Here is a 283516-nt window from a genome sequence, read left to right as displayed (position 1 = left end):
TGGGGCCTATGTACATGGATGAAAAAAAGATGAAAGCAAGCCTGCCATCCTTTCTGCACTGTCGCATGATGTCAGTCCTACAGCACTATCACAGGAGGGGCTCTGGCTCTGTGGGAGGCTGTTTAATGGATAATTTTGAGTTTGTGGTTACTATTTTGCCTTAGCTTAAATATTGTGAAGTAAATAATTAGGTCATGTTATTATACCAGTTGAATATCCTCCAGTAAATATAATAGTATAATTGTGATCAAATTGCATGAAGTTTGTCCATTCTACTTATTGTCAACATATGAAAAGCAAAGGATTCATCTTAATTTCTGTTTTGAGAAATAGGGACTTGTCCATCTCATAGAGAGAGGTGATTTCTCTTTTTTTTAACCCGCACATTTTTGTTCTTACAGTGTGTCAAAGTTTAGTCACCTTCCCAAAACAATAATGCTGAATGCTCTAAGGGAGAGAAAGTGCTGACAGGTTCTTGTCAATGTTTTTTCTCAACCAGTGCATATGTAAATCAAGTTTTACAGATATTTCTTTGGTAGGAAACGTAAGTTTTCCTATCTTAATCAGTATGTTTTAGCATATATATGTATACATATACATATATATCTGTAGTAGTTATCTCCTCTTATAATAACTCCTACTCTGGATGTTCCTAAGCCATCCACTGAACCAGCAAATGACTATTGCGTTCCCATTTTAGTCCCACTTTGTTTTTCTGAGAATCACCAGTGTGTCTTCTAAACATATGTCTCAGCGATGGGAAAGTTTGCTTTTAAAAATATTTGCGGGGCCGGCCTGGTGGCATAGCGGTTAAGTTCACATGTCCTGCTTTGGCAGCCCAGGGTTCACTGGTTCGGATCCTGGGTGCGCACATGGCACTGCTTGGCAAGCCGTGCTGTGCCAGGCATCCCACATACAAAGTAGAGGAAGATGGGCATGGATGTTAGCTCAGGGCCAGTCTTCCTCAGCGAAAAGAGGAGGATTGGCAGCAGATGTTAGCTCAGGGCTGATCCTCCTCAAAAAAATAAATAAATAAATAAAATTAATAAAATAAAATAAATAAAAATATTTGCATGAAGATGTTTATTGCAGCATTGTTTATAATTTCCCCGGGATCCAGCATAGTGCCTGGCATGTAATTATTGAGTGATTGACATAAACAAATGAACAAGCCTTAAAGAGCAAACCAATAGTGAGGTAACTCCCTGTGATGGGATACTGTGTAGCGAACAAAAAAAGAATACGCTCATTTCATAGGCTCTGACTTGGAAAACTGTCCTTGTTAAGTGAAGCATCTAAGCAGAGGGAAAATACACACACACACACACACACACACACACACACACACACCGTTTTTGTGAAACAAACACCACTCCTGCCCACCCCCTGAAAATTCAATAATGAAGCTATATATTACCTCTTGGGAATGGACTATAGAAAAGCGGAGTGTAAGGGGAAATACGTGTTTCTGGACAATTTTTCAATGAGCCTGCATTGCCTTTGAACTAAAAACAAAGACATAAGCAGTAGGAGAACTTAGAAGGCAGTAATACAATAAGTTCATGACACAGGGAGCTTACTGTCTAATTGGAGAGACGATAACACCTAGAACCACTAGAGATTAAGGCCACGCCCCCTCTGGAACTGGGTTTCAGCTCTTCCTGTGCAGCCTCGTCCACACAGCAAGCACCTACCGTTGATTGAGTGCTTATTGTGCGGAATGGACTCTTCAAATTGCTTCACCTGTGTTAGCTCACAATCCTGTCAGCAACCTTCTGAGCTAGGTACTCATGATGCCCTCCTCTACATGTGGCGTAACCAAAGGTAAGGGATTGTTGTTTCCCCAGGATCACACTCAGATAAGTGGCATCGTCAGGGCGTGAAACCAGGACCTTCTGGCCCCAAAGCTGTTACTTTTGACCATTACTCCTTAAACTGAACCTATGCCGATATAACTTTTCTGAGGTAACAATACTCTTATTTTTTTAATTTTTAAAACATGTTTATGGGGGCTGGCCTGGTGGCGCAGCGGTTAAGTGCACACGTTCCACTTCTCGGTGGCCCGGGGTTCACCAGCTCGGATCCCAGGTGCGGACATGGCACCGCTTGACAAGCCATGCTATGGTAGGCGTCCCACATGTAAAGTAGAGGAAGATGGGAATGGATGTTAGCTTAGGGCCAGTCTTCCTCGGCAAAAAGAGGAGGATTGGTGGCAGATGTTAGCTCAGGGCTAATCTTCCTAAAAAAAAAAAAATTTAAATTTAGCACTATATCATGTGCTTCTTCCTCACAATTATCATATTAGTGGCTCCACGGTCTGCCAAAAAAAAAAAATGTACGTGCTTGTGCATGTATGTGTGTGTAATGAAGTTAATCTCTCTGAAATCTGGTAGTCTAATTCTTAATTTGGAAGTTTAGTTCTATAATTTTTTTTTTTGAGGAAGATTAGCCCTGAGCTAACTGCTGCCAATCCTCTTCTTTTTGCCGAGGAAGACTGGCCCTGAGCTAACATCCATGCCCATCTTCCTCTACTTTATATGTGGGACGCCTGCCACAGCATGGCTTGACAAGCGGTGCCATGTCCGCACCTGGGATCAGAACTGGCGAACCCCGGGTGGCCAAAGCGGAACGTGCACACTTAACCGCTGTGCCACCAGGCTGGCCCCTGTTCTATAATATTTTTACATTTTCCTATTAATGAAAACTCTTGCACTATCTTTTTATAGTTAGTACAACTACACTATGTATACAAATGTTCTATGTTAAATAAAAGTGTTTTAGGTATTTGGAAAAGTAAATGAAAGGTACCACGTGCCATATTTTACTAACATTATTGTCCATGTTATATCTGACCTGGAGGAAGATGGGGAGGGTGTGGGGAGAGCCATAAGCAGCTTTGCAGCAGTTCAGGTGCAGAATGGCAGTGGGCTGGGTTAGGAGAGTGATGGGAATGTAGGAAGTAGAACAGATTTGGAGTAAAATGGACAGACTTTGCAGTTCAATTAGCTGTGGGGATGGAGCCAAAGATGACTCCTACTTTGTTTGTTTGTTTACTTGAGCACTTGGGTGAGTGGTGGTGCCTTTTACCAAGCAAGACTGGGAATGCCAAGATAGGAACAGGTTTGTGGAGGAAAATGATGAGATTTAAACATGATGAGTTTGGGATGTTTGATGTGTAAATAAATGGAGATGTCAAGTGGGCAGCTGATGATATTAGTCTGGAACTCAGAAAAGAGGCATGAACTGGTGATATAAATTTGAGGAGAGTCAGATAAGGAAGCCATGAGAAAGAATGAGATGGCCTGGACAGAGAGTACAGAGTGTGAAGAGGAGAGGTCCAAGAGATAGCCCAACAATATTATAGGTTTGGTAAAGGAGAACACTATAGATGAGGCTGAAAATATATAACTAGAGAGAAAAAAACCAGGAGTCTGTAGTGTCAGTGAAAGCCAGGAAAAGGCTTTTTGAGAAAGGTGGAATGGCCATCTATATCAAATGTTCCTGAGAGAGCAAGTAAAATAAAGACAGAAAAGTCTATTGGATTTGGTGGCGGTGTCTGGGATGGTGTAAATGAGACAATGGCCTAGGGAATAAACGACACTCAGGAGAGAAGTGAATAGAGTGGGGAGCTGATGGACAAGGGAAAAGTAAAAGGACCAGTGGCCTAGAGATCCTGGAGACATCGCAGATCATGTGAACCAGGGTAATAGATGAAGGATTTGGAAGCCCAAGCGATCAAGTAGTGAGATTTATGAGCTATTTTTCCGATAAGTGTGGGGCAATGGCAGGGTCTGGAATGTGGCTGTGAGTGGATGAGAGAGGTGGAGGAAAGGAGGAGAAGAAAAGAGGTCATTTCAGAGTTCAGGGTGTTAGAGAGTAATTCTCATGGATGCTGAAGTCACCCAGAATGAGGACCAGACGAGAGGTAGAGAAGAAGACTAAACCAGGTGCCAAACAATTACTATCGAGTGGGATGAGGAAAGGAAGTGGTTGGGATAGAAGACATGAAGGCCTCAAAGGAGCAGGGCATTTCACAAAAGCCTGGCACAATCTCTGTCCAGAAGTATCTCTAGAAATCAGAGGGACACAGATTTACCTTTCAACTCCAAGGTGCACAGAGCATGCGAAGATAATCAGACATCCTTGACAGACTGCAGGGAAAGTGTGTCCCCAGAGTTCAGTTAAGGCCAAAAAATATAGAGACTATTCTGAGAAACGATTGAGCATATAAGAGTTTCTGATGGTGAAGTAGAGAGCGGGTACGTGAGAAGGGTTAGGGGGTGATGGGTAGAGTCAGGGAGACGAGGGGAAGGGAATCACAGTGTTGCGGAAGTAAGCCTATGGAGAAGGAGCAGGCATGTGACCGGGGGAGTGGGGTAGGTTTTCTCCCTAAACCCACCCCCTACCTTTCCCAGAGCTGACAGCCTGAGCCTTCCCGAGGCCCGGGTCTTGGAAGGTGGTCTTATGCATTGTAACTCAAGGCTGGAATGGAGACATACTTATTTAGCATGATAAAGTTCAGGAGATATGTCAAGAGGAGGTTAATCTTAGTGCAAATCGTCTTATTTTATATTAGCTGTTCCGTTCAGAGGCCAAACTGCTATGAGGATCTCTGCCCTCCCCTTTTCCTCCCTCAGGATCCAAAGAACGCTAATCTACCCCTAATCAGCTGCGCTAAGATATACTTGATATGAATGACAAATTATGACAAATATTTGGGGAATAATCAGGAAAAAATTAGTTAAAACGTACTAAGCATCTGTTCTAGGGGAAGAGAGTTCCAGAAGGGGTGGAGGTGGACAGCCATGCTCTGCTGAGCAAGAGAAGAAGCCATGGGGTCTGCTAGGATAATATACAGCTGTGGATGGAGCAGGATTGGAAAGGGAGTAAGTTGATCGGGCTGGAGAGTACCAAATATCCATCACTGGGGGGAATCTGGTTGGTTGAAATATAGTCTTGAACCAGAAGTAAGGGCTGGTCTAACCTCTGGGGTTCTGTGTATATGCTTGACTGTGTATATGCTAACAGCAGGATTGCTTTATTTTTACAGCATGACCCTCACCTCCAGCATAAAGGAGTAAGTGTTGGGGCCACATAAGAAATGAGAATGAGAAATGATGGATAAAGTTCTGAAAATCTACTGGAGGGGAGAGGGAACAGCTGCCTTGGAAAATTCAGCAGTAGCAAAAGGAGGCCTGCGTGATGACAATGATTTGATTCCAGATAGATTAGCCTGGAGCAGGATTGCCCAAATTTGCCAGTTTCACCAGCATCATCACGTGGGGCCCACCCACAGCTTAAAGAATCTTCTGGAGAGGGATTCAAGAGGCCATTTTATTTTATTTTATTTATTTATTTTTTGCCAGGGAAGATTTGCCCTGCGCTAACATCTGTGCCAATCTTCCTCTCTTTTGTATGTGGGTCGCCACTGCAGCATGGCTGACGAGTGGTGTAGGTCTGTGCCCAGGACCTGAACCTGTGAACCCAGGCCACTGAAGTGGAGTATGTGAACTTAATCACTATGCCATGGGGCTGGCCCTCATCCAGATACCTTTTTAAGTAAGTGCCTGAGACAATTCTTATGTTGAGAAAAATTTGGAAAATTTTAGCCTAAGGCAACAATTCTCTGCCTTTTTTCTATATAGTTGAGCAAATTATACCCTTCCTAAAGAAATAATAGCTATAATTTTCAATCAGGGATCATGTCATCTTGCAAGGGGCTATCAGAATGACAAGGGGTTGAGTAAGAGGGAGGAGAGAGGGGAGGATAGAGCAACTTACGTAGCTTTAAACAGCTTCGCCGGACTGAGGCTCCTCAATAGAGAGGGTCATCCATCCCACTCCCAGCCTCCTCCTCCTCTGTTTGATGGTCACTGTCTCTAGTGCAGAGGAAGAGAACTCACTACCTAGCTTAAGAGTTATATTCTGATGTTTGGTGTTCTGTAACTATAATTCTTGTGAGTCAGTCTCTAGAAGACCTGTCACTTTGCTATTCTAGAAAAGTTGAATTTTACGCCTACCAAAATAAGACCAGACTTCACAGACTGGTGTCCACATGAGGAAAGTGACTCCCTGTAGGACACATCCGGACAGCCTGCTAGGCTCCCAGGCCACTCTCACTTTCTTCGCTGGCTTCCTCTCCGGTTGCTTCCCCAGTTCTGTTCCAGTTAGGGCGTGCACACACGTCTTCCTCCATGCAGTTTGTTAGGGCACTGTGCATGATTCTGTCACCTTACTCCAACTTGACCTCCTAAAAGGGATGGGACTTGAATTGCAAATTAAAACAGACTTTTTTATTCTCTAATTTAAAATGTAAAGCATAATGATATTGCTGGAGGACATGCTAACTTTATGCAGAGCTGACTTTCCAGCTGTTAGCTCAAACTGAAATGTCTAACGAGAAAGGTACGAAGTCCACCTGTTGATCCAAGCCTTTCTGTAACGAAGGGAGGTAATGATTGCACAGCACTGTGCTTTCTATATGAAAGTGTCCAGTCAATGACCTCAAGTGTAGTAAATACTATCTCAAGCATCTCCACAACTTCCCAGTAGATAGATATACTCAGGCATAAAGAGACATAGAAGATGAGTAATAATAGATGAAATCTTTGACTTCTCAGTTTCGTCAAACCTTCTAATCTTACGCGTGTTTTCAGACAGTGGTCATTAAAGTATGTATCATATATGCAACCTATAAATGCAACATGAAATAACACTTTGCTTTTATGCTAATCTGGTCACTGAAAAGAATCCAGAGTACTTTCATATGTGATTAACTCATTTACTGTATCTTCATAACATCCTCAAATTAAAGTTCAGTGACTCCTTAGTCTGAATCCAGTATTTAATCTCAAATGCTTAAGATTCAGAAGAAAGTAATTGTCTATAAGAATTTTTTAAAATATTACCTATTTTCTTTTGTGCTTTTAAAATCCTTTATTTTTTATTTAATTTCTTTAATTTCACCCCCCCCCCAATCTGGCATTCTTCATTCTCTCCAGTCCCTGCCCAGTTTAGTTAGTTCTTGTAAATTATTCTTGTCCTTCTTTTAACCCTCTCTTCCTCTGGTCTGGTTTCATTCATTTTATTTACTTTTCTTCTGATTAAGTTTGAAGGAAAGAATTTATTTTATTTTTATGGTATTTATTCTAGTTTTCTCCACTTAGCAACCTGTTGCTACTCAATAAATACACTTGTTTAATTGTACTTTTCACTCATTTTGAGCCCATCTATCCCGTAAATGTCGAGTATCTCCTATGTGCTGAGTCTCACAAGGGAGACAAAGGGGTAGCGTATATCGCTAGTTTCAGTGTTCTCAGTACAGCTGGGAAAATAGAGTGAACACATGAGAATTACATTTATCATGATGTGATCCTATTTCACCTGGAAGTAACTTAATGTAATTATTTCACATCTGTTTTCAACCTAGCTCATGGATGACATGCCAATCTAGTTAGGACCTACTTTGTGTCTGCCAGTGCCATTCGCTGCTGGCTTCTGGTTTCCCGCTGCCTTCCATCCCTGGATAACACCCTTTGAAACACGCTGGGTAACTTCAGTTGTAGATAAGTAAATTAATAGAAAAAGTTAAGAGGAAAACAGAATAATAATAGTAATTATAGGGGCCGGCCCGGTGGTACAGCGGTAAAGTGCGCACGTTCCACTTCTTGGCGGCCCTGGGTTCGCTGGTTCGGATCCCTGGTGTGGACATGGCACCACTTGGCAAAAGAGGAAGATGGGTATGGATGTTAGCTCAGGGCCAGTCTTCCTCAGCAAAAAGAGGAAGATCGGCAGTAGTTAGCTCAGCGCTAATCTTCCTAAAAAAAAAAATAGTAATTATATTCACTGAAATGGTGAACCATAGACATATGGCTAGTCTCATATAGCCAGGGTCTTGGCAGGAAAAGATGGCATACCCAAAGAGTTTCACTAAAAAGAGTTTAATGAAGGGACTATTTACAAAGCGTGTAGTCAGAGAGGCCAGTACAAAGATACAACAAGAAATGTCCCAGGAACACCGGGACGTCATTATTCCCACTAGGCCTGAAGGGGAAGGGAGGGAAAGATGTTTCCAGTGCCAGATAAGTGCCCCTTGTGGAGAAGGGGCTGCCGGGCAGGAGCTGTGGCCCTAGGTGAATGTAGTGACTCAGAACTCCAGCAAGAGGGGAGAGAGTGAGAACAGTGATCCTGACCTCTCTCTCCTCCTGCCCCAGGCTTCCTGCTGGTGACCGACCCTAACCCCGTGATGGGCCGTCTGAAGCTGAAGGGTGAGCAGCTCAGATGTGTGGTCGGCAAAGGTTCCATGTCCAGGGGCACAGGACAGGGCTGAGAAGGGCTCTACAAGGGCAAGTGGAGAAGAGCCAGCACAGCTCCCTGGAGAGAGTTGGGAGTCCACGACGGGGTTTGTAATGAGGTAGTCCAAGGAGGGGGCTCCAGTCTCCTCAGCCCATTTGGGAACAGGCGTAAGAGGGCAAACTGAAGAGACCCATGACCTCAGAATTTGGCTTACCCAATCACTCTCCTGCACCGTCTCCCACTACACCAACTACTGTACACCTTAACTGTGGCCACGTCGTTAACAGTCCATTCCCTGCTCAGACGGTGGGAAAATGCTCATTAGTCAGGTCAAACCTTGCCTTTATAGTCAGGGCCAACTCGGAGAAAAAGAGAAGGCAACGTGCAGGGGGGTAAGCTGATACGCAGGTATACCCAGGACAATCCCAAGTTAAACCAAACACACAACAAAAATCACCCTAAGATTTGTAATGCAAAGACTCCCTAACCGCCTCTCCTCAGAAATATGCAAATAATCCATGCTCAGGGTCTTAATTAATTAGAATTAATTTGTGAAAACATTCAAGGGGTACAATAACACACAAAATGATTCTTGTGTGTCACGATTTACCAATCGCTCAGTCAATTAAGATTCTGGGGCCCTTTGCCTGTAGCAAGCGACTTTCTCAGGCCACTTAATCTGACCATGGATTCCCAGGCATCGCCTGTTGATGGCAGAGTTCTGCTAAACAACTGGGCTTTAATCAAGGAGACAGTGAAAGGAAAGCAGCCGGCTCTTCTCATCACCATCTACTTTCTGGCCTCCAATTCCACATTATCTTGACCAAACTGTGGTCATTTTAAATAAAGAATCTCCATGATCAATAAACTCTGCTATAGAACGGATGAGGACAGAGAAGCGGATGTTGCCTTTGTCAGGGAGGTCACTGGTGTCCTTTGCCAGAGCCATTCCAGTGGAGCGGAGCTTCCGCCTGGCAGGCTGGTGAGCCATAAGCAATGGCCAGCGAGCTGAAAAACAAGCCCCGTAAGTTCCTGACATGGTCAGAAGGGGCTAAAGTGACCTTGATTACTGTCCTCAGGATACTAAATAAATGTAAGAATTTTTTCTGGTTGCCATGACATGGAAAAGTTTGGAAAGCACAGCTGTAGAGTGATAGCAGTGGAAGTCAAATTGCAATTCAGGAGGACTAAGTGGAGAAATGAAGGTGGAGGCTGCACGTATAGAGAATTCTTCTTTTTTTTTTGTGAGGAAGATTGGCCCTGAGCTAACATCGGTGCCAATCTTCCTCTATTTTATGTGGGATGTCTCCACAGTGTGGCTTGACCAGCGGTGCTAGGTCTGCACCTGGAATCCAGGCCTGCGAACCTTAGGCCACTGAAGGAGAGCACACAAACTTATCCATTATGCCACCCGGCCGGCCCGAGAATTCTTTTAAGATATATGTCAGTGAAAGAAAGACAAGAGAGGGAGTAGAATGATTCTAAGCAGTTTCAATAGGCAGATGCTTGAGCACATTTGTAGAACATAGAAAAAGATCTGGGCACAGAGAGAAATGAAAGACCCAGAGGAGAGAAAAGGTATATAATGTTACGGTGGAAAAGAGGAGTGCTGAGGGAGCTCACTGCTCGGACTACTATTTTCTTTGTTAAAAAAGAGATTGAGGGGCTGGCCCCGTGGCTGAGTGGTTAAGTTTGCGCGCTCCGCTGCAGGCGGCCCAGTGTTTCGTTGGTTCGAATCCTGGGCACGGACATGGCACTGCTCGTCAGACCACGCTGAGGCAGCGTCCCACATGCCACAACTAGAGGGACCCACAGCGAAGAATATGCAACTATGTACTGGGGGGCTTTGGGGAGAAAAAGGAAAAAAAATAAAATCTTTAAAAAAAAAAAAAAAGAGATTGAGTTATCGAGGGAGACTGAGAGAGCCAGGATCTTAATATGGGGTTTTACAAGAGAGGGAAAGATTTGAAATGTTTGCTGTCAGAAATGAGAAAGGAAGATGTTGAAAGATAAGTAACGATTTGCCAGTGTTGGGTGCCCAGCTGAGAATGGAGCTCATGCATTTATAATGAAACTCATCAGCAGAGGTCTGTTCAGCACAGCGGTGCCAGCACACCTGGGCGCTTGGAGAGACCGTGGTCAGACGGTTTCATCCGGGACCAGGACCTAGAAGAGCAAGGGCAGAAGGATTAGCTGGCAGGAGAACTGAGGCAGCTGGTCATAAGTGGGGGACAGAATGTGAACTAGTTAGAATATGAGCTCTGCCTTATTTGTTTTGTTCATTGCTGTGTCTCCAGTACCTGGAGCAGTGGTTCTTAACCTTATCTGTGCATTAGAGTCGCCTGGAGAGCTTTAGACGTTCTTCACGCCTAAACTGTACCATGAACCAATTAAATCGGAATCTCTGGGTGGGTCCCAGCACAGTATTTTTTAAAGATCTCTGGATGATTCCACTGTACAGCCAAGGATGAGAACAACTGGTCGAGAACAGTGTCTAGCATAAAGTGGAAACCTAATTAATTTAGTTCAGTGAATGAGGAAATGGATTTCAGTTAGATTAGAGAGGCCCTAAAGCTAGGAAGGGCCGAGATAGGGAAAAGGGGTAAAGATTGAAGTCTCCACGAACTTGAAGTGTAGGTCTGAGGCCATTGTTTTCAGAAAGAGGGATTATCAGTTTATAATTTTGGAGTAGGCACATTTCCAAGTGATATGATTTAACCCAATTTTGGCCAAGAGGGCTTCTTGCATAAGTACATGGGGGTGAAGCTTGCTACAGTCCTGGCCGTTGAAGATCTGAAGTTAGGGTGTGGGAAGGTTTGTGCGGTTAAGTGTTAGTGTTGCACGAGGATGGCCCAGGGGAGTCGGGGAGGAAGATTTGCTGTTTGTGGCTCTCAGACTGGACATTGATCTCAACTGAACCGGCTCTGACTTGCACTTCCTCCTGCTATTTTCACGACCCTGATGTTTTTCAGCAAATTCCTCGGGTCCTCTGAGTCTGAGATCACCTCTGCTTCCCTGGGACTGGCTCTGCCTTACACCAGAACACACATACTCAATCTTATTGGGAATTAGTTCACTCATTTTCCTGTTTTCAAGAGAGTATCAGGTGCAGGTGTTGGAGGCTGGGAAGGCAGAGAGTAGTGCAAAGTGGAAAATGCTGTCTAAATTCACCTCCTCTACTGACAATTTTGCTTGAGGCTATTCTGATCAGGGGCTTCTGTTGAACAAAGATGAAACAGAAACAAAAACAAACCATAAAACTCCCTCCTCCCCAAATCCCATAGTGGTTTAGGAGAAAAACAGTGAGGCCAATAACCTTTAAAATGGCATTTCTTCTTTATTTGCGTAAGATATTGCTCACTTATCACAACCCACAACCTCTGTATCAGATGATGCCAAGTCAAATGCAACTCTTATGGGATTCTCTGATGGGAATTAGGGGTCAGGCTGGGTTGGGCGCCCGTGAAAGAGCTAATTTCACCCTCCACACTGCCCAACACCCAAGTCATTTCCAAGGAATTATTTTTAAATAGTTGGCTCGAGTATGGTGGGGTGGTGAAGAAGTTTGTAAATCATTATTCATGAAGAAGTGCTTGCACTTCTCCTCCCAGTGGGGTAAATATTAACTTTGTGGATGGAAAACCGCAGCCCTAGTCATCTCTGCAGCACCATGGTCATGTGACATATCTGGGGGCAGCTCCAGATGGCAGCATGTAAAACAAATGGTAGGAGCCTCCAGCAATATTTGATTAAGAACTGTCTCTTGGTGGGAGAGAAGCAGCACTCAAACTGGCAAAGGCTGGCGAACTCTCCTCCAGCACCTTCTGCTGGGGCAGGATGTTTTGGGAAGTTTCAGGAGGACAAATACTACTTCTCACTGCAGGAGGTGAGAGGAGGTGAGCCAAAGAAATGGTCCCAGAGGAATCTATGTGGGACAAAAGATGCCTTCATACCGAGGACATGACGAGCAGCAGGCTGAGGAAGGACACCAGGTCTCTCCATCCCCTTGTCACTACCTGTCCCAGGTCTCTGCCTTCCATCCCTCTCAGCAGCAGTGTCCCTGTGGTGTACTGCCTCCAGTCTTCGGCCCTCGTTCCACTCCGCATTCTGCAGCCATCGGGCTCTTTCTCAAACCATGCTGGCTTTATCACTCCCTACCTGAGCCCATCACATGGCTTCTCATTTCTTCCATTTCTCAGGAGGAAGTACAACCCTGAGGAGAGCTGAAAAGGCCTATTATGACTTGATTTCTGCCCACCACTCCATTTTTTAATTTTGCCACTCCCGGCTCCCATTCTTCACTATATTGTCAAAGAAAGAAATCAGGAAATTTCAGACTGACTAGTTTAATATTCCACTCCTGGGAGAGGCCGAAACTGCAATTAGGTTGGGTATTAAGTCCTGGTGGGGCTTAGCCTAAGTGACTCCATTTTGGGCATGTTGTTTCTTTTTAATAATTCTTCCCTTTTGATCAAACTCTCAGCCTAACAGAGATGTGACCAAAATTTAAGGTATTAGCATCACTCTTGGCTACCCCTCTGTAGTTTCTGCAGCTTTCATTGACCCTTTGGGTTTTCTGGTTTTTGGGTTTTTTTTGCCGAATCTCTGTGGTATTCACAGGTCGTGACTTCAGGCTCACAGTTTTTTAGTTGGTTGTTCTCTTTGTTCCTGTTTTGACGTTCCAGTCTTAGGCAGTCCATTTGCTTGATGGTTGGCGGCTGCAAACATGCATGTAAAGCCTTTGGGAGGGTACGGTGCACCAGGGACATCATTATGGAACTATAAGCAGGATAATTCCCACTGTTTGCAGTGTGCTTCAGAGCCACGGTCCCCAAGACCCAAACCAATCAAAGAAAGACCCATTGAAGGAGTTGCCCTTTTGAGCCAAACGGCTTGCTCAGTGATCTTGTGTAACTGAATTTCAGCTTCTCCAGGAGTGTTAATCCAGGTACAGCAGGTAGTGTTGGCCACAGCACGGATAACTCCTTGCTCAGCTAAAAGATAATCCTGTTATCAAGAAAAACTTTGACCAGAGAGTCTAACGATCTTTGCTGGGCAGCTAGTGTCTTAGCAGTGGAATCTGCAGTGTCTTCCAGAATTAAGGAGAGGTTTCTGATCATTTCCTCCTCTGTGTTTACTCCTAAGCCAGAGGTTAGTCATGTCTTTAGTGCATATGGGAAGAGAATCTCCTAGCCTGAAACAAAAAGTCATCCTAAGTGCCACAAAGATGGGTGCTGCTAGTGAGATTTTTTAGTGAGTGGGGGCAGATCTGATCTAGATAATTGTGGGAACGTGATGGTGCAATGTACTAAGATTCATGTAGGTAAGTGTGTCCAATTGGGTCTGTACAGTTATGATTGGCACAGGTGGTTCTGTCCATAAAAGTTGAACTCTAGGAGATTTCTAAGGGGGGTTGATTGTAGGTTGCAGTGACACTGGGAAGAGAGGAGAAATCAATCACAGGGACGACTAAGGGATCTTTTGCATGATGGATAGAATGGAATCTTTCTTGACAAATCCAGCATCTGAAAGGTTAGCCCCTTAGGAGTGTCCTGGGAAATATGGATAAGGGTGTTATCTTTCCAGACCAATGCCAGAGGAAAGGGGGGAACAAAAGAAGAGAGGGTTTTCTGTTTAGTTCAAGCATGAAGTCTTGATCCAGCATCTCGGGAGGAGGCAGTCTACCTCTGTGTCCGCTCCTTCCCGTCCTTATCACTTTGATGTACAGGTCTCGAGCCTCTGTACAGGACTAGATATCAGGTGGAGCCTTCTTTAGCCATGACATGTGTACCCGAGGCTCAAGTCCCTTAAGCTTGGCTGCTATCTGGGTAGTGAGGAGGACCTGCTGTAGTCCCTTCCAAGGAGATTCAAAGGCAGTCTCTGTTCTTAGTGACTTGTCGCAAGTCCTTTCCATGAATCTCCTTGAAGATGAAGTACTTTTGCAGGAATGCTCTTGTAAAAGCATCAGAGTAAAACAATATCCTTCTGTGAAAGGACTTAAAGATGCTCATTGTTAAAGATCTGATGAGAGTTTATTATAATGGAATTGACAGAGAAATTTGAGGGGCTGGCCCCGTGGTTGAGTGGTTAAGTTCGTGCTCATGGGGCCAGCCTGGTGGCTCAGTAGTTAAGTTTGCACGTTCTGCCTTGGCAGCCCGGGGGTCACCGGTGCGGATCCCGGGTGTGGACCTACACACTGCTTGTCAAGCCATGCTGTGGCAGGTGTCACACATATAAAGTAGAGGAAGATGGGCACAGATGTTAGCTCAGGGCTAGTCTTTTTCAGCAAAAAGAGGAAGGTTGGCGGCAGATGTTAGATCAGGGCTAATCTTCCCCCCCCCCCAAAAAAAAGTTCATGCTCTCCACTTCAGCAGCCTGGGGTTTGCTGATTCAGATCCTGAGTGTGGACTTGCACACCTCTCGTCAAACCATGCTGTGGCGGCATCCCACACAGAAGAACTGGACTGACCTACAACTAGGATATACAACTCTGTACTGGGGCTTTGGGGAGAAAAAAAAAGAGGAAGATTGGCAACAGATGTTAGCTCAGGGCCAATCTTCCTCACTGAAAAAAGAAAAAGCATACTTAAAAAAAGACAAAGAAATTTGGTTGTTTCTGTAACATACAACATTTTAAGATAATAGCTAGAATTATGACTGATAACATTATACCAGGACACATCAGATTTTTAACAATTTCTAGAACACTTATATTAATAACATTCACCCGTACAGTATAACTTAAGAAAGTTTATCATCACTTATTTGACAATGCTTCTAATGGAATTTTTTTTCCTTTTTTTTTTTTTTAGGAAGATTAGCCCTGCTCTAACATCTGCTGCCAATCCTCCTGGTTTTTCTGAGGAAGACTGGCCCTGAGCTAACATCCGTGCCCATCTTCCTCTACTTTATATGTGGGGCGCCTACCACAGCATGGCTTGACAAGTGGTGCTAGGTCCACACCCAGGATCCAAACCGGTGAACCCTGGGCCACCGAAGCAGAACGTGGGAACTTAACTGCTGTGCCACTGGGCCAGCCCCTCTTATGTAATTTAATACACCAAATAAGCCTAATTAGTATAAAATCTCCCTTTTATAATGAGAGAGAACAAATCTTTTGAGATGTTCCAGGGGTGTTCTGGAAAATCCCAAAGTTAGTTCGGGGCAGAAAAGACTTTATTTAGGGGCCAGCCCCATGGCCAAGTGGTTAAGTTTGCATGCTCTGCTTCGGCGGCCCAGGGTTTCGCCGGTTCAGATCTTGGGCACAGACATGGCACCGCTCATCAGGCCACGTTGGTGGCGTCCCACATGCCACAACTAGAAGGACCCATAACTAAAATATACAACTATGTACTGGGGGGGTTTGGGGAGAAAAGGCAATTAAAAAAAAAAAAAGATTGGCAACAGTTGTTAGCTCAGATGACAATCTTTAAAAAAAAAAAAAGGAAAAGACTTCATTTAGAATTTGATTGGGGAAGTTTGTCAAAAATATCAAAAGTTTTGAAACCCTTGGTCAAATAGGCTCATCAGTCCTGGGAAACAACACCTAGTTATCTAGTTATCTGTTTAACCAAAGTGACAACTAAAGACTTCACAGGCAAACATAGGTTACATAGTTGTAAAAAAGCTTCAGCTCTTTTCATAGAGAAGACTCAGTTTTCTTAAGTAATTAAAGACCTGATGATAAAGATAAGATGAAACCCAGTAAATTAATTTGGTAGGACACAAAATCTTTGCTTTCTAGGCAGACTACACAAGACATAAAGAAACCTTCATAATCTGTTACCAAAAGTCCAAGAAAACTTTGCCCTTTTAACTGAGAGAAAACCAATTCTAACTTTGCGCCAGTATCTTTTGATGTTACAACTCAGTCACTTAATTAAATTCATTACAATCTTAGATCTCCAAGAATGACCTTTGTTCCCTTAAGGCCAGAATTTTTACAATACTTATAAGCCTTTTGAGATAAACAGGGGAGGTTTTGGGATTGCAAAAAGAATTGATGGACTTTGAATTGTTTCTAGAGCCATAACTCTGGTCCTGTAAAGTTTAGATTTGTAAAACAAGGACAGCTGTTTTTAATTCCTCACAAAATTGGGTTGCCACCTAAATGATATCAAAGGACTGATACACCCATCCATCTATGTTGGGATGTTTTTCTTTTCCTCTGGTTACGTTTAGCTAGGGGAGAAAGCCTTACGAAAATTCCTATCTGACTTCGAATAATTTTAGTTTCCCCTGGCTGTTCAAGAGAATAACCAAGCAGTTTTCTGAAGAACCTCTGGGAGTCCTGTCAACTCTGGGAGGGGCCCATATTGGAGGCCCTTCCTTGAATCTGTATTGGACCTTTGAGGACAACCTTTTTTCCAGTGTCCCACTTGATTACAATTGAGACATTGATTTCTGGGCAAGTGTTTTGATAATGCATCCCTAGGAGGTATAATGTGGGAGGCCCAGGTGTTTCTCTGGCCTTGGAACTGTTGTTTATGGTCTTGCTCCAAAGTCCTTTCAAAATGCTCTGCTATGGTCACCAGTTCAAGTCAAACTGGTGGCCTCCCATCCTATTTTCTGCCTTTTATCAATCCACTAATCTCAGGAAATAATCCATTTACAAATAGGTCAACTAGAGCAGGTGAGTGACCTTATCTATTGTATTGAACCCAGATGCCATAGGAAGAGAGCTTGCAAATGGGCTTTAAAGTGTGCCTCAGGAGCCCATGCGGTGGTGTAGTGGTTAAGTTCCCACTCTCTGCTTTGGCAGTCTGGGGTTTGCAGGTTCGGATCCCAGGCATGGACCTACACACCACTCATCAGGCCATGCTGTGGCGGTGTCCTACATGGAAAGTAGAGGAAGATTGGCACAGATGTTAGCCCAGCAACAATCTTCCTCAAGCAACAAGAGGAAGGTTGGCAATATATGTTAGCTCAGGGCCAATCTTGCTCACCAAAAGAAAAAAAGTCTGCCACAGATTTATCTTTCGTTTGTATGTTTTAGTAACAGACCAATCAATGCAGGCAGGGAAGACTCCAGGAATGGCTTTTAAAGCTGTTGCTATAGCACACAATAGATTGTGAGCTTTTTCTGGTCCATGAGGGGACTATATTATAGATTGAGGATCTCAAATATCATCCTCAGGGTTTTGCCATTTTGCTGCCTGCATCCATTTTTGAGCTTCACCAGGTCCTACCAACATGCGATGAGCTGAAAAAGATCTGGTAGCCTGGGATCATAGGCCCCTATAATTGCTCTAAATTCTTCAAAAAACTTTTGGGGTTCCTCCATAGGTTTAGAAAATTCTTTAACTATGGCCCTTAGTTCGGCCTTTGACCAAGGAGTAAAAGACACCAGAGGAGAGTTACCTGCAACCTTGGGTGGTTTTATCTTAAAAGTTAACTGTTTAATAGGGTCTTTAGAGTGGAAAGTCAGTTTAGCTAGAGACTCAGGTACAAGAGGATAGAGGGGAGCAGTAGGAGTCATGTCAGTCTTACTGTCTTTCATCTTAGGTACCCCCTGTGTTTTTAATTTTTCATTAGCCTTTTGTAAGTAGTCTTTTAATAAAGCTATTTTGCAATCTTGAAGCCTTTTGGAAGCTTCTGCATACCAATTAAGGTAGGCATCCTCTTCTGCTTGTTCAACTCAAGATTCTTTGCTCTCAAGTGCACTTTTAAATGAGTATTCTTGTCTAATTGGAACTTTCCCTATAATGGCCATTGTAATTCTAGGTTGTCTTCAGTAAGATTGGTCATTCTTGTAGCTATCTACAGCTTCTGGAACTATAGTTCCTAAGTATACAATGAGCAGATATGCTGGAAGGTGGCACGCTCAACTCTTTAGATGTAAAGGATCCCATTTCTTAGAGCTAGGTCCTTGGGTTTCTTGGAGCCAAACTAATATCTAAGAGGGATGTGCTGTGGGTCCTGTTATGGGAGTCTTTGGGTTTCACAGTGAGTGCTCTAACAGCTCTTAAGTGCTCAACTCATGCCCACCAATTTTTGTGGCTTTTTGACTTCCAAGATTCCCAGCAGCAATAAGACCTTACCTACACAAAATGAGACAAATAAACATGTGAACCTTAACACACCAGCAGTAACAAAAGAAATTTTACTGTAGACTGGCCGATAGAAGGCTGCGCACCCTATCAGCAATTCCCGGTGTAGACTAAACCCTCAGACTCCGGTGAATGGGGACCGAGGACTGGAACTAGAGAAAGAGATTCCAAACAACGGGGGACTGGGGACCAAACCAAGGCCTAGGGACTCACGTTCCTGATGAACTGTCAGCTCAAACGGACCCAGTAAGCCTTGGACTGGAAGGCCAGTTAGACGGGGAGCTCAATACAAAGAGAGTGGAGCTCAGAACCAAGAGGAACTTACCCACAGCTCTTGGAAACAGCAAGAAACAGTGAACTCAAAGGGTTTGCAGGGTACCAAGCCCGCTTTTCGTTGTCCCCGAATGCCATCAGAAGTTCACTTTGAGTCTGGTTGCTGCCACAAAGTCTCTGAGTAAATTTAAAGATCTAATTGGCTTTATTCAGAGATTCATGAATGGGGCAGCATCCCATCCAGCAAACAGATAGGAGCTCCAAGGAGTGGTACAAAAGGGAAGTCTTTAAAGGCAGAAAGAGGGTGGGACAAAGAGGTTAAAAGAGTGATTATTTCAGGCAAGGTCACTTTCCCTTAGGGGAAGGCAGGGGTCTTACCAGGCACAGTACCTCCCTAGTGTTGATCAGGAAATTCCAGACTGGTTGGTTTAAAATCCACCCCTGGGAGAGGCTGAAACTGCAGTTAGGCCACTGTGTTAAGTCTTGGTGCAGTTTAGCATAAGTGACTCCATTTTAGGCCTGTTGTTTCTTTTTAACAATATTAAACTTCCAGTTTGTTTAAATAAGTGAAGCTCTGTGACTTCCTCTTCTGGGAACTTTCTTCCTCTTCTTTTTCTGGCTAACTCCTCCTTATTTATCAGGACTCAATTTAGATATCCTAGTGGGTACTTCTAAAGCACCCTAAATGTCTCCTGTTATAAGTTATTACATCCCTTAGGCTGTTTAATTATCTGCCTTTCTTGCTGGATAGTATTAGCTCATGCTGAGTATTTAATATTCACCACACCCTATTAAACATTTTCTTTAGACTATCTCATATGATTCCCACAAAAGTCCTGTGAGTGAGACACTTGATTACTAATAATTAAACTGAGGCTTATGTTAAGTCATTTGCTAACTTCTACAGCTAGAAAACGCCATAGGGCAAGATGGTGTCAGTCTTGCCTATCATTTGATCTTTAGCAGCAAATGTAGCCCTAACCCTTAGATGTAGCTAGTGCTTCCATTGCACTTAGAATATGCTGGGCATAGCTCAGTCTTGCATCAGCAGGATGGGGAAACTGAGAGAGAAAGGGGCAGCTGCCCACAGTCGCACAGCGGAGAAGTAGCTGGGCTTGGCTTGAACCCTAAACAGCTGGCTTCAGCATCCCAGCGCTCTGAACCACTGCACTGTTCTTCCTTTGCAGGAACAGAAATGCTTCCAATTGCAGAAATACTAAGGAAACAAATGAAATGGTCAATAAAGCAAAGCAAATAGAGACTACCGCTTAATAAGGCAATTTGTTAGTCCTTCAGACTGCCTCTCATGAAGTCTTTCCCCAGTACCCACGACAGGAGGATGGATGCATACTTCCCACCAAATGAAAACTTGTCTGAAAGAGAGAATCCCTTTTTAATCATAGAGCATCCCAGCTTCACTGAGTGGTAATCAGTGAAAAAAAAAATTTCAACTAAAATTTCCCTCTTGTTTTTGGCACTGAAATAGGTACTCAAATGACATTCTCTAGAGAAATTGGGGACAGAAATCTAATGGGATTATGGTGAAAAATTGAGGTCAACCAGCTCTACTGGAAGAAGACTGCTGTGGTCTGGGGAAAAAAAGAAGAATGGAAAAATCCTTGGAGTTCCAAACAAGGCGAAAACGTTTAGTTTGGCCTCATCAAGTACAAATAGAACTTGGGTGGCAGAGAGAAAAAAGCAGAAGAATGCTTTCATAGTTGTGTTTTTCTTCCTTCCCTAAATGGAAAATTTTATGGCTGTTTCTTCTGATTTCTGTATTGTTTTGCTGGTTTCTACCACAATGAATTGTTTTAAAAGATCATCTCAGCATTTTTATAAAATAGAAGAAATTTGAATCATTAATGGAGAAAAATTTTACTTTTTGGAGGATGGAAGGGGGATGATGACTTGGGGGTATGAAGGCAAGAGGACCTCTAGGTGAGCGGGGACTTTCCCCTAATCATCAGAAGATATGTCCCTGCAGCTGTTGGGGGCTCCAGGGCAGGAGACCCCAGTAATTGTCACAAATTTGATGCCAGAACCTTATTTGACTTGGCTGCTGTCTTCTGTTAGAGACAAGAGACAATGGTTATCGATCAGGAATGATGGCTTGGAGATGGGGAGGAATTCACAGATCAGGGATAGGATTTGTTAACGGATGTAGGGAGACGGAGGTGACGCAAAAGGAGAAAGCAACACGACTCAGACGTGTCTGGCCTTAGCTTATGAGTGGAGCCCATTATCAACATAGGAAAGATTGTAAGAAAGAATAGATTTAGGGGAGAAAATGTTAAAATTCAATTTTGTACATGTTAAGTTTGAAATTTCTGCACAAGGGGCCTACCTGGTCTCTGTTGTTTCACTCACACGCCATTGTAGTATCTATTCACTGCGCAGCTGCAAGAGGATCCTTTAAATTGTAACTCAAAGTCATCCCAAGACTACACCTCTAACTGCGAGTAAAAGCCAAAGTTGCTCCCTCATCTACACGCCTCCTTGCTCATTCTGTTCCAGCTGCACTGGCCACCGTGCCATCCCTTGAACATGCCAGGCACACTCCCACCTCAGGACCTTTGTAGTGTCTCTTCCTTTTTCTGGGAATACTCTACCTACATGTATCTTAGACATCTTCCTGACCTCACCTCTTTCAACCTTTGTTGAAACCTGTGCCCACATTTCAGCATCTCAGCGAGGTCTACATTGACCATCCTATTTAAAGTCATAACTGTTCTTCCATTGCCAGAACTCTACTTTTTCTTTTTTTTGGTAGCACTTCTATTTCCTCACCTTCTGTTATACTATGACTCAACCCTTTTATAGGGTCAATTATTAATCTTTGTCTCCTCTCACTGGAATATAAACATCATGAAGGAGAGAGATTTGATCTAATATATCCCAAGAACCTAGAATATTCCATGGCACATAGTAAGTACCCAATAAATAATGGTTGAATGAGTAAAAATAATTATTTAATGTTTAAGAGATGTGAAACAGATGGTTGAATGGATGAATCTGGACCTCAGAGGAGAGGTGAGTTCTGGAAATATTAATCTGGGAGTGGATAGTAGTTAAAGCAATGAGAATGGATGAAATTACCCAAGGAAAAAACATGACTGGCAAAGACAGTTTCCAATTTTAAGACCTGGGAAACACCAATATTTTGACATCAGGTAGAGATGGAGAAACCAATAAACAAGGCAGATGATTAGAATCAGTAATGTAGGAGAAAACCAGGATATGGCTGGACAGGAGTGTTGCGTGAAGGACAGAGGGGTCAACAGTGTCATCTCCTGCTGTGTAGCTGGGAAAGATAAGGCTAGAAAAGTCTCCATTACATGGGCAACAATGGAGATGTTTGCCAACCTTGAGAAGAACAGTTTCTGGGGAGATGAAAACTGAGGTGGAGTTTGCCAAAATGGCTTCAGGATATACTAGGGGACTGCACCTTAATGCATCTCTGCCAAATAAGGACAAAAAAATAACAAGAGATAATAACTCGTCAGGTCAAAACTACAAGGAAAGGAGACAGCAGCAGATAAGCAATGTCAATACATTTTTGGAAGATGGAAAGCATATGGAGAAGCAGAGCTGACCACCTAGCCGAGCGGGAGGTTATGCACCTGTGTGCCTGGGGCCAGCGGCAGGGTTGAGGAATTTTGATGAGGAACAAGCAGTTTGCCATGTAGAACCCTTTAGACATTCTGCACTTGGATTCACCAAGTCTGCAGAAGGTGGAGGTGAGGTGCCTGGATGAAAACAGGGGTGGCAGTTGAAAGTTTTTATAGAATGACTGAGCTCACTGACCCCCTTCCTTACATGACCCAGCCAGAGGACTACAGCTCCATGCACCGCTAGCCAGTGCAAGGAATTTTGTTCTCTGGAGAAATTGGATTAGAGAGAGACTCTTGACTTTGGGACACCAGGTCCAACACAAAGATGGGACAAGGCATGGAATCATAAATATGGGGATTAAGTGAAAATTTTCACCCTGAATTGTAGCTTTCCGACTCCCATCCCCTGCTGTGTTCTCAGAACTCTGTCAAGAGATTGGATAGCATATTGGAGGATTCTTCTCTGGAGAACCTGAATTACCTGTGAGAAAAGACTGTCGGATACCGATATTCTTGGAATCATGCAGTGGAAAGGTCCTGTCTTAGTCTGCTCGGGCTGCTGTAACAGAAACCACAGGCTGGGTGGCTTACACAACAGACGTCTATTTCTCACAGCTCTGAGGCTGGAAGTCCAAGACCGAGGTGTCTGGCGAGAGCACTCCTCCTGACTTGCAGACAGTTGCCTTCTTGCTGTGGCCTCATATGGTGGAGAGAGATTTTTCTCTCTCCCTCGTCTTATAAGGCCACCAATTCTGTTGGATTAGGGTCCCATCCTTACCACCTCATTTAATTACCTCCTAAGAGCCCTGCCTCCAAATGCAGTCACACTGGGCGTAGAGCTTCAACATGTGAATAAGAGGGCACAGTTCAGTCCACGAAGTGAGCAAGAAATAAACAGCAATGCTGTGCCTTTTCACACATTTTGGGCTCTGTTTATAATGGCAGATATCCGGCCCTGATTAATACAAGGGTATCCAACAGAGGAGAATAGTGACAAGAGAGCCATGCATGTGGCCTTTCCAGAGGGCAAGCAACCTCTCCAGCTTGGGACAGAAGATCCAGGGCTTTTGGAGGGAGGCCACGGGGTGAAAATGGAACTGATGTGTTTGAATGTTCGGGAAAAATTGTTGGTAAAGGTTGAACAGATCTGTTGGAACATTTAGAGAAAAACAAATGGTAGACACAAGGGAAGCCAAACAAAGGCACTTTCAACTCCAGGAAAAACAAAATGTTGTATGAAAAGGAAATATTCATAACATGCAACTTGGGTTGATCAGTGAATTTTTGGTGATCACAGTAATGTAAATGACTGCCGACTTAGCCAAAAATTATAATAAGGCTATGCTGAGAGAAAGAAGAAAGAAAGGGGGGGCCGGCCCGGTGGCACAATGGTTAAGTTCGCACGTTCTGCTTTGGCAGCCCTGGTTCTGATCGCCGGTTCTGATCCCAGATGCTGACATGGCACTGCTTGGCAAGCCATGCTGCAGCAGGCGTCCCACATATAAAGTAGAGGAAGATGGGCACGGATGTTAGCTCAGGGCCAGTCTTCCTCAGCAAAAAGAGGAGGATTGGCAGCAGATGTTAGCTCAGGGCTAATCTTCCTCAAAAGAAAAAAAAGAAGAAGAAGACGGAAAGGGAAATCGTGGGTGTGTGTGTGATGACATACTATAACTTCTGCAATAGGGGTGAAATAGAAAATGCTGAAAGTTGATCAAGAAATAGCACTATAATCCTATAATTTTAAAATATGTAAATACTAGTAGCAACGGCATAAAAATCGAACGTGGTTTCCACTGGGAGAGGGGTGGGGTGGGGTGTCCAGGTTGCTAGACGGGGCGGGGGAGTGTTATTTTTCACTAAAACCTTTTAGTAGTAGTTGAATATTTAAACATTACATGCATATATGGGATAAAAATCAGTTACCTGTAACTGTTTAAAATATATTGTACAGGAGGTGAAAAGGGGAGAAGGGACGTGTGGGCAGCTCTCTCAGGAAGCTTTGCTTGCAGATGGATGGGACAGCAGCCCAAACGTTCAAGGATGGATTTAAATATTTTTAAAAATAAAAGTCATAATACTTAGTTAACAAATCAAATAGTGCAGGGTTTATAAAGAAAAGCACAGTTTGCTGCCCTACCTGGTCCACCTCGTGCTTTCCATTCATTTATAAACATGTAGACATGTGGCTTCTCCAGCGCAGCAGCATGAAGGCAGTTTCCTGCCTGGGAGAGGAGAGGAAGGCACAGGCAAGTTTTCTGCAGGGGGAGAGAAACATCTCACTGTCCTGGCAGGGAGCCACGGGCACACTGCTCTGCCCGGGTCTTACTGCCACGCTGCCCCTTCAAAGGGAGGCATGCCCAGAGAGGAAGCTAGGAAGTGTACAGTTAGGGCATTTCTGTGGCCCTGTTCTGCAGAATCCTATGATCACTCAGAATCACAGTGTCCTCACCAGGAAAATGCCTGTGCAAAGAGGAAAGAAAAAACTGGCTCCCTTTGCAGCATAGCGTAAAGCCGTGAGGCCTGAATTCCACTGGGGAAGTGAAGAGAGTGATTTCCTGTCTCCACCCACCTAGAGAAGAGAAGCTGAGAAGAGGCTCACAAAGTTTTGTCGGCATCTTGTCCAGACCCCGTGTGACCACAGTTAGAAAGAGGCACAGACTAGTTCTGGTGGCCACACTCTACTAGCAGTACTGTAGGTAGGGATAACTTTGGTTGCACTCAAGTATCTATAACCACAACAATATAGTGTAAACATACAGTGTTGACTTTCTGAACAGTAATGAAACAACCACAGTGGTACAGAAGAACAACCAAAACCATGAAATGTCAAAACGAACATAAAACGCCCCTAAAGGAAATGACTTAGCTGGCCTGCAAATCTTTATCTAATGACATTTAAAAATTATATTTTAAATTATTTGGCATTCTATGCTTCTCCTTTTTCCAGCATATTTAAGAGAATGACAGATCTGCTGAGTTTAATGCAATAGCTTCCACTATAAAAATTACTGAACTGGAATGCTATGGGAGCAGCTAGTGCACAGATATATGCTACTGCCCTGGAGTAAATTCATTTTGGAGGGAGGTTTTGGTAACTAACTTGGGAAGGATCAGCCAACCATTCCTAGAGGGATATTTCATAAGTGTTCTCCATCAGGGACCTAACTCCCTGATGTTTTCCATGGTACTGTCACAGTGAAATGCTGATAGGGGAGTGAAGGCACCACATCTTTTAGCTGTGGCATGTGGCTACAGCAGCCTAGAAGAGAGAAACTCAGATGCCTTCAAGGACTGGACAGGCAGGTAAAATAGGAGTGATGCTGAGACCCAGGAGTGCATGGACTGAATTAAACCCACACGCGTGTACACCTGCGCATACGCCGGCCGTACTGTGCCGGCCACACAAGAGTCTGCGGGTCACATCCTTCCTAGGGACTACCAATTTGTGATCTCTGCTTAGGAACAATGCCCCTCTACAAACTCTAGGACCATAACTGACCTCTCGTCTCTAGGATTTCTGACCCCATCCTAGAGCAGAACTAATTTAGGCCTAAAGTAGTTAATCCAAAATGATTGCCTGAAGTCCCCTCTAATCTTCAAGGCCTGCTCAAAGCCCAGCTCCTTCATGAAATCATCCCTTCCTCCCTCTGAGACTGAGCCTTGTCTTCTGCTCACCTTGCTTTGTACCACTGTCACAGCAACCCACTGGCTTGTATTGCAATGCTTGATGTGTCAGCTTCAGCCCCTAGATTGCAAGGCCCAGCCTTAGATATGAAAATCTATATAACTCTTTGTAAAACCTAAATGAAGGACTTTCTGAGCATTTTGAGTGGCATACAGAAATCATAAAAAATCCTAGAACTGTATCCAAACAAAAGAGCACCTCCCACCCAAAGTATTCTCTCAATGTTTCCCAAACTGGCGTTCCTCAGAACATTAGTCCCAAGAGCTGCTCCCTGGAAAGCGCTCTGTGGTCAAATGCTGCATGCCATATCCTGATAGTCACAAGGCACAGAGGCATTGCAAAGTTCTGAGACAATCAGAAGAGATTAAAGAAAAGTTCCCTTTTTTTCACCCAGGGTTCTCTTCATATGTTTGGCCATGGGATCCCTTTAATAAGACCATTTAATGGCTTGTTCCTTGGAATGTAGCCTTTACAGAGAAAGCAAGGACAAACTCTGGCCCCAGGCTGCCTACAACCCAATCCTCAGCATGCATTGTCCTTGGGTAAGTTATTCGACCTCTTCATGCCTGAGCTTTCTCATCTGTAAAATGGGCATACTAGTAGGATATGCCCTTACAGGGCTCTTATGAGGGTTGAATGTGTTGATACAGGTGGACTACGTGCCTGAGCCTAGATTTGGAGTTTAGGTCAGAAAATCAGCTCTCTCTCCCTACTTCAAACTCAGAAAAAATCGAGAAATAATACATTGACCGACATATTGGCTTTGCTACCAATAACAGCTGTTTAGAGGAGGAGGCTTGCTCATGGTTTGTGATACGAGCCACCCCCTCCCTGCCTAGCCCACTGCACCCCCTTCTGATTCAAGCCTCTCAGTGACAGGCCAGGTGGACATGCAGGCTTTCTTTGCGCGGCAGGCTGTTCATAGTGAGGCGCACACAGAAAGTGTTTGTCTTGTGAACTAGTTTGCTAGGGCTGCCCTAACAAAGCTCCACAAACTAGGCGGCTTAGAACAACAGAAATTTACTGCTTTGCAGTTCGGGAGGCCAGGAGTCTGAGATCAAGGCCTGGGGAGGGCATGCTCCCTCCGGAACCTGCAGAGGAGGGATCTCTCCTTGCTTCTTCCAGGTTCTGGCAGCCCCAGATGTTCCTTGGCTTGTGGCAGCGTAATTCCATCTCTGCCGTCACGGTCACATGGCTTTCGCCCTGCCTCTTCACATGGCCTTCCCTCTGTGCGTGACTGTCTCTGTGCCTGTATTTCCCCTTTATATAAAGACATCAGCCACATTGGATCAGGGACCACACTAATGACCTAATTTTAACTTGATTACTTCTGTAAAGACCCTATTTCCAAATAAGGTCACATTCTGAGGTACTGGGGGTTAGGACTTCAACATAGTTTTTTAGGGGGACACAATCAATCCATACCATGCTGAGGCCCTCTGGACCAGAGGAAAAGGGACTGAAGATAAGTTCTGATCCTTCTTCCTCAGATCACCAGTCAGAGCCATCATTCCTCCTTGCTTGGGGAGGAGAGAGGAGTGGGGTCAAGAGAATCCGGAAGTGCTCCAGTTGCTTCTCTCCTCCTAGGGCTGGAGTTTAGAAATGCACCTCCCCCCCACCGCCCCTTTGCAAAATGAGGATGTAGGGAAATGTCTCCACCCCCATCTCCAAAATGTAGCGCAAGGATGGCTCTGGGGTTGAGGAGAGCTTCGGAAATGCTTGCGGTCCTGCCCTACAATCTGTCAGCTGGGGTCCCCATCTCTCCTGGGGCTCAAGCGTATACCTGTGTGTCCTGAAAATACTGGTTACTAGCCGCTGGGAGACTTGAATAATCCTTGGTGTTGCTCTTGGAGTCACTTCCAATTGGCTATGCCCTTGGGACCCAGGTTCTTTCAAGCCTGATTTTTTTGGCAATATCCTCATTAGTCTTGGAAACAGCTTTTAGCAGTTAATCACAGCAACAATATGTATTTAGATTTTTAATAAAGATTTAAGGAGGGGAATGAATATTCAATAATGAGGGGAAGAAATGGAGTTACATGTGGGGCAAAGACAGTGTTTCAGATGCAGTGGATAGAACAAGCCAGGCATCTCGGTTTGGGGAGCGGAGCTGACAAGAGTTAAGTGTTTGCCGAGTGGGTCCTCATCAGGCGGGGCTCGATAGGGGGCTGTGGGCAGGGCGGTCTGTTTCCAGGGCTCGCGCCCCTCAGCACTGAGCTACCCGGCCGCCTTTGCGTGAGACAGAGGAGGCTGCGCTTCTCTCTCCGCGCTGAGGGCAGTTTGTGTGAGTTCCTCCATAGCACTTACTGCGTCTGCAGTTCCTCCTCTCCTGATTGTGAGCCCCTCCAGGACAGGAACTGGTCCACACTCACCTTTATCACCTAATTTGCTGCCTGTTACCTTGTAGATAAGGTTTTAGTTAAATGAATGAATAGTTTTTTAATAAAGAACCCTTTGAAGAGTTTTCTGATCCACAGTTATTACAGTCTTGAAAGCAACATGATTTATGAATTGTGATTGTTTCACACCCAAAAACAAAACTGTCCAGCCTAATGATCTGTATTCTGAGAAGCGATGCTGTGTTGACCATTGTTTTCCATCACCTAGAACGTTCTCCATGGTTGAAGTTGAGAAAGGCTGATTTCTTCCTGGGTCTCTTCACGGAAGTGTCCGGCAATGGTGCTCCAGGCGGGTGCCCGAGCATCTTCAGGGAGCCTGCTGAGGACTCACTCACATAGGCTCTTCCTGGACTCCGTGGGAAGAGGTGATCCTAGCAGTTGTCAGCGAGATCCACAGACTGATCTGGTGCCCCGTTCAAACACGAGTCCATTTACGTAGTGGATTTTAGAACACGAGGAGTTGACTGCCCTGTGTGTTACATTCCACTTCCCATGGAGCACCTGATTTCTGGAGCCCTGAAGCACAGCCTTGGTCTAATAAACCCGCAGAAGGAAATGCCTGTGTTAGCAGAACCTCCAGTCAAAATCTGACGGTAGCTGGCCTGTGACTTGCTTTGGGAGATGGAAGGAGAGGAAGCCCTGGATAACTAGCTGCTTATTAAAGCAAACACCCTGGTTCCATGCTGCTCTCGACATTTTTTTCATAGAGAATAAATGAAAGAGCAAGGGAAACGGATGTGTGCATGGGAAAATAGTTACTGGAGGCCTGCTGGGTGGGAGTGATGGCAGAGTCTGTCTCATCTGTTTTTTAAACTCAAAGAAGAGAGAGAAAAATGCCTATTGCTTCTTGGTCTGGTGGTCTCTGGGAGGCCTAGATATTTAAATTTTTGTTCAGTAGCTTCTGTTTCTTAATTCATTCTTCATTTATTTATTAGTTTATTCATTTACCAATTTATTCAACAAGAATTTATTCCGTCCCTACCATGTGCCAGGCACTCAGTAGGACACTGCGAACATAGAGATGAATGAGACGTATTGCCCGTCCTCCAGAGTTTAGGGAGGAATTAAAACACAGAAGTGAGTAGACTGGAGAACATAGAGATGAATGAGGCGTATTGCCCGTCCTCCAGAGTTTAGGGAGGAATTAAAACACAGAAGTGAGCAGACTGGAGATACCTTGAAGGCAGGGATGGCAACTTATGCATTGTGGTAACACCAATACTTGGCATGGTGACTTGAACATGTTTATTGAATGACTTAATGAAGGTATTGGTCAAACGTTAATGAAGCAATTGTCACATTGTAATGTTGAACTACCAAATACAGGTAACATAGTTAAAGTCTTCAATAAATACCAAAAAGGGACTTTTACATGGTAGTAATTTAATCAGATTTGCTGGTTGGAAAAACATCCCAGCATAATCTGTACAGTATATATTCTTTATCTGGAAACCTCAGCTGCGCTGCAGGGCTGAGCTCTGACCGTGCTTTCAGTGATTGCTCCCGAGTTAAAAGTCCAGTGTAGAGTTCTTCCTCAGCTCTAACTAAGAGTTCATTCAGCTTGGCTCAACTGGAGCGAAACAACTGACATGAAAAGCCCTTCAATCGTTCTAGCGACTGCTGTGAAGAGAATGCACGAGGCGGCTGACAGTGGCCGTGAGGACATTTATAACAGTGCGCGTGTTTATATTCTTATCGATTTCTGATAGCACTTTAAAATAGAAGCTATAAATTATGTATGGCCAAGACCTATTAGGAACTGCAAGGAAACTACATTTAAAACAAATGGACCAAGAACTGTAAAGTCAGCTGGCCTAGAGCAAGAATTTCTAACAATGATTTATTTGTAACTGCTACTAGTCATGCTCACAGCCTTGGGGGATGCTAAGGGGTGTCTCCGCTGTGGCTACAGCCCTGGGTCAGACGCTAGCTGTGGAGAGGTCACACGTGACCCAGGCCTGCCTAGAACTAGGGTTATTAGGAGTGGCTGCAGGACTACGCTCGTCTCCACACATGACTGCCCACAGAGGGCCACCGAGCTCCTCTCAGGAGACTGTGTCCTTTATGACCGAGCAGCATTCTCTTCACGTCATGATATGGATAGAAATTTCAGAAAAGTGTGAGATAGGGCTGCATGTGTTCACTATCAGGCCAGTGACACTGCTGGTTTGAACATGCTTCAGCCATGGCTTGTCCCACAGCTGCATGAGGAGGTAGCGAGGCAACAGCTATCCTGCCTCAAGGTAGCGGCATGCGCATTAAGCTCTCCCAGTTAGAGAACCCCGTAGATAAAGGATTGGACTTGGCGTTTGTATGATGTGGTCTTCCTGTTCAGGCTTAACAACATGTGATAATTTGATTTGAGGCGTTGCAAAAGATAACATTCCTTAACTCCACCTAACAACATTTGAAGACAGAAAAATCAGTTATTGGGAGTGCTTTAATGCCCTCTAACTGTGCAAGTGGAGGAAGATGTCCAGAGGAAAGTGGAGAAAGTATACAATCTGTGGAGAACAGAGGGAAGCGTACACATAGCTTCTCACTGTCATGCACGGGGACTTTGTGGGAACTTGCACCTAGCCCTCTCCTGCTAGAACCAGGCAGAGAATGAGCTGTTGTTCTTCTGAAGGATGGTTCAGTGCCAGGGCTAGATAGCAACCTCTGGGCATGAGCTGGCTCTATGACAATTAAAATCCAGCTTCTGGTCCTTTTCAAAAACTTCATCATAGCGCAAGGGACCTTGAATCTGGAAAATGGTTGGCCAGTCTTCTGAGACCTGTCCTCCTGGCATGCAACGTGGAAGTGAAGTTCACTCTTTCCACTAGTATTTACTTATTGAGTGTTTGCTGCATGCTAGTTGCCAGGACCACAGTGGTAAGTAAGAGAGCCAAACTCCTTTGGAGTTTGCTATTAGCCTAGTGAGGGAAAAAAATCTTTAAAACCAAGTCACAAAAATAAATATACATTTTCAAATAGTGATATGTATTATAAAAGAGAAGTGTAGGATACTTTAAAGGAGAGCCTAAGTTAGATTTGGGGGTTTGGGGAAGGCCATATTTTGAGTTAATGACATTAGACTGAGAGTTGAAGGCTGGAGTTGGAGTTAGCAAAGAGAGAGGGTATGTATGGGTGTGCGTGCGCGTGTGTGTGTATACATGTGCCTGTGTGTGTGAGGGGTGGGAGATGAGTGCTGAGGAGATGGGAAGTATGCTGGGATGAAGGAACATCCAAGGTCTTGAGGGAGAAGCTTGGCCTTTTGGGGAATGAAAGGAAGCCAGCGTGGTTGTCATGTGGTGCCTGAGGTGGAGATGGGTATGGGTTGAAGCAGGAGATAGGCACGGGTTATACCATTCAGGGCTTTGGAGGCCACGTAGAGCATTTGAGATTTTATCCTAAGGATAGAGTGTGTTTGTCAGTGGCCTGCAGTGGGCAGATCGATCAGGGTGTGCCCCAGCTGCTGACCTGGACGACAGCGCTTCTCAGCAGTGGTTCTTTAAGGTGAGCAGGGATTGGAGCATGACCTTGGGTGCAATGCCAGAGAAACAGGGTCACGTTTCATAACACGTTTTGTAGGTTATCAATGCTGGTGGTAGTGCTTTATCAAGGTTGTGAGAAAGGTATGCAATTGTGCAGGAAAATATTTCACGTTGATTGGCTCTCCCCCAAACCTCAAATGCCACGAGCACATGTGCAAACATCCAGGAAGGCAGAGCCAGTGAGCAGAGATCGTCCCTGTGGAAAGGTGAATCATTCACTCAACATCCCACCCTAACAGAGTCTCTTCTTGCAAGCTGCTCTCTCCCACCCCTCAGCTTAAGAAATAGGAGGGGAGTTTAAATAACTCATTCAATGGGCCCTTCTCTTAAGCTTAAAAAATACTTTTTCCTATATGTTTCTTAGGAGAGAGTAACCAAAAAATACCAAGCTGTGAAATCTTTAACGTCCCAAAGAATGCCTGGGGTACTGCCCACATCTGCAAAGCCTGGGCTGCGACTAAAGTTCAATAATCCCACAGAGCGTGTACCCTATAAGATGTTTTTATAACTATGTAATTCAACATGTTTTGCATTTCACCTGGGAAGTGATTTCTTTTTCTTTTACATTTGGTGTGTGGGAAGCATATGTACAATTATGTGTCAAAACCTACAACTCGATGAAGCAGGGAAAACCTCATGGATTAGTAGGGGAAAGGGCTATCATTTCAAGCTATGTTTTTATGAGTTCAACTGTCAAATATTCAAAAAAGCAAGTTGTTGCCCAACGGCATTATTTATAGACTACCAGATGGATTATACGATCTACTGTTTACAGATGCATTAGGTCAGAAGAATAATGAATTCTTGGCTTTAAGTAAATATTACAGATGACAACCATGGTTGCTACAGAATGAATCTGAACGGGTTGGAGAGGCAATGGACTAATTGTTTCAGAAGACTGAGAATGAGAACAAAAATGTGCCAGGAATGCGCAGTGTATATGAGCTCCACACACCGCTCAACAGAAGACCAGCACCTTCCAGTTCTCAGGCAGTAAATCTGAATTAATACTCACCCTTTTATATGCCTTACTTCATAGAAAAATAGCTTTCCATTCCTCTGTCCTTGCATAATCTTAAGAAAAATGGAAAAACAATAATAATCTACTTGACAGCTAGAAGTATGGCCACAAAGAAAAATAATTCTAAAGCCTTGGCAGATGGGGCTGGATCCACAGAACTGAAGAGGATGAAGTTTGAACAAATATTTCTCACACGATTCTGAAGTTGGCCTTCTAGAGAGCACAGCCAGGCCATTCTTACCCCGGAGCTAGTCTTGAACTACGGAGAATGGTATAGCCAGCGGGACTAGGCAGTCTAACCATACAATGTGATAGAAACAAAACCACTATAGGCTCGGTGTTACATAAACATTTCTCATTACTATTACTGATTCTTGATTGCCTGTTGAGTCCTATTTTAAAAATCCAGATAATTCTATATTAAAGTACAAGCAAAATGAGCATTTCCCAGCTGTGAAAACGGCATGAGATGAGAGGGTAAAATTTTTATTACAATTCAGAGCCCAAATGATTCAAATGATTTGTACCATATTTTAATTGTTTAAAAATTAGTTTTTCTTTGCAGTTACTTAGTTTTCTAGAAACTTAAGGAGCCAGTTAGGTAACATGCTAATATTTTAAGGAATGATCCCTAAAAGGGTTGTTCCAAGGATTTATTAATCGAGAAGCGCCAATAAAGAAGGAAAGAGTCTGACCATGCTAGTCACAATTTTCTTTAGCCTTGCACAGAGGGCTCTTCTGATTTGACAGTTCGTGTTGCTGCTTTGCTTGGTGTTGTAGTCAAAGTACATCAGAGTATTTTTTAAAATGGAAAATGCTATTGAATTTCTCTACTTTATTAAGAGTCTCACTTGGTATGAAGATTCTTTATAATCTCTCAACAACAAGTTGTGAAGTCCTTAAAAATAAAAACAAGTAAATGCTGAGAACATCAAGGTACATAACTTCTTCAATAAACTGAGAGTTTCTGATATAGCTATAATCAAGAAAAGAAACTTCATGGGGCCGGCTCCGTGGCCAGTGGTTAAGTTCGTGCGCTCCGCTGTGGCGGCCCAGGGTTCAGATCCTGGGCGCGGACATGGCACTGCTCGTCAGGCCACGTGGAGGCAGCGTCCCACAGCTAGAAGGACGTGCAACTAAGATATACAACTGTGTACAGGGGGGGGTTTGGGGAGATAAAAGCAGGAAAAAAAAAAAAAGATTAGCAAGAGTTGTTAGTCCAGGTGCCAATCTTTAAACAAAAAAGAAAACAAAAAGGAAAGAAACTTCTAAAATAGTAACTAAGAATTAACGTTAACGTTGCATATCCTATGTGTTAATGATTTGTATGTGTTAATAAGTTAGAAGTCAGGCGAAATCCAGAATGCAGCTAGTTATTTGGAAAGGGGGAGGCTCTCACAGACGGTCTCGGGGCAGAGCCGCTGTGGGGCTGCAGCGATCGAGACACTGATTTTCCGTGTACAACTGAGAGGCCCCATCTTCCCCGCTTGCTCCCACCAGCGGCCTTTATCTGAACACTCTTCATGGGAGACAGTAAAAACTGGAGGAAAGGATGTTCATTTGAAATTGTTTCTCTGGATTCTTTGTCAGAGGGACAAACTCACTGTCTAAAATATTGTAAATTCTTGCATTGAAGCAATAAAGCTTCTTGATATGAACCCTGATTATTTTCAGGTACTTAATACATTTTATGTGCTGAAACAGTAGGCATCATTAAAATGCTTTTTTGTGTTATGTTTATATCCTGATGCATCAAAACATAAACTCTAGGTGCTAACTGTGGGAATTAATTTTACCAGACTTAAAAGGATTTAAGGTTTTTTTTTGAGGAAGATTAGCCCTGAGCTAACATCTGCTGCCAATTCTCCTTTTTTTTTTTTGCTGAGGAAGACTGGCCCTGAGCTAACATCCGTGCCCATCTTCCTCCACTTTATATGTGGGATGCCTACCGCAGCATGGCTTGCCAAGTGGTGCCATGTCTGCACCGGGATCTGCACTGGCGAACCCCGGGCCACCGTAGGGGAACATGCGAACTTAACCACTGTGCCACTGGGCCAGCCCCTAAGATTTTTTAAACTTTAGATAAAGCATAACAGTGTTATTTCTAGTCTACTGATTAATTTCAATACCTGAGATTATGTTTCCTGCAAAGATCTACGCTTGGACTTTGGAGAGCAGATTTTCCACATCCCATGCTCTACATCATCCACTTCTCTGGAGGTCATTCCATAGATTGCTAGAATCCATCAGAAGGAGGAAAGTTAGTCCATTGTTCTGTTATTTCAGGAGTTCTGGTAATTGAGGAGATAAGAATAGAAAACTCAGTAACAAGTTTCTTTCGTTATACGATTTCAACAGATTTCACCTACACTTCTTTTTTCCCTTTGTTCTCAATATTATTTCCACACAACTTTTGCAGGTTGCACTGAGCAATAAAATAATAAAAGTCTAAAGGTATGGGCCACATGTCTGGGCAGTTGCTGTCTAAAGCAGTTAGTAAGAATAGCCGGGACTTGGCAAAGCCTCTCAAAGGGGCTTTGCTTCAGCTGTGCTGTAGGGAGCAAACTGGTGGTCAGTGGTTCATAAAACACTCTTGGGTTTACACCCTCTCGGATGGCTTGGTCTACCTTCAGTCTGTAATTTAATTCTGGGACTCCAAAGCAGGTTGAGTTGTCATTCTGGATAAAATGAGCTGTGTAAATAACAGGTAAGGTGGAGACTGCCAGCTGTCCACCCAATTCTGTCCCACCCTTCTTCTGAATTATAGCAATGTAGGCGAGTCCATGGCTTATAAGCTAGGAGTGCCATTTCCAAACCCCCTTACAGCTAAATATGGCCACGTATGTAAGGTCTCCCTAATAGAATATAAATGGAAGTGATATGTGCCATTTTCAGGTTCAGACCGTGAAACGCTGCATGCACCCCCCTATGCTCTTCCCCATTTCTGGGTGCTAAACATGGACCATACTAGGATCGAGTCTCAACCATGCAGGTAAGAAAAACACCCTATTTGGATCCCAGGTGCAGACCTACACACCGCTCATCAAGCCTTGCTTTGGAGGTGTCCCACATACTTTTCAGTATCATAGAAGAAGATTGGCACAGATGTTAGCTCAGGGACAATCTTCCTCAAGCAAAAAAAGAAAAAAAGAAAAACACCCTAGACAATGGAGAGGAAACAAGAATCATTCATTCACACAACTAATATTTACTGAGAGTCACCGCATGCAGGCAGCACTCTAAATGCTGGGGATACATCAGTGAACAAACGAGACCCACATCCCTACCTGCCTTGAGCTCAGATGGACAGTAAAAGAGGATAAACAAGTATAATGTATAGTTTGTTAGAAATAAAGGCTAAGTAGAAAAATAAGGCCCAGAAGGGAGATGTGAAATGTTGTCTAGGTATTAGGCCATTATAGGAAACTAAATGAGACCAAATAGTGGTATAGACAAGGCAATGGAAGGAGAAGCTCTTGCATTCTGGATTATGTTGAAGGTAGAGCCGAGAGGATTTGCTGAGCAACTAGTTATGGCCTGTGAGAGAGGAAAAACAAAAGAATCAACGATGATACCAAGATTTTGGCTTAAGGAACTTGAAAAATGGGGTTGCTTTTAATTTAGATTGGGGAGACTGTAGGAGGGTTTGGAGGGATATATCTGTAACTCAGTTTTGTACATGCAAGTTTGTGATGTCCGCTAGATTCCAACGGAGGTGTTAAGTGATCAGTAAAACTATGGGTCTGCAGCTCAGAAGAGGGACCCAGACTAAGAGTATTCATGTGGAAGTCATCAATATAGATTTTAGTTACTACCACAAGACTGGATGAGATTGCCTAGGGAGTGGGAGATAGAGACAAAAGAATCGATCCAAGGACTGAACCCTGTACCCTAGCCTTTAGAAGTAGGGCTGATGAGGGAGCACTGGCCCCCCTAAAACTGAGAAGGAGTGGCAAAAAAGATAGGAGGTACACCAGGTAAGGGCGAGGTTCTGAGAGCAGGTGAGGTTAGTTAGAGAGATGGAGAGAACTTGGATCCCCGACTGACAACGTGGAGCGGGGCAGCCCGCTTATTCACCCTGTGGGATGGTTAAACGAGAGAAAAATAGGCTTTGTTATTTGCAGTCCACTGAAGTGTTGAATCTCTTTCATACAAAATTTTAAACATTTACCCTAATACCAGGTAATTAGCAAATAGTGTCATCAGATAAATCTTCAACAAGAAAATGAATATTTATAAAAAATGCTCAAATATTAACTTTGAAATGTGACGTGTGTGTGTGAGTGTGCACATGTATGTATGTGTATGGAGAGATTTGAACATTTTAATGACAAAAAAAACCCCATAATTTGGAGTTGACTCTACTACCACTTTTCTGGTCTTAGACTTAGAGAAGGACTTGTTTCTGGGTAAATAGAATCTACTTGTACGTACCTAACAATCACTTCGAGTTTGATTTCTTAAGAACCATCCACAGGGGAAATTGTGATCTTGGACCTTAGTTATCCTGTGGTTCTGTTGTATTAATTCTCTTCACATTTAAGGGCCAACAGGTCTACCTCCTCAACCAAGTTTCGCCTGAAGAAAACGAACATAGAAAAATAAACTCATTCTGATCCCACGAATTTGTTGTGTAGTAGCCTCCAAATTTTGTTTCTGTGCCTTGATGTTTTACAGTGGGCACATATTCAGAACCCAATGGGTAAATATTACATGAGGAAACTACTCTTGGATTCTTAGACAAAGTCTGTCTGCTGTTATTAATTTCCTCTCACATCCTATTACCATCTCTTAACCCAGAGAAGAGGAGGGATGCTGCCACTGTTTAATAGCAGTGCTGATTTTGCACCCCCTTCATCTTCTCTTTTGCCAAATAATTTCTAGCACGGTCCCAGTGTTTTGCAGGATCTAAATGCTATAAAGTACTCCCTTTAAAAGATGACAGAGAACTCAACAACAAGAAGCACAAAACAGTAAAGCAAAGCTGACTTTGTCAAATGCATACTAGGCAAAGCTTAAATAAGAGCCACACCTTTAGATCTGGCCAAAATGGAAAGATCCTAACTCAGAGAAACAAAGCAGAGAATGAAAAATACTCTGAGTAGTAGATGCCAAATTTCCTAACCTTCTAGCCAAGAACTGCAGATTTCTAAGTTTAAATGGCATCACGTATCATGAGTCAGGAGACCTGGCTTCCAGTGTCAGCTTAAACACACACCAGCTGTGGACCTCGGGCTTCGGGGAAACACCAAGATCAAGGAAGTTAGCAAAACTGACGGCCAGGGAGAGAGCCCATTCAGTGTGCTAGCAAGTAGTATCAATTCAGGCTGCGAAGATCCAAGGGGCCAGAAGCATTTCTCCAAGCTCAGCTTATGCAACCAGAAATGTGCAAGTCAGAAGAGACCAAGGGCAGTCAGTTGAGTGCTGTCAAGAGAAGGGGACATTCAAGTGGAATTTTCCAGAAGAGGTGTTTGACAGTGACCCTGATGGGCCAGATGTGGGAGAATCCTTGGTGGGTGCACAGCTTAGCTGGTCCTCCTCTAAGCTGTTCCTGCTAATTGTGTGATCTCTCCATGATACCATCTGAGGGAGCAGTGGAGCGATTCCAGAATGCAAGTCACAGAGCTGTGCTTTAGAGTAAGACAGAGACTGCAGCGAGGTCAGACGTGCACCGGAATGAAACTCCATGAGGGGCAGCCACCGCTTCTGTGTCCCTAGCACCTACGGTAGTCCCTCATTGATGGACATGTAAGTGGCTTTTTTTCTTTTAAAGATGGGCACCTGTTGCCAATCTTTTTTTTTTTTTCCTTCTTCTTCTCCCCCAAACCCCTCAGTATATAGTTGTATACTCTAGTTGCAGGTCCTTCTAGTTGTGCTATGTGGGACACCACTTTGATGGGGGGTCGGTGAGCCGAGGAGTTGAAAGAAAGATTTCTTAGACTCTCAAGATCTGGCAGTAGTGCTCTTTTATTTAGAGAATAGTGTGCAATAGCATGGGGACAGGACCCATGGGCAGTCAGAGCTTCTGCTGCCCCCGCTTCTGCTGCCCCCGCTGGCATGGGGACAGAGCCCATGGGCAGGCAGAGCAGCTGCTGCTGCCCCCGCTGGCATGGGGACAGGACCCATGGGCAGGCAGAGCTGGTGCGTGGGGACAGGACCCACGGGCAGTCAGAGCTCCTGCTGCTGTGCCGAGTTGAGGGTTAGGGCTAAATTTAAGGCATAGGTATTTGATTCATCTCTTTACAAGACAAAGGAAAGAATATGAAAAAAAAAGTTAAAATGGTATCAGTGCAGGTGGGATCTGGTCATTGGGTGATCCCATGACTTTTAGACAAGAATCAAATCGGATTAAGTGAAGGTCAGAAGCCACCACCCTAAATCAGTTACATGAGATTGCCAGACAGCAACCAACTTAAGTTCTTGCCTTCCCCATTAAGAGTTTCTAGGGATAAGGTCATCTCTCCTCTTCTTCCTGGTACAGAGAGGGAGGCACCTTTTACAGATAGAGATTTACCTTACAAATGTAAATGTGTCCCAACAAGGGCAAGTTCCATTCCCCAGAGCCTCCTTCCCTGTCCCAGTTTATCGAAAGCAATCAGCCCAAAACAATCCTGATGCCAAAGAGACATATCCTGGGGTGGCCAATTTCGGGTCCCTACAAGGTCACCCCCACTTCCTTCACAAACGCAAATGTCTCTCAGAAGGGCAAGCAAAATTCCAGTCCTCAGAGCCTGCTTCTCATCTGTAGTTTTAAAAGTAACCAGCCTAAAATCCTCATCATCCTCAGCATGGCCTGATGAGTGGTGCTAGGTCTGTGCCCAGGATCTGAACCGCCGAAACCTGGGTTGCTGAAGTGGAGTGCATGAACTTAACCACTTGGCCAAGGGGCCGGCCCTAAGTGGTTTCTAATTTTTCTCAATTACAAACAGTGTGCTACTAATATCCTTGTACCTACTTTTAGTGTACTTGTTTGAGTAGGTCTGAAGAAGAAATTTCTAGGAATGAAACTACTGATTAAAGAGTATATTTTAGGGGGCTGGCCAAGTGGCACAGCGGTTAAGTTGGCACGTTCCACTTCAGCGGCCTGGGTTTGTCAGTTGGGATCCCGGGTGCGGACATGGTACTGCTTGGCAGCCATGCTGTGGTAGGCGTCCCACATATAAAGTGGAGGAAGAAGGGCACGGATGTTAGCTCAGGGCCAGTCTTCCTCAGCAAAAAGAGGAGGATTGGCAGTAGTTAGCTCAGGACTAATCTTCGTCAAAAAAAGAAAAAAAAGTATATTTTACATTCTTATGGCTATTTCCAAAAATGCCCTTCAAAGAAGTCACAACAATCTATACTTTCTGAAATTGGTGTTTCAGACATGTTGACTCAAGAAGAAAGTCACTAGGGAGACAGTTATAAGCTGTGTGTGTGCACACGCGCGTGGGTGTGTGTGTATGAGAGATTAAAGCATACTTCATTAGATTCCTGTTGAACTTTAAAGATTCCGTCTTGCCTGTTATCCATTCTCCAGACACCTGGCTTGATGACAACTTCTATCTCTACATGCTGAGACCTGAGACATTGTTTCCCAGTGACTCATTATGTTACTTTGGAGTGTTTAAGAAATCCTTGGTTTGTCTGGTCATTTGGTTTTGCTTCTTCCCTTTTGCCAGTTTTTTTGATAAGGGATAGACAGGGCAGAGGGATGATAACCCTGGGGGAGATGGGAGGGAGGTGTGATTCTGTGAGTCTGCGTCTACTTCCACCGGAGCACAGGATGGGGGACGGAATTGCCAGGAATCCCTAAGGGGCAGGTTTGGATGCACAAAGAGGGAAGGAGGGAGGGGGTGCAGAACTGGGTACTTAAGGTCACAGGTGCTGGTGTAAAAGGCACAGCAAAAAGATGGGAATACATGGAAAATTCTCCTACAGTTATCTTTCAGAGTTAAGCCTTTTTATTCTTTCAGCTTTTCTAGATTTCAGAATTTTCCTACAGTTAGCATACATTATTGGAATGTATTTGATTTCCAAATTAGGAAAAAAAGGAGAAAACTAAAGAACTTTGGCTTTACTTCTGCCAGTTGCTAATTCTGTGATCTTGGACAAATTTAAAAATCTTGCTTAGCTTCAGTCCTCTCACCCTTAAAATATGAATAAGTAAGTTAATTGTGAGGATTAAATGAGATAATATATAAAATACTTAAGATGCATTAAGGACCTGGCATGTAATAGGGCCCAAAGAACTGTCTCATCCTCAGAATCATCATAGTTACCAGTGGTGGGGATAGTAGTAAGCAACTTATATATAGGAGTGGTGGAGGATTCCAAAGACGATGGATGATAAGAACTCCTCTTTCAGATAACTCATGATTGAAAAAGCATTGCAGTTCTCAGGAAATCAAGTACAAAGAGAGTCAAAATAAGTGCTACAGGTTTCTCAGAAAGAATGCCTTTTTACAGGTGGCCTTGGAATAGAGATTCGTTTTAAATCTGAAGAAAACTTGATGTATTTTTAATCAATATCACAGGTGATATGTGCTCTCCAGATTTGCCTCACAAAACCTCATTGTTAGCTCTAACTTTGCAATCAGACCTATATATGTTGCTGCTGGTCATAACACTAGCCCTAATACTTATTATTTCTGTATTCAAATAAACTCCAAGATACTGTTTATGCTTGTTTAAAGTCAAGCTCTCAGTTTTTATGAAAGTTCCCCTTTATGGATCAAATTAAGGTTTTAATTCATTTACTAATAATCTATAGATAATTTCACTTAACTTTGGAGTATGTTTTTATTTTCACAGTTGAATATGGACTGTTACGTTTCCTTAGAATTCACGTATCAAGAGAAGTAAAGCCATATTAAATTTCTGGCTGATGAAACTAGCAAGTTTTCCTTAGTTTTAATTGTTCAAAATCATCCCATCACTTCAGCTTTTCTGCTGGCCGTAAGCGTCCTCCTCTCTCTATCACAAAGCACCAGCCTGAACTGGTTTCTTTGCATTTTCTTGCATTTCAGCCTGGTGATTTCCAGCTCTGTGTTGTGAGAGGTCTCTTGGCTTATTAGTAGTTAAGTGATGGACCTTTTTACTCTTAGAATTTTTCATTAAAAACAGATTGTGTATAAATCCGAAAAGGAGGTTTTTGGCTATCTACTTTGAACTCATGATTCTAGTGTTGACCTGAATCCTAGAGCCATAATCTTCACTTCTTATTAGTAAATATTTTAATTGTTATTGTCATTTGTCTTCTTATTTTTCAGATTATGGTTCATTTTCAAATCAAGGTTGGTGTTTTTAAAGAGTTTACTTCATCAGAAATATATGATGGTGCACATTCCTTTTACAGGAAAAAATGATGGAAGATTATCAAAAACTGCTACATTTTAGGAATTTGAACTGCAGATATGTTATGAAGTCTTTGATTTCAAATATTTTTGCATCCTCAGAGCCTAACACAGTGCCTGGCACCATGCAGGCCTAAGTGAGGGATTATTGGTTCTAAAGCAACCAGCGCCTTGGGTTAAAACTCTGCCCAAGTCTTGACTTGGTAAGCTGTGGATCTGTGTTGTCAGCCCTCCTACACATTAAAACCATCTTGATGATTTAAAAAACGCCATTGCTCAGGCAGGACAACTGTCAGAATCTCAGGGGGGCAGGGCCCAGGCATTTCATTATTTAAAAGCTTTCCCGTGATTCTAATGTCTACTGGGGCTGAGCACCACTTATGCAGGTCACATTTTCTGGAAATTTATTTTAATGTTTACCTGAGCACATTGTTTCATTTGCAGTCATTACATTAACATCAAAGAACCCAGGCTTCCTATGAGATTTAATGTAGACATTTGCCCAATCTTGTATAAGCCGAGAAAAAAATAGTTTCTCCACTTTCCCTCCTTTCCACTTTTACTTAGTATACTTAAAACTCACTGTGAGGAAGGCAGAGATCTTGAAGGTAACAGAGCTTTGCTCCCTTAGCATTTGTTCCACCCTCTGGGTTTATGAAGACCACATCCTTTGGTCAGCAGGATGGAAATTGGCCCTAGAAATGGAAACTGGCAGTACCTGAACACAGTGAGTGAGGGGCCTCTCTTACTGACACTGTTTGTAACCCAGCTAATAGTGGGACTTGAAAAATTCAATGAGAGAGTTGAGTTAAAATTTAAAAGCTATTTAAAGTTCAAGGAGTTTTTGCCTTCAAAGGCAAAGCAAAGTTAAATGAAGAGGTTTAAAATCATAGTTCTGAATGTGATGTTTTTAAAAGTTTTATTTTTGTAGCTAGTTTAGGGTATAGTTTTGCCTAAGGTTATAAACACTGCCTTCTAATCTCTTTTCCTCCATAATCTTAGCCTGTTTTTATGACTCAAGGGTAAGAAGTACCAGAATTAAAGGGCCTCTGGTGTCCTTTTGCAGTAAAACACTGTTTTCTTTCCCCAGTAAATGAAACAGCCACAAAAATTGTGATCCCGCTTGTAAGATAAGTAAGTGGATAATTAGAGTGGTTTTAAAAAGAACTACCCCACACAAGAACATAAACATGAAAATGTTTATTTAGCGAATAAAAATACTCTATCAGTGAGCAGAGCACAAAATTTTGAGAAAATATTTGTAGGAATTAGTATTGCTGGAAAATCATAAAACTAGATCACTTCAAATTATAAACATGTGCCTTTGTACTAAGTTTATCAGATACAAAGTGAAGAGAAAAATGGACTATTCTATTAAGGGAAAATCTAGCCAGCCAGTCTAGATCATTTAGACTACCCAAACTCATTCTAACTGGATTAGCCAAATTAGCAGGATAATTTCCAGTTTTGAACTTAGTTTTACATTTTACTACATCATTGTCCTTCTCTCTTATTACCACGTATGATTATAATTTCACTATCCAGTAAATAGTCGATTCCAAAAATTTATTTTTACATCTTAATTAGAATAACAATCTTACTATTTCTTGTTAAGATTATAAACTTTTAGGTTAACAAATTAACTACCTAACTGACTGGTCAACACCTACCCATGGAAACACTTTGAGGTAAACAAGCTGAAACCTAAATGTGAACTTAGCCTGTGTACATGAGTTTATGCTTCATTCTGTTTTTCCTTCATACTTTTCAGTCTGTGTGTGAACTAAATGAACTAAATGCTTTCAAAATTTTGGAAAATTAACCAGAAAGCATTTCTGTAATGTATTCAACTGTCGTGACTCTACATATATATCAAAAGTATTAAATATGTAGATTTAGAAAAAGCAATCAAGTTACCTGTGAAATTAGTAGGAAAGTTCTACTCCCAAACATGAGATCATAGCTTATTATTATCGGTTTTCTACTCCTGACTACAAATCTTCAGTTTTATTCCTTTCTTTCCTTTCCTCCTCAGCTCCCCTGCTCCCTCCCACCTTCACTTCGCTGTCCTCTCCTCCCTTTCTTCTTCCATAAAACATGTAGCGAGTCCATGCAATGCACCGAGTACTGTGCTGGCCGTGGGGCCGGGAGCAAGACACCTAATCCTCCTTGAATGGCAATTTTATATCCTAAGTTGGAAGACTTAGATGGAACACTGGGAAACAAAATGAGGAATTACAATGGTGTCAAACGATATTAACAATAATAACTAGCAGTTTTCTACGTGTTGGCGCTGCTCTAACCATTTTAATGATGTTTTCTGATTTATCCTCACAACAACTCTATGAGCTGGCAGTACTGCTTCCAGTCTTCCACAGAAGGTGGGAGCCAGGCTGTGTCCAGGGGTGCAGACCAGCAGGTGGTGGGACGTGCCACTCAAACGCAGGGCGTCCGACTCCAGAACCTGTGGTCTTAACCACTAACTGTACTCACTCTAGAGAAATTCTTCAATTGAAGAGGAGAGTGTAAACTAAACAGCTTGGTAGGTTTATTTTGACCATACAAATAAAAAACATATATTATTTTTTGTGCCTTTTATATAAATATAATTTTGACCTAGCTTAGTCATGAACCTTTCATCTTGATTATGTGGTTACTATGAGTTGTTTTTACTAAGGTTTAGTTCATATTTATATTTTTATATGGGATCCAGTTCTGCTTGAAAACGTGTTCCAAATTTTGACTGCAGAACTGGAAGGTGTTTAGCTGCAAACTATATTGATCAAATAAACCTTCCAATTGAATGGCTTTTCAAACAGATTTGGCAAAGGATAACTACAGTGAAGATAAATTTCATGTTTAAGCATTCGTAGAGTGTTCCCTTAGGAGAAGATGGTTAATTTTGCACAAGTAGCATTTCCCATGGCAATTTTGAGATAAATAAGGGACTCTTTCAGTTTGGGAACTGATGTGCTATCTTCAGCTCCAGCCTTATCCAGAAGCTCATATTTCAGATTCTAAAGATAGATGCTTCAGTTATAGCATATGTGCGTGTGCATGCGTGCATGTGTGTGTGTATGTTATAGCACATGTGCGTGTGCATGCGTGCATATGTGTGTGTTATAGCACACGTGCGTGTGCATGCGTGCATATGTGTGTGTGTTATAGCGCATGTGCGTGTGCATGCGTGCATGTGTGTGTGTATGTTATAGCACATGTGCGTGTGCATGCGTGCATATGTGTGTGTTATAGCACATGTGCGTGTGCATGTGTGCATGTGTGTGTTATAGCGCATGTGCGTGTGCATGCGTGCATGTGTGTGTGTATTATAGCACATGTGCGTGTGCATATGTGTGTGTATGTTATAGCACATGTGCGTGTGCATGCGTGCATATGTGTGTGTATGTTATAGCACATGTGCGTGTGCATGCGTGCATGTGTGTGTGTATTATAGCACATGTGCGTGTGCATATGTGTGTGTATGTTATAGCACATGTGCGTGTGCATGCGTGCATATGTGTGTGTATGTTATAGCACATGTGCGTGTGCATGCGTGCATATGTGTGTGTGTTATAGCACATGTGCGTGTGCATGCGTGCATGTGTGTGTGTATGTTATAGCACATGTGCGTGTGCATGCGTGCATATGTGTGTGTGTTATAGCACATGTGCGTGTGCATGCGTGCATGTGTGTGTGTATGTTATAGCACATGTGCGTGTGCATGCGTGCATGTGTGTGTGTGTTATAGCGCATGTGCGTGTGCATGCGTGCATGTGTGTGTATTATAGCACATGTGCGTGTGCATATGTGTGTGTATGTTATAGCACATGTGCGTGTGCATGCGTGCATATGTGTGTGTGTGTGTTATAGCACATGTGCGTGTGCATGCGTGCATATGTGTGTGTGTTATAGCACATGTGCGTGTGCATGCGTGCATGTGTGTGTGTGTTATAGCACATGTGCGTGTGCATGTGTGCATGTGTGTGTTATAGCGCATGTGCGTGTGCATGCGTGCATGTGTGTGTGTATTATAGCACATGTGCGTGTGCATATGTGTGTGTATGTTATAGCACATGTGCGTGTGCATGCGTGCATATGTGTGTGTGTGTTATAGCACATGTGCGTGTGCATGCGTGCATATGTGTGTGTGTTATAGCACATGTGCGTGTGCATGTGTGTGTGTATGTTATAGCACATGTGCGTGTGCATGCGTGCATATGTGTGTGTGTTATAGCACATGTGCGTGTGCATATGTGTGTGTATGTTATAGCACATGTGCGTGTGCATGCGTGCATGTGTGTGTTATAGCACATGTGCGTGTGCATATGTGTGTGTATGTTATAGCACATGTGCGTGTGCATGCGTGCATATGTGTGTGTATGTTATAGCACATGTGCGTGTGCATGCGTGCATGTGTGTGTATGTTATAGCGCATGTGCGTGTGCATGCGTGCATGTGTGTGTTATAGCACATGTGCGTGTGCATATGTGTGTGTATGTTATAGCACATGTGCGTGTGCATGCGTGCATATGTGTGTGTATGTTATAGCACATGTGCGTGTGCATGCGTGCATATGTGTGTGTGTTATAGCACATGTGCGTGTGCATGCGTGCATGTGTGTGTGTATGTTATAGCACATGTGCGTGTGCATGCGTGCATATGTGTGTGTGTTATAGCACATGTGCGTGTGCATGCGTGCATGTGTGTGTGTATGTTATAGCACATGTGCGTGTGCATGCGTGCATATGTGTGTGTATGTTATAGCACATGTGCGTGTGCATGCGTGCATATGTGTGTATGTTATAGCACATGTGCGTGTGCATATGTGTGTGTATGTTATAGCACATGTGCGTGTGCATGCGTGCATATGTGTGTGTGTGTGTTATAGCACATGTGCGTGTGCATGCGTGCATGTGTGTGTATGTTATAGCGCATGTGCGTGTGCATGCGTGCATGTGTGTGTTATAGCACATGTGCGTGTGCATATGTGTGTGTATGTTATAGCACATGTGCGTGTGCATGCGTGCATATGTGTGTGTATGTTATAGCACATGTGCGTGTGCATGCGTGCATATGTGTGTGTGTTATAGCACATGTGCGTGTGCATGCGTGCATGTGTGTGTGTATGTTATAGCACATGTGCGTGTGCATGCGTGCATATGTGTGTGTGTTATAGCACATGTGCGTGTGCATGCGTGCATGTGTGTGTGTATGTTATAGCACATGTGCGTGTGCATGCGTGCATATGTGTGTATGTTATAGCGCATGTGCGTGTGCATGCGTGCATATGTGTGTATGTTATAGCACATGTGCGTGTGCATATGTGTGTGTATGTTATAGCACATGTGCGTGTGCATGCGTGCATATGTGTGTGTATGTTATAGCACATGTGCGTGTGCATGCGTGTATGTGTGTGTGTTATAGCACATGTGCGTGTGCATGCGTGCATATGTGTGTGTGTGTTATAGCACATGTGCGTGTGCATGCGTGCATGTGTGTGTGTATGTTATAGCACATGTGCGTGTGCATGCGTGCATATGTGTGTGTATGTTATAGCACATGTGCGTGTGCATGTGTGCATGTGTGTGTGTATGTTATAGATGTAGCAAGTGGTTTCTAATTTTTTTCACATATAAATGTGCCAAATAATCCTATAGGGGAACAAAAACAGTTCTTTGTATATTTTGGATAATAGCCCTTAGTCAGATGTGTCTTTTGCAAATATTTTCTCCCAGTCTATGGCTTGTCTTCTCATTATTTTCACATTGCCTTTCACAGAGCACAGGTTTTTAATTTTAGTGAAGTCCAGATTATCAATTATTTCTTTCACAGACTGTGCCTTTGGTGTTTTATCTAAAAAGTCAACTTCACACCCAAGGTCAGTTAGGTTTTTTCCTATGTTATCTCCTAGAAGTTACATAGTTTTGCATTTTACATTTATGTCTATGATCCATTTTTACTTAATTTTTGGAAAGGGTGTAAGGTCTGTGTCTAGATTCATTTTTTTGCATGTGGATGACCAGTTGTTCCAGTACCATTTATTGAAAATATTTTCTTTGCTCCATTGTCAAAGATCAGTTGACTTTATTTATGTGGTGCTGGTTCTGGACTCTCTATTTTAGTTCCATTGACTTCTCTGTCTATTCTTTCCCCAGTACCACACTGTCTTAATTACTAGAGCTTTATAGTAAGTCTTAAAGTTGGGTAGTGGCAGTCTTCCAACTTTGTTTTCTCCTTCAGAATTGAGTTGGCTATCCTAGGTCTTTTGCCTCTCCATATAAATTTTAGAATCAGTTTGCTCATATCCACAAAATAACTTTGTTAGATTTGTACGCATTTCATTTTTTGGGATGCAAATGTAAACGGTAGTGTATTTTGAATTTCAAATTCTACTTGTTCATTGCTGGAATAGGAAAGCAATTGGCTTTATTATTTCAGGAGGTTTTTTCGGTTGACTCCTTCAGATCTTTTCCTAGACAGGTGTGTTATCCCAGAAGTGGCCCCCATGGAGGTTCTGCTCTGGGAAGTTGTGCTTCTCTGCATTTGCCTGTCTCTCTCTCTCCAGTTCTTAGGGCAGCAGTTTGCCCTGTGACTTCACTTCTCTGAAGAATCTAAGAGAAGGTCTGATAAATTGTTGCCGTTACTTATTAAACTCAATTCTAGTGCCTCTGCCCTGTTAGAACGATTTTTAGTATAGACATTTGTGCTGGTGAGACATACATATATTCAAATCACATTGTAAGGCTACCTGTTATTTTGAACTGTCTGTCACTTTGCCCTCCTATTTCTGTGAACGCTGAATTCACTATAAAATAAGATGTGTAACCAATAAGATTACATACAATTGTTATTATTTTAAAGTGACTAGAAATGAATGAAGCTTCTCTGTGTTTTCTACCCCCAGGAATAAAAAAAATAGGCACAATTGTGATGTTACTTGGTTACCTACTAACAAGCAGATTTTGACTATTTTAGCAGCAGAGGAAAAATAGCTACTCAGAAGTTGCAATCTATCTTTTTAAAAAGCATAAGGTAGAAGTACAACATATGTTCATAAAACCTTTTTAAACTAAATTATATTTTTTAAATGTTTGAATAGATAGTAGAAAAATTCAAAAATCTCCAAAGAGCATCCACTGTAAACTATGTTTTCCTTGACCCTCTAGTCATATCTTTGCCCAGAAGGAACAACTGCCATCAATTTTCTTATATATCTTTCCAGAGATAGTTTATGAATATCATATTTTCAGAAGTGATGATGGCGATCACAAATGACAACATTTATGCCAGACACTGTTCTAAACATTTTACATAAACCAACTTATTTAATCCTCACCCTAGCTGTACAATACGTACTTAACCCTATGATAGTACCTTTTAGAAATAAAGAAATGGAGGAACAGAGGGATTAATTAACTTGTCCAAGGTCACATAGCTAGTTTGGAAGAGTGGGGATTCCATCCGTGTTAGTTTAACTCCAAAGCCCAGGTTTTTAATCAGTATATTATCTGCATGCTCCACACACTGCTTTGTACCTTTCATTTTTAACTTAATATTTTATCTTGAAATAATTTCTACCAATTCATATAGAACTAACCCATTCTTTTTGGTGGCAGAATACTATTTCATTATCTCAGTTCCCATCTGGGGACATTTGGCAATGTCTGAAGACATTTTTTGGTTGTCACAACTGGAGGGGAGGCTGGCTACTGGCATCTACTAGGTAGAGTTCAAGGACAACCCCTCACAACAAAGAATTATCCTGCTCAAAATGTTACTAGTGCTAAAGTTGAGAAACCCTGCATTATACTTTTATTTAACCCTTATTTTTCTCAACTAAAACTTTAAGCTAAAAATATTCACAACCAGAAATCTGACTGTGCATATTTGCACTCTAATTTCCATAGGATGAAAGAGTAGAAAAAAGAAACAAAATCTGAAATTGACAACTCTAGATGATTTTGAGGACTCACAGAAGCTTTTGCCTATTTGTGAAACCCATAAGGATTCTGAGCAGATCAAAACTGCAAAGGCCTGAAGCTGAAACCCGGTTTTGATTGATGTGGTTAAGCCCCTCTGTTACTTGGAATGAAAACACATCAAAATACAAAACTTGACTTTCATTTGCCAAATGAACATACTGGATGCTGGCAATCCAGAATGAGTTCAGCTTAGAGAAAACTGGGTTCTGCTCATTTCCCCTGAGGTAGAGAGGCTGGGCCAGCCTGGCTGAGTCTCCTGTTCCTTCTGGAGCAACTAAAACAAGCTGCCAGAGTGGACCATCTATGAAGATAAGTAATGAGTTTTATTTAGATAATTTATATTTTCTGTGTTTTTCAAAAATAATAAAAGTAATACATGCTTGTGGTAATTCAAATAACGCTGAAGGATATAAAGTAAAAAGCAAGTTTCTCTCACTGCCCGACTAATCCTATTTTCTAAAGATAATCACTATTGAGTTTGTTATGTGTTCATCTAGATTTATGTCTTAAGCATGTGCAAACATCTTTGTATATATTTACTATAAATACACATGTATAGTATTTTTCCCACAGCAGTGAGCTCTATTTATCTAAAATTTATTTTCCCGCCTCTGCTGCACCATTCATGGATATCCTCCAGGTCAACCTAGACAGATAGAACTCGTTCTTTTTAATGACATATACTGTATTATATATAGGTACACCAAAATTTATTCAGCTACTACCCTATGGTTGAAAATTTAGATCATCTCTAATTTTTACTATTATATAATTCAGCAAAGAGCATATATATGTTTACACACTTCTGTAACTACCTTTTTTTTTAACAGATTTTTATTTTTTTCCTTTTTTTCTTCCCAAAGCTCCCCAGTACATAGTTGTGTATTTTTAGTTGTGGGTCCTTCTATTTGTGGCATGTGGGACACCGCCTTATGAGCGGTGCCATGTCGGCGCCCAGGATCCGAACCGGCGAAACCCTGGGCCTCCGAAGCAGAGCGTATGAACTTAACCACTCGGCCAAGGGGCCGGTCCCCTGTAACTACCTCTTAAGGATAGGTTCCAAGAGATGGATTTGCTAGGTCACAGGATATGTGCATTTTAAATTTCACAAGTATTGTCAGTGCATAAGAGTGCCTATTTGCCCACAGCTTACTAAAAAAATTGGAAAGAATTGTAAATGGTTAGTGATAGAGACACAAATAATTGTTACTACAATAGATGAATTATTTTACAATATTAATAGATAGATTATTGTATACATACTGAAATGTTAAGTATGAAGAAGGTTTTACAACATGAAAATGTTTATAATGTAATACTAAGGGTAGAAAGTAGAATGCTTTATATATAAAATTATGTATGTATAGGCATGAGAAATGAAAGAGTTACCTGAAAAAGTTAAAACAGCTTCTTTGGGTGGTAGAAGTAGAGATAATATTTTTCCTTTTTTTGGTGTTCTGGTATTATTATATTGTTTGTGCAATAAATACAGTAAAAATGGTAACCTTTAAATAAAGGTGAGAGGATCATGCAAAAAGACCAGGCAGGGTTCCACTCTGCTGTACACAGGGTTGCTAAGAGTCAGAATCCACTCCACTCCACTAAGAAAAATATACTCATACAGCAATTAATACTGAAAATTAAATTTCCAATCACTCATGGGTTGGCTTATAATAGCTCCACTATTATATCCCTTTGAGCGGAGCTAGCCTTGACTGAAGCGTCTGCTCAACACATATTTGCTTGGTTTTTTTATTGTTTTTTGCAATTTGCTTAGAGCTTTTAGTATATAAAAAGTAGGTAAACTATAAGGAAATTTGTCCAAACTAGGTGTGCATACATCATGTAGGAATTATTTTTTATTTGATGTGAAAAAGGTAGGAATGGATTCCATTATTCTGTACTGGAAACTCATCATTCTGCTGGGTGTGCTTTCACACAGTCTCTGGTCAGTCTAGTAAATTATCAGCTCACTTTATACCCTGGATAGTCTGTCTCCTTTCTCCACATTTTAGATACGAGAGAGCTTACTGCCTAGGCAGGAGGCCCTGACCAGTTGCCTCTGCCTCACTCTCAGCAGCCCCTTCTGCCTTGTTGACCTTCCTCCAGACCTCCCAACATAAATATCTTTTTTCCAAGTCTTACTTCCAGATGATGGAGTGCAGCTTGGAAAAAATACGCAAAGCTCACAGGTTCTATAACCATTTGATGATTTCCAACCTTAGCTCACTTTTACTCCCTAGATAACTTCCTTACCAGTTTATCATAAAGACTATTGGAAACTTCTATCACTTCTGTCAAGCCCACAACTGTAGGGGTCCCCCCTCATCTCCGCTCCATTAGAGAAAACAACGGCAGCGGCAGCAGCTACCACCTAGCGAGCACCTATTGCCAAGCACTTTACAACAAAGCTATGGCAGATCTTTTCTTTCTTTTTCTTTGGCAAGCCTTAGAGAGAAGAAACAGACTCAAGGACACACAGCTCATACATACAGATACACTTGATTCACACCTTACTATTTTTTTCTTTGTTTTTTCCTGTATTCTCTTTTAAAATATATTTGATATGTACAAAAATATAAAATATATATATAATTGTTAAAGATAAATCATAAAATGAATGTCCACATCCCATCTCCTAATTTAGGAACTAGCACATAGTACCACAGCATCCACCTGTGTGCTCCGCGCTCTCACACTCTGGCCTCCTCCCTCCCAGAGGTAACCACTGTCTTCAATTTTGTATTTACCATTCCCTTCCTCTTTTTTAGTTTTTTATCTCAAAACAATTTAAAGCATGGAAAAGTTTAATGAATATTACAAAGAATTCCTGTAAGCCCTTTATCAGATTCAGTGACTTACCATTTTGCCACATTTGTTTTCTCCTCCTCTTTTGTTATGCAAGTTGTTACTGTTGTTATTTCTGGACCATTTGAGAAGAAATTGCAGATACATGCCCCTTTGCCTCTACATACTTGAGTGTATGTTTTCTAAACACAAGGACATCCAATTATCAAAATCAGAAAATTTAAGTGACACATTATTATATCTATTTCATAGTCCATTTTCAAATATCACCAATTGTCCTAATAAAATCTCCCTTCTAGCCATCCTATTCCACCCTTCCACAACACCTCCTCAACCTCCTGTAGGATCTAATCCAGGATCACATATTACATTAAGTCATCTCTTTAGTCTCCCTTAATCTGGAAGAGTTCCTCAGTCAATCTTTGTGTTTCCTGAACTTGACATTTTTGAGCAGTTCAAGCTAATTATTTTGTAGAATGTTCCTCCATGTGGGTTTTCTTTATGATTCTCTTCATGGGATGTTTCATTACAATTAGATTTAGGTTTGTAAGTTTTGGGCAGGAATACTCTATAAGTGAGGTGTGTCCTTTTCAGCGCAACACTCAGGAAGCATATAATGTCAGTTTTCTCCATTTTTGGTGTTGCCAACTTTGATTACTTGGTTAAGGTGATGTCTGCCAGGTTTATCCACTCCTAAAAGTATTATTTTCCCCTTTGTAATTAGTAAGTAATTTGTGGAGAGATACTTTGAGACTATGTAACTATCCTGTTCTTTATCAAATTTCAACCCAATAGTTTTGGCATCCATTGATGATTTTGTCTGAATCAATTATTACTACGACAGTTGCCAAATGGTGATTTTCTACCTCCATCATTCCTTCTACATGAGATTCTACTATAAGGGACGACTTTTCCTTCTTCCCTACTTATCTAGTTATTATCAGTAGAAATTCATCTATTTATTTAATCTCAGCATGAACACTCCTCACTGATCAGCATTGCCACCTCCATCATCTATCAAGTGTCCATATGTTTTTGGGTCTTTCTGGGCTGTCTTTTGCTCACTTGGTCATATGGCCTTCCCTGTGCCAAGACAACACTGTCCAAATTATTATGGCTTCATCATTACCTTCAATGTCTGGCTGGCCATGTTCCCTCTTTTTATTGAGTGCCTTGGATAGTCTTGCTTTTCCATATAAATATCAAAATCAGCTTTCACATTTCACCAAAACCTCTGTTGATATTTTGATTGGAATTATATTAGCTCCTAGGTCAATTTGGGGAGAATGTCCTTTTTTTGAGACTTCCTTTCCATGAACATAGCATATTTCTCCATTGACTTAGGTCTTCTGAGTGTCTTTTAATAATGTTTTACAGTTTTTCTGTACAGGCCTTATAAATCTTTGTTAGATTTAATTTTAGATGTTTTATTCTTGTTATTCAAATGAACTCTCTTACAGTTATGTTTTCTATGTGCTTGTTGTTATGGAAATGTTTATTGATAGATTTTATAGAAATGCAACTAAATTTTGCATATTGATCTTATGTAAATTCTTATTTCTGGTAAGTTGTCTTTTAGATTTTTTATATAGACTAACATACCATTTGTGAAATAATGAAGTCCTTTGTCTTCTTTTCCAATCTTCTGTCTTTGATTCATTGTTCTTGTCTTTCATTGTAAGATTAATAAAATGAGTGGGAGAGCCTGCACAGCCCTAGGCTGTCACTCCACTATCCACATCCATCCTGGTCCCCACTACAGTTTGGCACCATCTGGTGGTGATTGTCCACTCCAGCCTGCATATTGATGAGACTGACTCAGGGTCTGCAGTTGGCTGGACTTTAGGAAAGCATCAATGATTCCAGGAAATTCCTGGCTGGATGGCACCATTTTGTTGGCCCACTTTGGGAATATTGTGTTGGGAGATTACTGGGCGAGCAGGATTGAAACTCCCCTCTGGGTTTGATGCTATTTTCCCGCCTGGCTCCCCCCTCCACCCCATGCCCTTAACCTCAGAAGATAAGAACTTCATCCGCCCTCCTCCCTCCTCGCTCCATTGCACTCACCGGGTCAGGAGGTGGATGGGAGCAGACCATCCATTCTGTAATCTCAGAATGCATGATATCCTGCATGTATTTTCAATCGTATATTTTATTTAACCCAGTATACCCAAAGTATTATCATTTCAATGAGGTACTGTTTTAAGAACTTTATGTATGTTAATTCATTTAACCCTGATTTTACTTATTAGCTCCATTTTGTGGATTAGGAAACTACAGCATAAAGAAGCCAAAAAATTTGACCAAGCTCACACAACTAGGTAGATTTCTGAGCTGGGATCTGAACTAAAGCTGTTGCTATATTCTAATTCTCATTATAAGTGGGGGAAACCAAATCTTATTTCTCGCAAAAGAGAATTTTATGTTTGCTTCCTTTTTATGTTGGTGATTTTCAACTTCTTCATGCAGTAGTTGGCTTTTTGCATTTATTCTTTGGCTTATTGTTCATATCCTTTGTCCATTTTTGTCTTGGAGTCCTAAATGATCTTTTGTATTAAAAGCTCTTTGCCTTAACTATAATAAAATGTACTTTTATTTAATACATTTTACACTTTACTTGAGACGAAATCCCAGTTAACATTTTAATTTCCTAAGGAAAATTAGATTTATATAACAATTCTGGGGTCTGGCGTGGTGGCATAGTGGTTAAGTTCTCATTCTCTGCTTCAGTGGCCTAGGGTTCATGGGTTGGGATCCCAGGCGCGGTCTTACACACTGCTCATTAAGCCATGCTGTGGTGGCATCCCACATACAAAAAAGAAAATAGAGGAATACTGGTACAGATGTTAGCTCAGGGACAATTTCCCTCAAGCAAAAAGAGGAAGATTGGCAAGAGATGTTAGCTCAGGGACAATCTTCCTCACCAAAAAAATGTTTATATATACACACACAATAGTTCCCTTTTCAAAGAAAATGCACCTCTGCTCTTCCTCATCCTTACTATCAGGAAATTCTCAGCTATTATTTTCCAGTCCCTGAGCTCAAATTTTCATAAGGAAAACATAAGAAGAAAGAAATATCATGTAAAATATTTCTGGATCTCTGTGAAATTCAATAAAAACTTATTAGTTACGTCAAAGAACTAAATCTACTTAAAATGCCACAAACAGAATGTGACATAATAGACACAATTTCTATTTCTATTTTAAGGAAAACAAACAAAATTCAAAAAATTTCTAAAAGGTAAAGATTAGTGATCATGCAAGATATAAAAAGGAATACTTTCAAGAATGAGCCACTATAGACTTCCTTTCTGGAGAGAGCCAAAGCCTTATTTGACTTTTAAAGCAAAACAAAACAAAACAAAACAGAACAAAAGTTTAAGAAATTAAAGAATCATACACCCCCATCTTTGAGGAGCTCAGCATTCTCCAGGATCAGAAACCCTCTTAGGAAAACAGCACAATTTAGGAAGGCTGCCATCTAGTGTTCACCTTTAGAATCATCGCCATAAAATTAGTGTAATCTAAACAGCCTATTTCAAAATGTAGCTAAAATCTTGACGCTGAAATTGGAGCCAGAGATCAAGAGAGTTTCCCGAGGTAACTGAGCAGTTTTTAAAATTAAGGAAAGAAGGGAGGAGATTACTAACGATGTGTGTGTCCATCCATATGAAGACAGCATTTCGTGAGGACAGACAACAGAAAGAGAACACGGCAAATTAGGGAGAAGAAGGAGCGTGGGAGAAGGTTGAAGGTCAAGTTTTGGAAGTGGTAGGAACATCATATAACTGTTCATTGAAATGTACTGGATGGGAAATTAAAAAAGCAAAACATATTGGATGTTTACAACTTCTGAAGGATTTTTGTTTCAGATAATAAAAGCTACCATTTGTTAAGTATTCAGTGAATACCAGGTACTCTGAATGCTTTGCATGTAATACATATTTGACTTCTATAATTACTCTGTTACCCCCCATTTTAAAGGTGAGAAAATTGAGGTACAGAAAGTTTACAAAGCTGGTAAGTGGCAAAACTGTGACTTGTCTACACCAGAGGCTGGCTCCAATGTCCCTGCTCTTAATCCACGTGCTCTACTTCCTTCCATAGTAAGTAAAGAACTTAGGCTGGAGTCACCAGATAACATTCGATACAAAGGTTACTCAGTTATCCAAATAATTTTGACCAAATTTTATTATTTTTATTGTCTGGATCTGGTGTTTGCACTGATAAACTCATCTAACAATAGCTCAGTTTTCCTGTTACATTTGTGCTATATTCTTGATGAACTTTAGTACTTAAATTTGTCTTTCATATTTCATTTGTTTCATAAAAATATTACAGTACTCTGCTTTTATTCGTGGATGTGTTCCCTTCAAATTCAAATGTTGAAGTCCTACTCTCCAGTACCTCAAAATGGGACAATATTTGGAGACAGGGTCTTTAAAGAGGTAATTAAATTAATACGAAGTCATTAGGGTGAGCCCTAATCCAATATGACTCCTATCCTTAAGAAGAAGAGGAAATCTGGACACAGACAGTTACAGAGGGAAAACCATGTGAGGACACAGGGAAACACAGCTGTCTACAAGCCAAGGAGAGAGGCCTCAGAAGAAATTGTCCCTGCCAACACCTTGATCTCAGACTTCTAGCTTCTGGAACAGTGGAAAATAAACTTCTGTTAAGGCCCCAGTCTATGGTACTTTGTTATGGTAGCCCTCACAAACTAACAAAGCACTGTATTAATCAGGATCTTAGTTTACAGACAAAACAAAACACTCTTGCTAGCTTAAGCAAAAAAAAGACATTTCTTAAGGAATATTAGACAGCTCAGAGAATCTTTGGAGCACTAGAGAGCCAGTTTTGGAGGCTACGCAGTCAGAAACAATGCCCAGACCACACTGTGAGATTGTGCGAGCAAAGGTGCCAATGAAACCAGACACTAAGTGCACTGCGTCCACTCGCTGTGCACAGGGGACGCTGGGGCTTCTAGCTTCCGACCAGGAAAGATGACATCTCAGCTGCTACCTTTGCCAAAAAATGGATTTCCTGCAGCCTTGCCTTGCCATGTAGCTCATTGCTGGTCTGATGTCTCGCATGGGTGTGTGTGATTGGAGGAGCCTAGGTTCTGTGCTGCGGCCTAGCTGTGAGCAGATATGGGAGAGCAAGCATTCTGATTTCTCCCCCTGGAGGTGGATCAAAAGGCAGGAAATTGCCTAGACAGGGAAATGGTGCTCAAAGGGTGGTAGCAGACCAGAAAAGACACATAAAAGGAATCAACTTTAAAGCCTCAGTAGTATGACCTTTGACCAGCTGCTCAGATGGTACATTTCTCTGAGACCTAGTTGTCATTTCCATAGTCCTTATACTTTTCCTGAATTAAATTTTAATTTTCATTGGATAAAACCCTTCTTTGTCTAGAATTCAAATAACTATCAAGCACAAATAGCTGGACTCCTGACCCGACCTTGTTGGTATCTTTGTATGAAAGAAAAAAATTAGGCAGGTTAATACGAAGATGTCACTCACCAAGTATTCATCCCTCATGCTAGTGAAAGGACCCCCAACTTGCCTCAGTAAATTGTCCCTTCCCGTCTTTCACTATGGTTTGCATGGGGATAACATCTCCTACTCTGCTATTCCTGCCCAAATTCTAGAAGAATATGGCTCAGTCTGGCCAACGGAACATACGCATACCGTCCCTTGTCCTCAGCCCTTTTCCAGAACAGGTAGGCACATTGTCCAGGACAGACTTGCATCTCTCTGGCTCCTTTATTTGTGCTGGGGTTCCTGGGCTACAACGTAAGCCTGGACCAAACTGATACACCTTGAGAAGAACTTTCCGAGAGTAACGCTGCTACACAGGAAAGCAGAGCCAAGAGACAGATGGAAACAGAGTCCTAATATCACCTGAGCCCCTAAACAGCTGTGCTTAAAGCTCGGGCTGCATCTGGACTTCTCAGTTCTCCATGCCGGGAAAGTCACTTTCAGTTAAATGCACTTGAATGATTTCAGTCACTTGCAACCAAAACACTCTTGGAAAATTTTATTGGTTAATAAAATAGTTAATTACTAAGCGTAGTTTTTTCCCTAATAATTCTGCTTTAACAAACATTTAGACTACCTCTAACTTGATGTCCAATTGAAAAAACTTGGTTTTTTTATACAAGCGTGTAAATACCACACACACAAACACACACTCAGGAAAAATGGAATAAATATATCAAAGGTGGTATTCATTGTGGTTTCTTTCTCTTTAGGTAAAACGACCTTTTTAGGATTTGATGATAGAGAAAACATTTTTCTGTGTTTTTTCTTTATCCAGGTTTACTCTTGAATATAGCAGACTCATTTTGCTGTGTAGTGTTTGGAGGTCAGCGTAGGGAACTGCATTTATGTTGTTTCTTTTTAACATGTGTGGCTTCACTCTCCTCAGGTTTGACCTTTTAATTTCTTTCCTACATCTGACTATTCCAGGTTAAATGCTAGGGTGTAAACACATATTTAATGGAGGGGTATTACAATTGCATCTCTGTCTCCTGTAAGAACTTACGAGCTCTATCAAGTAACGTTAGTACCCTACTTAACTTGGCTTCATCTTTTAGCTTGCAGCGCCTAATTATAACTGTCTCTCGTCTTCTAACCATAAATCAGATCCTACTATACTAAAGAGCAAATGATGTATTGAAGGAAACAGATCACTATCACTAGTTCAAATCTAAATTTACTTTGGAGGTAATGCTTCATTAAAGGTACTGTACCTGAATACATCAAGAATCTAGCTCTTGAGTTGCGTTTCTGCATAAATTACAAACTTCTATGTAAATGAGAGCCCTGCAGAAACGATAGACAGAAGCACTGTCTTAGTCTGTTCTGACTGCTGTAACAAAATACCACAGACAGGGTGGCTGTAAACAACGGTTCTTTATTTCTCACAGTTCTGAAGGCTGTGAAGTCTAAGATCAAGATGCCAGCATGGCCAAGATCTGCTCAGAGCCCTCTTTTTGGTTCACAGCCGGTGCCTTCCCTCTGTGTCCTCACATGGTGGAAGGGGCTAGGGAGCTCTCCAGGGTTTCTTAAGTGCACGGGTCCCATTCATAAGCGCTCTCCTCTCATGACCTAATCATCTCCCAAAGTCCCCACCTCCTAACACCATCACCTCTGGGAGTTAGGATCCCACATACGACTTTTGGGGGGACATGGATATCCAGAACACAGCAAGCACGATGACACACTGAAGAGCAGATGCTTTGTCTTTGATGCTCCACAATGCCTTCCTTTCTTCTAGCTTTTCCTGTAACAACATTAACTTTGTGTTTTATTAGACATAATGTTATTAGTATGTCTTTTCATATTATCTTGAAATGTGTTCCTATAATTCCAAAATAAAAATTTACTGAAATATTTAAATTCTTATTCTACGACTCTTTCTTTAGTGATTTTAATTGACCAAAATATCTAAATGGAATAATTTCCATGTGAATATCTGGAAATCGTGTCCAATAAAGTTAAACAGGAATACAGCTTTTATGTAAGGAGCAAAGAACTGTGATGTAGGATCCTGTGCATCTTATGCTGCGGGATTGTTCAACCTAGAAAGGAGCAAATCCTAAAACGTGGAAGATTTTTGCTATTACAACATGGTAACACAACATCTGGGCTCCTGACTAGCTTGTGTGAAATGAACGAAAGGGTTTCTCAGAACCCTACCTCACAAAAACTCAGACCCCTGTGACCTACCTAGCATTCTGGACATCCAGGGAGAGAAGGATTAGAGATTAGGACAAGGCTAGGCAGAAGCGAACGGGTAAGAAGGAGGAGGGGGAAGAAAGAGACTGTGTTTAACTGCGTGTAACATGTTATCTTCTGTCGGGTAAGTAATTAGTATCCCCAAGCTTGTAAATAGCAGGATAATGTTCCCTCACTGAAATTAGGACCTTGTTTTTATGTTAGAAATTTATAATTTCCTAATTGCTATTGATATTTGTTGCAGCCTAAATAGGAAGATGTGCTTTTAAATTAGATTTGCCTATTATAAACAAATACATGTCTCAAGTTCAATCCAATTTTTTCTTAGTTCCTTATTGTAAGAAAGTATTTTAATTTTGTTTACTCCAAAAAATACGCACAATTGGCTTCTCTGTGATTAAATATTGTATAACTTCATTTGATTTTTAACTTTTTTGATAAAGTGGTTATTTTCAAAAGTGAATGAAGGCAAATGAGTGTAGTAGGCAGTGAAATTAAGCATTTATAAATAAATATCTAATGTATTTCCTCTAAAAATAGGTCATTTCTGAAACAGACACATATTTGCAAATATAGTCCAGGCACAATATATTAAGTTTCTGCAATTTTTTTTCCAAAATAGTTAATATATTTTTTATTTACCTATTTCTGCCTAACAAACTTGGTGGCTTAAAGTCACCACCATTTTATTATGCGTCACCATTCCATGGGTTTGGGTTTGGCCTTGACTTGTTTATTTCAGCCCCAGGACTGGAACGTCCAGGATGGCTTCCCCACTCACAGCTGCCACTGCAGCTAGGATGGAGTAATGATGGGTGGCTGAAATGGCTCTATTGCATCAGCTCCTTGGGGTTTGGTTCTCCCATTGGTTGGGTTCCTTGGTCCTTTGCATGGAGTACCAGATCCTCTCTTTCCTTATGTGGCCTCTCCATGGTGTTCTTCTGGCAAGACAGCCAGACTTCTGAAGTCATCAGGCTTAAGCCTGGAACTGACTCACAGTCACTCCTGCCACATTCTGTCAGCCTGGATTCAATGTGGGAGAGGACTACACAAGGGTGTGATTACCAGGAGCGGTGGTTCATCAGGGGAAAAGAGGTACCTTGTAGAGACTAGCTATTACAGTACGTGTCCTTGACAAGCTCATTTCCTGGATCCTCAATTGTAAAATCAAGTGTTTTTCAGGATGTCTCTTTTGTGTATTCTGAGGCTTACAAAATGCTTTTCAGAAAAAGTGTACCTGGTTCAATAAATTTGGGAGACAGTGCAAAAGATAGCCCTTCTCTTAGGCTTATAATGGCGTGCTAAAAACACTAAGGATGTTGCAGTACAAAAATGTTTACTTTTTTTAACCTGGCATTTCCCAAACATTTAAGTGTGTAGAACTGTCTGGCACTTAGTAATCCCTTATAAATATTTGTTGAATGAGATTTATCATAGGACCCTTTTTTGCAAAACACACATTAACATTAAAAGAATCCATGTTTCCAAAGGAAGGAACTTTGGGAAAAACAGGTTTATTATGTAAAAGAGGAGTACATGATTCTGAGTTTCTTCCTGACCTACAACACCCATGTAGGTGCTTCCTAATGAATTAGTTGTACTTTGGACTACACGACCCCATCTCCTGGTTGCAGGTGACTAGACTCCAGATGGGCACCTGACTCAAAGGCAGCTATCTACAGGCTGGTGGGCAACTTAAAAGATATGCTGGCACAAGAGCTTTGACCAACAGGGGTAGCCTAAATGGATTGTGATAGGCAGGCCAAATTGGATCCTATCACTTGGGTAGTTTGAGTGTGAGGAAATCAGTCAGTCAGTTAGAGGCGGGAGCAGCAGCAGCAGAAGCAGAGAATAAATGAGCTTCCATTCTATGGAGCCCTATGGTGCTATTTCTTCACTATGCTGTTGTGTGGCTGCTGAAAACACTTCTTCTTTCCCTTTTTCCTCCTATCTTTTGAATAAAACCCCATCTATGTCCAAGGGTGGCCCATCCATGTTTCTATTTTGCACTATCTGAAAGAGTCCAATTAATACACGATGTCAGGGAGAGGCTGGTGCTCTCTTACTCAGAATAAGAAAACACTCTGTCGAATTGTCTGGTCAGGGGGAAGTGCCACTATGACAAGTCCCTTCACAGGCAAGCAAACACAGGGGGGACCCCTCCTAGGGGGCCCAACCATAGGCAGGACAGGGGCAGCTGGCAAACCAACTGTTCAGGCAGTTTTTTCAACTGTTGTAGGAAACTCTTTGATCGACAGCTGCAGAAGAAACTGGCTATAGGTGAGAATTTTTCTTTATAAAGGATCTCAGAGATGTATGCTGAAAATTCTAGTTCTGGACGTGTTATTTCCCCCCAGTGACTACCAGAAAGGAATAACGAGGAAATTATAGAAGGAAGGTGACAGATGAAAGGAGATCTCACACGGACACCAGTGAAACCGGAACGGTTGTGCCAAATTTAGCTAATTACTAAAGCAGAGCTGTTCTAGGGAACACTGGAAAAAGGTTTGCGGGCCACTATGGTGGAGTCAAAATGCAATCACTCCCTAGGGTATTTATTAGGAGAGGGTGCTAAGGAGCAGGGAATGGCACTCAGAAAATTCAGTTTCAGTCCACGGAAAAGCCAGGTCTAGAATGTCAGTGACAAGAGGTAGAGTATTGACATCAGAACATCAACTCAATTAGTGGCACAGCTGCAATTCTCATGAGGGAGAAGAAATTAAGTTGAGAGGCAAGGAGTGAACAGTACTTGTCTGCTGTTGTCGTCTGGACAGGCTCATGGATGCTGAGCATTTGTAGATCCAGCACAAGAGAGAAACATGTTTGCTTTGGAGTGTCAGGATTCTTTTTTTTTTTTTTTTTTAATAGTTTTTATTTTTTAGAACAGTTTTCTATTTACAAAAAAATTAAGCAGATGGTACAGAGAGTTCCCATATACCCCATACTCAGTTTTCCCTATTGTTAACATTTTTCCTTAGTAGTGGACATTGTTACACTTAATGAACCAATACTGATACATTAACTAAAATCCACAGTTTATTCAGATTTCCTCAGTTTTTACCTAATTTATTTTTCTGTTCCAGGGCCCCATCCAGGTTGCCATATTACATTTAGTTGTCATGTCTCCCTAGGCTCTTCTTGGCTATGACAGTTTCTCAGACTTTCCTTGTTTTTGATGACCTTGACAGTTTTTTTTTTTTTTTTCAGCGTCCAAAATCTTCTTAATAACAAGGTAGAATCCGCGGTTAGTTTTTGTAGCCCCGGCTGGCCCGTCGGCCTCTGGCGCAATTGAACTTGCGGCCCTTGGAACGCACATAGGGTTTGGTGTGGCTGTGCGGGGTCCCTGGAGCCTTGCCGAAATGCCTGTACACCTCTTGGCCCTTTCGAGCACCAGAGAGCAGGACGGTGCCACAGCCCTTCGGGGAGTCCAGGGCCAGCTGGTCGAAGGTGAGGATCTTGCCCCCAGCCTTGAGGATGCGGCTCCAGGCACGACTGCTCACACGCAGGGCACACACCTTCAGTTTGGGCACCTCCTGGACCCGCAAGTCGTCGGTGATAGTCCCTACAACCACAGCTGTTTTGTTTTCCCGGCCAAGAAGCTTCATCTTCCGGATCATGCGGGAAAGGGACAGAGGTGGCCGGTTGGTGTGACTCATGAACAGCCTCTTCAGCACAACTAGGTTGAAGGTGGAGTTGGTTCGTCTGGCCAGAAACCTGTACAGCTTGACCAACAGTCTCAGGTAGATGTCCTGGCTCTTGGGCTCCTTGCGCCGAACCTTTTGGTCCTTGTTGTGGCGGATGTCGACTCCCATGATGGCACCTGCTCCTCAGCCAGGTCCGGAAAGAGAGCACGGATTCCAGGTGGGCGGGGAAAGCCTTGACCTTGACAGTTTTAAGGAGTACTGGTCAGGGATTTTGCAGCTTATTCCTCTACTGGAATTTGTCTGTTTTCCTCATGATTTGACTGGGGTTATGGGTTTTTGGAGAGGATCACAAAGGTAAAGTGTCATTTTCATCATGGCACATCAAAACTACATACTATCAACATGATTTATCACTGTTGATATGGATCTTGATCACCTGGATGAAGCAGTTTTGTCAAGTTTCTTCACCATGAGGTTAACTCTTTTTCTCCCCATTTCCAAATGCACTACTTGAAAGGTAGTGTGCACAGTCCATATTTAAGGAGTGGAGATTTATGCTCCCTCTCCTTGAGAGTCAAGTATCTGCATAAATTGTTTAGAATTCTTCTGCATGGGAGATTTTTCTCTTCTCCCCATTTATTTATTTATTCAATCATTCATTTATATCAATAAGGGCCCATAGATATTTATTTTACAGTTGTGATAATCCAATACTACTTTATTTTGTTGCTCAAATTGTTCCAGCTTTGGCCATTGACAGCTCTTTCATTCGGCTCCTGTGCTCCTTTGACCGACCTGCATGAATACGGTGTTTTGTTATTTTTGGGGGGTTTTTTTTGGTACTTCCTCGCTTTTTGGTACTCCAAGACATTCCAGGCTCATCTTGTATATTTCTTTGCTAGTCTTAGAATCAGCCATTTTTCCAAGAAGCTCTGGTTCCTTTTATTGGAAATGGTATTGGAAACCAAGATCTGAGCATTAGGTGTCCTCATTGCTACTGAGGTGTTGTTTCTTTTGAGCCCTTTCAGCTGACAGAGTAAAGAAATATACATGTGTATTTCACTTATGTGAGTAAAGAAATATACATGTGTATTTCACTTATGTATATACTCATATCTATAAATATTTCTATATGTAATCATTTATATCCATATTAAGCTAAACATGAGTTCTTACTAATGTCTCCAATTCTAATCCATTACCACAGGGATCATTCTAGCCTCCCCCCAACCCCCACCCCTTGCTTATCCCACTCCAGCAGTGAGAATCTTGGCTCCCACTTTGTGCCACCCATTCAGGTAATTGTTCAGTTCCATTATATATGTATAGCAGCATCAGAACTGTAACCTGTATCCTCATGGGGAATGACTTATCAACTAGACTACAATGCTTATGTGTAGTTCCTTTTGCCTTTAGTTTTACAGACTCCACTCATTTCCAAATTTAGTGAGGTCAGCACCCCACTCCCCTTTAGTGAACTATAAGGAAATGAAAAGGATGGAGAAGTACATTTACAGATTAAAATGGTTTTAAAGACATATCTTACTTTTTAAATTGTCAAGATTAAATTATATTGCCCAGGAATTTACATTTAAATGGTGAAACAAAAAAACAAAAGAAGTTATTACTCTAAAAGTAACCACATAAAAAAGCAACTTCTAGGGGCTGGCCCCATGGACTAGTGGTTGGGTTTGGCGCACTCCATCTTGGCGGCCTGGTTTGGTTCCCTGGCACGGACCTACATCACTCAGTGGTGGACATGCTGTGGCAGCGACCGACATACAAAACAGAAGAAGACTGGCACAGATGTTAGCTCAGGGCGAATCTTCCTCAGCAAAAAAAGAAGCAACTTCTATTTCTGGGCAAAGTGTCAGAGATTGGATATACTCTCCTGCCTGAAATAACTACAAAAAACCCCAACAAAATAATATATGAAACAACAGATCAGACATTGGATACCAGGTAGGGCAGGACAGTGATCCCTGTGACATGGGGTAATAAATGAGGCAAGCCCTATAATTGCTTTAGCTTAGTATCTGGACAAAGTTTCCAGGCTACAGGGCAGGGAGGGGGAACCCAGGCAGAGACCAGCATTCCCCCTGAGTTAAGAAATTGCAGCTGGGAGTCTGGGAGAGACCCCAGAGTACTTGAGAGGAGAGAGCTCCAGAGATGGCAGAAAGCCCAGCTGAGCAAAGACAAGTGAGGAAAATGACATAGGACAGAAAAAAACACCACCCAAAAGGAGCAAAGGAAAATATGCCTGGAACTCACCACCAGCAGACAATAGATCATGTTCTCAGTAGCCAATGTGGAAAACCTTGGCATTGGGCAAAGTACTCAAAATGGCGTTCTGAATGGTGAGATACAATTAGTCACAGACTAAAGGCTGCTCTAGTACGACCTAATGATGCTAAAAACAACCCTTGAAAGGATCAAACTGTTTCCAAGTAATTGAACTGTGGCCCAGAATAAAGCTCAAGAATATTTATAGGAATACAAAAATATTAAGCATTCAGTAAGGCAAAATTCACAATATCAGGAGCTTGATAAGGAGGAGAAAAAAGGAGACAGGACAGGAAGATATAACCCATTATGAGAAAAATGAGTCAATACAAAGAATACAGAAAACAGATTTAGTAGTTTGAGGACATTAAAAGTTATTTTTACCTTTTTCAAACAGGTAGGGGAAAGAAAGATTGCTCACATTAAATGGAGGCATGGAAGACATTTTTTTTTAAAAAAAGACCCACGTTGAACTTCTAGAGATGAAACATAAAATGTTTGTGATGGAAGATATAGAGAATTTTCAAAACTTAGTAATAAGAGAACAAACAACTCAATAAGAAAATGGACAAAAGATCTGTTCAGACCCTTAACCAAAGAAGATACGCAGAAAACAAATCAGCATATGAAAAGATGTTTAACATCATTAGTCACTAGGGGAGTGCAAATTCAAACATAATGAGATACCATTGCATACTACTACAATGACTAAAATTAAAAAGACCAACCATACCACGTGGTGGCAAGGAGATGGAGGAATGACAATTCTCATCCACTGCTGGCAGGAATGTAACATTGTACAACCACTTTGGAAAATGGTTTGGGCAGTTTTTCAAAAAATTAAACATCTGCCCTCCAAATGGCCCAGCCATTCCCTCCTGGGTATTTAGCTGGGGAAAGGAAAGCACACGTCCACACAGAGACTTGTACACGAATGTTTAGGGGAGCCTTATTTGTAAGAGCCCCAAAGTGAAATTATCCAAATAGCCTTCGACAGATGAATAAACAAATCATGGTGTATCCGTATGTCAAGAGTTCAGCTAAGCTGCTCCATAGTGTTGCTGCCTCGGCATCCATTTCGTTTGGCCAGGTGGCCTGCAGAGACCTTTAACTGACACAGCAAATGTAAGTTCCTGATGTGACTTCCCCAACAGCCCTTGTGATCAACAGTCTCCCCTGACTCCTGAGACTTTCCCCTTGTGTGTTGCTTACGTAAGACCCCCATGGAGCTTACCAAAACCCCACTCTTTTTGGTTTGAATTGACCAATCCAGCCTTAGCCTGGGAACCCCAGAGCACTCCACCTGTGGACCCTAATAAATCACATACCCGAGGTCTAGTCTTCTCTCTGGCTGCACCCTGCCTTGACCTCCCCATGTGGCCCCTCAAGGAATGCTGGATACATCCTCCAGGACCTGTGAGTAATAAAACTTCTCTATTTCAGTTTCTCTTCTGGTCTGTTGTTGAGCCGCAGTTCACCATCTGGCACCCTGTGCTCCACTTAACTAATGCTAATTTAACAAAATCATAACACCATACAATGGAATACTAATCATCAATAAAGTGGAATGAACTATTGACACATGCACAACATGGATGAATCTCATAATTATGCTGAAAGAATCAGGGAAAAGAATATATGCTGTGCTTGGTGCTGCTTCCCATTACTTACTACTCAGCTACTTTAACATATAGAAATAGTACAGTGTTTAAAGATAATTTGTGGTTTTGATTAAATTCTTATGTTCAGGTTTATATGATTTTCCCAAGGTCATATAATTAGTAGAAAACCTAGAATTCTAGCAAATTATTTTCACTTACTGTGAAGAAGATCTCCTTTGAATTATGGACAAGCCATAATTTAAAAATACAACAATTATGGGGCTGGCCCGGTGGTGCAGCGGTTAAGTGCACACATTTCGCTTCAGCGGTCCAGGGTTCGCAGGTTCGCATCCTGGGTGCGGACACGGCACCGTTTGACAAGCCATGCTGTGGTAGGCGTCCCACATATAAAGTAGAGGAAGATGGGCATGGATGTTAGCTCAGGGCCAGTCTTCCTCAGCAAAAGGAAGAGGATTGGCAGCGGTTAGCTCAGGGCTAATCTTCCTCAAAAAAAACCCCCAACAATTTTTAGTAAGTGGTATTGTGAAATTCACTATCTGGGGGCTTATTTCTAAGGAAAAAAATGACAATGGAAATGCTTCAGATGAAATTGCTAAGTGATGTTTTAAGGCTTCTCCCAGCCCCATTTCTCTTATCTTGCTCTCTACTCAGTCAAATCCCCCTGGTGGAGAAGATATGCCTTCATACTTCTCCACATACGCAAAGTGTGAAGCAATGGAACTGCCTTGACTGGAGGGGTAATTTCCTCTATCCTCTGACCCCTGGCAAGTCCCAGAGACTTGAAGTGAGTAGGAGGGAATTTTCCTGAACCTGCAGTGATTCCTTCCAGACGGAAATCAAATATCTCTGTCTGCTTCCAAGTCATCACCCCAGGTTCTCAGCTGGCGGGGGTTTAACAATAGGGAGTGTGGAGGTGAATGAGATTCTGGGGACCATTTACCTCTGGCTTGTGCGGCATCTTTTTAATTCTGTTCATCCTGACGACCTTCTGAGACTCATGCTCCAATATTACCAAGGTCAGTGACTTACAATGTTACCAAGCATACTTACTTAACCATTACCATCTTACTGAGAATATCTGTCTCCCCAAAGGGTTAAAATACACTTTGCTCTGGGTTTCCTAATTTTTATAGCTCCTCAGTTTAGCTTAAAATATTTAATTTGTTCTTCTCAGTTTGGATGACTTTGGGAATACGTGGTTAAGTTATGAGGGAAGAGTACCTCAGTGTCTAAGCTTAATTACTTAGTTATAGATATCTAGGAGTGCCCACTCGTTACTTAGAGCCATAGTTCTCAAAGCATGGTCCCCTCTCACTAAAGGCTCTGCCTCATACTTACCTGGGAAAATAAACGCCCTCAGTGGAAACTCCCTCCTCTTCCCACCACCTACTCAAATGGACTGGCACCTTGCTCATCTTCTCTTTTACTTTATTTTGCAGGAATTACCTGTGACCGTCAAAGGCCCATCTTCACTAGTACTTTGGATTCCAACCCTCAAGGACTTCCATCCATCTACTACTCTCCTGCTCTCTGTCGGATCATCCTTATCATCATCCAGTTTGCTCTAGCTTCTCCTTTCTTTTTAAAATATCCCATCCTGATTCTGGGTTGTCCTTCAGCTATGTCTCATTACTTTGCTCCTTTTTTAAGCCAAACATGTTAAGGGTTGTTCTCACATGCTCACTTCATTTGACTCTAATTCACTCTTTAAAAAAAAAAGGTTTTTTGCATGTGTGTGCCAAAATCATATACCCAGATAGCTTAGGGTCAAATAATTCTATAAGGAATTTTATGACAAAAAAGAAATCGTTGGTCATCTTCCCCTTCTCCCGCAATTTTCCTTCTCTTAAAAGTAGGCAACTACTCTTAAGTCTTTTAGCTAATCCTCTCTGTATGTATCTCCATATCTTGAAATAATGGGTGTATTGCTATTCTTGGTCTTTATATGTTAGGCAGTATCTATTGGTTTCTCTTTATGGAAAATGAGGATGTATCCCTCTTTCCTCTCCTATCACTATCACACTCACATACACACAGAATCACTCACACACACACACACTCCTTCTATCTCCTCAACCTCTCCACCTAATCATATTGCAGCTTTAATGTTTGCATTCATTGTTTATACTATTATGACTAAGTATGTGTGATTTAGAGCTGAGCCACGTAGTAAAACTATTATCATCCTTCTTTTTCAGCATGATATTTTCACTTTGGAGATAGCTTTTTTTTTTTTTTCTGTGGGTGAGTGTGGTTTTCTTTATGAAGTTCTTTATTATTTTTCTCTTCTTAAAAAGTAGTCCCTTAAGTAAAAAAGAAGAGTACAGAAACACACCCATGCTTTTTCTTTTCTTTTTAAAGAATACTTACTAAGTGGTTATAGCAAACAGTTCTGGTGCTCCATCCATATCCCCTCAGCCCTTATTATTGTGGAGCATGCCATTCTGACTTCTACCTGTGAGTATATCCCCATCTCTCTCTCTCTCTTTTTTGCTGAGGAAGATTTGCCCTGAGCTAACATCCATTGCCAATCTTCCTCTTTTTGTATGTGAGCTGCAGCCACAGCACAGCCATGGACAGACAAGTGGTGTAGGTCTGCACCCAGGAAGCAAACCTGGGGCACCACAATGGAGTGTGCTGAACCTAACCACTAAGCCAACAGGGCTGGCCCTAACACCTCCATCCCTTTGCATGAGGGCTTCTTTTGGGACCAGTGCCCTCTCTACCTATGCACATTGCAATCCAAAAGTACTAGGAATGAACACTTCCTGGGAGGAGCCCTTGAAGAATGATGGAAGGGAGCTGTGTAAACACCCCAGCTCTCTCCTCTCAGGTACTATACTCTGAAGCACGCGTTCAACACTGTTTCTCAGAGTTCCCCTGTGGGATTAAGCTCAAGATGCCCACAATGGCTGCTTGATAACATGCTCTTTATTGACTTCCTTCCTGTTCCTGCATTGTTTTCACACTCCACCAATGGTGCTTCCTGGGATCACCTCCCAAATAAATGACTTGTACCCGAATCCTTCTTTCCTTACCTGGTTCTTGAACAACCCAAATTAAGACAATCAGTACTGAGTATTTCTTATTATATCCCATTTTATGGTAGCTGGTATCTGGTGTCCCAGGTTTAAAGATGCTAAGATTGATCAGTGGACACAGGTGAGGTGAGCCTGATCCCTCCATTAGAAAAGTCCTTTTCCTACCTGTGTTAGTCAGGGTTTCCCAGAGAAACAGAACCAATAGAATAGATGGATAGAAAGAGATTTACTATAAGGAACTGGCTCACGTGATTATGGAGGCTGAGAAGTCTCAAGATCTGCAGTCAGCAAGCTGGAGACCCACGAGAGCTGAGAATGTAGTTCCATTCCAAGTCCAAAGGCTTGAGGACCAGGAGAGCTGATGGTCTAAGTTCCAGTCTGAAAGCCAGTAGGCTTGAGACCCAAAAGCCAAGGTTCCAGTTCAAATCTGAAAGCAAGAAAAGACCACTGTCTCAGCTCAAGGCAGTAAGGCAGGAGTTCCCTCTTACCTGCAAAAGAGTCCTCTTTTTCTTCTACTCAGGCCTTCAACTGATTGGATGAGGCCCATACACACTAGGGAGGGCAATATGCTTTACTCAGTCTGCTGATTCAAATGTTAATCTCACCCAGAAACATCCTTACAGACACTCCCAGAATAATGTTTAACCAAACATCTGGGCACCCCATGACCCAGTCGATAAACAAAATCAACCATCATGCTACTCTTCACCTAGTACTTTTAGCACTCACTAACGATTATTGACTATATTAATTACCTCATCAGGTGTTTAAAATTATTTTTAAATGCCAATATTCCTTCTGCATTTATTAGCTAAAATTCTATCAGTGTGAACTTTCCCTCATCAACTATTTGATGGCCCTGAAATAGTTTGTACAGAGAGGGTACAATAAATGTGTCCTTTTTGATGACTTAGTTTTCTAAGTAATCACTAATTTAACCCCAAACTCTTTGTCAGTTGTCTGAATCAATATAGTCAATATACTCAATCCTATCAGATGCTCTATTAACTTCATTTTCCTAAACAAGGCTCCCCAAGGGCCTTCCAACCACTTGGAGAGTCTTCTGGCTCATATACTCTAGACCTGGTATGCAGCAGTCATCCTGGGATCTCCCTTCACCATCAATCTGGGAATTTCCTTCTGCTGTGTCCTGTGTGGAAACCCCGCATGCCATGTCTTTCTCTTCCCATTTTGGTGGAGCATATCCTCCATCATTTCCTTCAGAAAGGGTATCTGATGATTCCACATTCTAGATTGGACATACTTTTCTCTCAGAGCTCTGAAGGTACTGTTCCATTTGTTTTCTAGCTCTCAGTGTTTTCCTTGATAACTTCAATCCATTTTTATTCCTACTTCTTTGTGAATTCTCTTTCTTCTACTTGGAAGCTTGTAGGATTTCCAAACAATTTCAGAACACTGGGGGACCGTGTGCTGAAATTTCATAGTGCTATGCTTTGTGTGTGCAACTTTTATCTGTTGAGCTAGACATTCATGGAAGGATTCAAGTCCTTCAGTTCTAGGAAATTTTGTTGAACCATTTCCCTGGTTATTTCCTCCTAAGAGTTTTCTCTTTGGAATTCCTAATATTTGGATGTTGGACTTCCTGGACTGTTCTTTCTTTTTTTAAACTCTCCTCTTTTTCTCATCTTTTCAGATTTTTGCTCTGCATTCTTGGAGGTATCTTCACCTTTTCTTCTACTCCTGGTATCATGTTTTTAATTTCCAAGAGCCCTATTTTGTTTCCTGAATATTTATGGCATCGTTACTTCATTGATAAATCTTTCAGTATGTAGCCTAAAATTACTCCTTTAAAAAATAGAATACTAATGCTATTATCACACCAAAACAAGTAAGTCTTTACTATCAAGAATGCAAGGACCCCTTAAACTTCCCCATTGCCACACACATTCTTAAAAAAGTATTCTTTTATTTGAATCGTTGTTCAAATAAGTTCCATATATTTTAACTGCTTGATACCTCTCTCAATTTTCTTTTAATCTTTAGTTCTGCCTCACTTATTTTTTTCCTGTAATGGAATTATGGAAGAATCAAGTCACTTATTTATTTTTTTTAGGAAGATTAGCCCTGAGCTAACTGCTGCCAATCCTCCTCCTTTTGCTGAGGAAGACTGGCCCTGAGCTAACACCTGTGCCCATCTTCCTCTCCTTTATATGTGGGACGCCTACCATAGCATGGTGTGCCAAACTGTGCCACGTCCGCACCCAGGATCCGAACCTACAAACCCCGGGGCCACCGAAGCAGAACGTGCGCACTTAACCGCTGTGCCATGGGGCGGCCCCCTCAAGTCACTCATGATGTAGAGTTTTCCACAGTTTGGATTTGGCTGATTTCATTTGTGGTAATTTTACATCTTCCTCTTTCCTCTGCATTAACTGCAAATGGATAATTAGACCTGAATGCTTGATTAGAATCAGATTAGATTTTTTTTTTTGCATTAATACTTCATCAAGAGGCAAAAAAGTTCTGACGTTATTTTCATGATAACAGCCACTGAGGATCATTGTTTTCATCCATTACGAAATCATCAGGAGGTGTAAAGTGGTCACATTACAATTTTACCATTCCTTCTTCATTTGCTAGCTGTACTTCCACAGAGGCCAACCTTCTGTCATCAACTCGTTCATCACCTGACATACAGCGGCGCAGGGGATGGAGGTGAAAGCTCAATGCTTCCCCTTTCTTTATCGGTTTTCAAAATAGAGTCGGCTCATTAGCATCCTCCAAGGGGACAACTGAGTTCTTTTTAATTGTCGCCATTATGAATACTTAGATTCAAACACATTTGATTTGTTTCAGTGTCTTTCAGTGATTGTCTCTGTGCCCTTGCTGACACGGGGAGGCTCCTTCCAGTTGGCTCTTGAGCCCTTCTGACGTAATCCCAGCAGTTTTTGACACTCTCCTTGTTTCTCCTTTGACAAGATGTTTCAGGCCCATTTGTGCGACCCACACCAGGACTCATGGATCTAAATAGTATCAATGGAAACTTATATTTGCCTTAAAAAACAGTCTTTCCATGAAAAAGCCTAGGCATAGGGGCTGCCTCGCGAGCAGTGAGCGTCCTAGAGCCCGACGGCTACTCCGAACGCCATTTCCCTCTCCGAGGGCCGGGCCTCGCGGAGACGCCGGCGGCAGCGGCGGCGGGGTGTGGCGTCCGGACCCGGGAACCCGAGCCCCTCCGTCATCGGCATAACTGGGCTCCACACACAGCCCCGGATGGGTGCCCAGGGAGAGCTGCGCCTCCGCGGGCGGCGGGGCGGGCGGACGGGGCTTCCGTCTCAGGCGTGTGGGCCCCGGCGTGACGGCCGCATGGCGGGGACCCGGGCACGGCTCGGCGGGACCGGGGCCGCTGAGGGGCGTCGAACGGTCTCCTTGGAGCAACCCGCGCCCCTCGAGACGTCCGTTATCGACAGCCAGGCGTCCGGCGCGGGCTGCTGAAGGAAATCGTGCGTTGAGCAGGATTTTGAAGCAAAGCGGAACGAGTGGAGAAGGAGCTGTTCAGTAGACCCATTAACGCCTCCCTTTGCGAGGCCGGCCAAGCTGGGACCGGCACAGACGCGGGGGCGACAGCAGCCCGGGCGGGGCTCACGCGGAAGAAGCCCCGCGTCAGCAGCTCCTCCGAACGCCACGCAGCCAGGCGCGAGCCCAGTCTCTGCGCATGCGCAGCGCAGGGCTGCAGGCGGGACGCTCCAAGACAGCCTTCCCAGGCCCCGCCCCTTCCTCAGAACCAGCGGGGCGGAGCGTCCGGCGCGTTCGCTTCGCCCCGCCGCACGTACCTCTGCCTCGGACCCACTTCGGAGGCGCGGCCGCCACGCGGCGCAGTCGGAGCCGCGAGCACGAGCGCGTGCGTACGTCAGCGCGCGCCAGTCCCGACGCGAAGGCCCCGCCCCCAGCCCGGCCGGCTCTGCCCTGCCCCGCCAGCGTCCTGGTGGCTCTGCCCGGCCGGTTCTGAGAGCCCGGCGCCGGCGCTGCAGCCATGGAGGTGCCCGGGAGCCTGTGTAAGAAAGTCAAGCTAAGCAACGACGCGGAGAGCTGGGTGAGTGGAGCGGAGGCGCCTCCGGGGGCTGGGTCTGAGCCCGCTCCGCGGCCGCCGCGTCTCCGCCGCCTCCCGTGCATCCTCCCGGAGCGGGGGCGGTACCCGAGGCCGCCGGCTGGCGCGGGGCGCGGGGCGCGCGGGGCGGCGCGGGGGTGGGGGCTCGGGAGGCGCGCTGCTGGCGGGCCGACTCGCTCTGGTGGGCAGCGCGCCCCTTCCCCAGCTCCGCGGCTCCGCGGAGACCTCGGGGAGCATCTCTGGATGGGCTGGCGGCGGCTGGAACCCGCACCCCGACCGGGCGCCGCCCGCATCCTCGGGAGGGCCTCGAGGTCTGCGGAGGAGCGGGGGCGGCGCCGGCCGCGAGCTCCTGGTTTTTCCAGGCTCTGCCAGTGCAGTTAGTCCATCTCCTTGTCTTGCCATCTCTGAGTTCCAGTGTGGAGGGAGAGTCCCCAACAATGTGGCCATTCATGAGCTGAGGCTGCCCTGAACTGAGGTTCTTTGTGGCTCGGTGTTGAGTTGGAATATCCGGCAAATAACATGGGGTTTTACAGACTCGATTCCTGGAGTCAGTAAGGTGTGGGAAGACTAATGGTTTATAACGTTTAGCAACGACTGCCAGTTGGCTCTGATGGTCGAGGGGTTTGTCCTCATCAGCTTGCTTCCTTCCCTAATTATTCTTGCGTAAGAAACAGACTCGAGCTAAGAGTGTAAGTGCAGAGCGGGGTGGGGTGGGGGCGTGGTGTCCAACTTAGGCGTCTGGAAAAGCACTGGTTTTAGGTTTAGATAGAAATTTTTATTTCACGGTACAACAAAATTAGGTTTCAATGCGTCATTACCCTTGTTGAGTCAAGGAAAGATGAAGCTCTTTCAGGCAGATGTTCATTTGCGGTCATTAATTTACATAGTTGTTGTTATCAAGGACTTTCACCTGATTCCTGTCTCCTCCTCGTTATTTGACTCTTCCTCAGATGATAAGGAGGGAAGGGAGATGAGAGGCGAAGTACAGCATTGAAGGATCACTGGACTGCTGTCCTGGCCTCGGTTCCGCCCTGCCGTTGACCAGCTGTGTGCTCTTTTTTAAACCTCCGTTGACTTAAGAAGCGTGTAGCGTGTACTTCACGGGGCCGTTTTGAGGGATAAAGAAGATAGTGGATTTGAAAGTGCACTGAAACCACTGCCGTGAAACGTTTGATATTGCTCCTGTAACCTTGAGTATTTCCTGGTTAGGGAAATGAGGTTGACCAAATTAGGGTATTTACAGATAATTTGTTCCACCATCCCTAGCTCATTTATTTACTATTCCATTTGCCAAATCAGTGCATATTCTCTGTAGAGAACTGTGCTCCACGTGGAAAAGATGAAGAATGAGGGCCTCCGTGCTTGCTTTCTGGTGCCCATGGCCTGGTGGGGATTGTCAGTGGCATTACCAGGGGATGAGTGTATCATTGCGGACCACAGACTGGTTGGTATGTATGGGTGTGAGATACAAGTTTTATCACAATTTGGAGGAGAGATTATTTTAGCTTGGGTGTTTTGGGGGGGTTTTCGGGGAAGAAATGTGCTCAGATTTCTGAGGAAGAGAGGAACTGTGATAAAAGCCTGGGAATAAGACTTAATATTGTTAATTTTTTTTTCAGGAACAATGAAGAGCCCTGTTTAACTACTCTGGAGAGTTTTTGTTGAAGAGTGGGATAACATTGAATAGATAAGATGGGGCTAGGTTACGTAGTTGTTAATGTTTGGCTGCTGTGTTAAGGCTTGATTCTGTGGGAGATTTTTCATGAGGCTAAAATTCTTAATTTTCTGGGCCCTGTCAGTCTTTCTGCACCCCAATAGGGAACGCCCACCGTATTTCCCTCTCACATATTTAACTAATAGGCACATGACAAAATTGGTATTCCAGGAGGACTAGTCTGCCGAAGAGCTTAGACTCTGTTAGAGCCCAGATGTGAAGCCCTGGAGAACAGAGGGTTACAGTGGGGTTTAAATGAGTTAATAGATTTGAAGCATGCCTGGAGCATGAGCACTAGTTAAGGTGTTCTTGTCGTTATTTATTCATCCAGGGTGAGGGGAGAAGGGCCAGACTAAGGTGGTGGTGGGAGTAGAGGAATAGATGCATTAAAAACACTCAAGGAAGAGTGAGGAGGATGTGACTCAGGGCATGAAAGAGGGAGGCGTGTTGAAAGGTGCTCGTGAGACTTCGGGCCTGGGAAATGGGAGAAAGGTTGTGACGAGCAAGGAGATTAGGAAGTAGGTTAGGGGTTGGGGTGAGGGGGATAGTAGTTACACACTGGAGAGAGTTTACCTTGTGCCAGGTACATCTGAAATGTTTTACCTAAATTAACTTACTGAATCTTTGCAACATTTCTTAGGTAGGTGTCACAAGAGACAGTGGTTTGAAGCAAAGACGCAGAGCTGACTGCCTGGGCTCGAATCTGGGCTCCACTATTTGCTAACCATGTAACCTTTGGCTAGGTACTCACTCAGTTTCTCTGTGCCACAGTTTGCTCATCTATAAAATGGGAATGGTGGCCTCACAGGGATATTGTCAAGATTAAGGGAGTTAAGCTATGAAAAATGCTTAGAACAGTGTCTGGCATCCAGTAAGTGTTGTGTGTTAGCTCTTATTGTTACATTATCTTCTTTATTAGAAGTAGTATCTCCGTTTTATAAAAGAAGAAAGTGAGGCACAGCGACGGCATAAAGCTTCTTAGTGGTGGATCCAGTTTAAAGCATGCTGTATTCGAAGGGACAGCCTTAGTAGAGATAGTCTATAGCTCAGTGCTATCCAACAGAAATATAAAGTCAGCCACATATGTAATTTAAAATTTAAAATTTTCTAGAGGCCACGTTAAAAAAAGTAAAAAGAAACAGGTTGAAATAAATTTCAATAGTATGTTTTGGTTTACCCAATATATTCAAAATACTATTTCAACATAAATATTTTTTCAATATACTATAGGTTCAGTACTGTCATAATCAATAGAAGATTATTAAAAAGATATGCTACCTTTTTTTTTTGGTACTAGGTCTTCCTAACCTGGAGCATATTTTGTACTTAAAACACATCTCAATTCAGACTAATCCCATTTCAAATACCCAGTAAGGACATGTGGACAGCACAGCTCTAGGAATTAAGTTAGGTTAAGCTTAGAACTAAAGATTTGATAGTAAAATTTGACTTAGAGAATATAAAGAGAGAAATGTGAGACCAAGTCCTAGGCTTTGGGAATTATCTCCTATTAAGGAGCAGATAAAAGAAGTGGGTTCCTGGGAGATATAGGCAAAGAGGTAGGAAAATGTGTTCAGAGCAGGGGAACGTTGTGAGTGTATTCAGTATTATGAAAGATGTCTCCATATGTCTACAAGGACAGTGAAGAAAAATCAGGAATGAACTTGCCCCTTTACTCTCCTGTTACCTCAGTCTCACAAAGTGTCGGATGTAACGAATATCATCCTCCATTTGATTGAACCTTTCTCCAGTGGAACCAGTTTCATCTGCCCTTAGAGAGTGTGTTAGTTGGGTTGAGGGAATGGAGAGCACTCAGTTCAGACCCACGTGTCAGTCACCCATTTTGTAGGCTCACGTTGGTCCAAATCCCTTGCTTGGACCTGCCGTCCTGGCAAGTTGGATCAGAATGGTCTGAAATCGGACGTGACATTCAGAAGTCTCTGTCTGGATGCCTTTCCATTCCCCTCCCTCCCACTGCTCCCCAAATTTCCACTGCTCTGGATCTCCAGCCCCAGCTTTCCTTCCATACCTTACATCATGATTTGACACAAACCTTTCCTTCTGCCTGGTGTACCAGTTATCCTTTATCACCAGCTGAAATCTTCAGAGCCTTGGGCTGCTTTCTCTTAATGATGTGGCTCACACTTGTACACACTCTTGTATATGGACTGAATTGCTTTAGCACCTCTGTATTGTGTTGCACTCTGCTATTATGGTGTATCGTGCAATCATATTTCATTATAGACGTCTTGTGTCCACACAGAGTTCCTCCTGATATGATAGGATGGGGATAAGAGGTACTGTACAGAGTAAGCTTGGATCTTAAAAGCCTTAGATAACTTATTCATGTCTTAGCACAGCTTAAGAAAGAGAAGACGCTCCATATGTGGTGGGATTCAGATGATAGTTTTGTCACTTACCACCTTTGTGATCTTGGGCATCTTACCTAACTCCTTGGGCCTCAATGTCCTCATTTGTAATAATGGGGATAATAAAACATACCTTATAGTGGAGTTAACAGTGCATACCTCATAGGGTTTTAGTGAGGTTTAAATAGGTCATATATTTAAAGCACGATGGTGCCTGTCATGTGAGCACTATCTCAGGTGTTCTTGTTGTTACGGTTCATTGATTTGTGAAATATTTAACAGCTGCTTTGCATGTGTCTTTGTTCCAGGTGCTGGGGATGCAGTGGTAGAGACAGAAAAGGGTCCTGTTCTCATGGATAGTATGTTCTACCTGGGAGAGAGTTAATTAGAAAGCAAACAAATAAATGAATGAGATAGTTTTCCCTTTCTCCAGTTCCACCTTTTCTGAACAGTTTGTCCCTTGTACTGTTAGATGCCTTTCACAGAAGGCCAGCAGCCCGTTCTGGATTTTGGGGAAGACTGAGGTGGTGCAAAAATGAAAGAGGAATGCAGAAATGGAACACACAGCATATCAGAAGCCAAACCAGAGGATAGTGCAGTCGTGCGTTGCTTCATGACGGGATATGTTGTGACATGCGTTGTTAGGTGATTTCGTGGTTGTGCGAACATCATAGAGTGGACTGAAGGGGAACAAAATTTGCCACACCAAAATGTGTCTCTCTAACATGAGGATTATTTTAGGCTGATTATTTTTAAGAAATAAAAGACTCAGAAGTTTTTCTTGTTACCACCCCCTTAATTGCCTAAAAGAATTCAGATTAAAAAAACGTGTCTCAGGAAGCAAGCTGTCACCTTAGCATAACATGAACTAAATGGTGGACAGGGAGGAACCCAGAAAAGCCTGTTGGGCTCCCTTCTCTGTTCTTCCGTTTCTGTGTGGCCAAACACACACTTGTTTTCCAATCGTTTGCTCCTTTTCACCTACCTGTGAATTGCCTTCCTTCCCTTTGAAGTCCCTGACTCTCCCCACCCCCATCTTCTTTTGTCTTTAGCAGAGGATGGTATTTAAGGTGGTGGCTTTGGCTCTTTTGGCAAGTTATTCAGTTTTCCTGGGTTTCTCCCATGTATACATGTTAGTAAACTCTTGTTTGTTTTATTCCTGTTAATCTGTCTCATGTCAATTTAATTCTTAGACCAGACAGAAGAACCTAAAAGGGTAGGGGAAAAGCTCCTCCTCCCCATAGTACTTACACAGACCTGGCTGGTACAGCCTACTACACACCTAGGCTGTGTGGGACTCATCTTCTGGGAGCACCGTCATATACGTGGTCTGTCGTTGACTGAAATGTTGTTATGTGGTGCACGACTGTATGTTCTTCAGAGCATTGGCCTGGCTGTGTCAGGGGCAGACAGTGATTTCCCTACTCCAGAAGCGAGGGAGATGGTGCTGGAAAAATTGCCTACATAGGGAAAGCTGGATTTCTATCAAGACTGTACTCTGGATGTTGACTAACAACAGGAACAAGAATGACGGCACCGTCTAGGTTGGCATTGTCCAGTCCTGTAGCTACTAGCCACATGTAGCAACTTAAATTTAAAGTAAAAAAGTCTGTTCCTTAGTTGCACTAGCCACATCTCAAGTTGACATTGGCACGTGTAGCTAGGGGCCACTGTATTGGAAAGCGCAATATAAAGCATTTTCATCATCTCAGAAAGTTCTTTTGGACAGGGCAGGTCTAGATAGTAACTTGGGGATGGCTACCAACATTTTTTTCCTACTTATCTGTATATTTATTTATTCACGTATTTATTTTTACTTTCTTTTCAGAGCAAGGAAATTTCAGGAGATAGTGGCTACTTTGGAATCACGTTTTGGGCAGTTCTGCAGCCCTGGCTTCTTACAGAGGACCCGGCAATGTTAGCCTTTCTTTAGCATAGTTGCTTCTCTAAGTTTGACGTGTGAAATAAGCTTCTCCAGCCTGGCTCTGTGTTGAATTTTGAGGAGTAGTTCTCTGCTCCGGTGGTTCTCAACCAGGTAAAATTTTGCCACCCCCAGGGGGTGTTTGGCAATATCTGAAGACGTTTTTGGTTGTTACACTTGCATGAGTTGGAGGTGGTGCTTCTGACCTCTGTTGGGTAGAGGCCATCAAGGCTGTTGAACATCCCCCCATGCACAGGACAGCTCCCACAGCAGATTATCTGGTCCAAAAAGTCCTTAATGCTAAAGTTGAGAAAACCTCTGCTTTGCTTTGAGTAAGAAAAAGGGGGGAAAATTACTTAAGTCTGAAATGCAGAAGTAGTAATTTGCAATAAAATCCAATTGATAATAGCATTTTCTCTTCCACCAGCCTGGAAGTTACCATCCCTTGCTCTGAGATGGGTCACTTACCTGTAGCCTACCTGTCAATAAGACAGTAAAACCCCAATCCTGACTGTTTTGAAAGCAAATTACTAAGTAATTAGTTCAAATGAAGAGAACAGCATTTCTTTTTGGTATTTACCTGCGTGGTAACTATTTTTGTGGAATATCCTTTCCTAAGGACATTGTCCTTTACCAAATAAGTTTTAACTGAGTATAAATAGTGAAAATATTAGATGTTACTGATAGAAGTCCTGTTTCTGGCTTTAGATGAATGCAGCCATTGTTCAGGCTCCTTTCCCTATTCTTCTCTCTAGTTTTTTTGATGCTTGCATCCCTTCCCTATGTCTTTATCTTTCATATGTTTAATTGTGCAACTCAGGGTTTTCAGTGTATTCACAGAGTTGTACAACCATCACCAATATCTAATTTTAGAACATTTTCATCACCTCCAAAGAAAACCCTGTACCCCTTAGCAGTCATTCCCTGTCCCCCCAGCCCTTCCCCGTAACCAGTAATCTACTTTCTGTCTCTGGATTTCTTTATTCTAGACTTTCTTATAAATGGAATCTTATGGTGTGTGGCCTTTTGTGTCTGACTTCTTTCACTTAGCGTGATGTTTTCAGAGTTCATCCATGTCGTAGCAAGGATCAGTTCTTCATTTATGTAGTTGAATGGTATTCCGTTGTGTGCATAGACCACATGTTGTTCATTCGTCAGTTGGTGGACACTGGAGTTGTTTCTCCTCTTTGGCTGTTGTGAATAATGCTGCCATGAACATTCATGTACGAGTTTTTGTGTGCATTCTCACATGGTTTTAGTAGTTTATTTCAACCTCTGAGGTAGACATTAGTGTATTTTTGGCTGTCCGGTCTCTGAACCCCCTTCATATGTGTGGAGAATGCCCTGCTCTCATCATGGTGGGAGGCAGGGGTCTGTCACAGTGTAGTATTTTCTTTTTCTGTCTGTGGTTGGTGTCCTTCTCTGAAATATTTTGTTCTGTTTTGTCTCTAGTATCTGGAGGGGATCCACAATGACCAAATACTGAATGAACAGGAGTCCTTGACTCATTTCTGACATCTAGGAATCTCTTAGGTCTGGAGTTCCCACCTGGAGGTCCTCCAGGATCCTCCCTTCTGAAAATACTGATATTTTAAAAAAATCGATTAAATAGATATTTAAATATTATTTAATGTTTAAAACAGAATAGTTGGAGAGAAAAAAATGCCTCTGCATGGGGAGTGATGACCAGGAATGTGCGATCCTCACTTTTGCTGTTTGTCTTTGACTTGTTAATGTTCAAAAGACTAATTTCACTTATCAGTGACTGAGCTAAAGGTTTTAGTTATCCGTCAGTCTGCGAGTTAAGTTTGTAGAATGCACAGGAAATGCACATCACAGACATCAGACACCATGTGACAATAGCCTGGTAAAAGGAATGAGAGTCATTTAGTCCCACATGTAGAAAGGGAGTGAATTCTCTGGAAATGAGTTGTCCTGCTTCTGCTAGACAAGATTTCTAATTTCAGTCATCATTTCATTTGCAAGTCATACTTTGAAATAAATGCCTTGTATCTAACTTCTAGTGAGCACTGACTAGGAACAAGAAAGGAGGTTAGCACTGTGGAAAATACAAAGAACTACCTCCTAGGGCTTGACCGACCCTCCTAAGGAGGTCAAAACGTGTATGCACAAAAGACGTCTAAACATATCAAACAGTCCGTAGATATCAGACGAGTGCGCCGGGCAGTGAGTGTTCCGGGAACTGCCTGACTGTGTGTACAAAAGCCAGGTGACTGTTGCTGCAAACCACCCAGACTGTTAGGAAAGAAGCCGTGAGCCCAATTTCTCTGCCCTATGGATAGAAACTAGGCCACTGAAGGCTCTGAGACAGGACCGTGGAGTCGGAAGGAGACAAGCTGCTCTAGACCCTTGGTGAGTCACCCGTGTTGTGTTTTTCCCACAGGGTGATAGGAAGGATTTGGGCAGAGTGGGTGGACGAGGAAGGGGATGGAGGAGACTGCCTGCCGAGCGGCCTCTGCCCTCCGCCCGGTTCACCACACACCCACCACCTTGTGGTGCCAGAAGCCTTACAAAGCGCTCTGTGGTTTACTCTGAAAAGCTGGGAGGGAGGGGGACGTGGCAAATCTTTTTTAATATGAAAAATATCAAACATACATAAGCCTCCTTATTCTCAGATTGCCGTGTTTGCTACGAGAATCTTTTAAAATGTAGGTGGCAAGACACCCCAGGAGAGCATTCTTCTCTAGTGATTACAACGGGCGGTCTCTGCGCATGCTGTCTTCTCTCTCATCCATATCCTCAGCAGCTTATAGCTTGTCAAATAATTTCTGTACGTTCTACTCAATTTAGTAAGAAAAGCAGACGACATGTTATAGGCCCAACATGAATTTAAATTCATTAGATACGTGCTTCTTCTTGCCTGAAAGCAGAGTGACTTGGAAAGAGTCCCCAGACAAAATGAGCGAGTCAGACAGGTTCTGCAAGTGTCGTTGGGGAGCTTGTGCAGGGCCCTGCCCGCTGCTCCCCCTCCCCTTCCAGATTCCGAGGGGCAGGGGTGCGTCTCCCCTGTCCATGAGGAGGGTTGTGGGGGGAGAGGTGGGAAAAGAGATCCCAAACTCCAGGACCTTCTCCGGCAGACCAGTTTTAGAAAGGAGGACATGAGAGAGTTGAGACCTGGATGGAAATACGTTCTACGAAGTCCAGGCTATGTACCTACAGGGGTGTCTGTTCCCCATTTTGAAGACTGCTGGGCCAAACCACAGCCCTGGATGGATCGTCTCCGACATTCCGTGCCTCTGCCTGTGCCACTGACGTGGCTGCTGAAAATACGCTGTCATGGTGACTGGTCTTGCTTTAAATTCATGATGATGGACTTCAGACGAGTCCTTCAGGCTGTCCCCCGTCATTTTAGGTTTTCCTAGTCACTCTTCCACTTTTCTTTGCACTTGCTGGTCCCTCTGTCTGAGGGGTGCTTTCCCCGAGAGGTCATCAAAGGTCTTAAATGTCCTCTTTTTGGTGAAGCCTTCCCTGACCATCCTGTCCAGATTTTCAGCATCACTCCTCTGATGTTTCTTCACATTTTTTGCTTTATTTACTTTTTTCCCCTCTTTGATACTTATTCCTATCTAACTTATATAATTTACTTATTTATCTTGGTGGTACCCGTACCCCCCTATCTCTCCTGTTAGTCCACTGGTTCTCAAACTTGAACTTTTATCAGAATCCCTTGGGAGGTTTTAAAATACAGATTGTTTGGGCCCCAGCCCAGAGTTTCTGACCCAGTAGGCCTGGGCCAGGACCTCAGCATTTGCATTGCTGACGGTTCCCAGGAGACACTGAGGGGGCTGGTCAGGGGCCACACTCTGAGAACCTCTGCTCAAGGAGTGAGAACTCGATGAACTCGTGAGGACAGTGGCTGTTGTTGGTGTCGTTGGCTTCTGTTTCATCAGCACCTGGAAGAAGGTCAGGTGTGTCCTGTGCATTCAGTAAATATTTTTGAATGACTGATGAATAAAACTGTCTTGAAAAATAAGATTCATAGCACTATCATACACAAACACCCTATCAAAACAATGCTGACACATTTTATAAAGACATAACTTGTTGAAAAGAACCTAAATTTTTTTTCTCCATAGGAAGAGAGAATAGAGGCTATGTGATTCATTTTTTTTTCTTTAGAAAATAGCTTTGAGATATAATTTGCATACCATTCAATTCACCTGCTTAAAATGTACAGTTCACTGGTTTTTAGTATATTCACAGAGTTGTGCAACCATACCACAATCAGTTTTAGAGTATTTTGATCACCCCGAGAAAGAACCCTGTGCCTGTTAGCAGTCACTCTCCATTCCCCCTCAACCTCCTAGGCTGAGGCCACCACTAATCTCCTTTCTGTCTCTATAGAGTTCCTGTTCTGGGAGGTTCACATAATGGAATTACACTTAGCATAATGTTTTTGAGGCTCATCCATGTCGTAGCATGTATCAATACTTCGTTCCTTTTTATTGCCAAACCATATTCCATTGTGTTGATATACCATAAAACTTTTAAAATATCTTATCTATCTGATTATCACTTGATGGACAATTGAGTTTCCACTTTTTGGCTTTTATGAGTAATGCTGCCATGAACGTATATGTACAAGTTTTGTGTGGACATGTTTTCATTTCTTATGAGAGTGTGTTTAGGAGTGGAATTGTTTGGTCATATGGTAACTTTATATGTAATATTTTGCAAAACTGCTGTTTTGCAAAGTGGCTATGGTATTGTACCTTCCCACTAGCAAGAATGTGTGAGGATTCCAGTTCTCCTTATCCTCACCAGCACTTGTCTTTTTTGGTCTTGGTTTTTTGTGCTGAGGAAGATTTGCCCTGAGCTGACATCCATGCCAGTCTTTCTCTGTTTTCAGTATGTGGGCCGCCAGCCCAGCGTGGCCCTCATGGAGCTTGTCTGTATTTTTGATTCCAGCCATCCTCGTGGGTGTATAGTGGTATCTACCTGTGTTTTTTTTTTTTAAAGATTGGCACCTGAACTAGCAACTGTTGCCAGTCTTCTTTTTTTTTTTTCCCCTGCTTTTTCTCCCCAAATCCCCCTGGTACGTATTTGCATATTTTAGTTGTGGGTCCTTTTATCTGTGCTGTGTGGGACGCTGCCTCAGCATGGCCTAATGAGTGGTGCCATGTCCATGCCCAGGATCCAAACCGGTGAAATCCTGGGCCACCCAAGTGGGGCGCGTGAACTTAACCAGTCGGCCACGGGACCGGCCCACTACCTGTGGTTTTGATTTGCATTTCTCTGTGGCAAATGAGGTGGAACATCTTTTCATGTGTTTACTCATTGTTGGTATTTATTCTTTGGAGAAATGCCTGTTCAGATCCTTTGAGGCCTTTGTAATTTTATGTCCTTTTGTTTAAGAAGAAGAAAATTTGGGAGAACAACAGTTATGTTCACTTGTTTTGTGGAATAACCACAAATAATAACCAATACATTCCACTTTTTCACCATGCCTTTCATGATCCCAGCAGACACCTCTTCCACACAGGCGTCTGCTCGTATGCCAGCTTCTCAGAGGCCCGTCTTGACCGTCTTGTATAAGGGGCACTCAGCCCCCACCTCCCCTTCCAGTCTTCTCCTGTTTTATTTTCTATAGGGTACTGTCACTCTCTGACATTATAACTGAGTTTTGTTGGCTTGTCTCCCCAGTGGCATGTAAGCTCAGCGAGGGTGTGGACCCTGCTCTGTTCGCTTGGTGTACTAGTAGGGCCTCCGTAAATATTGGCTGAGTGAGTGAATGGTTGCATGAATGAATGAGTGAGAAGACTTGGACTCTGGAGTCCACCCCTCACTAGTTATGGGAAGTTGGGCAAGTATTTAACTTTTCTCAGGTTCGACGTCTTCATCTATAAAACCACAGTAGTAAGAGTTGCCGTGTCCCTGAGTGGCTGTGAGTGTCAAATTAATTGATGTATGTAAAGGACTAAACACTGTGCCAGATGCTCTGAAGAAAGAAAGACTGTTAGTTTTCATCTTTTTCCTTGCTTTTGGCATATTCCTTAGGATGATAATTGTATGTTTGCAGGGAATGTGTGTTTACCTTTTAAAGGACTCAGGTGAACCTGAATTTATTCTTTCTTTCTTTCTTTTTTTCCAGGGCATGCAGAGAGCGACTAATGTCACCTATCAAGCTCACCATGTCAGCAGGAACAAGAGGGGTCAGGTGGTGGGGACCAGAGGTGGCTTTCGTGGCTGCACAGTTTGGCTCACAGGTACAGTCAAGAGATAAACCAGTTTTTCAAAAGCGGTGTTTATAGACAGCCTTGAACTAGGAGTAAGCGTGTTTAGATTTTGAGTTCTGTTCTTCTATCTGGAGCATCATAACATGTAACTGATAAAGTTGCTTAATAATAACATATTTCCTTTTGGTAATTCCTTTTTGTTTATAGAACTGCTGGTAAAATAGAGAGGAAAAACCAGAGTGCATCTTAAAACTATCTTCTATTTGTTAACTCCATTGCCTTCTGTAAACATGTGTGTGGAGATAAGACCTGGATTCTGCATTCAAGAAGCTAATAATGAAACCATATGAAGAGAGAGAATGAGTGATAAAGAGTTCACATCATCGGTTTCCATCATTCAGCTTTTGCTTTCGCCTCTGATTGGTTCTTCTGTTGGTTTTCCCATGGCCTCTGTTTGGGCTTAGCCGTTAACAGGCCAGTGAGAGGGTAAACTGGTCCAGGTTTTGAGGTAGCTTTAAAAATGGTGGATCCGTTCACTTCTGTGAATTGTATTTAAAATTTTGATACATCTCACCAAATTGCTCACTAAAATGTTATAGTGTCTGTTTTTACTCTCCCACTAACAGTGTGGGAGAGGGTCCATTTTCCAATGTCTTTGTCGTCACTGGACATGACCAGTCCTTAAAATTTTGCTGATTGGCAAAAAGCAACATTCCATTTTCTGTTTTTTTAAATTACATTTTTCAGTTTTAGATAGGTCTGTCTGGTTTTGTATGAAAGAAGACAACACACTCACATCCTTTCCATCTCTTCGTTCTTAAGTTTAGATTGTTGAATTGTTACTTTCCTATCATCCAGGTTTGTACCAGTTATATTCTGTTCTCGAATCTTAAATTTCCATGATTGTTTGTATTTGACTTCTATGAGTGAAATTGGTTCAGTACTTACCAGTTCCCCATCACTTCCTTGATTATGCCAGGTCCACTCAGGAGCTCTTTATTTGAGTCAAGTTTTCATTGTATTTCATTGTTAAGTAGTTTTTATAAGATGGTCTTCCCTTGGGTTCTGAATTCCTAGAGTTTTTATGTCTGAGAGTGTCTGCCTAACTTTTCCAACAACTTGGCTGGGTAAAATATATATTCGGTTCATACTTTCTTTCTCTTGGAGTTCTTTAAACATTACCACATTGTCTTCTGGTATTAAATGGTGTTGTGAAGAAGTGTGAGACTAAGCTCACGTTTTTTCCCTTCTCTTTAGGAGCTTTCCTTTTTTCATCTGGATTCTTGAAGAATTCTTTCTTTTCCTGTATTTTCCTAGAATTTTGTCATTCTCCACTCAGGCCGTTTATCCACCTGCATTTGGTTTTAGGGGGTAGTGAGAGGGAGGGATCCATTTTCTTTCTTAACCATGTGGGTGATCAGTTGTCCCAGGAGCGTATATTGATGAGGGTATCCTTTTTCTCTGATTGCAATGCCAGCTGTCATAGATCAGTTTTCACTTATCTATGGATTTGTTTCTGGGCTCTCTGATCTGTTCCACCTGTATGCTTGGCTCTTATTCCTGTTATTGCCACACTGTTTTAATTACCCATTTTTATAGGTCTTGAAGTCCAGTGGAGTATGTCCTCTTACCTATTCTTCATCAGGAGTGTCTTGACTTTTAAAAAAAATTTTTGGCTCTTTGTCTATTGTATAAGTTTTTAATTGGTTTAACTAATTCCCCCAAAACCCTGCTGGGATTTGATTTGGGATTGCATTATATCTAAAGGTCGTTTTTGGGGAAAATTGACCTTTAGAATCTTGGATACTCCTTTTCTTTTTTTCTTTTCTTTTAAAGATTGGCACCTGAGCTAACATCTGTTGCCAGTCTTTTTTTTTGCTTTCCTTCTTCTTCCGAAAGGCCCCCGAGGATATAGTTCTATGTTCTAGTTGTGGGTCCTTCTAGTTGTGCTATGTGGGACGCCACCTCAGCATGGCCTGATGAGCGGTGCCATGTCCGCACACAGGATCCAAACCAGCCAAGCTCTGGGCCACCAAAGTGGAGTGTGCGAACTTAACCACTTGGCCACTGGGTCAGCCCCTGGGTACTCCTTTTGTTGAACATGGTATATTCCATTTATTTTACCACTGATGATGCTTATAAATACTGTTTATCCTATTTTTTCGTGCTTGCTTTATGGTCTAGTATGTAATCAGTTTCCATAGATGTGTGTTTGAAAACAGCGTGCGTTCCTGTAATGTGTGCAATATTCTGTGTGTGTTCGTTACATCCAGCTTGTTAATTATTTTGTCAAGTCTTCTGTAGCTTTCACTATTTTTTTGATGATGTTATTGGAAATGGAAGTCAAGATTTCTTGCAGTTCAGTAACCTAACAGGGACCTCTCAAGGTGTTGAGTGGTTTGTGTGCCATTTTCCTGCAATACGGTTTGCCTTTTCTCAGGTTTTATTTCAGATAAACTTTCTTCTTTTGTGTTTTCACATTAGTTGGTGTATTAGTTTTCCAGGGCTGCTGAAGCAAATCACCATAACGTGAATGGCTTCAAACAACAGAAATTTATTCCCTCACAGTTCTGGAGGTAGGAGTCTGAAATCTAGGTGTTGGCAGTTGGTCATTCTCTGCCCTAAGGGAGAAGCTGTTCCTGCCTGTCCAGGTGTCCCTTGGCTTGCAGACACCTCACTTATCTCCTCTGAGTCACACCAGCTTCTTTTCTCTGTGTCTTCACATGGTCTTCTTATAAGGACAGCGATCATTGGATTTAGGGCCCACCCTAATCCTGTATGACCTCATCTTAACCAATTAATTCAGAAAGACTATGTCCAAATAAGGTTACATTCTGAAGTTCCATATGGACATGAGTTTTTGGGGGCACGCTATTCAAGCCAGTACAGTTGTTTTCTCTCCTTCGGGTATGCTGTTTATTCTTATCTTAGTTTTGGGTTGTCTGTCTTGCATTATCTATTAATTTTCTCCAACTGCTTTAATTTCTTTGCGTTTTTGTCTATGGTCACTGTAACCATCTCAATGAAACCTATGTCAGTAGTTTAATTTTCAGCAGTGTCTATTTTTACACTGTTTCAAGTTAAATATATACGTAAAAATATATATAAATACACATGTATGTATAAACTGACACTTTTATTGTAATTTAGGTTGTCTTTGTTGTATAAAAAGTTTAGGGTTTCAGGGTTTTTTCTTCCTGATACTTGGTAGTATCAGTATTTATGACTGGTAGTTAAAAATAATAACAAAAAACCCCAGAACAACTTGCTCCTCCCCACCGTCTATCTCTGTTCCAGTTATTGCTGCTGTGTAACAGATTATCCAGAACCTAGTGGTGTCACAGCCGTTTTAGTCTGCTTCTCGTTTTGTAGATGAGCGCTGCGGGAGGGCTCAGCTGCGTAGTTGCACATGTGTCTTGCCTGGTCACGGTCGTGCTGGCACGGGCTGCTGTCCTCTGACGGCTCAGGTGGGCTGGCGTCCACTGTGACCTCCTGAGATGATGCTGCCTGTCTGCTGGGAGCTTAGCCAGCTGAGCCTGTGGACTGAAGAAGATCACACACACACACACAAGCCTGTGCACAGGAAGATCACACCTTCCTGAGCTCTTTAGCTTGGTGATCACAGTGTGTGTAGTAGCTAGCTTCTCCCACATGGAGCGTCCAAAGAGGCTGCACAGCCTCTTCTGGCCCAGCCTTGGAAGTCACACATCATCACTTTCACTACACTTTTGGCTACAGGCGAGTCCCGAGGCCAGCTCAGATTCAAGGGCAGGGAGTTAGACTCTCCCTCTTGATGTGACAGTGGCAGTGTCGCGTTGTAGAAGAGCTTGCAGGATGGCCAATTCCATTGTGACCATCTTTTGAAAATACAGTCTGCTATACTCATAGTAATGTAACTTTAATATGTAAAGCAACTAACGCTGTATTGATCCTCTGAACGTATCCTCTTTTTTTTTGTTTTGGTGAGGCAGATTGGTCTTCAGCTAACATCTCTTACTAATCTTCCTCTTTCTGCTGCAGGAAGATTGTCCCTGAGCTAACAGCTGTGCCAGTCTTCCTCTGTTTTATATGTGGGACACCACCACAGCATGGCTTGATGAGCAGTGTGTAGGTCTGCGCCCGGGATTTGAACACTTGAACCCTGGGCTGCTGAAGTGGAGTGTGTGAACTTAACCACTACGCCACTGGGCTCGCCCCTCATCATCTTTTCTAATTTTTTTCAGTAAGCCTTCCAGATTATGATAACTTCTTTCAAGAGCATCAGTACATTAGACTTCAGTATTTTGTCTGTTGCCTTGTAACTGCCTTAGTTATGAATTCTGTAATTACACCAGGGTGGCAGGTGTTAGTGCATAAATGTGCTCCATCCTTCTCCTTTACTTCTGGTTGTTCAGTGAGTCAGCATGGGTAGACGAAGGTGAGCTGAATGAGGACATTCTCTCAAGGTTGATTATGTTATAAAGTAGACTCCCAGGTACTTCCATCCTGGTGGTCTGTGAGAGGTGACGATCCTAGGGTATAGACTTAACTCTCTAAGATTTCCCTTACTTATGTCCTTTCTTTTTCTCCCCTTCCCATAAGTAATTTGGACATATAGCTTTGTTTTAAAATTGGCGTGCAGCTTTAGAATAGTGGTAACAAGAGGACAAAGTGAATATGTACCTAACCGTGTCCGATGTGAAAGTTGATTAAGCCTGTGAAGCTCGTCATAGTTTTCTAGGAAACCCTTGGGCATAGACAAGAGTTACTAAGAACATAAATGCTTTTTAAAACTATAGGTGTTTTTCTAGATAAGTGGTAAATCGTACAGAGAATTATCGGATAAGAATGTTGCTGAGAGACTGCTATGAATAATGAGTACCGTCAAGCCTGTGCTTACAGTTGCTCATTACTCAGTGGTGTCTGGAGTCTGATGGTCTGTCTGGTTTCAGGCTTGTCTGGAGCGGGGAAGACCACGGTGAGCATGGCCCTGGAGGAGTACTTGGTTTGCCATGGGATCCCATGCTACACTTTGGATGGGGACAACATTCGTCAAGGTCTCAATAAGAATCTTGGCTTTAGTCCTGAAGACAGAGAAGAGAATGTTCGCCGCATCGCAGAAGTTGCCAAACTGTTTGCAGACGCTGGCTTGGTGTGCATCACAAGTTTTATATCGCCTTATACTCAGGTGTGTGGCTCTGTGCCATTCTTTGCTCTTCTGCTTACGTTGGTTGAGAAGATGGCATCAGGCAAAGCAAATAGTTTAAACATTGACAGGTGCTTTGAGGCTAAATCCAAATTAAAATAATTAACCTACAACATTTTTGTGCTGCAACTTTCTGTGTAAATTCATTTTTGATAAAACCTATAAAAATCTGCTGCAAAGTGAACCAAAGTTATTGGCCTCTGGCCAATGGCTAAATTATTTCAAGCTTGACTTTTCAATTCAATAAACCTGTAGTAAATACTTGACATTTATCAGACACTAGAGAAAGTCTTAAGTTTCTTAGCACGTGTCCTGCTGTGGCTGCTTTGCTCACAATTCTAGGGCCTCATCTCTCATCACACCCTTCCTCTTGTTTTAGAGACTGTAGCAGGACTGATTCACTTTTTTCTGTTTCTCTGAAAAGGTTGCGTTTCTCACTGTGAGATTTTTGGACACCCCCCACCCCCCTCCGCCCCAGAAGGCGCTCTCTCCTTCCTCCTGTGCCTCTCTTCTCAGCACCAGCACCACTCTGCCTGGTCGTGCTTTGAGCCTCAGGTCAGGTATCTGACCTAGGTGCTAGGTCTCTCTCCTCCTGAGACCTTCCCTTCCTCCTTCAGCCTTCATTGGGTACCTGTCCTGGGTGCCCTTCTTAGTGTCCCTTAACACGTAGTTTTATTATAGTCACCACTTCGTTGATTGGTGATGTGAAGAGCAGCAGCAGCAGCAGTAGTAATAATAATAATAACAATGATAATAGCAACTAACATTTATGGAACACTTACAATTACCGGTAATTGTTTTCAAGTGCTCTTATCTGAACTAACTCCTGTAGTTCTCTCGACAAGGAAGGTAGAGGTGAGGAAACGGAGGTGTCAGTTACCCGAGGGCACACACTCCCTGGCAGAGCAAGGATTTGCATGCAGATGGGCTGTCGCTGGAGTCCATGCTCCTGCCCACCCCAGTTTGCTGCCTCTAAACCCCACCGGCTTGTTGAGGGCTGGGACTGTGTCATACTTATCTTTGTAATCTTAGTGTCAAGCCCTGTTCCTGGAACCCGATAGATAGTTAGTGTTTGTTAGTCAATAGCGTGGCCCCTTAGGAAGTCCAGACATCACACAGCAGGCCAGGTAGTGTAGAGGGTAAAGGCTGGGGCTCTGGAGGCAGACACAGTGGGCTGAAATCTCGGCCCTGCCAGTTCCCGTCAGACCTCGGCCAGTTCAGCTCACCCTCCAAGCTCAGGGAGCGCCTGCCTCATCGGGGTGCTCGGAGGACTAGTTAAGTCCTGCTTTCCGAGCTCTCAGCACAGCGCCTGTGTAGTAAGTATTCAGTAAATGTCATGAATAATAGCACAGTTCCAGTACTGTATCATGAACAAGTTTGGATGGTTACTTAGACGTTTTTAAAAACAAAACAAAATTCAAGCTGTAAGAGTTATAGATAAGTCTCAGATTGAGTGTTAATCGTACAGGTTGACTTAATTGAACCGTAGCAGGAGTTCCAAAAGGTTCTGTGAGGACTTGCTACTTTGTCCCTGAAATGGTGGGATCAGTGTCAACACATCAGTTTAAAGTGTATTGATAATGAATTGTATAAGCAGCATGAGAGTTATATAGAGTTCCTGAGTCCTTGGATATGAACAGTTTTCATAGTTATAAAATAGTGGTATTCTTGCACCTTCTGGGAATTGTTGCTATTGTTGGAAAAGGAGCAAGTTGGTAAGACCTGATTTGGAGAGCTGTCAGCTGAGACCTGGGTGTCTGAAAGTGTCTGCTGATCTGCTCTTTGGCCCCTGGTTTCCACAGTGTGGAGCAGCAGGATGATTGTTAATCTCATCTCTGAGAAAAAGAGGCTTGCACTCCACTTGGGGCATGTCAGAATCCACGACAAGAGGTGGATTGAACCATATAATGCAGGATGTGTGTAGTTTTCTATGTCACCACTGAAGTTGGGCATCTTCGTTCTAAAGGTAAGCCTGATAGTTCCTACCCTTAAGGGTTTGGTAGCTAGTCTGGTGGGAATGTAGAGATGTGAAGAGTTAACGGTGTCTGGAGGCAGGTTATTAGGTAAATGTATAGAAAAGGTGCTGTGAGGAGTCACAGAGGAGGTGCTGCTTGAAGGGCAGGGAGGGTGAGTCAGAGCATCCCAGGCAGACTGAGGAAGAAAGCTGTTTCGTGCAGGGGGCAGTGCGGTATTCGCAAAAGCATGGAAGTCAGGCTGAGGGAGCTTGGTCTCCTGGGGAACCGTAGGTAGTCTGGTATGACTGCTCTGCAGGGTGAGTGTGAGGGCAGGTGAAGCCAGAGTGGTTTGCAGAGGTCTGATGATGAGCTCTGGACTGCTCAGGATTTTGCCCCTCAGGCAGTTAACAGTTTGAGATCGTACTTGGAAATGGCATCATTGGGTTTGCATCTTAGTGAGGTCATCCTCGAAGCCTGGAATGAGCATGGCTGGAGGTGGGAGACTAGTTAGGAGGCTTTTGGAGTGGATTCCAGCAGCAGCAATGGGGTTAGAAAAGATGGACCTGTTTCAGGGCTCTTGAGCCTGTAGCATCTACAGGACGCTGTGCCTGGTTGATTGCTGCTTTTGAGGGGAAATGAAGGATGGTGCTTTCCAAATAGAAGGTGGTGTCACTGAGTTAGAAAATACAGGGTGGGAAGGGAGGAGATGAGTATTTCATTTAGGTGGGTTAAGTTTGAAGTGCTGGTGGAGTGAAGATGACACCTGGATCGTTGGAAAATTAGTTCTGGAGCTCAGGAAAGTAGAATTGAGATTCAGATTTAGGAATCATTGACTTTATTAGTTGACAGCTAGAAGTTGAGTATACAGAATGAGAAGAGAGCCCCTCATGGAAACTTAGAAACACCTTGATTTAAGAGGACAGTTGGGGTGATCATAGTTGCTCTGCCAGACGCTAAGGGTCAGAGCTCACGACGTGATTTCAGTATATCAGAATGAGATCTGTGACAGAGGTGCATAGTGGGTTCGCTGAGAACCCAGAGGAAGCAAGGGCCCTTGGTCAGCTGGGGGTGCATGGAAGGCTTCCTGGAGGATGTCACCGTGGAGCGCGCTGTGAGGGAGCATGTGGCTTTAGCTGGAAGAGAGCAGTGGAGTGTTTCTGGCAGGGGAGATGGCAAAGGTGTATGGTCCAGCCTTGTGGCCCAGGCAGGTCTTAATTATTAATGGAGCACCAAGTGCATGACTGAGAATGGCGGGGCCAGGTAAAGACGGCCCGGTCCTCACACTAAGGAGCCTGGATTTTACCCTGGTGATGGTGGGAAGTTTAGTGACACGGTCAGATTTGCATCTTCTGTCATCCTGGGGACAGTGTAGAGCAGGCCGTGGAGCAGATCAAATCTAGAAGCCGGCCGACTGATTAAAAGAGTGTTGCAGTTGTCCAGACAAGAGAAATGAGGTTGAACTAGGGAGTAGGGGAGAAGCACAAAGTGGGTTGGTGTAATATTTAGAGGAAAGTCTGAAGGACTTTGTGACAGAATGCATGTGGCAGGCAAAAGGAAGGAACCTGAACATTCTCGGGACTCTGGGTGGATAGCGTTGTCATTCTTGGATTTGGGCAGCGTAGGTGGGAATGCAAGCTTGGGAGAAGGAGATTGGATGTGGTTTTGCCATGTTGAGGGTGAGGTACCTGTGGGATAACCAGGTGGGTATCTTTAGGGACGTTGGAAATGTGTCTTTTATCAGGAGGGCAGGCTCAGGCTTCACTGTAGGTGTCTGTGCTGTAGTTTACGCCGTGAAGGCGGTTGGGAAAGGTACCCAAGGACTGCGTCCTCTGAGCAGTGGGCTCCTGGGAATGTGAGCAGCTCTAGTGTTTAAGGGGTGGGAGAAGTAGGAGGAGCCCAGGGGAGCCTGCACAGGAATGATCAGGATAGCCTTAGAGGAGTACGTGGGGTTGGTCCGGTGAAATGCACCAGCAAGTCCTGGTAATGTAAAGATCGAAAAGTGCCCGTGATTAAGAATTTTTGTATGATTTGCAAGTTCATTTGTTTTTAATGGATGAGAGTGACTTATACTTGTTTGTTGCCAGGGGAGAGGCCAGTGGAGAGGGATGAGGCTGAAGATCTCAGATGGAGTAGGGCTGATGGCTAGAGCAAGGTCCGTGAGAGGGCAGGGGTTTGGAGTCTGAAGGAGGAGCGACAGGAGGGAGGGAGAGAAGGGTTGTTGGGGATGTAGCTCCATTTCTAATATGGCAGAGAGGAGATTGAGGGCATTCATGCCCGGGGGTTATCTTTTTGAAATGGAGGTATGGTCACCTGGTAGGAGTGGAAGTAGGAATAGTTGTTAGAGATGCCACAGGAAAGGTGGCGAGGGCTCGCCTGAGCTGTGTGGGGATAGAACGGTGGAAGTTGTGGGGCTAGCTTTGAGGGTGCTGGTGCTGCCTTGTACACAGAGTATGAATGTGGAGCTGCACTGGAGATCGGCAGGGTGAGTGGATCCTCAAGGGGGCACGTGGGACTTGCAAGGAAACAGTGTTCCAGAGGACAGGGTGGAGAGAGTTTAGACTGAGCAACGAGGGTGATTACCAGAGTTAGAGGTAGGGGCTGTGTAGAAAAGTAGTTTTGGGAGTGCTAGAGATGAGAAGTGGCTGCAGGAGTCTGCGTTTGGCGAGCGGTTAAATTAGCCTCAGGTTCTAAGGACCTTTTGTGAAGCTGCTTTCACACCCGCTCAGGCTGAGGTTGAATGTGGTGTAGAGAGCAGCCTGATGGCGCCTGCAGTCGAGCTGGGCTTTGGCTCAGGTTCCTCATAACTTTAGGTGAAAGTGTTTATGGGGCATCTGTTGTTTCCCCTCCTGTAACTCCCCAGTACCTTGGATTTTTAGGATAGTACGCCTTTTAAAATTGTTGCGAAGAGTGGATATGTTAACCTTTAATTTCTTGGATTTGCTTTTTTCAGTTTCTATTTTAAAAATATAAATTAAATTTTGTCTATTTTCCATCAGTTCAGACGAAAGGCACTTTTACGTGTCCTTGATATTAATATAGTACCTTTGATTCGTATAAGCACTTTTTATTATGTCTTTTTCCTAAGGATCGCAACAATGCAAGGCAAATTCATGAGGGTGCAAGTTTACCTTTTTTTGAAGTATTTGTTGATGCTCCACTGCATGTTTGTGAACAGAGGGATGTCAAAGGACTCTACAAAAAAGCACGGGCTGGAGAAATTAAAGGTAAGTGGTATTTTTTCCTAGTTGCTTTTTTTTTGGCTTGAGGAAGTTTAGCCCTGAGCTAAGAGCCGTCCCAGTCTTCCTCCACTTTGTGTGTGGATTACCACCACAGCATGGCTGACGAGCGGTGTAGGTCCATGCCCAGGATCCGAGCCTGGACCCCAGGCCACTGAAGCAGAGCGCACCGAACTTGACCACTGTGCCACCAGGCCCGCCCCCTAGTTTCCTTTTGCTTAGCTGTCTTATACGAACCGTACCCAAGACTGATCTTTTCTACGAGATTGTGAGAGTTTGGATGACTCGGAGCCCTTTGAGAAGAGAAAGTCTTGCCACAGCTGTGTCTCTCAGGCCCAGCAGCAGCACCTGCACTGTGGGCACCGAGTGAGGACTCTTGGTCAGGTCAGAATCCCACTCACAAGTTGGAGTTTGGAGGGTTGGGACTTAGGGGTGGGTGGAAACCTACTTGATATAATTAGGTGCCTAGTATTAGACTGGATATCAGTTGATAGCTGCTGCCACTTTTGGGGGGATGAGGGTGAGGAAGATTGGCCCTGAGCCAATATCTATTGCCAATCCTCCTCTTTTTCTTGAAGAAGATTGGCCCTGAGCTAACATCTGTGCCAGTCTTCCTCTGTGTTTTCTTATGTGGGATGCTGCCACAGCATGGCTTGATTAGCAGTGTGTAGGTCCCTACCTGGGATCCGAACCCATGAACCCCAGGCTCCAAAGCAGAGTGTACAAGCTCAACCACTATGCCACGGGGTCAGCCCCTGCTGCCACTTCTCTTCTTTTTGTTCCAGTGAAAATGTAGGAAATTCCGTAGCTAATGGGAAAAATGCCTGAATTATAAGCATCTTGAGAGCGAAGACTGTGTCTTGTTCTCTTTTGTATCGTGTTGCTTGGGATGGTCCCTTATTCATTCTGAGTACAATTGTTGGATTAGATTGATTTAACATATCATTGATTCCATCAAAATATATGCACCTGGCTTTTTAGGTTTTCTGATCTGCTCTCAGAGTTTCAACTGTGATGAACATTTGGACAGAGAGACATTTAGAACCTGTCTGCTGTGGCCTTTGATCCCAGTCCTATTGTTTATCTTCTAGACATCCTTTGATGTTAGTCCTGTAATTGTCATCAGAACCAGAGGACATGCCAGCGTTAAAGAAAAATCAAAGATAGATGACTCAGTCACTGTTGTTTAGGCGTCCGTGATTCATGCCGGTAACTTTTGTTTGCCTTCCCAGCAGGGAGAGTGATGGCCTAGGGCTGTCACGGGAGCTCCCAGGAGCATTCAGCTTCTGGCCCCGAAAGGAAAAGGTGGGACAGCAAGGAAAACCTTGTCGCTCTGGGCTCTTCTCTATTTGGACCTGGGAATGCTTTAGCAATTCCATGGGGCCAGTTCCACCTGCCGTGGTGAAATCTTGTTCCCAGGGCAGGTTGACCTCCAGTCATGCCGCCACAGAAACTCCGCTTCCCCTTTCAGCTGGCACTTGCTCAGAGAGAGCAGGCCGCCTGACCTGAGTAATATATGACAACTGGAGGGAACCAGTCTCACCCGTGACCTTCTGCATTACCCTCTCTGTTGATGGCCAGTTTTCCCTTCAGTGTGTGGTAATAGAGATTTGGATCTCTGATCGGGATCCTGAAGTCTAAATCTTTTACTTGTTCAGTTGTAGTCAGTTGTGTTGTTCCTGCAAGGATGGATTGGTGAGGGGGTGAGGTTTGTCTGCCCTGCTGGCGTAAGCTCCTTGTGAGCAGAGGCATCTTGAACCTTTTTGTGTCTTTAGAACCCAGCACAGTGTGAGGCTCAGAGCATGATACCCAGCACTCAGGCAGTAAGTGCTTGCTGATGGATGAGAAGGGGGAGTGGAAAGTGGATGTTGAACACACGTATCGATCCTTTTCTATTTGCAAGGTTCACGTTTGGTCCCAGGGACGCAAAGATGAATAAGACCGCAGGCAGAGCACCTTGAGTCACTAGAGTTTGCCTTCTCTATCTGGGGGTGTGTTTGTGTTAGTTTAGTTTCTGTCTTACTTGTTTACTTCCCCGAGTGTTTCTGAGTTCCTCTGGTTAAACATTGATAAGACGTTCCTTAGGACAATATATGTGTGTGTGCTCATGTTTATTTTGGGTTTGCCGTGGTGCTAGAGTTCCTAGTTGTAGAGTTGTTTGTTTTAAAAAAGTCATTTGCTCATTGTCAGAACGGTGCTTAAAGGGTTGCCTATCGATGCTCCCCTTCAGTGTTGGAGAGCCGGCTGGTAAGTATGCAAGGACGGACGAGGCTGCAGACGTTCAGCAGACGTCCAGCTCTCGTGGACCGGTGTGTGGCATTTACTAAACTGTAAATGTATCCCTGTGCCAGCCATCCTAATACCGAGATTGTTTTCGTGGGATTACTGTTCAAGTAGTTAATTACCTACTTAAATACAAAAGTGTTTTTTACAGCATACATTAATTATAGTCACTAATGGGATAAATTAGCGAGGCAGAGAATTCCTGGCCTTTTAAGCTGGTAAGCCAAGTCTTCTAACGCACTGCTTCTCAAGGTTTGCTGCACATTAGCATTACCTGGGGAAAGTTTTAAAACTCTGGTGCCGAGGCTGTACCCAGACCAGTGAGAAGACAGTCTCGTGGGGGCGTGGCCCTGCGATTCCAGTGTGTAACTACATTTGAGAATCACAGCTTAAGAACTAGGATTTTAACCAGAGTTAGTTTTTCCCCATCGATTTTATTGTGCCTTCACCACTAAATTATCTTGGGAATATTGGTAGTACAGAAATTTCTTTGTGGGTTCAGAATTTCCTGTGAGACTTAGAAATATCAAATATAAAAAAAATGAAATAAGTGGGCTGTAGACTTGTGCCTATTTTAGAACTCTTGATAACCGTGCCTCTTAATAGTAATGATTTTATTTATTTATTTGTTTGTTTTTGCTGAGGAAGACTAGCCCCGAACTAACATCTGTGCCCATCTTCCTCTACTTTATATGTGGGACGCCTCCACATATAAATCGCTCAGTGAGCGGTGTGTAGATCTGTGGCCGGGGTCTGAACCCGTGGACCCCAGGCTGCCAAAGTAGAGCGTGAGAACTCAACCACTACACCACTGGGCCGGCCCCTCTAGTAGTGATTTTAAATTGATGCTTACCATTCTAACCCAAGGATGGCCCAGTCATTCCGAGGCAGACGGGCCCTGGGAGACTTCTGTGTGGGGTGTCGTCAGCAGTGTGAGACAGGAGCAGTGTATCTTTAGCTCAGCCCGTCCTGGAGGGCGTCATGTGGTCTTCATTTTCTTGGCATTTACCCAGCAGCACATGTACAACAGGGAAAATCCAGATGGCGGTTAACACCCAGGCGGACTGTGTCTGACTGTGGAATGTATTTTGTGCTGTAGCAGGGTCACCTTCCCGGCTGTGTTTGCTTAGCTCTCGGCAGTAGTTTCTCTCGCCTGGACTCTTAATCTCATGGCGGCGGCAGCCTGCAGAGCTTCTACATGGCCGTAGGTAGTCCTGGTGGATGTGGGGTTGGATCAGCTTTCTGAGAGGTTGCCTCGAGAGGAGGAAGACCTCGTCAGGTCTGGTTTGTGCCCGGGCGTGGGCGCCGTGTGCTGTGTTCTTGGGAGGAATCGAGCCGCTCCGGGCCACGTGGCATTCACACCCGCCTCCTCACAGTCAATTTAGGCCTTTACTTAAAAGAAAACAGGACAGGCGACAGAAGTGTAGTTGATCCTCATTATTTGAAGATTCCATATTTGCACATTCGCCTACTCACTGAAATTTATTTGTAGAATTAAAAAGTGTTGTGCCAGAGGCTTGCGGGAAGCTGACTCAGTGTCCCCGTGGGAGCAGCAGTTCGGTGCTGACTGTCAGTGTTCGCGGCGACTGTACTGAACATAGCAGCTGCAGGTTGTGAGGGAATCACCTGTGTGTTTAAAGAAGGAACAGAGGTGTCAGTAGAAGTCTCCCCAGAAAGGAGCCTCAGTGCTGCAGCCCTGTGACTTGGAGGGGGCAGCGTGAATACTAACTTCACCATAGCAGGCTCGCGCCGAAGAAAGAAACCTGGTTCCCTCCACCCCCTTGTCTGGTGCCTTTTACAGGTTTCACTGGGATTGATTCCGAATATGAAAAACCGGAGGCCCCGGAGTTGGTGCTGAAAACAGACTCGTGTGACGTGAATGACTGTGTCCAGCAAGTTGTGGAGCTTCTTCAGGAACGGGTAAGAGAAGATCAAAGACAGCGTCATCAGAGAGTGATTGTGTCCATCTCATGACCTTCCCCTCCAAAAAGACCATGGGAGTAGTGCGGAGTGATGTGTTTTAAATCCTTCGTACTGCTGACTGTTTTCTGTGTGTGTCACTGTGTTCGGTGTTGTCAGGGCACCATATGTCACAACAAATGAAATATCTGTCAACGTAAAGCGCAGGGGCTTGAGAGCCACCTTATCTTTTGTTTTATCAGTAATTTTACCCCACAAATACCTGAGAAAACTCAGCCTGATTGTTCAGCTGTAAAACTTGGCATTATTCTCTTTGTTTGAGTTCAGGTGTATAGTGTAGTTAACTTTCCCTAGGTGTTTGGAGCGCGCCCCGATTTTCCCTGTGACAATGTGATGGTACAGCCTGAGGTTGAATTTTTGGGAGGGAAAGATTCTAGGACATAAGGACCTTTCTGATTCCCTCGGAGTTCAGTCAATTCTGAGTTTTTAGAAGCGTTTTTCTTCCCTTCTCTGCTCCTTCCTCCACGCGTCCCCATCCGTCTTCTCCCTTCCGGCGGAAGGTCGCACGATTCCCTTAGTTGGGGAGGATCAGCTTTGTGAGGTGTCAGTCGTTACTCTCTGCCCTCGTCGTGGTCGGCGCTGTCCGGGGACTCCTGATATGGTGGTGCACAGGCAGCGATGCCTCGTTGCTCCTCCTCCTGCCCTAACTGGGGCTTATGGCATTTGAAGCCCTCTTGATCTTTAAAATCCTATTACCATAAACCTCTTTCCTCTGGTATCTCTTACTGGCTATATTAGACATACAACTTTTTTTTTAAATTACCTATGTCTATTTTATAAATTTTTATTTAGCCTTTGAATTTTTCCATATTATGAAATATCTACCAGATAATTAACCTGGGACTCGCCTTCCTAATTTATTTCCCTTATCTAAACATTGTAGCTGAATAAATAGAAATAATACAAATTGGTGACTGGGCTGCTCCGATGCTTTTCTTTGTACAGAAGTGTTACCTGCAGGTAATGAGACCTTATCCCAGACAGTTTTTCACTTGATCTTCCTGCTCTCCAGGTCTCCTGTTAACCAGCTTCTGAGCTCTTGGACCAGTCCTGTTGCTCTGCTTCTGGCTTCCCTCCCTTCTCTCCCAGGCTGCACCAGCATTCATTCTTTCGTCATCCATCATCAGTCAGACATCTATTAAAAGCCCACTACTGTGGTTCGTCGCAGTCCTAGGCACTGGCAACACGAAGATTGACCAGCCACGTTTCTGTCCTTGAGAGATTTACATGGTAGGTGATGGAAACAGGAATAAGAATACAGTCATGCGTTACTTTACAACAGGGCCAGGTTCTGAGAAATGCATCGTTGGGCGATTTTGTCATGCAGACATCATAGAGTGTGCTTCCACAAACCTAGATGGTGCAGCCTGCTACACACCTAGGCTCTGTGGTACTCATTCACCAGGACCGCTGTTATGTATGTGGTCCATCGTTGACTGACATTTTGTCAATGTGGCGCATGACTGTATACAACTCCTAGAGAGTGTGTAGGAAGCCAGGGTTTCCGTGTGCACGTGGCACACCAGGAGGCACAGGAGTGAACTTGGAAAGGCTTTGGTATCGGATCTGTCTCATCAGTTCATTTTTGAAGATATTTTTGCTGGGCGTAGAGTTCTGGCTTGACAGATTTTTCTTTTAGGACTTTAAAGATGTTGCTCCTTGGTCCTCTTGTTTGCTTTGTTTCTAATTCTTTGTTCTTCTCCTTCTAGTGTTTCTTTTTTTCCTGCCTGAGTCCAGGATCCTCTCTGACCCTGATTTTGAGCAGGTTTAGTGTGGTTTTTCTAGGTCTTTCAGGATGTGTGAGTCTTTTTTCTTCCAGTTTAGCGTTCTCAGACCTTCCTGGTTGCTGGTTGGTTCTTTCATTAGTTTTTGGAAACTCTCAGCCATTATCTCTTCACCTGTTTGTTTTGCCCCGCTCTCTTCTGGGCCTCCAGGTGCACGAGTGTTAGACAGTGGGGTATCGTCCCACAGCTTTAGATGATCTGTTCTTTCCCATTTTTGTCTTGATTTTTCAGGCTTGATCATTTCTAATCACTTAGTTTCAAGTTTATTGATTCCTCAGCTGTATTTGCCCATAGAAAGAATTCTTAAACTTGGTGATAATCATCAAAAAAATTCTTTCATTATTTGGTTCTCTTTTTACATATATATAGTTTACATCTTTCTGTTGAAATTATCTGTTCATGCTTGTGGTCCACTTTTCAACTACATCATTTTACATAAGAATTCTATAGTTATTTTAAAGTCCTGACTGATGGTTGCAACCTCTGGGTCATTTCTGCATCTGGTTTTGTTGATTGCTGTATCTCTTCATGGTGGGTGGTTTTTCTTGCTCTTTTTGGTGTTAGAGTTTTGTACCAAATGCTGAAGGAACAGGAGAAATTGAGATGGGTGGTGTTTATGCCTGGGCGTTTACACTCTTTTCCAGTCACCCTGTCAGTGTGGTGAGCTGAGTTAATTTAGTTGGTAGCTCAGCTGGATTTGGATTTCCTTATTCTGTAGTGACTGTTCCTGCAGCCCCAGCCTCAAATTTCTGCAGTGATGGGCTGTCCTACCTTGTGCTGAGCGTGGCCTGGCCTGCCGCAGGGTTTTCTCAGTGTTTCTCCTCCTCCCTCAGCTTGCGAATCCCCTGCCTGCCCCATGCAATGGCTCCCTCCAGGCTCTTGGTCCTCCCTCAGCAGGAAACTGGATCCCTTATTCCTTAGTGCTAGGCTTGTGGTGGGGAGCAGTGGGGGTTCTTGGTTTTGCTGGTCCAGCTTCAGTCTGAGGCAGGACCTGTGCTCCTGGATCTTGGAGTGGGTCTTTCTCAATATCCTTTCTCCTCCCTGCGTGGTACCCAACCTTGAACCTGGGAGGTCTTGGCACGTGAGTTGTGTGCTTCTCACATGCATTGGCAGGTCCGTGGTATGTGTCAGTTCAGGATCCTGGACCAAGAATTCCTCTACCTCCCTGGCTTTGGCAGACCATATTTGCTCTGCCCCTCCCTCAGAAACAGTGGCCGCTGGGAGGGTTTCCTGCTCTTCCCCATCAGCTTAAGGCTTTTGTGTTCTGCCAACCAAGGACCCAGGGAGTGGGCAGACTTTTGTGCCTGTGCACCACTGAGGAGAGTTCTCTCTCGTCTCCAGACCTGCTCCTGATCTTTCTTCTGAGCACCTCTTCCACGCCTACTTGTGAATGAGTGCAGAGCCCCTGTGTCTGGGCTCCCAGTGAGACCAGTCCACACTCAGCCTGTAAGAGTTTTGAAGCCATTTTAGTTGTGTCTTCTTTGCTGCCTTTATTGCAATCCCCCTTCCTCCCATGACTGCCGAAGGCAAACAGTTCACAGGTCGTGTCCTTTCTTGTTGGGGCTTGTCGCTCTTTGGAAGCAGTTCATGTTACTGCTTTAGGACCTCAGCTCTGTGGTGGGCTCACGGACGTTTATGATTCTGTAGACTTTATGGATTCTATGGATTATTTATAGGCCTTTCCTCTTGTTAGGTGATGTTCTATCGTGGAGTCTCTGTTTTATTTTTAGCGAATTGTCTGTTCTTACTCTACTTTTATTCTGTTGTGGTTGTTTTATAGTTTTCTTACAAATTTGTGTGAAATCAATAGATACTAATTATATGCCCTTTTTGTTGAAACTATGTTTCTAGTATTTTTCCTTTTTGTTTTGATTGTGGTTTTGTTTGTGTTTTTTGTACATTAAACCTATCTTTTTTACTTGAGATTTGTTATATCAATGTTAGAATGTTATACATAGTTTTATTTTCTTAGAGTTAATATTTTTAAAGTACTTTTAAGTGTTTCAGAGCAGATCAAAGACAGCACTGTCTGGACTGGAAAGAAGGTTGACTGGTAAGGAAGTGGACTGCCCAGGCCTGTCCCGGTTAGTGTGAGATGTTCGGTGTGGTGTGAAGTGAGAACAGTGTGTGTAGGTTGTCTCATTCATCTTGGAAAGCTAAGGCACGTTTTGCCAGATAAGTTATGATTCACTGAGGTTCTGAAACCTCAATCTAAGTGGTAAATGAGTGACTTGGGTTATTATGCCTTATGTAGTGAAAACCATTTCTAAAATAAAGCTAAGTTTATTTTATCTCCTTTTCAGGCTCAGTTTGTTGGCCTTTGCGGGTTTTTTCTCACACCATCCAGTTCTCTGATTCTCTGGCACTGGCTGGGCGTCCAGTAAGTCACTTCTGTCCTGACACTAACTCCCAGAGTCAGCTCCATCCCTGCAGGTGTGGAGGGCTCAGTCCCACAAGACTGCGCCCACTTCAGATGCCACCTGCAGCTAGGGTGCCCAGGCCACCCACATTCCTGCCTGGCTGGCTACAGTCATGGCTTCCCCAGACCCCCCTCCCACCTCCAGTGCAATAATTCGACTCACAGAACTCGGGAAAGCACTTACTTACTGTGACCAGTTTATTGTAGTAGCCAAATGGAAGAGGCGTGTAGGGCCGGGTAGGGAGTAGGGAGTGACGTGGAGCTCCTGCACCCGCTGTGGGCACACCATCACAACTCAGAAGCTCTCTGGACCTGTCCTTTAGAGGTTTTCATGGAGGTTTCATCACGTGGGCACGATTGGTTAAATCTCAGGCCATTGGTGATGGAACTCAATTTCCAGCTCCTTCCCTAGCCTGGAGGTCCAGCACTGGTCCTCTAATCTGGCTTGGTCTTTCGGAGGAGCCCTCAGCCCAGAGTCATCCCATTTTCATTCCAGACACTCTTGTCACTCAGGAGGTTCCAAGGGCTTTTAGAGCTCTGTTCCAGGAACCAGGGACAAAGACCAAATGTGTTTCCCATCGTACCGCCACTTTTTATTAGAGCAAAGAAGGCAGTCTTGGGCCTCCCTAGAGGATGCAGGTGTTTGAGAAGTGCTGTCTCCAGGGCAGTCAGTGGGATTTTGCTGTTTGATGCTTGGGATTATCTTGGAAAGACGCTTCTGAAGTTATTCTACCAGGTATTGTTTCTTTAGTCTTTTTTCCTAAGATTTAGCATTGGTTTCACTCTCCAAGAGAAATTTGTTTCCAGTATGCTGTACAATGGGTATTTTAGGATGGTGGGTCTTTTTGGTTAGCATAACGTTACGCGTCCTCTGTCATCTCTGGATTATCTTATTTTTTGATCTGGCCTATGTGATGTAATTGGGATATGTAACATGGTCATTTATATAATACTTAATTTCTTAGTATTTTATCAGAGCATCTTTCCTTTTTTCCCCCAAGCCATTCATCTTTTTTAAAAGAATTTATTTTTTGTGGAAGATAGAAAAAAAGTCTTAATGTGCTTCAGTTGGCATAGTTTTATTCAAGAAAATACCAAACACTGATGAGTACTGAGGATTTTGGATTTAATCCTTTTCCTGACCCTCAAATGGTCACTAGGTGGCCTGCTGGTATTGCATTTTAACATGGTGTGTTCTGCCATCAGGAAGTGGTGTTCTTGCTGCTGGTTTTAATCTAAAGTGATATTTTAAATACTGTTTTTAAATCTACTAGGAACTCTAGATTTACTAGTGCTATAAATTATTTAAGGGTTTGTCTTTTTATGAGATGGTGGTTTAGTGCTCTAAATGGATTTTATACTGCACATAAAAACCAGACTTTCAGCCCCGTTTGAAAGTGTTGCCAGTGTGTCGCTCGGTGTTCTTGCACTGGATGCGTGTAGTTTAGATAATGGAAATTTAATAGTTACATAAAAATATGAATGGGCTCTCGTGTTCAAAGCTGTTTGGCAGATTTGGCTCAAGAAAAAAGTGCAGAAAATACTTAAAGAAAAAACTTGAAATGTGGACTCACTATGTTTATGAACATGTTCACAGTTCCTTTGGAAGATGAAAAAGAGAAGGCAAGAACTGCTCTTTTCAGGTGGGATTGTTGTCTCTTCTGTCTGCTAGTTTCTGGGTAAAAACAAACAGTCGTCTCTGAACAAAGACATGGATACAGCACATGTTAGATCTTAAATTGTGTTCAGTTGGTCGAGCAAAGAATTTTGAGTACCCGTATTACATTAAAAAATTAATATGTAAACATCCGTGATATTTAAATATTTCTAGACCATCCTCATTCGTGGTAGCTTGTGAGCTGTTCACTGGCCCAGCTCAGGAGGACTCCAGAGCACCCTCCGTCTTCTTTCCCGTAAGTGCTGGTGGCCGGGGAGGCCCTAGGATTGGAGCTGAGGGGTAGAGGTCTGTAAAACTTGCTCCGGGCCTGGCTTGTGATCTATTTCTGTTTTAAAGGAAATTTCCTGAAATAAAGAGTTTTGTGCGTGCCAGTTAGAAAGAACACATTGTTTTCTAAGAGCCGACTGTGTCTCTGGAAACCCTAATGAGTCCCAAATATAATGGAGAGCTCATGTGGCAGAGGCTTCACATTCTGTTGTCCAGATATCTTGTCCTACTTTGAGGTGGTTTTGCTCCTTTAGATGTTTAGAAGTGGTTTTGGAAACTGAAAAGATTTGTCAGTAGGATGTGCTAGAAACTGGCTGTCTGCATTTTTAAAATTGTTTTTGTCTTCCTGATAGAGAGTCCTCTCTCCGCGTAGAGTCTACATAGAACTCGCTTCCTCTGAGCAAGCGTTCCATGTTCCCCTAGATTCGGGCCCTTGTGTTTAATTCCAAAAATATTCACTTAATTATCTTTTTTGAAGAGAAAAACTGTAGCAACCTCTTGAACTTTTATTTTGGCAGTGGTGAAGCATCAGAAGAATTCTGTATCCAAGTTGTGAGGCTAAAACTCATTTTAAAATATTGGTTGATGTGAATTTTGAAAAGGGAAGAATTTTGTGAAATGCTTGTAATGAAAAAATTTGGACTCAAAATAAAAAATTCCCCCTTGAAAAGAAAGTGATTATAGCCTCTATGTTCCTGCATATAAAGCAGCACATTACTGAAAATGCATTCATCCTAAAGCTATGCTTTATTAGTGCACAAAACGTTTAAAAAAATGATTTGTTTGGGTTCATAGTTTAGATATTACTTTTTCGTGTTCAGATGAGTTCTCTTGGAGACACTTGGGTCTGCTCACAAATCATTTGTGCATTTGTTTTTAACTGAGGGTGTGGGTGAAGAAAACTGGAAACACGATGAGTAGAAGTATTTATTAGTTCTTAGCTCTCACCTTGAATGTCTTCCTTTGAAGGGAGTAGATTCGCCTACCCAAATGTCCCTCCAGCGTGGTGGCGCTCTGGACAGGGGCCATTCCAGAGTAGAGCAAGGAGCACGGACCAGCCATGTGCCCAGAGCATCCCAGGGCACATATTTGTGAACTGAATCTAGTGATGCTGGTTAGAAAACCAGCTAAAAATGCCCTTTTCCATCCAACAGAGATCTTAGTCTGTTGGACGCTCTCCTCTGACTCTCCAAGACTCTTGGCAGTTATCAGTGTTAAATGTGGGGAGGGAGAGAGTAATCACCTCCCACCACAACATAAAAAAGGTGTCGCATCCTTACAATAATATGGGCTTCAGAGATGGCAAAGGAAGCTTTGTATAGAGCTGTTCGTATCACTGGAGTTCTTCCCTTCCCTTCCCTTCCCTGGTGTCCCTGTGTCATTGGTTCCCAGAGGGTGGATTCTGGCTTTTCAAAGTTCTGGGGGGTCCAAAGTGGTGGAAAGGGAAGTTTTCAATGTATTCAGTTATGGGGTTTGAAAAAGTTGGTTGAAAATCATTCGCTTATCCTTAATGGAAATGTTTAGGCCTGGCTGAAATGTCAGGTACCTTTACTTTCTGTCTAGAAATTGATCAACACGGAAAGATCACGTGCTGCCCAGAAACCCTGGGAATTGTGAATGTTTAATAAAATCATGGACAATAAACTAAGAACAATTGGTGTGAAGAATGTTTCATAGCTTCGTTTTCATGGAAGAGACAGTAAGGGCCTTTTGGAGAGGAGAATAACACTGGGGTGTGAGTCGGAGTCCCACTTTCCAGCATTTACCAATCAACTGTACGACCTTGGAAAAAGTAGCCTCATTTCTCTGGCTTCAGTTTTCTCATCTGTGAAGTGGCAGATACTAAGAGTACCTGTCTCAGAATTGGACTGAGGAGTCTGTGAGTTAATATGTAGAGTGCTCAGCACAGCTGTGGGGTGTAGCAAGCACACGATAGTTATTATTTATTGAGTATGTACTGTGTGTTAAGTGCACTGGGAGGCGGTCTGGCAGGGATTTGGGGCAGTTATTAACCTCTCCTGAGCCTCACTCTCCTCGTCTGTGAGAGGAGCATACTTCTGCCCTCATAGGTGGATTGCCAGAAGGTTCAACGAGTTAATTCATGGACAGTGCTGGTGAGGCAGTAAGCATCCCGTTAGTGTCAGCCCCACCCTTCAGGTACTTACATGATTTAACTTCACAGCAGCCCTGTAACACATATGCATACACACACACACGTATAGTAAACAGCTGAGAAGGAGACCAGTTCAGAGATGTTAGGTAATCTGCTCAGGGTTGCACTGTTAGAATTTAAACTTACATCTTAGGTACAAACCTCAGAAATAACTAACCCATAGACCCCTGTTGCTTTCTTGTATCTCTTTTTGGTTTTGAAGATGTGTCCTAATGTTTTGTGAGTAATGTGAATATTTAATTTTAAGTCTGTTTTGTGAAACTTTATCATACTCTTCCTCATAAAAGTCCTAATGATGCCTGACTTTTTGTGTAACTTGAGTTAATTTCAGCATTTGTTCCTAGTGTGGAGGATTTCAGTTCTTTATTTTGCAGCCAGAAAAGTGGGTATGTCTCAAGACGTCTTTGAGAGCTCGACATATCCAAGAGGCTAAGTGAACATGAGGGATGTGTGTGTGGTTCGCCTATGCACGTCATCTTCTTGTAGGGAACGTCGATTCTGAATTCTTGTTTTCTAGCTGATGAAGTAATAGGCTTTGTACAGACTGATGAAACTACCAGTGCCCTGTACTGTGCTTGTGGGCGCGGGACAGTTGGAAAGGGGTATACAAAATGACCATTACAACCTTTTAGAGGGTGGTTTGTTTTTCTCAGCTCCAAATTCTCTTTACTGCTATTGTATAATCTAAAATAAATGTATTTTAAAAATTTCCTGGAATTAGAAGCACCAAACGGACTACCTTAAGCTGTTTCTCTTCCTAGATTTTCAGAAGTCTTTTTTCCTTTTTTCCCCCAGTTTTGTTGAGATATAATTGACATACAAAGAAAAGAAGAGTCTTGCATATGCGATTTCCTCTTCAGGTGCAAGTGAAATCAAGTATTAGTTTAAATCGCGTACGTTTACTTATCACTTGTTTGACCACCTTGGCCAAACTGAAGACGTGCCGTCTTTCGCTTGGGCTCCTTGGCAGTCGTCTGCCTCACTGCTGCAAGGTTGTAACGTGCCGCATGGACAAAGGGAAATGGAGGCAGCGGTGGCGGCCGTCCCTCGTCCCGCACCGTCCCCTACACCCTGGTGCCACAGGCGCCGGATGCAGGAGGCCCGGAAGCACTGTGTGGGCCTGTGCTGCGCAGGTTTGCTTCACACACACTGCCCCGCCTTCCTCCTGTGAACGGTGGACGCTCGGGGCACAGGGGGCCTCCAGAAGTGCCCTTCCTGTGTGCCCTGCAGGAGCGGGCTCGCTGAGGTCGGTGTTGGAGTAGGCAATGGTTCCTTCTTGGCTGTCTTTAAATTTCTTCTTCCTTCCTGTGTACTCTTCTTACTTGTTCTTGGGTTTGTTGTGAGAAAGATCAGAGGCCTTGAATTTACTGGTAGGAGGAGGCCAGCCTTGGCACATGGTGTCGCCAGTGCTGAACCGTGTCTCTCTCGTTCCCTCTCTGAGGAGCACTGTAGCATAATTCTTTCTAGATTCTCAGAACCCACGGGAGCAGCTTGAGAGCTGGCGCCCAGGCCTTGCTGAGGTCCTCTCGCCTTGATACACGTCTGACTCTGCTTTGTTCTTCTCCTGAAGATACTAATGTAGGTCAAGGTATAAGTTAAAGTTTCTTACCAGACTTATTCCTCAGGAAAAATAAAGGGGAATGTCCTTAAAAATCTGGTTCTTCCATTGATATTTATTTTGGATTACTTTTTTTGTTATTTTCATTTTTTAATGGGCTTTATTTTTAAGAGCAGTTTTAGATTCACAGCAAAGCCGAGTGGAAAGTACAGAGTGAGTTCCCGTGTAGTCTGCTCGCCTCCCACCATGCACAGCCTCTGCTACTGTCGGCATCCCCACCAGAATGGTACATTTGTTGCAGTTGATGAACCTACATTGACGTATCATCACCCAAAATTCACACTTTCCTTCAGGGTTGTACATTCTCTGGGTTTGGACACTTACCTGCCATCGTAGTATCATACAGAATAGTTTCACTGCGCTGAAAATCCCGTGCCCTGCCTGTTCATCCCTCCCTGCCCCCAGCCCCTGGCAGCCACTCATCTTTTTACTGTCACCATAGCTTTGCCTTTTGCAGACTGTTGTATGGTTGGAATCGTGCAGTGTGTAGCCTTTTCACATTGGCTTCTTTCACCTGGTAATATGCATTTAAGGTTCTTCCGTGTCTTGTCGTGGCTTGATAGCTCACTTCTTAGTACTGAATAATATTCCCTTGTCTGGAAGTACCACTTTATCCATTTGTTTACTGAAGAACTTCTCGATTGCTTCTAAGTTTTGGCAATTATGAATAAAGCTGCTATAAACATCTGTGCAGGTTTTAGTGTGAACATAAGTTTTCAACTTATTTGTGTAAATACCAAGGACTGTGATTGCTCGACTGTGTGGTTAAGAGTATGTCTAGTTTTGTGAGAAATTGCCACACTGTCCTCTAAAGTGGCTGCACCATTCTGCATTCCCACCAGCAACGAACGAGAGTTCTGCTCCACATCCGCATCCTCGTCAGCAATTGGCGTTGCCAGTGTTTTGGATTTTGACCATTCTAATAGGTGTGTAGTGACGTCTTGGTTTAATTTGCAGTTCCCTGATGACATATGATGTGGAATATCATTTCATATGTTTATTGGCCATCTGTACATCTTCTTTTGTGAGGTCTTTTCAGGTCTTTGGCCCATTTTCTAGTTGAGTGGGTTGTTTTCTTACTGTTGAGTTTTAAGACTTCTTTGTATATTTTGGATACCAAATATTTTCTCCCAGTCTGGGGCTTGAGTTTTCATTCTCTTGAGAGTTACTTTATTTTGAATATTTCTTGCTTGGGTGAGATACTTGTAGGAAAGCCCTTGATCAGTGTCAGTTTTGTATGCATATAAAGGTTACCTGATAGATTTGGTTGCTTAAAAAAAAGTTAAGAGTAATTATTCCTGGGGCTATGACAAGTGTTGTGAGCAAGCCTTGTGAAGGTCACCTAGTGAGCAGGGTGGAAGTGGCGATGCTGTGTTATCACAAGTATGCTTGTAGGATCAATGGGAAAAGCTCTGTCTCAATGTCGTCTGAACGAGCACTTGGAGTTAGGATAAAATTTCCAGACTACATTTCATATGGGATCCAAAAGTACTGTTTCTCAGCACACAGTGGTGGGAGTCAGACAAACTCCGGAGCACTGTGTTGTGTGACTAAGAAGGTGGGCTTAGTGACGCCAGAGACAAAGATGCATGTGGAAGCTGGAATAAAATGGTTCGTGGCATGTTAAAGATGATGATGAATCTGTGTAGAGTGACTTTCTGTTTCTTTTTATAGTTACTTCTTATTGGAGGTCACCTCTTCTGTGCAGTTGCCTGATTTGACATCTGGTACCTTCTGGAATTTATTCTTTCTCACTAGATAATGGGACATTCTGCGTAGTGACTTCCTGCCGTGGGCTGTCACCTGCTTAGGAGTTGACCAGCTGACATTAGGAGAATTGACTGGGGAGGCATGGTGTTCAAAGCCATCTTGTTTAATATTTCTTTTCAGCCTCATTTTGCGATGTTAGTTTTCTCATGGAGATTCCCTCTAGAGAGCTCCGCGTTGTTGAGGCAAGTTAACCTGTGCTCTTGTGGTTGTGTAGGATATTGTACCTGTGGACGCCTCATACGAAGTGAAAGAACTCTATGTGCCAGAAAATAAGCTTCATTTGGCAAAAACGGATGCAGAAACCTTACCAGCGTTGAAAATTAATAAAGTAAGTGCTTTGTTGCTTTTCATACCAAGGGGTTTAGGCTTGTAGACAGTCGTTAGTCACTAAAATTTGTGGTTAATAGCAGTGTGTGAGGGCGGGGGAGTGGAGCTGGGGTGCATGCAGTGTGGTGTGTATCAGTTTCCAGGGGCGAAGTGTGTTTACTGTGTGAAGCTATGGTCCCAGATTGCTATGACTTAGATTTCCTTTATTGATTTTGAAATATCAAAGAACAAAGATTGTGTAAGATTTTTAGGCTTATCAGAAGGAATGAGTTCTAGACGGTTAAGAAATACTAAATATAATAATTAAAATGAAGCTTTTTTCCTGTAAATGTTTCCTAATTTCCTACCAAAACCTTGAATCTCCCTTTCTTGTATGGTTAAGAATACTTCTGTTGTACATCATAGTGCTAATGATACCATTAGGTGCTTTTCCCACCAAAAAACTGCTTAAAGTTTTGATATGGTATGATGATAGTGGAAGTTATAATTTATCATTTTCAACTCTGAGAATTTTAAGTTGTATCATTTAGGTATGCTTTAAAAACAGATTAAGAAATAAGAACCTGAGCTGGAAAACTTTCTAGTTAAACTTTCTTTTAACGTAGGTAAAAATCCAAAACACAGAGGGAAGTGCTCAAATCTGAAAGTAAGGAGAAAGAAAAAACCAAAAAACTCTGGGCTTGGAGAAAGACCCTTGAGTGGCTATTCAGATCTCTGCTAGGCGCAGGTTACCTGACGTGCTTTGTGTAACTGAGTCTCTGAGCAGAAGCCGTGGGGGGGGTCCGAGCAGAGCCGCTGAGGACTGACTGTTGCAGAGGGACAAGATTTGTCACCGACAGACTATGGAGTGAACACACACGCGCACACACGCAGAGAAGGAATTAGGAGGAATGGATGGGAACAGGCCACTCCCGCTCTACAACCCAGAAAGACAGTAGCTTTGTCTAAATGGGAACTTCTCTTCAGCACAGTGGTCTGTCCTTTGCACAGTATGAACAGAAACTCACTGAAAACTTCATCCTAAGTCAGGTGGTGTATTGACCAGCTCAGGCTGCCGTAACAAATACCATAGACTGGGGGCTTACACAACAGAAATTTGTTTTCTTACAGTTCTCGAGGCCGGTAAGTCCAAGCTCTAGGTGAGGCCGATTTGGTTCCAGTCTCGGCGCTCTTTCTTGCTGACAGCCACCTTCCGGCTGTTTCCTCACAGCAGAGAGGACTCTGGTGTCTCTGTCTCTTCTTGTAAGGGCACCAGACTATCGGATTAGGGCCCCACCCTTATGACTTTATTTAACCCTTAGCACCACAGGCCCTACCTCCAAATATAGTCATGGGGGTGTTACAGCTTCAACATACCATCTGAGTTGGGGGGGGTGGGGGGACATGTACATTCATTCTGTAACAGGTTAGAATTGGATTCCAATAGAGATAAATAGTGGCCACTGTCAGAGGTTTAGGAAAAATTAATAAGAGGAAACCTTGAAAATAAAATAGTTTGGTCCATGAATGTAACTTTTCCTGTGAATTGGAGAATACCCTTATTTGATTTTGTAGTAGAACACATTGGCCAACATACTTTGGGAGTAGATAGTAAGCTGCATTTACTGTACACTATATTTATATATGTGCTTGCTCTCTCTCTATATATACACACAGCCAGTTAAAAAGTAAGTGTATCTGGGGGCCGGCCCGGTGGCTCAGTGGTTAAGTGCGCACATTCCGCTTTGGCGGCCCAGGGTTCGTTGGTTCGGGTCCCGGGTGCAGACATGACACTACTTGGCACATCATGCTGTGGTAGGCGTCCCACGTATAAAGTAGAGGAGGATGGGCACGGATGTTAGCTCAGGACCAGCCTTCCTCAGCAAAAAGAAGGAGGATTGGTAGCAGATGTTTGCTCAGGGCTAATCTTCCTCAAAAAAAAAAAAAAAGTAAGTGTATCCAGCTTACATTAATGATACGTAGTTCATCAGTTTTTTAACGTTCTGATGGGATATGCTAGAAATATTAAAGTTCAAGAAATAACACAATCTTTGTAAAAGGAGGATACTCTCCTTGGTGAGGGACTTTTTTTGGTAAATATTTTTATCTCAAGTTTGTTTAGTTTAGGACAGTAGTTGTCAAAGTGTAGTTTCCAGACCATCGTTGTTAGCATTTTCTGGGAACCTGTTAAAAATACAAACTCTCTGACCCTACAGCAAACCGACTGAGTCAGAAGCTCTGGGGGGTGGAGCAGTCTTCATTTTAACAAGCCTTTCAGGGGTTTCTATTCATATTAAAGTTTGAAAACCGCTGGTTGAGGAGGTGCGGTCCTCACTAGGAGTGCTTGGAAGCCCAAGGTTATTTAATTGGTTAGCAGAAATGCATGTTTTCCTGCTGCCCTTCTTCCTTATTAGATTTGTGTACTCTGTAATCATTCTTGAGATGTTTGTTTCCATTGCTTTCAGAACTAAACTCCTGAAGGCTGTTACTGCTTCTGTTCGTAAGTACATGAAACGGAAATTTCCCTACTTTCTTGTTTCCTAGGTGGATATGCAGTGGGTGCAGGTTCTGGCAGAAGGTTGGGCGACCCCACTGAATGGCTTTATGCGAGAGAGGGAATACCTGCAGTGTCTCCATTTCGACTGTCTTCTGGATGGTGAGACGTTTTACATGCCGCAGTTCATGGGGTGTGGGGGAGAAATTACAGCTACAGGGACTCATCACCATTTATAAAAAGCCATGCTAACGTCTTATCGGAGGTAGCATTTTAAGACTGTTAGATCGGTACGGAATACTTTCAGTGAACTTTGAATCTTTTTTGCATTTTCTGTTTTCCTGATGGTGATTTATTGCAGGAGGAGAGGAAAACCTGGGGATTAGGTCTGGAGGTGGATTTAAGGAGCAGGTGCAGTTCCCCTGTGTCCACCTGGTCACTGTGGAAAGCCTCTCCTGGAAAAGTGCACACACACACCAAAGTTAGCTATCCTGACGACGTGCTTGAGTGTTCTGAGAAGGAGTCAGGGCCTCTGAGCTAAGGAATCCTGAAATAGGTGGTTAAAAGGATGCTTCTTCCTGTTCTTTTAAAACACTGCAAAAAAATTACCAAAGAATGGATGTTCAGTATATTGTAACAATCCAGCTACCTTAAACTTTGTATACTGTTGGTAAGATTAATTTAGTCCATTAAAGAAGATATTGCTAAATGTCTCAGAAAGTACTCGGTTGCTACAACGTTCGTGCATGTTATGACTTCTTTTAACTAGGGGAATGAAGTAGATATTAGAAAATGTAATTGGTAATCTTTCTTCTCAAGAAACTTTATCACAAGAATGTAAGGATTAAATCCTGCTTTTTGGTTTTCTTCCTTGGAACTAATGGTAGAGTCTGTGGACTGCCTCCTTGGTAGTGATTAGGCCGGTTTGCTGCAAGTCCGCCTGTTAATTTTCCATTTTAAACTCCACCCAGTGGTGGCAATTTTAAAGCAGCCAAGCAGTTATCATTGATTTTGTTGACATCTTTTGTCCGAAGAAGACATGCCATGATTTCTCAAAAACGTATGGTTTCTATTCGGCATGTAAATAAGATCCATGTAGGAATTGGAAAGTGAGTTTTATTTTTCTAACCTGTGCCCGGTGAGCAGAAATGAAACTTAGAGCTTGAAAAGTTGGAAACTGAGAATGTGCCTTGATCTCACTGACAGCCCATTTTGGCTTGAGTGGAGCCACTGATTACTGCCTGTTTGTCTTGGCAGTCACTATAGTGACATCGGTTCAATTCTGATTAAAAACCAAAAGACACGAAGATACCCAAAAGTATACCAAGTATGGTCATGTGTCACTTAGTGTTGGGGACACATCCTGAGAAATGCGTCGCTGGGCGATTGCGTCGTTGGGCGAACATCGCAGTGCACTTAGACAGAACTAGAAGGCACACCCGCCACACAGCGAGGCTACATGGTACTAATCCTGTGGGACCACCGTCGTACATTCGGTCAGTCCTTGCCCAAAACGTCATGTGGCGCATAACTGTATACTCAAGTGTACTTAATCAACTTGCCATTCAAAATGCAGTTGTCAGCAAGGATTTCAGTATTTCCTGAAAAGGCCCTGGAATGTAGTTCTTTGTCTTATTTATATATTGGAGGTGCTCAGTATATTTTAGGTGTTGATTCCTCCTTGTTAAACAGTTTCTTTTACTTCTGTGATTCTATACTATTTTTTTTCCCCAAAAGACAGTTTCATGCATTGTTGTGAGAAGTATTGCCTCACGCAGTGTTGAATCTCTTCATTTTTGCTGTTCTTTTAGGCTTGAGTTCTTGCTTGTTCTCCCTCCTGATTTTCCGTGCCAGGTACTAGCTGAACGCTGTCACTGGGCCCGTAAATCTGTAGTTGTTTGAAGACTGTCCGCTGACGTGGAAGGTGGATGTACGGCCTGTTGAGTAATGCACGCTGTGTGCTTCTGTTCTTTTGTGCCCTGCAGGGGGTGTCATTAACTTGTCAGTGCCCATAGTTCTGACAGCTACTCACGAAGATAAAGAGAGGCTGGACGGCTGCACGGCATTCGCTCTGATGTACGAGGGCCGCCGTGTGGCTATTCTTCGCAATCCAGAGTTTTTTGAGCACAGGAAGGAGGAGCGCTGTGCCCGACAGTGGGGAACGACCTGCAAGAACCACCCCTACATCAAGGTCCTGAGCACACCTTGCTGCCTTCTGTCTTGATTTGCCAACAGTGTTTGTGCTGAAGTGTGGGCATTACCTGTGTATCGACTGTTCCATTGGAATTGCTAATATTTTGCAGAATCGACACTGGATCTCAGATTAGTGTGATGAGCATATGGCCTTGTCATTTTGCAAGATAAATATTTGTTCAACAAATATTTTTTAAACATCTACTGTATGCTGGGCACTGAGCTGGGTGGTGGTGCTGGGCATATAGGCCCGATGGTCACGACAGGCAGTTGTATGCTTGGAGGTGGAACAGATGTCAGTCACGTGCTCACAGGCAGAATGTGAGGTCAGGGTGCTGTGGGAGCCCACAGCAGAGTGGTTTCACTGGTCTGGGTTTTAACTGAACATGGAGTTTCCCACATGGAAGCAGGGAAATATAATTAGTCTCCCCAAAGTGAGACTGTGTTTTATGTCTTTGTTATCTTTGAAGTCCAATTTCTGTCAGTTGTTAGGTGTTCTAAAGTAGACCTTGAGCTTTAAAAGACGCTGTTTAAGTGAAATTTTAGTAGGTTTATCTAGAAAATTTCCATAACATCTGTTTAGATCACAGCAATGTGCTAAACCTCATTTTGTTGTCGTGTAAAGGACAAAAAAGTGATGCTTTTTTCATAGGGAGATATATATATTGTCTTAGAAAATAAGGAAATTGAGCTAGTAATGGTGTCAGCCATTCCTACAACATTAAAATTCTGCAGTCATTAATGACAACATAGTTTACGCGACATGTTACGTACGTTCCTTGAACCACCTAGCTAATCTGCAGGAGGGGGGCATTTCCATCTTACGCAGGGAGAAGTTGAGACTTAGAGGGGTAAATGTCTTGACCAGAGTGATGCAGCTGGCAGGTGGGATGAGGGTCTATTTTGAATCCAAGACTTTGGGCTGCAAATCCATCTTCCATAGTCCACAGCGGAGAGTCATTATTGCTATACATAGCGCTTCCCATAATATGTACTCCGTACCACTAAAAAGTACCTCTTATGTGAACTCAGTGCAAGAGACATTTTTTAATCAGTCAACAAGCATGAGTGCTGTTTACATTGTGTGCCCCTTTCATTTAGAGTGATCTGTAAGGCTTCTTAGGATAGGTAGTGCCTGGTGTGCAACCCTGAGGCACCCGTAGGATTTGGATGGAGGGGACTGTGAGAAAAGCAGTCCAGGTGTGTGGAGGCGAGGAGCAGAGACTCGCTGTGTGAGTTGAGTTGAAGTGTGAAGATAGGGGCCGAGCGTTCCACCCTAAGGTAAGACTTTGTTCATAACAACAGTTTACACGTATTGATGCTTTCCAACCACGTTGTGTCTCTCGGTCCTTAGAGTGACCCTTGGAGGTAGACAGGTTGTTGCTTTGTCCAGAGGAGTCCTGGAGTGGGTGCAGCTTGCCCGGAGCTACAGAGGCGCAGCTGGGAGTCAGGACTAGAGCCTGCCCAGGTCTTTTGTGCTCTTTCCGCCACGCTGCTCTGCCTGCCCTGAACCACACTTTCTAGGAATGCAGAGGCCACAGGCAGGTTTGGAGCATGGGAGGCTCACAGAGTGGTGCTCCAGGAACTCAGCTGGTGGTCTTGTACAGATGTCCACATCCCATGTCCCACGTCCACTCCCACCAGTACCATCCAAGCTCTCCAGGTCTCTTGCCTAGACCTTTGCAGTCGTCTCCTGGCTGGAATCCTGCTTCCTCTCGTACCCACTACACACCATTCTCCCAGAGCAGCCAGAGTGAAAGTATAAATTGGAGCATATCACTCCACCCTCCAGAACTCTCCAGTGGCTGCTCCCTGTGGTTAGACTAAATGCAGGTGCCTGGCTGGGCTGTGAGCCCTGCGTGCCTGGCCCTGCCTCCTTACCCCGCCCTCGGCTCCTTTCCTTGCTTCCACCTGTTCTCACCACTTCGCCTTCCTCCTGTTCCTCAAAGACAGAAGCCTGTTTCTGCTCCGGGACTTGGTACTGGTCCCTCTGCCTGAAACACTTTCCCTCCATGACTGGTTTCTCTGCATCGTCTCAGGTTAAATGTCACCCTCCTCAGAGAGGCCGGTGCTCACTCCCTCACCTTCATGTCACTCACTCTGCTCCCTGGGCACTGGCTCCATTGCCCTGTTCATTTTCTCTGCGACATTTGTGACCAGCTGGTGTTTCTCTGGTTTCTCCCTTGTCTCCCCCGCTAGAATGTAAGCTCCGTTACAGCCAGGCCTCTCTCTCTCTCGTTTTCTGCTGTTTCCCAAAGCCTGGTGCAGGCCCTGGCGCACACCAGATGTCTGTTGAATGAGTGAGTGGTTTGATGGATGGGGACAGACCTTCTAGTGAGGAAGAGAGGTAGGAGGTGAGGGCAGTAGCCCAGGCGCATTGTGAAACGTAAACCGAAGCAGTGGGGTGGAGGGTGAGCTTCAGCTGCACTGTGAGGCTGGAAGGTCCTCAAAGGTGATATCTCCTCCCAGACGCAGCTAAAGGTGAGTGAGGCTGTGGGGATTGGAAGGCACGAGCTCCATCGTCATTAGTTGCTTAAAAGTTTAGGACTGGAGAGCGCAGAGGGTGGGGGACCTGGGGTTACAAGTTTTCTGTTAATCAGCATACAACAACAATGCAAAGAATGTTGTTACTTGAAAAGTCATAGTTACTCATTTTGGTTTTGTTTGCTTTTCATAAGTAAATATAGCAATCGTATCACAAGTCCTTTGAGAAATTATAAAATATACTTTTTGAGAAATTATACAGTACATTCTAATTCTATAGCATCTCTAATCCTGATTCAGTTGATAAGCCGTAGAGATTTACCAGCGACCTTGAGATGCGAGTAGTTTACAGGTGTGTTTAGCTTGTATGGGGGACGCGTTCTTCCTCATTCTGATCTTGGTTTCTATTTAAAGAATTATTGTCTCTTTCTTCCCATTAGATGGTTATGGAACAAGGGGATTGGCTGATTGGAGGAGACCTTCAAGTCTTGGACCGAATTTACTGGAATGATGGTCTTGATCAGTATCGTTTCACTCCTACTGAGCTAAAGCAGAAGTTCAAAGATATGAATGCTGGTAAGACATGGACCTAATCATCCAATACGGGACTCCTTGGAGTCTCTGCTTGATGGGAATGTTCTGGAAGGTTTCTTCCAACGCTTGCTAAAATGTAAAACAGAATGACGAGGAAAGTTAAATGCAGCAATGGAATACGTAAGGGAAGGCGGTCAGTCTGAACCAACCTGGGTGATTTTGTTTTATTGGTGTAATTTGATAAATGTTATTTTGTATACTGCATGGAAGATGGATGCTAATAACAAATTGGCCTTTTACTTGTTTGTGATAAAACTCACCTCTTAAAGCTGAATAGAACTACGGAAGAGAAATTATTTGAGGAGTTCACTCTTATCAGCGTGCTTATCACACTGGTGCGCCCACGCTCTTTCTCCCCTACACTCACGGTTGAAGGTGCTGTGTCAGGGAACAGCGTTCACTGTAGGCTTGGGGACACTTTTTTAAGATCTGAAGGATCTTACAATCTTGCTACTAATGAATCCTCAGCCAAAACAGAAATGGTTAAGCTCTGATCATTGGTGCTGCTCTTTTCTATATTTTTTATGTAGAAATCAAGCAGATGTGGCTGAGAAAAGTGAGGTGAATGTGGTTGTTTTTAGGGAAATAGCTGGCCACCAAGCCATGTTTGTTACAGAAGCCACACTTCCCAAGTGGCCTCAGAAGTCTGGGCACGAGCACCCATTTCATCAGTTGTGATTAGCTTCTGCGAACCAGGTCCTGGGAGTCGTTGGGAGTCCTGTGTGCGCGCTGTTGCTGCTTCACCACCTGCTGGTTACATGGTTGTGGGAGGATTGTGTTCTCTCAGGCTCAGTTCTCTCGGTTCTAAGAATGGGGGCAATGATGGTACCTCACGAGTGGGATTTTATTTTAAAAAGTGAAATGAGACCCCATGCTTAAGGCCCTGAAAATGGTGCCTGGCACATAGCTAAGACATTACAGTGTCATAGTTTCTGGTATGTGAGCCTGAAGCTAGTCTTATCCGTATTTGTGTGGAGCTTAAAGAACGAATATCTGTTTTCTTAAGCTCTACCGTAGTTCGCTGACATTTGAAATGATTAGAGCTTCAAATGGATCGTGAGCTCGAGGCCTCAGGTGGGCCACCCACTCTTCAGAGCTGCGCAGTCCCCACCCAGCCTGCCTGGTTCATTCACATCTTCTGCTTGGCCCCTGTAGGGTATTTGAATGTAGGCGCCCTCTCCCTTCTGAATTTCACTCTTCTTCTCTGAAGTAGCGAATACAGATCTTCCTTGACATATGATGGGGTTGTGTCCCAATAAACCCGCTGTAAGTTGAAAATATCCTAAGTTGACAATGCATTTAATCCCTCTACCCTACCGAACATCCTAGCTTAGCCTCGCCTCCCTTCAGCTTGCTCAGAACACTCACAGGGCAAAGTCCTCTCACACAAAGCCTACCTTATAATACAGTCTTGACCGTCTCATGTGATTTACCGAGTACTGTGCTGAAAGTGAAGTGAAGTGGTTGGATGGGTACAGAAGGGTTGTAAGTGTGTTGTCCATCCTCGTGATCGCGGGGCTCACTGGGAGCTGTGGCTTGCTCCTCAGCATCAGGAGAGAGGATCATACCACGTATTGCTAGCCTGGGAAAAGATCAGAACTCAACAGTACAGTTTCTCCTGAATGCGTGTCACTGTCGCGCCATTGTAAAGCTGAAAAATCGTAAGTGGAACCGTGATAAGTTGGGGACCGTCTGTGTTTGGCTTAAACTGCTTGTGTAGGAATTTCTCTGAATGCTACACTGGTGTTGCCTGTACAGCAGCTTATTTTCTGCTTCTTTCTTGCTAACGTGTTTCGGGCCCAGTCACAGAGAGTATACTGTGCTTGATCTGAGTCAGTGATGCCGCCTCTTTCTCTTTTGTCCATGTGTGGTTTAAGGGTCTGTTTGTAAGTCACTTCTGGCCATTGAGATGTAAGAGAGAGTGGTTTCCAGGAAAGATTTTCCTTACTGATGAGAAACTGGCTTAGGACAAAAAGTCATCTTTTCCCATCCTTCGCTTTCTTCCTACTTCGGATGCTGTCATGTGAGGGTACAGTGTTTGGAGCTCTGGCAGCCATTCTGTATCCGTGGGAATCCATGAGAAGCTTCTACTGGATGAGTTTGTGATCCAGCCTAGAGTCCTCTCCCTCCAGACTTCTTCCGCAAAGACCTCGTGCACATTTGGATTATTTAAGACACTTCTAGGTGGCTGGTCTTTTATTTCCAACTGGAAGCATCTGGTAGTTTAACATGTGTAGACTGCTCTTTTCTTCTGGAGAACAGGGACATGTCTATCGGAGGGCTTGCTGACACCACCTCCTTTGCTTTAACTTTTTGCCAAATTTGAATTCCTGTCTGGAATTCATGTTAGGAAATTAATTGTTGGCACTGTTGAGGGGTCTTTTCGAGGAATTATCATTCATAATTGGAGACTTTATTTATTTATTTTTAAAGATTTTATTTTTCCTTTTTCTCCCAAAGCCTCCCGGTACATAGTAGTGTATTTTTAGTTGTGGGTCCTTCTGGTTGTGGCGTGTGGGATGCCGCCTCAGCATGGCTTGGTGGGCAGTGCCATGTCAGCACCCAGGATCCAAACTGGCAAAACCCTGGGCCGCCAAAGCAGAGCGGGCGAACTTAACCACTCAGCCGTGGGGCTGGCCCCGGAGACTTTAATATTATAATCTGTTTTACACTCTTCTTAGTGAGCCAAACATTTTACATCATTTAGAGAATTTTTTGTGTAGTGAGTGAGTGCAGCTTTATTTAAAGTAGCTGAGAGCCAGTTATTAGCCTCATATCAGACAACAAAGATGGTGGAGTATTATTTTGTTGACTTTCCCATCTTGGACTAAGGCAGATAAGCAGCAGACTGAGGAGTTCCCTCTGTAGTTCTTGTTCACTCTTTCAGGAAGCCAGTAACAGGTCACCTGCTGACGTGTGTGAAACAGTTCATGGAAGAGAAAACGGAACATTTATTTTTCCTTTCCCTAGGATTTCTTTTCCTGCCTCCCCCTGTTCTCCTTCCTCATCCTAGAATAACCTTCCTTCCCCTGGGCTGTGGTCCCGTGCGCAGTCATGTGGTCAGTTCTGCTCTTCCTAGACCGTCCTGCAGCTGGAAGGACGGAGAAGGCTTTAACACCCACATCGGTGATTGTGAGCTGACACGGTTCCAGACGGCAGGTTCTTTGACTCACCGGTGGTTGACCACTATCCTGGAAAGACGGATGGATTTCACTTAAGCCAAGTAGGAGCCAGTTAGTATTTATTACATGCAGAATGCTGGAGTCCTGCTGGGTTACAAAGGAAGAAGTTGACATAATTTCTTTCAAGCTAATATGAGGTAGCTAGTATTTCTGGGATGTATAAATCTAAGAAAGCTTTACAGAGCTGTTGCACTACAAACTGTATTTTAAATGAATGGGTAGAGACGTTGGGTGGCTATCTTAGGCAAAGTTGGGAAAGGTACACGGGAAAGCTGAGGCAGAAGCAGTGGTCTGTCTATGAGGCGCGAGGCTCTCTTGACCATGCGTGGCCGTGAGCTGGAGATACTGGGATCTGAGCTGGTGCGGGGGCCCTGTCAGGTCGAGGCTCTCTCAGATGAGGCTCTGAACATAATTTCAGGAAGCAGTATTTAAGGAATGGAGGTCAGGGCTTAAGGGAACCCACCGGAATGTTGAAGCCTTGAAGAACTACAGCCTCAGATATGATTACCACTTCTGAAGGGGCATAGGAAGGAAGCAGCGTTTCTGAAGCTGGGCAGCAGGAGTGGGAGCTGTGAGGGGGCCATGGGCAGCAGCTCATCATCGGGGCTGTAGGCACAGCAGGGATCCCCGTGGCAAGGCAGGTGCGCCTGGGCCAGGGCTCCTCTGACTTTTCCCTCCATCCTCTGGTTGCCTGCTAGTGTCGCCCATCACGGAGGCAGGAGGACAGGGCTGCCCACGTGCACACCCAGACACACCCGCATGCAGACGCACACACACACGTGCACATTCCCAGGGACGTGAGTACGCGCACACATACCCCACCAGATCCTGAGCACGTGTGCACAGACACCCCTGCATGCACGTACATGCACCTGTGCACATTCATGACATGAGCACGCACACACACACCACCACACCGAGCGCACACACAGACACATATGCATAGACATACTTGCAAGTGGACGCGCACACACCTACGTGTATGTACATGCACATGCGCACATTCGCAGGGGCGAGTACGCACACACCACCACACCCTGAGTGTGTGCGCGCACATGTGTGCACAGACACCCCTGCATGCTGTACATGCACCCGTGCACACTCACAGGGATGTGAGCACGCACACACACACGTGTGCACAGACACCCCTGCATGCATGTACATGCACCCGTGCACACTCACAGGGATGTGAGCACACACACACACACGTGTGCACAGACACCCCTGCATGCATGTACATGCACACGTGCACACTCACAGGAAGTGAGCACGCACATGTGTGCATAGACACCCCTGCATGCTGTACATGCACCCGTGCACACTCACAGGGATGTGAGCACGCACACGTGTGCACAGACACCCCTGCATGCTGTACATGCACCCGTGCACACTCACAGGAAGTGAGCACACACACACGTGTGCACAGACACCCCTGCATGCTGTACATGCACCCGTGCACACTCACAGGGATGTGAGCACGCACACGTGTGCACAGACACCCCTGCATGCTGTACATGCACCCGTGCACACTCACAGGAAGTGAGCACACACACACGTGTGCACAGACACCCCTGCATGCTGTACATGCACACGTGCACACTCACAGGGATGTGAGCACGCACACGTGTGCACAGACACCCCTGCATGCTGTACATGCACCCGTGCACACTCACAGGGATGTGAGCACACACACGTGTGCACAGACACCCCTGCACGTGGACGTGCACACACCTACGTGTATGTACACGCACATGCGCACACTCACAGGGATGTGAGCACACACACGTGTGCACAGACACCCCTGCATGCATGTACATGCACCCGTGCACACTCACAGGGATGTGAGCACGCACACACACACGTGTGCACAGACACCCCTGCATGCTGTACATGCACCCGTGCACATTCACAGGGATGTGAGCACACACACGTGTGCACAGACACCCCTGCATGCATGTACATGCACCCGTGCACATTCACAGGGATGTGAGCACGCACACGTGTGCACAGACACCCCTGCATGCTGTACATGCACCCGTGCACACTCACAGGGATGTGAGCACACACACGTGTGCACAGACACCCCTGCATGCATGTACATGCACCCGTGCACATTCACAGGGATGTGAGCACGCACACGTGTGCACAGACACCCCTGCATGCTGTACATGCACCCGTGCACACTCACAGGGATGTGAGCACACACACGTGTGCACAGACACCCCTGCATGCATGTACATGCACACGTGCACACTCACAGGGATGTGAGCACACACACGTGTGCACAGACACCCCTGCATGCTGTACATGCACCCGTGCACATTCACAGGGATGTGAGCACGCACACGTGTGCACAGACACCCCTGCACGTGGACGTGCACACACCTACGTGTATGTACACGCACATGCGCACACTCACAGGGATGTGAGCATGCGCACACCCCCCACCACACGCTGAGCACACACACGCATACCTGTGCACACTTAGGCAGAAGACAGAGACTAGATGGGATGGGGAGTGGAAAACAAGCAGCACAGAAGCTGGTTGGCAAAAAAACTTTATATTTAAGATTATTTTTTACTTTAATTTGAAAGCATTTCTAGTCTTGAGAATGAAAAACAATTCGTTGCTGCTCTCCTTTGGGGTGTAAGAGTACCTGTTTATGAAAGATTCTAATAAACATGCTCATATTTACTCAAGAGGCCTATCTCTGTCTTAGTGATTTTTTTTCTCATAAGCAGTTTAAGTAAAAGACAGACTGGTGATGGATGACAGTCGGAGCGAGGGGTCGATCAGACCCTTTCTTCTAGCTCTTCAGAGGACTCCCACAAAACAAAGGTTAAACGTGCGCAGGCACGCACACAGCCGGCCCTGCCTGCACAGCACTGTCGTCAGCGCTCTCTTGTTCATCTGCTGTGTTGATTTAGGGGCAATCAGAAGTGCCTGTTTTAGGCTTCGGGTAGATCGAGTGCCGGTCGTAAAGCTTGGGCAGGGCTGGAAGAGGGACTGCCGGCCCGCTGTGCTAGCACGGCCTGCCAGGGAAGAAGCTGAAGGGAAGGAAGCAGGAAGGTATGGTTCTGGGCTTAGTGGTCAGGATGGGTACTGGGACTCTCACTGGGCTGGGGAGCAAGGCATAGTTCTGGGACCTCGGGGGAAGGGTGACTAGGACTTGGGAGCTCTTGCCTGCTCTTTGCCTGGTTTGTTGCTTGAAAGAGCCCTGCCAGGAGCTGAAGGTGTCCTGGGCACGCGGCTGAGACATCACAGAACGGGGTAAACCCGCATGCTGAGCACTGCGCAAGTGTTGATGGCTTCCATGCCAGGCTGGGCAGCCCACGTCCCATGCGCCTGCGGGGAAGTCATGCTCCCCTGTCCCACCCTCAGGATCTGCTGATGGCTATTGTTTCCTTGTCACAGTCAGCACACGCTCAGAAGAACCTCCTCTGCTTCTTCCCTTCCACCTGCTGGAAGGAAAGGGCTCCGACTGTAGAATCCAGAGGAGGCATGGAACCTGTACTCTGGGCTATTCCTTTACACACGCATGAAGGACAGGAGAAGGAGTGGGTTTGGGGACTAGATCTGCCTTTGGCTTGAGATGTGGCGGTCACAGTGAAGGTGGACGAGATGAGGGGTGTGGGACAGGGATGAGCGATGTCTGTTGAGATGGTTTTAGTGATAAATCTCATTGATGAAGTGGAAGGTCAGGACTCAGGATGCAGCCAACAGAAGCCATCTGTGCGGCCACAGTAATTGAACCCAGGTGAGGGGAATGACAGGTTTCTTGAGTGAGTACATAAAGAGGAATTTCATAGGACCCAGCAATGAACCCGGTTGCTCCGAGAGGACTACAAGATGTCAGAAACAGGTGATTAGCCCAAAATGACCAAGCAGAATATAAAATGTCATGCATACTTGATTACAACTGTAAAACGTGTGCAAAAGGAGAAAAACTAGGAGACTGTGCAAAGAACCCTAAAACAACCAAACAGTTATGTTGGGATGGTACAGTTGTGGGTGACTTTTTCCCCAAAATTTTCTTCAGTCGTTCATGGTTTTTGCTTTAAGAAGAATAGTAAAGAGGCAGATGAAATGGAAAAGATTGGTGCCATGGCTGGCAGGCCTTGAGGCTGTGAGTGGTGGGGTAAATGTTTTTGTCGGAGGTGGTAGAGAGGTCAGGACTGTTTAAAACGGGAAAGTGCCTTTTGGATGTGGCAGGAGTGTCATGCTCCCCTTGACAGAGCAGGCAGGGGTTGGCTGAATGCGTGAATCCAGTCTTGTTCTTTCTTCCCTCGCTTTATCCTCCGCACTGTCACCACACTTACCTTCTGGAAACAGAGATCTAATCACGTCCTGCTGGAGTGGAAGGAGTGCATTCCTTTTACCACGCACTTACCCTCTGGGTGGTGAACGTTCTCTCCTCCGCTGGCCAGATTGAAAGCTCCTGGGGCAGGACCGGTGCCCGCTACCTCAGGACGGCATATCTGAGATGGCATTTTCCTCTTGTCCAAACTGGTTTCTCCCCTGCCCCGTCTGCCCTGGCGGCTGTGGAGGCTGCACGGTGGGGAAGAGCAGTCCGCAGACAGGTCTTGTGAAGATGAGATGGAGACTCATGGTGTCAGCAGTGAGGAAAGCAGGGCTGCGAGGGAGTCCGGGGACAGGGCGCTTCCTGGCCTGGGGGGCCGAGGGCAGGCCGGAGTCTGGGACTCGGAGGTGGGCAGTGGCGCTGTGCTCCCGCAGGGGCTGGAGGGGTCGGAGAAGCGATGGCGACTGCTGGCGGTTGAATTTGAGGTGCTCGGGGAGCACTGCGAGGCCGCTGGAGAGGTGGCCTGGAGCTGAGGGCAGAGTTTGGTCTGAAGAGGCAGATTGGCGAGTCACTAATGTAGAGCCCTGCTCAGCGACCTCAGGCGCCAGGGGGCAGGGGGAGGGGTTTGGGGGGGGTTGCCCTGTCTTCACGGCTGTTCCAGTGTGGCCCCATCCTCCAGCGGGCACATCGTGGTCTGTCAGGTGAGCCTGACCGTATCCTGGGGAGGGACAGGTGAGTGGGGGAGAGAGACGGAGTTTGATTTGTGTGGAGCTGTGGGGACTCTTCCTCAGCAGCAGTCATCCTCCAATTTTGCTGTCTGTCCACCCTGCCCACTTGCTCTCCTCTCCCCACACTAATCCTGCAAGGTCCTGTTAGACGAATTTTCTGTGAAACATTGCTGATTAACTCACAACCCCCGTTTGGTAAGCAGTATCCTCCCTCACTTGGCTTTCAAAGTTCTCCATAATGACCTTGTGCCGTAATGGTCATGTCCGTTGTGACAGAATGGATGACTGTGTTCCTTAGCATGTCTCTGCTTTTCTCCTTCCACAGTTCTGCTCACACCGGGTGGCTTGGTGGCAGTGCTGTTGTTACGGTTATCAGCCACTTCTCATTTGTCTTTCAGAGGCTGGTAAGCCTGCAGGCCAAATTTGATCTACTGCCGGTTTTTATAAATCAAGTGTTATTGGAAAACAGCCGCACTCACTCGTTTACGCGTTGTCTGGGGCTGTGTTGCGCCGCTGTAGCAGGGTTGGGTGGTGGCAACAGAGACCCCACGGCCTGCAAAGCCTGAAATACTCACTCTGCTCTTTATGGAAAAAGTTTGCTTTTATGCCTGGTGTCAGCAACTTCACAGTGTACTTTCTAGAAGTCAGGATTATAGAATTCCTGGTTTTTTCCCAAGAAGCAGTGGGACAAAGGGTCAGAAAGAAATGGAAATAATAAATGTTAAATTTCAGTCATTTTGTAGATCGCCTCCCATTTTCAAACAGTTTAAACTGTGATCTTAGGTAAAGCAGTCTTAAACTAAGCCAGAAGGAATTATAAGCAAAAAGGCAAATGTTTTACACTGATGATGGTGTGACAGTGGGAACATCACTGTCCTGTAGAAGATGGGGATAGGAATGTGAGACATTACTAACAGTTGCTGTGAGTGTCAGTGGCCCCAGGTCGATAGTGGCCCATTATTCTTCTTCCATACTTGATGGAAAATTGATGGAGGAAAATGTAGCAATGATGCATATTGGGTTTGTTACTTGGGACAATGTCCTGGGAATGTACACTCTAATAGATCAGATACTCCTGTTACATTGTTCATCCACGTAAGCTCCCTAGTGGAGAAACCAGATGGTATGGACAAAAATACAGCCTGGACCCAGACATTTGTGTGATTCATTGATAAATAGTTGCAAGAGATTGAGAAGACTGGAAGTTCAGGAAAGATCTGATAATTGGCAAGGAAAAATGGGCAGGCACATAAAGCAATCATTGGGTTTCTTAGCGGAACTGATAGAAAGGAAATAATTCTACCTGGAAGAAAATTTGGCAGTGAAATCCTTTATGTGCTGCTAACGTGAACTGTTAATGTCGTCCACCTTAACTTCGTCTGTTAAATGTCCAGCGTGGAGCTTGATTAATTCCTTTTGGAAAGAAGCCTAGGTAGATAAATTATTAGAATCTGTGAAATAGGTTTGTTTGAGACAGAATGTATTTTTATGTTTCCTTTTGCACGTCCTGTCATATACGTAATCTTGCTAAATGGCGGTTTTACAGAATCAGATTTGGCCTCATTGAGGTCTAGGCGTGCAGTCGTCCTGCATCTGAGATGTGTTCCCCAGGGGTCCCGTTCGGAGATTGGTGCCTGTTCCCGGCTTAAGGAGCACGAAGGCGGTGTGTCTCGGCTCAGAGCTAAGGCACCCTCACCTCGGAAACACTCACTGGGAGTGTCAGTTCACAGTGGAGTGGACCTCGAGCCACCAGTAGAACAGTGGGTTCAATTCCTGCCAGGAAGTTTTAGATGTGGTGTTTTGTTTTGTTTTTTAAAAATTTTTTTCTTTGAGATTCATAATAGTTTACATCCTTGTGAAGTTTCAGTTGTACATTATTTCTTGTCTGTCACCACATGAGTGCTCCCCTTCACCCTGTGTGCCCACCCTCCACTCCTCTTCCCGTGGTAACCACTGAACTGTTTTCTTTGTCCATGTGTTTGTTTGTATTCCGCGTGTAAGTGAAATCATATGGCGTTTGTCTTTCTCAGTCTGGCTTATTTCACTTAGCATAATACCCTCCAGGTCCATCCATGTGGTTGCAAATGGGATGATTTTGTCTTTTTTATGGCTGAGTAGTATTCCATTGTATCTATGTACCACTAGATGTGATATCTTCTTTTAAAGATTGAATTATCTTAAGGAGCTTAGATTTATTGAGAGACTGCAGTGTGCATCTCACCATGCCAGCTACTTTATGTTATTTTCTGGTAACAATAACCTTGGTATCATCCCCACTTCAAAGATGTAGAAAGTGAAATTCAGTCCTGAAAGTCTTTATTCTGAAGCAAATCTCACACTCCGTGTCATTTTACCTAAATATTTCAGTACCTGTCACTTAAAGGTGAGGACTTTGAAAGCACAATCATGATACCATTATTGCACCCACGTAATAATAATACTTTTTTCATGTCATCAAATATCCAGTCAGTGTTCGAATTTCTAATAAGTTCTTGGTAATCACATTTCTTTTTTTACAGTTTGGTTTATTTGAATCAGAATAAGATCTACACATTGTAATTGGTTCATGTCTCGTCATAATTTTTTACTGTTTAAAAAATTTTTAATTTTGAAATAATTTGAAATTTACAGAAAAATTACAAGAATAGTACCAAGAACTCCGTATATTCTTCACCCAGATTCCACAGTTACTTTATTTGCTTTTTTGCCATCACTCTATTTGAAAGTTGCAGACATGCTGCCTCATTGTCCCTTAGTATTTACACGTGTTTTTCCTAGCAATAGGGCCATCTCCCTCCTCTCCGCAGCACGCGCGTCACACTCAGGACAGCACGCTGACGTAGTACGGTAATCCATTCTCCACTCACATCATGCCATTGTCCCAATCGCGTCCATGTAGCAGAACCGGCAACAATAAAGTCTTCTCTGCCGCCTTTCCTTTCTGGTTCAGGAGCTCAGCCCTGCCTCTTTAGTCTCCTTCAAGCTGGAACGGTCACCTCGTCCTTATTGTGTCTTTTACAGCGTTGACCTTTTTGAAGAGCACCTGTCATTTGCTGTTGAATGTTTGGGTTTATCTGCTCCTTCCTGATGATGAGATTCAGGTTACAGGTTTTTGTCAGGAATACCGTAGGAAGCAGTGCTGTGTTCTCAGGCTATCATATTGGGTGGTTCACAATTTTGATTCATCCTATTACAGGGGAAGTTAATTTTTCTTTTAAAATTAACTTTTATCACTTAAGATTGTGCTTGCCAGGTTTTTCTGCTGTAAGTTAATAAGTTATTTTGTACTTACTAGTTCACAAGTATTTTGGGGACAAGATTTGGAGACTCCATCAGTATCCCATTGTCTCCTGCCAGTTCCAGCTACAAATACTGCCAGATGGTGATTTTCTGATTCCATTGTTCCTTCTGCATTTGTTAGGTAGAGGTTCCACTTCTCCCCCGTTGGTCCATTCATTTATTTTATTCTTTATGGACTCGAGGATTCCTGTTTTACTCAGCAGGTTACAATCCATTGTTGTTATTATTTATTTGATGGTTAGCTTGCCCTGGGTTGGCCACTGGGGCCCTGTCAGATTAGTGCTCTATCCTTTTGGCGTGTCCCCGTGATTCTTTGAGCACTTCCTGTCTTCATGACATGTGTTCGAGCTCGTGTTGTACTTTCCTTGCTCTGGCAACCCTAGAATCAACCGTTTTGCCAAGAACCCTGGTTTATTTAAGTGGGAGTTGTATTTACAACGCAAAAGGTGGGCTTCATTTGTGCACCTTACCACTGGGTGGTTGCTGCTTGTAGGACCTTTCAGTGGACAGAGCTAAGAAATGTCCCTGTGCACATATATACATATACGCACAGACGTTTATATCTGTTCCTGTATCTGCCTGTCTCTACAGCTGAAAACCATGCTTAGTAACACTAATCAATACCACATGGTCTGTTCTAGCCTCTCTCCTTTCTGTGTTTATGCCTGCTTTCTCCTGTGGTGAGAATCCTGGCTCCCATTATCCTCAATATGTTTCCTTATTTGCTCTACCCCCTGACATGTAAGCAGTCTCCCGAATGGCTGTCTTGGCCCTGGTGCTGCAGGCTTCTGCTGGGCCAAAGTCCTTTCTCCTCCTGGGCTGCAAGCCTGGAGTCTGCCTTCTCAGAAAAGACTCCTGATAACCAGCCCCACATAGGAATGAAGCCAGGGTTGTCAGCAGGCAATACGGAGTTAACCAGTTTAACTAATCTAGCATTTGAGTAATAGCATGCCCTTTTAAGGGATATTGTTGTTGCTAAGCTGTAATCCAAAATCCAGACCTGGCCTCACAGAACTATGTAGGGTCCAGTCAGGCAAAGTAATTAGTGTAAATAAGCATCCTTGGATAGTAAGTACTTTTCTTAAACTACAAATTTCTCTGCATTTCTGTCTGCCTTTAATACAGGAGTGTCTTAGGTTCTTATGGAAGGATTCACCTGATGGGTAATTAAGACGTAGACCAAGAATTTACGTCCACTGTAAGCAGTTGAACAGAGCATTAGGACCAGGAAGTCTGGTTGTTATTCTCAAGTTTCCTATGAATGCAGAAAGTGATTGTTAGGGATCCATCACTGTTATGTTACGCATCCTCAGACTTGTGAGGTTTGTGAAGTAACCATCACTGTGAGTCCTCTTGCCTTGGAGTAAGTGGTCAAACCAGTGCACATTTTCCACCAGTTTCTGATTCTGAGCACGCATGTTTGCTTAATCCTAAGCATCAAGCTTCAAGAATAATTGCTTATCCTTTGAAAGGTAATCTATTAAAAATGTACTGTTCTTAACTCTGGAAATTCTCTTTTCAGATGCTGTCTTTGCATTTCAGTTACGCAACCCGGTGCACAATGGGCATGCTCTCTTAATGCAGGATACCCATCAGCAGCTTCTGGAGAGGGGCTACCGGCGCCCTGTCCTCCTCCTTCACCCTCTTGGTGGCTGGACAAAGGATGACGACGTTCCTTTAATGTGGCGTATGAAGCAGCACGCAGCAGTGCTGGACGAGGGAGTCCTGAACCCTGCGACGACAGTGGTGGCCATCTTCCCATCTCCCATGATGTATGCTGGACCGACTGAGGTAGACTGCTCTTAAGATTTTCACTGCGTCCGCGTGGAAGCCACTCTTCCTCACACAGACCTATCCGTGGGTTTTTCTCTGATCTGCGGGTCTGTCCTCGACGTTCGGTGCGCCTGGAGTACTCTGCTGCTCTGTCAGGGGTATCCTCTAAGGCAGCCCCAGGAGGCAGCCCTCTGGGAACGGGAGGCAGGGAGAGGCTCTGCTGCTTGGGGTCCCAGCTGCGAAGGAGGGAAGGGTCCCTGCACACGGGGCTGCCCTGGGGGAGGTGTGGCCCAGCCTCCTCTGGAACTGCTCTGACAACACCCATCTTACCCTCTGACGGAGTCCTGGGTCACTCTTCCCAGGGGACAGATTTGGTTTGATTTTTACTTCTTCTGAATTTTGGAAGGGCCAAAGGTATTTCAGTGAGAAGAAACGCATGGTATCTGAAAAAGTTCGGAAGACATTGCTCCTCCGTTCTTTGTCAAGGACTGGAGTGTGATAGAGTCTAGAAAGAAAACTGCTTCTTGATACTGGGTGGGAGAGGGTTCTGGAGTCCTACTTAGTGGTCAAAAGGATGTTTTGAGATCTTCTTATAAACATATCTTTTTATAGAGCAGAGGACTTAATTAGGTATTTGCTTCAAGGCAGAGTAGGCTTTCAAAAAATATTTGTTGAATGAATACGTCAATGAATCACCTAAAACACTGTGTGGGAAATTCCTCTGCAGCTTATTGTTGAGGGTTCAAGATAAAGAATGGAATGCACATTATTACTGCAGTCTTTTCATCCCCACCTTGAAGGGTGACGAATTTACTTAGATTTATCTGGGAGGCAGACCCCGTTAGAAAAGATTAAATAATTTAGTTGTGTATACTCTGTGAGGTCTTCATTCAAAAAATATTCAAAAGGAAACCCAAGCCTGTTTGGCTGGCCTTTGGAGTCAGACCTAAAAATTTTTATTGGAGCTTGCTTGTGGGGTTGTACACTGTGTTACCTCTTTGTCCAAGAAAAACAGACAAACAAAAACCTACAGTAACAGCTAAAAGATTAAAATGTATTTGACTCCTCTCTTGGATCCAGCCTAAATAATGCGCTGGAACTTCTGCCTCAGGTAAAACTCCTCGTATTCTCCCTTCTTTGTTAGTATAAAATGTTCATAATAATTGAGTGGTGACAGCCCTTTAAGTTTCCAAGAGACCACCGTGACCTTCAGTTCTTGTATCTCAAAGAACTAAATTGTTTTGGAGATAAGTAACAGTTCTGTTCCAGCAGTTCCCCACTTCTCTGATGGTACTGTCTTCATTTCATCATCATCATCATCACTTTAAGGGACTCTTTTGGTCTGGAGTTCTCCAGAGTTATAGGATGAATGGTTTCCAGTGTGGGATGGCCCAGGTGAGTTTGGGGTCAGGAGTGAGTTCATGATCAGAAGCCTCATTAAGAGCCTGCGAGGAAAGTGAAGGAGTTTACCTTCCCTGTTGAGGGCATAGTCTGTCGTCCTCGTGTTTCTTATTCCCTATCTAAAAGAGGAAGAGATACAACATTTTATTAACTAAATAAACTAAAAACTGCTTTTAAGAAGGTGGGAATGAGGGGATAGATAAATAACAAAAACAGCCAACTATCAGAAAAGAGAAAGCCCTTTCTTGGGAGAACACCACAAAGAGTTAAATACGCTGTTTTGTCTGCATTAGAAAGACTTTAAGTCTTCTGATTTCAGAGCCAGGTGTGTTTCTTAAGGAAGAGTCAAAGGTGAAGGTACCCGCAGGTACCTCTGGGTTGCTTGCATTTTGGGGTACCATAGGGGCTTCCTCCTTGCAAGGCGAGGTGTGCCGGCCGCAGCAGGCCCCTCCCTGGCCTGAGGTTCTGCTCCCGTTGCTACCACAAGCGCATGGTCTGCGAAACACAGTAGGAGACTGCTGTCTGAGGCCTGCACGGCTCTGGGCCTGGTTTGCCGTCGGCTGGTTTGGGGTCTCCGACTTCTGGGATGTGTTTAAGTGCACAGTAAATGGTTATTCAGAGGGTGCGCGAGGAGGTGGGACTAGATGTTCTTTAAGGTTCTGTCCCATTCTCATCATTTTCTGATTTGTCTTATTTTCTTTTAACTTCATATTCAAGTGAAGTATACATAGGAAAAGGTGCACATTTCATAGGTGGGCAGGTAAATGAATTTTGGATGATACATCCAGCATCTAGATTTTTAAAAAGACTGTTACCAGCACCTCAGAAGCTCTCCTTCCTGCCCTGCTGTGCATCACCTGTGCCCTCCGCCGCAGCCGCCGTTACTGTCCTCACTTCTCACGTTGCGGCTCCACTTTGCTTGTGTTGAGGTTCCGATGCTCTGGGAGGCAGACTCTGAGAGCCAGAGTAGCGCTCAGGAAGTTTCTTAGGGATTGCTCTTGGGATCAGCGCTTGTGGAAGAGAAGAGAGAGAGGGAGGAGGGCTGGGCAGGGCGAGAGGGTGAGCTGTGATTCAGTCTTCGTGGAGCCTCAGTTGACCCCATGTGAAGTTCTGGAAAGGCCCCTCGGAGATGCTCCAAGTTGCACAAGAATCTGCGTTTGTGCCCCGTGTTGGCCAGGGATTGGCGCCCACGGAAGGGGACATATGTGCCTTTGGGCGCTGCTGCTCTTTTCCACGGAGGCAGTTTCTAAAGAGGGCCGACAGCTGCTGGGTGTGTGCTGGCTGCACTCCTAGAAGCTGGGGCGTAGTCCTTCCCGAGGGGGACCTGGGCGTTGCATCCAGCATCCAGCCCAGCCTGTGCTGAGGCATCTCACAGCTGAGATCTTACAGTAGCTGCTCCTTTGTGTCTGACTTCTTTCACTTCACGTTATGTTTCTGAACTCACCCTTGTTGTGTGCGGTTAGTTGTAAGCTGGTCATTCTCGGTCCTGTGGAGTGTCCCCTTGTGTGACTACCCCCAGTACTGTGGTTGGGCCTTTGAGCTCTTTCCAGTTTCCTGCTGTTGAGAACAGCGCTGGTATGAAGACTTCTGTGCATGCCTTTGAGTGGACATTTCTGCTGCTTTTAAACCAGGGACTAGCACTCCTGGGTCGTGGCGAGTGTGCGTTTGGCTTTCGGAGAGGCTGTCACTCAGTCTCCCAGTCTCCCAGGGTGGTTGAACCATTTTACACTCCCACAGCAGTGAGTTTCCTCACCTATCCTTATTCTCTTAGTCATTTTAGCCATTTTGGTTCTTTAGCCTTGACTGTGTAAGCGTTTTGTGATACGTTTACTATTTCTTAAGCAACCTCAGAAATGTTTTATTGAACTAGTTTCACTGAAGAGGAGATGGAGAAGTGGTCCATGAGCTGTTCTTATTTACAGTGGTAGAGAAATAGAGGGCAGTAATAGCCCATTGTTATTGAGCTCTTACTGTATTTGCCAGGCAGTATTCCAAGAGTGTTACACGTATTAGCTAAATTAATGCTCAGAACAACACTGTGAGGGTAGGTACAATTAGTCTCAATTTACAGATGAGGAAACTGAGGTAGAGAGGTTAAAAAACTTGTTCAAGGTCACATAGTAGCCTATTGTCAGTCTTGCTCCAGAGCCATGTACCAAAACTTCCACAGGATGTTTTTTATCTTATTAATATTAAAATATTTTTAAAAAACATGTGGCCACATGTTTTTTGAAAACAGCCTGGAAACAAACTCTGAAAGTATCCTGTAGGAGTTCTGAAATAGTGAGGATGGCCCTGGCTGACGTTCATGAGAAGTGGTAGCTCTCAGACTTAGTTTTTCGTTGTCATAGCCTAGAGTTGTGGTTGTCCTATTCTTTGTATCGTCTGTACTCTTATTATACCTGCGTCATGGCATTAGCAGTGTCTCCCTGTGTTTCTGTGTTGTGAGGAGTGAATGGGATGATGTAAATAAGGAAACACATTGCCTCGCTCCTGACAGTACGTGGTGATTAATATCAGCTGCCTTAAAAACAGTACCAGCTGCTTTGCTGCAAGTTCTTGATATCCCTGGGGTTCTGTCTCCGCATTGAGGGAGCTGCCTGCACCTCAAGGTTGCTTATCAGTCTATGAAGTCCTGTGGCAGAGAGCCTGGGACGCCCTACTCCCAGCAGACTTCGTGTCGGAGCATGCATCCTCTGATTGGGATTGTCCTTTGTTGTTTGGTCATCTCTAAAGCTAGTATAAAGGATATGAAGGTAAATAATTTAAAAAAACAACAAAGATAACCACTTTTTAAGTGCCTGCGTATGGGTGTGTCCCACACTGAACAGGTCTCCTGTGTATGTTGTGTAACCTTGTCCCCACAGCTTGGTGAGGTAGGTTGATTCCTGTAGGTAAAAACTGCATTTTACAGATGCGGTTACTGAAGCTCAGAGAGGCCAGGTAACTTACTGTGGTCTGTCAGAGAAAACCGGAGCTGCACAGTAGTTCGAGTAGGAAAAACAGATTTTGGTACAGGAGCTGTTGCAATAGAGGAAAGAGACCTCAGGACAGAACTGGGCTCAGTTCTGAATACGGCTTGGGCAAGTGGGGATGTACAGTGGAGCAGAGTGGGGGTGTCAGTGGATGGAAAATTACTAAGAGGAAAGATCGGAAATAACAGGCAAGGGACGATTCTGAATCTAGCAGGATTCTTGTGAAAGCAGCCCAGCCTGATCCAACAGCACTTAGCGGATGGTGAGAATGAATTTGACGGATAATGGAGGATGGGGGGTTCTCGTGAAACTGACCTGGCAAGATTTTTCTACAGCTGGCTGGGACAGGCCCTCCAAGGATGGACACTGAAGGCTGAGGCCTGGAGGGCTGAGAGGAGCCTGACCAGGGCTCGATCCAGGATAGTCTTTGTCAGAGCTTCCAGCCAGCAAGACCAGAGCTGGGATTGTCTGAGGCACGGCCTGCCTGTTCCTTTCACCAGGGCCCCGTGCTGCCTGGCAGCCTCCAAGGAGCCTGTGCCTTGGCGGCGGGTGGGAGGGCGAAGAGGTTCGGTGCCGACACAGCTCCCAGGTCTTCCAGGAGGGCTGAAGGCCCCTGCGGTTGTGTCTACCTGTGCATCTGTGTCAGGAGTGTCAGTTACGAACTAAGAGGTGTGATTCTGGTCAGGAAGCACTGGATCTGGGGCCTGAGCAAAAGGCAGTTTTTAACTTCTGGACTTTATAGCACAAACTTCAGAAACTCCAGTAAACGTGTTCATATGTTAAACCGTGACATGTTTCCCTGGTTATGACCTTGCAGGATTGAAGCTGTGAGGTCGCTGGCTCGTGAAAACTGTCCATTTCTTTCTCCAGTGCCTCACTTGTGTGTTTGACTTATTTGGCTTATTCACAGCCTTGAGCGAATAATTTTTTTGTAATAAAAAAACGCTCATTTTTGTAGCTTTTCCAGTGACATCAGGAAAAAGTCTGCCAGTAATGCTTATTTGCCAACTAGTAATAATAAAATAAAAGCGATGACTCCCTTTAATCATTTTCTGTAGGTCATTTAGGAGGCTTTGGTACCAGCTTTGTTTCTCTGACTGGCATGCTCCTCAGAACAGCGAGCAGCTCTGGAGCCGTTGGTCCCTGCTTTTCCAGTCCGTAAAGATTTAATGGCTTGACTCCCAAATTCCATTTTAGGAATTGGGGGTGTGTGTGGGTGGGGGCAGCATGTGGAGGGAGAGTTGCTTTTCTAATGCTAAATAGGTCTTACATATGTACGTTTTTATCTTTATGAGGTATTGACTGACTGTAGGAAATGTTTTGTTCCGTCTCACAAAATACTGAATCCTTTTTTGTAAAAAGGACAAATAACACTTTCTAAGACCTGTTGTGTGAAAGTGCGGAAAATAAGATGTGTTTTGGAATGTGGGTATGTACAACCAACAGCTCCATCCTGGGTTGAAGACGTTGGCATGAGAATTACCAGTGGAATTTTGGAGAGAGCACGTTGTTGGAGGTGGGGCTTTTTCTCTGCCGTGGAAGTTATCCATGCTGTGGTAAGTGGGTCCTGTGTTAAGTGCGCAGATGCCTGTGAACAGGGACGGTAGGACCATATTGCGACCCAGATGTCAGCATGTTATTTAATAGTCCATGCTTTACAGCACGATCTGGAGCGGCAAATGACATGTCTGTTAGGATGGAAACCTGGCCCTCCCTGAGAGCTCTTCCAGGAGTTCTGACAACCTAAGGGGACGTTGCATCCTGAGCTCTGAGCCCCCTCACAGGAGCCATAGACTCCCCAGTTTTAAGTATAACCTTTGACCCTTTTGGGTCCTTGATAATGTTGTCTTCTGCTCATTTATTGTATTCATGTTTCTGGAGTGAGGCGACACAGGTTCACTGTCCCTTGTCCAAAGTCTGGGGTCACGTATTACTTGATTCTCCTGCTGGGTCTGGGACATGGAGCACGTTAATGTTTCTGTAGCAGAGTGGATCATTTTTCACCCCAAGAGGATCAGTAAAGCCCACAAATGACTTTATGTCAGTTTTGATCAGATTTTGCTACTAAATTAGCTGAAAACCTAGGTTTTTGGATTTCAGATGGATGTGTCAGCTTATCTTACTGTGGTAATCGTTTCACAAAATATACATGTATCAAATCATCACATTGTACACCTTAAACTTACACAATGTTGTATGTCAATTATATCTCAATAAAGCTGGAAAAAAGTGGATTTCAGAATTTTGGACAAGCAGTTGTGGGTCTGTACCACAGAAACATTTCAAATCTATTGATTTGTTTTAAAAGTAATTTTGAGGATCTGTATAGTCTGATACTTTATAATACTTATAGCTTATATGTCTTGAGAATTGAAATTACTAATTTAATTCAGAGACATTAGATTTTATAGTGTTGTAGGTTGTTTTTCATGGGAGGAAAAAAGGCCTTTTTTTCTCCTGATTTTGCTGTAGTTTTTCAGCTCAGAATCTGTTGTTGTTTCTTACTGAAGCCTCAAGTTCCAATATTGTCTGTTAGCCTGATTTTCCAGTGATTTAGGTTATCTGTGCCGTTTCTTCCCTAAATAGAGTACTAACCTGTGTTTTTCTCCTGCACTGACGCCCTGTCTCACGGTGGTGCTGGGCGCAGGGTAAACGGCTCAGTGCAATAGGGCTGTGTGGACTTGGCTGTTGGAGACACCCGGGAATTACACTGATCTCTTGGACATGTTACTGAAATTCCCCAAGTCTCAGTTTTCTTATTGGTTAAACGGGAATAGTAACTATCTTATCGATTTGCTGCAAACATTAAATGAGAGAATGTTTATAAAACGTTGTATACGGTGACTAGCATTTAGGAAGGACTCAGCAATTGGTTCCTGTTTTTATCTTCTCCTACCCAGTAAAGGACTTCGTGAAATGTTTTCCAATATCTCTCCCACGATTGCCTTCCTTAAAGTAATAGTCACTGAGAACGCAGAGAGGCAGAAGAAAATCAGGCCCCTCTGACTTTTATCAGAAAGAAATCTGGGGCCCCTTGGGCTTGGGAAGTGGAAGCAGGAGGGAGAGGTGGCCATGTCAGGTCTGCCGTGTGGTCTGCCCCCTGACACGCCCACTCTGCGGGCTGGGCTCAGCCAGGGCAAGGTAATTGACAAGGAGAAAGTTAGTTTGGTTGCTGATGATTCTGAACAATACCTCTTTTAACATTTGCGTCCTGCCTGGTGGAGAGTGGCTGCAGCCAGGATGAGAGTGGGATGAAGATGATGTTGGAAGATGACATTCCAGCCCAGCTGGAGCCAAGAGACCTTGTTAACAGCCCAGGCTTTCGACCAAGACCCCAGAAAAGCATGCCTTAGAAGTAGATACCACACCCCAGAGAGTGTATCCATCTGGGCCTAATCAGGAGGTGGAAACCACACAGAATGTGGAAAGGGCGAGTTTGAAGAATTATTAACTTCAGTATGGAAGTGACTGTACAAATGCAAAGTGAACTCTAAAGCTAGGGCTGAGGGAGGTGACTAAAGGACAGACTTGGAAAAGGGGTTCCCTCCCCAAGGCTGGGCTTCAGACTTCATTGAAAAAGGTATAGTTTCATTCCAGTGGATGGTGGAGAAGTTCACTGGTTTGCAGGGACCACAACTGGCTCACAGATGCCAGGGAGGAAACGACCCTCTGGGCACAGGCTAGCTCAAGCTGATAGGCTGGAGCACACAGTGGGTCAGGGCACTGGGACCCCGCTTGCTGCCAGAGCAGTGCGTGGTGTGTGATACCCATGTTGATGCGGATGCAGTAGACAACCCTCTGGGGCAGAGGTGATCCAGGCTGCTGGTGGATAAGCAGAGGAGTCAGGGAGCTGCTGCTGGTAGCGGGGCGTGGAGCGCACCCGTGTCTGCATTAGGAGGGCTACAGTGAGGTGGTCGCTGGCTCAAGCCAGGGCTGTGAGGCTGCTGGAGGATCGTGCACTTGGGCCAGAGTGCCACCAAACGTCCCATACACAGGCACCACTGACACCCCTTCCTGCTACAGTGTCCCTCGAATGCCCTCTACTGATAAAACTTAACACTGGGCTTACTGTAAGAGAGAAATGCTTAAAGCGTCCTGCCCGTTATCTCAGAGCAAGTGCTGAGGGTGAATTTGGAGGTGAGAGGCACTAGATTGATAATTGGCACAAGAAGCTAGGCTGAACCTGCCCACCAAGGGTTAAAACCAAACCTCAGAAAGATAAGGAGCAGTGCCAGTCAATTGCCTGCCTGCCAGAATCAGCTCTTAACTTAATTCTAAGGGAAAATAACACAATTCAGATTCCTTAAAACAAATCATCCACAAGTCCAACATATACAATAAGAAATTATTGAAAGTATGAAAAAGCAGGAAAGTGTGATTTATAATCTGAATAAAAACTGTCACTAGAAACATACCTTGAGATAATGCTGGTTGGAATTAGCAAATAAGAGCATGAAAGCTTCTTAAAGGAAAATATGGTCTTATAGATGAGGAATCTCAGAAAAAGGGGAACTATAAAAAAAAAGAATCCAGTGGAAATTCAAGGACTAAAAAAGTATGGTATCTGAAATGAAAACATTTATCGGATGGACTTGAAAGCGGACTTAGAGTTGGCAGAAGAAAAGGTCAGTGAGCTGAAACTTGGATCAATAGAAATTATTGGAAAAAAAGGAAAATAGATGGGGAAAAGTGAGCATAGCCTCAGTGGTTTGTGGATGGTACCATGGCATCTAGCATATGTGTAATTGGAGTTCTGAAAGGAGGGGAGAGAGAATGTGACAGAAAAAGATTTTGAAAAAAGGATGGTTGAAAGTTTTCCGAAATTGGTGGAAAATGTCAACTTACAAATTCAAGAAGCCCAGTGAATCTTAGAATAAACCCAAAGAAAACCACTCTTAGGCACACGGTAGTGAATCTGCTAAAAACTAATGATAGAAAGAGGAACCTTAGAAGCAGAGCACTGGGGAGGGAGAGTGGAGGAGGGAGGTAAGAGGAGTGATGGCTGACTTCTCAGGAGCAGGACGAATGGCACCAATAGGGTCACACCTTTAAGAGGGAAAAAAAGGTAGAAATAAGCCTGTTAATCTGGAATTCTATATTCAAGCAAAAATAAAGGTGAAGTGAAGACTTTTTCAGTTAAATGAGAGGTGAGAATTTTATCAGGGAGGAAAAGTTTTTAAGAAAACTTACAGCAGACTTCCCCAGAGGTACCATTATTTGCTCGTGCTGTGTGGCCATGTGGCTATGTGGTCATAAGGCAAGGACCTGGCATTTTCATCCTTTAGAGTGAGGTTTCTCTTGTCAAGGAATAAGGAAATGAGGGCAAGGAGAAATCAGTTGTTGTGTAGGCAACCAGCAGTGTTTGCCATGTATGAATTAAATTACTTTTTTTTCCCCTTTGCTGAGGAAAATTAGCCCTGAGCTAACATCTGTTGCCAGTCTTCCTCCCCCCCCCCCTTTTTTTTCACTTGAGGAAGATTGGCCCTGAGCAAACATCTGTGCTAGTCTTCCTCCACTTTATAATTGAGTCACCGCCACAGCATGGCTGACAAGTAGTGTAGGTCCACGCCCAGGATCTGAACCCGAGAACCTGGGCAGCCGAAGCAGAGCGCACTGAACCTAACCACTGTGCCACAGGGCCAGCCCCCTAAATTACTTCTGTAATCAGAAAAAAGTCGCAAAGGTGTGTGTTATTTGGTACATAGGTGCAAGTAAAGCAGAAAATAAGTCGTTCGTTGTTAGGTTGGCCATTTATGGATTCCTAGAAGGCTTTGTGGAAAACCTTTAGGCGTTGTCTTGTATTCCTTCTTCAGGATGCGCTCAGGATTCCAGACATTGTGCCAGCTACCAAGCATAAAAAGATAAATAATATATCTTGACCTCATTCTGCTGGAGAAAGAAACAGGCACTTCTTCCTGGTTTTGGCACCCCTCTTCTAGGCATCATGCCATCTTTCTCACACAGTGAGTGAATTATCTTTAGAAACACCAGTTAGGCAGCAGTTTTTTCAACTGGGATTGTCGGGGAGCATTTCACAGAATGGTAGCAACAGCGGCAGTGTTGTGGCTGTCCTCCATTGACGGCCAGGCGCTGTCCCGAGTGCGTTCACATGTGGTCAGTCTTATGTGTTAAGCATCATTCTCCTTTTTGTAAATTAGAAAACTGAAGCTTATATTAGGAAATTGCCTACAGGCATTCAGTCAGCAAGGGGTAAAGCCAGGATTCCAGTCTTGGACAGCCTGCCTCCACGGACTGTGTTCTTAACCCGATTCCATGATGGCTGTGGGCTGACTCGCATCCTCCTGATTAAATCATGTGGCCTTTTCGGCAGGTTGTAAGTTGACTCACACCAGGCATTCTGGGAAGAGTTACGTGTGAGGTGCTTGTTTACGTCTGATACAATTTTAAAAGCATTCCTGTAGGGAAGCCATTCAAATTGCCTGCAGGAACATGTTGACCCCCCATGTTTGGTGCATTCACATTTAATTTACTCATATAGCCTCTAGAAGAAGTCCAAGAGGCAATTTGATCAAGGCAAAATTAGAACTGGCCACTGCCCCCAGTATGCTTTGTGAGCCTACAAGGCACCAGTTTTTCTGGACTTCAGTTTCCTCTCTTGTTTAAACGGGTGGAGGGGGTGGGACTGAGTGATCTGAGCTTCCTTGTGTGTTAAAATGAAGCCCTACATTCCCACTTTATTGACTCTTTGGTACTTGAATGATTTAAGCTGCTAGACATATTTAGTGAGCGAAGTAAGTTCACCTAAATTCAGAGAACTTAGATGGACTTTTTAATTTAAGTCTGTGTAAGCAGCAGCTAATTTTGCATGAGGCAGAAAAGAGTTTTCATTTGAGTGGAGTTGCAAAGTGGTTAATTGATGATAAAATCCTGGCTGACCCCTTGCTGAAAGTTCTGAGTCTGGACTAGCAAAACTCTTCTGTGCATCTGCTGTGAAGGAGGCAGAGGGGAATGAGCAGAATTTTCCTGAAGACCTGAATCTGAGAGTGGGCAGAGGACGAGGTGGCGTCTGTGGAGAACAGAGGTTTTGTTCATACAGAAGTGTTGCAGCTCAGTGCATGCAGTGAATGTCGCAGTAGAAACGAGGTGGTTGTAGGACTGTCGGTTTTCTCTGTCGAGCTGGCAAATGGGGAAAGAGAACTAGGCTCGCACTCGGGAAGCTTGTTAATGGTCCATGTTTGGAAGTGGGACACGTCGCCTTGGGTCTCATTCCTTTGGCCAGAGCTCAGCTTTATGGCCACACTGCAAGGGAGGCTGGGAATTGTAGTAAACTCTGTGCTCAGGAAGAAGCATCGTACAAGGTACACAGAAACACAGGTAGATGGAAAACTAAGGGAGTGCAAGGAAGTCAAGGCAGTTATTAACTCTAGGAAAAACAAACAGTAGGACAAGGAAGGATATAAAATAAAGATAATAATGGCTAACATACTGTGTGTTTACTCTGTGCCAGGTACCGTTCTAAGGTCTCACGTTTCATATATTAATTTTCTTAAGAATTTTATGAGGTAAGTACCATTGTAATTCCCATTTTACAGATCAGTGTTAATTTCACCAAAAATGTTGATATCACTGTATTTATTGGATAAATGGGATAGGGAATGAGGAGAGCAGAGTAAGAGCCAAACATCATCTTTTATAGTAGAAAATATAAATAAGGTGGAAATAATGTCTATATTATAAAATATCTAAGATTAAACAGCCAAGTCACAGCAGTATATGCGTGCTGTTTGGAAATGAGGTAAATACCAGTACAAACAACTAAAAAAACTGAAACTCCTCAGGGTGACCAGTTTGAGTGTGGGGGAGGGGACTGCCCTCATGCTATTGTACTTTCTAAACTCGGTTGATAAAAATATACGTACCTGGTATAAGGGACTGTCGACAGAGAGAAGGCACACGATGTGCAGTGGTCGTCACCTGTCCTTTCTGTTCATGTTGAACAGCGATGGTTTTGTAAAACACTCAATAATGGAGACTGAACTGAGAGGCAGCTGAGGCCAGGTGGCGAGATCTGGGTTTGCTCCTGACTTTATTGGCCAAGTCACTTAACCTTTGGGGGTTCACTTCCTTCAAATTTTAATGAGAATGATCTCTTAGAGTCATTTTAACTTTTAAAGTTCCACAATTCTAGGTGTTAGACTAATTTTAGTTTTAAACGATAAATCTTGATGTGAAAATAGAGGCTTCAAAGCCGGTGTTGCATGCAGCATGCCTGTTTAGTCAACAACGACACTCTATTTTATTCTTACCTTGTATCTTGGGTAGTAGTCACTTAGCTACATGATTTTCTCAGAACCAGCTTATGTAAGTATTCATAGACTTTAAATCATTTTCACCCAGTAGTTTTTTTTAAACTATTGAAGTATGACAGAAAATTGCGTAAGTCATAAGTGTACAGCTCAATGAACTTTTACAGTGAGCGCACGTTCATTCCCAGCATCCAGATCCTGGATCAAGGAACAGAACATTTCCAGGCACTCCTAGAATGAACATCAAAGTGGGTTAGGTACAAGCTCATATTTCCAAAGTTGGTCAGAGGATACAAACTTTCAGTTATAAGATGAAAAGTTCTGAGGACCTAAAGTGCAGTGTGGTGACTCCAGTTTGTGATACTGTATTATCTATTTGAAATTTACTGAGAGTGGATCCTCAGTGTTCTCACCCCTCCCCCCGACACAAAGGCAGCTGTGAGAGGTACTGGATCTATTCATTAACTTGATTCTCATATTTCACAATGTTTACATGTATCAAATCATGTTGGATGCTTTACCTATATACAATTTTGTCAATTATACTTGGTAAAGCTGCAAAAAAAAAAGAAAAAAGAAGAGAAACAGAAGATTACCATCATCCCAGAAGCCCCTTACAGTCGCTTCTCTCAGAGTCAACCGCTAGCTTGACTTTTAACCTTGTAGATTATATTTTGAACTATGTATAAATGACGTCTAGTAGTTGTGTAAAATCATACGTGTGGACACATGTATATTTGCATATCTCTTATAAGTAAGAAATACATATAAATACATGCACATATGTATACATTTATATTTTCAGGGCGTGGGAGAGGTTGCAAATTTTGTTTCTGGCTTCCCAAGATGCTAACATTTAAATTTGTTGAGATTTCCTACTGATAGATACTGATTGTGTAAGATGTGCATTTATTATCCACTTACTACTTCTGAGTGCGAGTCATGAAAGCATGGTGTTATCTAATCTGAAAACCTTTCTTCTAGGTCCAGTGGCATTGCAGAGCACGGATGGTTGCCGGAGCCAATTTTTACATTGTTGGACGAGACCCTGCTGGCCTGCCTCATCCGGAAACAGGGAAGGACCTCTACGAGCCGACTCATGGCGCCAAAGTGCTGACCATGGCCCCTGGCCTGATCACTTTGGAGATAGTCCCCTTTCGCGTGGCAGCTTACAACAAGAAGAAGAAGCAGATGGACTACTACGACTCTGAACAGTAAGTTGCTCGTTCTCTGCGTGAATCTGAGAGACACCTTGTGCTCCGAGCTGCTCTGGGGCCTTTGACATCTCGTCTCATCTTTACGACAACTTTGCTGATGACAGGCTTTGCTGTACCCATTTCAGAGAGAAGAAAACCAAGGAAACTAATTTCTCAATATTCCCGAAGTTAGACATAGAAATAAAAATGAGCTGGTTTCATGGTTCGCGATTTCAGTTCTGTTGTGAAGTATTTAAGGGCAGTGTTGACGTTTCTGTGTCTGCATGTCTGTTGCATCTTGCTGAGCATGCAGAGGTGGTCCAGGGACTCGGTGATGGTTACTCGGGCAAGCCCAGGGGCATCTGTGTAGTGAGAGAGAGTTTAACTGGGGTTTGTGCAGTCACTGTGTGACAGCCCTGTGCCCTTCGCTTTATAGGTATTAAATCAGTTACTCCCCACAGCAGTCCTGTGAGGAAGGTGCTGTATTATCCCCATTTTGTAGATGAGCAGTAAGCTGGGGCTAACAAAGGTCAGATAACGGTGTAAGGTTGCAAGGCCAGTAAATGGCAGCTCAGTAGCTGAGCCTGAGCACCCTGGCTCCAGAGCCTGTGCCCTTGACCTCTAAGAGTGCACCTTTCTCCCAAGCTCTTGGGAGGAACCAAAGCTAACAATCTTTCAGTACAGCTCGTTGGTAGTACTGAGCGTGCGGCCGTCTCCCTTCGACTGACAGCGTGTATTTATTTCTGTGGATAATGGCACTGGGCAGTGCACTCTGTAAGTTTGGAGAGCCAGTTGGGGGTTCTGGCCCCATCCTTGCTGTGTGACTTGAGAGTCATGTGTCGTCTCTGGCCTTGTTTGCTCATCTCTAGAACGATGGCAGTGGATGAGGTGATGACCTTCTTCTTAAACTCTGGTTCTTTCCACCGTCTGTGGCACCCGGTTGTGTTTATGTCTCAGGAGGTGCTTGACATTTTGTTGGTTGATGTTTATTTAACACACTTGCTGTTTCAGTTCAGATTATAATGCACGTTCGGCAGGTAGAGCAGGTAATTATTATTTATGTTTTGTCAGTGTCGCCTCTCCTGACAGGTGCCAGTCACCTTTCTTCTGAGAAGCCACATCCTTTTTTCCGTGGTACTTTTTGCAGTTGACTCGGTGTTAGGGATAATGCTCGCCCTGGTTCTGTGACCTCATTTGGTGTGGCCCATTTTGTGATGGGGGGACAAGAAAGAAAACGAAACCTTTTGAAAGTTAAAACATTCTCATTTCTAAAAGAGAAGTAAAGTTTGGTGTCATTTAATTGTTTTGAGATAAACCACAGGCCGTCTGGTTACAGAAATACCAGTGTTAACAGTAGAGTTTGAGAGGTTTGTTGGCTTCTCATTTAATGGCATAAATAATTCTGGAGAAAATGTGCAATTTTAGATGATAGCAGGCTTTTCTGAGTGATGAACTGTAGCTAAAATACAGGAAAATCTTATGCGAGTGAATGAGCGGAAGAGGCGTGTATAATTGGTGCGGCGAGTAAGGACCCTTCCCTGTGGCCTGGGCGTGGGGTCAGGACAGCAGCTGTTCCAGACTAAGATCTGAATGTGGCCCAGAGTCCGGAATACTTCGGGACCACAACACAAGAATTTGCAACAAACCAGAACGTTTTTACCCTCGTACAAATCAGAGTTTGCCAACACCTAGAAATAGTTCTGAATCATAGGTTTCTTTGTTTTTGGCCTAAAAATATGTATGTGTGTGTATGTGTGTCTGCTTGTCTACACACTACAGTTCACCGTCTGAGACCAGTGCAGCCTTGCAAGTGGTGTGCTGAGAGTTGTAAGTGGGCTCTCCCGAGGCCTGCCTTAGAAGCTTGAATAGGAGAATCTGAGGAAAAGTAAAATAAATCATAGTGAACTTTGAACCACATTACCGCAAAAGGTGGTTGAAGCCTGAAAACATAAGTTAACTGTTGGGGAAAGTCAGAAAGTTTCAGCTGCAGTCCTGTCCTTCGTGGTTAGAATTAGCGGAGGGCCACCGTCAGAGACTGGGGCTTCCTCAGGCTGCGCAGGCGGCCCACGGGGCGTCTTGTCAAAGCTCCGCAGCCGAGAGCATGGAGGAGGCCACTTTGCCTTCCTGCACATCTGCTGAACGTGCAGCATCCGAGAGGGAATGCCGGGTGGCCACCCGCTGCCTCACCCAGCGTGCAGTCTGACTGTGTGATGTGAACGTGACGTTGTGAACACAGTCTTGTTCACAAAGTGATGGTTACTCGGTCATAGAGGGGAGAGAGAACTGTCCTGCTGGTGGCCAGATATTAAAACTTAGGTGAGTGTCCATTTTGATGAGTTAAGGAAACCTAAAGAATCAAGTGTTTTTATCCTCCTTGTGCTGACACGTTTCGTTTCTGCAGTCTCCCTGCCCCGTCAGCTGGCTTAATCCCACCAGGACCCTGGGCCCATCTGTGTGTGGCTGACTGGCGTGCTGGGGAGCCCTGATAACTCTCGTGCTTTGTTAGGTCTGTGCAGTGTTGCTGTAAGTCACTCTTTTAATCATTCAAAAGCTAAATAATTACATCAGTTCTCATAAGATTTTCCAGTGATGAATTCTATATTAGTTGCATGAGTGGCTTATTTTCTTGGAATTTTTTTTTAGTTACCAAATCTTAATAAATTGTCACTTGGGAATCTTTAAAACTGCCTAGTTTCCCAACTTTTTATATTTGTGTTCAGATATCATTAAGTTGATGGGAATATGTTGGAAAGTGATTAAAATTTTGTGGAAAGGCAATGGTCTTTGATGTAGTGAGAAAACAGAGTTATTAATTATGCACATATGAGGTTGTCCTACGGTTGATTAATGGGTGTTGTTCAATGCCAGCTGTTATGTAATTAATGATTTTGTAGCTTGTGATTTAATACCCGTGTAAGACAAGGCTTAGGGAGAAACAAACTTCATGAGGATGTCAGGCGAGCTAGTATTGATAGGAATTGTGATAAAAGTCATCTGTTTACACTTAGGAAGTTAAGTAGGTTCATATTAGCTCTAACAGTGACTCCAGGAAATTTAGTTTTCGGGCTCCAAGATTAAAGCGCATTCTTTCAGATATTACAAACAAAACTTTTACAGATAATTCAGTTATCTTATTTGTAATATTTTCTCCTTCATGCAGTAAATCTTTGTATTTGGGTAGATAAATGCAAAACTATGGTTCGGATTATTGAAATAGCGACTTAGCAAAGAGAGAGAGTGCACACAGTGAGATGCTATGTGCAGGTGGGTGACAAAGGGACAGGTGGGTGTAAGTGCTTGCTGTCTGCTTATTTCTGTATTATCCATAGAGTATTTCTTTCGTTTTTTAATGCTGGAGTTACCTTATATCGTGTACTAATAGTGTCATTTTTTTCAGCATTCTAGTTGTAGGCATCTTCAAGGCTGTTCCATTTGGTCTTCTCTTCCTTTATACCCTTTCCAGAGGAAAGCGCATCTGTTCTGGTGGTTTTTCTGTGGGGACTCTTGAACTGTACCTCAGTGTTTCCACGTTGCTGGTTGTGTTAGCTCTCTACTGCTGCCTGACACGTTCCCACAAACTGAGTGGCTTCACACAGTACTCCCTTACTACCTCCCGGTTCTCTAGCTCACAAGTTGGAGTGGGCCAGACTGGATTCTCCGGCCAGGCTGGGCTGTTATCTGAGGGCTCCGCAAAGAATCCATGATGACCCTTGTGGTTGGCAGAGCTCACTTCCTCATGGTTGTAGGACTGAGGTCCCCATCTTCTCACTGGCTGTTGGCTGTGGGTTGCTGTCTGCTCCCAGAAGCCACTTTTAGGTTCTTCCTCGTGGGCCCCTCCATCTCAGCAGCAGAACCTCCCTCATGGCGAGTCCTTCTCCTGCTTCACATCTGACTTCCCTTTCTGCTGCCAGCAGAGAAAATTCTTTGCTTTTAAAAGGGCTTGAGTGTTAGGTTAGACCCGCTCAGATGATTTCACTATTTTAGGTCAGTTGACCAGTAACTAATCGCATCTGCAACCTCCCTTTGCCGTAGGAGGACACATCGTGGCAGTAGCACCGTGGGGCAGAGGCCATGAGGGCCATCTCAGAATTCTGTCCCCACACTAACGGGCATTTCTACTTAGATTCCTTGATACCACTTAAAATGCCCAGAACCGACTTTACCTTTCTCTTCTCCAAAGCCTAAATTTCCCTAGTTACTGTTCTTCCCATTGTATAGAATCTTGAAGTCCTTCATTTTTTCACTTTACTCTTCACATCCGAGTCTTGTCATGTTGATGATTGAAATAGTTCTCGTGTGAATTCTTTTCTTTCCCTTTCTTACTGCATAATCTTTGTAATACATGTTTCTGTTCGAGATTCCATTAATTCAGAAAATGCTTTGTTTTGTTAATTTTGATGTTTCTTCTGAAAACTTGTAGAAGTCTAACTGTAATTTCATGAATTTACCACTGAGTCTCGTGTTTGTAGATTTTGCACATATTTTATTTGCAGAGTTACTGCATGACTGTTAATAGATAAGATCTAGTTTAAAATCTGTTGTATTGTCTGTTTTACTGTACATTTGAATCATAATTAGGGATGTACTAGTATGTATATTTTTGAAAATCAAATTATACATGGTACTTTCTATATACTGTATCTTGTATTAAGGTCAACATGTTATATTGAAATTAGTACAAAACTTTCTGACTTTGCTGTGCTTTATTCATTTATTATCGATTTGTTGAGTCTTTACTATGGACATGCCATTGCTAGGTGTGGGCGCTATAGTTGGAAACGAGCAGATCTTGTCCTTGGCCTCATGGGACTTACATTCTAGAGAAGATAGACAGTAACCCACTCACACACAGTTAAGTGCTTTGCAGAAAACTTTTGGGAAGCTCTGCTAGCACTAGTCTGACCAAGCCTCAGTTATCAGGGATGGGTTCTGGAGCAAGTACCATTTGGGCTGGGCTCCAAAAGATGAGTAGGCATTCCCTTGATAAAGAAGGAGATAATAGCATTCTGGACAATGGGATAAGCATGTACAAAGGTCCTGAGGTGAGGAGAATCAAAGAGGCTTGAGTAATTGGGTTAGACCCACTCAGATAATTTCACTATTTTAGGTCAGTTGATTGGGAAAGAAGGCCAAGGTCGGGTAGAACAGAGAGTAAAAGGAGGTTGATGAGACTGACAGGGAACAGTTCTCTGAAAGGTAGGAACTGGAATAGATTTTTCAAAAGATACTGTTACAGTGTGCATTACCTACTAGAAAGTTCAAGTTTGGGGTAAGTAGGCAAGTTAGATTATACAAATTGTTTCTGCCAAGAAATTAACTGAAAATGCTGGATAGAAGGACACATTTTTGTGAAAGTATTGTGGCTCTGACTAGATGATGGTGACTGTGAGTGACGGCTAGAACTTCAGGTAAGCTGAGTGTCAAAGCTGCCTTGGTCCTGATGGAGCCAGCAGACTTGAGTATGGGTTTCCATGGTCCTGACTCGGGTGGGGGTCCAGCAGGAGACGCCCATTCAGCCAGACTCTCTCCTGCCTGCAGTGCAAGGGGACCTGAAGGGAACCCCAGCCCTTCCCCACCAGGAGGCAGTGAGCCGAGCCCTGGGCTTCAGGTTCACATCTCAGAACTCTGCTCAGATGGGCCACTCACGTTACCTGTGTGCTAACAAAACAGAGCAACCAACCAAAAAGGCCTCAAGCTGTGACGTGGGTCTCAGGCGGTTCCTGGCCAGGCCTGCCTCTGAGTATGCGCAGAAGCCGACTCTCCCTGGAGCACTGCACCTTTGTCCTCGCCTCAGCTTAGTCCCGCGAGTGGCTGGACAAGCCTGATGAGCACTCTCGGTCGGAAGCGATAAAGAATACGAGCAAACAGAGCCCCAAAGCGAGAAAAATGGAAGCTCCGGTCAGCAGAAGCACACCCGCAGAGACTTCCCGCACTGGAGTTACCACACGTAGTTACAGAGTGACTGTGCTTGCAGCGTTCATGAAAACAAGGACAAGTTAGAAACTGTCTTCATGGCACAGAAAAGTAGAGAAAGGACCTGGCAATATGGAAAAGAGAAGGACGGGAGGGTGGCCAGTGTGAAGGTGTGCACGAGTGTGGGCAAGAGCGGGGGTGGGAGGAGGCCAGTGTGAAGGTGTGCACGAGTGCGGGCAAGAGCGGGGGTGGGAGAGGCCAGTGTGAAGGTGTGCACGAGTGCGGGCAAGAGCGGGGGTGGGAGGAGGCCAGTGTGAAGGTGTGCACGAGTGCGGGCAAGAGCGGGGGGTGGGAGAGGCCAGTGTGAAGGTGTGCACGAGTGTGGGCAAGAGCGGGGGTGGGAGGAGGCCAGTGTGAAGGTGTGCACGAGTGCGGGCAAGAGCGGGGGGTGGCTCAGGTCTGGGCAGGTTGTAACGGGGAGCGAAAGAAATGGATTGGGTCAAAACATCTGTAGGAAGCACAGTCATTAGGACTTAAAGTATAATTTCCATATTAAATGAAGGCTGATTTTTTTACTTACTAAATAAAGAAATCTATTATCTCCCCCTCCACCCCGCGGCCCCCGCCATGTTTCCAAACAAACAACAAGAACCACCACAAAACATTTGAGTCCCGTATTCTCTGGGATTCTGGAGGTGCCGGGCAGGGTCTTTAATGCAGTTGGTAGGTGTAAGTGTGATGGAGTTAGTATGGGGATTGTGTTTGCAACAACATCGTTATTGGATGCAAGGTAAATTTTAAGTTTTCTGTAATAGGACAAATATTTTGATTCTGAAAGTGTTCTGGTGGCAAGATTCTGATCCTGATTTTCCATTTCGTAAAACAGTTCCTAAGCAAAATATTTTGTGTACTTTGCTCCTTTAAGAGTTGTTTACCTACCAATAGGTGATGATCAGTTTCTTTTTAATTTTTATGGCAAACTTCCTTCAATCAGTAGTGAAATAGATGATATGGAAACGTACATTATTTGTCTTCATCTTTTCATAGAGACCTCTTTTGCAAACATTCTAGAGAAGTGAGAAGCTTATGTTTTCTAGAAGTAGTTTTTTTCCTCTGATGGTTAATATTAGGAATGATAGAAAGGACATCTTAAGGAGGTATTGTGATATTTTTACTTTAAACCCCAGCAATACCCATGTCCTACTTTTGATCAGTCATAATGTCTGAAAAAGAAGTGGGGCAAAGAGAGGGAAGTGCATGGAGCAATAACCAATGACGTAAGGCCTCCCATTAGACTCAAGTGAACTGGAGGAGACCACATGGAAGATGTATTTTTTCGTTGCCAGGGAAGAATGGCCCAAAAGCAGGCGAAAGCACTCCTCTCTCTCCCGAAGACCCTGACCCGCTCTGAGTCTTGTGGGATGAATGGGCACAGCCGTCAGCACTAGAGAGGAAGTGGAAGGAGCAGATGAGACAGTTCTCAGAGGGTATTCCCCTTGGGCTTAGGTCGAGTGGTCTGGGTCTCCCAGCAGGGCAGCGCAAGAGCTCTTAATCCTCCCGCCTGCCGAGAAGAAGGTGGGCCTCATTCGAGCTCCCTCTTCATGACCTTTGTTCCTACAGAGTTTCTTCTTGGCGGGTGATTTTGATGCATTCTCGGGTGAATAAGTGATGAAGGGAATGAGTTCCCCCAGTGGTCAACCAATAAAAAAATTGTTTTATTTTTAAATTATGAAAGCATTTAAAAGGAGAAAAAGAACACTCATGCCACTACCCATTTTTTCACGTGCTTTGCTTTTGTGCTTTTTCTATACATTCATTTAACGTAGTGGAGCATAGTTGAGTTTATGGTATAGTAGAATTTCGTTTCCTACTTTTTATTTACTTCTCATGAATGTCTTTCCGTGCTGAGAGAAGTTCTCTGTGCACGTCCTGACGGCTCCTTACTGTCAGTTCTGGTCTATACTTGGTGCCACAAGTCTCGATGGCCATGTGTGCAGCTCAGAGTTGGGTGACGAAGCTTGGAAGGCTCCCCTGCGCTGGGAACCAGCCGGCTGGAAAGGCTGACCAGGGCACACTTGGATCTTTGGGTGTCCCTGAGGGCGACAGCGTCTGCCCTCCCACCTAGTACGCCTCTTCCCCCTTCCCCAAGACGTGGAGTCCAGGTTTCTGTGTCTGTACCTCCAGGTGCCACACTTGATCTCCCTCAGCCTGTAGAGGGATCTTGCCTACTGTTCAGAGTCCGGGGTGGGGTGGGAAGTAGCCTCGAGTCATATGTCTCATGTCTTGATTTTGTTCCCTTCCATCTGCTTTTCTTTTTTCCTACGGCTTTGAGATCTTCTCATTTTTCTTATTGTTTCCTGCTCTTTTGAGGTAGGAGTAGGGTTTACTTTTTCGAACCACATCAACTCAGAATTTCTTTCTTAACAACGTGCCAATTAGCAGGCCTTCTCAACTTTGACATTCGTCGACAGATAGTTCATTGTTGTGGGGGCTGTCCTGTGCTCCTGTGCCCCGTCGGTGTTTGCCCTGCGGAGGGGGAGGGAAGCCGGCAAAATCACCTCTGTGGAGAATCAGTGGTTTGTAACAGTATTGGCATATTTGAGCACCTTCTGCTCGCTCTTACTTATTTCTGTCATTATTCACAAGTCAAAAGTAGGATCTTTCTTTTTTTTTTTTTAATCCAGAGCCGCCTTTTTACGTTCATGTTTGGAGCTGATCTAGATATTTGAGGGTGTTAGAAGTCCTCGTTTCTAAATAAATGAAGATCGTCACGTGTCTTAAAAGCAGAAAGCGAGTAACAAAGAAATCCTGGTGATGAATATAAAGGAAACTCTAATATAGTTAGAGTAATGTTCTTGTCATCCAGAATTCAGTACTTGGGTTCACTTAGTTTTCTGGTTAACTCGTGGATGATTAGACCATTTGGGCTGCTACTTTTTAAAAACCCTCTGAAGATGTGTTACTTCTGTCTGTGTGCCCTCCCGTCTTAGCTGCAGACCTCATGCAGGAAGCACACCCACGGGGACCAGCGTGCCGCTCGGAATCATTAGGGCGGTCTGCTGGAGCGATCTTCCTACACACAGAGCTCAGCCATGTGTCTCTCCTCCCAGACAGTTATATGTGGATGACGGGCCTCTGAGCGCTCTGCGATTAGCTTCCTGAAAGTTGGGATCCGTTCTTAAGTAACCAGAGGCTTCTTTCAGAAGCAAACGAAAAGTGATCTACCCGTTCCCAGTGGAAAGCACAGAAGCTCCTAATTTTGCCCACCATGATATTTATGGATCTTTTTAAAATCTATCCATTGGCACCCAGTTAAAAACCCTTGTTCTCAAGCTCAAAGATACAGAGAACAGCTCGGTGGCTGCCAGAGGCAACTGTGTATGGTGATGGATATTAACTAGACTTATTGTGGTGATCATTCACAACATAGAAAAATACTGAATCGTTATGAAACTAAGAATAGTGTTATATGTCAATTATACCTTGAAAAAAAACTAACAAAAGTCCTGTTCTACATGGTGGTTTATTATAGATTTCATGACTCTTTGTGGTAAAGAAAATTGAGATGACTCTGCAGTACCCTTAAGGAAACCCTGCAGTTCATTATTTGATTGAATGATAGAAGCTGTTCTCAAGCTTTTATTTATAAGACTGGGGTGCTAGAAGGAAAACATGATGAATTGAGGTTAATTAGGTTCTAGATAATTAAATTTTTCATGTGTTTCCTTTGGTCTTTGGTTTGGAAATAAAAATTGTTAAATTTGTCATGTAATCGTGAACCAATGCTTTTTAATTCCTGGAAAGAAAGCCATAAACACCTGTTTATCCAATTTTGAAGAGGTGATTTTTTGTTTACCTTATTCCTAAGAATTCTTAGTGTTTTGATGTGAACTATATTATATATAAGCTGCTTTCAGGTTAGACAAAAAGTTCATCAGACCCAAAATAGTTCATTAGATTCACTTAAAAGTTACCACCATTATTTTTAGTTTTTTCAGAAAATAAATTCCCCTTTGCTCTGATTGCTTGTTGTCTAGTCAGCATTTTTAAGAAGCTGAACTAACTGAGCACGAACCTCCAGAAGACACAGTGGAGTGGCCGTCCGCTGGCCCCAGCGCTGGTCCATGTGGACAGCTTGTGCTGTGGCTCTGATGGCCACATCTGTTTACTGAGGGACAGCAGATGGTGGTAAACATTTAAAATCTCCAGCAAATGGCAAAGAGTCCTTGTACTCTGAGTTAGTCAAGATGCTGGCCACATGGAAGGCGTGTGTCCATGTGGGACAAGAGGCTGGTCCCACAGGGTCCCTCAGAACTTGCTAGATGGTGCGCTTTCCCCCCTCCTGCTGTTCTAACTCCTTCCCCTTTGTTTTTTCTAAGAGCTGTGGCTTATAAGAATCTATGACCAAGTGGTTTTGAGAAGGAAAAAACTAAACATACTTGTGTTTCTTTCTTCAGGTGCTGTGGGAGACTGGTTGACGGGTGTGATTAGGGGGCTGATGGGGGTGCTTTGTAGTGAAATCCTGGGGTCCTTTTCTTGGTAGCCTTGCCTGTTTCTGGCAGATTCCTGATTCTCACAGGTAATGTTCAGAGCTAATTTCAGATCATCCCCCCAGTGCCTCTCCTTTTACTTGATATAATTGTTTCTTTAAAATGATGTCCAGTTAAAGATGAAGTGTGAAAAATATGATTTGATTACACATAGTGACCCTTGCACCTGACTTCTGATAAAAAGTAAAATCCTTATGTGACAGTACCAGTAGGCGGCAGAAAATGAATGTGTTTTCCATTGCCGGGGTGGAGTGGAACCACCACCATGTGGAAGCAGGAATGCCCATTTCATGTGACGAAGAAACGCCTGTGGCATGCGGGCCAGATGGAGTGTGCAACAGCCTTAGGAAAAGAGGTGCCCAGGGACCTTGGTTTCAAATGCAGTTTCAGAAGGAATGAAGCAAACTCCTGGATTCCAGACAGTTTGGCATCCAAGAGAAGGGAAGGACTTTCATTGGTCTGGCTCTTTTCCTTTAATCAAAAGCAAGACACAGCATCCAGCAGCTGCTTTCTCACTTCTCGTTGCCCCCAAAAACAAGCACTTGATGCGTGTGACACAAGGTGTTCTATTTTGAAATCACAATTTAAAATTTACATGGCCAGAGAAAGCTCTGGGGTCATAATTTTCCTCAGTAAAGCTTATTTTGGGAGCTTATCAGTGAACCTTCAAGGAACTGAAACATTCAGTCAATCTTTCATCAAATGAGTCTCAGCTAAACCAGCCAGTTTTACAGCAGGTTGGAACAGGATTACTGGGTACGACTGGAAAGAGATCTGGATCCCTCCCCACCACGACTTGCTCTCTGGTCTCGGAGGTGTAGTCGCCTGGCTGGCCTGTAGAGAAAGTTGACTCACTGTGTTGATGGATTCTGTTATCAGTTCCCTCCCGTGCCCCCTGTTGTCACTCTCAGAAGGCAACCTCATGTCCTGATGGAGAAGGCGGAGACCATCCTGCATGGACCGCCTCGTCTTTTTCTGACTCCAGATCATCACTATGTCCCCTTCCTTCACTCCTGACCCTTTCTTTGTGCAAGCCCCTCTCCCCGTGTTCCTCATTCCAGACTTTCTTCTCCGTCTTCCATCTCTCTTTCTCGGCTTTCGTCCTCCTCCCTGTTCTTATTCTTGCCATTGATTTTCTTCTGCCTGTACGCTTGCTAAGACCTCCTTTTTCCTTAAAAAATAAAAAACTGAGAACACATCTTTTCTCCACTCTGCACCTCTGCTGTTACGACTCCATCTCTTTCCTTCATTATCTACCGAAACTCTTCTATTTGAGAAGATGAAATTCTGATTTGTAAATCCAGTAGGTTTTTTTCCCCTCATGGTCATCTTCGTTAGACCCTCTGTGGCCTTAACATTGTAAACTTTCTCTTCTTCCATGACCTGCGTATAATCCTCTTGGTTTTCTTCCTCCTCCTCTGACTAATGCTTTCCCTTTTTCTGAGTCTTCCTTCTTTGGCGAGCTTATCCGTTTTCTCAAACTCACTTTTCATTTTGGTGTTGAAAAGTTTACAGATTGTTTCTAACCCCAACATTTCCTGAATTTTCTGGAAATCTCCCCTCTCATAGTCTTGTTTCTTTTCTAGGCCCATTTCACATGCGGTCAGTTTCTTTTTCTCCTCTTAAGTTGTCATTTATGTAGGAGAAACATGATAGTGTACCTCACGTATGCACTGTGGTAACCAGCTCGTCTGCATGGGCTGTTACATTACAGTAGATCTGACTTTTCTTGCACGTCGAACAGATGAGAGAAGCCGGAGATACCCTTAGCTTTAAACTCTTTGAATCCATCTTGGTTTGAAGCAATATCTGTTAACCTTTCCTTTCATCGATCATCTTTGAAAATTTGTGCAGACATTTCAAAGATGTCTCACCTAGGAGGACGAGAGCTGCTGACGTACTGAGTCAAGTGTGTGTGTCTGTCCCCATCTCTGGTGCGCAGGGACAGGAGGAGCAGCAGGTGACCAGGGAGAATGGTGCGCGCCTGGATTAAGGTCATGCCTGTCTGCTTGATAGTAAGAGGACATTCCCCGGTGATTGAGTAAACGAGTCACACTATTTTATATCCAGATCCTATATGTATAGCATCTCAGAATAAAACTCTTAGACGTGTTTCAGTGTGAGGTGGGGCTTTCATTAAAGTCTGGGTGCCACACTGGGGAGTGGAAAGACCAGAACTGGGGCCAGCAGCAACTCTTAAGAGGTAGAACTAAATCCGCCACCAAGAGTCAAGCTGATTTTAGGACCTAACAATAGTGGTCGAGTGTAGGTGCGAGAGGTGTTAGTCTCGGGGTCATTCGACCAAGTCCAAGGTTCGGAAGCCCAGTGAGTCGTTAGGTCATTGAGCACACGGACGGCACAAATCAGAAGAGCAGAAGGAGAGACCAGAAACCGGTGCGTGGTCTGCATCATGAGGAAATCACAATACTTCTGTCTTGGTCTGGAGCCCAGTCCTATTGAGCGGACAGCCGAGAGCGCATAGATAACTAAATGAACCGGGCTAGGGACGTGCTGGGTTCCCCTGACTAACATGGAGGTGAGCAAGGGCAGAGAAGGCAGGTCTGGAGGGGATTATTGAGGAGCTCATGAAGGGCGTGTGGAGCTCTCTAGTGTGAATAGTCCACATTTAGATAAAAGCGAATGTATAAGGAGCTCAAAGTAACACAGCGGTCAGAAACCCTGTATCTCCTTTTTTGCCAGAGAATAAAGTGGTGAATTGTTTAAGACTATGAATGGTTCTATATTGAACCAATAAAATTTCTCTCTATATAGACGTTTTCGTTCTTTATATTTCACCAAGCATTTATTGAGTTCCTAATAAGAAAGCTAATAAAGGACCCGATCACTGGTCAGTGAGTATTTACTGAATGTGTTCTGGGTCCCTCCCGTGTTCAGATGTGCTCTTTACTGCTGCTGTCTGCGTCTAAGTGTGAATCAACACCGTTATAGCCCCGGGACCGGAGCAGGAAGCCCGTGCCACAGTGGCCTGTTCACCTGCTCTTGGCAGGAGGGTGCTCCAGATGCCTGTGGTTTCAGAGGAATTAAAGGTTATGGCATTTAAGATTATTTAAAATCACTTCGGATAGAGATTTTTTAAAAAAGATTTTAGTTTTCCTTTTTCTCCCCAAAGTGCCCCCGGTACATAGTTGTATATTTTTAGTTGTGGAGAATTTCCTTCTTTTTTAAGGCTGAATTATATTCCATCATGTGTATATGGCACATTTTCTTTATCCATTCGTCTGTCAATGAACACTTAGGTGGTTTCCACATCTTAGCTATTGTGAATGATGCTGCAGTGCACTTGGAGCTGCAGAATCTCTTCAACACAGTAATTTCATTTCCTTTGGATATACATCCAGAAGTGGGATTACTGGATCATATGGTAGTTCTACTTTTAATCTTTTGGGGAAACTCCATACTGTTTTCCGTAATAACTGTACCAATTTACGTCTGTCAGCAGTGCACAAGGGTTTCCTTTTCTCTACAGCCTTGTCAACACTTATCTCTTGTTTTTGTAATAATAGCCACACTAATGAGCGTGAGGTGATAGCTCACTGTAGTTTTGATTTCCATTTCCCTGATGCTTAGTGATGTTGAGCACCTTTTCCTATACCTGTTGGCCATCTCTATGTCTGGAGAAATGTGTACTCAAGTCCTTTGCTGGATAGAGATTTTTTAAATAAGCTTTTACTCATTATAAAAACTGTTCTTGATAATAATTTAGTATTTTATTTGATTTTGATATTCCTAATTGATAAAAATCATCATTATAGAAAACTGCAGAAAACATGAACAAAGTTAAAAGCACCCATGATTCCACTTTGTAGAAATACCCACTATTAACACTTGGGTGTGTTTCTTTGTGACCTTCCTCCACCCCCCATATTTTAACAAAATTGCAGTGGCATTGCATATGAAGTTTCGTGTCGTGATTATGTCACTTAGCGTTGATGACACCAGGAACATTTAATCCCAGCCTTGACTGTGCAGTTCTGCTCAGGGCTGAACCATAATTTGTGTAGACCTTTGATGTTAGGTTATTTACAATATTTTACTATTGTAAAACAACGTTCAGATACCTATGTTTATGTGTGACGTTTGTCTGCATCTCTGATTCTTTCCTTAGCATAGATTCCTGGAAGTGTGGTTGTTAGTTTAAACATACCTGGCTTACCTCCAGAAGCAAGGACCACTTGGAAGTTTGTGGTTTCCCTGGACCCCCAGGTTAACACCACAACAACGAGGCGGGGAGGGAACAGATGCTGGTAACGGAGCAGACAGGGCCTGTGGTCTGATGGCCTGAGTGACCCAGAGCTCTCGCTGGGTCCGGGTCTGCTGTCCAGTGGGTTCCCCTGGTTGAGGGAAGAGGTTGAAAGGACCCGTGGATGGTGTGTGTTGTAGCCATGGCCGCTCTGTGCTTAATGGTCTGAGGGCTTCTGTGTGTCCTGTGTGTGTGAAGGTGAGAGGAACTAACATGGCCTTTGTGGTGTCTGTTCAGTAGGATCATATTAATTATTGCTACTTACTTGCTGTTGCTATATGAAAAGTTCCAGTTTTTCTCTTAATGTTCCAGTATGCATTTAGCCTTTCAGATTCAAACTTCCTAAAAAGTTTTCAATCTGTGCTAGCTATATTAGATTTTGTTTTTCTTTAAAAAACTCCTGGTTCTAAATTACTAGTTGCAGGCGCTGGGGATGAGAGAGGGAGGGAGGAGATGGGGAGGCTGTGGAAGGGCACCCGAGGGACTGTCATGTTACGGGTTTGAAACTGTTCTGATTCTTGACTGTGGTGGATACACGAACCCACACACGTGGTATGATTGTATAAACCAGGTAAACAGACGGAGAAATGAGTGTGGCTAACACTGGGGACATCTGAATAAGGTCGGTGGGTTGTCTCCATGCTGTACTGTGGCGGTGATGGGGCTGTGTCAGTGTCAGTATTGTGGTGTGATATTGCATTGTAGTTTTGCAGGATGTTACCGTTGGGTGAACTGGGTGAAGCACACTTGGGATCTAGCTGTATTATTTCTTACAACCGTGTGTGAATCTACAATGATCTCTGTAAAAATTTCAATTAAAATATATTTTTTCTAATTCTAAAAATGGGTAATTTTCGATAGTGTAATGTTTTCTGCTTAATGACAAATTTGAAATCAGGTTGATATTCACAAGTACTACGTTTTATCTATATTTTTTTCCATTAAGCTTGTCCAACATGAACAGAAAGAACAAATGCTTTTAAAAATTTCACTATAAATAAGTTTTTAAAAATGTGAAATAATTTTCTTTTTCCTCTCTTTCAGCAATGAAGACTTTGAATTCATTTCAGGAACACGCATGCGCAAACTTGCCCGAGAAGGCCAGAAGCCTCCCGAAGGTTTCATGGCTCCCAAGGCCTGGACTGTGCTGATGGAGTACTACAAATCCTTGGAGAAGGCTTAAGCCGCTAACGCAGTCCCTCGGCCTCTGACACTCGCCTCTGACACTCCCTGTTAACAAAAAGGGACCACTTAGCTACTGCTGGCGTTTCTTTGTGGTTGTGTCTGTCTGGATACGCTTCCTAAAAACAGACCATTTTCCTTAACTAGCATCAGTTTTGGTTTGCCTTATGAGTTCTGTTTTGGACTAGTGTAACACACTGCTGGTTTTAATGTATCTTTTCCACTTATTATAGTTAGTATTCCTATAATGCAATTTTAAAATCTTGTCTTTTTATATTGTATTTATGCTTCTGTATCATGATTTTCTCAAGCTGTTACATTAGTTGTAACCAACAGTATACACATTGAATCTCACTTCTCATCCCTTGAAAAAGGAAAAAAAAAATCCTGTAAACAATAAACTTGGCTAGACTTTGTTTTGGAAATTTTACAAGACATCTGTAGCAATTAGGTTTTTTTCCTACATTGAAAATATGAACTGCTTTCTCCCTTCCTTCCTTCCCATCAGCTATTGATCTCTCAGCTGTTAGAATCTGAAGTCCTCTTAGGATCTGTGTAAACCCTGAATGAACTTTCTTTATTCAATAAAATTAAACTTTTCGCTTCTTATATGATAGCTTTTATGTTGTTTTGTTTATACATACTGTTTTTTCTTGTGAAAAGTTTCCGACGGAGGAGGGAAAATACAGGCATCTTTCATTCCTGGAGTCTGATAATTACTTCCTAACACTGTGTCTCATAGTGAATTTTTAGGTGGGAAAATAACGATGCATTCTCAGTCTATCCAAAAACTCAACCAGTTTCCCCAAACATCTCTCTAATATTCCTAAACAGCTGACATGATGGTACCAGTAACAGAGATGGTGGAGGGAGGGGAGGGATGCCAGTGGGTCCACTTTTTAGGGGCAGGGAATGGGGGCTACATATCAAGTTTGCTTTTGCAGGATATCATCAAATAGAAAATTCAAGTGGAGATGCTTATTTAGGAACTGGATATACAATTTTGGTTGAGATGCCAGCATTTTTGATTTGCAGTCATACTTTCTATGATGAAATAATCTTGCATGATCTGGGCTTGAAAATTGAGCCTCTAAAGAGACGGCAGATCACACATGAAGGCAGCGTCCTGTCATTAAGGCCAGTGGGAATGAAGTACCACTAGGAAAAGAGGTAGAAGGAAAAATAGAAAAAAAGGAAAAATGGATCATTGAGGGAGTCAGTTAGAAAGTTGGTAAATAGAAAAACATGGACACTGTGAGTCGATATTTTCTGATGGGTACATTTATTCACTCGTGGATACTGAATAAAAGTACTCATTAGCGTGTGATGTGGAGGGTATGTGGATGTATATGTTGATGGGGAAAGTTAGAGGTGATCGTTGATATTCCTTTTTTGGTGCCACATTATCTAGATCTCTTTATTGCGGGAGAACTCCTTTCTATGAGTCTGCAAAGTTGAAGGGCACCGTAGGTTCTCCCTCTCCAACCCGAATAGCTAAGGTGTGACAGCAGCTCACCTCAACTAATTCAGAAACTCCCCCCCGGAAGTGTTGAACGTGTAGGAAGTGACGCAAACATGTAGAGACAGGATGAATCGTGGCTTCATGGTGGCAATGAGAGTCGAGATTCTGGGGGTGGGCTGTCTTGTGGAGGTGGCACCCACGGGATTAGGGCTCCTGTGCTGAAGTAGCATCCCATCTAGCATATTGCAGTACCGTGGCCTCGGCTGAGTCCTCTGCCTCCTTTCATTTTCTAAGCCTTGTTCTCTTGCATTTTCTGTCAGTTCTGTAAGATACCCAACAGGCTTCCCATAAATTCCTTTGCTGCCTGAATTATCTGGAATTCATATTGTTTGCTACCAAGAACCCTGATCATAGCAGGTGGCATGTAAAAAGATGTGTATTTCACATGAAGATCTTGATACTGCTAAATTCAAGATGATTTTTACTGTCAGCATATTTTAAAATTTAAAAATATAGAAAATAATGTTTAATACTTGGCACTCAGAAAACTTACCCTTTTAAAACTACAAAAATGTGCTCATAAAGTCAAGGTTAATAGCATTAGGGTGAAATGTAGTCTAAAAAATAACTGTGTTCTATCATGGAATTGTCCTTTCTGAGTCTGGTCCTTGCTGTGTCCTCTGCCCGCCAACCCACCACTGGAGACTTAATGAAAACATGATTCTAGGCCCCTGTGCTCTTGGGATTGTCCCCTCACCTGTGTGTTCCAGAGAGATGGGGAAGAAAGTAAAAGCACTTAATGATTTCCACCAGTCCACAGGCGAGTATGTGTGCCTTTAATCTACAAATCTGATATATGCAGGAGTTTTATTTTTCCTCTTCGCAGTTCATAAAAATGAGCCCAAACCAATCTTTAGAACATTCAACCTTTACACCAAACCTCTCCTGCCACTTGGTCTTGGAAATCTTGGTGCCATTTTTATCTGTCCACTCACTGAAAAAGGGAATGGAAAAATAATAATTTTTTTTAAAGGAAGGAAGAAAAGAGAGTGCGATCATCTTGGCAAACATGTAATGTTTTAAATTTGTCAATTCTCTATCCCACTATGATAATCAAGACCACATATTTGAGTTTCATTTCCATCCAAGAGGGGAGCAATTACGTCTATCTCTTGGAAGTCAGCATTCAAATACTTCATCAGGAAAAATTCGGAAGTCATGCTTCTCACATACGGTATGTTTTTATTAGCACATATGTATCCAGGGGTGGGTTGGATCACAGGAAGTATTTGCCCACTGGGCCTCATTTATGTGTGGGGTATATTTCTTACTGGGCCTACAAGCATCTTTGTATTTCTGCTGGATTCCATTCCCTACTCACACAGTCTTGTCCTGAATATGATTACATAGAACTTGTGCAAAAAACATCCTGCCCACCTACCTCCCAGTCAGCCTCTCTGGACTGAGGGAAGAGCTGGCCTCCCTAAAGATACGTACTTGAGCACTACGATTGAGCAGGGGTGTGTTAAGATTGAATCCTGTATCTTGACTTCCTGCTTGCCCAGATTCCTGAGGAAAATGGCACCAGAATTTAGGGCTTAGATTTGAGGAACTGATATTGGAAACATGGAAAATATCATCATTACCCTTGACCTCCCAGACCTGTGCCAGCACCAAGCATCTGTAACAATCTGCCTCTGAAGAAGAGGAAAACATCTCTGCTGAAATGATTTAGAGCACCGACTCTCTCTGCTTTTCTTCCAACCGCTCTGGCTTATCCCCTGTAAGTGTTTGTTCTCCCCAAAAGCAAAACCACTCCTATTGCCTAAGAGAACGGAGGCATCTGTTAAAAGCAAACATCCTGGGGCCTTGCTGCACCATCAGAGCCCCAAGAAAAAACAGCTGAGTGTGAGTAATTCAAAGGCAAGGCTTGAGTTCTGTCTGACACATGTCTGCTTCCCCCTGGCTGCCCAGAGCCCGGCCCTAAATGACTTCCACCTGAGCTCAGCGCGGGGTTGCTGCTGCTCCGTGTGTCGAGGGGCACATGTATATGTCCCACATAGGTGGGGAAGAGGGAACCTGACTTTAGATATGTTGTGGGCGAACTCCAATGGGATACTCACTTGAAGCTGCTAAAGAATTTTGAGTAAGAAATAAGTTAAAAGTTTAGTTATCTAGGAAATGTTTTGGCTTAAGCAGAGGCACAAGCTTAAGGCAGAGTATAGTTTTGTGGTTAAGAATTCAGGCTCTAAGGTCGAACTTGACCAAGTCCTTGTTGGTTGTGGGACCTTCAGCTTGGTGAGGCCTCAGTTTCGTTATCTGTGGAATGAAGGTTGTAGTCAGGAATTATATGAGGTAACGCGTGTAAAGCACGCCTCCTTTATTATTACTTATTATTTTATTATTTAAAGATGTAGTCTTTCGGTGAAAAACACAGTGATAACGATATGAGACTAGACCTTGTCATCTTTGCTGCATAATACCATTCTCTGAGCAGTGACTCGAGGCAGACGGAGCTTAGACACAAATCTGAAGGCCGTGAAAACGCAGTACCCCTGTTTCACCCACACTTTTTTCCCCTCATTTTTTCCTTGCGTCCAACTTCTCTCATGTTCCCTAGATTAAGAAAACAAGTAGATTTTTGCAGAGAGAAAAAGCAGAAAAAGGTACACATTTGCCTAAAGCAAGCATAGACTAATCCAAATGCAAAAGAAAAAATCACTGAAGAAATGATAACACTTTGGGAAAGTGGACTCAAGCAGAAGGTCAGGAGTAGAAAGGCAGTTTCTTCTCGGCCTGAAGTTTAATGAGAAAGGTCTGCTTGAGTTAACATGGTCATTGGTTTATAGGAAAGCTGCATCTTACAAGGACTACACTGTTCCTACCAAAGCTGAGCTCAGCTTGTTGGTACCTCTGATCGAAGCATAAAATCTTACATGTATTTAACGTTCAGAATTGAACTATAAGTGGTGTTTCATTGCCACTAATTACCGGAGTCTTCTGTGGCCAGAACAGATAGGGCACAAAATAGGAAGGTGAACACAAACCTGTGCACTGTTTTCCCAGAGTTTTCCGCACGGGGATTTTTTTTCCTGTTCATGTGGTCAAAAGATCTCATAGCTAAGAGTAGAGGGTGAGCAAAGAAGAGGATAAGATTTACATTTATCTCGAACAATGTAATCAAAATCTCAATGCTAGCTAACATTTACTGAGCATTCATTGTTATTTGCCAGCCACTGTGCTAACTGCTTTCCATGTATTATTTTGTTTAATTCTTGTGGAAATAACTGGCAAGTAATCAATATTATTAAGAAAGGAGAGGGAAAAAACGAAAGTTTTAAAATAAGAATTGAAATAAAAATTGAGTATAGTTTTCTTAGAGAAATTAAAAGTTAACTGTGATAGGTTGGGTATAAGATGAACGTGCAAAACCCCAAATCACACAAATGTACAAAAATCAAAATCTCTATTAATAAAAATGAAAATGTCTGTTGGAGGAGGTCGTGGAGAGGACGTGACCTCCGGGGACCTGAGAGCTGACCCGGCGATCGGGGGGCTCCTCCCCGCTCCCTTGCTCTTGGAATATCCGCTGCGCCCACCGTCCCCATCCCCGGAGCGGTTCACGGATGTGGCCTTGAGAGAGCAACGTGTTGTCGAGACCGTCTGCATGGTGAGGGCGACTGAGCCCCGTGAAGGCCGATATAAACTGTCAGGTTCTGGTGCGCGGGGGCGGAGATCTGCTGCTCTGACGCCCCGAGACAGGCCTCTAGTCTGTCCTCTGCTGCTTTCACCTGCCACCTCCCAACCTGGGGCGGGGGGCTGCCTCTTTCTTACTCTCTCCCCGCCCTGCGTGCACAGGGGCCCGGTCAAACTTCATCCCAGAACCCCGCAAGGTTGCGAACCAACAGTGACCCAATAATGACAGCCACACAACCTGTAAAATACTTAGGAACAAAATTAAGAAGAAAAGAAACAAGATCTACTTGAATAAAAGTATAAAATTGTATGAAAAGACATAAAGCAAGTCCTAAAAACATGGCACTGTATACCTGGTCCTAGGTGAAAAGACTTAAAACCATAAAAATCTCAATATTCCTAAAATTAGTGTTTGAGGCAATTAAAACCTCAATGATTTTTTTGGGCGGAGGAATTAGATAAAATAATTTTTCATTTGGAATAATAAATACCAAGAATAGGCAAGAAAATTCTGAGAAAGAAGTGAGGGGAGACTGAGCCAAAGACTCGTGAAGAAGAAGAAGTCGTTGTTTGAAGCCACTGAGTTCTGGGGTGCTTTGTCCCCAGCAAGCACTAATTACTGCAGAGACCCGGGCATGTGTGTCCTAACTCAGGTGTACTCGCCAGCTGAGGACGGCTGGGAGGTTTGGGTTGTGGTGAAGGTAAAGAAAATAGGAGTCTGGAGAAGGAGCTGGACATTTTATGACAAGAAGGATAAACCATAGGATCACTTAGAATAGCAGGGGCCGGACGTAAAATAATTAGGCAGCGGTGGATATTTAAACACGGTGTTGAGTTCCGAGCTATAAAATAGAATAAATAAGGAAACAACAGATAAGCAAAATTCGCTAGACCGGGAGTTGCAAACTTTGACCCGGCTCGCTGTCTGTTTGTGCAAATACAATTGTGTAGGAGGAAAGCTACTCCACTCGGCTGAGTATTGTCTGTGGCTGCTTGTGCTCCAACAGCAGAGCGGAGTCATTGAGACAGAGAGCCTGTGGCCTAAAAAGCAGAAAATATTCACTCTCTGGCCCTTTGCAGGAAGTTTGCTGATCCCTGCTCTAGACCGACAATTGCTTCTCCAGTGTGGAGTCCCTACTAAGAGGAGGGACAGGCTTGGGGACAATTGCTTCTCCAGCATGGAGTCCGTCCTAACAGGAGGGACAGGCTTGGGGACAATTGCTTCCACAGCGTGGAGTCCGTCCTAATAGGAGAGACAGGCTTGGGGACAATTGCTTCTCCAGTGTGGAGTCCCTACTAAGAGGAGGCACAGGCTTGGGGACAATTGCTTCTCCAGTGTGGAGTCCCTACTAAGAGGAGGCACAGGCTTGGGGACAATTGCTTCTCCAGCGTGGAGTCCGCCCTAACAGGAGGGACAGGCTTGGGGAATGGAGCAGTATGGCCGTATGGAGTCTGTCTCCTCCTTCCAGTCCCTTCTCCACTTGGAGGGGAATGGGAGGGTCGGGGAGAGGGCAAAGGGAAGAGACTCAATCCTTCAGTGGATTTAACCCCATGAAATGAAAGAACTCAGGGTGGTGCACCCTCAGCTGCCTATATTATGGGGTGAGATTGGATGTGTAAGACAGTACAATGTCCAAACAATTCAGTAAGTGTCACACATCCAATCTGACTCGATCTGGGGCTATGTTGACTGAACCGTTGACTGAGTAGACCAAAGTTCTTAGCATCATGTTGATCCAGCAACATTTCTTCTGGTAATGGGAACTAAAAATTTGTGAATACAAATAATTATATTTTTTAAGTAGCTACAATGCAGAGAATAAAAATAAATATGAATTTTAATAAGCAATAATTCCATTAGTAGTTTTTTCACTTCTACACTTATAACAACAATTACAGATTCACAAAGGTTGGTGATGGGAATGTCAGGCTTATCAGCGGAGCCATGAAGTGTGTGTGCTGACAGACTATCACGCCTGTGGTCAGCATACGTCAGCTAAGGTTCCTATGACAACATTCACCTTTGTGTTTCCTGACTTCCATATTTTAATTTGTTTCTGGTGCATTGTATTAACATTTTCCTTTGCATTTAGTTTCCTCTTTAAAAATGAGAACAAAAGGAAGATTTTAATGTCCCAGTCTCTCAGGGCAGTTACCACATACCACATAATAGCTGCATTGGGGGTCTTACGTTTTTTATATGTTTAAGTCTTTGGAACAATAAGGAGGGGACTTGGTTCCTTTTATTCATATCTCTAATGAATTAAAAGTAATGTGCTCTGTTTGCCTAAAAATTTTTCTCTTACTGCCAGAAATGAACAAAAGAGAACAAAGAACCTCAATAAAGCAAAGAAAATATAATACAGCTTAGAGACAAACATGAAAACTCCGTTTTGAGTCATTAAAATTACATTAAATGGAAACTCTTAAGAGGCAATTTTTTTAAAAGGGTCTGGAGTCATGACTTCTACCATCAGAGAGAACAGAGGCGATATGGAAAAAGCAAAGAGCTCTGTATGCAGGGCAGTTTGGGGCATTGTGTTAAATGAGATTTTTAGAAGTGTGAAAGTACGTGTTCCAGAACTTTCCATATAGTAGAATTTCAATGTATATTTGCTTCCTTCCCTTTTGAGGTAGACATGATGAATTGTCTAGACTTTATTCCACTTTCTGTATAGACAGGACCCTGATGGTGTTGAGGTTGGCTATGTGCCAAGTGGGGTCATGCAGTGCTTTGACTGTGATAGCCTTGACTCAGGGTTCCCAGCCTCCCTTGTAGCTATCGTTGACCATAGGACCAATTCAGGCCAAGGAGACCTAAGAGGAATTCTGTTGGAGTGCAGGCTTTGCTTTCCTCATAAAACAGACAAGACCACTAGCCACACAGTAGTGCCCTTTTTTTCTATGTTAGGCAAGCTTAACAATGCTTCCTTGGTAAGCTCTGTAACTAGATATGATGGATGGTATCTAGCAATTTCTGTTCGATCGTATTTGAAAAAAGTCTAAAGAAATGTATTTAAATTGTGGCCTTGATCCATGTGTATTAAAGTCACCTGGGTTGGTATCTGTGGGTTGAGGCCAGGAATATGCATTTTAAATACATGCTTTGTGTCATTCTTATGCACCCTGAAGTTTTATATCTGGTGGCAGAAAAGCTGAGATGGGTGGTTCTTTTGAATTGATTTGTTTAAAAAGGTATAGTATGTTTTGATTTGGATGCGCATGCTGATGAAAGAGCTTAATAAGCTTTGGACTTGACTATCATCTCCAGAAGCAGGGTTTAAGGAGAAGTTACTGTTTAGAATCACAGAGTAAACTCTGGTCCTTTGGACATTTTGAGAAATATTTGAGAGCAGCCACTATATTTTCAGCTAGAGCCAGAAGTGGAAGAACGGTCTTCTCCTGAACTAGGGCTGTGAAAAGTCTTGTCTCCTTTCCTAAAAGTTTAAAACATATTGGCTTTTCCATAAATATTTCTCAGGGATTCCTGAAATACTAAGGGCTCACAATCTTTTTAAGGAAAAGAACAAGACCACCACTAACACTAAAAACATTTTTTTTTTTTTGAGGAAGATTAGCCCTGAGCTAACTGCTACCAATCCTCCTCTTTTTGCTGAGGAAGACTGGCCCTGAGCTAACATCTGTGCCCATCTTCCTCTACTTTATATGTGGGACACCTACCACAGCATAGTGTGCCAAGCAGTGCCATGTCCACACCTGGTATCCGAACCGGCAAACCCTGGGCCACCGAAGAGAAATGTGTGCACTTAACAGCTGTGCCACTGGACCGGCCCCTGAAAACATTTTTAAATTTTCTTTCTTTCCGGATCCTAGGTTACCTCTTCAGGCATTTTCAGTCAGCCTGGTCCAAGACTCCATGCAGGAATTGACAAAACAGCCTAGATAGCCCAGCTTCCTTGGCTGAAAGACTTATAATCAGGTAAATGGGCCTTTAATTTTAAAAAGGAAAAGTTCTTTTAACAGGTGTTATGAGGTATCTACAGACATCTCCAGATTCCCCCAAAGTTGATCCTGCTGTAGAAGATCCTCCGACACTAGGGAATAGAGCCCTGGAGCCCCACATGGTGTGATGCTTCCTGTCGCCCCTTCTGCTGCGGTGGTGGGGATGATACTGGCCCTGATATCAGTTCCCCTTCATTAAACCCAGCATATATGGGGTTAAAACCAAAGCATTCATCCCCTCTCCCTGCTTACTCCCTGGCTTCCTGGCACCAGAATCCACCATCCCCCATGGAGGCAGACCACCAAGAACAGCCACCTGCAAATTCTGTGATGTCTTCCTCCTCCTTCTTGCAAGCAATGGAAGGCTGATGGGAAAACACAAACCAGCAAGGCCACGGGATCTCCCTCCCTACAAGGAGCTGCATTCCTTGCAACCTTTAAAACCTCTGGCCTCCCATCTTTTGGGGAGATGAGAAGAGACGAGCTGAATTTGAGGGCTCACTCTCATCTCTGGGCTGATGTCACCTGAAATAAAAACCCTTTCCTTGCCATAAGCCTGGTGTTCCAATTTTTATTTTGCCCCTTGTGTGGCGGGTAAAGAACCTATATTTGTAGCCGGTAACAGGGACCTGACGCAGGCATCCTTGTCTTTGGGGCCACGCCCGTCTCCCCTTCTCTCAATATTTCTGTCTCTCTCCATGTCTCTCCACCCACAATGGAAAGGTTATAAAATATGAGAGGAAGGAACATTTCAGTCTCAGAAGAACACCTGCCACCAGAGGTCTCTAGGCAAGATTTTCAATGTTTACATTTTTTTTCCAACTTTTCTTCATGCCCTAAGGAATGCAAGGCAGCTCTATCACGCTTCATGGAGTCCAGGCATCCCCTTACCACTAGGGACAGCTCCCTGCCTCTCAGGGTCCAGGAACAACTTGTGGAAGATCCCCTCCTTCCAGTCCTGCAGTAAGCCACAGGATGCAGCTATGGGAGGTTGGAAGTCAGAATCTATCCAAGCAAGTGACTCTTTACGATAACCAGGGCTTCCCATTCTGGGAGCGTACGTAAAAGTGAAATTGATTTAAAAGTGCTGGAGAAAATCTCGTTACAAAAAAATAAGAAAATATAAGTGAAAAAAACAAAAATGGAAAAATGGTCAACTACACGAGATTTGTTATTAATGCAAATTAAAACAACGTCAAGGGTCTTGTTTTATTCTGGGTAGAACGCAATGAAGTTAGATGGCAGGGGTGAGGGTGGGGGAATTTCGCTGACGCCAAGCCTTCTCACTTGCGCTCCCTGAGTGTGCAGGAGAGCATCGCCGTCCCCCACCTCTGGCAGTAGGGGTTACTGATGTCCTTAATGGGAGCAATTTCATGTGTGTGGAGGGGTGAAGCCTCCTGCAGTAAGAAGGAAGCATTTGGGGGCTGGCCCTATGGCCGAGTGGTTAAGTTCGCATGCTCCGCTTCAGCGGCCCAGGGTTTCTGTGATTCGGATCCTAGGCGTGGACATGGCACTGTTCATCAAGCCATGCTGAGGCAGTGTCCCACACGCCACAACTAGAAGGACCCACAACTAAAAATATACAAGTATGTACCAGGGGACTTTGGAGAGAAAAAGGAAAAATAAAATCTTAAAAAAAAAAAGAAAGAAGCTTTTGCCTTGGACCCAGCTGGAGCAACCACTGTAAATTTCCGCCCAGGAGTGTGACCTGAGACCAGCGGGGTTTTAGGTAAATAACTCTGGCCACGTGTGCTGAGTGGAGAGGAGGGACTGAAGAGCAAGAGGCAGAGGGCCCACTTATAAAAGGCCTGCACTTTTTCAGACGGGGGCTGGGGGCCTGGCTTAGGTGCTGACAGCAGTGATGGAGACAGGCGGAGGCCCTTACCATCTTCCCGAACAGCCCTGGGCCTCACCGCTCTGACTGTTCTGTGGTGGCCACGCATGCTTTCAATTCATTGCTCACTTGCAGGTGAACTTTTGACAATGTGATTCCACAAAATCAAGTTTGTTCCTTTTGTGGCAGCTCCGGAGACCTGATGTGTCTGCTTTTAGTGTCTGTGCCTCGGGGAAACCTCTGCGGGCCCCCTCTTTCCCCCTTCTCCAGTGGCCTTCCCTCGAATCATTCCACCAATACTGCCATGTTACCGGATACTCCCTCCAGGTCCTAAGAAGCCTGCGGTGCGAACTTCCCATGAGTCTCTAGGCTGTTTCTCAGAAAACTGCAAATGTCTTTTCTTGATTGGAATTTCAGGATCTGTGAGGAAGAGCACTGAGGAAACGATGCTCCTCGGCAATGTATGCTGTGGGCGGTACGTGCCAGGCACCATGCAGAGTGCTTGACCCACATCAACCCTTGTAATCTTCACAGCCCCACCGCAGAGGGAACACCTTTGTCTGTTTCACAGATGCAAAAACGGAGAATTCAGTTAAGTCTCAAGGTCACACGCTAAAAAGTGGTGGAGTTGGGGACAGGAACCAAGGTGTGACTGATTCCAGAGCCTGCCCTCGTGTGCAACCGGGTTTCTGTTGAAGGAGTTGGAAGTGTCCGGAGATGCAAATTAGCCCTTCAAGAGGAGTAGGTACTTAAAGATAACAGTATAATAAAGATGCAGGAATAATACGTCGTTGAACATCTGCCGTGCGCCAGGTTCTGTGTCGAGTTCTTTATACAACGTATTTCGTTCTTGCAGCAGACTTAAGAGCTGGGTAAAACCCCCATTTTACAAATGGGAGAACTGAAGCTCAGAGAGGTTAGGGGAGTTATTTAAGATCACAAAGCTACTAAAATGCAAAGTCAGGACTAGACTCGAACTCAGGAATTCTGCAAAGTTGGCTACGACTAAACACTAGTTTGTATGTATTTTCTGATTCTTATAATATGCTTGGAGTTGAGGCTGCTTCATAATCGAGACTTACAGGGTTTTCTGGAGTTTATCTGAAAAGCTCCTGGATCAGAACTGCTTCTGATACTTGATCCCTGGACCTGTTATGGAATCCAAAGTGGGTTCCATCCTGGTGAGTTAAATCAGACTCTCCACCAGGATCCGTCATCTCACAAAGTAAAGTATATTTGCAGCAAATGGGAGACCATGAGGAATCATCTCCAAAGTCATGGTGTCTACAAACAAAGAGAAGCAGGGACGTTTATTTCGGACGGGGAATGAATATTTAAAGGAGAGAGGTGGGTATCCTCTTGTGCAGCCTCAGTTGGAAAACATGCTTCCACATACACTGCAGGTGATGGCAATAAGGCCTCAGCTCCTATGGAGAGATCCAAGCATTCAAAATACGGCAAAGGTCACAGGCATAGCTCTCGTGGTGAGGCTGGGGCTGGTTCAGGGAGGTTGGTGACTGCACCTCCTCAATGTAACAACAGGAAAAAAACAGTTAAATGCTTCCAAACCCACCCTTGAGTTCCTTGGGGTAACTAGTCAGTGAAAAAATCCCTCCTCTATCTTTATCCTGCTCTTCATTCTCGAGGGGCACAGGTTGAAGCTCCTTCTTTTGCAACTGCTTCCTGCCGAGTGTGGGCGTTGTCATAGGGGCCAGTAGAGGAGCAGAACTTCCAGCTAATCTCACATAGGTTTGTGGGTCACCACAGGCCCAGCCCTGAGTTGTTCATAACAACCATCTGTAATCTTATGGCCTCAACGCCTTTAGTATACGTTTAGGATCTGGGCGTACTTGCCCCCTCCCTCCAGGTTCCACCAGCTCTTTCATAGTCTCCGTACCGCGTTGCCCATCCTTCTCTGATGGACCTAGTCTTGCTGCCCAGGAACATGCAACCTCCTTGGAAGTGGACCATACCTAAATGGTGTGGGATTGGTTAGGATCCAGGGCAGAACCTGGAGTGGATAGCCAGTCATTACTTATCTGGATAGTGTCACTGACAAATAGAAATGACAAGCAATAGGATATATTGGAGTATATGAGGAAGCCATTTGGTGTAAACCTAATTCGACCTGACTTTGTTTTTTCCAAAAGGGCCTGATGTGGCCATTGAGCATGCTTTGTATACCTGCTTTAAACGTTTCCTGTGGCAAGCACAGATGGCCTTAAGATAAAGGTGCAATGTCCCCCCACATTGGCATTTCCTTAAGGATAAGCATCTTTCCTTAGGCTAGGAACTGATTGCTGTGCTCACCTGTGACCACTGAGCTCAAGACAACAGACCTGCCACCCTGCTGTGTCCACTGAGACAGGAGACCTACCTGCTGTGTCCATCCATTGCTGTGCCGACAGAGCAGTCTCGCGACTATTGTAAAAGGGACATTTCAATCCTATGTGAAACATCCTCTTTGGGGGTATATAACCACTCTGTACACCCCACTTCTTTGGTGCCCTTTCTTCCTTTGGGAAGAAAGGCCCCAGGCCATGGTCCTCACATTTTAGCTCAGAATAAACTCTCCCAAATTTTCATTTATAGATTGGTTATGGATTATTTTCGTCGACATCACCAAAACAAGAGTTTCAAATCAGAGAGTGCTTTGCAGGAAAACTTGGAGTCATCAATTGTCTGTGACGATCTCTCTTGATGTTCAGGCATGGGCGCCTTTTTTTACCCTTGCACGGTGGATCCAAGGGGTGGCTCCTTCTAATTTTAGGGAAGAGTGTGTGGTTAGTAACACTAAGCAAGGCCCTACCCAAATAGGATTTAGCTGATTTGGGACCACTCACTCTTCTAAGTTTTAAGACATACCCAATTTCCCGGTTCATATGGGTAGAGTTTCACCTCTCTAGGCAAGGAGTTTACATATTTATTGAGTGCATCTACCACCTGCTTCAGATTGATTATGTGTTTGATTGCCATGGAAACCTCTGGGTCTGGGTTTGTGAGCAAATCTGAGTCTTTAGGGAATGGCCTCCTATAGGTCATTTCAAAGGGGCCAAGGTTCAGTTTGTCTTTTGGAACTGCCCTTATCTGAGTGAGGGCTGATGACGATCAAGGCTGCCCCAGGGAGAGAAGGCCAAGGCATCCTGCCCTACATACCCATCTGTATCATCCTCCGGGAAGCATAGGATGTCCTGACCTGATCCGACCTGATTCCTATCCAAAGTTATAGGTCCACCCAATAACCAGACCCCACCTGCACTGATACCATTTTAACAATTTTTTTCATGATCTTTCCTTGGTCTTGTAAAGAAATAACTCACATACCTATGCCTTATAAATTTAGCTCCAACCCTCAACCCATTGCAGCTGTTTCCTGCCCACGGGTCCTGTCCCCATGCTGCTCCGTGCTGTTCTCTGAACAAAGAGCACTACTACCAGACCTTAAGAGTCCAAGAAATCTTTCTGTCAACTCCTCAGCTTGCCAAGCCCACATCAAGGGCTATTGGCAGTAATTTTAGCCAATTTTTCTGCATCTCTTGGCACAATCTAGCCAAGGTCCTCTTTAAAGTTTGATTGACCCGCTCAGTTTTTCCAGACAATTGTGGTTTCCAAGTGGCATGTAGCCTCCATTTAATTTTTAAAACTCTGGCTACTTCAGAGGTTATTTTTGATATAAAAACTGGCCCGTTGTCACACTGAATTGATCTAGGCAACCCCAAACGGGGAATTATTTCTTTTAACAACACTTTTGTTACCTTATTCACCCTTTCCGACCTATAAGGAAGGGCTTCAATCCATCCAGTAAATGCATCCAAAAACACTAAGAGGTGTTTGTACCCTCCGGGGACCGTGGGCAGAACAGTAACATCAACTTGCCAGTCTTCTCCCAGTAAAGTTCCCTGAATTTGAATTCCTTTTGCCAGGAGAGGTACAGTAGGTCTGGTCTGTACATTATTCTTCTGGCAATAAATGCATTGCCCAGTTATTTTTTCAATAAATTCTCTTAGACCTGGGGTGCTTGTGCTTATGATCTTTATCATCAGTATATATAAGCTCTCTTTTCCACAATGGGTAGAATCATGAGCACTAATAAGGAGTCCCCAAGCTGTTTGTTTGGGGACCCAAATCTTCCCTTGTTGGTTTATCATCCAGCCCGTGACTATTGGTGACCACTAGTAACCCTGTGTAGTGTGTTCCCTCACTTCATCTGGGAATACACTGGTGTAAATTCATAGAAGGGTAGAGTGGGAATTAATGGTAATTGGAGAAGCTCTCCTTATATAGCAGCCCTTTTTGCAGCTGCATCTGTAAAATTATTCCCTTTTGTGGCTTCCGATTCCCCACTTGGATGGCCTTTACAATGGAGCCCAGCTACTTCCTTGGGGCCCTGTACAGCTTCTAGTGGTGTAAGGATCTCTGGCCCATGTTTAATGTCCATGGTTCACTCTGGAGACCTCTGTGGCCAGCAATCACTTCTGGGCAAGCATGGCTAATAGGCCCATTGGAATCAAGGAACAGGGTAGCTGGGTTTAAGGTATGACAAGGTTTTAAAGAAATATGAGAGGAGGGGCCGGCCCTGTGGCTGAGTGGTTAAGTTTGCGAGCTCTGCTTCAGCGGCCCAGGGTTTCACCGGTTTGAATCCTGGGCGTGGACATGGCACCACTCATCAAGCCATGCTGAGGCGGTGTCCCACATGCCACAACTAGAAGGACCCACAACTAAGAATATATAACCATGTACCAGGGGGCTTTGGGGAGAAAAAGGAAAAAAGAAAATTAAAAAAAAAGAAAAAAAGAAATCTGAGGGGAATTTAGCAGCACAGCTTGATACTGTAATATTCTATTCTGGGGTAGCCGGAGATGTCCTTCAGTCTCTAGTGGGCTAGAGCCTTGATGAGGGGCCCACACCCTCATAGGTGAGCCCATAGTCAGTTGTTCTGCTGTCTTGATTAACAGGCAGGTGGCAACTACAACTCTCAAACTTGGGGGCCATCCTTTCACCATAGTAATAGGCTACCACCCTTTTAGGGGTCCCAACATTTGGCTTAGCACTCCTATAGCTACTCCCTGTCTTTCATGAACATATAGACCAAATGTTTTGCTCAGGTCTGGTAAGGTCAGTGCAGGCACTTCCATTAGCAAGTTTTTAAGCTCATTGAAAGCTTGGTCACGTAGCTTATCCTGTTCAAAGGGGTCTGTTTCTGGCCCCTGTAGTTTATCCCAGAGAGACTCAGCAATTAATCCAAAGTTAGGGATCCAAATGCAGCAAAACCCAGCCATTCCCCAGAATCCGTGTAGCTGCCCTTGAGATTTCAGTGGAGCAAGTTGACATATTACTATTGTCCTCTCTAGGGGAAGGCTGCATTGTCCCCTTGAAATGATGAACCCCAAACACTTTACAGTCTCTTTAGATATTTGTGCCTCCTCTTTAGACACTTTATGTCCCTTACTGGCTAAGAAGTTGAACATATTTAACTCAATGCTGACACTATCTACCTGGGGATAGAATCAGGTAGCACAGGTTAAGGGTGCAGTCCCACAGGATTACCCTTCACCTCCCATTCTAGATGCCAACTGCAAGTCCAGGCTGTCACCAGTGCCTCTGACCAACCAGCCACAGACCAGAGGTCCCCACAACCCCGTCCTTGGGTTTGATTACTTTCATAGAGTGGCTCACAAAACTCAGGAAAACATTTCACTTAAGAGCAAGATGGAAGAGATGCATAGAGCAAAACATGTGGGGAAGGGACGTGGAGCTCCCAGAGTCTCTCTGGGCGTACCACTCTCCCAGAACCTCCACATTCACCAACCCTAAGCTCTGTGAACCCCATCCCTTTGGGTTTGGTGGAGACCCCACCACATAGGCACATGTGATTGATCACTGGCCATTAACCATTGGCAACCGAACTCAATCTTCAGCCCCTCTCCCCACCCTGGACATGTGGGGAGGAGCATGGGGCTAAAAGCTCCAACCCCCAATTCACACAATTGGTTTCCCTGGCAACCAGCCCCCACCCTTAGGGGACTTCCAAAAGTCACCTTATTAACATAAATTCAGGCGTGGATGAAAGGGGCTTGTTAGGAATAACAAAAGACACTCATTTCACCTTTGTTACTCTGGACTTATTTCCGGAACTGAGAACTAAAGTGATTATTATAACAAAAGATGCCCCTATGGCTCTCATTTGGGAAATTACAAGAGTTTTAGGAGATCTGTCCCGGAAACAAAATGAAGATATTTACTATCCTAACTCCAGGAGCTTACAGCATTGACAGCACTAAGGTCTTGAGCAAATTTATATTCCCCTGTTCTCAGCCTTTTAATGGGAACATGGGGGTGTTTCATGGAATCCTCATGGCCTGATCAATCCCTGTTCTAAAACCTATTGATTATAGGAACAATTGCTCTTTATGGCTTCTGGCTTCAAGGGGTATTGTTTCACCTGGGGCCAGTGATCTACCTGCTTCCATTTTACCTTCCTGGTGTGGCGCTGGCTGCTTGCCCCACCTGTCCTTGTGTCCATAATTCCAAGTTACCTCAGCTTAAAACATATAGGGGATCTCTTCCTTCTCAGGTGCTGGTGTATCCTGTAATAGGGCCATCAGCTTACCTCACCCACTTCTAGGAACTTGGATCTGTATTTTCTCTTGTTCCCAGTTTATTGAGGCCCCTAACTTAGATAGCATGTCCCTCCCTAGAGGGGAACAGAGCATTCTGGTACAAACAGTAAGGAATGCCTGAGCATTTATTATGCTATTTCACAGGTCAAGGGCTCCAGAAATCTTTTGGTCTCTCCTTTTCCTGATACTCCTTTTATGTTCCACTTTCCTTTAGAAAGGTTTCCCTTTTTGGGTGTTTAACATGGAGAATGTGGCTCCACTATGGAGCAAGATTCAACATGTTCTCCTCCTCCTTCCAAGATCATTCAGGGCTCCTAGATCCAACCGGGGAGCCCCACGGCCCTGTCACGTCTCATCTGCAGTCGAGGGAAGCTGCCACGGCTCGGTCTTGTCGATCCCTTTCCTCTCTGGGGATGGTTGGGGGCAATCCTGCCACCAACGCCCTTCCTGTTGGCAGTCCGCACACTGATTAGCCCCCAACTTTGTTGGTGGCTTTCTGGTCCCCTCTTGCGGGATGGGGTCACTCACCCATGGCATCTCCCTTCTCTCCCTTGGGTTACCTTGAGGAGACTGTGAGGGCCACAGATAACAGGGTGGCTTGCCTTTTCATCTTCTTGTCTCCCTTTTCATCCTCAGCTTCATCCTGGTTATTGAACACCCTCCATGCAGCCACTCGCAGCTGTGCAGGACTGGTATCAGGACCAATCTGGAGCACTTTGAGGTATGAAATAGCTATTAAGAACTGGTTCCTAATCCAGTCGTACTATCTGGAAGAGGGGGCTGAAGGGTCTTTGGTTGTTGGAGAACCCAGTTCCCAGTAAGGGGTTTGGCCCTGTTCCGGCCTCTGGTTCAAGCAGGGGTGAGGTAAAGGGATAAGGTGGAGGTCCTCCAGGGCTCACCGGCTGGTCTAATGGCGCGGCTGAAGCTGGTGTATGCGAGCGAGGTGGACTCTGAGGTGGGCTTTCTTTAGTCCCGTGTTTCCTGATTCGGAGGAGCAGGTCCTCCTTGTCAGAAAGATCTTGTAATATGGGAAGTATTTTTGAAGTCTTAGATTCAAACTTTGACTCTTCTTTTTAGACATAGTGATGTTGGCCCTGATATCATTTCACCTACGTATGGGATTAAAACCAAAGCACTCTTTTCCCGCTTACTCCCTGGCTCCCTGGCCCCATAATCCACCATGGACAAACAGCCAAGGTGGCCCACCTGGATCCCTTATCCTCTCCTCCCCCTTCCTGCAAACAGCCTCCCAAGGCCAAATGCAGGCTGGTGGGAAAGCTCCAACCGGCAAGGCCACTGACTCCCTCCTCATCTACAAGCAGCCACGTTCCTCACAAACCTTTAAAACCCCTCGCCTCCCTTCTTTCCGGGAGACTATATGAAATGAGACGAATTTGAGGGCTCACTCTAGTCTCCCGGCTGATATCATCTGAAATAAAAAACCCTTTCTTTGCCATAAGCTCGGCGTTCCAGTTTTTATTTGGCTCCTCTCATGTGGCAGGTAAAGAACCTACGTTTGTAGGCGGTAACAATCTTGGCATGAAGCACTGGACACAAGGGATTTCTTCTTCTTTCTCAGTTCTCTTGCAAATTAGATCTAATTGTAGTATGGTGTTAACACTCAGGGTCCCATTTTCTGGCCATTTTTCCCCGCCTTCCCATGAATATTGTGGCCAGGGTCAGTTACATAAAAGCATCATCTGCTCTCGGGTCAATGGGGAACACCTGAATGCCTTCCAACTCTGGGGGATGCAGCACAACAGGCTTTCCTCTGGGATGGAGCTTGCTCCCTCCATGTTCTAGCATCTTTTCCAATGTTCCAGGTGCAACTTGTAACGGGTAGTGGTGACGCAGATGCCACAAGGCTGTGCCCAGAGGAGGTTTAGCTCCCTAATAACCTGAAACGAGACCCTGCTGAGTAACTAAATTCTTAAAGGGAAAAGAAAACTGGTGGACGCTGGGTTTCACCCAGGGACCACTGATAGCTAGGGCAAGGGACAAAAAAAGGAGGTCAAGGAGTCCAGAAAAGCCAGACTGTGGACAAACAAGGTTGATGTCGAGCGTCCTCGACAAAAACATTAATTCAAGCATCCCCAGCAAACAAACAAACAGACTCAGCGAGGGTGCTTGACTCCATCTAAGTGGACCTCTCCTCTCATCACAGGCCCAACACAATGACAGACTCAGTGACTTCAGGGGGGCCTCCAGCTCCCATCTCATTACTCCAGAGGAGATTCGAACCCCTGACTAGTCAACAGGGATTGCTCCCGTTTCACCAGAACCAAGCATCGGCTCTTCTGGAGTGGGTGGATCGTGCAATCTTTCCAACCAAAGGGGACTCTCACTCCCCTGAGCCAGGCTACCCCCGATGGGGACTCGGACCCCAAAGCCAGGCCCCCACAGGCAGACTTTGTGAGAGAACTTAAAGAAAGATCTCTTACAGCCGTGCCGTGGGTCGGTGTCCCTCTCCCCCACTGAGAGAGCCGCTGAGCAAAGCGCTCAGTGTAGCCACTGGGTCTCCCAAGGGGGCAGTGACGCCAAGCTGGCAGCACAAGCACCACAAAGGGGTAAGCCCCACGTTGGGCGCCAGCTTGTCACCAAATCCAAAGTGGGTTCTGTCCTGGTGAGTTAAATCAGGCTCTCCACCAGAAGCAGTCGTCTCACAAAGAAAGGTATATTTGCAGCAAGTAGGAGGCCATGCGGAATAATTTCCAAAGTCATGGTGTCCCCGAACAAAGGGAAGCAGGGACATTTATTTCCCATGGGGAACGAATATTCAAAAGGGAGAGGCGGGTATTGCTTGTGCTGGCTCAGTTGGAAAACCTGCTCCCACAGACACCGCAGTGATGGTAATGAGGCCTCAGCTCCTCCTGGAGAGGTCTCAGCATAAAAATAAGGCGAAGGTCACAGGTGTAGCTCTTGTGGGGCGGCTTGGTCTGCTTCAGGGAGGTTGGTGATTGCATCTCCCTAACATAACGAAAGGAAAAAAACAATTTGGAAAAACAGTTAAATGCTTCCGAACCCACCCTTGAGTTCCTTGGGGCAATTAGTCGGTGACAGACCCAGTGAATTGGTATCTCTGTGGATAGGGGCTCAGGCCTCTGTATTTCTAAGAAGCCCCTGCTTGATCAGTTGGTGGCCGAGTTTCAGGGGCAAGAGCAGACGCGTGCGGTGTCTAGAGACCTAGACATGAAAATGTACCTGGTGCTCCTGCCACAGTCCACTGGCCAAAATGAGTCACAAAGCTGCCCAGATTCAAGGCGAGGGGAAATAGTCTCCATCTCACTATGGAAGGAGCTGAAAAGTCAAGTTACAAGGTCACATTGCAAAGGATAGAAGGAGAGAGATATTTTGTGGTCATTTTTATTTTATTTTTTAATGTTTTTATTGAGGTCACATTGGTTTATAACATTATATAAATTTCAGGTGTACATCATTATATTTCAACTTCTGTATAGAATACATTGTGCTCACCACCAAAAATTGAGTTTCCATCCATCACCATACATACGTACCTTTTCACTCACTCCCCCAACCCCTCTGGTAACCACTAATCTCTTTTCTGTATCTGGGTGTTTGTTGTTGTTTTTTATCTTCCACATATAAGTGACATCAGACGGTATTTGTCTTTCTCCATCTGACTTATTTTGCTTAGCCTAATGCCCTCAGGATCCATCCATATTGTTGCAAATGTCATGATTTTGCCTCTTTTTTTGTTGAGTAGTAATCCACTGTATTTTACCACGTGTTCTTTATCCATTCACCCATCAATGGACACTTAGGTTGTTATCAAGTCTTGGCTATTGTAAATAATACTGCAAAGAACACAGGGTGCATATAAGTTTTCGAATTAGTGTTTTCATGTTCTTTGAATACCTAGCAATGGAATAGCAGGATCACATGGTATTTCTATTTTTAATTTTTTGGGGGATCTCCATACTGTTTTCCACAGTGGTTGTAAAAGTTACATTCCCACCAGCAGTGTATGAGGGTTTCCTTCTCTCCACATCCTCTCCAATACTTGTTATCTCTTATTAATTATAGCCATTCTGACAGGCATGGGGTGATATCTCATTGTAGTTTTGATTTGCATTTCCTTAATAATCAGTGATGTTGAACATCTTTTCATGTGACTGTTGGCCATCTGTATATCTTCTTTGGAAAAATGTCTGTTTAGATCCTTTGCCCATTTTTTATTTGGGATTTTTGTTGTTGTTGAGATGTATGAGTTCTTTATATATTTTGGGTATTAACCCCTTGTTGGATACATGATTTGCAAATATCTTCTCCCAATCGGTAGGTTGTCTTTTTGTTTTATTGATGGTTTCCTTTGCTGTGCAGAAACTTTTTGATTCGATCTAGTCCCATTTGTTTATTTTTTCTTTGGTTTCCCTTGCCTGAGGAGACATATTCAAAAGAATACTCGTAACCGTCGTCAAAGAGCATAACGCCTGTGTTTTCTTCTAGGAGTTTTATGGTTTCACGTCTTACACTCAAGTCTTTAATCCATTTTGAGTGAATTTTTGTGTGTGGTGCCATTTACTGGTCTACTTTCATTCTTTTGCCTGTGACTGTCCAGTTCTCCCAACACCGTTTACTGAAGAGACTTACCTTTCTCCATTGTACATTCGTGGCTTTGTTGTCAAAAATTAGCTGTCCATAAATGTGTGGGTTTATTTCTGGGCTTTCAATTCTGTTTTATTGATCTGTGTGTCAATTTTTCTGCCAATACCATACTGTTTTCACTGTATAGGTTTGTAGCATATTTTGAAATCAGGGAGTGTGATACCTCCAGCTTTCTTCTGTTTTCTCAGGACTGCTTTGGCTATTTGGAGTCTTCTTGATCCATATAAATTTAATGATTCTTTGTTCTCTTTCTGTGAAAAATATTCTTAGGACTTTGATGGGGATTGCATTGAATCTGTAGATTACTTTAGGTAGTATGGACATTTTAACTATGTTAATTCTTCCAATCTACGAGCATGGAATGTCTTTCCATTTCTTTGTGTCTTCTTTGATTTCTTTCAACAATGTTTTATAGTTTTCAGTGTACAGGTCTTTCACCTCCTTCGTTAAATTTATTCCTAGGTGTTTTATTCTTTTTTGTGATTGTAAATGGATTGTATTCTTATTTTCTCTTTCTGCTACTTTGTCTTTAGTGTATAGAAACACAACTGATTTTTGTGTGTTGATTTTGTACCCTGCAACTTTACTGTATTCGTTTATTATTTCTCATAGATTTTTGGTGGATTCTTCAGGGTTTTCTATATATAAAATCGTGTCATCTGCAAATAATGACAGTTTTTACTTCTTCCTTTCCAATTGGGATCGCTTTTGTTTCTTTTTCTCGGATCTCTTTTATTTCTTTCTAATTGCTCTGGCCAGGACTTCCGATACTATGTTGAATAAGAGTGGTGAAAGTGGTCATCCTTGTCTTGTTCATGTTCTCACAGGGATAACTTTCAGTTTTTTGCCACTGAGTATGATGTTAGCTGTGGGTTTGTCATATACGGCCTTTATTATGTTGAGGTACTTTCCTTCTGTACCAATTTTATTCAGAGTTTTTATCATAAATGGGTGCTGTGTCTTGTCAAATGCTTTCTCTGCATCTATGGAGATGATCATGCGATTTTTATTCTTCATTTTGTTCATGTGGTGTATCACATTGATTGATTTGCAGACATTGAACCAGCCCTCCATCCCTGGAATAAATCCCGCTTGGTTATGGTGTATGTTCCTTTTAATGTATTGTTGTATTTGATTTGCTAATATTTTATTGAGGATTTTTGGGTCTATGTTCTTCAGCAATATTGGCCTATAATTTTCTTTTTTTGTGTTGTCCTTGTCTGGTTTTGGTATCAGAGTAATGTTGGCCTCATCGAATGATTTAGGAGGCATCTTTTCTTCTTCAATTTTTTGGGAGAGTTTGAGAAGGATGAGTATTAAATCTTCTTTGGTAAAAGAAGAATGTTTTTCTTCTTTAATAGAAGAATGTTTGGAGGAATTCACCTGAGAAGCCGTCTGGTCCTGGACTTTTGTCTTTTGTGAGGTTTTTGATTACTGTTTCCATCTCCTTACCTGTGATCATCTATTCAGATTCTCTCTCTCTTCTTTTTTTTTTTTTAAAGATTGGCACCTGAGCTAACAATTGTTGCCAATCTTATTTTTTTAACTGCTTTTTCTCCCCAAAGCCCCCCAGTACATAGTTGTATATTTTCAGTTGTGAGTCCTTCTAGTTGTGGCATGTGGGATGCCTCCTCAACATGACCTGATGAGCAGTGCCATGATCCTGGGCCCAGGATCCGAACTGGTGAAACCCTGGGCTGCCGAAGTGGAGTATACAAACTTAACCTCTTGGCCACGGGGCTGGCCCCTCTCTCTCTTCTTGATTCAGTTTGAGAAGGTTGTGTAATTGTAAGAATTTATCCATTTCTTCTAGCTTACCCAATTTGTTGTTGTAGAGCTTTTCATAGTATTCTCTTATAATCTATTATATTTCTGAGGTGTCCATTATAATTTTTTCTCTTTCATTTCTGATTTTATTTATTTGAGCCTTCTCTCTTTTTTTCTTGGTGACTCTAGATAAAGGTTTGCCAATTTTATTTTCCTTTTCAAATAACCACCTCTGAGTTTCACTGATGTTTTCTATTGTCTTTTCATTTTCTTTTATTTCTGCTCTGATTTTGATTATTTCCTTCCTTCTGCTGATATTGGGCTTTGTTCTCCTTTTCTAGTTCCTTTAGGTGTAGTGTTAGATTATTCATTTGAGGTTTTTCTTGTTTCTTAAGGTAGGCATGTATTGCTATAAACTTCCCTCTTAGTACCACTTTTGCTGTATCTCATCGATTTTGGTATATTATATTTTCATTTGTCTCTAGGTATTTTTTGATTTCTCTTTGATCTCTTTGCTGACCTGATAGTTGTTCAGTAGCATTTTGTTTAATCTCCACATATTTGTGACTTTTCTAGTTTTCTTCTTGTAGTTGATTTCTAGTTTCATACTGTTGTGGTCAGAAAAGATGCTTGAAATGATTTCAATCTTCTTAAATTTATTGAGACTTTATTTGTGGATAATATGTGATCTATCCTGGAGAATGTTCCATGTACCTTTGAAAAGAATGTGTATTCTGCAGTTTTTGGATGGAATGTCTGTATATATCTATTATGTCCATTTGGTCTAATGTGTTAGTTAAGGCCAATATTTCCTTATTGATCTGTCTGGATGATCTATCCATTGATATAAGTGGGGTGTTAAAGTCTCCTACTATTATTGTGTTACTGTCAATTTCTCTTTTTATGTCTGTTAACAATTGCTTTATGCATGTAGGTGCTCCTGTGTTGGATGCATAGATATGCACAAGTGTTATGTCCTCTTGTTGGATTGTTCCCTTTATCGTTGTGTAGTTCCCTTGTTTGTCTCTTGTTATAGTTTTGTTTTAAAGTATATTTTGTCTAATGTAAGTATTGCTACCCCAGCTTTCTTTTTGTTTCCATTTGCATGGAGGATCTGTTTTCATTCCTTCACTTTCAGTTGTGAGTGTCTTTAGGTCTGAATGTATCTTTTGTATCAGCATATGTATGGGCCTTGTTTTTTAGCTCATTCAGCCACCATATGTCTTTTGATTGGAGCATTTAGTCCATTTACATTTAAAGTAACTATTGATAAGTATGTACTTATTACCATTTTATTACTTCTTTTCTGGATGTTTTTCACAGTTTTTCTCTGTTCCTTTCTTATTCTCTTGCTCTCTTCCCTTGTGGTTTGATGACTTTCTTTAGTGTTACATTTGGGTTCCTTTCTCTTTATTTTTGTCTATTTATTGTAAGTTTTTGTTTTGTGGTTACCACGAGGTTCATGTATAATAACCCATGTAAACAGCAATCTATGCTAAGTTGACCTGATACTAAAAGCCCTACACGTTGCCTCTCCATCCCCAACGTTTTAAGTTTTTGACATCATATTTTGTGGTCTTTTTGCACTTTATTACTAAGGGGAGTCCCACCAGGCAGTGGGCTTGGCAGCACCCTTCACTCTTTCATTTATATAACCCTGTCCTGAAGTACTGAGGGTACTGATGTGCTCGTTTACAGAGACAAAACAAAATAGTGGACTTTGTAATGAGATGGGAGGAGATGGTGGAAGTCTTGTAGCATAATGATTTCACTGCATTTCTCATGGTAAAGTACTAAAGAGTTGTTTCACTTAAATATGTGTTTTGCATTTTTTAAACAAAAGGACAGCAGTCTAGTTTCGCTATTTTTTTTCTGTGATGACATTGGTTGTCAGCAGAATGCTACCCAGCAGACAGTTTTTAAAAATAGAAACACATTTAATTTATCTCCCAAGTTTAAAGCAGTATTTTAACAGTGAAAGAGAGAGTAATTGCTTTTCAAAAGAAACTCCTGCTGTGAACAAAGCATTTTGAAGTTGGATGTTTGGAAATGTTTCCACTGTTATATGATTTTATTGTCAAAAACAATGTAAATGTGTCACATACAAATTTTCTCATACCCTAAAGTATTAAAAAAAATTTAACTAAATTTTCTATCTGTTTAAAAACATCCTTCAAATAGAGAGTTTGATTGAGTTTTGAAACTATTTGATAATAATAAGAAAACACAATACTTTCTGATTTATTTACAAGGAAATAGACTGATATCAGAAAGATGAAAATCTACTAGTGGCATTTTAACAGAAACATATTGAAAATTGGTAGATGAAATTGAAAATTAAACTCCAGGATTTGCAACCAGTGACAGTTTCTCCATGTGGATTTAAATATCTAAGCAAGGAACTTTTTTTCAGATGACAGCCATTAAAACTCAGTAATATCACAAAACATTGAACTAAGATCTTAAAAAATGTAACAAGGTATATTTAATCACATTTGGTTCACTAAAATCATTATATTAATGTTACATTTTTAGTAAAAACAATGTTCTGAGAAACATTAAAATTTAATAAATAAAATTATAAAATTTAAATTTATTTAAAAATATGGATTATATTATCTTTGTATTTTTCAAATTTAATTTTCTATTTTTACATTTCATAATTGACAAAGAGTAATAGTTCAACGACACGTAAAAAAATAAATACTCACACCCATTAAGTTGGCTATTATCCAAAACCCAGAAAATAACAAGTGTTGGCAAGGATGTAAAGAAATTGAAACCCTGGTGCACCACTGGTGGGAATGTAAAGTGGTGCAACAGCTGTGGAAAATGGTGTGGTGATTCCTCAAAAAGTTAAACCGAGAATTACCATAGGATTCAGCACTCAACTTCTAGGTATACCCCCAAAAGAATGGACTCAAACAGATACTTGTGCACCAATGTTGACAGCAACGTTATTCACAGTAGACAAAATGTGGAATCAGTCAACTATTCATCAACAGACGAATGGATAAACACAATGTGGTCTGTACACATAAAGGAATATTATTCAGCCTTAAAAAGGAATGAAATTCTGATATATGCTACAACATGGATGAACCTTGAAAATGTGCTAAGTAACATAAGCCAGACACAAAAGGACAAATATTGTATGATTCCACTTACATGAGGTATGTAGATGAGATGAATGCATAGAGACAGAAAGCAGAAAACAAGTTACCAGGGGCTGAGGGGAGTGGGGAGTGGGACGTTATTGCTTAATAGTTACCAAACTTCTCTTTGGGATGATATAAAAGTTCTAGAAATGAATAATCATGATGATTGCACGATATTGTGAATGTTCTTAATGCCACTGAATTGCACACTTAAAAATGGTTAAAATGGTAAATTTTATGTTATATATGTTTTACAACACTAAAAATATAAATGAATATTCACACATTTATGTGGATGTGTGTTCAAAATACCACCAGTAAATACAAGCATGTGATAAAAAATCTGGAGATGACTGAGAAGGGGCTGTTTGGTGAGAAGCACCTTATAAATAAACGTAGAAAGGAGAGGTTCACCTGGGCTTTGGGTGCCATTCGGCCAGGGATGTCAAAAAGTACAGAGCTAAATAGTAACAAAAAAGCCTTTTTAAAAATTTCTTTTTAATTTCTCCAAGGTTACTAATTTTGGTTATCCCTGGCTTATTTCCAATAGTGATTAACAGTAAAAACTGTTATGACAAAATGGCTCATGAGCTGTCTTTAGAAGAAGATCAGAGGCAACTGGGGACACGGCCTTGTACTCTTTGGTCAATCTTTAGGGAGGATCAACCCTGGGTTCTTCTCCTAGGACGCCATAGCAAACGACCACAAACTTGGTGGTTTAAAAGGGCAAAATACTATTCTTCCACAGCTCTGGGGGCCAGAAGTCTGAAATCAAGGTGTGGCAGGGCCATGCTCCCCATGAAGGCTCTTGAGGTGATGCATTCCCTGCCCATTCCAATTCTGGTGGCTCCAGATGCTCCTTGGTTTGTGGCAGCATCACTCCAATCTCTGCCCCATCTTCACATGACTTCACCTCTGTGCCTGTGTCCTCTTCTCTTCTATCTCTTGTGAGGATACTTGTCATAGGATTTAGGATCCACTTGGGGAATCGAGGATGATCTCATCTCACAATCTTTAATTTACTACATCTGCAAAGACCCTTTTTTCCAAGTAAGGTCACGTTCACAAGTTCTGGGGATCAGGTTGTGAACATACCTTTCTTTTGTGGAAAGTAGAGGTACCATTCAACCCACTAACAAACTCAAGATGTTAAAAGGGTGTTGGCATCTTCTCAAAAGAAAAAGCCAAATGTATGGAACCAGGAATGAGTAACAGAGAGTCAGACTGGGAATTCTACCAGAATCTGAAACTTGCCTTGGGGCTTGATGATCTATAAATTTGTGTAATTCTTTGCTAGGGTTTCAAAAATTATTTTTTCTACCTTTTGTTTGCCAGTCTTAAAAGGTAGAACAATATGAATTTTCTTCCCACATAATCAGGATGAGCAAGGCTAACTGCTGTAACAAATAATCTCAAAATCTCAGTGGCTTAATACAATAACAGTTTATTTCTTTCCCTTATCCCAGTCTGCAGGTACATGTAGGTCATTCCATTTTTTGACACTGTTGCTTTCAATCTGTGGATTCCTTGGTCACTGTGGATGAGAGCAATGATGATCATGAGAGGGTTTTAGGGCCAGACCTGAAAGTGGCCTCTGTCACTTCCTATGTACATTCCATTGGTCAGGATCAGTCACATGACTCCAAACGAACTGCATGGAAGGCTGGGGAATATAGTCTCCCTGGATTCTCAGGAAGAGTTAAAGAGATTATTGAGCACTTAGCTAGTCTCTGTCACAACTTTAAAAAAAAAGTCTTGATTTTTTCCAAAAAGATTTAGGATATATTATGAGGATTCATATGAGAAAATATGATAAAAATAACTAAATGAGGGAATTAGGACAATTGGAAAACGAGAGTGAGAGAGATCGTGTACTAAGCATTTATGTTTTATGAGCTTGAAACTCTTCTTGTGAATCATACAACCCAAGTTGCTATTGCTTCTCTCATTGTGCCAGCTGAGAATTCATACTCCAGAACAACTTCCCCGTGTCTGAGCCAAACAAGGCATCAAAATGGAAATTCTGCTTAATTAGCCTTATCCACATAACTTATTTTTGCTTTTGATATAAGCCTAGGAATTCGGAAAGAGTCTGATGCCGCCTTCCCCATTTTATATGAAACAGAAGCATAGAGACCTTAGCTAAGACTATCACGCAAGCAATTGTCATAATGCTTGTTCCCTAGACAGGTGGAGGGTGCATCTGGGAGGGACCCCTTGGTGAAGCATTGTTGAGGGACCTTGGTTTTAAGCTTATAAACTGACAGTGTTCTTGACTGTATGCCATGGTTGGTCATGGTTAGAAAGCTTATTGCAATATGACCCTGAACCAAATGCTCTATCTCCAGACGAGCGTCAAGGCCAAGAGTGTCCTTGGGAAAGTGACTTCACCTCTCCGAGCCCTCGTTTTCTTGCCTATAAAATGAGGATCTCACAGGGATTTGGGGTTTGGTGAGACAAAATATTTGAAAGCAGCTGACTCAAAGTTCCTGGCACATGGTAAGTGACTCATAAACGTTCCTTCAGAATTTTTTTGTAGTCTTCCCATATTTTCTGGTCAGAGCCTGCATCCCCCTCTGATGTGGCACCGGGGTGGCCAATGGGCACATAGATCCTGGCTGCAGAGGGAACAAACACTAGTTTGTAGTGCTTCTACAACCTGGTCCCCAACTCTGTGCTGTAGCATGTGGTAGTCAGCTTGTTTCGTGACATGTGGGATTCCAGATATTGATATTTATAACTTTAAACGTCATCAAGTTTTAAGTGAGCTTTTCAGTCTTGTGTGGGGGGGTGGGGAAATGGTGAGGTGGATGGTAACATAAATAGGCTTATAGTCATAACCCAATGAATATGTTTTGGGACAAGGAGCTGGGATGAGAGAATTGGCCAAATGTGTATGAGTGATGATCTCGCCCAGTGTGATGTTCTGGGAGCTTCTGGCAAGCACAGCATCGAACATGTCAGGGCTCCGAGGGTCTCTTTTGTTCTCTCCTTCAAGTATCTCAGATCCACTTGCCAGGGAAGATCTGAGCAAGAGAGGCTGGTCTCATGCCTGGAGCTGTCTCATTAGCTTTGCGTTACTGTATTTCTGTTTTCATCCATCTGGGTCCAGGACTATGCACAGGATAGAAGTAATTGCAAAGAAAGCCTTCAGCTTTTCCTATAGACAATATAGAGGGGCGGTAGGGATTTATCCATTGGTGTCCAGGAGTTCTTTATAAGTCTTCCACTTTTCTGGGTGTGGGAGGGAAAGAATAAGATCTGCCATCCTTGAAAACTTCACAGTGGGCAACTGATGGTGGTATTTCTATTGTCTTCATTGTGGTGTTTTATTGAAGCTTGAGAAGGAAGAAAAGGTTTGTTCTACTCCTTTCTCCTAATTAAGTTGTATTTTTTCCAACCGTGGGATACTCAATACTAGTCTACTGCTCTGTGGAATTCATGTTCACATAGGCAAGGGTTTAAAACCAGGGGTATATGAATAGGCTTCAAGAACCCCCTGAAATTATATGGGAAAAGACCTGCACATGTGTATGTGTGTGTGTGCTTTTTTCTGACTTTCAGCAGATTCTCACGGGCACCTGTATCCTCCCCCGAAAGTGTTGAGAATCGCTGGTTAACGTGATATCTGCCTGGTGGTCTGGCTCTCACTACTGGACATGGCTGCTGTATTTTTGAGAGGGGATTAGTTACTGTCGTTTTTATTTATAGCTAATTTTACTTGTGTAACCCTACAACTACGTAGGGTAAAATTTAATGAATTTCAGAATTTTGAATTAAGAAGAATGGTTCAAATTCTGGCTCCCCCACTTCCTGACTGTTGACTTAGGCCACATCACACGTGCCTCTGTGTCTTCAGTTGACCGAGGAATGAGACTCCTCCTTTGGAGGGCTCACAGGATCCTTTGAAGAAGTAAGGCTTTTGAACATGTGCAACATGTTGCATGGTCCAATATAAATCAGACTTCTTAAGTCATGAGTGTATGAAACGTCTGCTCAAAGTGGACAGCAGTCTATTTAAAAAAAAATTTAAATTAATAAGTGCTACTTAGAGAAAAATAGAGAAATCAGGTCAAACATGAAGAAGAAAAGAAATCAGCTATAATCTCATTACCCAAACTTACTTCTAACATTTTATTGTGTCCTTCAAGTTTTGTTTCCATGGATAGAATTTTTAAAAATCATAGTTGTAATCATACTATATTTATAATTAGATAAGATAGTTTATAAACATAATTTAAGCCATTTTCCTTATTGTTGGATTTTAGATTATATTAATTTCCAAAGTATTAGTGATTTTCAGTGAATATTATTAGGAATAAGACATTTTAAAGAGATTCTATCTATAAAGTGGATTTCCAAAGGTGGAATTTGAGCACCATAGTATTATCTTTCTGTTTTTTTAAAGTTCTTGACATATAATTGGATCCACAGATTATTTTTTCCAACTTTACGTTAAGCAATGAAACACACTTACAGAAAGGTGCACCCCCCCGCACACAGTGCATCTCTCATCTGTCTATTACAAAGCAAACACCAGTTCATGTGCATTGCCATGGCTCCAGAAATGCCCAGCGTGCCCCTCCCGTTCATTATTTCTTCCTTTCCCCACAAAGGAAACCACAATCTTCTTTTGGGAAGTCACTTCCTTACTTTTATTTATGGTTTTATCATTGAAGCATACATCCCTAAATACTAGAATTTACTTTCACCTGCTTTTAAAACTTTATCCACATGCAGCCATGCAATATGGATTCTTCTGTCTGCCTTCCAATGTTTGGTTTGTTTGCGAGATTCTGTCCTCTTGTTACATGTGACTGGTAGGTTGTTCATTTTCCTTGCCATAAAGTCTCCAATCTGGGTAACAATTATGAGCTGTGGTCTACCCTCATCATGTTACAATACCTGAAAGGACTTTATATTTTTGTGTTTCTTTATAGAGAAAGAAGAAACAAAAGTTTGAGTGTCTGTTTTAGTTCAGACACCACAAATCTGGATGTGTCTGGGAGAAGAAAGCGATTGTGTTACGTGCGTGTGCTTCAGTTTTACGTGGTGTGTTCAATAAGGGAAATAACTAATATATACCATATGGAAGATAATCTACTCAGTTTGAAAATACAAGGTCACACAGGTGTGCTTGTGTGTGCTTTTGCATATCTATGAAAACCTCTTTTTTCTCCATGGAGAGATGAAACAATGTTCCTTTCAGAGAGCAGGTTGTCAGCACCTTTGTAAAGTGTGATGAGTGCTTCTATATTTAGACATCTTGATCCACTGACGGCATTAGTAGGCATTTGCTTTGCTCTGTTACAAACTTAAGACCAACAGTTACAATCTTTCCTCCTCAGGAACAGAGATAATGGAAGATAAGATTATTGATAAAATCCAATAAATCACATAGGTTTGATTTAAAAACAGGGAAACACAAAACTTTTACATTTATAAAGTGCAGAGATTTAGAAGCAGAAGCCTTCTTTGTCCTCTGCATGCCTTAGGCAGGTCCGTCTTTACATACTGATTCATTTAAAAATGGACTGTTCTTCAGCTGGTAGGTTCACAAATGGAGGCATGAGGGGTTTTAAGAAAGAGCAGCCCCTCTGCTATCAATGTCTCTTTACCCATGAAGAATGATTTTTTTGTATCTTTGACAGCATCAAGGTCTAAATTAGAAGCGTTGCCAAGCAAGGTTCCAGTAATGCTCGAAGTTCACGATAGTGAAGTTATTCACTCACAAAGTGGTGAATATGCCTTTTGGGGTGAAACAAGAAGGTCTTGCAGGCTCCATCAGGCACTTCGTCCACTTCTGAAAATCTGCCTTAGTACGTGTTCACATTTGGATGTCTATTTTCAATTCCAAGGGAAAAGGAATCAGGACTTTCTGTTCATTACCCGAGCTTGAACTGTTAGCACAGTCTCAGTGTGTCAGTCGGTGGTGAACACGTAGTAAATAGTTGGGAGTTGTTACACTAGGCTGGCAGCCAGCATCTGTGCAAACAACATTTGTTACAGCATGGACAACGTTTCACAGTGTTTTGGCAACAATACAAAGGCCTTCCTGCCACCAAAAGGCTTCTCGCCATCACAGTGTTTGCTGACATGGAGAGGAAGAATGAGCAATCTGCTGACTTTGTTAGTGATTGATGCTCCTGATTCCAAAGGAATCAAGTCCCCAAATGAGGAAGCAATGGAAGCTTGCTGACTGCTAGGGTGTAAGAAAGGAAATGGATACTTTGCATTCTCTTAAGACAGGGTGATCAGTAAATCCCTGCTGCCACCCCAGTTATTGAAATAAAATTACACGTAACCATGGGGGGCTGGAATTGACCACCCCAAGATGTGTCTCTTTGGCGTGAGGATTATTTTGGGTTGGTTACTTTTAAAAACTGCAGGCAGGAGAGAAACTCTGAAAAGTAGAAGTTACTGTTTGTTAAGAGACATTTACATTTGTAAAGGAAAATCTCCATCTGTAAAGGTGTCTCCCTCTCTATACCAGGAAGAAGGGGGATGACCTTGTCTCTAGAAACTCTTCATCAATTCAGAAGGCAAGGACTTAACTCTGCATAATAACCTTACCCTTGTTTACTGTGCTTTTCTGGTAATCTCCTGTAACTGACTCCCCCACCCCCAACATCCTCCTTTGTCTTTAGCGGAGGATGGTATTTAAGGGGAGAGCTTCCGCCATTTTGGTGAGTTACTGAATTTTTCTAGATCTCTCCCATGTGCACATGTTATACAACTTCGTTTAATTTTCTCCTGTTATTCTGTCTCATTTGAATTTAATTTGATGTCCAGCCAGAAGGACCCAGAGTGGGTAGAGGAAATGTCTTCCTCCCCTACATAATTTTACCATGAGAAATTTGTTTCTGAAAGTCATGTTCAGTGTAGTGAATACTGACTTGGAGCTCATTCCCCACTACTCTAAATGGGAAATATAAATATGATATATCACCCTCTCCTAACTGATTTCCTTAAATGGAACTAAAATGGTAATTATGTGTATTTCCCATGTACAGAAGTAATAGATTGTAAAATGCTTACAATACTGCTTCCTGATCACCAAACAATAAAACAGTGGTGAATAAACAGTTGCTCTGCCTGCAGTGACAGCTTGGCCCTCCCCTCTTTTAGCACCTGGCAGCTTTTGAAAAAGTCTATGTAGTCTGAGACTTTAACAATCGTGCTTGGAATTGCAGAATTTTCCTATAAATGATTTTGTTTAATACGTTGTAATGAGCGTGATGGTTAATTTTATGTGTCAACTTCACTGAGCTAAGAGATGTCCAGACAGCTGGTAAAACATGATTTCTGGGTGTGTCTGTGAAGGTGTTTCTGGAAGAGATTAGGATTTGAATTGGTGGACTGAGTAAAGAAGATGGCTCGCACTCCTGTGGATGAGCATCCTCCAATTGCTTGAGGGTCTGAAGAGAGCAAAAAGGCAGAGGAGGGGCGGCTTTGCTTGGTTTGAGCTGAGACATCCATCTTCTCCTGCCCCCTGACATCAGCACTCCTGGTTCTCTGGGCTTTGGACCCAGACCAGTGTTTATACTATCGGCTGCCTAGTTCTCGAGCCTTTGAACTTGGGCCTACAGCATTGGCTCCCCTGGGTCTCAGGCCTTCAGACTCCAACTGAACACCCCAGCTTTCCTGGGTCTCCAGCTTGCAGACAGCAGGTCATGGAACTTCTTGGCTTCCATAATCACGTGAGCCAATTCCTGTAATAAATCTCCTTTTGTGTATATCTGTATATATCCTATTAGTTCTGTTTCTCTGGAGAACCCTGACTAATACAGTGAATTTTAGGGATATAAATATAAATCCTTTCTATGTAAACATCAGCCAAAATAAATAAACAAGTTGTGCTGAAAGATACATATGTTCCATGAGGGGTGAGTACTGAAAAACAAAAGATCTTCCACCATAAAACATTAGCCAGGGGGGCGTTCTGCGGGGTCTGACTGTACATGGCCATGTTTTAATTGCATAATCATTAATTGAATAGATTCTGATATTTCAGGGTTTGCAATCATTGAGGGTTTGCAGTGGCTGAGGGAACAGCCATTTTACACTGCCGACATGCAGGTGCCAGTTCATAATGGAGTCAATGCCTTTTCTGTTTCTTCTTCCTCGTGTCCAGAGGCCTCTGGCCCGTCCACAGACCAGGAGAGTGCGTCTTGACCCATCTGTGGGGATGCAGGGAGGACTGAGTGCACAGCTCTAAGCAGGAAGGGTGGGACCGGGAACAGGCACTGCGCAGCATTTCTCGTGGGTTTTCAGGAGCAAACCCCTGTTTGCCTGGTGTTAGCATAGCAAACATCAGCCAATGACATTTCCCAGTGTGGGGAGATTAGAAAAGAGCACTGTCTCTGAAGCCAAACAGACCTGGTTTCAAATCCCAGTTTCCCCACTTCCTAGCAGTGTGACCTTCAGCAAGTTACTGAACCTGTAAGATTCATTTGCTTCATCTATTGAAAGAGAATAGTTAGTGTACCTACTTTAGAGGCTTATGATCGGGACTAGATGACACAGTTACATTTTAGAAATCTCTAAAAACTCACCTGTAATAGACTACAAAGGTTAATTTTGTGTCAACTTGGAGGGTGTTTTGGATGAGATTAACATTTGAAGCAGTGAATTTGGAGTAAGCAGACTGTCCCCGGTAATGTGGGTGGGCCTCATGCAATCAGTTGAAGGCCTGAATGGAACAAGAAGATGAGCCTACCCAGGCGAGAGGGAGTTCTCCAGAAGACGGCCTTTGGACTTTGTCTGCACCGTTGGCTGTCCCGGGTCTCCAGCCCGCCGGCCCACACTGCAGATTCAGACTCGTCAGTCTCCATGATTGCAGGAGCTAATTCCTTCTCATAAATCTCTTTCTTTACGTGTGCATCCTTTCGGTTCTGTTTTTCTGGAGAACTCTGACTAATGCGCAGATCCATCCTAAACTCAGGGCTCTAACATAGGAGTTGTCTGAGGTTAGCGTCTGCACGTCTGTGGCATAAAGCCGCCAACAGTATCAACCAACGCCCACTAGTTTGAGTATAAGATACCTTTAAGCAGGAATAAATTCCACAAATTCATAAACCATTAAATTAACACCGAGATGATTTAAAATAGTTTCCCATCCACTTAATGCATTTTTTTTCAGATTGGAAGAGACTATCATGCTTTCTGTGAGGTTCGAGATCTGAGCAACTCTGGTTTTTAAGTGCGGATACTTTTCATGCAGAGGGAGTCAGCATCTCCTGACAGACTCTGCTGAATTCCGTGGGGCTCAAGACTGTCACGTCATCTTTGCAGCTTCAGAGGCTGATGACGATGCCTGGTGCATAGAATCTTTCTTCTGAATCTTTGAAAAGTTAATAAAAGAAGATCTGAGGGAGTGGAGGTCACAGGCCAATGATGTTTGATAGACACTGAATCTCATTTTCTCTACAGTAGATGGAGCCAGCTACCCAGTGAAAGCCTGGCTCTCAGCGTCAAAGTGTGTTCCCTGGGAACTGGGCTGCTACAGTAAAGTTTTGCATATTTGGGAGGACTGGGATGGCTGGTGGGGGGGGAGGGGTGGTGGTGGTGGCATTATAGAATTTGTAAAAAGTTGGCATTATAGAATTATAAGAGAAATGAATTTTTCTTACAGTCAAGACTAACCAGGGTTAGGAAGCATCCCCAGCCTTGCTCTGTCTCACATGGAACTCCCTGCAATAGGCGGTGGTGGGGAGCAGAACTCCGTGGTTGGAGTCTGTTTCTGTGGCCCCTTTACTGCAGCTCATCACCAGCAGAAACTCTGCTTGAATACACAGCGGGGCGCAACACCCCTTCTTCTCCAACAATGGTCTGTAATGTCTATCAGAGCCTCCCCAGAAAGGGACCTTTACTCTCCTTTTCCCCAGTACCTGTCGACTTGCTAGTCTTCCCCATACCAAACATCCAACAGACTATAAGGAAGCTATAGAAAGTGATTTTACTAAAGGGTCAGCTGTACCTCAAAAACAGCGGTTCAGTGAGGAGGAAACCAAGCCTATGACATATGGAGCACCCCTGTGCTCCAAGGCCTTGCTGATTTAGGCGTTCAAAACAAGGGAAACCCTTGTGAGCTCTCTCTCTCTCTCTCTCTCTCTCTCACTCTTTCATCCCTGCTCATCTTTCTGCAGCTTTCTAGTCTCAGCCTTCCAATCCTGACATGTTTTCTTTCCTCTGGGAAACTTCTCCTGTTCTTACAGCGTTTGCAAACTCCAATGGCTTTGGTTTCTGCTAGGTGCTCATGGATACTCTCCTACAACCAAACTTGCTCTTTGTTTTTCTCTCTTTTGGTGAGGAGATTGTCCCTGAGCTAACATCTGTGCCAGTCTTCCTCTATTTTATGTGGGATGCCGCCACAGTGTGGCTTGATGAGTGGTGTGTAAGTCTGTGCCCGGGATCTGAACCTGTGAACCCCAGGCTGCCAAACTGGAACACGCAGACTTAACCACTATGCCACAAGGCCAGCCCCCAAATTTGGCTAGTTTTGAAAGAAAAGAGGAAGATCCAGGAGGTGTGAGCAAAAGGGGATTCTGGACTAAGCCTCGTGCTTTGGAAGAATTGTTTACCACAAAAATACATGCACGAAGTCGCTCTGTTAGAGAGTGAGTGAGCACCTCTGTTCCCTCGAGTTCTGGAGCTCAGTGCAATCACAGCACGACCCCTGGCCGTTGAGACACTTCTCTACATCTCTTGCTGTCTGTCCTAGAACCAAGAGGTGAGCACGTCTGCGTGCCTTGTGTGTTATGCTGCTGTCATTGTCAGGATACAAACTACTTCAGCACACAGGAAGGATTTGAATGGCATAAACGCTTAGGTAAGAGAAAAGACAAATTAATTAGCCCATCCAACCCTTCCTGGTCAAAATCAGCCTTTCAGACAGCATAAATGCAATAGATTCTTGCGTAATGAAGCATCAGTTCCCAGCAAAGCTGAGTCCCTTTTCTTCTCTTCGTGTTTCAGTTTGTTCATCTGGAGGTACTTGTGAAGTTAACAAGCCATATTCCAACCGTTTGTACGTGGTTACTCAAGATCGCTTTTCAACATTACAATCCTGTCACTTACATTTTATCTCTGTAGGCCTAGACGTAATACTGGCAGAGAGTGACAGCAGCTCTTTACATTGGCAACCGGACGGACAGTGAAGCTGGAATCACCAACAATTTGATTTTCATAAACATATTTAATAAGACTTACTTATATTTTTAAAATAATGAAAATTTACCTTTATATACTTTTTATTTGATATTTTGATTTTCCATAATAATAATTTTTAATTTTCCTTTGATTGCTGTAATAATTTTGACTATATTAGAAGAAAGTTACTGATGTTGAAAAATAAATGAATAATTTTAACTTAAAATTTTAATTCCTATTTTTGGTGAAGATATATTCAAGTTTTGCATATTTTGAATATCATTACACTTTATTTTAAATTTATTAGATTATTATTATTGGTGGAACAAAAATTATGTAAAAATCTTTACTATAAAAACATAATTAGTGATTTTGCTGAAATGTAGGCAAGAAAATTTTATGAATAAAAACATAATAATTTATGAACCTTAGAGGTCTCTTTTATTAGTCATACAAACACCACTCATGGATAGAACACTCAGACATGCAGAATAGTAAGTAAATTCAGTCCTTTAAAATATTTTGGCAACTTTAAGTCATGTAAAAACCAAACCTTTACACAATCTTTTCAGTTTTGTTGTTATGCATGTATTTGTCAAGGTGGGAGGGTAAAACATACTTTATTTAACAATTAGGTTGAGCTTTAACTTTTAAATACTTCGATAAAGATACATGGGCCCCCATCTGTCATGAGAGAGAGAAGAGCAGCCCCCAACGGCTGAGAGCTGAGCCGGCTTCGGGTGGCTGGGAGCTGACCTGGTTCTCACAGGGAGGCAGCCGTGTTCTCGGTGGAACAGAGACAATTTCACAGAACACCAACGTCAGACCAGGGTGCTCTGTGACCGTGATGGAGCAAGACAGAAACAGGACCACTCTGGAGTCATGTTCTGACCACAAGAACATTTTCCAAACTGAAAAATGACCAAACCTCCCCGTCTCCTAGTTGTTAGGAGAGACTCCTACTTCTTTAGTCGTCCAATTTAGTTTCCACTCTCTTCTCATTTTCTAGATGAGAATTATTAAGATTCGCAAACACAAAATTTGCCCGTTTCCTGACAGCATCTGCTTCTGAGCAAAGTCCCCCTTCCTTCAACTGTCCCCAAATCACTTAGTACAGGCTCAAATCCTCTAAGTCCCTTCTGCACCCTCTTACTTAGGGGGCCGTGCTCTGCACGTTCTCCCTGGTTGCCCTGAGCCGACGACCCCGGCACACCGCCGACACCTTCCTGGAGGGGTTAAGCCGGAGGTCTTTGCCCACACTCTTGCTCTGCGTCCTGCAGACATTACGCCAGGGCCCGCCTGGGCTGTGGATTCTGGTTCCGGCTCAGCTTCTGCAGCTGGTGTTGCTGCTTCCTCACTCGTTACCAAGGACCAAACCATCGCTAAGGTCGTGATTAATCCCACCCTAGGCAGCGCAAGGGGAAAGGAGATTACTCCTTGTGAAAATAACTTCAACCCTGTTCCTTGTGAAATGATAGAGCTGGTGTTATTTAATGATTCATGAAAGAATTCGATAAATATTTGCTGAGCACCGGTTACGTGCTACTCACTAATATAGTGGCTGAAGGCAGAGCAGTGAATAAATGGATGAAGACCCCTGTGTTCATGGCCCTGACATGCTGTGGGGCGTAAAGACTCCTGCTTGTGACTGGTTTACATTTACAGAGCCTCTATATTAGACGCAAATGTCTCTTTCTCAGTCACTCACGATGAGTGACACTAACCCAATGAAAGGCTTTTTTTTTTTAAAGATTTCATTTTTTTCCTTTTTCTCCCCAAAGCCCCCCAGTACATAGTTGTATATTCGTCATTGTGGGTCCTTCTAGTTGTGGTATGTGGGACGCTACCTCAGCGTGGTTGTGGTTTGATGAGCAGTGCCATGTCCGCGCCCAGGATTCAAACCAACGAAACACTGGGCCGCCTGCAGCGGAGGGCGCGAACTTAACCACTCGGCCATGGGGCCAGCCCCGCAATGAGGGGCTTTTTCATGACCACTCTTACTCCTCTCTACCCCTCCGCCCTCCCCTCTGTGCCCCACCTCTGTGTGAAGATGGGGGAGGAGGGTTTAAGTTTAAAAGCACACAAAGTTGAGAGCTGAATTCTCTGAATGCTGTTCCGTTTGGTAGTTTAGAGTTATTTGTTATCAGCAACATGTATTTGTACACAAATAATTTATTAAACTAAAAAAATTGTTTTCAAATTAAATATGCCAACTTTCATCCCTGGCGTCTTGCAGGCACTTTTTAAGGAAATCAGAGCTTTTCTTCATAGTTAGAAAAGATAACCTCAATTCTAGCACTGATGAGGTTATCATAAAATCCAAAATAATGAATCCAAATTTAATTCAATGCCACAAATTTGTATAGAATGCCTTCTATGGAAAAGGATAGTATCTTTCTTTTATGAAGGTTAAAATGCTTTGCAAACATTGGTGGACATTTTCAAGATAACACATAGATCTGATCTCAATAAATTTGTAGCATACAGTATGTGTATATACATGTATATATAAAGCAACATTTTTAGTAATGACTCATATAATAGTGTCTGCAATGTGGTTCCCATTATAACTCCAGTCCTCATCTGCTAGTAACTTTCTCCAAATTTAATATTTTGGGTTGAAATTTTCCATGCCTGGTTTAAGCTCAAAGGCATTTAAAAAATTATTTTTTTAAAGTTGCAGGACAATTCCTTTGGCTATCATATGTACGTCTTCTAATTTCAAAATATCAATGTAGGCAAGAGGAAAAAAGGGAAAGATTTGAGTATGTGGGCATGGTGTTTGTGTTTGCCTAGAACTGTTAGAAGGCCTTGCTAGCCTAGCAGGGAGAGCACGGCACTCAGCTCCCCTCCTCAGGTAACTGCATCGGCCCACTCTTACCTGGGATGCCTGTGTCATCGCAGGAACTGTTCCTCTGCCTGGAAACTGTGGATAAGAGGATCCTGGGAGATTAGATTCCACAGTATTTACATACGTACGTTCAGCTGATTATTGTGAGGAGCTGCACACAATGCCTCGTCTCTGAGGCTCTTGGGATGGGAGCACAGCCCTCCATTATGTTCTCCCTTCCATCCCCTGTCCCATGTAGCAAATATGTTATTTAGGAAGTCAAAAGGGGCTTCTCATCAGAAAATAGGGCTGCTTATAGCCTTTTTAGGTGTTTACATTGAAAACGATGTCTCTTTGGTTTTCATTCTGGGAGTCACATTGCAAACTTGGAACCGTTCTGCAGACATTATCTTTGTCATAGGATATCCGTAAATGCAGCTGTAAGGACGCCCTCCCCCTCCCCCGACGGTAAGGAATAGGCAGGCGTCCCTTTGGTGGTTGAGGCTTGTTGGTGTATGAGAATAAACAGCATTCTTGAGGACAAAATGTGAGCGGGGGGCACAGGCAGGAATTCCTTTTGGGCCCACACAAGATAAAATGAAATACCCCATATCTTACATTCTCATGTGTCTTCAATCTTTACCTCATACTTGATTTAAACTTTTTTCTCATCTTAAATGTCAGTAGAAAGTCATCACTTTTGAAATTGTGTAGCTTGATCTTTACCTAAAAAAACATCAGGTTGCCCAAAAGGCATTTAAGAAGATGACCTCTTCAGCATCCTCTTTCTAAAGACACAGCCGTGTGCGTGCATTCGCACAACTGGTTTGCGCGCCTCACTGTCCCTTCTCTCTGTAGCTCTCCCATGCAGACGTACACACATACATCCGTGGAGATTCAGAATTTTCCACACGGAACAAAGGGAATCTCATAATGAAAAGCAACATTTTTTATGGCTCTGTGCCAAGGTACCAGATCCTTGTTCTTTTCCAGTTGATTTATCTTAATGACTCTCTGTCAGGCAAAGCCTTTATGAATTCTGCATAATGTCCCGTTCAATCATAGCAGCCTGCCTGCCTCAGCTTTGCAAGGCTGAGCTCGAGAGGATTTTTTTCTTCTAGGAATCTCTCCCATATTCAGCGACAAAATGAGACCAGTTACTGCTGGAGGAATGCGATGAAAAAAAGTGTTCTTTTTTTAAGACTCATGCTTAGAAAAATTAAACCTGGGCAAGTTTTACCAACCTTGTTTTATATTTGAACCTGCCTTTTCACTTCTTTCCTCAGTTCTGTTTAGACACAGGTCTTGGAACCGTGCTTTGGATTTGCTTTCTGTGAGCAGACAGAACGCATAGTCACCATGTTCCCGCTCAGCCTCCTCTTGCTACAAAGCAGGCTGAACAGAGCAGGAACAGCAGGAGAGGTGCTGTCGGATGGAGCTTCCTGCGACAATGTTCCGTAATCTGCTCCACGCGACGTGGTGACCTCTGGCCACTTATGCCTGTTGTGAATGGGAAACGGGGCTAGTGTGTCTGAGAAACTGAATTTTAAATATTATTTAAGTTTAATTAATTCAAACATATATAACTACCTATGGTTAGGGGCAACTCTCATGACACGGGTCTATAGAATTTAACTCTTGAAAATGGGCCTGAGATTTTGGCAAAATGTATTCCCTTAACAAACCACCCCAAACAGTGCCTTCCTACAATTTATTATTATTTCTCATGACTCAGCGGGTTGACTGCCCACCGGGACAGTTCTCACTGCGCGTTTCTCACGTGGTTACAGGCAGATGTCAGATGGGGCTGGAGTTACCTGAAGGCTCAATTGGACTAATGTCTATGATGGCTTCCCACTCGTTGCCTGGGTGCCTGACTGGTTTGTCTGGAACAGCTGGGGACTGGCCAGGCATGTCTCTCTCCATAGAGCCTCTCCAAGTGACAAGCGTGGGTTTTCAGAGTATGGTAGTCTCAGCAAGCTGAACTTCTTACATGGTGTCTGGCTTCCCGCAGAGGGGGTGCTGTAGGAGCCGCCGTGTTCTTGTGGCATGGAAACTGGCCCAGCACTACTTCTTCTATGATCTATTGGTCAGAGCAATCAGAGAGCCTGCCCAGATTTAGGAGGAGGTGTCCGAGACCCTCTCTCTGGATGGGAAGGAGATCAAAAAATTTGTGGCCATTTTTAGTTCTCCACAGCTATTGGGGTTGTTGTTTTATTAAACCTTTTTTCTGCCACATTCAGCATCAAGTTGATCTTTTCTTAAAAAAATTAATAATCTGATATTAACAAAAACTCATCAGCTTCTCTAAGGGCAGGAGTTTCGGGAATCTTCGGATCTCATGCTGCTCGACAGGTAAGTTTGCTCATTTGATTTGTGTTTCCTTGTACATTCAAAACATTTCTTTGGTTTAACATCAACTGTCTTCAACTCTAAAACATTTGCGTAGATATCCTGTTGTCAGCCAGTTTCCACCTGTCTCGTCCAAGAGAATGATGTTCAGGTGAACATAGCTTCTCTTCTTGAAGGCTGACTGCGTTGCAGGACTGTTGTTAATAATTTTGTCTTGCCAGTCAACATTTGTTAGTCAATACTGTTCACATGACCTCATGTGATGGCCTGGGTCTGGGCCTCTGAGTCATATGAGAGTCAGCAATTCCATCAAATGTAAGGCCTCAGTCCAGTTTTGGGATTGCTCCCATATCCAGCTGCCCACTGTCCCACGGCCTTCCAGAGGACCTTCTGGTATTGCTTTTATTTGGTTTTCTGCTCTTTGCTTCTTAGATCTTCATGGCAGAGGGTGTTTGTTAGGTGATGGAATTCAGCACAGCTTTCAGATCTGTCTCACAGAAGGGCATCTGCTTTCCAGCCTTCCTTGGTACACACCACACTGAATAAAGGGATGCCCTTCTCACTGCTGTTTGGGGCCAGATTAAGGGGGTGACTGGTGATTCTTTGTTCCATCCACTCCTTTCCTCCCCTCTGCTGTCACCTGTATTCTGATCTCATAGTAAGTCGCATAACCATATTCCTTTAGGCCTGGCATTGGTCTGCTTCAGTGCCATCTGCTCTGGCAGCTGTAGCTGAGGCTCTGGCTCTATTATTAACAGCCATGGCTTCTGGTACCCGGCAGACCCTTCTTAGCACAGAGAGAATGGGGTGAATAATGAGTGTGGTTTTAGGGCTGGAGATGTTTCGCAGAACGGGGAAACCAGTGCCTGGAAACTGAAGTGCACTTTGTCACCCCCGTACCTCAGGGGATTGTAGCTTCTCTCCATCCTCACAACCACCATCTTGTCCAGACCATTGGCAATGAAGGGGGCATTCCTCCCCTTCGTCTTCCAAGGAGTGATCCTTGGAACATATGCATCTGGTCCAGTCACTCTCCTGCTCCCACTACTTCCCATTGCCTTTAGCATAAAGTCAAATATCCTTTCTGTGATCAAAGCAGTGTCCGCTTGTCCGGACTCATCACTCACACGATCACTCAACTGTAGCCATATTCAGCATTTGCAAGTGACTTGAACTCATATTCTCTTTGCTACTCAGGACTTTTGCCCACGTACATGTGCCTTTTTCCAGGGAAGCTGTTTTCCCCACCGTTCTAGCTAACTCGAACACTTTTGTTCCCCGCGAGTCTTAGTTTAAACCTCACTTGCTCTGGGATGTCACCTTCTCTGGCTCCGCAGACCAGGCTAGGCCCACCCATTATACACTCCCTTTTCTCTTCTCATCACGCTCCGTGCACTCGCACCATTGACTCTGCCTTTGTTTCCCCTGGAGTGTAAGTTTTGTTCAGGTAGGGACCACATCTGACTTATTCACCATCGTGCCCTCAGCACACAATACAGTGCCTGGACCAAAACAGGCACTTAATCATTACTGAAAAATTGAATAAATTACACATAATAGAAACATTTCTGATAAAACCTGATTGTTGTGCACAGCTCTCAAATAAGAAATTATAATGCAAATGACTGTCAACCTGGAACAACCTTGTGACAAAAGATTTCATTTTTATCAAGAGTTATCATACCCCCTGCCTTCAGGTTCAATGCCTGCAATAAGGAGTGATGTGTGGACACAGTCTGTAAATTCACAGTGGTGACACTGCCTGAGATATTTTTAGATAATCTTAGTACTTAGGTACAAAGACGGTCAAAAGTCAGAGGTGACAAGGAGAAAAGAACTCATCTTTTGCAGGAAGCCTTGATCCTTGTTTCACTTTGCTGGCCTTTCTGCATGCATGTTGCGCCTGGCCAACCCCGGCTTTACATAAAAGGGCTCCACCAACTTTCAAAAACCATATGTTAAAAACATCTACGCGGATTTCTTCCGATACCTTTAGGCACTGCTCAGCAGCTGGTATTAATGAATAAGAATGGCCAGTGAAATCATGGTATGTTGTTGCTAGGAAGGAGCGGTTTATAGCCAGGAGAGTTACAGATTACTAGGCAAGAACACACAGGAATAGGAGGGATGTGTGATTTCTGCATTTCATCTGGACGTGGCCACCTGTACTGCTTAAGGCTATACAATGCTGGGCTGATTAGCGAGTACGAATTCTGTTCCTACTCATGGTGGTCCTGGGTGATGGGACCGGTACCTTCAACTCTTGTCAAAAGTATTTCAGAGCCAGCATCCCTAATGGAAGCCACTCGGGGAGCCATGAAAAGAGACTCGGGTTAAACAACAACAATATTTTTAAATGTTTCTTTGTATTTTCCATCTTTTCTTGCAGAAAAACATATTTACTTCCTCCCATTATATACATTAAAATTTTTATGACTTTGAGACACAATTTCTACTATAACATTTTAAGGGATTTAGTTCCTACCATAACCCAGAGGTAGGAATTTCCCTTCTGCATGTGATCCCTTCCAGCTTCACACAGACTTCGACGCAAAACTCAGGCCTCTCACCAGGTTCCACAAAAAATCCAAGCACGCTTTCCAGTAGTTTTCCTGTTGTTCTGTATGACCCCTTGCAAGAAGCTGATCAACAATCCTCCAGCGTTTCCTTCCGAACCCCGGTCTCCAGCTTTGTTGTGTGCCTCATCCTTTGCCCAGGCTGTGCGCAGTCCCTCTCACTGCTCTTTGCTCCTCTTCATTCTTCGTAGCAGGGTCTCTTTTTAGCAGGAAACCTAACTGACTTTGGCTCATAGGCTTCAAAAAGAGTTTTCGCAGCAAAGACTGTCGACCAACAATAGACATGATACAAGTTTCTCTCATCCTCACATGAGAAGGTGCTGGAGCTGGGGTCTCTTCTTTGTCTCCTGCTCCATCTGTTTTCTCCCTACTTCCTATTTGTTGCCAATTTGCTTTTATTTACTATTTGGCTTGAACGATTTGTTTTCGGTTTTTAGAAATAATAAAATAAATTCCCTCAAGGGAATTTGAGTGTGAAGCTTTTCCTTCTTAGTATAGTTCTTCTTTGTATAGTTGGCAAAAAATTATAGTGTGGAGCAATTATACTCCAAGTACCTCAGCTGGTCCTACACACGTACGGGTGAGGGAGTGTCCCGCAGCCCCCCAGGGCAGTTAGCTGTCAAGAATATCTCCTTCTTTGGAGCCTAGAGTGTTTTAGGATGCTGCCAAGGGTTATCTGAAATGGATAGGGAAGACAGGAATTGAACACGTTTTCAGACTTTGGACAGACATAAATTTCACTGGCGTCTTTCAGGCTAAGTCCTGAGTGTTGCCACAGTTACCTTGGCTTTTGGATGGAGGCTATGAAGACTGCTATATACGTTTTAGTTTTTATTATTACCATTATTATAAAATACAATAAAGCAATTTTTAAATATAAACCAAGCCAGAATCCAAAAGGGTTTCCAGAAAGTTAGAGTGGTGTGTGGAAGCTGAAGTCAAATTGGAGGATGGGGTTGTGGAAAGTAGATACAGGTCTGAACGGCTGCAGCTTGGGATTTGGATGTCTGCAGAGGAAGAGAAGTCCAGGTTGCAGGCCTTGTGGGAACAACAGTTGGAGTTGAGTATCCTGAACATGTAATGACAATAGCCAACATTTAATGAGTACCTACTATGTACCAGGAACTGTTTGGAGCACTATAGCATTGTAAAATTCTTAATATTTCCAGGTGCATACCTATGAAGTATGAAGCACATATATTATTATCCTGTAAGGCCAAGAGTCATGAAAGGATAATTTGGGCAAAAATTCTCCATGAGAGAGTTAAATATTAGACTAGATACATTTGAAGGGACAACTAATGAATTACAAAATTTATCTGGGAATATCATACAGTAGAGACAAACAGATAGAAAATAAAAATGAAAAAATTATGTAAATACAAATAAAAAGTAAGAGACATGGAAGGTGGAATGAGAGAGTCTAATACACATATAACGGGTTCCAAAAGGAGAGAAGAGAGAAATAAGGGGGAGGAAATATTTAAAGAGAGAATGGAGAATTTTGGTTGGCTCTAGGATAACGATGATCACCAAATCCAGACCCCTCTACAAACCCTCCCCCCAAACTATAAAATAAAACAGGAACAAAAAAAACCCACACGTAACCTATGCCTACAGTGTTTCTAGAAGACAGAGAACATCACAAACTTCAAATTACCTATAAGTAGAGAAATAAACACCAATTCAAACAGAGCTACCCATGAAGTTCCCACTGCTATGCTAGTCTGTCGGTACCAAGGTGCGAGAGAGGAGCACGGCAGGCGTGGATGGAGCACAGATAAAAAATTCCGCTGATAAAAGCAAAGTCTAACATTGAGGGCTAACACGAACTAAGGTCTGGGACTAGCTCACGGCAGCAGCTACAAAGGAGGGACTTGAATGTGCGTGAAACGAGGTGGCAGCCTTGCAGGAGCGTTGCTTCTGGGGGAACAGAGGTGAATAGAGCAGGGAGGCTTTCCCTCAGGAAGTGGCAAAGAAGAAAAGGAAAGAAGCAAGAGGGAAGAGTTAAGAATCATACAGATAAAGGAAAAAGAAAACACCAACTTCTCCTTTTCACCCAAACGATAACGTCACCCATTAAATAAACTGCAGTTCACTCTACTGACAGAAGAGGGTGACCTTGAGCTAGAAATCTTGGTGCTGCACACAGGAACAATCAGACTAACTCCAGAGGAAGGTGCCGTCAGAAACACACGGAGGTGAAAATCAAATTATGTCAACTGATGAAAATCCCCCCAAAGAATCAATCAATAAGTAGGAGAAAAGTATAACATAGTTCTCTACGCTAAATTTAATATCAAGCAAGCAGATGGAGCTATTAAAAAAACCAAGTTAGAATAAAAAATTCAAGTAAGAAGAACAGAAATTGTGAAAAGTGTTAGAAATGTAAGGAGGGTTGATTGAAATTGGGAAAGAAATTAAAGGAAAAATAAACAGTTTCAGAAATTAAGACTAAGTTACAAGATTCCCAATGGAGAACAGGCTTAAATGACAACTTAATAAGAGGTACTTTTAAAAGACAGAAAAACAAACAAGAGAAAATAAAAAAAAGAAGAAAGCAAAACGGCGAGCAAAAAGTGATTAAATTAAAAAACACTAAAATATAAATCAAGTATAATTGGAGTCACTGAAAAAATAAAATAAAACATAGCAACAAAATAGAACTAATATTTAAAACTATAATCCAAGAAAACTTTATGGAAATGAGAGAAAAACCTAAATATAAATATTGAAAGGGCCCATGGTGAATCTCGGAAAACTGATTTAAAACAATGAAATTTGTGACTTATTCTAGTAAAATTACTAGACTCTAAAGACAAAAATCTTTAGGTCCAAATTATTTAAACACAAGAAAATTAAATTGGCGTCAGATTTATCAAAACAAATCAAAGTATAGTTGAGCATCATTTTCAAGAAACTCTAGAAAAGAAAATGAGAAACAAGCATTTTCTATCCAGCTAAATTATATCTTAAGTGCTGAGTTAGTTTCTTACGGATTCCTTAACAAATTTCTGCACACTTGGTGGCATAAAATAACAGAAATGTATTCTCTCACAGTTCTGGGGGCCAGAAGTCTGGAACCAAGGGTTGGCAGACCATGCTCCCTCTGAAGCCTCTAGAGAAGACTCTTTCCTGCCTCTTCCCAGCTTCTGGGGCTCTGGGCCACCCTTGGCATTCCTTAGCTTACAGCCGCACCATTTCAATCTCTGCCTCTGTCTTCACACGGCCCTCTTCTCTCTGTGTCTCTCTGTATGTCTGTGTCCAAACCTCTTTGTCCTTTCTCTTATAAAGACATTAGTTACTGGATTTTGATCTCATCCTAAATCCAGGATGATTTCATCTGGAGATCCTTGACTGATGACATCTGCAAAGACCCTATTTCAAAATTGGGTCATATTCATAGGTCATATTCATGAGTCAGCACTTGAACATACCTTTTTTGGGGGATATGATTCATCCCACTACAAATTCCAAGGTGAAAAAATAATAAGGCATTACAATACACCACTCACAACACAAGATAGGTAGAGCGAGTAGACAAAAAAAGATGAGAATATAGATGAGCTAAAGAACATAATCAATGAGGCAATTTCTTGGATATGTATCAAACATTACACACTCATAATAGAAAATAATTACATTTACCAACATTGATCCTGGTAAAAAAGAAGGTGTAAGCAGACCAAAATTCATGGGAGAAATAGAGAAATCATGGAACTAACATAAAGAAAACACTAGGGCCAGAAGTTTTCACAGGGGAAATGTACCAAAACCTGAAGGGTCTGATAAACCAATGCTACATAAATTGTTTTAGAGTACAGAAAATAAAGAAAATGAGGAAAACATCCAAACTCTTTAGATGAAATGACTATAATATTGATACCTAAGCATGATAAAGATGGTGATACTCCATCACTTGTGAATATTGGTGCAAGAATCCTGAATAATACATTGGTGGATAGACTCCATCACGTTAAGAAAACAATAAGCCATGGTCACGTGTGATTTTAATCAAGAATGCAAAGATGATTCGATGTTAAGAAAATCTATTAGTATGATTCACTATATCATAGGTCTCAGGAGAAAAAGAATCATACGACTATTTCCATAGCTGCTGAAAATAGCCTTTGACAGAATTCCATTATAGTAAAAACTCTTAAGAAAATAGAAGTAAATGGATACTTCCTTAATATAATTTAAAAAATCTACACTTAAATCCTAAAATCAGCATTCCCACAGAGGCCAGAAATATGGCAGGTAAGCCTGCTGTCTCGAGAGTTATTGAACATTGTGTTGGAAGTCTAAGCCAAAGTAATTAGACAAAGGAAAACAACCAGAGATGTAAGAATTGGAAAAGAAGAAACAACTATTTGCAGACAGTTTACTTAGAGAAAACCTAGACAATCGATGATAAAAGTAACTTAAACCTTAAAAGAATTCAATGAAGTATCAGGATATAAAATTAGGCTAAAAGAAATAACTTATTTACATACATACATCAATTATTTAGGAGTTTTAGTGGAAGAGAAAACCCATTTACAATAGCAAAAAGAAGAAAGGGTAAAATGCTTAGGAATAAATAAGAAATGTGAAAAACTTATGTGGAAATTATAGCATACTCCGAAATAGTACAAATTAAACATCCTGTTCTCGCATAAGACATCTCAGTGTCATTCTCCTTTTGGTAATTTATACATTGGTGATCCCAACAAGCACACTATCAAGCTTTTTACCTGGAGGTAATCAAATCAATATTAAAATTTATATGGAAAAAGAAACATGTAAGGACAGCTAATAAACACTGAACAGGAAGCACATGGGTTGGTAGGGGCGGGGGGGCTACAATGGCTCCCTAGAAAAATGTTGTCAATAATTAAGATAACCAATAATTAAAACACTCAGAACAAAGAAATAGAATAGAAAATTCAAAACCCACCCAAGCACATATAGAAGTTTATCATAGGATAAGGGCGGTATCTGAAGTTGCTGGTACAAGGATGGGTTTTTAAATAAATGGTATTGGGACAACTGGATAATCATTTGGAAAAAAACATTTTTGTTAGATCTGTTCCTCACACCATACACAAGAGTAAGCATCAAATGGATTAGAAACTAGAAGAAAACAGTTCATTCATAAATAAACATTCATAAAAAATGAAACTAGAAGAAAACAGTGGTAAATTCCTCTCCATCTAACCCATGTATATGGGAAGACCTTCTAAATATGATTTAAAATTCTGATGCAATAAAAGAAAAGGTGGATACATTTTATAAAATTAAAATTTTTTTCATGAAAAAAAGTATTGTTAACAAAATCAAAAGACAAGTGACAAGTTGTGAAAAAAATCAGCAATATGTATAACAGATAAAGTACTGACATTTCTAATACATAAAAAAACTAACATTTGAGGAATAAAGATCAAATATTCAATTGAAAAATGAGCAAGAGACATGAACTGAAGATTCACAAAAATGGTACAAAATGGCTCTCAAATATATGAAAGTATGTTCAGTTTTACTCATAATAAGGAAAATACAAATCAAAACTATACTGAGATGACTTTTGTCGCCTACCAGGTTGGCAAAAATTTAAAAGCTTACCAGCATACTCTGTTGGCAAGACTGTGAGGAAACAGCTACTCTCATTCTTTGCAGATGGAAATACAAAAATGGTACATCCTCTATGGAGGGGGCTTTGGCAACATCTAACAAAACTATTTATGTGTCTCCTCTTTGACCTGGCAACCCCACTTCCATGAGTTTACCCTAAAGATGCACCTCCTGATATATGAAAATATATATGCACAAAATTATTCATTGAAGCACTATTTATAAATGCAAGATATTATAACCAACCTAAATGCCCATACATTAGAGACTGGTTGACTAAATTATGGTACATTTGCACAATGGAGTACTATGTAGCTGTAAAAAAGATAAAGAGCAAACCTATGAACTCATGTAGAGTAGTTTTTAGGGCATATTGTTAAATGGAAAAAATCAATGCACAAAAATGTATATATAGTATGCTATCTTTTGTGTAAGAAAAATGGGAAATAAGAAAACATGTATCTGCTTGCACATGCAAAAAGAAATATAGGAGAGATAAGGCAGAAATGATTACAATTGCTTAAATATAGAGTGTATGGGGTGTCCCAAATAATAGATCAGTAGGCAAAATTTAATAACTATATAGAAAAATTTAATGATATGATTAATAAGTTTGATTTAGATACCACTGAGCTCAAAAATTAGAGAACACATTTTTTCCCCAAGAACAACATGGAACATATATAAAAATTGCCCAACTAACTGATTTCATAGAGACTCTATTTCCTATCTGAAATACCCTTAGATTATAAATCAATAATAAAAAAATTTCAAAAAATTCTTATGCATTTGAAACCTAGAAAACATGATTCTAAGTAAACTAAGGGTTAAAGAGGAACTATAAGTGGGAATTTTGAAATAATTATAATAAATGACCATACAATTAGTACATGTGAAAAATTAGAGAGATGCAGCTACAGCAGCTCTCAGAGGGAGATTTATAGCCTGAGGCATTTCTTTAAAAAATTAACATAAAAATATTAAACATTCAACTCATAAAGCTAGGAAAAGAATACAGAGGAAACACAAAAATTATAGAAGGAAGGAAATAATAAAGAGGACATAAAAAGCAAGCGAGCAAATGAAAAAACTGACAAAGATGATCATCAAAACTGAAATCTGGTTCTTTGGAAACTTTAATAACATAGTATCTTTAATCACATAGACAAGTTTCTGGGAAGATGGACCATGAAAAATAAGCAGAAGGAATAAATCAGTGCTGTAAGAACACCACCCACAAAAGGGCTCTGGCTGCCGTGGAAGCAATGATGACGTGACCAAGCAGAGGTCACTTCTAGTATTCACTCACGTGCAGCCCAGATGGTGACTCTGTTTCATAATGGGCCCTGCATTTCTGTCTCTGTGTCTTTTGGGTCCAGCCTCTCAGCCTGGCCAGTCTGCTTACTATCTACATTTCGTCCTCATCCTTCCCCACAGACCTGGAACCCACATGTTCAAACCCCTAACCTCGAACCTTTTTTCTTTTCTCTTGGTTCTCCTGAATTCATTGTTTTTGAACACAAAGCCAAGTAGATTCTCCCTTGAATCTCTTCTACAGTGTAATCTGCAGAATTTCTTCTCCCCTGCAATAAGCACAGGAAAGCATTGTTCTAGAATGTACCTTGGGAGGGGAAAAAGTAAATCTCCAAGAGAACAAATATTACTTAAGATGTAAAAATATTCTTTACCACATATGTTTTGTACAGGTAGATAATTAACTTATGATAACACAATGGCCATCTTAGGTGCTGAACCTCAGCCATGGTCAGAAGGCAACATATTGTCTGCCCTGAAACTTCCATTTCAGAATAGAATTTCTGTTTTATAATTGTACATTCAGGTGGTTAGCTTAAAGTGGAACACTTATACGAGAATATATTAGACCTCTGGCGTAGATGATAAAGCAGACAGCTAAAGGTGATGCTCATATTCTTAACGTGCAGTTATTTACACACAAGTACGTTAGCCTTCCACTGAGAATAAAGTCAGCTTGTTTTCCTCTATCCTGTGACCTTTCTTCTTGAACATTTGAATCTGGTCAACTCTCAATATGTCTCCTTAGACACTATTGCCTGTAATTCTTTAAAACCATGTGTGACTTAATCCATATGCTTTTCATTCATTTACAATCAAATCATCAAAATATAGCCTTTAAAGAGCTATTTGATTTCAAAGAACATTTTTTAATAAGCATTTAAAGCCCTTTGAGAATAAAAATGGGATGCCACATTTTTCCAAGAGTAAACACAGCACAACGAAAAACACACTCCTGCCCAGAGAAATCCAAGCTTCTGACTTTTAATTATTTTCCATTCTTGACTAAATGAGCCATCCCCTATCTCCCTTTAACTCCTGGTGAAGCGTGAAGTGTTTTGAGATGAGGAAGTAGTATTTTTCAAATTACTATTTAAAAATCTATTTAGCTACTATTTGAGCAGCTTCTGCTAAGACTTCTGCTTCTATTTACCTCAGTTGTTCTTCAGCAGAGGCTCTTAAAGTGTGGTCCCAAGACTGGCAACACCAGCAACATCCAGAAACTTTCTGGAACGCAGATTCTCTAGTCCCATGGCAGACAGACCGAATCAGCCCTGGGGACAGAGCCCATAGGCTGAGTTGAGCGAGCTCTCCAGGTGATTCTGAGGGACACTCAAGTTTGAGAACTGCTCTTCCAGGCCCCTGGTTCATCCCAAAGACAGGCTTCCGGGGAAGGTGATGAGCTCGGTCATTCACATCTTAGTTTGAATGATTATATATATATATATATTATATAATATATATATATAAGCTGATCTGCAGCTATATTAAGGATTAAAGAAATTTTAGGTATATGAAGAGGAAGATTTTTTTGTTTGTTTGCTTACTTTTTTTTTTTAAAGGAATAGTTAATCTTTCCACTGCCTCTGAAACTCAGCCATTTGGGATGGTAAGTGTTCCTTTAAAGTCAGAAACATCCTTGAAGATTTTTGGTCAAGAAATCAGGAGCTACAAGCTTTTGCATCCAATTAGGACCCACAGCTCATGGTCTGTGTATGCAAATTTGCGGCGTATTTTGAGCATTTAAAAAAATACTATATTCTGCTTAACACCTTTTTTTTCATGATGGAATATTAAGAAGATGAGCAATTATGAAAAATGAAGCATAATGTTAGAAGGTTTTACTGGATGGTTTTTCCGTATATTAGACCTAACTGTAGTTAGAGGTGGCTTCGGAACCAGAAACACCCAGATCCAAATCTCGCCTTTGCAGCTTCCTAACTGCAAACTTGGGCAAGTCGCTTAACCTCTGAAACCCAGTTTCTGTGTTTCTCATCTATGAAAGGGAGGGAAAAATACTTACCTTCTGGTGGTGCTGTGAGATTTAAATGGGATAAAATTTGGGAAGCATCTACTTAGTGCTTAGTATATGATAGTGATTATCATTTGATGGAATAGGATAGCTGGTGACTTGAGAAAAGTATGTGTGTGGAGGGGTGTGCATGCCCGACCCTTCAGAACTTCAGAAAGGGAAACAGGGTCTTCTTTAGAAAGGGGCTGGCCTGGGAGCCATTGGGCTGGGCCTCACCACTGCCTTTAGGAGGTGGTACATGCTTCTATGTTGTCTTCACTGAGTGATGCCTGGTGCAGCTCCTGAAATAAATTTTTCTTCCTCGCACTCCATCTCCCTACCCTTTGAGAAAGGACATCATTGAGACTGGTAGCCAGCTGATTGACTTAGTGAGTGTTTACTGAGTGAGCTGCCTGGAAACCTGCTTCCTTACAAGATTACAAAAAATCCCTTCCCTCAGCTTCCCCTAGGTGCCCGTGTAAGGCTTCTGGGCCCTTTGGGCCCCAGCGGGATGGAAGTAACTTTTAAACTCCTCTGTGGTTGTTATTATGCAATCAATAATAATAATGATTGACTTAATGTCAACCATTTGGTTGAATTAGTGGTTAAATTTAGTCACCGTGTATATACGCAGAAAGTTCAGTGAGTGGAAATAAAAAATAAAAGTGATGCACCTGTTTTGAGTTTGTGTTGGGATAAGAAAATAGCTCTGACTGGGTGTCTTCCAGATTGAGCTTTTTGTTGCCTCCTAGCTCACTTTTTGGATGGTTAGATCCTGGGGCTCCTTGAGAAGAGAGCCCTAAATCGGGCGGGTCTGTCCACTCTTCCTGAAGACCTATTCATGGGAACTGCTCTGTCATTAGTCGTCTCAGCTTCCAAGCCTGCCTTCAGCATCCTGGGAGTCCCACACTGCAAGGGAGTTAATCAAAGGAAAATTCTCCAGACATGAAAGGCAAGACTAATGCAACAGAATTATGATTCTGGGGTATTTTGGCAAGGAACCTGCTGACTGAGCACCCTGGTTTCAGGCTCCACATTTTAGCTCATTTTGTCTTTCAACTTGTTTCAAGGGGTAGTGCCAAAAACTTTTTATAAGTAGTTTTTTAAAACAAAGTCCAATTGTTCATAATGACCTTCCAAAAACATGGAGATTCTCTTTGTACTAGTTTTGTCGTTTTCAATTTGGCAGAGAGGGTTTTGTGTGCTTCTAATGAAAATTTTAATTATAGCTTTTTAAAAGACTATATTGACAATCTCAGCAGTGTTCAGTTCCGTGTCTGTTAGGTGCTGAGGGCATGCCAATCCACTTTGCTTGTACTTAAGTGACAATTTTGTTTAATAGAGGCACGTAGCGGAGAGGCTTGAGGTGCTGATCAGAAAGCATGGTCTATCAAAATATTGCTCCCAAATGAGGGCTCTCTGGAAGTATGTGCAAGCTTGAGGCCAACCCCCAAATGTGAACCTTTGAGTGATTTCGAGAAGGAACATCTCAAAAAAATTTAAATAATGCATAGCGGTATGCAGAGAAAAAGCAGATTGTGAAGGTCGTTGAGGTCATATGATTAAAGTCTAGTCTTTGCATCATGCAGATGGTCGGAAATCCACTGACACTGAGAGCTTCATTGAGCTCCCTGTCCTCTGGGCCTACTCTAATACGTGCTTTGGAATTTTTCGTATACCTCTGATGTCAAGTTCAAAAGGGAAGTTCCATATAGTGTTGATGAGAAGTGAATGCCATTGTGTTGGAGAGATTGTATCGAGGCTGGTGGTAGAACTGGGATGGATTAAAACAGAAATACAATTTAAGAATTATATGTCACGCTTGGATGTGGTAGAAGGTCTTATGAAAGACATTGAGAGCTGAGTTCTTAATTTTAGTTACATGTTGAATTAATAATAATAAAGTATACTGGGCTGGGGATTTTGAGTGGAGGTATCCTTAGCAAGAAGACAAATCTGGCCAATGGGATGTAGAGGGCGGTTCTGCCCTGATTCAGGATACCAGTATCCTCCGAGCAATGTGGTGAGTTGATCCTTCAGATCTGCCAAGTTGAGCCCAGGTTTCTGCAAAGACTTAACTGTGCCTGCACCACTCTGGGTGGGCTGTATGAGGGCATTTTCTTCCTGTAAATCATTTTATGAAGAGATAATTCTTATGGAAATCAATGCATTAACATTCACACACTCTTCTTGTGTTCCAGGCACTCTGTTAAGCACTTGCCAAATATTATTACTATAAATTAAAGACTACTGTTATCTCCTTTTACAAATGAGGAAGAAAATACTGGAAAAGCTAAGTAACTTGTCCTTGGCCATGCTACCAGTAGATATTAGAGCCCAAGCCTGGATTTGAACCGGTTTCCTGGACTCCGATGTGGGTTCTCCTGACCATCACAGCATACTTCATGAGGTTGTTGTTCACAAGTTTACGTCTTTACAGATGTGCAGTGGGTGTAAGCCCAGCGTAGATGCACCGTAAACACGCAGTAAATATCAGCCATGATTACTGCTGCATGTTAAGTGCTATATATATTTTAATGTGACAGCCTTTACCCTAAAATTAGAGTTATCAGATAAGGAAGCTGGGAATCAGATAGGATAAATTCATCGTAGCTGGTAAGAGGCAGACCTGTGAGGTAAACCAGGATTTTCTGACTCCAGAGACCGTGTACTTTCTCCTTTACTAGTACTTTGCAAGATGTCCCCCCATCCTATGGGGGTGCGTTCCATGATCCCCAGTGATGCCTGAAACCACAGATTGTACTGAACTCTAGATACACTATGTTTTTTCCTACACGTACACACCTATGATAAAGTTTAATTTCTAAATTAGGCACAGTAAGAGATTGAGAACAATAAGTAATAATAAAATAGAACAATTGATCACAATATACTATAATAAAATTTACTGTAGACCTTAGCCTATGATTTTTTTCTTCCCTCATTAAGTTGAGAACTTTCACGTTTTCACTTAAAGGAAGCACTTTGTGGCTTCTCTTTGTCATGTCCGAAGTGCCAGCATTGCCACTCTTACACTTTGGGGCCATTTTTAAGTAAAATAAGGGTTCCTTGAACACAAGCACTGTGATACTGCGACAGTCGATCTGATAACCTAGACGGCTACTAAGTGACTAATGGGCAGCATGGACCCTCTGGACAAAGGGATGAGTCACGTCCTGGGCAGGACACAGTGGGACATTGTGAGATTTCAACTGGCTACTCAGAGCCGAATGCAATTTAAAACTTATGAATTGTTTATTTCTAGAATTTTCCATTTAGTATTTTTGGACTGTGGTTGACTGCGGAAACCTCAGAAAGTGAAACTGGGAATAAGGGGGACTACTGTGAGGATTTCTGGAGGGCCCAGAGTTAGTACAAAGGCTCTATAAATCCACGGTCACGCTAAGCTAGTCTGTGGATTGAGTGTATGATATATTTCACACTCATGTACTATTTTCAGTTTCATGCTGTGACTAACACACATAAACCTACTCTTGTTGTTGAGAAAGCATAGGTTCGTTAAAGGACTTTATAATCCATAGTGTCTTCTGGCCATTATGTGTTTTCTCAATGTTCAGATACCTGAAGTACAATTACTCTTAAGTGGAAATTCATGAATATTTTTGAAGTTAAAAGGGCTTTTACATTTGAAAAGTTTTGGATGTAATAGATCACATGAGTTCATAAGCCTCCACGATTAGTAGGACTATGCCTATCATCCATGATTTTACTGGCGCATATTTCCTGTACCAGGCACAGAAGCATACTGGAGTGAAGAAACTCTCGTGCTGTGGACAGACACCATGGGGGAGGAAAAGGGAGCTCCACTCGGTATCTTGTTTAGGGATGCGCACCATAAATATCTTAGACAGTTTTAATGGAGGGAAGAACACCCAGAGGAAATCAAAAGCAACAGCTTTGACTATGGAAACGGGAATACCTGAATTGCTATCTTTCGCAGGGTTTGAGAAGTGTGATTTCCATTAAGACTATGGGAATCACATGGCCCTCACCCTCAGCAAGCAGGTGAGAATTTCTCCCTCAAGGGTCAGATGAGTTATAAGCATTTGAAAAGAGGAAATTTAGGGTTAATTTTCCAACTCACCATGACACTGGGGACTACTGAAGAGGAGAAAATCCTATTACTGTATGGGACAGTGGACGAGAGGTAAAGATAAGCAAGACTTTTTTTTTAATTGAGTTAATGATAGGTTACAATCATGTGAAATTTCAGTTGTACATTAATGTTTGTCAGTCGTGTTGCAGGTGCACCACTTCACCCTTTGTGCCCACCCCCCACCCCACCTTTCCCCTGGTATCCACTAAACTGTTCTTAGTCCATAATTTTAAATTCTTCATATGAGTGGAGTCATACACAGATTATCCTTCTCTCGCTGGCTTATTTCACTTAACATAATTCCCTCAAGGTCCATCCATGTTATTGCAAATGGAATGATTTTGTTCTGTTTTACAGCTGAGTAGTATTCCATTGTATATATGTACCACATCTTCTTTATCCATTCGTCTGTTGATGGGCACTTAGGTTGCTTCCATGTCTTGGCTATTGTAAATAATGCTGCAATGAACATTGGGGTGCATAGGACTTTTGGGATTGCTGACTTCAAGCTCTTTGGATAAATACCCAGTAGTGGGATGGCTGGATCGTATGGTAGTTCTATTTTTAGTTTTTTGAGGAATCTCCATAAGGTAAGCAAGTTTTGACTTGTGTCTTCAATGATGTGGTGTTTCGTGACTCAGCAATTTGAGATATCTATCGACTCTCTCCTCAATGCCGCTCATGCAATTTTAAGCCTCCCTTCTAACTTGAATTATGCACCATGTTTGTAATTTAACTTTCTGTCTGGTTTTAGTGATTACTTAAATCAAATTGGCTGACTCATAGAATTACAGTGAAAAGGACCTGAGTGGGTAGTGAGAGAATGACTGTAGCCTCGAACTCTTCATTTAGGCAAGGATTTCACGTTGTCCTTTAGGTTAAGAGCCTTTCTTCCCATGAAACCTAATGTAGAGTCCAGTGTATACACAGATGACAGTGGGACCGCTCTGATTAAAGCAGAGTGAACCCCCAGCCACTACCCCACATCATCTTGCCAGCCCTGCCCCCACTGTGCCTTTGAGACACCTGTGAACAACCCCAAGTCTGGAAACCAGTTTGAAAACCACTGCTCTAGAACCTCTCAGCTCTTTTACGAGGATACGTTCCTTAGACAATAGTCTTCCAAACAGATTTTCACTCTAGTAGAAAGTTTAATATGCATATTCCTTTTCTGCTTTCTTTTTGAAGGAAGGATTAGTTAGCACTCAAGAGATAGTAGCTTTCTCATAGTCTATCAGCTCCAAATGATTGTCGGAAACGCATTCTTAAGGGTGTGATGGCTCACCATATGTCATGTGCTTCTATGCAATGGAAGGGTGTTGAAGGAGGATTAGAAAAATTACAGTAATAGAAATCACAACAGACCTAATTGAATTGAGAATAAAAACCCGTGCTACCGTTTCTTGAGCACACTGTATACTTGCCAGGCACTCTCCCTGCATTTTTTGCTCTTTTATTTCTTATAGCATCCCTACGAGCTGGACATTGTTACCTCCACCTCACACACGAGGGAACAGAAGCTCAGCAGCCCCAGGTCATGTGCTAGTAATGTGCAGAGCTGGGCTGCGACCCTCATCTTCTCTGGTTTCTAACTTGCACTCTTTCTGCAAATCCATGTGTCCTCATATGTGCACTGATTGACATATTCTGCCAGCGTCCTTCAGACCTGTTTGTATGTGTTTGGAGCACATATCTCCTCCAAAAGTAGTGCTCTGAGTAAAAAATTCCATTAACACTGATTACGCTCTCAGAGAATCTCAAATTGTAAAATTGAACAATCATACTCAATTTGTGACTGAACTGACAATTTTTTTTTGTTCTTTTTTTTTTTTTTGAGGAAGATTAGCCCTCAGCTAACTACTGCCAGTCCTCCTCTTTTTGCTGAGGAAGCCTGACTCTGAGCTAACATCTGTGCCCATCTTCCTCTAGTTTATACGTGGGACACCTACCACAGCATGGCTGCCAAGCAGTGCCATGTCCGCACCCGGGATCCGAACCTGCAAACCCCGGGCCGCTGAGAAGCGGAACGTGTGAACTTAACCGCTGCGCCACCGGGCCGGCCCCCTGAACTGACAATTTTTAACGTATTTTGGTGTGTTCCTCGAGATGGCGTTTTTTGAAGATTTCTATAATAATTCATATTGCTAATGTGTTTGGTGTCGCTGGGAAGCAGATCAGCTCTGCAGGTTAGGGGCGGAGTAAAGCAGAGGACTGAGGGGGACTTAGAGGCCTGGCTTAGAGCCACCAAACCAGGCGGCGTTCGGGGATTTGAGCGGGACAGGGAGCACTGCACTGACCCAGAGCAGTACCGGTGCAAGATTTATCTTTGTTGTAGAATCTGCATTGGCCGTGATCACCTTACAATGGCCCTTGTCTGAGGAAGCACCCGTCTCTTGATGCTGTGTTCCCCTGCAGCCAATACTCCGTTTCTCTGCTTCCTGTTAAGGAAAACTCTGGGAAAGGATGTCCACTTCTCGCCTGGAACAACTCCAGCTTGCTGCATCTTATGGTTCATTCTCAGTACTCCTTTTGCTAGTCTCTCAGCATCATTTGACATAGTGCAGCCCTTCTTCCTTCCCGAAACCCTTTCCTCTCGGGGCCTCTGTGATGCCACGCTCTCCTCCTTCGCTGTCCCTTCCTCCTCCACTGCTGCATCCTCCTCTTCCCGAAAGGATGTCATCCACTTCCTGCCTCACTCTCTTATCTCATTATTTACCTCTCTCTCTCTCTCTCTCTCTCTCTCTCTCTCTCTCTCTCTCTCTCTCGCTCTCGCTCTCCTCCAGCCATTTGGCCTTGCTGACTCATGGCTAGGAACACGTCATGCTTTTCCTGCCTCGAATCCTTGCTTTGCCCTCCGTCTAACACTTTCCCTCAGACATCTGCATGGCTAACTTTTTCTTTTCCTTCAGGTCTCCCCTCAGATATCATCCCCCACCCCAGAGTCATTTGCAATTCTCTCACTGTGCTTTTTCTTTAAAGAAATTATCATTATCTGAGATTATATAATTATTTGTGTACCCATTTTGTCTGTCAACCCTGCTAGATTGTAAGCTTCTTGAGGGTGGGGACTGGTCTATCTTGTGCATCGCTGTATCCCTAATGACTGGACCAGTGCCCGGCATTTAGGAAGAACTCAAAGATATTTTAATCAGGTAATGCCTTTATGTGCCCAGCAGCTTCGTGTGAAATGACAATGCTATGTATTAATTTGTAGCCACAGTCTTGATTTTCTAATTTTCATTTTTTTTAGTTCTGCAGTGTCTACTTTAGACCTGATATATGGAATTTGTAAGCCCAGTTCTGCTTTTATAGCCTTGTACATTGTCTTTTCAGGTTTCCATTTCCTCCTATTCCTGTGTGTATGTACTTTAATGTAATGTTTTACTTTGAAATAATGTGGACGTATGCACATACATGTGTGAATCTGCAGTGGCATGTTTGGATTAGTCATGTGTGTTTTACCCTAGCACAGCACATACACACACACTCACTGGGGCACGAAGCCCACGAAGAAATGGAAACCAGATGATATACAGAGAACGTCCACAAAGAGCTCCCCAAAGGAGAGCACCAACTCCGTCCTTCAGGAGGAATAGTTTCCATACTGAACAGCGGGTGCACATGTTGGCTTCCACGGGCGCTCAGAGGTAGATTCTGCTGTTCTGAGTGATGGCTAGGAGCCCACTCACCTGCTAACGGTGTTCAACGAGGCAATTAACCAAATTAGGACTATCTGTTTAACTAGTAATACTGTACAAGGTAGTCCTAACTAATTTAATGGGTAGCTCCTTTTGTAACACAATGGGCAACTTGTATACTTTTCTTTCTAGTAGGATAACTAAAGTCAATCATCAGAGCTTTTCTTGGAGCAAGGTCATTACTTATTGATTCTACTCCATTGGAGACTTCAGAGAAGCAACTGAATAAACAACGCAAAAGGGGAGACAAGAGAGAGAGACATGTCTTCACTATTTTGGAGAAGAAGATTGAGGTGTGGCCATAGGTAGGCATTTGTCTAAACCAGATGCGTGATGAGGCCTGTCTAAATTAGCTGGTTTCACATGGTCCTTTGGATTCATCCCCTTTGACGTGGTGGTTGTAATATTTCTCTTTTTAGAATGTTAGATCACTTGTCACGGAGTAGTGGGTGCAACAGATATCCCGGCCATCCTTGATCCCTTTTCCATTCTCTTTTTATTTTATCTAATCCTGCAAATTCTTTAAGTATGCATTACTTTTGTAAATAGAAAAAAATATTGTTGAGAATTGAGAGAACTGCTAGAAAATAGATTAAGCATTTTCCGTGTGGGAATCATATAGTAGTTCAAATAACCTTGCCCATCTTGGTGTGTGATACGCGTCCAAGTGAATCAAGTTTGTGTAATTAGGAAACTTCCAAACTCACAGCTGTCCACAATCAAGTTCTCTCAATGCTCGAATCTGAGACAGCTGCAGTAGCATTTTTGCGCACACAGCTCTCTATCGCGAATGTAAAGGCGTACACCCGCTGTAAATTTAGCAGGCTGTTTAAGATATAAGTGAATTCTCAGAGAATGAGCAAGTGCTTTGCTAAGGATGATGGATGGCCCTCTCTGAGATGAGTAGTGTGGTAAACATATAACTTCTGGTCACATATAGTTTGTCTGCCAGACGATGCCTAACTTCACCCCGTCTCTCATCCTCAACCCATCTCTGACCTCACCTCATTCCAGACGCCACTTAATCCCCGTTGCTACCCAGGGGGTGGGGATCTACAAGAGGGTGAGGTTCAAGGCTGTGGAGAGCTTTTATAGCAGGAAGAATATGTCTGTTTCACACATTACTTGTTAATAGAAACAGCTGAAATTTAATGGCTTGTTTTGTGGGCTGTGTTTAAAAATCTCCTGCATGAAAACAGCTGCATCAGTGCACAGCTGTGTCCAAACAGCCTTGTCAGAAATGTCATGTATGCACATATTTTCTTCTAAACTATTTCGGACAAACCGTTTTCTCTGTATTTCTTTTCTCCACAGGTATGCAGCCATGTACATTTTATAGCATACGCCTGGTAAACAGGTTTATAAAGTGTAAGGATGAAATCTGATGCTCACTTGATATAGTACTGTTCAAATGAAATCATATTATCACTTTTTGGGACTCCATCCACCTGGAATATCCAGGCCACAGCCTGTGTTTCTGGGCTTTATGGCTTTAATATTTAGAATGTAATATGCAAATCTGAAAAGAATTAGCTTTGCCTTAAAAGAAAATCTTTTTAATGAGTTTAGGAGATCAGAGAGCAATTGCATGTTGCAATTGCACCAGAACGGAAAAAAAAGATCAAGTTTTATTTTGGATGTAACCATAAATTCCATAACCAATAACTACCCTCCCCCCACCATCTGCAATGTGATGAACTTTCAAATCCCTAATGCTTTTCTTTAATGTTTTACATTATAAACTGGAAATGAGTGCACTGCATTTTTAGTCTTTCTTATATTTTAAAGTTGGCATAAAAGGAGTCAGGTGAAACTTAATCGTTACATGCCAAATGTTTTGAAGATTTTGAAATGTTTTGAAGGTTTTGGCCATGATTTGGATAGCATTTTGAAGTTATGTTTAATGTTACTTCTAAATCTTTGAACGTCCACAAAGCTGCATGAGCACTTGCTGACTGTGTGACCTTGGGCGAGTCACTTAAACTTCCCTCATCTTCAAACTGAGAATACTACTATTTGCCTTGATTATTCTTGGTGTGCACGTGAAGCACTAAGTGCAGGGTAAATATGCAACCCTCGGACCTCTGACTTCCCAACCCGGAGGGTCCCCAGACCCTGTTGCTCTCATCTATGGCCTTGGGTGGAGACTTCCTGCATTCTTTCCTGTGGTTAATACACCGCAGTTATCCCTGGTTGGTCTTGGAGTGGTCTGACAGCCATAGTTAGGAAGTGGCCACCTGCAACCAGCCCCACTTAACCCTGAGAAGGCTCAGACCCTCAGCACCCTCCCTTCTCCAGGCATTTCCCCAAACCCACTAGAACAGGCCTAAGTTGAAACCTTGCACAAACTTCGTCCCACCGTCATAAGCCCCACTACCTCCTGATGTCACCCCAGATTCCATCTGTAAATATGTTAGGAGAGAGCCTATAGTTACACAATTAAAATAAAGGCTAGAACACATAGGTGTGAATGAGATACAGAGTGAAAACAAAATGAACCGGAAGTTCAGAATTCTGCCTGTTTCCTTACAGAGGGTCGTCTTAGGGAATGGGGCTGGGGCAGAGTGGGGTGGGAGGGTGGCATCTGAATTGATTTGGAGAAAGTCTAGAAAGAGGACAGACTGGAAGTCCTTCACAAATTCTGTAACTTGCCACAATCAGCCCTATTTATCTTCAACTAGAATTAGCCTGTGAACGGAGCTATTTCATATCACGAGTAGGAAAACGGAAATTGGCTTGCTTACTCTTTATGCTTGGAAGTCTTTATGTCACATTCATTTCACACTAAATGCTCGAAGTTTTGATGGCACTTGATTCAGTGAAAGGTCTCACTGGAAGATGAATGCTTATTCCTACATGAAATCAATGAATGTAGCTCAGTTGAGTGAACCTTCTCGTTTTTGGCCGTTGGCACATCAGATGAGCCTCCGTCAGTGTTCTCAGCTTTGACTACCCACTGGGGAGCTTTAAAAAACCACTGGTGCCTGGGTCTCAACCCCAGAGATTCTAATTTAATTGGCCCGAGTCATGGCTTGAGGAGCAAGCATTTTAAATTTCCCCAGATGATTCTGACATTCGGGAAGGCTTAGAACCCTGGTCTAGATTAAGGATTAGGTGCTTGGGCTAAGCCTGTAATTTATACAGCCTGGCAAAAGTCTCTCGTACACTCGATTCAGTGATGCTTATTGAGAAGCTACTCTCTTCAAGGGTCTTTTCTTTTAACCTCAAGTTTGCTGTTTTATGAATAGGTATCATTTGAAAGAAAATAACCAGAATCTTACAATTTTATTGTTTGGTGTGGCTTTAAGCAATCTAATCCAAATCTATTATTCTACAGAGAAATACCAGTTGGTAAGAGGAATTAAAAAATGTTAGTGCAGGGGCCAGCCCCGTGGCGGAGTGGTTTAGTTCGCGTGCTCTGCTGCAGCGGCCCAGGGTTTCGGCGGTTTGAATCCTGGGTGCGGACATGGCACTGCTCGCCAGGCCATGCTGAGGTAGCATCCCATATAGCACAACTAGAAGGACCCACAACTAAGAATATACAACTGTGTACTGGGGGGCTTTGGGGAGAAAAAGGAAAAAAATAAAATCTTAAAAAAAAAGTGCAAAACCATCTTTCCAACTGGAAAAAAAAGAGAGAGAGAGAGAGAGACAAAGTAAACTGAAAGCAAAACCTTGGGAACTTTCCTCAGTGGGTCAGTAGATAGCATTCTTTTTTTAATGTGGTAAAAAACAGACAGCATAAATTTACCATCTTAACAATTAGTAGTGTTAACTATATGCACATCGTTGTCCAACAGATCTCTAGAACTCTTTCATTCTGCATGACTGAAGCTCTAAACCCATTGAACACCAACTCCCTTTTCCTCCTCTCCTCAACCCCTGACAACACCATTCTACTTTCTGTTTCTATGAGTTTAATTACTTTAGATACCACTTATAAGGAAATCATGCAGTAATTGTCTTTCTATGATTAGCTTATTTCATTTATTCTAATGCCCTCAAAGTCCATCCACGTTGTCGCATATGACAGGATTTCCTTCTTTTTTAAGGCTGAATAACTTTCCATCGTGTGTGTATATATATATATATATATATATATATATCTCACATTTTCTTCATCCATTCATCTGTTGATGGATATTTAGGTTGCTTCCACATCTTGGTTATTGTGAATAATGCTGCAATGAACACGGGTGTGCAAATATCTCTTTGAGACTAGATAGTATTTTAGACTTATCAAACAGTGAACCATTCTAAGCACATAGCTGACAAATCTTCTGTAAGCGAGACTCAGAATAACAAATTCAAATTGACATGTGAAGGAAAATCAATATGGTGCCATTTGTCAATTTAGAGGCATATGGGGAAGCTCAGAATTTCGTTCTTCTCTCCACTTTTCCCTGAGAACTGCTTGTGAATTTTCTTTTTTTAATCTATAAATTATTCTGTTTGATATGATACATTTTTTCTTTTCTTAAAAACAATCTTTTGCACAAACCCACAAAATTAGAAACAAGAGGAAGAATGATTATAAAGAGAAAATTAGAATAATTTTAAGATAATAACGTATTTGAACATCTTCAGATATGTTTGAAAATCTGGAAGAAATGGATAGGTTTCTAGGAAAATAAAAATTACCAGCATTGTTTAGAAAGAGAAAGAACAGGTAAACAGATTTTTCATGGAATACATTCATTTTCAAAAATCAACTTCCCCTACCTCAGATGGTTTCATAGGTTCATTTTAGCATACTTTCAAGGAATTTATAATTCCAATTCTGTTTAAATTACTCTGAGTCCAGAGAGAGTAGATATGATTCTAAATTCTTTTTTTTAAAGCTATTATCATAACGCTACCCAAAGATGCTACCCATAATGCTATACAAAGATGACACAAAAAAGGAAACTATAGATGAGCCTCCCTTATGAATATCTGTAACAGTATGTTAAATAAAATATTAGTGTGACAGGGAACTTTTTCAAATATTTGGATTTATTTAATTTTTTAACTTTTTTAATCTTTTTTTTGAGGAAGATTAGCCCTAAGCTAACTACTGCCAGTTCTCCTCTTTTTGCTGAGGAAACCTGGCCCTGAGCTAACATCTTGCCCATCTTCCTCCACTTTATATGTAGGACGCCTACCACAGCATGGCTTGCCAAGTGATGCCATGTCTGCATCCAGCATCTGAACTGGCGAACCCCGGATGCCGAGAAGCGGAACACGTGCACTTAACTGCTGCTCCACCCGGCTGGCCCCTGGATTTATTTAATTTTTAATTTATGGTTTTTTCCATCCCCTCAGCTCTTCCTTTGTGATGGAGCAGGTGGCCAGCTCTGTCCTTTGTCTCAGGGGAAGTTTGTGGCAACACGGACCCCAGGTCTGGCTTCTAAAGGGCAAGGCCTACCGAGGAGATTTCTGAGGGTCTTGGAGGGAGGGGTGAGGGATGGCCTCTGATGAACTCAGAGATGGGGAGGGCTTTCCCCCAGACCACCATCCATGTCATCTGAGGAGCACTGGGGCCTGGAAGGGGAAACAGGACTAGGTGGGCCCGTGAGCGGCACAGGGTTGGCCTGCTCCTGGCCTTGGCCCTGCGGAGCAGCTGGGCAGTCGGGTCTGCCTTTGTTCTGCGTGTTCACTGTGGTAGAGGAGCAGTGGGACCACAGCTGGACCCGCAGGGAGTATGGGGCAGACCATGGTGCCTGGCGGACAGTGCAGAGTGAGAGTTGATGATTGAGCAGCCCTCCGCAGAGCCTGGGTTCTCAGTGGGGCTCCGAGCCCTGTACACTACTAGGGGGTGGGGATGAGGACAGGGAGTGAAAATTAAGTAGATTTAAGGAAAATCAGTAAGTACTACTCACCTGAGTATAACACCATTGCATTAGCAATTAAATCCATCTTCACAATAAAATAACAAATCACAACAAAGCATAGTTTATTTAAATAATGTAGCAATCTTCAGTTTTTGAAAACTTACTGGTACAATTACAATATAAATTAAAGATGAGAAACCATATGGTCATCCCCAAGAATGACAAAAAGGCATGTGACAAAAATCAGTACTCGTGACTGCTTAACAAATCCATGTCTTTTGCTGTTAAAAACAATGCTGCAATGAATGATCTTGAACACACATTTTTCCAATCTTTCTTCCTGAACTACTGACCTTGAAAATTGGCATATATGCCATTTCAATATCAGACACATCTTTTTGCTTGTTATTTTAGGACTAGAATTTTGTTTTACGTGAACAGATGAAGTATATAGGCTGGCTACCCGTTCTCAACCACCGTGGCTGAGTGGTTAAAGTTCCACCCACTCCACTTCTGTGGCTTGGGTTCAGGGGTTCAGACCCTGGGTGCGGATCTGCTCAACTCGTCAACCATGCTGTGGAGGCATCCCACATATAAAAAACAGAGGAGGAATGGCACAGATATTAGCTCAGGGCTAATCTTCCTCGCCAAAAAAAAAAAAAAAGTAATATAGAAAATTCCTACTTCCTGATTCCGAGTGGAATGAAATAGTGCTCACTGATTGGCTGTAGAGTCAACGTTAGATGATTGACTTGCCTGTGCATAAGTGTGGAGATTCCCAACACCACCAGATGGATGCATTAACATTGGTTTCCTGTCATAAATAGTAAATTATTTCAAATTTTAGAAACTACTAGCTATTAAAAAAAGACTTTCAAATGTATTTTTCTGAGTGTCAAGAGATAGAAAATATCTCTGTTACAAACCGGTAGAATTTCATGTCCGAGTCACATAATATCACAATTTTCTTAAGAGCATAGGTTACATGTAATTAATGTTCTAAAAAATAAAAAAGGTCATTAATTAACCATCATCTAATATTAAATTTAATGGATAGTGAAGACTTCTCTTCTTTGGAAGTTAGCTCTCCAACAGTTTGTTTTTTGAAAGCATTTGTTCATAATTTCTTCCTGGCTCTTGTTATTATAAAAGTAAGCAAGTGCCTGTGTTATCACAGATATAGAGTTGACATTTTACAACAACCTTTTAAATAGTTTGGTATTAACGCAGAGATATATTTGTAAATCAAACAAATCAAATATATTTCCTATATTTTACTGCTAATATCGAATCAGTTTGTTTTATAGAATTCAGAGCAATCCATTAAGAGGTCCAGCATCATACTGCAAATGAAATATTTGGTGCCTATTTATTCAGTTCCCAAGGTTTCTGCAGGAGAGCACCTTTTGCAAAAGGAACGTCAGTAGCCAAATAGCCAAATGTATTACATGACTAAAACAGTGTATGGAGTATGACAGAAAACAAAATTCTACTACTCTAAGGGTTATTTGTAACCTAGAAAGTGATGGTGAAGTAAGCACAAGCAAGTTCATCCTTTTGGTGTCTTTTCAACGATAGTAATTTAAAAATGCTTCACTGTGTGTTTTTATGTTTCTACATCATTCTCCCAAGACGCAGCTCATCGCCAGCTGACTACTTAGCAGCCCAGCTGGTAACTGCATTTATGAAGGCCACAGAATGGAGTCTCTTTGGCACTTCATGACACACACCTTCAGCAGTGGGATTTCCTCTGCATATTAATGCATATATGACACATTTTCCCAACTTCCTCTTTTATCCCTATATCTTTGAGGTGTATTTTCCTGGGTCCAGATGAAAATTTCTTGGATGTTCAGTATTTAGTTGGGGGAGGGTGTGTGTTTGGGCGAAGAGTGTGGTATATATAAATGACTGCCTGGCTGGAAATCCAGCTGCAATGTTTCCTCCCATCTGAGTAGCACCTCTTTGAAGTGCTTTTGTCTTCTCAGAGGGGAGGGAATCAATATGCTGTACTTCATGTGAACATGGCCTCGTGTGTCTGCAAATTGGACTATTGAGGGGCATTAGGATCAGGAAAATATGGGATGACTTTGCCTTGTATGTACTTAACAGATTTCACATGAGGGGAGAACCTCACATTAGATGAAGTCTGATTAAAGGCAACCATTGAGTAGAAAGGATTATGCTAATGCCCTCCAGAATGTGGCAGGGAGAGTCTTACTGGTTGGGTTTGAGGGTTGCCTTTTTTTTCTTAGATTCTTTTTGGTTTAACATACATCTTCTTTCCTTTTTGATTCTTCAAGTTGAGACATATTCAGTGAATTTTGTCCAGTGGAGGAGACACTCATCCGTGTATGGCGGTGTAATGGGAAGAAACCAGGACTGGAGGCCTGTTTTCTGGATTAACTGAGAGCATTTTCTGCTTTCTTAGTCTGAGTAAAATAGTACACAGAAATAACACATACACGGGAGAAAATGGAAAGCTTCTTAATAGTAAGCTAAGAAATACATTAAGTGAGACAGGAACATGAGCTTACTCTGGTGGGAACTTGGAGACAGGAGCTTAAGGTCCTTACACTGGGACGTCCCTCTCCCTGGGGACTGGATGCATGAAGGGAAGAAGAGACAGCACAGCCACAGTACGCCTGCGGGCTCACATCCGACTGTCCAGCAGCCCTGCCTTGTCTTCCTTCTTGGCCCAGGATGGGGAAATTCCCGAAAGTTCCTAATAAATTTCTCCTCTCTTCTGAGGAATGGAGGTGGCTTTGCCTGCTCGTTTACAGAAATGAAACTCCAACTTTTGTATGGAGTGTTTGCAGCAAGGACAAACAAGGAAGCAGGGTATCGTATCATAAGAATGGTTTTTGTTGTACAGAATAGAAGATTTAACTCTCACTGGGTTAATAACTAAGAGATTTATTGGCTCACGTTATTGAAACAGTCCAGGGAGGCCAGGCTGCGGGGGAAGCTGGGTGTGGGCTCTTGCTGTGTGTCTCTGATTTACTCAGTTTGTCCTCATGTCACTCAGCTTTGTTCACGTGCTGGCTTTGTCCTCATCCTCTCTTTCTTCGTGGTCACAGGATGGCTTTGGCTTCCAGACTGCATGTCCTCACAGCACATTTTTTCAGAGCAGGAGGGAATATCTATCAGGGCCACTTTGTGGCACCACTCCAGGGGCACAATTCATGTGGGATATAAAGTGGCATTCAGAGTGGTGACAGTTGGCAGCAGTGGAATCTGTGACACAGAATTCCTAGCAAAATTCTTGATTCTCCCTGTGTTTGGACCAGTGTAGGCCCCATGTTCACTCATGAACCAGTCCTTTGATTGATTTAATTGAGGACCGTGGAAGCCACCCCTGTTGAAAAATTGAGTAAGATTCATTGGAACCACATGGATTTCCAAAAGAAGTGGGGGATGATTTTTAAGGGACAAATGGAGAATTTGTTTTGGAGGAAATCAGCAGTATCCATACTGCTTCAGAGCTTTTGGAGGAGAGCTGTCCCTTGTTCCCCATGACAGCTACCTTGAGCACGCAACCTCTCCATTAGCTTTCCATCCCTCTTTCCTGCCACTCTTCAAACTGTTCCACTGGGTTTCTGTCTCCACCATTCTACTCGAGTGGCTCTTACCTTGTCAAATCCGGTGGAGATCTCTAAGTCTCGATAGACTTGAGCTTGCAGTATTTGATAATCTGGTTATGACTTCTTCCCCTGACTTTCTCGACACCATTGCTAGTCATCATCTGCACTGACGGCTCCCACCGAAGTCACCCATGTTTATTCAAATGTCTAAAGTGGGCTCCAGTGAGTCCACAGCATTATGTTATATCATTGCCCCTTCCCTTCTGGTTTTAAACAAAAAATGTTTTTCCCCCATAAAAAGCAATTATTACAGAATAGAGTTATACATCAAGTAATATGATTATAAAATGCTTTATAATATCATTATGGATAATTTGGAGAGTTCAGAAAAGAGAAAAGAAGAAAATATGAATCTGTAGTCCTGTAATCCAGGTATAAACATTGCCAGAGCGGTCAATTTGATGTAAGTATTTTAAAATAAGTGTGATTAAAGGATTTTGGGTAAAATTTAAAAATTTTTTTCTATTTACTTGGATCATTGTAGAAAAATAGAAAAACACTAGAAATAAACCTTATCCCCCAGGGAAAGCCACAATTAGCGTTTTTGTATTTCCTTACTGTTGTGGGACGGCGTGAAGACGTGCTTGGAAAGTTAACATCCTCAGCAGGAGTTCTGTTACTCTTTTACAATGGAAAAAAATCCCAACAACTTTTGTGTGGTGGCAGTTTTTTAACCGCTACTGGTATCTGCACCCAGTGTTCCATATGTACCTCAACTCCGCTGTCACCTCCACCCCCTTGCCTCAGCCTGTTCTCGGTGTATTTCTGTCTCGGTGTGTGACAACAGCAGTCATCCCCATCACTTAAGCCAGACACGTGAGAGTTCACCTAGAGTTTTATTTCCTCTCCTTAACCCTTCAAATCTAACCAACAATAATGTCTGCTGATGATACAGCACTTACTATGTGCTCCTAAACATAGAAACAGTGCTCTTGAACACTTTGCGTGTGTCAGCTCGTTTAATCTCTATGGTTACCCTATGAAGCAGGTATTGCTTGTCAGGGCTGGGGCTAGGGCGAGTCAAGTGAGGCACCTAGGGAGCAAAATTGAAGGAAGCACTTGCTCTCAGAGTTACCAAGTGCAGGCGTCACTTGCTGTGCCCTCGTTCCAGCCCTGCTCTTTCTTACGCCCATTTTCTAGATGAGGAAACTAAGGAACAGAAAAGTGGGATCGTTTGTCAGGCTCAGGCAGAGTTGAGGTTTGGCATCTGTCCAGTCTGACTCTGGAGTTCACAAGCTTGACTGTTCCATGACACTGCCCCACAGGCTCACCGCCCCTCTTCTCCCAGTTAGCTCTTAAATCCGCCTTTTCCCTTCCCATTGTTCAACCCCTCCTTATCTCCTGCCTGGGCTATTGTGATGATTGTTAGCTGGTCTTCTGGCCCTCAGTGGAGCTTCTGTCAGACCTGTGAGCCTTAACACCATTGGAGTTATCTCCAGCTGACCTGGGTAACTCAGGGCTGCTTCCAGCTCTGGCAGCACACAAGCATGAATCGACCCAGTTGAGCACTCTTTACTCCAGGCGTTTAAAGATGGAAAAGAGAAACATAGGTGGGCAAACACTGAATTGATATTAATCATCGTCTAGCTCTCCCGTTCCTTCACTCGTGCTCCCAGGTGAGAGTCTTTTCAGGTCCATGCATTCTTCCCTGTAGAATTGCTCGTAGCAGGGACGGGCTCAAAGTCTCCTTCCAGTTCCTGGCTTTGTTGTGCAGCTTCCCGTATTTGCTGGCCAGGGAAAGCAAGAAGATTGGGTTTGGGTATCGGACCATCACCCCAGCAGGTTGGCAGTATATCCTCCACAGGAGCTCCATTCTCTTACTGGGGCCCAGTTGTCATAGATGGCTCCCAGCCATCTATGATAGTTCCACCTCAGCGATCCAAGACCAGCTTCTATGCACTGTCTATTCTGAAGCTGCACATTAGGAGAAAGTGTCTTCATTCTCATTGGCTTATTTACCCCAGGACCCACACAGAGGAGTTAAGGGGCAGTTATTTTCATCTCGTGATTCATCTGATTTAGAGATATAACTCTAGTGATGGATGATATAAAAGCATTTCTCTGGCAAAGTCATGTTGACCAACATAAAATAATTTCTAAGCCATTGTATGTTTTCAACCACAAACATATTTACTGAGTCTCAACAGGTCATTGTGACTTTGCTTTATTCATTCAGTGGGAGAAAAGATATGTTCTTTATAGAAAATTCTCAAACTTAATTAGGCACAGGACTTTAAGAAATATCCCGTAGAATTACCTTGCTAAATTGGAAATCTGATTGTCATAGTCACAGCCAGTATCTGCTGAGGGACTATGTTTTGCCAGGCACTGTTCTAAGTACTTTGTGTGCATCAACTCACACAGATATTCAGAGCAACCCTAAGAGGTGAGTTCTGTTGGTCCGGCTCCGTAGTCGAGTGGTTAAGTTCGTGCACTCCGCTGCAGTGGCCCAGGGTTCGCATCCTGGGCACAGACATGGCACCGCTCGTCAGGACATGTTGAGGCGGCGTCCCACATCCCACAACTAGAAGGACCTGCAACTAAGATATACAACTATGTACACGGGGGGTTTGAGGAGATAAAGCAGAAAAAAAAAAAAAAGAAGATTGGCAACAGGTGTTAGCTCAGGTGCCAATCTTTAAAAAAAAGAAAAGAGATGGGTGCTGTTTTTGTCCTCACTCTGCAGATGGGGAAACTGAGGCACAGGATGACAACGTATTTTCCCCAAATGACCCAAATGGCAAGTGACACAGCCAGGATTTGGTCTGGGCAGTCTGGCGTCAGAGGTCATGCTCTTACTCACTCTGCTAATATGCTTAAAATCCTCCAGAAAGTCCTACTGGCCGCCAGATAAAGTCAATGTTCCTTAGCACAGAACACATTCCTCTCTAGCTCCTTACGTGTTGATTTATCGGAACCGAAGAGCTTGCTGCTACCTGCACATGCTGTGATGACCCACACCTGCAGTCTCTAAGACTCCTCTCTTCCTCGGTCTCCCTCCTCTTCTCTATGGTCCACCTGGTGACCTCCCCCTTCCCCTCTTCCTCTCCCACAATTTATTTCTCTCTGTGGCTAGTTCTTTTACTTCTGTGTCTTTCTCTTTCCTTCCTATCGCCTTCATCCATTCATAATGAAGAGAAGTAAGGTATTATTGCAGGGGTGTGTGGAGTTTCCTTAAAAAGTGAGGAGTATGTTTAGTATTTGATAAAACAAGTGAGAATAGTAATTTATAACCGTGACTCCAGTCCGTCCCCCCCGAACCATTCCTGAGTGGTCTTCTCCGACTGTCCTTGAAGGTGCTCCTAATTTTTAGAACCCAAACTGTACTTGGAATTATGTAATTATTATTTCATTTAAGTGTAAAGAAATTCAGTCCCAGGGAGGTTGACTTGGCCAAGGTAACACAGTTAATTAGAGACAAATTCCAGATTCAGTCCAGGTTGTCTGACTCACAAGACTAGTCACTCCTCTGTCCATTTTAAGCCTGGTTGGATAAGGGAAAGAAAATGGAAAAGTTCTTGCTTTACTTCCTATCCCACATTTCTCCTCTCGCCAGCAATCCATTTTTCCCCTTTGGCCTGAGTTTGTGATGTATAAGTATCTGCCTCTCTTTCGAGAGGGTACCAGGAGGACCCCTTAGCTCTCCTCTCTTTTCCCTAATCTTCCCCCAGGCTAACCCTTTCTCTTGCCTTGTCTCAAATTCATTCCTCTGATTGCTCACAAGAAAACATTATGCAGGCTATCATGTTTATTAACTCTGAGAGATTTACTCTAATAAAACCAGTACAGAGAAGCAGAAATCATGTGCTTGTCATGTGAATTGCATGTGTTCTCTCATTGCCCATCATTAAAAAGAAAATATTACTCAAGCTTTTATTTGAGTGTGTGCAGTAAGTAAAACAACTTGACCCTGGAGAAAACAGAAATGTCGATTCAGCTATGAGTTGATACCATGGATAGCCTTCCCTTCCCATTAAGATAAAGGGTAATAGCATCAACCAGCTATGTATGGATGGTGGTCCAACCACCAACGATATGGATGGACCAGAGCACACAGATATAAAATGGCATGTGTGACCTCAGTGAGAGGGACCACAGGTAAAGGTCGCAGGAAAGAAAGCACTTCACAGACATCAGCAAATAGCAATTATTTACCGACAGCCAGGCATCTCAAATAACAGCATAGATCTTAGAACCACTTCAAAGGAAACTGTCAGGAAATAGACAAGTCATGAATTCGAGGCCTTCTGAGATTCTGGAAAGTCAAATGCAGAGCCTTCAGATATTTGCATTAAGGTATATCATGACCAATTATTTCTGGAAATTGCTCAAAGCCTGTCGTGGAAACAGAAGATGAAGATCATTTTCTGCCACTCAGTGATGCCTGTATACTGCTGGAGACTTGGAGCATGTTTAAAGAAATAAATCCTGAAGTCATGAAAAATGTATTTTGTGCCTAAAACGTAAGATTTTTTTCCTTTGAAAAGTAGCATTCCATGACTTACTTTCTCTTACCAGGTAAGTGGAATCAATCTTGGAGGTGTTTCTTAAACTAGCTGCACCATTTAATTTGCAGAAGTGCATCTGACTTTTTTAGGTTTGTTAAGCTCTCCTTCAGGAGAAATATATGGACAGGGAGCAATCATTAATTTTGATGACTATACTGGTTTTATGATAATTGTAATTAAATATAAAAAAACTAAGTTAAAAATGTTATGTTTGGTACATAGCAAATAGAGTCTTTCTTTTGCAATTTTTGATTTTTAAGGACATTGACCTTAGGATTATATATTCCTCATAAGTAAATTAATGATTAAGAGCTTTAAAGTATAATTATTTAAAGTAGTAAAAAAAAAACCAATTAGACTGGTTATTTCATTTCTTGGTCTTGAAATTTACGAAAATCATTCCCAGGACTACTTATTTTTCAACGAACAAACGCATTTCTATTCCAAATCCGTAAAAGTGGGCATCGGTCTTTCACAAAACAAATCACCGCACTGGCACCACTCATAGCCTCGTATTGTGGACTTTTTGTATAAATGGACAGAAACTCTAGCTACAACCACTTTACAATCGTGTGAAATTGGATTTGCTTTTCTCTGGGCACGTCCTTGCCAGACCCCTCCCCCAGGGAGCAGCGAGGTGGCGAGCAGTCAATGCCCATCTCCCCTTCCTTCTGGCGCTGACCCCGACTTCTGTCAGATCACCTCCAAAGTTTGTGTCATTTTTGAGTCTCTTTTTGCCATTCTGGTCACAAAGGCGCCCTTTTCTTAAGTGTAAGACTTATTTATTCTGGTTAACTAGATTTGTCTTTTAATTAGAAACATGCTCGTATGCGGGATAAGGGAACAATTCCTCATCCCTGTGTAAAAGCGTGAGCGCTGAGCTGCAGTTAGAAGGGGCAGTGATGGCCCAGCAGAGGCCACTTTGCTCCGTGCACCTGTCCACCTCTCAGACTGTGGCTCCCCACGTCCCAGGCTCGTTACAGGTGAGGGAGGGAGCTTTGCCCACGTTTCCTTGTTTGTTCAAACACATTCTTCTGAGAGCCTAGTGGGTTCCAGGAACTGCACTTGATGCTTGGGATGCAGAAGTGAAAGATATAGTTTCTGATTTCAAGTTCACAATCTGAAAGGTCAGAAAAGCCAACTCTGAGGAAGAGAGTGCAGCATGAGAAGTGTTATTGTAGCTGTGCTGACATAGAGAAGGGGCCCTCGAAATGACGGGGATGAAGAGAAGATGAGAGTTTCTGGAGGCATTGAAAAAGCATGTGCAAAAGCACTGTGGTCTGAGTACTGCAGCCTTGGGAAAGTGTGCACAGGTTAGGGCTGCTGTTGTGTAAAGTGTGTCAGAGGGACTGGCAGGAAATGAGTTTGGACTTTTTGTGAGGATAATTGATAGTCATTAAAAGATTTTAAGCAAGGGAAGGGCATGATTATATCTGCATTTTTGGTAACTTTGCGTGCTGAAGCCAAGATAAGAGGGAGGGAGGAGAGCTGAATTTGCTACATAAACCCCTATGAAAAATGATAGGGGCCTGAACTATAACATTAGAGGTGAAGATGTAGAAAAAGGGGCACATTCAAAAATGTTTTCGAGGCAGAATCTAAAATGTCTTCTAATGCGCTGAGAGTGGTCAACTGAGAGTGAGGAGTCTCCTTGACCTGCTTCAGTGTCTGGATTCAGGGTTGGGTGGAAGGTGGAGCCGCAGGCACGGAGGACAGAGAGGAGGAGGGAGAGTTTTGGGGGTGACCAACGACAGTGAGCCAAGTCTGGGGAGTGGGGCTTTGGAGAAGCTCAGCGAGCGTCAGTTCCTTCTTCTCCTGTTTCTTCTTCCCGTGGAATACTTGTAGATGCCTAGTAGGCATTAGCCACGTGAGTCTGGGCTGGAAATAGGTCTGCAATTAATCAACACTGAGATGGTACTTTCAGCTATGGAAATGGATGGAATTGCCCCAGGACACGTACGCAGAGTAGAAAAACCGGAGGCAGCGGACTGAGCTTTGCAGCAAATCAGTATCAAAAGGCCAGAGGGTGGGAGAATGACTAAAATATGTTGTTTTCTATGTTACATTTCTACTACACATTTCAAGTAGATAGAACATCGGATCTTTAGAATTTGGCTTGAGGAATATTCCAACAGTTTTCTGAAAATCAGTGGAAACAACTGGTTTCACTCAGTGGAGTTGAGTGGTGACCTAATTTTGAGATAAATTGTTTTTTGTAGCAATACAAGGTAAGGGCACCGAAAGTGCTGGTTTTGACTGGTTCTAAAGTGCACCTACCAATGAACCCACGTTCTGAATGGGTGCAGGTCGCAGAAGGTGGTCGTTTTCTGTGGTCTACTGATAGTTCCCCAATACCCGGTGGATTCTCCCCCACGTCCAGAGCGCTGAGATCGGGTTCCTGTGCTGGTTGTGTTGCTGCTGTCACCCTTTTCATTTGTTCAGTTTAGTGATCTACACAGAAAGAATGTTCTTAAGACCCTTTTTCCTATCCCGATTTTCTTCATTTTCACACCGAGAAGCCAACTTTCTCTCTGAGAAGCTTCCTTTTCTTTTCTCTAAATAAAAAGCTATGATTTAGATATAAACAAATACACTGGGAGGAAGTACAATGCCTGCTGGGTGCTTTAAAGGTGTTGTGATGGTGGCCAGTGGGACTCTGTGTGGCTATAAATTAGGCAGAGTGCTGGGCGCCTCCGGAAGAAGCGAGGGAGATGGAAGAGGCAGTGGGGTTGTGAGTAAGAAAGGCACACTCACGCAAGTTAAATTGGAAGTGGGAGTTACTTAATGGGTAGCAAAACAAAACAAAAGAAGAAAAGTGATTCCCTATCAGTCTTGAAAAATATAAAAGAAAGAGAAATTTATTTTTGAAATTTCTCCCTTTATTTTCATCCTTGAGGTCCACTCCAGGGGTGCCATCATTCAGAGCCTGCTGTGTGACACTGGGGTCCTCATGCTGTCCTCATACTGCCTTCTGAGCTGCCCAGGATTTGCAGTGGTGGGAATCCCATGATGAGTCCTGTCGCATGAAGACATCTCTCTGATTTCCTTCCTCCCCATCTTCTCCCTGTGGGAACACTATTCTCCCTGTGGACACACTATTCTCCCTGTGGAAACACTCTTCTGTTGTAACTCATCCTCCTCACGTCCATCTCCACCCCCAAGCCATTCTGTACCCGAGTAGACATCCAAGTTGTTGACATTGTCGACACTTCTCCAATCTGATAAACACATCTTATGCTAACCTGTTCATGCCTGGGAACTAGAACTCTAGGGTTCTCTGTGCACGTCAAGAGAACAAGTGACTAGAGACAGTAGCTACTCATACACAATGGACTCTTCTCGCCTTCTTACTCTCTGGAATGACTTTATAGGTGGAGCTGTCAGGGACAGGCTATAAAACCACGGCAGTGGGATTATGGAGGGAGAGAGCTCTTTAAGCAAAAACTTGGACCTTTCTCAAACCACTCTTGTATTTAGAGAATTAAATCAATTTCAGACCAAGTGTGCGATGGGTTAAACACAGGAGGTTAAACTGAACCTGTAAATGCATGTTGAGGAAATAAAGCCTATGGAATGAAGAGAGCAAGACCCCTGTGACAAGCTCCCTCACCTGGCTCCAGCCCTCAGCTTCCTGGGAACCACAAACACACTCTGTTCCTCAAAGCTTCCACTCGCTGTTCCCTCAGTCCGGGTGCTCTCTCTAGATCCCTGCACAGTTTGCTCCCCCCTTTCCCTCCCTCCTCAGATCTGACCACCCTGTGGACAGAGTCTCACTCTTCAGTGCCTCTTTGTTTCTTTTCAGAGCACTTGTATATTACCCAACAGTATGTAAGTATTTGTCGACTTGTTACTGCCTCTCTCACAAGCGCCCTGAGGTCAGGGATTTGCCTCTGGCTGCATCCCCAAGGCTGAGTTCGGTGTTTGCTACATAGTAGGTAGTTCATCAATGTACTCTGAAAGAGTGAATGGTGGAGTTGAGCAGAGAACCCAGGTCTTTGGAGCCCCAGCCCAGCCTTCTTTCCCTGTCCACAGCATCTTCTTATGGTTCAGTGCTCATCCCTTGAGGTTGTCCTGTCCTCTTCCCTGGCCCTCCATGTAGATGCTTTATGCCTCTACCAGCATAAATGCACTTGCTAATCACGACTTAGGGACATTTCCTTGGCTGGTGGTTTCTATTCTTTAGGGCACAGTGGAAACAAACGGGAATCTTAATAGTGCAGATTCCCAGCCCTCACGCCTGTGCTTTTGATCAGTAGGCTGGAGGTGGGGTCTGAGGAGGTGCATTTTTATCAACACCATAGGAGATTCTGAAACTAGTGGTCATGTGATCACCTTTTAAGACACAACTTCGTAACAGCGGATTCACCCAGGCTCTGTTAAAGCTCCTTCTCTCAGGTTTCTACCGTGGGCCGACTAGACTGCAGACAATCTGCAAATTCTGTGCTGATTGTGCCATAGGACCCATTTAGCACTGCTACTGCTCTGGGTGTAGGCAGGGAAGAACAGGAGAGAAGCCATGGTGGAGAGAGAGGAGGGAGAGAATCTGAATGGCAGTATGTTGGCATACGGGCATCACTACGTCTGAAGGCAACATCAGAGGTCAAGGCAGAGTGGTGTCACTCCTAAACTGTTAGGAAAAAGTCCCCTCAAACCTAGAGCTGTTTCCATCCTCAGCTTTACCAAATGAAGATGGGGACTTTTTCATAGATCCATAATCACTTGGGGTCATATTTCTTTTTTAAAGATTTTATTTTTCCTTTTTCTCCCCAAGCCCCCTGGTGCATAGTTGTGTATTTTTAATTGTGGATCCTTCTAGTTGTGGCATGTGGGACGCTGCCTCAGCATGGCTTGATGAGTGGTGCCATGTCCACGCCCAGGATTTGAACTGGCGAAACCCTGGGCCGCCGAAGCTGAGCATGGGAACCTAACCACCTGGCGATGGGGCTGGCCCCAGTGGGGCGGTGGGGTTGGGTCATATTTCTAAGCTTATGATGGTCATTTCAGTGGTTAACTGCAAGAGAGGAGAAGGCCTTGAAGGCATAGAGAGGCAAGAAGAGAGGCAGTGGTCACGGAAACTTCCAAATCTGTGGTTATTTATTTGGGGAGGTGCATGAGGTTTTCAGTAATACAGGTAAACAGATGACTTCCAAGAAAGTGAGACATTGGTACCTCCCTCTTAGGGTTGTTTTGGGGTCAAGTGAAATCCTGTATGTTAGACATTTAGCGAAGTGCCTGGAAAATACTCATGGCAATAAATGATAGTTGTTACTGTTGTTAAATACATGTAGTTGGTAAGCAGGAAATCTCCAGGCTTCATTCCACCCCATGGATTCTCCAGATTTGTCCATCTTATCGTGAAGAAACACGTTTACACAACATATGTGGTATGTGTTGAGCTCTTCAGAGGCAAAGAAACAGACAACTCTTTCTTAAATGAGGATATATCCATTTTTATCACCTGTGTCACTTAGGACACATTCACTTTGCACTTTCAACAATTTTCCTAAAGACTTAAACTCAGTGAAGTCTGAAACATATTTGACCAAACGCTTTTTCACTTCATTTTTAAGGTTGCGTGCTTGGAAGAAAACTTATCCACATGTTATTAATTCTTTTACACATAATTAAGGACTTCCAACCAGTTAACAAATTTTTCCAAGATTTATTTTCCTTTAGAAATTGGAGTTGCCTTTGGTTTTGTTTTGGACAGAAATACTAACCACATCAGCTCTATTCAGGCAGAAACAATACTTATTATTTTGCTCACCCATGTTTCCCCAGCCATTAGCACAGGGCCTGGCAAATAATAGATGCTCAATACTTATCAGATGAGTGAACTCATCTGACTCAAATTTTGTGATCCTAGTATTTGCATTCAAAGGTCTTGTCTTATAAGCTCTATATAATTATAATAGGTTTATTAGTTTCCTAGGGCTGCTGTAACAAATTACCACAAACTGGGTGTCTTAAAACAACAGAAGTTTATTCTCTCCCAGTCTGGAGGCCAGAGATCCCAAATCAAGGCATTGGAGGGCTGCGCTCCTTCTGAAGTCTCTAAGAGAGAATCCTTCCTTGTCTCATCCAGGTTTTCATGGCTCCAGGTGTTCCTTGGCTTGTGGCTGCATGACTCCAGTCTCTGCTTCCCTCTTCACATGGCTTCTTCTCTGTGTGTCTTCTCTTCTATCTCTTATAAGGACACTTGCCATTGGATTTAGGGCCCACCTGGATAATTTTGAATGATTTTATCTTGAAAGCCTTAGCCTGGTTACATCTGTAAAAGTTGCATTTCCAAATGAGATCAAACTCACAAATTCTAAAACATGGACTATCTTTTAGAGGGCCACCATTCAACCCACTACAATGGGTTAATAGAAATTTTCAACATTTATAGAGGGCTTATCTTTCTCTTGACCAGTTTTTCTCACTACACCACTGCACACAGAGTTTTTGATGTTTTTGTAGCTGGGAAGGTTGAGAACCTGGTTTGTATTTTGGTCAAATGTAGGTTGTGAGATGGGGAAAAACAAATCAACATCTCACCTACAGATGGGAAAAATACAGTGCATGTTGAAAGCTGTTGGGTGGAGAGAGGAAGTTAAGTAAGTGCTTGAGAAGCAATGTTACGCCTAGTCTGATGATGTCTGCATGATATATTGGCGATGGGTATTTGAAACATAGAGATTCCAGTGATGACAAATGCGAAAGAATAGTGGTTATGATGGCATAACAGGCCCATTTTGTAATAATCTCAGTGTTTTACCCTTTGAGAGGGAGAGGTGGTCTGTGTAGAGTATTGATATCATAAAGACAAGGCCAGAGACTCCTGGGATCAACAGTTTGAAACGAAAGCCCTGTGAAGAATACTGATTAGGAAAGAGACTGGGGTAGATTGTGGCTTCTATGCTGAAACCATCTGTATTTGATTTGGCGGTAGTAAAATGCAGTCCTAGAATGTATGAATATCAAAGGAAATAGTACATCAGCGGGAAGTTATTCCAGCATTAAATAAGGAGCCAGTGAGAACACCTTCAGAATTACTGTAATTCTGGTCAGCATTTTATTGAGAGGAAATTGTGGAAATTGAAAATGCTCAACAGGTGGCAACTGTAGCAATTTTTTTTGGTTGAGTGAGGATAAAAGTTTTGCTGAAAAATGAGCCAGTATTGCTAAGTGAAAGGATTCTTAAGAGAAAAGAGAAGCCATGGAGTAAAAACTACTCTGAAAGGGGAGGAACACAGTGAATAGGTTAGAGATGGGCCTTGAGCACCACAGGAGGCCCTTGATCAACGAGACCCTCGGGGTGCTGGTGAGGAACCCAGTAGGAATTGGGATAGAATTCCTTTTGTTCTAAGGCTTAATCGTTGAAATGGGATTTTAATGCACAGCCTTTTATGAAAAATGAAATAACTAAAATTTACTTATAATGTCCAGTGGTAGACAAGTCATACAAAAAGGTATTTTTAAAAATGGAAAGCACCTGCAACTTTGAGGGTTAAGAAAAACTGAATTTATATTTGGGATCCCAAGGGAAAATTGTAAATCTATCTTTTCCTGTCACTGGAAATTTCTTTTGGTGAATTCATTATCAAACTCAAGCAGTTGAAGTCAAATAGTAAGGATACTACTGAAGATACTGGGAGTTTATGCAGAAATGAAGGATTATACTTGCCATGTGAATGTCCTTATACGAATGGGTTCCTCCCACTTCATTTACGTCCTTTCAAAATGGCTTGGATAACATCCCCCAGCTGCAGTTTCTGCTTGTGCCATTCAGATCCCCTTATTTTTCTTTTTATCTTGTATAACCATCATTCCCTTTCCCAATTTTCTTACCTCTGGCTAGACACAGGGGTATCCAGCCTTTTTTTCCATTCTGACTGCATCTACCTTATTAACCAAATGGTCCCAACAAGTATTTTTTTTTAGGTTTGTTGGAATTTAATATTGAAAGGAAATAAAGTTTAATATAAATTATATGCAATTCAATAAATCCATCCTTGATGGCTAAAAAATATATAATCATCCCATTAATTACACGACTTTTTTCAGTTTTAATTAAGAGTGTGAGAATGAGTTTCTGATTATGTCCCCATGGGGACAAATCAGCTCGTCTCTCTAATGGTCTTTTTCCATTCAAATATCCTGCCACTTATTCTCTGATACAGTTTAGGACCTTGAGGATTTATTTACAGATTTTCAAATTCCCAGAGTGATGGTCCTCTATGAGGACAGCAGAGAGCTTTAGGAGAGCACATGACAGTTAATTGAGGAATATGAAGAAAGCAATGGAATTTATATTGATATATAATTTTTACTTAAAAAAATCAATAAAGAAATTAAGCTTTACTAATATACTGTTTAACATATGGAATGTAGCACACATATCATTTATAAATGAATATACATATAATGTGTGTGCATTTTGGAAAATCCTTTTGGTGTTTTGAAATACATTTCTTCTTTGTTTACATATTTTAACAATAAACTGTAGACTTCAAATCAACTTTAAAAAATAAGCAACTTATTCAATAATAGCTCAGAACTTTGAGCTTAGATTTATTCTACGTGCATTTGTCTTCCTGAAAGTTTTCCCTTTCTGACATTTAAGCAAGCATACTACGTTTCTGGATCTCTCAAGGTCTTTGTCAGAGTTTCTTCTTGGCTGCAGTGTGTGGGGGGAGTGAACAGCCGTGTCTGGGAGTCTTGCAAAGAGACCCCTGCAATGCGGCCAGTACTAACAGGCTGAGCAATGCCTCGTTTCACTTCTGCATCTGTCTTGAAGATTTGGTCTATTATATTCCTTTCTCCTCCTTTACATTTTATTTCTTCTTGCCTAATTACTGCATTAAAACACAAAATTGGGGCCAGCCCTGTGATGTAGTGGTTAAGTTCGGCATGCTCTGCTTTGCCGGCCGGGTTCATGGATTCGGATTCCGGGCGCGGACCTACACCACTCATCAGCCATGCTGTGGCAGTGACCCATGTATGAAGTGGAGGAAGATTGGTACTGATGTTAGCTCAGGGCTAATCTTTCTCCAGCACAAAAAGGAAGATTGGTAACAGATGGTAGCTCAGGGCTAACCTTCCTCAGCAAAAAACAAAACAAAACAAAACACACAATCATTTGAAATTCCTTTTTTGAGTACTGTGGTTCAGCCTAGCTCAAATCCGGTAATTTGCCAAATCTTAGTTTTAGCAGGCGCTTCCAATTTTGTGAAGTTCTTTTGGGTTTCTAGTGTCAAAGGTAGCAATCTATGATTAGATTAGCTTTAAGGTGGCACATTCTCTTCCCTGGGAGTCTCACTGGCTTTTCTGCCAGCGTGGCTCTTCTTTCTGCAGCAGTTTGTCAGTCCCTGCTTATAACATCAGTTTTAGATTTTAGCCTAAAATAAGACATTTATTAGTAGCTTAAAATAGCTTAAAATAAGACATTTATTAGTAATCAATAAATGTGGTGATGTGGTCACAGTGTTAGAAAGTTTTTCTTACTGTCTTTTCTGTCCTTATAACTTTCCTAGTCTTTCTTAGTCAGAAAAAGAAAATCCCTTCTTTAAAATGTTTGAAAACTCTCGGTGTCCTCACCTCCGTTAAAAATAATTCTTGAGCATATTCTGTCTTCTGGGCACAAGGCTAAGGCGTGGGGCGTGGAACAGTCATCAAAAGACACTCAATCTTTGCCTTTCAAAAGATTTACAGTCTATGGAGGAATTCAGACAATAAAGAAGTTGTAAAAGAAGAACTTCAAGGTGCTACAGGAGTGCTCTTTTCATTTTTATTTATTTATTGAGGTATAATTGACATACAACATTATATCAGTTTCAGGTGTAAAATATAATGATTTGATATTTGCACATATTGTGAAATGATCACCACAGTAAGTCTAGTTAACTCGCGACTCCACACATAGTTATCATTTTCTTTTCTTGTGATGAACACTTTTAAGATTATTCTCTTAGCAACTTTCAAATATGGAAGACAATATTATTAACTAGAGTCACCATGCTGTATGTTACGTCCCCATGACTGACTTATCTTGTAACTGGATGTTTGTACTTGACTCCCTTCACCCACTTCGCCCACGCTCTACCTGCTATCTCTGGCAACCACCAATCTGTTCCCTGTATCTATGAGCTTGGTTTGTTTGTTTATTTTTTTCTTTTAGATTCCACATATAAATGAGATCATACAGTATTTGTCTTTCTCTATCTGATTTATTTTACTTAGCATAATGCCCTTAAGCTCCATTCATGTTGTCACAAATGAAAGAGGTCCTTTTTTACGGCTGAATAATATTCCATTGTATATATTTACCACAATTTCTTTATCTGTTCACCCATCAATGAACACTTAGGTTGTATCCATGTCTTGTCTCTTGCAAATAATGTGGCAATGAACATGGGGATGCAAATATCTTTTTGAGTTAGTGTTTTCATTTTCTTTGGATAAATACCCAGAAGTGGAATTGCTACCATCATATGGTAGTTCTATTTTTTATTTTTTGAGGACTCCATACTGTTTTCCATAGTGGCCACACCAATTTACAGTCCCACCAACAGTGCACAAGGGTTTCCTTTTCTCCACCTCCTCGCCAACACTTGTTATCTGTTGTCTTTTTAATGATAGCCATTCTAACAGGCGTGAGGTAGTATCTCATTGTGGTTTTGATTTTCATTCCCAGATAATTAGTGATATTGGGCATCTTTTTATGTACCTGTTGGCCATGTGTATGTCTTCTTTGGAAAAATGTCTATTTAGATCCTCTGCCCATTTTCGCATTGGATTGTTTGTTTTTTTTGCTATTGAGTTGTATGAGCTCTTTATATATTTTGGATGTTAACCCCTTGTCAGATCTATGATTTGGAAATATTTTCTACCATTCCGTAGGTCGCCTTTTCGTTTTGTTGAAAATTTCCTTTGCTGTGCAGAAGCTTTTTAGTTTGATGTAGTCACACTTGTTTGTTTTTGCTTTTGTTGCCTTTGCTTTTGGTGTCAAATCCAAAAAATCATCACCAAGACCGATGTCCAAGAGCTTACCGCCTATGTTTTCTTTTAGTAGTTTTATGGTTTCAGGTCTTACGTTCAAATATTTAATGCATTTTGAGTTAATTTTTGTGTATGGTATAAGATAGAGGTCCAGTTTTATTCTTTTGTATGTGGCTGTCCTGTTTTCCCAACACCGCTTATTGAATAGACTATCTTTTCCCCATATTCTTGGTTCCTTATAAATTAATTGACCACATATGTGTAGATTTATTTCTGGGATCTCTATTATGTTTCACTGAGGTATGTGTCTGTTTTTATGCCAATACCATACCATTTTGATTACGATAGCTTTGTAATATAGTTTGAAATTAGTGAGTGTGATGCCTCTGGCTTTGTTTTTCTTTCTCAAGATTGTTTTTCTATTTGGGCCTTTTGTAATTCCACATAAATTTTAGAATTGTTTGTTCTATTTCTGTGAAAAATGCCATTGGAATTTTGATAGAGATTGCACTGAATCTGTAGATTGCTTTGGGTAGTGTGGACATTTTAACAATATTAATTCTTCCAATCCATGAGCACAGAATATCTTTCCAATTATTTGTGTCTCTTCAATTCTTTTTGTCAATGTCTTATAGTTTTCAGTGTACAGGTCTTTCATCTCCTTGGTTAAATTTTTCCCTAGATATTTTATTCTTTTTGATGCAATTGTAAGTGGGATTTTCTTAATTTCCTTTTTTGGTAATTCGTTATCAGTGCATAGAAATGCAACAGATCTCTGTATACTGGTGAGAGTGCCCTTTTTAAAAGAGCCTCCTGTAATTATATTTCCAGGGGAATGAAGCCAAGCAGGTCTCTGGGTCCTGTGTCTCTTATCCTGCTTCAGCCCACACACTCTTGCTGTCCACATTCACGCAAGCAAGGTCACCTAACAAGGCAGACAAAAGCACTGCTGACTTTCCTGTGGTTCTTCAACTGATTTGCATCCAGATCTAAAAGTGGGAACAGTTTTAGATGATTTTAGAGCAGTATTTGTGGGTGGAGCTAACTGTCTTCATTGGGAGTGTGAAAACTGTTGACTACTTTTCACAGATTTTATTCAAATGTTTCATTGACCCAGTCTCTTCTCATTCATTGTCTCAAGCCAAGTACAGCGATGAATGGAAGGTGATTTGGATGTGAAAGTCCTAGATATGATCTTATGTTTTAGCAAAACTATAAAAAGTTACAATTTGATAGTTTCTGGAACTACATAGTGTTTGCAATTGTATCTAATGTGAAGTAAATATTTTGCAGATATTACAAAGATGTGTAATGATCTTCCTGTAATCTTGTGTGCACAGATCAATTAGCTTATGTAATCAATTTGGATCATTTGACAGCTCTCAAAACAGAATTTTTTCATTTAATTTGCTTCGTTACACACACACACACTCACTTGTATATGTGATGTGTGTGAATGGGTGTCTGTGTATGATCAAGTGTATCCTGGCAGACACTTGGAACTCTATTACATCTGAGAGACAGGAATAGTACTAACCTCAGAAATGCTTGCTTTCTGAATGTGTAAATTATCTTACTAAGAATAAATAGTTCTTATATATATATATATATATCTCCTTGTAAACGAAAAAGGATGAATTAGGTAATCCTGATCATAAACTTGCCCATTTTGGTTTATCCTTCCTATGGGTTTTCCATATTTTCAATATGTTTAACAACCATAGTACAAAATAATCCTACTGGTTATAGATAGCTGCAAAAAGATGAAAGAACAGAGTCAGAGAAAAGTGAACAAGTAGGGAGTAGAACCAGGAATAGAATTCAGAGCTTCGTATTCTTCAGTTTGTGCTTAATTTCTAGGGTTGTGTTGCTTTTCTTCACCCCAGAAGAGCTAGCACAAAGTCCTAGAAATTTGGTTACAAAACACTAGGGAAAAAATACTTTAAGAAATTTCTAGTGAGAAACCTTTTAAGTTTTGATGTGCCCTCTGACTAACTGAAGGAGAAAAATAGTAAGTTTCATTTTTCTAATTTATTTGACCTGAGAACTATTCTTCTGAGGAAACTCTATTCATGTTTCATGGGTTACAGTTTAGAAAAGATTCATCTAGGACGGCGGCTCTCATTGTTTGCCTTTCCATTTGACATGACAATTTGAACACCTGAGAGCATCTTCAGAATATGACGGTAGGAAGGTGTCACACCTGTGAGTGAAGACTCCAGCCAACATATCGAGAAAAGTCATTCCCAGCTAAAGAGGTTTTCTTTGAGTCTTTTGTGTGGACTAAATGTATGAGTCACCCCTAAATTTGGATGTTGAAACCATAACCCCAAGTGTGGCTATATTTGGAGTAAAGAAGGAATTAAGGTTAAATGGGGTCATAACGGTGGGGCCCTCATCCTATGGGATTCGTGTCCTTGTAAGAAGAGACACAAGAGAGTCCCCTCGCACACATCCCCAGGCCAGTGCTCAAAGGAAGGACCATCTGAGGACCAGGGCAAGAAGGCAGCTGTCTGCACGCCAGGCAGGGCACTCTCACCAGAGACCAGATCTGCCAGACTTTCTGCCTCCAGAACTGTGAGAAAATAAATTTCTGTTGTTTAAGCCCCCTGGTTTATGGTATTTCATTATGGCAATCTGAGCAGACTAAGACAGCGTTTTAGGCTGAAAAATCACCAGATTTTGTTTGAAGCAAATGGGGAAAGTTACTCTTTTGCTGCAATTACTGCCAGATGAGGTATTTCGTAAGGTAAGCTGAGTGGAGACAAAGGAAGTTGCCCTCAGCTATGGAAGAAATAGAAGAAGTGAGGAGAAACATGGAAAACCTCATAAACAAGGCTTTGCGTTGTGGTCTTGAAACATGTTCTACTTACCTTTATTATCAAGTCCTTAAGTGCCAAGGATTAAGGGGCAGTCTGGTGTTGGAGGAACAGTGAGGAGCATGAAGGCAGCCGGTCCTGGACCTGGAGCTGGCCCCTCACACCAGAGTGGCCTTTGCTGAGCCACCAACTGAAAATCAGGGTCCAGACCTCAGACCCGACCTCCTTAATTCCAGCAGCCATGTAATGGTGAGCTCTCTGCGCGTTCACAGCCTGGCCCCGCTCACGTCTGCTTCTCTCCAAGGTGGTCAGGAATTCCAAATCAGACATCAGAAAGCGGTGCCGAAGCTCGTTCCTTTTCTTTTCTTTCTTTGGGAATTTAACAACATATGTGGGAGAGACCTCACAGCCACCCAGCTGGTAGAAGACTTACTCAGAAAACTTAAACAGAAAAGAACCGCAATCATTACATTATTCTCCAAAGGCAAATGGGCGTGTGCATGTGTGTTGTGTGTGACCCACTTACGCTGATTCTAAACATGCGATTCAGTTGTAGAGATTTTAAATTTCACGCTTTTAGATTATATTAGATTATGAATCACATCAAAGTATTTAACAAGAAACTGTGGTTTAAAAAATATTCGGGATCAGAGGCAAACATCCAGGCATAAAACATCATTTGGCTTCTCGTGCGACATAGCACACGACTTCCCCAGGTGAACAAGAGTGGACATTTGAGTGAGACTCAGAAGAGGCCAGAGCATGGAAGGAGCGCATTGACTCCCTCAGACCTGTCTTCACATTGCAGATCTAAGACAGCGCACGAAAGCAACACGCAGGTGTCGACCAGGCTCGTGAACCCAGCCCACGCTGTTTGTGTTACTCGCAGTGACGTCCTTTCCTGGGAGGTCAGATTGCAAATGAGACTGAGAGAAGCACGTTGGAAGCTGACAAACGGTCATCTCTAGGGGAGGCCCTTTTCCTGTTGGACGTGAACCTGCTGCGTTTCAGGAGGACATCTCAGCAGAGGGTCAAAGATGTTCGAAGTCTCCTTTCTTCCGTCTGTGTCCTGACTTGGGTGTTAAATACAAACCAGCAAACAAAAGCAATCTAAGTAAAGCAAGGAAACATGCGCCTCATTTTAGGAAATTCTTGTGACAGTCCCATTTTGGCGATTCCATCCGATGTTACTTTTGTCTTATAAGTCACCACTTTACTCATCTTGGAGAAACAGTCCTATAGTCGGGAATCTCATTCAGAACTGCCTTGCCGTCAGAAGCTTCCACATAAGATGAACATGAATGAGGGCACCCTGTGCAGAGCTGATGGCTTCACTTCCTCCTGCTTTACTGTGACATCTGTTGCAAAAGTGGAAAGTAGACACTTGACATAAATGTATTCATATGAGGACACTGGATTTCTCTCCCTGGAAGAATTACCCTGAGAAAGAGAACCTTTGGTCGTCAATCAAGCTGCTGCGCTGAAGGAACAGAGCTGAGACGAGCAAAAGCTCAGAGCTGGTGACAAGATTCTTGCCACTTAGTAAATATGCTGATCCACCATGGTGATTTCAGAAACCAAGAATGTCCTTAACACCTGCTTTGGAGATCTTTTTCTTTCAAATCCTCTTAGCAACCGACATTTATTACTGTCTTACAGTGCAATGTGACTACAAGAAAAATGCTCACGTATCCAGGTGGGCGAGACTGGTAATATGGTTCAGTCCAGGAGACTAAAGTCACCTGAGTCTAAGGGGCTGGGAGACCCACCTAGGTTTTCTGTGGAAGGCTCCGGGTGCCCCTATCTGCCTCTCCTCATTCTTTTCATTGAAAGTTGTTCCGTGAGAAGTAGAGATGACTGGACTTAATGTTGGTGGGAGCTTGTCCCTGGCAGGAAAAAGAGCCAAGTACAATCGGCTTTCATTCTTGCTATCAAATGCGGCAACACTGTCCGCACGTGGTTTAGTGAGTTGAAGAGGCTGTGATGGTCATCTCCTTGAGTACTTTTCCAAACATCCCAAGCTCCTTCAGGTAAATTCCACGCCCTGTCTTTTGCTTTTGTTTTGGAAACCAGTCTCAGGAGATTTTTCTAGAGGCCAAATTAGGATTTTGACAGTGTTGAGATAAGCGTCTCACCTACCGGGGTGAGAATATCTTCCTTACATGTTCGGGTTCCTTCAGCAGAGAACTGAGCATCGGGAGAATGGAGCAGGGGACCCACCAGCCGGGGTTTACCTACCTGTGGAAGCTGCTAAAGCAATGCCATCCCTCATTCAGAGATCCAGTGTGCACCGAAAATGTCAACACATTAATCCTCACACCACCCTTAAATAGTTAAGCAGAATCATCATTTTCCATACGTGAATAGCGAGGAGCCAAAATGTAGAGCTTATGTGCTTTACGTGGTACTACAAAAGATGTTTAAGCTTGAAATTTAGGCCCCAAGCAAAATTTTAAGAATAAGCATTCTTTCAATTCCCCAACCTCACCCGCCTGTTTCCTCCTTCTCTCCCCAAAAAGTCTCCCTACCAGTCTCTTTACAACTGTGACTTCAGATACCATTTGGGTAATGGTTAGACTTTTGAATGCAGACATCTCTACCGGAGGTGCAATAAAGGATCAGGAACAGAACTCTGGCTATCCTTTAATCTTTGAGAAGGATGAAGATGCAAGCATAAATTGCTGGAGAGAATATAAATGTCACCTGAGTTGGGGAGCAGTGATCTGGACAATGGTGCCTGGGAACAAAGAAAGAAAGTCTGAAAAGAGAAAAGTCTTGGGTGGGAGGTCCATTTTGCTGTTCTCTAGGATGTTTCTAGGCAACAGGAGATGGAGTCAGGGGCACAGGGAGGGGCTCTTGCAGTGGAATGGAGTGGTGAAGGCATTAGGATCAAGAAGAATTTTAGGAACAGCAGTGGTGGTGGCTGGTGGGCTGGGGGTGGCAGAGATGGAGGAGAATGACAGTGAGGGCAAGTCAGTGCGTGTTAACTGCTCTCCCACTTGTGGGCATGTAGTCTGCTGGATTGTCTGTACCGTGAGGGCAAAAGTAAACCCGAGGCTTATGTTGTACGAATAAGTTACGAGGTCAAAATTCTCTACTTTCATCATTGTGTAAATGGAAGAAAATAGATCCCTAGCTTTTGAGAAAATCTCAGAATCTCAAATCTCAATTGATAAAGAGTTACTCTGAACCAAGTAAGGAATAAGATTTTGCAAAACGCCCCATCCTTCGTGTTTTTTTCTATTGGATTCAATGTTATTTGAATTTTGTTGCATTATTGACCATGCATTTCCACACACTCTTTTATAGTTCTCGTAAAAATCCTGTGACATAGGTTTACCATTGTTTCCGTTTTACAGATGAAGAAATGAGGTTCAGAGAAGTGGAAGTGACTTACCTAAGGTCAGTAAGTGATAGGATTAGCCTCAGAGTCGGTCCCTCTGGCCACCTCACTGGGTGCTGGAGTCGCGGTGACAACCCTATAGCCCTTCATCAGCCGCCGTGTTCTCCTTTGCTGTTGCCCCGAGGTTGGGCTGTTCTCAGAGCTGCCTTGGATTTGGTGCCACAAGCCTGACTCTAAGCTTAGATGACAAAACGACTGAAATTTGTTAAATTAGCACTGAAGAATTTTGCACAAAGTCATATCGAAAACTCAGCAAACAATGTTCTTGCTCAGTAAAACTATGTGATGAATTTTTTTTCAGAAGTATGTGTTATGATGATTCAATGCCATTAGGAGAAATAGGCTTGTTGAAATGTAAGGGGGGGTGGTCCATAGTGGAGTTAATTTCTTATTAGAATAAGGTTTCATAAGGATATAGTTTTAGAAAAAGCAAGAGGCAAGTAAAATGGAAAAAAGAAATGAGCAAGTTCAATTAAACACATTTTTCTTTGTGAAACAGACTCCCTTAAATCAGTACAGCTTTTAAATTCGACTATATTTGTCAACAGCTATAACATCCAAGTCTCTTATAGAAAGCAACTCTAAATGGAGGGCCCCTTAAATCTACCGAGAGGCAGCAGGATGTGAACAGACACTTGGCAAAGCACGTTCTCTCCCGCTGATGTGCTTTCTTTTTCCCAGAGCAAAGCAGTTTATCACATGGGCCTGAGTCTACTAGAATTTCAGCCTGCCATTCTGGGCACTGGTGAGGTCCTGACCATATGGTCAAAAATAAAAACGATCAAAGAGCAAATAAGTAGTGGTCAGCATGCCTCTAGTCGGTACAAACGAAAAAAAAAGACAGGGCAGCAGCCTTCATTCGGCAGCCGTGCTAGAACAGCCTCAAATCATTACCACCCCGGGAACGGCAAGTGACACTGGGAACAGGGTCTATGAAACAGCCCACAGGTCTGCTCCAAAATGCAAAAAGCAAAAACAAACAAAAAATCCACCCTAAATAAAACCATTGTTCTTGGGCACACCAGATAGCAACATCTTATTTATTTTGCAATTTTTATACAAAGCTTAAAGAGCGTTCACAGACCGTTTATTTTGGACTCATGCAATGGGGCAACTCACTGGAGCTCTAACACAGAGGGGCTCAGGACTTTGGTCCACTCGGTCTCAGAGGAACAGAAACACTGTTGAAAATTAAACACAGTATTTTATTTTCTGGGTCCCACTGTCATCACCTACAAAGGGGTGTACAGCTTCTCTGTGCTGCTCTGTCTTTCTCCCACAACAGGTCTGTAGGGAGTGATGACTGACGACAAGAACAGATTCTCCAAATCCACGATTTGCTTGGTTTCTCTGGTTGCATTTTTTCGAGAGTGCAACTGGGAGTGGATTACAAAGGAGCACCGCACCGAGGTAACAACAGATGTGGCAGAGAACCAGTCACGGAAAGTTTAAATGGAACGAGAGCGGGATTTGGGCAGAATGCAAGGCTGCGTTAAATCACCCTGACTCAAAGACCCCTCAGCTGCCAGATCTTGGAGGACCAATGTCAAAAACCAGCAGCCAAAAGAGTGATTTGGGGGTTCCTGGAGAAAAGGAGAGAGGGCAAAATTGCACCTGGAGTTTAGTGCGTACGTGGGTGCTGGAGTCAATTTCGCAGAAGAGGTGGTGAGTGCCAGAGGGCACTGCCCACCCACCTTGATCTGGGAAGCAGGTCAGGGAGCTCTGTGGCTTGGTGAAATTCCTCAAGTGTCCTTGGAGGTAATAGGGACTTATCGCAGAAGAGTGCCTCTATTCCATGACTGTCCACAGGGATTTAGGATCCCAGAGGAAAGGACCCCAGCAAACTCACCAAATTGCAGCTTGTATTCCTCTAGGGCAGAGCTGCATCCATCCATCCATCCAGGCATTCAGTCCTTCCGCTTTCACTGACCGCTTCATAAGTGAGGGCACTAAGATTGCTGTTGGGAGGATTAAAGACAGAGAAGGCACATTCCCATCTCTGCCCGCTAGACAGTGTCCCTGCTCACTAGACAGTGTCCCTGCTCCACTAGACGGTGTCTCTGCCCAGTGGATGGTGTTGCCTTAGGTCATTTGGTCACTTGAATGTTGTGACACACTCTCAGTTCTTTCCCCCAGATCCCGTCAGCTACTCTCCCTGGATACTGCCATTTTCTGGGGCTCCTCCATGCCATCACATAGACTCATTACTTTCCGAAAAACTAAGATGATAAAATAAGGCCCAACAGGTGCTTGCTCAGTAAAACCACCAGTTTCCAAAAAGCAAGTTCAGATCCTCAGAAAGCTTCTGAGGAGTTCCGTGAGCAGTCAGGTGTGGGGAGGGGCATTACTTAGAAAGGCCTCTGATTTCCAGGCCTTGGCACAGCTGCTTTTTTCAGAAAGGTGGGGACGTTGGGAATAAGTCTATTACCTTTTCCTGGGGGTTCTTAGGCTCATGAAAGAGCCATCACTAGCCTTTGAATTAGCAAGGTCAAAAAAGTCCTCCAAGCCAGCCCGGTTATGTGGTGGTTAAGCTCGCACTGGCCTTTCCGAGGCCAGTGGCTGGCAGGGTAGGATCCTGGGTGCCAACCTACACATTGCTCATCAAGCCATACTGTGGTGGTGACCCACATGCAACACAGAGGAAGACTGGCACAGATGTTAGCTCAGGGCCTATCTTCCTCAAAAAAAAAACAAAAAAACCCCAGAAAAAAAAACGTCCCTCCAAAACAGCAAAATGACAGATTTTGAGGGCCTCCAAATTCGCTGATAGTGATAAATGGAATGTTTACTCCCTCTTTCGAATGGAAAGCCCTTTCAGCAAAACATGCAAACCCACATTCAAGATTGGCCCCCGATGTGTTCTGGGATAACGGCTGAAGGTTTGCATGGTGTTGGTGGAACACCGAACTCTTCCACTTGTCTATCCCAACTCCAGTCACCATCACCTCACTTTCCCGCCTCCCTCACCTGGGATAATGGAGCGGGTTCTCTTTCTGCCCCTCCCCACACTGCTTCCACAATGGGGCCAGAGCCCACTTGCTTCCCAAGGCCCTGTTGCTGTCTGCACATTGGTCTCTCCCGTCTCTGAGCTTCTGGACCTGTGCTGCCCAATACAGCAGCCATTGCCACACATGGTTGCTGAGTATTTGACACATGGCGCGTCCACACTGAGATACACTGTAGGTACAAATACACGCTGGAATCTGAGGACTTAGTACAAAAAAAGAACGTAAGACGTCTAATTTCTATTGATTGCATGTTGAAATGATCATAGTTTGAAGTTATTGGCTTAAATAACGTATATTCTTAAATTAATTTCACCTGTTTCTTCTTACTTTTCAAAATGTGGGTACTAGAACATTCAAAATTACGTATGTGGATTACATTATAATTCTGTTGGGTGGTACTGTCTCAGAGCGCTTGGAGTCTGAAATAATTTACCATGGAATTATTTTTTGGTGGGGATTCTTGGGTTATAAGGAACAGAAACCATGCACATTTTGTCAAGCCAAAATAGGGGACTGTTGCGAAAACCTGGAGATAAAGGTGAGTCACAGCCAGGCCTTGTGAGAACAGGCGCAAAACGGGCACGCGTCAGCCTTCCAGGCAGCCGCTCTCTTCACGGGTTTTCGGCTCTACTTTTTTGTGCACCTCTTCTCCATCCTCTGCCTTGGGGACAAGCTTGCTCATGGATTCTGTTTCTCCGTTATTCCAGTCTGCATGGGCCTTTGCCTGCGATGGTGCTAACTTTGGCTCTGACTTTCTGTGAGCTTTGAGCTGGGCTCCCTCAGGCCGGCTGCCTCGGTCTTATCAGCATCTCAATGCCAAAACTGCAGGGGGAGAATTGGATTGAGTCGTTTTTGTTCACATTGCTCAGTGACTCTCAGGAGACACATTCACCTGGATAGAGATATTGCATTCTGGGGCCGTGGATAAGGTTAAATTAGAAGTAGTTGGGTGAGGCTGGTAAATTGAAATACGGGACGATTGTGTCTTTCCTGGCATGTTTGTTTACTCCTGTGGTTATGCTCCATTTTGCCCATATCGTCAGTCTTCCCGTGTCTACTGGATCCTTCCCATCAGCAAACACGCCTGCTCTAGCCTCTTCTGTTCTCTTTAATCTGCGTGTTTTCTCCTTCCCTTTTCGGGCCACTGTAACTCAGACTTGGACCTAATCTTCAAGTTACCGCTGTTTGGTCAGGTCAACAAACATTTCTTACGTATCTATTGCTTGGAGGGCATGGGGGAGGCTGCTGGGGGTGTCTGAGCAGACCACACCCGAGCTCGTGAGGGCCCTCGTGGGACCCTTTCGGGACAGCTCTGACTACAAGCGCAAACGCACACTGGCTTCTCACTTGCCGCAGGGTGTCCTGTAGACGTGCAAAGAAGCCCGTGTCATTTTAGGATGCCTCGAAGAGGTTTGCGCACCGCGTAATATTAAGAAGAAAAATTTAAAAAGAAAAAAAGCTAATGTTTCTCAAGTGGTTATTATCTTCTAGGATCTGCACTGGAAGTTTTACATAGATTATCTTTGAAACATCTGAGGTATATGTTCTTGCTTTTCTTTTCTCTTTTGCTTACTTTTTTATTTGGTCTGGCGCCCCTATAAAATTTGTGTTCCATATGCACAGGGACCTTGTGATCTTATTGCCATCGTGTCTCCTGCAACTAGCAATAATACCCAAGGTGTAGTAAGTATTTAGTAAATAATGAAAGTGGTTTTGATGAGGATCAAGGCTGCCCCAGGGACAGAAGCCCAAGGTGGCCTGGCCTACATACCGATCCGTATCATCCTCCCAGAAGGGCAGGATGTCTTGACCTGATTCGACCTAATTCGTATGCAAAGTTATAGGACCACCTGATACCCAGACCCCACCTATACTCATACCATTTTAACGATTTTTTAACGTGGTCTTTTCTTTGTCTAGAAAAGAAATAACTCACATACCCATGCCTTATAAATTTAGCCCTCCCCATTGCAGCCCTTCACTGCCCATGGGCCCTGTCCCCATGCTGTTCTCTGAATAAAGGAGCACTACTACCAGACCTTGAGAGTCAAGAAACGTTTCTTTTGACTCCTCGGCTCGCCGAGCCAGCATCAGTGTGACTGATTCATCAATGAGATTGCCAGGTCTGTGGAAGGAAAGACAAAAGAGAAAAAAGAAAGGCCAGAGTTCACCTAGTTTCCCTGTCACACAGTCCTGGGCTCATAGGACACACTCAAGAAATGTTGGTTGTGGGAAGAGTCACTGATTGTTCCTTTTTCTGCTCCAGCTTCTCCACTTAACTATTTCCTCTGTTAGAATCGGTTCTTAGAAATAGCCAGCACAAACCTAGTAAGATTATTTATAAGATTGCCTAAAAACATTTTGTCTTTGGGAAAGAGTCTAATTATGTTTAAAATTTTATAGGCAGAAAGGCAAGACAAAGCTGGCTGAGAGCTACAAGGGCCCAAAGCACATGGACGTTTCATGTTTGGTCTTTTCAATAAATAGCCTTTAAAAAATTTATAGTACTTTAGTAACCAAAATTACAATTCCCAAGAAACTAGAAATGTTAAAATGCTTGGATTTTTTTCCCTTTCTAATGATTTAAATGATTTCATTATGATTTAGGATTGTAAAATAAAGTAATGTTTGCCTATAACAATAAAAACCTCTAGGTCTTTTGATTAGATCTTTTGATCAGAATTTTCCCGAAACACTTCTAATATTTTTATATTTGGAAAACTGATTTTATATGGAAATCAGATACAGAACAATGTAACAATGTGTTATTTTCCAGAAACATATTGTATGAGAATTGGTATAGTCTGTGTCGTCTTAAACCATTGCAGTGGCACTCTGAAAGAGCCACAGAGGGTGCCTGGGACCGTGCCTGCCCTTTTGCTAGAAAGCGTTAAATCTATTGATGTGCCAAGAATCTTCTCTCATCTTTGAGCATCTTTCCTTAAACTTTGGTTACTGTATTTGTAAGGTTATTAATCACATAACATTTTTTCATTTAAAACTAAATCAGGCAGTTTTTTTTTTTTTATTTTTATTGAAAGGATTGTAGATCTTGACAAATATTAATTCTTCTGGTTTGCAATAGGTAAAAAGCTATCCCTACAGGATTACTACGGGTGTTGATTCTTCACTGCTCATTTTAACGTTCATATTTTTCATGTTTACAATTTAAATATGTACCCAACAAAATATCAAATTTATTGCTTTTAATTTTTCCAAAGAACAGATCTCTTACATTTTTGGGCTTCTTGATAGTATTTCGAAAATTTTAAAATAATTTTCTCGGTTATAATATAACTGACAGCTGTCAAAAAGATACATCAGCAGAATTTTTAATTGCTTTAATGACACATCTTTCATTTTCGAAATTTTAATTTGCCCATTTTAAAATTGGCTGGTATGTTTTTTTTTTATTGATTTGGGGAACTTTAAACATTTATGGATTGCTCAGTCTTTGGATCCGTCTTGCAATTATTTTTTCTCAGTCAGTTCCTTGCCTTTCACAGTTTTGCTTGTGGTGCCTTTCTCATTGGAAAACTTTAAGATAGTCAAATCTATCTTTTCTTATATGCATTCTTTTTTTTTCGGAATAGTCTTATGTGTTCTAAGAGTATAAAAAGAGAGTCTTCTATATTTTGTTCTAATTATAGATTTTTCTTCAGATTTAGCTCTTTATTTCATCTGGAGTCTGTTTTATGAATGGTGTGATATTATGTTTTTTCGTATAGGTATCCAAAAGTTTCAGCATCATTTTTAAAAAGGTTTAAGCTTTTGAGTTTGAACGTCAACTTTGTTATCCACCTAATTCCTGCATATATATGTCGATTCTTTTTATGGCTTACATTCTGTTACACTGAATTTTTAGTTTATTCCTGCACTGTCTTTGGAGTATGTTTGACATCTGAAGCAAACTCTCATTTGTTTTATAATTATTTTTTCTCAGTTATTCTTGTTTAATTCCTTTTCCATATAATTTTAGAATCAGCTTTCAAGTTTCATAAAATATCTCATTACTATTTTGATTAGGATTTCTTTAATATTATTACTTTAGGGAGAATTGTCATCTTTAAAATTAGTGATTTTCTCCAGGACCATGATGCAGCATATATTCAGCTCTTCTCCACAGACTTCTGTCAAATGTTGCCTTTTTTTCCACAAGTATTACACACTTCTTGTTAGTTTTCCTTAGATATTCTGGAGTTTTTGGTTGCTGCTGTGAATAAACGTTCTTCATGATGTTTTCAAGTTGGTAACTGCTGGTTTATAGGACGTGGTTGACATTTGTATTTTGATTTTATATCTAGCCGTCTTACTGATGTGCTGGTTAGTTCTAATTTTTCAATTGATTCTTGTCTGTGATAGGCAAATGTATTATCTATAAATGATTACAATTTTGTCTTTTTATTTCAAATATTTATAACCTGATTCTTCTTTTTTTTGGTTTTATTCCACTGGTAATATAGTTGATCTGGACTCAAATGTTAGTGGTATCATGAACATCCTTGCCTTTTCTCTGTCTTTGTTTTGATGTTGTTACAAATTGTTGGCGAACGTCCTTTACAAAGTTGGCAGTGCTTCCCTTTTGTTGTATTTGTGAATTACATTAATAAATTTTCCAATGAATATTCCCTCTTTTCTTGGATTAAAACTAACTTTTTCAGGATGTATTATTCTTTTAAATTGGTTAATATTATAGTTAATATCTTGCGTTGGGTTTATAAATGAGACGACTTAATTTTTACTTTTGGTGCTAGTTTGTTGTGTATGTTACAGACAAAAGGCTTGAACTCGGGTCTATGGGAGGTAAGTGGAGTGTGTATTGGGGAACAAGTTGTGTGTGTACATCTTTCTCTCTTTCTATGGGGTGTGGATTTATAAAAGGGAGTATATAGTTTTCTTGGAAAATGGGGGTGGAGAGAAAGTTTGGCACTTGTATTCTGGAGGGTCTTGAACCTACTCTTGAGAATTTTGCTCATTGTTCTGCAGGGAAGCCATGAGAGTTGAAGTCTAAGAGAGGCATAATTTGATTTGTGCTTTGAAAGTAGGAGATGAAAAAAGTATTGCCTCAAGCAGAGGGATTGAACATGAAAAACACAAAAAAAGAGCAAATGGGTTTAGAGCCAGCCACTGGATACCAGGACCTTTAGAGAGCAGCGGAAGGAGAATGTCACGGGCAGGAGAATGCATAAAACAGCTTTTAGGTCATTATGGACCTTTGAAAAGAAGTTTTGCAAAACACGTCTCGGAGCATTGCAGAAACAATAACCAGGCCATTCAAGAAGGAGTGCCTGCCTGGGCAGATACTGGTGCAAGTTTAGTGATGGAAAGAATTGAAGTGCTTATTCGACAGGGTTGTACTTTATGAAACAATGATGATGTGCGGTGAAAGGCGACCTACATACAATTTGTCCATCAGACTTTATCACACAGAAAGAAAGTCGATTTTTCACTCCATACAAATGACTGCTGCGCTTGTGACTCCTCGCTAGAGAACGAGCCCAGGAATATAAACTCATGGCCATCGACTAAGGAGAAGTAGGCCCTTAGTCCTCTCAGGAGTGGGTTGTTGGGTTGTTCTGCACAGTTGCATTCCTTAAAAAACTTCTCTTCATGAAATATAACACAGACACAGAAAAGTCTACAAAACGTATATGTATAGCTCAATTAATCTGCACAGAAATAGAAATATAATGATGTACACCTGAAATTTATATAATGTTGTAAACCAATGTTACCACATTGAAAAAAAAATTATCACAAAGTGTAAAGTTGTGTATCCAGTATTTTGGACAAGAAATAGAAGGTTGTTAACACCTCAGAAGCTCTCCCTCCACCCAGTTACTACCCTGCCCCAGAGGGAACCACTGTCTGTGCGTCTAAGGAAATTGTCTCTTCGATTTTCCTTATATAGTGTCATCCGATCTCGCATCTCTAAAAAAATATAGGTTAATTTTCCTTTCTTCGAACTTTATGTAAATGGAATTATACATTATGCATTACTTTGTATCTGGCTTCTTTCACTAAACTTTATATTTTTAAGATTATTCTACAGTGTTAAGTAGCTGTACGTTGTTCATTTCATTACCATAGTACTCCATTTATGAATGTACCATCATTTTTTCTTCATTCTATAGTCGATAGACATAGTGCTGCTATGATTCTTGTGTATGTCTCTTGGATCACAAAGGCATGCGTTGCTGTTGGGTAGGAGTGAAATTGGTGAATGCATATTTTCAGTTGTGGTAGATAATAAATGATCTTCCAAGGAGGCTGAACCGTGCTCCCAAGAGCACCACAGAAAAGTTCCTGTTGCTCCACGTGCTTGGCAAAACTTGGAATTGTCGATCATCTAAATTTCAGCTATATGGAGGCTGCACGATGATAGTCTATGCCATTTTAATTTTCATTTTCTTGATTATAATGAAGTTGTGCACCTATTTACATGTTTATTGTCCATTAGGATTCCTCTTTTCAAAAATACCTCTTCAATTCTCTTGCTTATTTTTCTAATGGGTTGTTTGTCTTTTTCTCATTGATTTCAAGGTTCCTGATATATTATCATATGAGCCCTTTGACTGTTGTATATGTTAAAAACATTTTTCTCATTCTGTGGTTTACCTTTTAACTCCTTAGGGTTATATCTAATAAACAGATATTCTCAATTTTAATGTTAATATGGGTTAGTTTATTAATTTTTACCTTCATGATTAGTGCTTTTTTCTTTTTCTTTTCTTTGTCTTTTTTATTTTCCGGCTTTATTGAGCTGTAGTCGACATATAACATTGTGTAAGGTAAAGTGTACAAGCACCACAGCATTAGCAAACACCTCCATCCTATCACATTGTTATCATTTCTTGTTTGTGGTGAGAACATTTCAGATCTACTCTCTTAGCAACTTTCAACTATATAACGCAGTATTATAATGCAGCATGCTGTATGTTAAATCTCCAGGACTCATTAAACTAGTGCTTTTTTCCTTCTCAGTCTTCCCTTGCCTGAGACCATGAAGTTATTCTGTTCTATTCTGTGACCCCTCTTCCTCTGAATCCCTCCCCTTCTTCACTCCCCTGCACTGGAACTGCACGTAAGTTTTTGCTTCAGCGTTATCTTCTGAGGAAATCAGGCAAAGACAATGTGTTTTATACTGAGCATATGGGTGATGTTTTCTTTCTAGTCTAATTGTCTCTGTCTTCTAATTGGTGCTTTAGGCCTTTTACACTTAATATAATTACTGATATATTTAGTTGTTGGTTTTTTGTTTATTTTTGCCTGTCCTATGTTCCTTTTATTTTCTTATTGCCCTTATTAGATTATATTTAATAATATTTTAGTTTAGAAGTTATACATTCTTTTGTTACATTTTTAGTAATCATTTTAGAAATTATCGCACACATCCTTGACTTAACAAAGTCTAATGTTAGTTGGTGATTTTATCCTTTTCTTGGACAAGGTAAAAATCACGGAACCTTTCATTTGTCAATCCACTAAGTTTGTGCTATGGTTGCTATGTGTTTTATTTCTCTCTATTTTTTAACCTACACAGGGCATTATTCTTATAGTTTTAAACAGTCCATGTCGTCTTAGCTTGTATTCTTTCAAAAGTAGACCTAAGACAAGAATTTAGGGGCAGATTGTCTATAAGAGATGTGGTCCCAGGAAGGATGATAGAAAATAAGAAGAGGAAGGGAGAAGAGATAATAAAGGATGCATCAACGAGTGGGTTACTATGGTAGGCAACTGTGACCCAATACTGTTCTGCAATGAAACCATGTGGAACACATTCCATGCATGTTGGGGATCCTGGGCCATTTAGCCACCACCAATCATCCTTTACTAACTGAGAGTTGCCCCCGGGGTGTTGATTCTCCCATAGTCCAGGTTGCACCTGCTTATAGCTCAGTGAGCTCCCAAGGTGCTCAAGAAAGCCCTTAGGCAGAGAAGAATAGAGAAAGAGACACTTGGGAAGGGGAGTTACAATGCTTCCAGTGATGTTGCGATGGGCAAATGGATCTGAGCATCCACGGTGTCTCCTACAGAGCATCCACGATGTTACCCACTTACATTTACACCCCATAAGCTGTTTTCAACTTTGTTATTCATGCTTCAGGGTGATGGCTGGCCATAATTTCTTAAAAATAAAATAAAATAAACAAAAACCAAAACAAAATCCTCCACAAAAACTCTTTCAATGGAAGTGTTAGCAGGATAAGCCACAGTCCCCACTGCTGAAGCTGGTACCAAGGTGCTGGACCCATGTGTTGCCTCTATCCCTGACACCATGGCTGCTCTGTTTATGGACCCAGTTTGCTATCACTGCAGTGGCTAAGGACAAGAGATGGTTTTCTTTCATTGGATGAGTTAGCTTGCACTTCAGGATCTTCAGTGACTCCTCTGCTATAGATGATCTCTGATTGGCAAGAATGTGAGGCAAAGATCTGCACAATTTGTCCCCACATCCATAGGTCTGTCCACATGCTTCTTCCTCAGACATCCCTGTCTTTCATCCCCTAAAGGTCAACAACCTTTTGGTTTTTTTTTGTTTTTGTTTTTCTTTCTTTCTCTTTTGGAAGAAGTATGCTGGTTATCTAAATGGGGACATGACAGGGAGCAATATCCCTGCATCTTTTGAGTTTGAGGATAACAGTAATATCTGAAACTCAAGACAAGAAGTGGTATAGCTTTTGATGTACTGTCTTGGCTACTGGGATAGCGGGGCTTCACTTGACCCTTTGCCTCCTGATGGCTGTTACTCCACGGGTCAGGGAACTGATGTGAGCGTTCTGACAGTTGTTAAATATATCCATTCTGATTACACACTCGGGGACTGGGGATATTACCAAGAGTGGAGACACAGACTCTTTGAACCAATTACACTCAGTGTAACAGAGGGGTCATTCTGGCATTTTGTGTCCCCTAGTGTCAGTGTCAGCTCTGATTCTCTACCAAATAATCTTCAAAAGATATGGGTATTCCCTTTTCTTCCACTGAGGTACTCTGGAAAATGGCTGTAGGTCCCTTTGGGGCATAATCTAACATGCATTATATATTCTTGTTTCGGCACTGTGGAGTCCTTTCTCAAGGGGACCGAGCCTCCTGCTAGTTGACTGGCTCTGGTTCTGAAAATTGATTCAGAACCAGAGCCAGGTAAAGAATCATGATTTCCCACTAAGATGGTTGACATTGGCCTTTGCTCGCCAGATCTTGATCTCTTATGTTTATATAGGTTGAAGAACACTCTCATTGACTGCCCATCTATCTTGCCTAGAGGAACAGGAGGTCTATTAGCCATTAGCCGTTGGTCAAGGGTACCTGATTGTCACTCTGGCTTTGCTGCCTATTGCACTAATTATATCCATGTTCCCTCTAATTATTGCTGAAACATGGCCTTTGCTCTCCTAAATCACATCATCCATATTGACATTAGAGAGTCCCATGGAAGCATCACCTGCTGTCAGTCCTGGCCCACAGAAAATAACCTCTCTCTGCTTCTCAATGATGAAGGGAGAGTCCTTTAGTCTCTCCTGGGAACACAGTCAACTGCTCTCATGTAATTCATCTACTCTAATCTCCCTGGTTTGAAACTCCTGGTTCTTTCTTCAATATTTTTCCAAGGCAGCCTGGAGCGGTGGGTCTAAAACTCCATTTGATTATGAACTGGATCACTTTCTTTTTATTCTGGTTAATAAATGTAAGCACTTCCAAATTAATTGAAAAGTTGTTGATAGTCATGTTCAGTTTCCTCACATACATGATATATTTCCGTGTTGCTGTAAAACAAAAGGCAGTCTCACGTTTACTGAAATACGCTCAGTAATTATCCAAAGGTGTAAAAGACATGTTGGTATCTCTCCCTGTCTCCATTTTTGTGTCATCATTCCTCCATCAAGCCAAGTTTTTCTCTCTATCCTTTCATTCCCACTCTTTCTTGTCCTCAAAGAACCATTTTCTTGAAAAAAGGAGCTTTTGAATGAGAATGCAATCAGACTATGTCCCCTACTCAGTAAAGCAAGAGATTTCCGAACAAAAATGGTAGAGGCTGTTGACCCAACAGATGGGATGTCAGTGACGCTGATGCAGGGAAGTGGGGGTAGCCCTGACGCTCCTGTGGCCTCAAGTTCTCCTACTCCTGACTGGTGCTTCCCTGCCCACCCTGGGCAACATGACCGAGAAGGTGGGATGGGCTACAAGAGCATCTTAAGTGATATGATTAAAAAAGCAGCTGTATCTTCTCTTTTCTCTGTCTTTCTCTTTTCTTTCTAATATTGTGGCATTAGTTTGTTTCTCCTCTGTAGCGTGGAAATTCACTGCTCAGATCTGCTGTGGGGCTGCAGCTGCTGCCTTTCTGGATTCACCACCATGTTTGTGTCAGGACTGTGGTTCTTCCACACTGTTCCCAGCCAATGCCTGAGCATGGCAAGGGCACTAAGGCAGAGTCATTCTGGCAAGATGTGGGACTCTTCCAATGGGGAACTTTGCCTAGGACTATACTGCAGTCCAAGACTCTTCCTGTCCCATTCTCCTTCCTTCTTTCTATTCGCTGTTAGACGTCAGGCCACGTCATAGTTAGAAGGCTATCCTTGCCTTCTGCTTCCTTCCCCAAAATGTTGCTCGCACATTGTATTAGTTATCTATTGCTGCATAGCAAATAATCCCCAAACTTAGTGTCTTACGACAACACACATTCATTATCTCAGTTACTGTGGGTCAGGAGTATGGGCATGGCCTACCCCTGTCCTCTACTTCAGGGTCTCTCACATGCCTGAAATCAAGGTGCCAGCCAGTGCTTGGGTCTCATCTGAAGCTCAGCTACAGAAGGTCTATAGGATTTAGTTTCTGCAGGCTGTTCTACTGAGGGCTCAGTGCCTTGCTGACTGTTGGCTGGAGGCCTCCCTTAGTCCTTTGCCACGTGAGTCTTCCCACCATGATGGATCACTCCAAAGCCAGAGAGTGAGTGTGTCAATCTTCCAGCAAGATGGAAGTCACAACACTTTGTAGCTTAATCACAGAAATGACATTCTATCACCTTTCCATATTCCACTGGTTAAAAGCAAGTCACTTGGCCAGCCCTCACTCAAGGGTTGCACAAGGCATGAACACCAGGAGGTGGGGCTTACTGGGGGCCATCTTAGAGGCTGCCTAGAGGACACATCTAATGCCATCTTCACACATCTTCTCAGATCTGTGCTCCTCAGAGGACAAAACTAACACATCTCTAAAAACAAAATTCTTAAGAACAACTTTACTTCCTGGGACATTTGATTCTAACAAGGGGATAATCACTCACCAAAAATGGAATTTTTTTTTTGTTGTTGCTTTTTAATGTGTCTGGATAAAGGAGATTTAAAATAGGTTTTGTGTGAGATATGGCGTTGTGTCACATTTACCGGCATATTGTTTTCCTCCTCAGTAACTGCAACTTATAGTGACATTTCATTTCTAGCACTGGTAAGGAAGGATTACTTGTACATTATAAATTAACAGATTCTCGTTCCCTAACTGACTACAAATGGAGTGGAATTCAAACTGAGACCAATATAGGCAGGAGTGCTATTTCCTAGGTTAGGGTAAGTCTATAAGCATTATACTTTTTTCTTTCTGCAAGTAAGATATTTTTCTCATCAATTGCTCAAATGACTGTCTCAGACCAATTCCTGCTATTGATAGCAAACTCTTCAAATTGGTGCATGTGAATGCGCTTGGCAGTGTTAAAAGACTGTATAAAGTTATAAAGATACCAGATGCTTCATTTGTCATGACAAAGCACAATGCTACGCAACTGGCAAGAAATTAGTTGGAATCCCCACAATACCAGATTGATAGGGAATTGTTGTTATTTGGGAGAAAATCCATTATTACAGGTGGCAGGTAGAAACCACAAAGGTATTATTTTAGATTTTATGAACACAAAAACCCAGACATATTGCACCACAGTCAGTTCTTTTCTCTTAATAACTATGTGAACAGGAGAATGGAGACCAGGTTTGTGCTCCAGCACCCTGACCAATCGGCTGTTCTTTCTATTATAATGCATCTATGGTGGAGCTCAGAATTTGAGACATTGGCCGGGTTTCAGAGGAAAGCGACCAAAGCGTCAAAGGAGCAAAGGCTTTGCAGAAAGGCAACAGCTGAATAAGAAAATCTGGGTGTAATTCCACAGGGAGAGGGAGGTATTTTTTTTTAACCTTTGTCTGAAATAAGGAAGGAATGAAAAACTGAAGTTGGGAAAAGATAAATTCAGATTGACTATCCGCCCCAAGGCAGGGGATTGAGGATTATTAAAGGAAATAGTGAAAGTCCATTATATGAGACAATGAAGACCTGGCCCAGCGGCAGTGTTCCAGAATGCACCCACAGTAATCCTCTCTGGGCTCCAGGGAGGAGCTTGACCTGGGGAGCAATTTCCAGCTTTAACTCAGAGTCTCTATTATTGCATTAGTTTTGCGGGTTGGCTCCAGGCATAAAACAGTTTTCAATGGTGACTGTCTATTATTTCCTGTAGTTGAATCCACATTTCTGTGGGCTGCCTTGTGTTCAGGGCTGCTAAAAGCTTCTACCCGTTTCATGGCTCTGGGGAATCTAATAGAAATTTTCACACTGCAGTATGGACAGCTTGCAAAATAAAAAGCTCGCAATGGGATATGTGACGGCCGTGCCAAGGATATTCATCACTCATTGTTACCTGTGGGTTCAGACTGATCCAGGAATGTCCTTGTGCAAAAACTCTTCCATGTGACCCAAAAAGCCTCCTAGAGGATACAACCTCTTCTATAAAGTGAACGATTTAGTGCTTAAGTGATAGGGAACCAGCTCGCGAGTTTGAATGGAGTTTTGGTCAGCAGAGCATAGAAATGACAGATGAGAGGTGGGATCACTGTCCTTTCACGAGGGTTTATGTAGCCAGTTTATTATTATACAGAAATTCCCCTTAGTTCTCTTAGAGTCTGAACTCAAGCCTCAATACCTTAAAGCTCTATTTTGCTCTACTCCATAGTAGACCCACCGGAAAGAACGGGTTCCAGGTGTGTGAGCTCCCATAGGCCTTGGCCCTCGAGTTGGCTCCTGGGACAGTCACCTTGGGCTGAGAGGACTTGTCCATTTGCTCAATGCTACCATACAAGCATTTCTTGTAAGCATCCTGTGCCACATGCAAGTCCTGGAAGCACTTCTCTTCCCTTGTATAACCTTTCAGATCCCTTGTCACCCTGGAACCTATGAAGAGAGGTCAAGGGTCCTAGATGATATCCTTCCTTTACTGACCATTTCCTACAATCTGCTTTCTTCCACCAGAGAGTTCCCCTTGGGTCTGCCCAGACATAAAAAACATACATCCACTTCCGAGTTCTGAACACTTCCAATGATAATGTCTCCAATTTAACTTTATTTCAAAAGCTCCTCTTTAGCCAAAATCCTTGGTTAGGATGTAGTAGGAAAATAAAATGCTAGGTGGGAAACTTCAAACTCTAGTTAGGCCTCTTGCTGTTGGGTAAATCACCCAACCTCTTTGGGCCTCATCTGTATAAAAAAAGTTGTTGCTCTCCAATTTCCTTTGAAGCATTATAAAGCTATGGAAAATTGCTCAATGTAGCCATGCTACCGTCTTGTTATTACTGTTATTGTAAGTGATTCAGGATCATATAACATGAAAACACTGGAAACGTTAAAGTAGGTATTTTTACTGCACACAGTGTGAGTGTCCATATAATCAGCCTTGAATAGATACTTCATTGCAGGCACTGCGTTTGTGCCGTGGATGCAAAGGTGACTAATTCATCGACCTTGTGCCTGAGAAGTTCGTCTTCTAGTGGTAACAGATAATAAGCGGAAAGATACGTTCCACATGGTGAATTTGAGGATAGAGGTGATGTCTACACTCCAGCTGCTTTGCCAAGGTGGGGGTGGATGCGACTTCTCAGAGGTGCCTTCGGTTCACAGAGGGACACACAAAGGTCTGGGGGCTGCTTATCCTCCACTTTGCTGGTTCCGCACGCACCCTCTGCCACCGTGGCTGAAGCTCTGCCTTCACCCCAGTGATTAGGATGGACCTAATCATACAATACATCAGTGCCATTCTCCATCATGTGGTTAGGAGAGATCTCCTTCCGTGTGTGATTGGTGGGTTTGGGTTTCAATTTTTGTTCATGAAAGTGCACACTGTATAAGGCACTGATGTGTGAAACACATGGATCGTGGCTGGCCTGTGCTTGCCAGCGTCATTTGGCTTCGCAGATGCTGATACAGTTATTTTTAATTATTTAAGGCAAGTGCATCAATTCAGGAGAGAATGATCACTTTATTGTTAGTGTCATCGGGTGGATTCCGGCTCCTAGCGCACCTGTGGGCAGCAGAGTGGAGCCCTGCCCGGTTTTTCTGCTCCATCCTCTCACCTTCTGGCACTCTATCAGACAATGCTCCACTGCTGTTCATAGGGTTTTCATGACCAGTTTGTTTGGAAGTGGGTGGCCAGGTCCTTCTTCCTAGTCTCTCTAGTCGGGAAGCTCCGCTGAAACCTGTCCACCATGTGTGACTCTGCTGGTATTTGAAATCCTGGTGGCACAGCTTTCAGTGTCCCAGCAACCCACAGCCACCACAGTATGACAGCCGGCAGCCGGGTCGTGTGGTTCCCTGACAGGGCTGCTGACCCGGGCCACGGGGATGAGAGTGCTGAGTCCTAACCGCTTGACCATCAGGATTGGCCGAACGGCTGCTACCAGGAGTTAATGCCGTAGAAACAGGAAAATCTTAATATTTTGAAAGAAAGGATTAAGGATATTTGAACAATAAAAACAACTTGACTTGGAGAATATCTTTTTAAAATGGCGCTTTATTATTTTCAGGTAAATGTCATCTCCACTGCTGCTGGGAGCAGCGCCAGCAGCTGTCGAGGGTCCGGGCTCCTAACCCACCCTTCCTGGGCAGGGGTTTACCACTTCCTGTGTGAGCCTGGCCAGTTGTTTAACCTTTCAACCTCCTTCTGCCTCAGTTTCTCCCCTGTGGAAACGCAGCTTTGTGAGAGGACACATCTAATGGGATTAAAGGAAACAAGAGATGGAGCCCTCGGTGGACGTCAGCCTCCGAGTTCGCCTCTGTGGAGCCCTTTCCTCAACCCGCTCTCCCAGCCAGTGCCTCAGTGGATCCAGTTTCACCACAACGTGGTGTTAGGTGGCTTTAGCTGAGAAAGACCTGGAAAGGTTAAGCGGCTTGTCAAAGGAACAGCAGCCGATTAAGCACAAATTCTGTGTTCTTCCTCTTACGCCCCGGCGATCTCACACACAAAAAGGATTGAGAACTACGGCACCTGATTCATCTAGGTCTGGCCAAGGCTTCGCTTTTCCTGTCAGGTCTTAGTCCAGAAAGCGGTTTTCCTTCATTTCTCATGGCTGTCGTTGACCGTCAGCTCTGGTGTAGCATCTGATCAGACTCTCCTTCCGGCTGGGGTGTGAGCTCCTGGAGGTCAGGGCTGCGGGCAGGGTTTGTACCCTTGTCCTTTGCCGTGCTCAGCTGAGGGTCAGTCCCGGGCAGTCTGACTCCAGTGCCCGTGATCTTAAGCAGCTGAACCTGTGATTGGTAAATAACAGAATAATGTCAGGTTAACATGAAAATTTTGTTGCAATTTTCCTATGCAAGAGGAGCAGAATGATGAAAATAGAATTATAGCTTTCAGTCGGGAAGGAAACCCTCACCCCAGCTTCTGCACAGACACGAGCCCTTTCGGCTCTATTCTATGAAAATTCAAGATGAGCGCGCTTGTACTGTGGGCTCCTTCCTCAGAGGACCCAGCTCCCAGCAGGTCACGCTGCCTCCTGTTCACAGAGCTCCCTGGCTGGCGTCTGCATCTCCACTCAACGTTGTTCATGTTCACTTCCAGCATCCCCGGGGGCAGCCTGCAGCCTTGTGGAGAGCATATTTATGTTTACTGTTAGTTAGTTATTATTTTTGCCATTTAGCTCACAAGGTAACAATGATTACTTTTTTTACTCCCCTGTTCACAAACTCGCATAGAACTTCAATGATGAGTTGCAATTCTATTTTCCCCATGAGCCTATTTTTTAAGTGAGCAGTTTTGCAGGATGCAAGGTTTCTTGGGAACGCATACAGGTGCTAGAGAAGAAAAATCTGTAAAATCGCTCTCCATTATCAATATGGTCCCATCCCCTTTATCCGAAACCAGTGGGGCCAGGTGTATTTTCAAATTTATATGTATCTCTAGATTTCAGAAAGGCAACGTATGCACGGACTGTATATCATTTGTATGTCATGTGTAGCTGGTATAGTGTAATCAGACTTACGGCAGTAAGTGGGAAAATTACATTTGTAAATAGCTACAAGTTAGTTTAGTCACATTTTACCATCAAATGAGTTATGAAAAGCACTTTTGGTTTTCAGAGCATTTTGGAGTTTGGGATTGATGGCCAGGCATGTCTCTGGGGCCACTTCCTTTCTGCAGCTCCCGCTCCGTGGTTGCATGCTGCCCGGTGCAGGGTGGTGTCTCCGGAGGCAGCAGGCTTCCTGCCTCTGGGAAGCCGGGAATGCGCTGCTGACCTTGGGCTTTCCATCCAGCGCATCTGGGCAACTCACCACACTTTCCGTCCGAGGTTCAACCTTGTCTGGGAGGGGAAACCAAGGACAGCGCATGTGACTCTCCCTTTCCGCCTCTTCCTCTCAGCTCCTCTTTCCCACTGTCGAAGGGCTTCCTCTGGCATGCCCAGTGCAGACCTCTCTGTCGTCACAGTGTCTTCCTCCGCTATCCTATGACTTACAGCAAAATCTCTAAGATCGCGTCCATATGAGCAATACCTGAGACAAGCTGTTTGAATAAAACAAACTAATTTAAGACTTAAATTGACTTCTGTCTTAGTCCATTTGGCTGTATAACAAAATCCCATAGACTAAGTAGCTTATAAACAACGTTTATTTCCCACAGTTCTGGAGGCTGGAAGTCTGAGACCAAGGTGCTGGCAAATGTGGAGTCTGGTGTGACGACCATCTTCTTGCTACTATCCAAGTGGAAGGGGCAAGGGAGCTCGGGGCAGGGGGTCCCTTCTGTCAGGGCACTAATTCCACTCATGATGGCTCTGCTCTCAGGATCCGTCAGCTGCCAAACACTGTCACCTTGGGGGTTAGGATTTTGACATAAGGATTTTAGGGGGCACACAAACATTCAGTCTATAGCAACTTCCTTCTTTGAGGATGGTTTCCACTTTCCCCAAGAACTAGGTATTCTTAGGAATGAAAATATTTTAGTTTAATGTTTACAAATATTACGCCCATTTCATCAGCATGATAGTGTTTAAAAAGTAAATCACATGACTATATGTACATTTTATGTGCACATGTACATGTGTGTTTGTGTGTGTGTGTAGATGCACAAACATGTGTTCACATCTCGGCAGAGAACATTTCTAGGTTGTACAGAAGCTCAGGACCGAGGGAGCCTCAGGTCACCGCCTTTTAGCGTAAGAGCCACTTCACCTGTTTGCCGCGTAAAACTCGCCGGGCTCACCGGAGCGGGAGCGCAGATGGAGCGGTGGGGGGTGTCTGTCTCCTCAGCCGGCACCTCCTTTCTTCTATCGTTTAATGAATTCTAGAGGTGACGTATTTTCGAAGTGGAGGGATTAGCTGAGATTCCCGTGCTCACTCAATACCTCACAAATCAGCACCAGTGGTCTCGCACACACACACTCACATGCATGTGTGTACACATGCGCATATGGGCGGACTGAAAGGGAACCACTCAGCCACTTTTGGGGACGGTGGGTGGTTGGGTACTTCATCTTAGAGATGAAACGTCAGCGTTGGAGATGGAAAGAGGAAGGTGCTGAGGGAGCTGCGACGCTGAAATAGCAACGTTCAAGGAACTTTCAAGAACGAGTCCCTTCACTAACTGCGGGGATGACCGTGTCAGGAGGAAGCGGTGTCGACTCATGAATAATATGGTTGCTTCAACACACATTATCTGCGAATGGCGGGCTGAGCTCCCTGCCAACATTTGCAAGATAAAATACGTGAACTGACAACCACGGAATGGAATCATTTCCCCAGGTTTTCTCCTCCAGCCATAATAAAATTACAGGGATCAGAGACCTTGAGCCCTGCTTCCTGTTAATATGAAGGGAGGATATGATGAGTCCTGACAAATAAACCCACGTGTTTTAAATATGATACGCTGGAGCCTTGGAATAGGGACATCCTAATACTATTTCATCATTTTAAGAATGAACAGCAGGAACCTGAAAAAGGAGGATGCTTAATTCTATTCATTTGCTACTGTGCTGGTGGGGTTTATATTCTCATTTCAAAGCACGGTGAAAACTCTTTGTTGGACTCTTTGCTTAAAGCAAAGCAGGATAAAGTAGGTCCACCTTCACCCTATTTGAAAAGGATTATTTCACGAAGCCCGGCTAGGATCTCATCCTAAAGCACATGCACGAGAAATTGGTGCCGAAGTGTGGGCGCCAGGCTTGGCATCCTGTACTATTTCTCCTGTTTGCTGGAGTCACCCTTCCGTTTACACATCAGCCTTGCATTGGAACAGTTTACTAGGAACTCCTATAGCTCTCCCTACACCACGCCTCTGAATCCTCTCTTTCCTTTATGTTCACCTGTTCCTGCTTCTGTTCCCTTTATTCCCACTGACTCAAAAGAGAACACAAAAGAATGTGAAAGAATAAGGGAGGAAAAGGAAAAGAGGACTTGCTGTGTTCTGCGTGCACTGCAGGTGGTTTTGCCTGGCACAGGGCATGGTGGTGAAGAGGGCAGTGCTGTGGGGCAAGGGGTCTGTGGCTAAGTTCTGGTGCTGCCACTCAGCTGCTTGTGTGAGCTTGAGCGAGTTACTTAACCTCTCTGTGCCACCCTTCCTGTGTGTAAAGTCGAGATAATAGTGCTAACATAACACTTTTCTTGGGGTGGGGGTGGGATGCGGTGGTGTGAGCATTAAATGAGTTAATCCATTGAAAACACTTAAAACAGTGCTCTACACAAAGCAAGCACTAAAATTATCTGACTGCTACTTCCTCTAGGTTTTGAGTTGGTTATTTGAATCTGTGTTCTTTTAATTTTTTGCCATCTCACTTTGTGTTCCACCTCTTTTCCTGTGCTTTGACTTTATAGCTGGGCCCAGCAGGTGATGAAGACTGAGATGGACAGAGTTCTGGGTCCAGGGAATAGACTGGCTTGTCTCCTGTCCTCCTGGACATGCCTTCTGAGGGGAGACACAAGACAAACGAGGAAGGCAAATGCAGAAAGTGCCAAGTACATAGATGGAAATAAAACAGCGATGGGGTGGAGACTCATGAGGGTGGAATGGATGCTGTTACTGTAGATGAACTGGTTACAGCAGCTTTCTCTGAGGAGATGTCCTTTGAATAGAGATCTAAACGTTGAGAAGAAGTCAACTTGCAAAGTTTTGGAAGAACATTCCAGGGAGAGACACCAGGAGTTAGTAAGTCTTGAGGCACAGACTGGCTTGGTCTGTCCAAGGATTACAAAGTACAGCCAGCATGGTGGGAGCGCAGTGAGCCATGGACAGTGCGATCAGAGGCAAGGCTAAAGGGAGAGGCTGGGGTAAGACTGTGAGCTTGCAGATCGGGGTAAAGAGTTTAGATTTAGAGCAGGGTTTCTCAACACGGCACTAGCAACATTTGAACCAGATACATTTTTCTGTGGGAGACCGTCCTGTGAACCGCAGGACATTTAGCAGCATTCCTGGCCTCTGCCCAACAGGTGCCAGTAGCACTTACCCAGTTGTGACAATTAAAAATGCCCCAGACATTGTCAAAAGTCCCTGGAGGGGCAAAATTGTCCGTGGTTGAGAACCACTGATTTAGAGTATTTTCAACAGACCGTAATATGATCTGATTTACATTTAACATATCTAATTTTGGTTAATTTGTTGAAATAGGGAGACTAGTTCCAGGAAGGAGATAATACTGTTTGGAGCTGAGTGGTGTCAGCTGAGATATTTAATATTAGTAGGTAATATTTTTTGTTAATAAGATGATATTAGTAAAAACTTTGTAAAAATTTGCAAATTATAAAGCAACAGAACAATGTCTGGCACATAAGAGGCACTCAGTAAATGCACGTTGAATGAATAAATGAGTGAGTGCATTATGGTTGTCCCAATGTAATCATTGCTACCGTGATCAATTACAGGGTATAAAGTCAATATAATGGTGGCTTTGGCTTATTTTTGGTAATGAACTGGTCGGTAAGATTTTTTTTGGTGGTTGAAGGTTGAATCTGTCAATAGTGCAGAGACTTTGCTACAGACTGATTATTAGAGGGAAGTCTTACAACTAGGAAAGGCACAATTTTGTGTTCCTTCAACTTTAGATGACTAGTCTCATCCTAGATGGATTACAGAAGAGCGTGAGGATAAGGCACTTGAACTGTTGTCAGGGGAAGCAGCAAGTATTTCCAGCAACGGATAAAGCCATCTTCTTTTTCATTTTGCATTCTAAAACATGCTCTGTCTGAGTATCGAAACCTTCTAACCTGAGTTGATAAAACTGGCTTGGATCTGTGTTTGATTTTTTAAACCTGGTTTTTGGTTGGAATGGTTCTTGATGCCACCTATTGTGTAACATCCACCTGCCTACTAAGGAAGCAAAAGTGTGTGACAGGGACAGAGGACAAGGATGGATGGCAAAAGGCTTAGAAGCTCCAGTTTGAAAGTTTCTCTGTTTTTTTCTGGAGGATGCAAAGCTGTGCTGGAAATCTCATAAGAATAGATTTTCCTATGATGTCTTTCTTTCTCCTGCCAAGTGGACTGGAAATATCACAAATAAAAGCGTTTCTTGTGGTATTTTCACATATCTTATTCTAGTTCCAGGAAAAACAATATATGTGAAATGTATAGCTATAAAAGACTCCCTCTGAAGAATGATCAATCTTTAGGGATGTTTGATTTATTTCAAGATTTAGATAAAAGCCCATGCTTTCCAATTCTGCTGTTAAATCTAAATTACAATTGGCTTCAGGTGGTTGCCACTGGTTTGCCAAAAGATTACCATACCAAGGGGCTCCTCTTAGTTCCTGACATCTGGGTACTTTGGTGAATTCTGCAAACCTTGCCTAAAGTGCTTTTTTGAAAATTTTTTAAGGAGTAGATTCCTGTTAGGGATTTGAAGGGCAGAAAACTGTGAGAAAGGAAGCAAAAACATTAAACGTGATCAAACTTCTTAAATTGAAGTTTGAAAACTTGAGCAGGATTTCCAGGAAACATTGGGAAAGGATGGTGCCCTTTATCAGTGACTGGGGCGCAGCCTGGAGGGAAGTGACACAACTCCTTTTCCATTATTTGGTAACGCTCTGTGGACTGAATGGCTCTTCGTTGTTTTTATCATTTAAAAATTACAGAGAGAGAGTGTTCTACATATCTACTTTATCGCAGTTTTAAATAAGACAATGAAATACAGTATCATTGAATCAAGCACTGTGAATCCCCAGAGTACTAGAAAGAAAAGAAATTTTGCTATCGATGCTCCTAGTTTGGGAAGTCAGTA

At 43.0% G+C, this 283516-nt stretch overlaps 2 protein-coding genes across 5 annotated transcripts; one reads left to right on the top strand and one right to left on the bottom strand.

The window, feature by feature from the left end:
• Window positions 1-63619: 63619 nt before the first annotated feature.
• Window positions 63620-75202, bottom strand: LOC106829820 (large ribosomal subunit protein eL18-like). 3 transcript variants are annotated; one of them, XM_070504544.1, is made up of 3 exons: window positions 73516-74994; window positions 71578-71756; window positions 63620-65178 (listed from the first exon to the last, which is right to left on the bottom strand). In XM_070504544.1, the coding sequence occupies exon 3, from the start codon at window positions 64549-64551 to the stop codon at window positions 63985-63987; it is 567 nt and encodes a 188-aa protein (XP_070360645.1). In that variant the 5' UTR covers window positions 64552-65178; window positions 71578-71756; window positions 73516-74994; the 3' UTR covers window positions 63620-63984. The 3 variants fall into 3 exon arrangements, with proteins under 3 accessions (XP_070360645.1, XP_070360646.1, XP_070360647.1); XM_070504545.1 differs by having other exon boundaries at window positions 73910-74974; XM_070504546.1 differs by lacking the exon at window positions 73516-74994 and adding an exon at window positions 75124-75202 and having other exon boundaries at window positions 63626-65178.
• Window positions 75070-165663, top strand: PAPSS1 (3'-phosphoadenosine 5'-phosphosulfate synthase 1). Of its 2 annotated transcripts, none has more exons than XM_014839100.3 (12): window positions 75070-75383; window positions 87515-87629; window positions 92531-92766; window positions 97825-97963; window positions 102060-102178; window positions 114162-114275; window positions 116798-116909; window positions 118733-118938; window positions 121865-122000; window positions 135052-135320; window positions 148930-149159; window positions 164910-165663. In XM_014839100.3, exons 1-12 carry the CDS (start codon window positions 75324-75326, stop codon window positions 165046-165048), a joined length of 1875 nt encoding a protein of 624 aa, XP_014694586.1. In that variant the 5' UTR covers window positions 75070-75323; the 3' UTR covers window positions 165049-165663. The 2 variants fall into 2 exon arrangements, with proteins under 2 accessions (XP_014694586.1, XP_014694587.1); XM_014839101.3 differs by lacking the exon at window positions 75070-75383 and adding an exon at window positions 83645-83775.
• Window positions 165664-283516: the final 117853 nt, after the last annotated feature.

The sequence above is a fragment of the Equus asinus genome, chromosome 3 (genome assembly GCF_041296235.1).
Source record: "Equus asinus isolate D_3611 breed Donkey chromosome 3, EquAss-T2T_v2, whole genome shotgun sequence".
Taxonomy (NCBI): domain Eukaryota; kingdom Metazoa; phylum Chordata; class Mammalia; order Perissodactyla; family Equidae; genus Equus; species Equus asinus.
This window is presented reverse-complemented; position numbering and strand designations above follow the sequence as displayed.

Coding starts and splice junctions, on each gene's coding strand:
- PAPSS1 (XM_014839100.3), top strand. CDS start 75,324: ATGGAGGTGCCCGGGAGCCTGTGTAAGAAAGTCAAGCTAAGCAACGAC. Junction 75,384..87,514: donor GCAACGACGCGGAGAGCTGG/GTGAGTGGAGCG, acceptor CTTTTTTTCCAG/GGCATGCAGAGAGCGACTAA. Junction 116,910..118,732: donor TTTCGACTGTCTTCTGGATG/GTGAGACGTTTT, acceptor TGTGCCCTGCAG/GGGGTGTCATTAACTTGTCA.
- LOC106829820 (XM_070504546.1), bottom strand. CDS start 64,551: ATGGGAGTCGACATCCGCCACAACAAGGACCAAAAGGTTCGGCGCAAG.